Source organism: Corella eumyota, chromosome 2, assembly GCF_963082875.1.
Source record: "Corella eumyota chromosome 2, kaCorEumy4.1, whole genome shotgun sequence".
Taxonomy (NCBI): Eukaryota; Metazoa; Chordata; class Ascidiacea; order Phlebobranchia; family Corellidae; genus Corella; species Corella eumyota.
Window position 1 is genome coordinate 451,916 of NC_137491.1, and position 278,545 is coordinate 730,460.

General features: G+C 30.1%; 36 protein-coding genes and 2 long non-coding RNA genes across 40 annotated transcripts; 12 read left to right on the top strand and 26 right to left on the bottom strand.

The window, feature by feature from the left end:
* The first annotated feature begins 4,323 nt into the window (after window positions 1–4,323).
* Window positions 4,324–6,178, top strand: LOC145744086 (uncharacterized). Its single transcript, XM_082562187.1, has 6 exons — window positions 4,324–4,465; window positions 4,620–5,041; window positions 5,315–5,443; window positions 5,516–5,568; window positions 5,657–5,820; window positions 6,032–6,178. Exons 1-6 carry the CDS (start codon window positions 4,403–4,405, stop codon window positions 6,176–6,178), a joined length of 978 nt encoding a protein of 325 aa, XP_082418313.1. The 5' UTR covers window positions 4,324–4,402.
* A 156-nt stretch (window positions 6,179–6,334) lies between these two features.
* On the bottom strand, window positions 6,335–9,766 carry LOC145741787 (NEDD8-conjugating enzyme UBE2F-like). Its single transcript, XM_082559439.1, has 6 exons — window positions 9,621–9,766; window positions 8,992–9,071; window positions 8,355–8,438; window positions 7,977–8,105; window positions 7,599–7,631; window positions 6,335–7,163 (listed from the first exon to the last, which is right to left on the bottom strand). The coding sequence occupies exons 1-6, from the start codon at window positions 9,733–9,735 to the stop codon at window positions 7,044–7,046; spliced, it is 561 nt and encodes a 186-aa protein (XP_082415565.1). The 5' UTR covers window positions 9,736–9,766; the 3' UTR covers window positions 6,335–7,043.
* Window positions 9,767–9,824: 58 nt separating this feature from the next.
* LOC145741774 (testis-expressed protein 9-like) lies at window positions 9,825–11,457 on the bottom strand. The gene has a single exon (XM_082559426.1). The coding sequence runs from the start codon at window positions 11,345–11,347 to the stop codon at window positions 10,124–10,126; it is 1,224 nt and encodes a 407-aa protein (XP_082415552.1). The 5' UTR covers window positions 11,348–11,457; the 3' UTR covers window positions 9,825–10,123.
* Window positions 11,458–11,783: 326 nt separating this feature from the next.
* LOC145741760 (protein PTHB1-like) lies at window positions 11,784–22,905 on the bottom strand. Its single transcript, XM_082559408.1, has 23 exons — window positions 22,645–22,905; window positions 22,132–22,267; window positions 21,516–21,694; window positions 20,791–20,965; window positions 19,914–19,992; window positions 19,623–19,707; window positions 18,712–18,931; window positions 18,418–18,599; window positions 17,835–17,914; window positions 17,660–17,719; window positions 17,154–17,256; window positions 16,690–16,797; window positions 16,462–16,602; window positions 15,902–15,991; window positions 15,566–15,717; window positions 14,913–15,065; window positions 14,286–14,474; window positions 14,089–14,229; window positions 13,698–13,812; window positions 13,252–13,339; window positions 13,124–13,185; window positions 12,574–12,621; window positions 11,784–12,489 (listed from the first exon to the last, which is right to left on the bottom strand). Exons 1-23 carry the CDS (start codon window positions 22,754–22,756, stop codon window positions 12,362–12,364), a joined length of 2,826 nt encoding a protein of 941 aa, XP_082415534.1. The 5' UTR covers window positions 22,757–22,905; the 3' UTR covers window positions 11,784–12,361.
* A 6-nt stretch (window positions 22,906–22,911) lies between these two features.
* On the bottom strand, window positions 22,912–23,988 carry LOC145741792 (small integral membrane protein 14-like). The gene has a single exon (XM_082559442.1). It carries the CDS (start codon window positions 23,889–23,891, stop codon window positions 23,592–23,594), a length of 300 nt encoding a protein of 99 aa, XP_082415568.1. The 5' UTR covers window positions 23,892–23,988; the 3' UTR covers window positions 22,912–23,591.
* Window positions 23,989–24,687: 699 nt separating this feature from the next.
* On the top strand, window positions 24,688–31,961 carry LOC145744087 (uncharacterized). The gene is made up of 11 exons (XM_082562188.1): window positions 24,688–25,080; window positions 25,242–25,326; window positions 25,489–25,574; window positions 25,849–26,069; window positions 29,074–29,257; window positions 29,518–29,602; window positions 29,761–29,846; window positions 30,021–30,260; window positions 30,697–30,827; window positions 31,258–31,399; window positions 31,759–31,961. The coding sequence occupies exons 1-11, from the start codon at window positions 25,007–25,009 to the stop codon at window positions 31,805–31,807; spliced, it is 1,383 nt and encodes a 460-aa protein (XP_082418314.1). The 5' UTR covers window positions 24,688–25,006; the 3' UTR covers window positions 31,808–31,961.
* A 456-nt stretch (window positions 31,962–32,417) lies between these two features.
* On the bottom strand, window positions 32,418–37,737 carry LOC145741780 (guanylate kinase-like). Its single transcript, XM_082559431.1, has 6 exons — window positions 37,209–37,737; window positions 36,986–37,124; window positions 36,464–36,596; window positions 35,593–35,683; window positions 34,951–35,036; window positions 32,418–33,327 (listed from the first exon to the last, which is right to left on the bottom strand). Exons 1-6 carry the CDS (start codon window positions 37,333–37,335, stop codon window positions 33,076–33,078), a joined length of 828 nt encoding a protein of 275 aa, XP_082415557.1. The 5' UTR covers window positions 37,336–37,737; the 3' UTR covers window positions 32,418–33,075.
* A 589-nt stretch (window positions 37,738–38,326) lies between these two features.
* LOC145741790 (TM2 domain-containing protein 1-like) lies at window positions 38,327–41,218 on the bottom strand. Its single transcript, XM_082559440.1, has 5 exons — window positions 41,056–41,218; window positions 39,998–40,085; window positions 39,587–39,687; window positions 39,049–39,148; window positions 38,327–38,491 (listed from the first exon to the last, which is right to left on the bottom strand). Exons 1-5 carry the CDS (start codon window positions 41,190–41,192, stop codon window positions 38,384–38,386), a joined length of 534 nt encoding a protein of 177 aa, XP_082415566.1. The 5' UTR covers window positions 41,193–41,218; the 3' UTR covers window positions 38,327–38,383.
* Window positions 41,219–41,644: 426 nt separating this feature from the next.
* LOC145741771 (dihydrolipoyllysine-residue succinyltransferase component of 2-oxoglutarate dehydrogenase complex, mitochondrial-like) lies at window positions 41,645–43,360 on the top strand. Its single transcript, XM_082559422.1, has 2 exons — window positions 41,645–42,522; window positions 42,589–43,360. Exons 1-2 carry the CDS (start codon window positions 41,677–41,679, stop codon window positions 43,069–43,071), a joined length of 1,329 nt encoding a protein of 442 aa, XP_082415548.1. The 5' UTR covers window positions 41,645–41,676; the 3' UTR covers window positions 43,072–43,360.
* LOC145741786 (ras-related protein Rab-18-like) lies at window positions 43,243–46,385 on the bottom strand. Its single transcript, XM_082559438.1, has 4 exons — window positions 46,287–46,385; window positions 45,323–45,513; window positions 44,735–44,853; window positions 43,243–44,217 (listed from the first exon to the last, which is right to left on the bottom strand). The coding sequence occupies exons 1-4, from the start codon at window positions 46,352–46,354 to the stop codon at window positions 43,996–43,998; spliced, it is 600 nt and encodes a 199-aa protein (XP_082415564.1). The 5' UTR covers window positions 46,355–46,385; the 3' UTR covers window positions 43,243–43,995.
* Window positions 46,386–47,028: 643 nt separating this feature from the next.
* LOC145741761 (uncharacterized) lies at window positions 47,029–56,220 on the bottom strand. The gene is made up of 25 exons (XM_082559410.1): window positions 56,015–56,220; window positions 55,483–55,566; window positions 55,190–55,337; window positions 54,706–54,800; window positions 54,611–54,648; window positions 54,086–54,202; window positions 53,727–53,842; window positions 53,291–53,390; window positions 53,055–53,138; window positions 52,890–52,973; window positions 52,300–52,422; window positions 51,407–51,686; window positions 51,266–51,322; window positions 50,597–50,726; window positions 50,454–50,533; window positions 50,164–50,381; window positions 49,982–50,091; window positions 49,599–49,925; window positions 49,480–49,529; window positions 49,337–49,407; window positions 48,719–48,794; window positions 48,388–48,471; window positions 47,821–47,878; window positions 47,321–47,351; window positions 47,029–47,212 (listed from the first exon to the last, which is right to left on the bottom strand). The coding sequence occupies exons 1-25, from the start codon at window positions 56,182–56,184 to the stop codon at window positions 47,130–47,132; spliced, it is 2,814 nt and encodes a 937-aa protein (XP_082415536.1). The 5' UTR covers window positions 56,185–56,220; the 3' UTR covers window positions 47,029–47,129.
* Window positions 56,221–57,436: 1,216 nt separating this feature from the next.
* LOC145741768 (kelch-like protein 12) lies at window positions 57,437–61,790 on the top strand. The gene is made up of 11 exons (XM_082559418.1): window positions 57,437–57,533; window positions 57,718–57,871; window positions 58,053–58,270; window positions 58,573–58,722; window positions 59,027–59,105; window positions 59,310–59,401; window positions 59,573–59,753; window positions 60,129–60,272; window positions 60,777–60,938; window positions 61,322–61,478; window positions 61,546–61,790. Exons 1-11 carry the CDS (start codon window positions 57,519–57,521, stop codon window positions 61,649–61,651), a joined length of 1,458 nt encoding a protein of 485 aa, XP_082415544.1. The 5' UTR covers window positions 57,437–57,518; the 3' UTR covers window positions 61,652–61,790.
* Window positions 61,791–63,369: 1,579 nt separating this feature from the next.
* LOC145744088 (cytochrome P450 4F8-like) lies at window positions 63,370–69,322 on the top strand. The gene is made up of 11 exons (XM_082562189.1): window positions 63,370–63,510; window positions 63,775–63,919; window positions 64,295–64,427; window positions 64,778–64,939; window positions 65,921–66,080; window positions 66,631–66,774; window positions 66,975–67,062; window positions 68,105–68,207; window positions 68,436–68,652; window positions 68,918–69,000; window positions 69,148–69,322. The coding sequence occupies exons 1-11, from the start codon at window positions 63,370–63,372 to the stop codon at window positions 69,320–69,322; spliced, it is 1,551 nt and encodes a 516-aa protein (XP_082418315.1).
* A 2,592-nt stretch (window positions 69,323–71,914) lies between these two features.
* LOC145741793 (uncharacterized) lies at window positions 71,915–73,829 on the bottom strand. The gene is made up of 6 exons (XR_014280940.1): window positions 73,666–73,829; window positions 73,555–73,604; window positions 73,412–73,482; window positions 72,791–72,866; window positions 72,459–72,542; window positions 71,915–72,051 (listed from the first exon to the last, which is right to left on the bottom strand). It is a non-coding gene; the product is annotated as an uncharacterized LOC145741793 (long non-coding RNA).
* A 128-nt stretch (window positions 73,830–73,957) lies between these two features.
* LOC145741762 (uncharacterized) lies at window positions 73,958–80,370 on the bottom strand. Its single transcript, XM_082559411.1, has 17 exons — window positions 80,160–80,370; window positions 79,662–79,745; window positions 79,369–79,516; window positions 78,880–78,974; window positions 78,785–78,822; window positions 78,259–78,375; window positions 77,902–78,017; window positions 77,465–77,564; window positions 77,241–77,324; window positions 77,083–77,160; window positions 76,493–76,615; window positions 75,494–75,878; window positions 75,356–75,412; window positions 74,667–74,796; window positions 74,521–74,600; window positions 74,231–74,448; window positions 73,958–74,158 (listed from the first exon to the last, which is right to left on the bottom strand). Exons 1-16 carry the CDS (start codon window positions 80,333–80,335, stop codon window positions 74,328–74,330), a joined length of 1,932 nt encoding a protein of 643 aa, XP_082415537.1. The 5' UTR covers window positions 80,336–80,370; the 3' UTR covers window positions 73,958–74,158; window positions 74,231–74,327.
* Window positions 80,371–81,627: 1,257 nt separating this feature from the next.
* LOC145741766 (kelch-like protein 12) lies at window positions 81,628–86,146 on the top strand. Its single transcript, XM_082559417.1, has 11 exons — window positions 81,628–81,681; window positions 81,866–82,019; window positions 82,201–82,418; window positions 82,721–82,870; window positions 83,176–83,254; window positions 83,447–83,538; window positions 83,707–83,887; window positions 84,398–84,541; window positions 85,055–85,216; window positions 85,599–85,758; window positions 85,826–86,146. Exons 1-11 carry the CDS (start codon window positions 81,667–81,669, stop codon window positions 85,935–85,937), a joined length of 1,467 nt encoding a protein of 488 aa, XP_082415543.1. The 5' UTR covers window positions 81,628–81,666; the 3' UTR covers window positions 85,938–86,146.
* Window positions 86,147–87,654: 1,508 nt separating this feature from the next.
* LOC145744096 (cytochrome P450 4F3-like) lies at window positions 87,655–92,406 on the top strand. Its single transcript, XM_082562198.1, has 7 exons — window positions 87,655–87,795; window positions 88,060–88,204; window positions 88,518–88,650; window positions 89,050–89,211; window positions 90,385–90,544; window positions 90,972–91,044; window positions 92,294–92,406. The coding sequence occupies exons 1-7, from the start codon at window positions 87,655–87,657 to the stop codon at window positions 92,404–92,406; spliced, it is 927 nt and encodes a 308-aa protein (XP_082418324.1).
* On the bottom strand, window positions 90,021–93,497 carry LOC145741791 (uncharacterized). Its single transcript, XM_082559441.1, has 3 exons — window positions 93,310–93,497; window positions 92,615–93,198; window positions 90,021–92,506 (listed from the first exon to the last, which is right to left on the bottom strand). The coding sequence occupies exons 1-2, from the start codon at window positions 93,444–93,446 to the stop codon at window positions 92,985–92,987; spliced, it is 351 nt and encodes a 116-aa protein (XP_082415567.1). The 5' UTR covers window positions 93,447–93,497; the 3' UTR covers window positions 90,021–92,506; window positions 92,615–92,984.
* A 224-nt stretch (window positions 93,498–93,721) lies between these two features.
* Window positions 93,722–99,419, bottom strand: LOC145741775 (arrestin domain-containing protein 17-like). Its single transcript, XM_082559427.1, has 9 exons — window positions 99,281–99,419; window positions 98,056–98,190; window positions 97,573–97,674; window positions 97,276–97,403; window positions 96,849–96,979; window positions 96,088–96,247; window positions 95,858–95,923; window positions 95,281–95,428; window positions 93,722–94,833 (listed from the first exon to the last, which is right to left on the bottom strand). The coding sequence occupies exons 1-9, from the start codon at window positions 99,396–99,398 to the stop codon at window positions 94,688–94,690; spliced, it is 1,134 nt and encodes a 377-aa protein (XP_082415553.1). The 5' UTR covers window positions 99,399–99,419; the 3' UTR covers window positions 93,722–94,687.
* Window positions 99,420–100,146: 727 nt separating this feature from the next.
* Window positions 100,147–103,772, bottom strand: LOC145741783 (uronyl 2-sulfotransferase-like). Its single transcript, XM_082559435.1, has 7 exons — window positions 103,511–103,772; window positions 103,263–103,360; window positions 102,679–102,807; window positions 102,148–102,298; window positions 101,668–101,762; window positions 101,354–101,523; window positions 100,147–100,918 (listed from the first exon to the last, which is right to left on the bottom strand). The coding sequence occupies exons 2-7, from the start codon at window positions 103,286–103,288 to the stop codon at window positions 100,758–100,760; spliced, it is 732 nt and encodes a 243-aa protein (XP_082415561.1). The 5' UTR covers window positions 103,289–103,360; window positions 103,511–103,772; the 3' UTR covers window positions 100,147–100,757.
* Window positions 103,773–104,250: 478 nt separating this feature from the next.
* LOC145741763 (kelch-like protein 38) lies at window positions 104,251–117,477 on the bottom strand. 2 transcript variants are annotated; one of them, XM_082559413.1, is made up of 12 exons: window positions 117,379–117,477; window positions 109,302–109,425; window positions 108,581–108,734; window positions 107,689–107,906; window positions 107,189–107,338; window positions 106,579–106,669; window positions 106,269–106,381; window positions 105,819–105,999; window positions 105,480–105,623; window positions 105,079–105,240; window positions 104,774–104,906; window positions 104,251–104,706 (listed from the first exon to the last, which is right to left on the bottom strand). In XM_082559413.1, the coding sequence occupies exons 1-12, from the start codon at window positions 117,438–117,440 to the stop codon at window positions 104,601–104,603; spliced, it is 1,638 nt and encodes a 545-aa protein (XP_082415539.1). In that variant the 5' UTR covers window positions 117,441–117,477; the 3' UTR covers window positions 104,251–104,600. The 2 variants fall into 2 exon arrangements, with proteins under 2 accessions (XP_082415539.1, XP_082415538.1); XM_082559412.1 differs by having other exon boundaries at window positions 104,774–104,933.
* A 410-nt stretch (window positions 117,478–117,887) lies between these two features.
* LOC145742710 (60S ribosome subunit biogenesis protein NIP7 homolog) lies at window positions 117,888–120,654 on the bottom strand. Its single transcript, XM_082560491.1, has 4 exons — window positions 120,555–120,654; window positions 119,221–119,446; window positions 118,543–118,683; window positions 117,888–118,156 (listed from the first exon to the last, which is right to left on the bottom strand). Exons 1-4 carry the CDS (start codon window positions 120,608–120,610, stop codon window positions 118,037–118,039), a joined length of 543 nt encoding a protein of 180 aa, XP_082416617.1. The 5' UTR covers window positions 120,611–120,654; the 3' UTR covers window positions 117,888–118,036.
* Window positions 120,655–121,404: 750 nt separating this feature from the next.
* On the bottom strand, window positions 121,405–126,261 carry LOC145743615 (endoplasmic reticulum chaperone BiP-like). The gene is made up of 10 exons (XM_082561617.1): window positions 126,101–126,261; window positions 125,615–125,906; window positions 125,313–125,503; window positions 124,768–124,922; window positions 124,296–124,531; window positions 123,744–123,906; window positions 123,308–123,382; window positions 122,827–122,994; window positions 122,435–122,694; window positions 121,405–122,061 (listed from the first exon to the last, which is right to left on the bottom strand). The coding sequence occupies exons 1-10, from the start codon at window positions 126,208–126,210 to the stop codon at window positions 121,747–121,749; spliced, it is 1,965 nt and encodes a 654-aa protein (XP_082417743.1). The 5' UTR covers window positions 126,211–126,261; the 3' UTR covers window positions 121,405–121,746.
* Window positions 126,262–127,218: 957 nt separating this feature from the next.
* On the bottom strand, window positions 127,219–128,904 carry LOC145743070 (uncharacterized). The gene has a single exon (XM_082560949.1). The coding sequence runs from the start codon at window positions 128,249–128,251 to the stop codon at window positions 127,457–127,459; it is 795 nt and encodes a 264-aa protein (XP_082417075.1). The 5' UTR covers window positions 128,252–128,904; the 3' UTR covers window positions 127,219–127,456.
* Window positions 128,905–129,374: 470 nt separating this feature from the next.
* LOC145743616 (UDP-N-acetylhexosamine pyrophosphorylase-like protein 1) lies at window positions 129,375–137,801 on the bottom strand. The gene is made up of 12 exons (XM_082561619.1): window positions 137,624–137,801; window positions 137,354–137,488; window positions 136,800–137,004; window positions 135,877–136,052; window positions 135,151–135,323; window positions 134,740–134,805; window positions 133,914–134,041; window positions 133,165–133,302; window positions 131,243–131,362; window positions 130,613–130,678; window positions 130,440–130,506; window positions 129,375–129,847 (listed from the first exon to the last, which is right to left on the bottom strand). The coding sequence occupies exons 1-12, from the start codon at window positions 137,763–137,765 to the stop codon at window positions 129,758–129,760; spliced, it is 1,506 nt and encodes a 501-aa protein (XP_082417745.1). The 5' UTR covers window positions 137,766–137,801; the 3' UTR covers window positions 129,375–129,757.
* Window positions 137,802–139,531: 1,730 nt separating this feature from the next.
* LOC145741438 (exportin-6-like) lies at window positions 139,532–153,965 on the bottom strand. The gene is made up of 27 exons (XM_082559028.1): window positions 153,890–153,965; window positions 153,524–153,614; window positions 152,859–152,971; window positions 152,236–152,328; window positions 151,440–151,704; window positions 150,463–150,679; window positions 149,575–149,676; window positions 149,383–149,484; window positions 148,997–149,080; window positions 148,421–148,547; window positions 147,953–148,062; window positions 147,735–147,843; window positions 147,509–147,601; window positions 146,833–146,961; window positions 146,365–146,444; window positions 146,190–146,282; window positions 145,769–145,919; window positions 145,105–145,251; window positions 144,563–144,749; window positions 144,021–144,176; window positions 143,470–143,644; window positions 142,978–143,089; window positions 142,441–142,602; window positions 141,940–142,038; window positions 141,339–141,431; window positions 140,555–140,701; window positions 139,532–139,906 (listed from the first exon to the last, which is right to left on the bottom strand). The coding sequence occupies exons 2-27, from the start codon at window positions 153,612–153,614 to the stop codon at window positions 139,805–139,807; spliced, it is 3,339 nt and encodes a 1,112-aa protein (XP_082415154.1). The 5' UTR covers window positions 153,890–153,965; the 3' UTR covers window positions 139,532–139,804.
* An 11,330-nt stretch (window positions 153,966–165,295) lies between these two features.
* On the bottom strand, window positions 165,296–171,438 carry LOC145744098 (uncharacterized). Its single transcript, XM_082562200.1, has 17 exons — window positions 171,412–171,438; window positions 170,848–170,914; window positions 170,291–170,695; window positions 170,109–170,179; window positions 169,920–169,938; window positions 169,724–169,752; window positions 169,593–169,632; window positions 168,951–169,504; window positions 168,796–168,814; window positions 168,615–168,646; window positions 168,050–168,089; window positions 167,685–167,773; window positions 167,158–167,338; window positions 166,852–166,995; window positions 166,256–166,450; window positions 165,475–165,634; window positions 165,296–165,407 (listed from the first exon to the last, which is right to left on the bottom strand). Exons 1-17 carry the CDS (start codon window positions 171,436–171,438, stop codon window positions 165,296–165,298), a joined length of 2,184 nt encoding a protein of 727 aa, XP_082418326.1.
* Window positions 171,439–173,544: 2,106 nt separating this feature from the next.
* Window positions 173,545–175,652, top strand: LOC145743904 (serine--tRNA ligase, mitochondrial-like). Its single transcript, XM_082561967.1, has one exon. It carries the CDS (start codon window positions 173,927–173,929, stop codon window positions 175,577–175,579), a length of 1,653 nt encoding a protein of 550 aa, XP_082418093.1. The 5' UTR covers window positions 173,545–173,926; the 3' UTR covers window positions 175,580–175,652.
* Window positions 175,622–177,983, top strand: LOC145743905 (desumoylating isopeptidase 1-like). Its single transcript, XM_082561969.1, has 6 exons — window positions 175,622–175,805; window positions 175,935–175,956; window positions 176,288–176,357; window positions 176,599–176,708; window positions 176,793–176,915; window positions 177,590–177,983. Exons 1-6 carry the CDS (start codon window positions 175,730–175,732, stop codon window positions 177,669–177,671), a joined length of 483 nt encoding a protein of 160 aa, XP_082418095.1. The 5' UTR covers window positions 175,622–175,729; the 3' UTR covers window positions 177,672–177,983.
* Window positions 177,984–178,533: 550 nt separating this feature from the next.
* On the bottom strand, window positions 178,534–188,317 carry LOC145743903 (glycerol-3-phosphate dehydrogenase, mitochondrial-like). Of its 2 annotated transcripts, XM_082561965.1 has the most exons (16): window positions 188,096–188,317; window positions 187,606–187,777; window positions 187,157–187,241; window positions 186,846–186,983; window positions 186,160–186,323; window positions 184,034–184,195; window positions 183,711–183,855; window positions 183,174–183,367; window positions 182,945–183,079; window positions 182,553–182,717; window positions 182,314–182,459; window positions 181,698–181,907; window positions 181,211–181,345; window positions 180,966–180,977; window positions 180,042–180,140; window positions 178,534–178,760 (listed from the first exon to the last, which is right to left on the bottom strand). In XM_082561965.1, exons 1-16 carry the CDS (start codon window positions 188,198–188,200, stop codon window positions 178,644–178,646), a joined length of 2,184 nt encoding a protein of 727 aa, XP_082418091.1. In that variant the 5' UTR covers window positions 188,201–188,317; the 3' UTR covers window positions 178,534–178,643. The 2 variants fall into 2 exon arrangements, with proteins under 2 accessions (XP_082418091.1, XP_082418092.1); XM_082561966.1 differs by lacking the exon at window positions 180,966–180,977.
* A 1,785-nt stretch (window positions 188,318–190,102) lies between these two features.
* Window positions 190,103–204,956, top strand: LOC145742707 (mitogen-activated protein kinase kinase kinase kinase 5-like). Its single transcript, XM_082560489.1, has 27 exons — window positions 190,103–190,248; window positions 190,853–190,910; window positions 191,061–191,151; window positions 191,428–191,492; window positions 191,808–191,863; window positions 192,139–192,186; window positions 192,444–192,611; window positions 193,905–194,044; window positions 194,546–194,630; window positions 194,800–194,886; window positions 195,469–195,589; window positions 195,745–195,797; window positions 196,000–196,040; window positions 197,531–197,569; window positions 198,053–198,076; window positions 198,562–198,649; window positions 199,172–199,471; window positions 199,784–199,831; window positions 199,968–200,033; window positions 200,543–200,702; window positions 201,164–201,263; window positions 201,406–201,568; window positions 201,978–202,101; window positions 202,345–202,500; window positions 202,594–202,686; window positions 203,184–203,310; window positions 203,492–204,956. The coding sequence occupies exons 1-27, from the start codon at window positions 190,156–190,158 to the stop codon at window positions 203,586–203,588; spliced, it is 2,691 nt and encodes an 896-aa protein (XP_082416615.1). The 5' UTR covers window positions 190,103–190,155; the 3' UTR covers window positions 203,589–204,956.
* Window positions 204,957–205,093: 137 nt separating this feature from the next.
* On the bottom strand, window positions 205,094–207,705 carry LOC145742708 (long-chain specific acyl-CoA dehydrogenase, mitochondrial-like). Its single transcript, XM_082560490.1, has 4 exons — window positions 207,029–207,705; window positions 206,673–206,894; window positions 205,992–206,252; window positions 205,094–205,510 (listed from the first exon to the last, which is right to left on the bottom strand). Exons 1-4 carry the CDS (start codon window positions 207,572–207,574, stop codon window positions 205,238–205,240), a joined length of 1,302 nt encoding a protein of 433 aa, XP_082416616.1. The 5' UTR covers window positions 207,575–207,705; the 3' UTR covers window positions 205,094–205,237.
* On the bottom strand, window positions 207,595–208,346 carry LOC145742711 (MICOS complex subunit mic25a-like). Its single transcript, XM_082560492.1, has one exon. The coding sequence runs from the start codon at window positions 208,270–208,272 to the stop codon at window positions 207,760–207,762; it is 513 nt and encodes a 170-aa protein (XP_082416618.1). The 5' UTR covers window positions 208,273–208,346; the 3' UTR covers window positions 207,595–207,759.
* Window positions 208,347–217,488: 9,142 nt separating this feature from the next.
* On the bottom strand, window positions 217,489–221,516 carry LOC145743479 (uncharacterized). Its single transcript, XM_082561445.1, has 12 exons — window positions 221,349–221,516; window positions 221,109–221,229; window positions 220,806–220,949; window positions 220,244–220,340; window positions 219,940–220,062; window positions 219,594–219,787; window positions 219,280–219,424; window positions 218,942–219,021; window positions 218,556–218,700; window positions 218,263–218,437; window positions 218,044–218,126; window positions 217,489–217,618 (listed from the first exon to the last, which is right to left on the bottom strand). Exons 1-12 carry the CDS (start codon window positions 221,455–221,457, stop codon window positions 217,583–217,585), a joined length of 1,452 nt encoding a protein of 483 aa, XP_082417571.1. The 5' UTR covers window positions 221,458–221,516; the 3' UTR covers window positions 217,489–217,582.
* An 8,896-nt stretch (window positions 221,517–230,412) lies between these two features.
* On the top strand, window positions 230,413–242,282 carry LOC145743687 (endoplasmic reticulum disulfide reductase DNAJC10-like). The gene is made up of 19 exons (XM_082561720.1): window positions 230,413–230,581; window positions 230,972–231,140; window positions 231,521–231,571; window positions 231,732–231,814; window positions 232,183–232,317; window positions 233,742–233,813; window positions 234,166–234,300; window positions 234,807–235,034; window positions 235,444–235,554; window positions 236,706–236,823; window positions 237,251–237,393; window positions 237,481–237,594; window positions 238,130–238,231; window positions 238,671–238,826; window positions 239,172–239,371; window positions 239,983–240,130; window positions 240,734–240,892; window positions 241,306–241,392; window positions 241,912–242,282. Exons 1-19 carry the CDS (start codon window positions 230,423–230,425, stop codon window positions 241,921–241,923), a joined length of 2,382 nt encoding a protein of 793 aa, XP_082417846.1. The 5' UTR covers window positions 230,413–230,422; the 3' UTR covers window positions 241,924–242,282.
* LOC145743688 (angio-associated migratory cell protein-like) lies at window positions 241,914–245,000 on the bottom strand. Its single transcript, XM_082561721.1, has 11 exons — window positions 244,944–245,000; window positions 244,723–244,833; window positions 244,521–244,640; window positions 244,263–244,402; window positions 244,089–244,190; window positions 243,575–243,704; window positions 243,338–243,453; window positions 243,126–243,205; window positions 242,822–242,912; window positions 242,363–242,511; window positions 241,914–242,052 (listed from the first exon to the last, which is right to left on the bottom strand). Exons 1-11 carry the CDS (start codon window positions 244,966–244,968, stop codon window positions 241,992–241,994), a joined length of 1,125 nt encoding a protein of 374 aa, XP_082417847.1. The 5' UTR covers window positions 244,969–245,000; the 3' UTR covers window positions 241,914–241,991.
* Window positions 245,001–245,179: 179 nt separating this feature from the next.
* Window positions 245,180–246,025, bottom strand: LOC145743311 (mpv17-like protein 2). The gene has a single exon (XM_082561247.1). The coding sequence runs from the start codon at window positions 246,023–246,025 to the stop codon at window positions 245,441–245,443; it is 585 nt and encodes a 194-aa protein (XP_082417373.1). The 3' UTR covers window positions 245,180–245,440.
* Window positions 246,026–256,313: 10,288 nt separating this feature from the next.
* On the top strand, window positions 256,314–257,812 carry LOC145743458 (uncharacterized). Its single transcript, XR_014281012.1, has 5 exons — window positions 256,314–256,372; window positions 256,631–256,670; window positions 256,952–257,043; window positions 257,436–257,617; window positions 257,764–257,812. It is a non-coding gene; the product is annotated as an uncharacterized LOC145743458 (long non-coding RNA).
* Window positions 257,813–278,545: the final 20,733 nt, after the last annotated feature.

Sequence of the window (278,545 nt, forward strand, 5' to 3'; positions counted from 1 at the left end):
GAACCCCATACATTTAAACCCTTTTATCTGAACCTCTTACACTTAAACCCCTTACCCTTGAACCCCTTACACTTGAACCCCTTACACTTAAACCCCTTACATTTGAACCCCTTACACTTGAACCCCTTTCATTTGAACCCCTTAGATTTAAACATCTTACATTTGACCCCCTTTTATTTGAACTCCTTTATATGAACCCTTTAATTTGGACCCCTTTTAACTGAATCTCTTTATTTAAACTCTTTTCATCTGAACCCTTACACTTAAACTCTTTTCATCTGAACCCTTACACTTAAACTTTTTTCATCTGAACCCTTAAACTTTAACCTCTTTTCATTTGAACCCCTTTTTTTAAACCTCTTTATTTAAACCTAATAGTTAAAACCTCACTAACCACAAAAAACATCATACTAAGTCCAAATACTGCGATACTAACAATTTCAGATTTACTAAAAACAGCGTGTCAAATGTAAGAGGTTCAAGTTTAAGGGGTTCAAATGTATGGGGTTTAAGTGTATGGGGTTCAAATGTAAAGGGTTCATTTGTAAGGTGTTCAAATGTAAGGGGTTTAAATGTAAGTGGTTTAAGTGTAAGGGGTTTAAGTGTAAGGGGTTCATATGTAAGGAGTTCAAGTGTAAGGGGTTCATATGTAAGGGGTTTAAGTGTGAGGGGTTCAAGTGTGAGGGGTTCAAGTGTGAGGGGTTCAAGTGTGAGGAGTTTAAGTGTAAGGGGTTCAAATGTAAAGAGTTTAATTGTAGGGGGTTCAAATGTAAGGGGTTCCTGTGTAAGGGGTTTAAGTGTAAGAGGTTCAAATGTAAAGGGTTCAAATGAAAGGGTTCAAATGTAAAGTGTTCAGATAAAAGGGGTTCAAATGTCTGGCCACCATACAATATATATTTATTACCCCAATTATAAGGAAAAAATAACCTATTATTAGATATACAGTAATAATAGCATAAAATCAGATTTATAGAAATTTTTTACACAGACTAAAAAATTAGTGAAATATTATTTTTCCAAAAAGTAATGAGAACAATATATGTTTAAAATCAAAATTACAAAAACAGTTAATACAGCATTACAGTCATGGATTATATATATAAAAGAAATGAGAAACTTTAAACTATATGTGATTTAACTACACATGATTAGTGTGAATGTAAAAAACTTTTTTTGGGTTTAAACCCACGACCTCATCAGTGGGGTTTAAACCCACGACCTCATGGTGGTGTAAGTGTTCTGACCACCACACCATGCTGCCGGTCTTCACTATCAACTTGTTATATAAAACTAATTCTTATGTTAAATAATACAACATAAAACAAAAGAATGTTTGTAACTTATTATTGAGAACTCTAGCTAAAACCTATGTAAATAAAAACGCAGCTGTTATATAGAATGTAATTATATACCTTAGAAGAAGTATTAATAATAATGTATATCCTATATTCTAATTTTTTGCAAACCTGAAACAGTATTTGATCTAATTACCTGACACACATCAATCACAAATAGCAAATAGTCATTAATAAGACCAGCTAAAGGGGGCAAAAATTCTATTTGTTTTAATTTAATATCCAAGTTATTTCCAGTCCAAATATCCTTAAATGAAAAGACCTAAGTACAATATGACTGGCAAACACATTTAATTACAACTCCTTATTTATTATTGTATTGTTAACTCCTACAATCTGTTGTACCTACACAAAAAAATACAGATTTATTTTTAAATTCCTGAGATTAAGTTAACTCATAAATTCTGAAAAAAAATACAATAAAATGTTAAACGAATCTGTGTTACATATAAATGGATAGAATTTTAAAAACCACAAACTTTTTTTTTATTTTGGTTTTTCGCGCATTGATAAAAGTAAATAATAAATACGATATACAATTAATATTACAACAATGCGACGGGAAAAAATGACAAAATCGATTTAATGATTTAAAACATGCCAAAAGTATTAAAGTTTACATAAAGATTTTAAGTAAGTTATGGCATGGTCACCAAACCCAGAATCTTTAAAACTTAACACTTAGGCATCTTTAAAACTGACCTCATTGTAATCAGTTGGCAAAAAATTAGAGCTAAAACTTATGTAATATTTATATAAACTTGTCTTTATAGTTTCTAATACAAAAACAAAATAACAATCAGTTTTGGAAGTGAATAAAGTTGCAAAATTTTTAATCTTATTTGAATACACACAAATCTCAGACAGAATGAATAGAAAATATTCGCTAAAAACACCGGCAGCATGGCGTAGTGGTCAAAACACTTCTGTTCACTACATGAGGTCCTGGGTGCAACCCCCGCTGCTCTTATGCTGTAGCACCCGTAAGTATGAACTCCTGCCAAGTCAAAACTTAATCAGAAGATTAATCAAATAATTATAATCTATAATATTCCATACTGGCAAAGGCAACTTGAGAGTGGGTTTGAATAGAATGTTGCTCTATGTTTAGGTCGTGAAGTCGACCTTTCCACATGAAAAATAAAAAAAATAAATATAATAAAAAAATTGTCAATTGTTGAAAGGCAATTATTATTTAAACCTAACTAAAAAAACCTTAAAACATTCAAATAAACATTATTTAGTAAATAAAAAGTTTTTAAAACGGTGTTAAATAGTTTCAAGTGGCTTGTTTTGATGCAACACAAAATCAATTCGTAATAATCGCCTCAAAAAATATAGTTCCGCAAACTTACAAAAATATTCGGCGAGTCAGCAATTTCACAATCTTCAGAAAAGTAAACAAAGTCACGTGACCTTGTCATCAAACCTTGTGTTTCCAAATATTAAAATAATAAATTGTCTTTTTTTTTAATTTACAAAATGTTTATTTTAACAAATTAACAATTAACTTTATGTTGTTATTTTAAATTATAATAGCAATTTATAATGTCGCCAAGTTAAATAATGTCGCCAAATTTTCAGACTATTTAAACAATTTAATAGTTAAAATAACAAACTTTATCAAAAGTGACGTCAAATATTGTGACGTTATCAATTTTTTAATCATTGTGACGTGATCAATATTTAAATTAAGTTGATTTCAATTAATGCAAATATCTAATTATGTCATGACCTTATTTCAGGGTGTTTAATCCCACGCACAGCTATATGACGTCACAATGCACTGACAATACGTCACAAAGAAATAAATTCATTTGATCGATGTTGAAGCGGTGGTTAGGCAGAAGATATCGAAAGATTTTCGCTGTTCAGGTGTACCTGTTTATGACGCAGTTGGTGCCCTATTGTTAACCACAATGACGTCATAATAAAAGTTAAAGTTCACGTCGCTAAGCACATCGCTACAAAGTCAGTTTGTGACATCACTGGTGAGTTATTGTTACGTCATAAACGAACGAAAAAATGCGAACTATAAAAGTGAAAGCCTTAATTTTAAAGCAGAATATAGTTTAAAGTTTAGAATGTTATTATTTTAGTTTTGAAATATTAATTAATTAATTTTAATTGCTTTTTAGTTGTAAAAGGTTAAAAATCACAATTAAAAAAAAATAATAATTTAATTTCACTATTAATTAATTTTTTTTAATTACAATTCCTAAATTTTTTTAGTTTTATTTATTTTTTTTTTAAGTTTTTATTTCTACATTTAGGGAAATTAAAATTTTAGAACTATCGAACTTTTAATTAAAACTTCACGCCTGTATTATTACGTCATCGATACGTCACACTCGCTAGGAAACACTTTGATTGTTTATTGGTTTAAATTCTCGAATTGTTTTAACTTTCCGACCTTTTGTTCGAGATCTCGTCGATTTGTCGCGCACTAGACCCTGCGTCGCGTCGATTGTCTACGTCACAATGCATTTAAATAAACGTTTGTTTGGTAACAATGCAGTATTGTGAGCTGCAAGTTAGAACAATGAAGGAAAAATGTTTTTTTAGTTCAATATTTAAAAACAATAAAAAACTAATAAAAGGTTTTGCGTAAAAAAGGTTTTTGTTCGAAGGTTTTAATAAATAAATTTAACAAACACTTTAGATTTGTATATAAATGTATGTAAGCTAGTCAAACTAACAGTTTTAAAGTCAAGTAAAGTTTTATATACAAAAAGGTTTAAGTGAAGTTTTATAAGAAAGATAATTATGAGAAATGACTAAAAAACTCTGTAATGCAAGAAACAGAATTTCTATATAAGACTTATATAATTTACAGTGTCAAGAGGTTAAACCATAAACAATTAATTAAGATAATCTTTTAATAAAAAATTTGTAAGTCAGAAAACTAATCCAAATTCAAGATTACAAATCGAAATCTTATTTAAATTAAATTTAAAGTCGCATAAGTGATTAAGTTAATCTTTTATCAAAAGTACTAAAACGAAATAAAATTAATAAATATTCAAATTAATTTCAGATTTAAAAAAATGGAAAATTTAAATATTAGAAAATTTAATTTAAATGGAAATAAAGATATGATAAGAATACCGGTAAGTAATATTACTTTTTTTAATTATTTCTAAATATTATTTTGCTTTAATAATAAATAATTAAAAACTAAAATGTTAAAAGAAAACTAAAAAAAATTGTTAAAAATAAGGATTGTGATATATTTGTGACGTAACAATTTATAAATTATTTTAGAATCAAATGTACCGACCTCGTTCTTTAAATGCTTTATGTCATCATAAAACCAACAAATCAAAGTTTGATTATGACGTCACAAGCACATGGTCGGACACGGTGTCAACAAAACGAAACGACTACGTGACGTCATCGAAACACGTAATGTCATCACGCCACGGGTTCGATCTTTTAGTGCGAGATTTAAAAAAACAAAACTTTTACGCATCCGCGTTCAACGTCTCGACTAATCAAACAAAACTACGTCACAACAACAACAACGTCATAATTACAAGGAAGTCGAAGGCGTCGCGACGAGTTCCGTACAACCAACGCCAAGAATCGTACTCAAAGATCTCGTACGCGTCGATTATTGCAAAACAAGCGATCGAAGTCGACCAGAGGAAAATGATCGAACTTCAAGAAAAACCTCAACACCGATTGTAAGTTGATGACGTCCTTAAAGGGGTATATGACGTAATAGCAAAACTATTTATAAGGCAAAACGCACATCTTATGACGTAGGAAAAATAGTTGCGTATTATCTGATTATTATGTAATAATCATGTTATGATGACGTAGAAAATTTTTTTATTGTGACATAACAACCATGGTATGATGACGTAGAAAATTTTTTTATTATTGCGTAATAATCATGTTATGATGACGTAAAATTTTTTTTATTATGACGTTATAATTATGTTATAATGACGTAGGGAGAACATATTGGCGTGGGTGCAAAAAGGAGGAAAGCGAGCTGCGGAGAAATGTCGTCAGAGCGTGAAAAGAAGATCAAGTCTTCCCGGAAGAGCAAAGATCGAGATTTATAAACCGGGAGAAAGAAGGTAATTAAATAATTAAAGTTTGTTAATTAATATTTAGAATTTCAGTTGATAATTTTTAAATTTTTTTTGCAGAATGGAAATTCAAAAATCGAAGCCTTCTTTGCTCAACATTCTAAACGACAAAGGTATCTATGACGTCATTATTAAGTACCGAATATCATGCAAGTTTATTTAAAAAATAAAGTTCTCTAATAAATCTTTATTTTTGCTTAGAATCAGTTCAGCGTTTCCGAAAGTTTCTATCCCGAGAATTAAGCGAAGAAAATTTAAATTTCTGGATCGAGGTCGAAAATTACAAAAAACTTAAAATCACGAAACAGAGAAAACTGGCGCCAAAACTCATCACAAAATATCTCACAAACGGCTCACCTCATGAGGTAAACATTATGACGTAAATATACCACTGCGTGACGTCACAAACGTCATTCAATTTTTACCTAACCCTGTTAGTAACATTTCCATTTTTTACTTAAAAGTCGTTTTAGAAACTCTAAAAAACAAATTATAATTAACAAAGACTTTTAAGTTTGGCACGTTAAGTATATACAAAAACGTGTTTAAAACCTTCTAATAAAAACATTTTTTTAGATCAACTTAGACAGCAGGACGTTAAAAATAACAAAACATCAAGCCCTCCAACCTGACAGTTCAACTTTTCTTCAAGCTCAAAATCATATTTACAAACTAATGGAAAGCGATTCTTATAGAAGATTCATTGAAAGTTTTAATTTGTAAAATTCAATTGTTCCTGTCGTTAAAATAAATATATTTATTACATTTTTGTGTTTGCTTTTTTGAATAACTTTATTAATTTAAACAGTTTAGTGAAAAAAAAGATATATTCTGAAAACCAGAATTGTAAATCAATATGTTACCGAAATTTCTGGAAAAACTAAAAGCATTTTCTAGAGTAGGGTTTGGGTCAAAAAAGGTTTATTTAAAATGTTTGATCGTAAACAGCGTTTACCAGCTTGTAGTTTTTGATAAAACGGCCATTTTGTAAAACTATAGTCGTTTTCTACTGTAAGTTGACAAAATGGTAAAGACGATATAGCTTAGAGTTGATGTGCTGGTGACCCCTTTACAAAAAACAGTTAAGGTGCTGCTGTAGCAACAGACAAGATCATGTAAAGCCAAACTTATGGCCAAGTTAAACAGTAAAATACTAACCGAACAACGATTTTGATTTTGTATTAAGAAGCAGCTTAGTTACACAAAATAGTGTTTAGGTATTCAACCAAATTTAAACAAAATTTAATAAAAGATTTAACTGTGTTACTTAATTATATTTCCTTCACTTAATTTTGAATGGACTAAAGCTAAAAGTTGTCATAAAATATAAATATAGACATATAGAAGAGAAGCTAATAATGAATAAAAGAGTTGAATAATAACCATGTAAAAACATAAAGAAGAATGAAAAGAAAAAACAAAAAACATCTTGAAATTCAAAGAACTGTCCCAACCAATAAAAATAAGAATTTGGTAATATCGAAAATATTTCCGATTCAGAGTGACTAAGGTTTTGCGAACGTTGTTAAAAATAAGAAAAGTGTTTTAAAACATTTAGGGTGGTGGGATATCTGCAAACCACCTTATGTTAAGGGTTTAAGGCGTATCTATTTAAATAAGATTCAACTGAACGGATAAATCGTTTTTTATCTTTTCTATATTGATCGGCAGCATCTGTGTTTAAGGGGTCTTCAAAATCAACCAGGTCCTTAGAAATATTTCGAGATTAGACCCAATTTTAATAAAGTATTTTTATTAGTAATATGATTAAGACAAAGTTAAATAATAAAGCGTGGTGTAGTATAAGAACACTTGCTACACCACATGAGGTTGTGGGTTCGATCCCCACTGCTTTTATGCTGTAGCGGCCTTGAGTAAGGCCCTATAAACGGTATGAAGTCCTGCTGAGCCAGCACTTAATCAGCAGTTCAATTACCGGGCAAATATCATCTAGATAATATCCCAAACTACCACAGGCAACTCGAGACTGAGTCGGAGTAACTGATGTTACTCTATGTTTAAGTCGCACATTCGACCTTTTCACATCGAGATTATATACAAAAAAAGTTGGATAAATATTATAAAATATCTAAAAATATAAGCTAAATAATAAAAAATGAATTAATTTGTTTTTTTAACTTACTGTAAATAAAGATTGCAATCCCCAAACCAATTCCTAAAATAAAATAATAATTAAGATGCTTGACAAAAAATGTTGCTAAAAAAATTTACAAAAGCAAAAACAAACTAACATTTAACACAAAATTAAGCATAACAAAATAAATGTCATAACAAAATAGCAGAAAGAGCCAGGTAATAGATTGCATATTAAGTCAGGGTATAGTTCAATATAATATCAGGAATAGAGGGACTTACAATATTGGTAATTGTAAGTAAAAGGCAACAAAGAGACACCTCCAAAAATCACAAAATATATTAAACTCAACACTAAATAAATGTACTATAATACGCTATCTAATAAACATCCCTCAATTTCAAGAAATCAAAATATTCTACAAACCTTTAAAGATCTGGTGGGATTCCAACCCGTTCCATCCAAGGAATGATCCCTTAAAATACTGAGACAAACCCCACCTTCTAAACTTATATTAGGGTGCCAGATCGGGGTCATACAGCGCACTTGAGGCGGCTGGGGTAAGTATTGGGGTTTAGTAAAAAAAAAATTGAAAAAAAGAAATTTTTTGGGGGGTTGTAAATTAAAATTTTTATTTATTTTTGACAGTTAATCTTAGCTTAAAATTACTCTTAAATATATATTAATTGATATTTTAAATAGCTGTGAAAGTAAGAAAATTTTTAGCAAGGACCATAGGAATGGAGGGAACCTAACTTAATAAACAAAACTACTAAAATATATAAATTATAATAATTTTGTTACCTTAATATTATATTCAAGTGGTATGTTAACATTGAAATGAAAATATCCCCCTTTCCATATTCCTTCATCCGGTTTAATTGTTATCTAAAAACAAAACAGATGTTACTTACTAGCTTGATATGAGGGAACATACTTATCATAAAGCAACTTTTGTGATCCCAATCCTTAACTTTGTCAGTTTTATCTACTTAAACTCTGGCATATATCACATATTATAAACTTAAGGAAAAATAGGTTTTGACGCTTATATAGGTTTAACAATGAGAAAAGTATGGGATTTGAACCTAGGACCTTAAGATAATAGAACACCAACAAATAACTAAAAAACAATTTTCTGAATGAATGTTTAATAAAAACCATGTTTCTTAAATTGCTATTATTAATTATTAACCTCCTTTTACCCTATATACCCTTTTTTATTACCCCCCTTTTACCCTACACAAAAGAAAAGTGCCCTTTAATATCTAAAAATATCCTTGACTTAAATTCTGGGTAAAACTAGTTTTTTTTTTAATTTTGGCAAATACCATTGATAATATGCCATACCCACTTTACAGATTTGGATTAAAAAGTAGAAAAGATCTTATGTAATATTATCAAAAACATCTTATGTAATATTCAAAACATTACTTCTTACCTTAAACTCATAAAGTTTGTTTGGGTCTGGAAACTTGATTGAACAATTCGAATTCGTTAAACTTTCAAAATCAACAATTTCTGTAAAAAAATAAAATCTTATTAGAAGCCCAATAACAATGAAGTAAAGGTTTAGGGTTTATTAACCAAAGCTGGTACCAACTCTAAGATAAGTACCTAAGGTTAAGAGTTTAATTTTTATTAAAGGCATATCATAATGGTTGTTAGGTCAACCAATAACAATAATATTAACAAAAAAGCAAAGATGGGCACGAAATCATTAATTTAACGAAATTGAATTTTTTGTAAATATTTAACTTTTTAAATTAATTTTAAAATCATTTTTAAACTTATTAACTTTTGTTAAATTGTGCTTTCATCAATATAAGTCTACTAAAAAAGAAAATAAGGTTTTTCTTTGTTTTTTTTAATTAAATTTTTGCGTTAACGGTTATCGATAACTTTTTTTAAATTAAATTTTAACGTTAATGATTGTCGATAACGTTAATGATCCTAATATTGTGTAACGAATTACCAATTAACAAAGTTACTTTTTCAGATAACTGTCCCCACCTATGCATAAAACCTAGGTAAGTATAACTATAAAATAAATATTTAAGTTTTTGTTACCTCTTGTCAGAAGTCGATCTCTAATTGTTGATTTTATTTTCCCATTGTTCTTCTCATTGTCCCCATTGTCAATTCCTTTTCGTGACTCTTTTAACTTTTTACTTAGAGTTAACATCTCAACATTTTTAACTAAATTTTAAATAAATTTTTCTCCTAAAAATATAAAATTCTACAATAAACTAGAAATAGTACAAAAATGTCAGTTTTAACAGTGTTAATATAACAGTAATTTTTGCAATTACAATGAAGTAATAAAATACAAAAATAAATATTTAATACAAACAGCATTTTCATCAAATTTTGAATTAAAAAAAAGAATAAAATTATACAAAAAAAATGAAATTTGGTAGAATAACAAACCAAAAATATATTAGTAATTATACAGTAAATTTTGTGGAAGACGAATCAACAAATTAACAGAACAAAAAGTCATTTATAAGCAAAGTTTACTTTAAAAAAAATCTTTCTTTCAGTTTAAAAAAACTAAAATTTCTGGACTTAAATTATTTTCCCCAATCGAGTGCTTTCACAAACTCATCCTCCGTAAAACTCAACAACTTTGCAGCTTCGACATGGAGGATCTGTTTCTTCAAAACTCCGATCAACTTCTGTTGTTTTTTCATCACGGTCATCGTGTCGTCACGGAGACGCTCAAGCTTTCTGTTCTCCGACCTTAAATGACCGATCTCACTTTGATCACGCTCTGTCGATTCCTTTGTTTCTTTTTTAACTTTCACAAGCTGCAATTTCATTTTTTCTAAATCTTCCGTTGCACGATTTAGTCTCACCTCAGTCGCACCCTGCGTCGTGGCTGACTGCTTTTTGTCACGCTTCAGCGATTCAAGTTCTTTACAAACTCCGTTGTATTGAATATTTTTCGCCTCGTTTTTTTTCTTCTCGTCCTCAAGTTGATTTTTAAGTTTTTGTGAGTTGTTTTGTTGGAGATTTGAATTCTTTTTTATCTTTTCAAGATCATCTTCAACTTGTTTCAGTTTAGTTCTCAAAAAGTTTCTCTCTTCCACAACTTTTCTGCATTCATTTCTTGATTCTTCGAAATCTTCGCGATAAACTCGAATTTTTGCCTTTAAAAACCTGATCTGAGCTTCAGTACCCATCTCCATGGCAACATCTGGCATGACATCATCACTTGTTGTGGTTGGATGGTTTTTCTCAATGTTATGAATCGAATTTGCAAAGGTCGAAGCAAAATCTTCCGGAACAGCGACATCGTCAGCTGCTGATCTTAACTTTGTAATTTTTCTTGTTTGTGCGCTTTGAGGTCGTGAACTCTTATTTTGAGCACTTTGGAGTCGTGAACCTTGACCCTTTGAACTATGAGGTCGAAGAATTTTAGAACCTTGGGGTCTCTGACCTTGATTTCTGGCACTTAGAGGTCGTGAACTTTGCGGGCGCGATGTATTTGATTTTGAACTTCGAGCACTTTCGGGTTTTTTTGATTCAATTTTAGGAACTTCGAAATCACCAGAAAAAATTTCTTCATCCGATGTAAAAGCTCCAGCTGCGATGGACAACAACTCGCTATCGTTAACCAGTTTATCCTCAATGTTTGAGTCAGCGTGGGAAAGAAAATCTTGCTGTTTTCTCATCACAAAGTCAGCTTCTTGGACTAACTTTGCAGTTTGTGCTTCAAGTTTTTCATTCAACATTTTATATTCTTTTTCACGATCTTCTAGAGATGAAACCTTCTTGATTTCGTTATTCGACATTTTTATTAACTTTCTTAACCTTTTATTCAAGTTTACATCCCTGTTAACGTTATTTTTAGATTTTAATTGTTTAAATTAGGTCTTAAACGTTTAAATAAACAAATATTGGGATATTTTTTAAACTTAAATAACCTTAACACTAACGACAAATTTTATAAACAAACTTTGATTTCACGAGATCACTAGAGCAACAAAAACGTCATAATAAATATTTATCCTCAAATACTTTAAAATATTAATCATTTAATACTTAAAAAATTGGATAAAATATGAACTAAGACAACTTTAAACCTGACTTTCTAATAATATAAATTAAATCTAAACCGTTGCAATCCTTTGCAGTAACGAATTATGAAAAAACAGACAAAATTTAACAAATAATTTTACTAAGAAAATATGAAGAAGTTTTACAGAAAATAATCTCTTAAACACAGTGAAAATTTTGAAGCAAATATTCAACTTTTTATCCAGTTTACAAGTTTTAAATCAAACCATTAATAAGTGTATAAATAATATTTAAAAATATCTGACATTTTATATGGAATTAAATACAAAAACATTGTTTAAAAAATAGTTTTTAAATGAAATACATACAAATTTCACAATTTATAGCACCATAGTTTATATGAACTTATTAGCACAACGAACTTGGAATTAGCAGGAATAAATTGAGTGTAATGGTCAACAAATAATAAACAAATTAATACTTAATAAAATTAATTTGTCCATGGTAAAAAAAAACAAATTGTAACTGAAAATTAAATAAGAAGAAAAAACTCTTTTCAAATCCCAGAATATATATACTGAAACTAATTCAGAGCGCATATTAAAGCTTATTATAAATTTAATGCACATTTAAACCAAAGATTTATCTAAAAATTTGTTTAAAACCAAACTAGACAATAAATTAACTTAATATACCAATTAAACAAGTTTAAAAATCAAATTTAATCATAATAATTAAAACCTTTCAAAATTTTAACTAATTAAGTTCAAGAATTAATTAATAAATAATTAAGCTAACAAGGAGTAATCATCGTAAAACGAAGGTGAATCAACTTCAAACGAGTACTCTGCCTCTAGTGGTGAGTCAACAACTCCCTCTTGTGGAGGTTCTACCTCGTAATTGTTGCTGATTGGTTCTGTTGTGATGTCATAAAGTAAATGAATTAATTTTTTTTTAACTTTTAAAATTTTAAATTTTTTGTAAGAACTAGAACTTGTACCTTCTTCTAAAATCTCTTCAGGCAAAGTTATGTTGTCTCGGTGAGGACCTGAAATGTATTAAATATTTTAAATAAATTTAAGAAACTTAGATAAAATTTATTTCCTTTTAAAAATTGTTTACTAAGGACAATAAGACCTTTTTTACTTATTACCATTTACCCCAACCCTTTTCAGTAACTACAAAAATGTTGACCCAAATTTGGGTAAAATATAGGTTTCAAATTTTGTTTTTTGGGTTATATGAGAAAATACAATTACAAATAAACCAATAAATTTTTAAGAGTTTTCAACACCATGAGGTCGTGGGTTTAATCCCCACTGATCTCATGCTGTAGCGCCCTTGAGTTAGGTGCTATAAACGGTATGAACTCCTGCTGAGCCAACACTTAATCAGCAGCATAATTATCAGGCAATTTTAATCTATAATATTCCAAACTGCCACAGGCAACTCGAGACTGGGTCGGAGTAACTGATGTTACTCTATGTTTAAGTCGCGCATTCGACTTTCCCACATCGAAGATAAAAATATATACAAAAAAAAACACCCACCTGTTTGATGTCCATTAAACATTGGAGGAACACGAATTGGTTCTTCATTTGGCAACATTGATCTTAAAACAAAATTATTTTTAATAGAAATTTTTTTTAATTGCCTAATTTAACATCACAAGACTTACTTAGTGACATCATAATCAAGTTTATTTTCTTTCATTGGAGGTTTTGAATAAAACGAACTCAACTTATCAGGATTTTGTTTCGGTGACTCTGAAAAACAAAATTAAATGGCAACACTGTAGGTTTAAATTTAATTCCTTAAAAACCAATCAGCAGCTTAATTATCAGACAATTAGAATTCCTAAACTCCAAAGGGGCCATAGGTTTAATTCCCACTGCTCTCATGCTGTAGTGCCCTTGAGTAAGGCGTTATAAACGGTATAAACTCCTGCTGAGCCTGCACTTAATCAGCAGCATAATTACTGGGCAATTATAATCTATAATATTCCAAACTGCCAAACTCAACTCGAGACTGGGTTGGGGTAACTGATGTTACTTTATGTTTAGGTCATAAAGTCGACCTTTCCAAATCAAGGATAAACATAAGAAGTGGTTGAATCTTTTTTACCTTTTTGCCCAGGTGTTTCCCCATTAGTGATATTTCTTAAACTTTTGTAGTTTTCAAGTTTAAGTTTTCCACCTTTAGATAATCTGTCCATTAATATTGCAAGGTGTTTCTTGATCTGAAAATTAAATTAAAATTAACAAGATTAATGACATCACAATGCCTTAAACAATGACATCACAATGCCTCAAAGAATGACATAACAATGCCTCAAAGAATGACATCACAATGCCTCAAAAAATGACATCACAATGCCTTAAACAATGACATCACAATGCCTTAAACAATGACATCACAATGCCCTAAACAATGACATCACAATGTCTTAAACAATGATATAACAAACCTTTATATCAATGACATCACAATATTTTACTTGATGACATCACAATACCTTAACAGTGTCGACACCCATTGTTAAATCTCCTTGATTTTGATTAGCAGAATTTGCAGAACTTTCTCTCTGATTGGACGATCTTGTCAAAGTCGTTCGAAGCAAAGAGGTCAAACCCCCATCCACCATTTCCTCCCAGCCCTGTTCATTAATTAATTAAAAAAAAACTAAGAAAGTGCCTACTTTAAAGTACCTACCGGAGCATTTGAGTTATTATAAGTAAGATGAAGACACAAAATAGAGCCAAGAATATCTTCCTCCTCTGGACTAAACATCCTCCAAAGGGAGGTAAGGAGCACGATGAGATGTCCTCCGGAGCTGAGGTCGGAGGAGCAAATCTTAAGAGCTTCCTCATTTTGTTCATAGGCAGATGCGAGAGCCATCAACTAAAAATTTGATTTAACTTCTGTTATATAAAATGAACTTGGTTTTTGTAATTTATACTGAAGATTTTTTTTATATGTAAAGCCATGACTAAAAGATTCAGATTTGACTTTCACGATAACTGCCAAGATTGCCAATAATCATTTCAAAGAAAGGACAAATTCTCAAAAACCACAATTTTAAGAACAAAAATTTATCTAATTTTAGGTTCGAATTTACTTAAAAATTAAAAAGCATTTTCCAAAAGAAATTTTGGTAAAAGGAGGTAATAGAAAATGTGACATTGTATAAGGCGATTGTTTTTTTTCAGACATTTGTAAAAAAAAAACATTTAATTAAAATTGAATTTTGTCACTAATTCGATTGCCACCACAGTTTATACAAAACCCTTAAACTTTCAGCTTCAATAACAAAAGTTTTAGATCTGTTTGTCCCAATACCTGAGTGTGGGTCCCCTCCAGCAAAGTATCCAAACAATTTAGAGGGGCCGGAGTTTTGTCCTTGAATCTGGACAACAACCTTCGTTGGATTGCTCGGAACTGGTGAGATCTTTGCTGCAGGATCAACCTGATCTCTTCTCTGGATTGCCTCAACTGTCAAGTAATATTAACATTATTGTACAATTTTGATTTGTTTTTCTTGATGTCAATATTACAACCTAACCTTAGATAATTATATGTTACCCTAATCTAGTCACGAGTTGACTTTGACAGTTTGGATTTTTTTTTTACTTTTGTTGTTGAAAGGTTAACTTCACAACTTTAACATAGAGTAACATTTGTTACCCTGACTCAGTTTTATGTTGACTTTTTAAAATATTAATTTTTTTCCAAATATATTAATCCTTGATGAGGGAAGGTCGAATGCGCGACTTGCTTTGCCACTTTGGGTTATTATGAAAATTATAATTGCCCGATAATTATGCTGCCGGTGAAGTGTTGGCTCAGCAGGAGTTTGTATAGTTTATTGGCCTCACTCAAGGGTGCTACAACATGAGAGCAGTGGAAATCAAACCCACGACCTCATGCAACAGTATTCTAATGAATCGCAAATAGTAAAAAACCTTAAAATTTAAAAAAACAAATTAATCCACCTGAAAGTGGTTGTCAATAATTTGTGCAAATTCCTCCAAGTTTGGAATCTCCTGATTTGTGACAATTATATCTCTCAACTTTAACCTGATCACCAGAGTATTTGTAAGTAACCACAACCCAGAATAATTTTCACATTGAATTCTGTATCGATCTGTTGTGATGTCACAAAAAAGAAATTTTACAAAAATGACATAACCAAAAATATAATATCAAATAATTTTAACTTATTTTATTTAACAATAACTCTTTTTTTCAATCTCACATACACTTTCAACTTTATTAAAATTTACCAAAATATTATATTAAATTTATATTAACAAAGTAAATGAAATTACTTGAAGTTTTAGAAGTGAGGACAGTTGCTTTTAATCCAGAGAAATATTCGATCCCAATACAATTTGGTCCACTATCGTCATCAACCAGATCTAAACAGATGTGTAAAAGTTTTATCCTCGATGTGAGAGTTTTGACTTTAGCCTTATTATGGGTAACTATTATTACCCCAACCCAGTCTTAAAATGTCTTACAATGTCTTTAAAGTCTAATAATTAACTTTATAATCACTACATAGACCAACAAACAAAATTATTGGGAATTAAACCCAACACCTCATGTAGTAAGAACCACCCATTTAAAGTTTTAAAATGAGATCTTTTTGTTTTCCAAATTCCCTTAATGTGAAAATTTAATTAGGGAAGGGTGTGTCATTGTGACGTATTTACACTATTTAAAAATGTTGAACTAGGGGGGGGCAAAAAGTGTAGATTTGGTACGACAGAAACCTAAAACCTATAGACTTGTAATGCTATGCCACACTACCCCTTTTAATAAAAATGCTTAAGTTGAACTTTGCCAGAGTAGAAGACTTTGAATGTTTTTTTAATTTTAAACCCACCAGGAAAAAGTTGCATGAGATTGACGCAAGGTTTGTTTGTATCTAGTGTCACCCGGTGGCCAAGTTTCTTGACAGGGGGAGCTGGTCTTGCCACTAGGGGAATGGGTAAAGTCACCACTTGGGTGTGCACTCGAGGGGAACCTATTATGATGTCATAATATTAGTTAAATTTTGTTGATTTACAAATTAGAATATTTTAAGTAAAAAAATATGTTTCCAAATAATTACCAGAAACTTGGTTGTATTGCACGGCAACACTGACATTCAAGGTTGCCGGTAAATAATTTTTGTCGAGGTAAAATGAAGGTCGAACTCCTTGTTGAAGGTCACTTTCACCTGGTTAAAAAAAAAGAAAATTCATAAAATTTTAGGTAATAGAATTTTAATTTTAAATAAATTAAAAAAATAAAAGTTTTTTTGGGCTTTTCTTCTTAGTGTGGAAACCTAATATAAACTTATCCTTGATGTGGAAAGGTCGAGTTCATGACCTAAACATAGAGTAACATTTGTTACCCCAACCCAGTCTCAAGTTAACTTTGACAGTTTGGAATATTATAGATTATAGTTGCCTGATAATTATGCTGCTGATCAAGTGCTGCCTCAGCAGGAGTTCATATTGTTTATAGCACCTTACTCAAGAGCGCTACAGCATTTTACAATTTAAATTTACTGAGAAATCATTAACATCTTACAAATTGAATCAAAAGTTGTTTTATTGTTGGTGCAATGAAGTGGAAAATCGCAACTGACAACAACCTCAACATTTGTCACTCTTCGTTGGGCTCTTAACATTATCTGCAATCAAGTTATACAAGGTTGAAGGAGATTAAACAATGTTTAAATGTGATAAAGTACTGAGGGTGGGTTAATTAAAAAAATTACAACCCATTAGTTTTAAATGGTAGAGTTACAAGTAATTTTAAAAATTATAAAAGACAAAATTTTTAAATGGTGGAGATATATAAAGAAGAAATTTAAAAAGTAGAAATTTATATAAGTAGGCATAACAACTGGTTGGTGTTATTGTGTAACTTCACTAAGGTGGGCTAGTCTTAAGGGACAAAAAAAAATACATTTTCAAACAATAAGTTTACAAAAATTTAAAAATGTAGAAATTTAGAAATTTTAAATAGTAGAAATATACAAAAAATTTTAAATATATTTTAAAAAATACAAGAAATTAACAAACAAATGAAACCTGAATTGTGATTGAAGGCATAGTTTGATTTTCATTGGTTTCCATTTGAAAAGAAGCAACCTAAAAAAATACAATTTACTGAAAATTCCAAAAGGTTGTACAATTGTACAATTAACATACTCAAGTCTTAATTAAAACTTTATTTAAATCACAGCTATTTTCGTTTAAAATTTACCGAAATTTTGTCCAAATGTTTCGGAACTTCGACAAATATTTTAAGATCTTCTTCATTTTGTTTGTTCAACATCAAATCACCTGAAACAAATCAACTTTTTTAATTCATTGAAACATTTCAGTCAAAATTTATTTTTAAATACTATTTCAATCCACATTTTATGTTTAGCAAACCACACCACTTCCTACACTACATAAGGTCCTGGGTTCGATTATTCGATCTTTAATATCCCAAACTGTCGAAGGCAACTCGAGACTAGCTCAGGGTAACTTTTGTTCCTCTATGTTTAGGTTGTGCATTTGACCTTTCCACATCGAGGATAAAGATTTATACAAAAAAACTGTTAAACACAAAATTATATATAATAATGGGTAGTGAATAATATATTATATATGACCAAGTAATTGGCCTCCAACAAAAATAAAACTGTCGTTCGTGGTGCAAAGGTAAATTATTGCAGGTTAATATTAGTTGAAAGTTGTGACCATATTACAACAACTAAAATCCCAATTGTAAGCTATACTTGTTATTAGAAAAAATTTCCAAAAAAAAATTATTAAAAATCATTTCAAGAGTTTTTAACCTTTATCTGCTTGTAGTTCTAGAATTTTCTTGTTCAGCGTTGCCAATTTATTCACGACTTTATTGATATCCGAACCTCTGTTGTTATTTTTTGGCAACACTGAAACAGAAGGAGAAGTACCTAAGTAGCAACATGAGACCTGACATTGGTCGTCTGACATCACAATCATTCCATTGATGTCACTGTGATGTCATAATTTAATTAATATAAATGAAAAAAAAAATCAAAAAAATTCAACTTTTTAAATTAATTTTAAATTAATTAATTTTTTTATAATTAATTATTAAAAATTACCTAAATTTTCCAATTTTAATGGAAACTGGAATTTGATAAATATTCGAAGCCCACATCAGATGAGTGTTGTGGAACAATAATAATTGTTTTGAATGTGTGCAAACAATTGTGTTTATGATGTCATCAATATAATAGGAATGGAAACAGGAGGCGTTAAACTCAAATTTTTTCATAAATTTTAAATTTCCGCTTTGTTCTATGCAGAACAAGGATCTTTCACCTGTAATTGTGATGTCATAAATTTAATATTGGTTAATGAATATTTTTCTAATTTCAATTTTTTTTTTCTTAAAAACAAAATCTCCAAAAACACAATTTTAATTTCATTTTCCATTAACCCCTTATTACCCCAAGCCCCTTTTAAAAAAACTCTATAATTTCTTATAAAATTTTCGCCTAAATTTCAGTGAAATGTTGTTTTTAAAATTTTGTTTTGTCAGAAATTTGTTGATTTAGTAAAATGATTTTTTTGTATATCTTTATCCTCGATGTGGGAAACATAGAGCAACACTAGTTACTTCGACCCAGTTTCAAGTTGCCTGTGGCAGTTTGGGATATTTTAGATTATAATTGCCCGATAATTATGCTGCTGATTAAGTGCTGGCTCAGCAGGAGTTCATACCGTTTAAAGCGCCTTACTCAAGAGCGCTACAGCATGAGTGCAGTGGGTATTGAACCCACGACCTCATGTGTGGTGTAGCAAGAGTTCTTACCACTACACCACGCTGTCGGTTTATATGAATAAAAAACAATTTTTTAAGTTGTGATGTTTATATTAATAATTCAATGACTAATTTATAAACTAATCATACAAATTAATGATATAAAAATATAAAGTTTTAAAATTATAAACAAAATATTTGTTTTAACCCAAATTACAAAACAATTTTAACCATAATAAATAAGCTTACCAAGTAGCATAATTGAATTAGAAGTTGGACCGTTTATAACTTCAATTTCTAATCCATTTTCACCCAGGTTCAAAGTCCAATCAACCTATTTAAAATCAAATAATTAACTTAATTAATAAAAATCATTTTCGCATATTAACAACTTTTTACCAATTATAAAATATTTTTAAAATCTGTTTTTATTTAATATATATATCTAAAAATAAAACTGGCAAAGTTAATGGATATATAACACCAAAAAGTTTAATATTAATAAATCACAACAGAGCAATTAATTAAGGAAGTAATTACGTTTATTCTTTTCCCTTTTGAAATGTTTTGAGTTTCTTTGTTGTTCGTTGAATCTGAAGCCACGGCCAGAACTTGATAACTAGAAAAAAAAAGTTAAATTAAATATTTTAATAAAATACCGGAAAAAAAATCCCAAAAAAGTCAGTATCAGCCTTATTATACATCTTTTATACATTTTAATATCAAAATATTGATGAAAATAATAATACAGTAATAACAAAAGAATAATTTTAAACAATCAAATATTATTCAAAATCAATCAGGCGTACTACACACCTTTCTAAAAACACCATAGCAAGAAAACAAAAAAAAAAACAAGTAGTTCACCAATAAGATATTAAGTAATAAATAAACAAAAATATAAAAACACAAACTCTCAAGAAATCCACAATTAAACCTCGATTGGTTAAAGTTATTCACAAAAACCTCTTACAGTAATCTTACAATGAAATTAAAAAGTGCTCTAGAATTTTATAATTGTTACACTTCAGTTTAACAACAAATTAGAAGCCAAATAAACAACAAAACAAAATAAGTAACAACAATGTGTTTGAGAAAAAATAATTAACCCAATAATAAGTTATAAAATCAACCATCAGGGATAAATAAAAACATAAATTGTGAATCAACTTTAAATAAAAGCAGGGATAACTTCATGACAAACTTCAAATCAAAGCCATACAAATAAGAAAAAATCTGAATTAAGTCATTGTCAGCTTAAAATTTAAAGACATAGAGAAAACAAGGAAGTAAAAAAAGGCAAAGGCCAAAGATGATGATACTAGCAGAAAAAAACTAATCAGGGCTGCATAATGTACACACAAAGTAAGCTAAGGCCATGAAAAAGTTGCCAAAACTGGACCTAAATCTTACTGACCTGTAAGACTGAAGTTCATAAGCTGATGAAACTGTTAGAAAAGAGTCGGTGTTGGGGTTGTAACATAAAGGACCTGGCAGCAAGAAATTGGGAAGAAATCGAGTGAAACTAAAGGTCTCGTGTTCAAATACTGACAAAGCCCCGTCCATGGATTGCACACAGATAAAATCATGATCTAAAAAAATTAATTTTTTTTAAAAATTATTATTTCTATAAATCTTAAAGGTTAACGTAACATTACAATATAACCAGCAGTGTGGTGTATTGGTCAGAACACTTCCTACAATACATGAGGTTCTGGGTTCAATCCCCACTGATCTTTTGCTGTAGCGCCTTTAAATAAGGTGCTTTAAGCGGTATAAACTTCTGCTGAGCCAGCGCCTTATCAGCAGCTTAATTATCAAGCAATTATAATCTATAATATCCCAAACTGCCAAAGTGAACTCAAGACTGGGTTAGAGTAACTGTTGCTACTCTATGTTTAAGTCGCGCATTCAACCTTCCCACGTCGAGGATAAAGATATATCCCAAAAAAATAATATTTTAAGCGATTAACTATATTCTTTTAAGCTTATACATAAAGCAAAAATCTGTATGTATTCCTCAGTAGAATAATAAATTTATTTTCCTGTTTAAGTAATGGTCAAACTGAAGCAAACTAGTTTTTTGATAATAAAGCAAAACTTATTACCAAAAACTAGATAGAAATAAAAAATTCGTCTCACCTTTTATTCCACCAAACCCTCCACTTGTCATGTTACAAGCTGTCCTCTCCAGTTTGTGTTGGTATAGTGCCACCTGGTGGTACTGATTGCCGTGATCGACCGCTCCAGTGTTGCCCTCAATTTTGTAAACACTTAACATGCGAGGATGGAGCACGGCAACATGAATGTCAGTGGAAACGCTGAAAAATTTCGATTAAAAATTTTTACCGCTTTTTTCCAAAATTTAAATAAAAATTTTTCAGATTTTAAAAAGTTATTTTTTTAAGAAATTGATATTTTAGTAAAGTTAAAGAAACTAAATATCAAAATAAAATCATCATTTAGTAAATTACCAACTTTTAAAAATAGAAATATAATAGAAATAAATGTTTAAGCCCTCTGGGCAAGTTAGTAAAGTTTAAATGTTTTGTGGGACAAAATAACCTTTTATTTTTATTATATTTGAGTCATTTTTAACCTGAGTCATTTATATTTAAACAAAAAACAAAACATTTAACTTTTAAAAATTATTAGAATAAAACATTTCACTTAAAAACTTATAAAACAAAATACCAAAACTATTTTTTATTACCTGACTTTAAATTAAAAATTAAAAACATAGAAGTTAACAACTTACGACACAAACTTCCCAGCAATGATTTGAAGAATCGGGGAGTTAAGATTTGTTTCGAGTAGGACATCGTGTGGTTGTTTTGCATCGGAGGGTGAGTAAACGTGAAGGACTCCATGATAACTTCCAACAACTATTTTGCCTACAAAATAAAGATTTAATATAAAAAAAGTTTTTAATAAAATTATCATTTTAAAAATTGGCTTATTAAAACTTAAATAACAAAGAGAGTTTTTTATCGAAAACCTGCCTAACTAAGTCGATGCATTTAATTAAATTAATTACAAATTAATGTCAAGATTTTAAAATACATGAAACTGTTGATAAAAACTATCGACTAAGATATAATAATAATTTTTGAGCTTTCTTACTAAGGACTAAGGACTGGGTTGATGCATTTATTAAATTAATTTACAATATAAATATAGGGCTTTAAAATTACCAATATATATAGAAAACAGTCGGCACAAGGACCCTCTGTAGTCCAGAATACACTTAAAAATTTACACAATTACCGACCTTCCCCATTATCTGAGTTATCGATGTTAGCCACACAGAGACAATTCATTCCACTTTCCTCTTCCTCCGAGGGTTTTGCATTCCACCACTCATAGGACTGAAACAGCGACATTTTCCACCTTTCTATTCCACTTTATAAAACTTGAATTTTTGACAAAAAATTTTAGAATTTAAAATTCCATATTCCAATATTTTGAACTCTTGGATTTTTCGTAGATTTGAGATTTCTTTTGAAAACTTGTTACAAATAAATCCTAACCAAAACCTAATATATATACAAAGCTTCAGTTAATAATATGTTGTTAAGTATAAGTGCCTATTTGTTAAAAGATACAACAAATATCAGAAAAAAACATGGAAATGAAATTCAGTTGTTCAAGAAATGGCTTACAGATCAAATTTAGACTTAAACATAAAAGTTTTTTAAAGACTATTTTTTAAAATATATGTAGTTTGGCCAAATATATTTTTACAAAGTTTTAAATAGTTTTAAGTTAAAAAATATATTGCACCAAAAGAAAGAAAAAGAACAATAAAATTAATTTGATCTTTACTAATTAGCTAATTACTTAAATTATATAATATATGTACTTGAATATTTAGGATGCATTTAAAAATAATTATTAATAGAATTCCCAATACCAGAATATTTACAACTTTAACACCACCCCAGAACATAATCCTTAAAAGTCACATTTTAGTTATTTACAAAAATAAAGTTTTTTTGGGTGAATTGTGATTTTTAAACCAATAATATATGCATTAATAAGGCATAAATATATATTTTATAATATGCATATGCCATACATTCCATAAACATTCAAAAAAATGAAATTTTTTAAAGAAAAAACAAAACATTTTTGATCAAAATTTCAAATTTTTTATTTTTGCTAAATTGTTTCTACAAAGCCGTTATTTTCTATTTAATTTTTCAGGAAGTGTTTAATTTATTGGACTGGAGGGGTGTCAGGGGGGTTATTATCAGTGTTGCCTCCATCTCCAGCTTTTCCTTGAACCCCCCTTAAAGATTTGGGTCGGTTCATGAACAGTGCCATGGCAACCATCACCCACATGGTTAGCAACATCATAGTCGTCCAATCCTGCTCAGGAGCGCCCTGTAGTGGTGCATCCGGAAAACACTCGTTGTCGGTGCATTGCTGTTGAGATGTTCGAAGGATCGAAAGAAGTCGTTTCATTGCCCACTGGGTGGAGCAAACACACTCGCATGGGTCGTATTCATCCGCCATTTTTAAAGAACTATATTCTTACATAAAATATGAAGCTATAGTTTTTAGTAATTAACAATTTTTTAATTAATTTTACAACACAAACATAGACCTAAATTAAACTGTAAAATAAATAGTTTTTATGCTTTTTTTCTGCTATAATTCGATTCTGTTTTACTATATAATTATCAAACTCTTTCAATAAATAATTTATTTTTAGTTTTCTTTGTGATCTAGTATTAAAGAAATGTTAACTTGTTCTACTTAATAGCCACGTGTTTGTTTATAGTTTGTTGTTTTCGATTTTAAAAACATCGGAAAAAAATTTCCCGAAACTACAGAATAATAAACAAAAATATTTAAAACAAAAGTTGTTACTGGAATGTGAAAAAAGCTAAACCACAAAAACCACAATGCAACGTAGACTTATAAAAACGTTTTTAATTAAAAATTCCCAATTCTATCAGTTTCTATTGTTATTAATTAACAGAATACACATTTATCCAATTAAAATTTTTAATATCAATAAGTTATAGCTATTACGTATTTTTTAAACTAAAATTTATTATATATGCCTATTTTACCATTTTAAAAACAAATTAATGCAAAACATAAATAAAAATTAATGATAAACTAATTAAATTGCTTCTGAATGCCAGTAATTTATTATTTTTATTTTCATGATTCAAAACATAAGCAAACTAATTGGTTTGAATCGTTATCAAAATAACGTTTCCTGACGACAGCTTGAATTTAAAAATAACAAAAAAATAAACTCGTTGGTTTTTCTATTTTGCGGTTATTACAAAATTAAAAAATGTTTATCAAGTCCGTTGAGATAATCCTAATAAATAAAACCTAGTATAAAGGTAATGGGGCATGTTATTAGCATTATTTTATTGTATTTGTCCACAAATTAACACTGGCGGCAATCTTAAAAATCTAAAACGACGAAACGTGTTTATTTAGACGGTTGGCATATTTGTTTTAAAGCGAAATTGCGATTTTGCAAGCTTACATTTAATGTAAAGAAAAAAAACTTCAAGGTAGGTCATGTAAGTTATAATTAACTTTTTTTTTTAGTTCAAGAAAATTTATTACGATTTTTCTAAAAACTCGCGTAAATTTTAAATAAAATGGCTGCAACTGGCGATTACCACGTGACTTCACAAATTCCTGGTCTTTCAAATCTTGCACCAGAAGATTCCAAGTAAATTAGGATAATTTTGTTAAAACCAATATAAAATATCATAAATATATCTTATAATTAATTAATAAATTACAAGGCCAAGATTGTAATATCAACAGATAATAGAGGGATGTAAAAATCTGTTGATGATTTTATTTTTCTTAAAATTTTTATGTTTTTAGGCAAAAAGTTTGGATTAAAGAAAGTGATTCAGATTATATCAAGTTGGCAAAACAGGGAGGGGCAAAAGATTTATTAGCTCCTGAGGTAAAATTTAAGTTATATACTAATGTTGGTTAAGTAATTTAAACAGTAGTTTATTATTTAAAAAAAATCTAAAGTTGAAATAGATAAATGTAACCAGTTTCCCTTAAAAATTATTTTCCCTTGAATTTTTTGTATAATATAACCTTGTTTTATTTACAACAGCCAGAGTCAAATGAAGCTCCTACTGAGTATAAGAAATCAGAATGGTTCGGTCACAGAACAATGGAGGACGGAGAACAACAAAAAATGTAAAAAAAATGTTGGATAAATCCATACTGTAGATAAATCCATAATGTAATCACCAATCCACCAGTTGTATGGAAAACGACACAAGCACTTTGTTTACAGACTTATAAATTATTAATACCACATTTTTCACTCCCTATAAATCAAACAATGTTACAAGTTTTAATATTTGCATTCGCCAAACTTTTTTGTACAACCACAAAAACAATTCAAAAAGAAAATGAAGTTTTTTTCTACTTTTATAAACTCTCAGATTTAATTTAAATTTATCCTCAGATTGGCTGAGCGTAAATGGAAGGCCCCCGATTACATGACCCATGAAGCGTCCAATAAGAGCGCGAACAACAATGCGGCTACAATGGAGACTACAGCGACCAATAAGCAGATGACAGCAAGTGAGGAAAGAATGGCGATCCAGGCGAAATACAACAACAGATCCGTTCCGTATCAGTCGGACAATCTCTCGTGTTGGGAGAGGAAAGATGAGGCGCCACTTCGTAGTCGACGTCATAAATAAGCACGGCAACACTGGACTATTGGTCGGCAAAACTTGTTTTTATTTGAACTATTTTAACACTTTGTCGGCAGCACTGTTTTATAATTTCAGCGCTCTTTTTGTTTTATTGTTTTTGGCAAAGATGTTGTAAATTTGTTTTTAGCATCACTGTTCATATCTTAAAGTGGTTTTAAAATCTTTATGCGGTTTTATTTTTTAACATTCCCATTTGGCAACATTGTTTTTTATGAATTTTTTGTAAAAAAATGGAAACCCTGTTTTTAACATTCCTGTTGGAAACACTGAGCCATAAAAGCTGGTGAAAATAAAAGTTACCTATATCCACTATTGTGACGTCATTATTTATAGAACAATCCAATAATAACACAGCTCGGTACCATGTGGGTATTATGACGTCATGTTTGCACACACTTGAGCATTGTGATCGAACAAAGGTTGCCAGGCAACGATATTGAAGAGTTCCAGATGTAAAAACTTGATACATCGCGAGTTCGGACTTGTTCACAATTACTCCTTTCGTGACGTCACAATATCAAGGCGTTAATATTTAATTTTACAAATATGACGTCATAAAAGAAATTAAAATTTTGATCATTTTTATTCCCCAGAGGTGAAAATTGATATTTCGAATCATTGATTGTCATAAGATAATAATACTATGACGTCATAACACCCGAGTGGTTGCATTGAATAAATATTGAATTTATTTCTAGAATATAATCAATGTTATAAAAGAAAAAAATGTATCCAAAAAATTTTGCTAAAAACTAGAATTTTATATATTTGTGACAAAATAATTGTTTTCATGGGTTGACTGTGACGTAATTAAGAGATTATTGTTACGCTTAATTAAATAATAGATAGAAAGCAATTAGACAATCACAGTGGTTGTGACGTCATAAATAACAATAAAACAGTGGGATAGGAAGCCAAATAATTCTAAAAATTTCAGTTTTAGTTTTAAAGATTGGCAGAGAAGATGGTTCTAATAAGAAAAAAATTGAAGAAAGAAAAAATAAATTAATTAAACCTAATTAAGGAAGAAATAATTAATTATATACAAAGTGAAGATTGTAAAAAAAGATTTTTATTTTAGATAAGTTTTAAGAATAAAAATGAGAAATTTAATTTTTGTTTTGTTTTTGTTTGTCGCTTACGTTTATTGTGACGTCACAACAAAGAACAATAGAAGATGGCGAAGACAACACTGGTCGGTCGGGACGGGTCCAGGTGGGAAACGTCATTCAAAAACCTATGACGTTATTAAAAGTCCAATGTGGTTTAATGACGTCATCCAAGGACCACGTCATAAAATAAATGACGTCACCGAACCAAAACGACAACATTGGTCGGTAAGTTTGTCGCCCGGAGGTAAACGTAACAGCTGGAACGATGATGACGTCACAGACCAGGTTTATAATGACGTCATGAACTTGTTGTTAAATGATGATGACGTCACAGGTCAGAAACGTCAGCATTGGTCGGTTCATTTGTCACCAGGGGGTAAAAGATCGGGTTCAAAGTTTGCTCAAATTTTAAGAAAAATCGAAAAAAAATTGGTGGTAAGTGACGTCATAAATTATAATTTAATATCCCAGTGACGTCATAAATAATAGATAAATATCCCAGTGACGTTATAAATTAGAAAAAAAACGCGGTAAAGTCTTAAAAAGCTTTTGTTTTTGGAAAAATATTTTTTTATTTTTTTATCTTGGTTTTTTGCACATTGATAAAAGTAAATAATAAATACAATATACAATTAATATTACAACAATGCGACGGGAAAAATGACAAAATCAATTAAAAGATTTAAAACATGCCAAAAGTATTAATGTTTACACAAAGATTTTAAGTATGTTATGGCATGGTCACCAAACCAAGCAGTTTGTTTGCTCGGTTAGTTTAAATTATTATTTGTTCTAGTTTTTAAAATTATTGTTTTGTGTTTTTAGGAGGACATGACTGAGGAAACGAATTATGAAAACTTGATTGAATAAGAAAAGAGTTAAATTTAGTTATTAAATGTTGCGTTATTATTTGAGTTTTATAGTACTTGTTGATTTCATACGATTTATATGTTGTTCTGTTAATTTTTTGGTAAAATTTTTACAATACATGTTATTTTCTGCTATTTGTGTTAAAGTATATAATTAGTAATGAATTTTTAATATGTAATCTGTAAATAATAAACAGCTTTAAACGAGGATAAATATATTATTTGGTTTAATGATTTTTCATAACCATAGCAACACATAAGCGAATATAAAAAGTAAATAAAAATTTTGATCAAACTTTTACGAAGTGTTTTGCAAAAATACACCAGTAGTGTTTAGATATTTGCAAAAAAACAATAATTTATATTTATTCTGTTAAATAAAGTAGAGTTGTTAAAAAAAAACATAAAGTGTCTTTTAAAACGGGAAATATATAAAAATAGCTTTCAAATTTTTTGTCTAAACGCAAGAAATAAAAGCATGTCAACGTAAAGAACAAGACACTAAAATGTCCATATCTCAGTATTCGCACTGTCTGTAAACTTAACTTTAATATATATTCCCGCCTGCTCGCACTAACTCTCTTGTTAACTTTAGTGTAATTGGGTTTGGTGACCATGCCATAACATACTTAAAATCTTTATGTAAACTTTAATACTTATGGCAAGTTTTAAATCAATAAATTGACTTTGTCATTTTTTCTTTTATTGTATTCACCTTCATTAATACTCGAAAAACCGAAATAAGAAATAAAATTATTAAGTAGGTAAATCTTTGGCAGATATATCAAGCTTAATTTACTGGCCTAAAATGCGATCATTTTACTAAAATAAAAGAGATTTTAATCAGTTAACATATTAAAAAGTAATGCTGAAAACTTCTCTGGCAAAATAGTTTTGCCCTAAAGAATTTAAGTTCTGCAGTATTATACAAACTAAATGCAGTGTATACCCCTTCATTTTTGCAGACTAGAAATCAGAATATAAGTAGTTAAAAAAAATCTAATTTTCACCACAATGAGAGCTAAAGGTGGAGGACAAGAATGGTATTACCACGCTCCCTCATCCAACGTGAAGTCCTCGAAACAGCCAGTGCCTCCTGCATCTCAGATCCCAGGACTTTCTGTTCTGGATGAGATGGATCTGGAAGCAATGAGAAGAGAGACAGGAACAAAGTAAGTACTTTTATTAAAACAAAAAGTATGCACTTTTATATTTGTGTATTGCCTTTTTTGTGTAAAGCTTTTTTTTTGCAAATCAATGTATTTATTGCCAAAATTTGACCACCAGAAATACCAAAATCTATGATTTTGTTTTTTATATATTTATCTTTATCCTCGATGTGGGAAGGTTGATTACACGACCTTAACATAAAGTAACATCAGTTACTCCAACCCAGTTTTAAATTTTTTTTTATTTAAATTCTAATTTGCAGTAAACGAGGTTTAGGAGTGGATTCAAAATATATAACTCTTGCTAAACAAGGAGGAAGGAAAGATCTTCTTTCATTTAAACCTAAGGTAAGATCATCAGGATTTCGAGTGATAACAAAACTTATTTTAAATCTGCAAAAAGAAGTTAAATGAATACTTTTAAAATATGTCCAAGATTTAGTTGTAGAAGTCATATGCTCTGTACAAAACTTTAATGACAAAATTAATTCCTTTTTATTTTGTAGTCAAAACTAAACCAAGAACCAAAAGCTTATCCAAGAGTTGATTGGTTTGATCATGGTCCGATGTCAGAAGATGAAGAAAAAAGAATGTAAGGATCAACAAATTGTTAAATTCAACAGATCTTTGTTGATCAACATATTAAATTCACCAAAATTTGTTGATCAACATATTAAATTTACCAAAATTTGTTGATCAACATATTATATTCACCCAAATTTGTTGATCAACAAATAAAATTCAACAAATCTTTGTTGATTAACAGATTAGCCGAGCGACGATGGAACCCACCTGACTACATGGTCCACGAGGCCTATTATGATGTCACACCAGAACCTGAACCAATCAAGTATGAGCTCGGTGAAGCTCGACGAGAAGGTCGCAACATCCAGGAGAAGTACGGACAGAGAGGAACTCCGTTTCACACAGAGAATCAATCAGTTTGGAAGAAAGGGAAAGATGGGGAAGCGGTCGAAGTCAAAGTGTTGCCTGAGATTAAGAAAAAGTAAGTTGAGGATAAGTTTTTGTTATCCCCTTAAAGGAATAGTTTTTTGGTATCTTGTTTGAGCTTTCCATGAACACCAGGCTCGAGGGCGAATAGTGTGGCATTGGTGCGGCTGGAACCCTGAAACCTTTCGACTTGTAGTCCGATAAGCTTGATGGACAATATCAATATGCATAATTAAAAAAACTGCTGTTTGTGGTGTGTAGGTAAATTATTGCAGGTAAATATTAGTTGAGAGTTGCGACCATATTATGACCATTAAAATGCGGTGCATAGGATGGGCTATAAACTGGTGATAAAAATTTAAGTTAAAACAAGTGGTAGTTATTAAAAATCAACATTTTTAAGTGATGTAAAGTGGTTTACCTTCTAATGGTTGGTTTTGTAAGATTTTTTGAATATTCTAGAACTAAATAAATAAACTTCCATTACACAGGGCTGCACCTCGTAGAGATGTAGAGTTTGGGAAGTTGATAGGAGGAGAGTATGGAGGAGATTGGTTAAAATATCGATCCCAGGAACAAAAGAAGTCAATGAAGAAGTGGGTTGAGGAGAATAAGATCAAAGGTAGCAAAAAACTTCTAATATTTATTTTAATTCCACAAGTTTAACTTCATACTATACACTGCAAAACTGGCCTCAAAATATATTTTTTGAATTTTTTTTTTTTTGCCCAATTTTTGCATAAAATTTTACTATTTTTTCACAATCTTTTAATTTTTATATATCTTCAATATTTTTAACTTTTATATATCAATATTTTAAATTTTATATAACCTTTATATGGAAAGGTTGAATGCGCAACCGAAACACAGAGTAACAACAGTAACTCCGACCCAGTCTCGGGTTGCCTGTGGCAGTTTGGGATATTATAAATTATAATTGCCTGATAATTAAGCTGCTGATTAAGTGTTGGCTCAAGGACACTACAGCATGAAAACCTTTATATTTGTTAATTAAAAAAAAACTAACCTTTATATTTGTTAATTTTTTCCAGGAAATTTAACACACAATTTAACTGAATACCAAGAAAGTATCGCAAAGAGGGAACTCCCCAAGAAGAAACTTCGGCCGATTGCTTTTCCTCAACGAAGTTTGGTGAAAACCGAAGTCAAAAAAGAACCTTTTAAAATGAAAAAGTAAGAAGATCTTTATGTTTATATCTTTATCCTCGATGGGGAAGGTCGAATGCTCGACTTAAACATTGAGTAACATCAGTTACTCTGACCCAGTCTCGAGTTGCCTTTGGCAGTTTGGGATATTATATATTATAATTAATCGATAATTATGCTGCTGATTATATGCTGGCTTAGCACGAGTTCGTAACATTTATAGCTCCTTACTTAAGGGCGCTACAGCATGAGGTGACTGAGGATCAAACCCAGGACCTCATGTTATTGACCAGCAAAGAAAATTGAATGTTAACCCTATACCTTTACACAAGGTTTTAACTAAATTAAAAACATTTTTTTTCACAAAATTCAAATTACTTGCGTAGATTCTCGAATGTTCCTTCCAAACTTGCCACCAACGGTGTTCGAACCTGAGATGCTTGGTTCAAAACTTCACCAAAATGCAGTGTTTCCAAAACATTTCACACCGAACCAATGTTATTACATAAAGTTAAAAATTGGCAACATTATTTTAAAAGTTTGCTGCTCTTTGTAAAAATTTTCCTGAAATAAATTATTTACTTTTTGAGTTTGTGTTTTTTTTTAAATATTTTAGCAACGAAATTTTTAAATATTTTAGCAACGAAATTTTCAATCATTTTAATCTGGTGTAGAAGCATATGATACCAAGTAAAATAGGGGTTGTAACTGAATATGAACGTCAAAATATTGTCAGTAATTCTTTACCTAACTTTTTAGTAATCGGGCTAAGGTTGGGGGTTTATAATAGCACTCTAACCCTAACAGCTGTGTATTTTCGTTACTATATGCTTCTACATGACATTTAATCAAGTTTTAGAAGTTAACTCTTTAAAATTTAAAACACGGAAGAATATTTAAGTAATTTAACTTAAAATTTGAAAGTAGTGCTAAGATAAAGTCGTGCTCTAAAGTAAAATTAATTTAAATCAATACTAACACAATATTATCAAAGTGCCCTTGCTAAAAATGTAAATAAGTCTTCTAAGTTACAAAAACATAAATATCACAATATTTACTTTTTAGTTCTAACAAAATTGCACCCAGAATATAAAATGGCTTCAAAAACAAAACCTTCAGCAAACATTGACATAGGAAATTAATTCTGCAAAATATTCAGAAAATGTGTTAAAAATAAACAAATTTTTTAAATTTGCGCAAACACGTAAAAATTTAAAAACACAAAAAGTGCAACAAACGTACCGGTACAAACTTTTGAAACTATAATTATGACATCACAATATAAAACTGCATTAAAATTAATCTGCTTATAACTAGAACTGCCGAGCTACCCAATAAACAAAGTTAAAATTTTAAGAAAATGTTAAAATAAAATTTACGTTAAAAATCAGTAACATCCAAAAGAATCTTGGAGCTAAAATAAACTATTTAGAACAAAATTTCAAGATTAATTGTTTCAATAACAATGTCACTTGTCATATAACAATGTAAACAATGGGAATGTAAATAAAAACAATGCAAATTCAACTAAAACAAAGACTTCATATATCACAATGTTAATTGCTAAAATATCACAGAATAACAATCCCTTCCATTGTTAAAGATCCATTATCATCGAACAATGCTAATTGTTAGAAAAAAGTTATAAATTGATGATTTAAATTGCCACGATTATATTCTCATTGTTTAAAACAATGTCATTGTTAAAGAACAATGCACCAGTTTGTTCGATTCCCACAAAAAGCATTGTTGTTGTTGTTCGTGTCATCTTCCATGGATACGACTGCCGACGAGCGATCGGTGACTACCAACCCCCCATTGTTCCCCATTGTGACATCACTAAGGTCAATCACAGCTGGGGCATCAACCTCGGTGGGTTTAAACTTGGCAGGGCTGGAAGGGAAATCCCCGTTGTCAGAGGGAATGTGGAGAGGGGGTGAGATGTGGGGATTGTGCTAAAATAAAACAACATTATGACATCACAAACAACAATGAGAACAATGATTATTATGACACAAAAAAATGCAAATTTTTGTAAAATGATTATTCTTTATTATGACATCATCAATGAACATTATGACAAACCATGAAAACTTATTTTACTATGACAAACAAATATAACTATGACATCACAAACTCATTTCCTCTATAGATTATCCCAGATTATATTGATCCAATTCTGAATGTGACAAAACAATCAATAATTCTCCTTTTATTATGACATCACAATAACACAACAATTACAAAATTGTATTATTTACAGATATGCTACAGTGTTTCAAATAAGAATTAGCACAAAATTGTTCAAATAAAAGTTGGTCACAGGTCACTGATTATTGCACGTTCCGAGTAAATTAGTCTCCGGCGCAGATTTCAGCACAAACCCTATCACGAAAAAAATTATTTTCAAATTTTTTTATTAAATTTTTTGAAATGATGAAAATTAAATGGCAACACTGTAGCATGAATAAAACGGAAACCCTGACAAAGGAAATAATCGAATGAATAATCTTTCCTTTATTCCAAACAATTAAAACACAATTATCATTGTTTAAAATTAATTTAATAAAGTATTTTGCTTAACAAAAACACCAATTTACATTTTCCGTAAAATTTATAGTTTTAGGCACCCATTAAAAATAGTTACAAAATAAATATGTCATAAAATAATCGAAAAATAAAAAAAATAATTGTTTAAAACATCTAATGGTTGTTTAATTTCTAAAAACATGTATAAAAAAAACTAAAAAAATAAACCCAATATTGGGTTTGGTGACCATGCCATAACATACTTAAAATCTTTATGTAAACATTAATACTTTTGGCATGTTTTAAATCATTAAATTGATTTTGTCATTTTTTCCCGTCACATTGTTGTAATATTAATTGTATATCGTATTTATTATTTACTTTTATCAATGTGCAAAAAAATAAAAAAAATTGTTTCTATATTTAAAACACCAAACATTTAAATTTTAAATAACTAGAAACTAAGTGAAATAATTAAACAAATTATTCAAAAAAAGAATTTAAAAAAACATTGCCTTTTCTGTTTTACAGTGTGATTATTAAAAAACAATTAAAATTACAAATGCATTGTTTAAAACAATGGATATAACAATAGGATAATTATATTGTATTGATTATTTAGAACATTCTAGTTTCCAGACAAACCAGTTTAACAACTAACAACATAACAGCTCAATAAAAATCTAAAACTCAAGAATTAGACATTTTTATTTAAAGAGAAAACCTTTTAAAATTATCTTGTTTTAAGTTACACCAATTAAACAATGTTTCTAATTAAAATAAAAACAAAAAAAAATTTAAAAAGTCACAACTAAAAAAACATTTTAAATAATCACAAATTTTTTATTTAAAAATAAAAACTTTTAAACATTGCTTTTGATCTAATCAACTAACGAATAAGAAGTAATTAGAAAAAATATGAATAATAATCACTTAATCCAAAATCAATAAAATGAATAAAATAAAAACAATAAAAAAAACTAAAATATAATTTAAAATGAATAAAAAACATATTAAAAATAATATTTTAATAAAAATTAAATCATTACCTTTATAATAAATTCTTTTAATTCTTGGTAAGCTTTTTCTAGAATATCATTAATAATTATGATGTCATACACCCCACTATTGTTACCTGAAACATTTACATTGTTAAACTTTATGATGTCATAATATCAATTGTAACTTAACAAAAAAACTCCAAAAAATATTGTCATAACAGCGATGTATTCAGAAAAAATTACCATATTGTATAGTTGTAACTTAATACCATGACTATGGCATAGGATGGGTAAATACACAGAGATTGTAACAATATAAGGCATGTTATGAATCACCATAAACCCATGACTTTTGTTCCGATAATAAAGTTAAAAATAACCTTATTTTGAATGAGTTGCTATAGCCTACTTGTATTGTCTTTATTTACCCTTTAACAAAGGTGGACACCAAATCGTTAATGTGTTAATAGTTGATTAACGAAGTTGACTTTTTTGTTCAAATTTTACTGTTAGGTTAACTTTGAAAATCATAAGCGGACCTATTAACTTTCGTTACATTGTAGTTTCGTTAGTCTAAGTACGTAAGTACCAAAATTTTTTTTAAATATCAGAGTTTTATGTAGTTCATTGACTTTTTTTCGATTTAAAAACCGATTTTTTTTTTAAAAACATTTTAATACCAGGACTCACTATATTCGAGAGCGGATGCTGCAGTATTCATTCTCTTCTCGATGCTCTCCTGAGTCTCAGTTCCTCTGCTCTGAAGTCGATTCTGCAGTGACTGAAACCAAAAAATCATAAATATTACAGTTTGTTTTATAAAGCACTTTTATCAACATTTATTGAAAAATAACTAGTCAATAGCCACCCTACAGTTGGCAGTTTATGATCGTTAAATGGTTGCAATTTTTAACTAATATTTGCTTGCGATTATTTTCTCGTGCACCACAAACAGGAGTTTTATTTATTTCGTAAGTATATATATATATAAATTAAACTTTTATATATATTATATACAGTCCACCAAGCTCTATTATATATATAAAAGTGGCTTGATTTTAATTTACATAATACCACAAACTTAAACCCTAAAAGCCTTACACTACTAAGCAGCAGTAATTTCCTGTTTAATAAAAAGTTTTAGTAATTGTAAGTAAGCTTTTAAATCTACTAAATTACTCCAAAAGTAGCTTAAATAAAACAAATATTTAAATTTAGGACCGAAGAATAAAACGTTGTTTTAAAACATTTTAATATTGTAAAAGGATGTCATAAAAATATTAATATCCTGATATGACAATTTTAAAACCAAATTTTCTCACGTTATCTAAAACCAAGCTAAACAAAAAAATTTAACCTCAAGTACGCTTAAAATGATTTTTAAAGTATAAATAGCTTATATTAATCAGTTAAATAAGTTGATAGTTTAAATTAAAAATTGACAAAAAATAATGAAATTTATGGATTTTAACACTAACACCATACCAAAAACTAGTTTTATGTTTTAAAAAACACGATATGGCACAATTATTACGAATAATACTTTAACAGTTAAACCCACCTCCAATGAAGGTGGAGAAATGAAAATATAGAGAGGATCGAAGTCAGTTTTCTTCATACTTTTAACTCCTTGTTCATCAATATCAAGCAAGCAGATTCGATTTGATTTTAACACGTCTTGTACCGACGATTTACTAAAAAAGTGTTTAATTTTTGTTTAATAATTTGTTAAATACAAAACTGATTAAGTTAGTTTATAATCTATCCAATGTACACTCAATGATAAATAAATGTTCGGCATAAGATAATAACTTGGTTAAATCTACTTTTTTATTTAATTAATAAGGTCAAAAATTAAAACTTAGGGGTTAGGTATGTGGATTTGTTATAAGTATAAAGTTTTCACTGATATTCTAAAATTTTATCGATATTTTATCAGAAGTGTATTTTTCTAAAAAAATTTGGGAAAAATAATAGAAAAGAAGAATAATAGAAAATAACTGATTGTCAATAAAAAGTGAATATGGTTTTTAGTCAAATGTTCATAGTTTCCCAAATTAAGTTTATAAAAAACTGTCCTGACCTTGTGCCGTACATGTTCCCGGAGAACTGGGCATGCTCGATAAAACGACCTTCTTTGATTTGACTTTGCATGACCTCTGTACTTGTAAAGTGATAATGTTTCCCATCAACTTCACCCGGTCGTGGTTTCCTCGTAGTATCTAAAATATAAGTTTATCCTCAAATAAGTTAAAAAAACTAAATTTTTAATGTTTATAAGAAAAAAAAAAAAAAACTTCTCTTACGTGAAACGCTGAAGCCAAATGTATCGGGGAAATCCTTGAAAAGTAAATTTAACAAAGTGCTTTTACCACTCCCACTAGGCCCACTAAATACTATTGGTCGGATTGCCATTTTAACGAATTTAGACATTAATATCTGAAAAAAAAATTTAAATTGATTATTCTATATTTAAGTCAATCAACTTTAAAGACCAAAAACCAGAAGGTTAATTTTTATTCAACTAACTGACCGTTTATAACACCATCATCAATTTTATTAAAAAATTTATTAATGACAACTTTATTTTATAATTGAATTTTCAAAACCTTTTTTATTTTTAAAAACCGTTTTTTTTTATATTTATTTTGCTACTTTAACTATTTCTTAATACGGACAGTAATTTAACCTGCTATACAATCGATTGTTTTAATTAATTAATTAATTAAGTTTTTGCCACGTTGTTTTATATTCAAATTCTTGCACTACTAATAATGAGAAAAACGCGAAGTGACAAAATTGAAATAAGGAGAAATTCTAATTTTCCAAACCTCCTGTTTATTTGTTAACAAACATTTAAATAATATTGATTTTAAAGTATAACAACCACTTGATTCTGCTACCATGGCGGCTTTGTAATTAATATGACGTTGCATTTAAAATGAATATTTTATTACCTATACGAATGACGTCACAAAAATACCACAACACTAAAATAGAAGCTGTGACCCTTTATTTATATGCCACGAGTAGAACTTGTAACGACTACATTAATTTTAATATTCGCTTAATTTTTATCACCTATAAACTTATTTAAAGGTGCAAGCAAACAAAACCTAATAATCAAGTGAATTAATTATATTTAAAAACATATATTTTTATATTTATTTATCCTTGATATGGATCGGTTAACTTCATAGCCTCAACAAAGGAGTTACATCAGTTACCCTAACCCAGTCTCGAGTTGACTTTGGCTGTTTGGAATATTATTGGTTGTAATTGCCCAGTAATTAATCTGCTGATTGGTGTAGTTTTGTTTCAACCTGGTTTATTGCACTGGGACATAAAATGAAGTGGGGATCAAACCCACATATATGGAACTACCACCAACCCGATATGTTAACAAGCAGTAAAAAAGATAAAGTCAAGAGAATAAAAATAATAATTTATTAACATAAGTGCAAGGATAAAAATTTAAATTCTAATCAGGTTGGGGTTTGTAATAAGTTTCGTTGTTGATAAAAAGTTGAATCAATCTCGGACCAAATCGTTCGATCACATAATTAGATCCATCGGAGGGCAGCACAACCTTCAAAAAGGAAAAAAATTATTTAAATAACCTCGCTGTTGTATGGTCTTTAGAATTTAGTTCGTAATGTTCTGGGTTTGATTCCTGTTACTGCCCCATTCTAACATTTAAGATTAGATGATAATAACCAACTGCGTGGTGTGGTGGTTTTAAAACACTTGCTACACCACATGAGGTCGTGGGTTTAATCCCAACTTGAGACTGGGTTAGGGTAACAGTTGTTACTTTATGTTTAGGTTGTAAATTCGACTTTTTTATACTGAGAAAGTCCAATAATATATTAGAAGCAATTAAAAAAAATAAAAAACCTTAATTAACAACTAATCAAAAATTTTATAAAAAAGGGATCTAAAAAATGATTAGGTTCTTGATTAGGACATCAATGGCGAAAGGCAACTTAAAAAAAGATCAAAAAATAACTAAAACAGACTCTGAATAACCAATGTGATTTTTTAAGCTATTTAAACTGGTCTTCTCATATCAAGAATACACAAATTTAAAATATATTTCCATCATTTAAGGTCAGTCAATAAAAAGGGTTTCCCTTTTAATCTCACCTGAAGAGCAATCAGTAAAAAATCAGCTAGAGCTCCAAACCCACAAATTCCAAACGTGCAAAATTTTAACAAACCAACAGCCGGGTATCCAAGATAAAACCTGGGTTGGAAAACAAAAGTTATTTAAAATTTTAGTTATGTTTAAAGTAAAAGTTTTCCCGTGTAGTCTTCCTACCAATTACTTTTAATTAGCTGGACTAAAATTATTAATTTAATTAATATTAATGATGTAGCAGTTAAAACACTTGGCCTTACTACATTCTGGGTTTGATACCCACGGCTTCTATGCTAAACTTCAGGAATGCCAAACCAATTAGCAGCTTAATTATCAGTCAATTACAATCTATAATATACCGAACTGCCAAAGTCAACTTAAAACTAGGTCGAGTAATTAATGTAATTCTATGTTTAGGTCGTGAAGTCGACCTTTCCACTTTAAAAAAGACAGCATAACTTCAAAAAAATTTTATCAATATACAAATATTTTATTAAATAATACAGCACATAAAAAATACAGAATACAAAAAATATAACTCACCTATCCACACCAAGCCAACCTAAAAACAAAGACAAAGCCAGGGCTGTGATGTAAGAATAACCATTTGTATATCTACAAGGAACCTCCTTCACAAACCCAACCTTTAATTGTTTTAACACATATAAAGTTTTCAGTATTTCTCTGGTTAAAGTCCATATTTAAACAAGAAGTCCCAATTTAAAAAAGTCCAACTTTCATCTTAGTTTGATTTCAAATAAGCTATAATAGTATTTAAATTACCCCCAACCAGTTAAAAAAACTGAAAATATTATTGACTTAATTTTACTATCGGCCTTAATTTTACTATTTGTCTAGTTGGAAAAAGGTGACTTAAATTAACATTTAATTAGGATTCACTTTCTATAACTAGGAAAAAATTTATTATTTAAAAAAAAAAGGTTTAAAACTTACTGTTGATCCATTAAAAGTTTGCCCATTACACTGGATTCCTTTTAAAGGTTTACATTCAATAAAAGTAAGGCCAGGAGATCTGCAACCTCTGTTAAATTTAATAAAAAAAATTACTTATTTATTTGGGTTTTTATAAAATCAATTTGGAAAAAAATTAAAAAGAGCATAAACAAAATAAGGGTTTTAACTAGGGATGGGCTGAAATCCAAATTACTCGGATTCGACGAGCCCGAGTATTTTGTCGCGACACTCGGTTATGACGTCATTTAAACGTATATAACTGTTCACGAGAATCTTTCCTGCATAATTTTAAAACTGCAAAATTTGCCAAAAAACACGTATTTATGAATTATAAAAGGTTTAACGTTGGCAAAACTACTAACCACTGATAGCAATATCATTTTAAGTCTAAACGAAAATGTTTAAGTCTCAAATTTACTATGCGTAAAATTTAGTAAAAAAAGTGTAGTAAAAAGTGTATTAGTTGCGCAACTTTTGCTTAAATAACGTAATATAATTGAAAGTAGATTATAAATTATTAGAAAAAGGCAAACCTCGTGTTTATTTATGTTTAGTAAATCGTATACGATCTTAAATGACAAATTATTACTCGGCGTCCGAGTACTAAAAAATGCTCGACGAGCACGAGTATTAAAATATTCCTAATACTCAGGCCGAGTACTCGGACTCGGATTCGATTGGCCCATCCCTAGTTTTAACTAAATGTAACAAAAACAAAAGAGATTTTTATTATGTGTAAAAAAATGTTGACAGTGTATTAGTCAGAACACTTGGTTTGATTACACGGTCCCAGGTTCGATTCCCATGTATGTACATGTGTCATATTTAGTCACAACTCCTATTTTAATTTGTGGGTATTCCTCTACATGAGATCCAATCAATCTTAAATATAAAAACTAACAATACACAACAGTATGCAAAAAAATAAACAAAATGTGTAATCGATCTTAAAATATAAACTTAATCAAATTAATCATTTAGCTGTTTAGTTAAAAACATTATAAAACTATCAACTATCCAAATCGATTATTTGTTACCGTATTTCTTGTGTTTCAACGTCGATTGGAGGCTTCTCACAAACATATTGACCAATCAGCAAACTGTTACAACTTTTTGGTGACCTATCTGCATTTGTAATAATTAATAAACTACTAAATATTATTATTAATTGCATTTTTACAGCACTTGTGAATTTAACTCTTTGCGAAACAAATTGAGGATAAATCTTTTATGTTTTTAAAGTTTCGCTTTGATGAGCAAGCAAAAGTGTTGCCAAAAATTAATTATTTTTTAAAGTTTAATAAAAAACTAAATTTTTGAAACAATAAAAAACTTAATTTTTTTAAGTATATTAATTTCCAATTACCAGTATAATTATTAATTTAATTTTTTTTTTTTTTTTAATTAAAAATATATTCAAAGATCATTTTTAGTTAGAACCACTGCTCTATAAGGATTGCGATTTAATTATTAAATTCTCTGATGAAATAAATTACAAACAAAATTGTAACAAATTAACGTAAAGCTCCTGGAGTTAGTAGCCTAAAAACTATTTAATAATTTATTCTAATAAAAAATTGCCTTTTTCGCTAAAAGTTTCATTTTTTTGAACGGTAAAAATTCTAATTAGTAAACTTTTTGATTTTTTTTTAGTTAAAATGAGTCTTTTTTTAAGGAGTAGTTTCCGAACTGCTCGACAAATTCGTAATTTTTCAAAATTTAGTTCAATTTCTTTGTCGCAACAACCGCGCAAAAGTCGCGTTTACACAATAACCAAACCTCAAATCAACTACAACATACAAACAAGATGGTTTCGCGTAACCTTGCCTGCCCTTGAAAAAGTTACGGTGAATTGCCCCCCGTTTGCGGAATCCATCTCAGAAGGCGACCTCCGGTGGGATAAAAGTGTCGGGGAAGCTGTTGATACTGATGAAGTTTGTGGCGAGGTTGAAACAGATAAAACTTCGATTCCAATCATCTCTCCATCATCGGGGGTTGTTTTCGAGTTATTAGTTGCTGATGGGGCAACTGTGACCCCAGGTACCCCTTTAATTGTTCTTGAAACTGAAGGTGGGGCTCCCGAACCAACTAAAGCCCCAGAAGTTTCATCAGAACCCCCAAAGCCAACCCAAGAACCCGCTGAGCCCCCTAAAACTGAACCCATAAGTATCCCAACCACCTTACCCCCAGTGCCTCCAATTCCAACAAAACCTTTGTCAACGACAAAGACTTCGGATGTTAAAATCACCCCTGTGGCACCTCCTAGTGGTGAGATTGGCTCTCGATCTGAGCACAGAGTAAAGATGAACAGGATGCGATTAAGGATCGCGCAGAGACTCAAAGATGCGCAAAACACGGCAGCGATGCTCACGACCTTCAACGAGGTCGACATGACAAACTTGATGTCGATGAGGAACAAACACAAAGATTTGTTCTTGAAGAAACACGGAGTTAAACTCAGTTTCATGTCAGCTTTCATTAAAGCTTCAACTTATGCTTTAGAGGTAGACATCTTTATTAAAACTTTAATTTTTTTGTAACTAAATTGACATTTTAAATTTTACTTTCAGAATCAACCTGTAGTGAATGCAGTGATAGATGATGCAACAAATGAGATTGTTTATCGCGACTTTGTCGACATCAGCGTTGCCGTGTCAACAGAAAAGGGATTGGTGGTGCCGGTCATCCGGAACTGTGAGACGATGAACTACCTCGGCATCGAACAAGAAATGACATCGCTGGCCACTAGAGCCCGCAATAACGAGTTAACCGTTGAGGACATGGATGGAGGAACATTCACAATATCGAACGGAGGAGTTTTTGGATCGATGTTCGGGACACCGATTATCAACCTCCCGCAGTCTTCGATCCTCGGGATGCACGGGATCTTTGATCGTCCGGTTGCCATTAACAACGAGGTGAAGATCCGGCCGATGATGTACATCGCGTTGACTTACGATCATCGCTTGATTGACGGAAGAGAGGCGGTGACATTCTTGAAGAAGATCAAAGAGGGAGTCGAAGATCCCTCGATCTTCCTCCTAGGAATGTAAAAACTTCTCGTTAAATTTGTAAAGTTCAAAATTATTCGCAAACTCTTAATTTCTTAAAAGTTTTGGTTCAATTTTATTTAAAATTCATTTTTTAACAACTATTCAAACAATTTCTAAAGTTCAATTAATGTTCAATACAAATTAAATGCAAAAATATTTCGATTTTTAAAATGAACAAGATTGAAATTTGCACCTTTTTTCTATACAGAATGCTTTATTGTTTATTATTTAATTGCTTTAATAAATATTATTGGTTGTTGGATATAATTGCACAATAATAATAATGACATTAAAAACTAAAATTAATATCATTTTATAAAAACAACGATATATATATAAACACCATTTAAAATCTACAAAGTATCAGTACTACAAATATATTGTTGTCACAATTAAAAGGTTGTGACATCATATTTACGTTTATTAAACAATAACAAAAGCCTTGCTTAAAAATAACATAGCAATAATTTAATGGTACCAGATGCTGAGTAAAAAGCTGAGTTAAATATAGGCACTTTATGGTTGATGTTAAAATGCAATATACCCTAGATTTAATTTGTGTAAATGCCATCCTAATTAAGTCTTAATATAATAAATATTGTGATATAAACCAGGGTAAATGTAGGCCTAAAATTTACAGATATTTATAGCTTTTTTTTAACTAAAACCTTATCTTTATATTTTTAAAGGCAGACCTTTAAAACATTTTAGTTTTTTGTAGCAGGCTTTCTTAGACCTAAGGTTTAGGATATGTTGTTAAGCTAGAATTCATTAATTTTAAGTAATTTTGAAAAAATCAAATTTCCAATAAATTTTTAGAATAAAATGATTAAGTTTTGTAGAAAAATAAATTTAAGGTAACTTTGGACTCATTGTTAGCACACAGTGCTCCTATGACATCACACACCATCTATGACATCACAGTTAACATGAACATGAAGCAGCCCCTGATGGCTGTTGTTCGAGGGTGACCTTACGACCTTGCCCCTCTTGTTCCCACAACCCCGGGGTTTGTATAATTTTTTCAACAAGTTCCTCGAACGCGCACTCGACTCCATCTTTTGTTTTCGCGCTTGCTTCAATAAACAACATCGAGTTTTTTCGTGCAAACTTTAAACCGTCTTCCCTCGTCACTACACGACCATTCTGCGTTAAAAATAAGCTTTAAAACTACCTGTAAAAACTCTTTAAATTCAAGATTCCAGGTTTAATTCCCACTGCTGATATGTTTGTTACATCAAAGATCCAAAGTTTGTTAAACCTTAGACCTAAAGTTTGATTCGTATTTTTGTCATGTTAAGTTTTCTACATAAAATTTAAGGTTTGTTTTTCCCAACTATGCAAAAATAGTTTGACATTTATCAACATAGACAGATGTATAAAATACCCTGCATCAAATGAAATAAACCCTAACCACATTTTAAATCTATTTATCTTGTATATTTTATAGGCACAAAAAAATGATACCAGTAAGCATTAAACAAACTTACTGAGACTACTAGCTTAGACATGGGCAATAAAAATTTTAAATGAAAGGTAATAAAACTGACTTAATCAGTAATAAAACACTTAAAATATTTAGAGTAACTTTATGATAACAAAAACAAACAATTAACACCATCATCTGAATTTTAAATATCTGACGTCAAGGACAAACACTGACCTTGTCAATTTTGTTTCCGACTAACATTTTAACGATGTTGTTCTTCGAGGAATAAGTCTCGACTTCTTCCAACCAGGTTGTGAGGTGGGAGAAGGAATCACGTCGAGTGCAATCGTAAACTGGATGAAAATATTTAAGGATTACTGAGATTTGAGACTTTTATTAAACATTAAAAACAAGATTTAATGACAAATTAAAAGCTGCTTCCAAAAAAAATATAGTAGGCATCAACAAATAAAGTTATTACTGAAAATAAAAGTTGTTACCAAAAAATTAAACATCCTATCAAAAATAAAGTTATTACCAAAAATAAAAAATTGTTGCCAAAAATTAAAAATTGTTACCAAAAACAAAGTTGTTACCAAAAATGAAAGATGTTACCAGAAAAGGTTGTTATTAAAAATGAAAAGTTGTTACCAAAAGAAAAAGTTGTTACCAAAACTGAGAGTTGTAACAAAAAACAAAAAGTTGTTACCAAAAAAAAAAGTTGCTACCGAAACTGAAAGTTGTAACCAAAAATAAAAGTTATAACCAAAAATAAAAATTGTCACTAAAAATAAAAGTTATAACCATAAAAAAAGTTGTTACCAAAAATGACCCCTTGTGCCCCCCTGTAGTAACTTGGGGTCAAAGTTCGAAACCTCTCCTGCCCAGCTGTGTCCCATATTGCAAGTTTAACAGTGTTTCCGTCAATGGTAAGCGCTTTGACCTTGAAGTCGACCCCGATGGTCGCTGATTGGTCTGGATCGAATCGGTCATCCGTGAATCTCAGCAACAAACTGAAACAAAAGTTTAAACTAATTAATTTATCCTCAAAGTGAAAATACAAACAGGTTTAAATAGTGTAAAGAATATCGCTTTAAAATCCTGGCTCATTCTTAAGTTATCAGTTTATTAAATAAACTTTAACATTTTTATTTCACAGTTTAAACATGTGATAGTCAAATAGTTATGTTGGCAGCATGGTGTAAAAATTATAACACTTGTCTTCACTGCATGAGGTCTGCAGTTCGATCCTTACTGCTTCCACACTGTGGCATTCTTAAATATTATGCTATAAACACTTTAAAAAGAGCAAAAACTAATCAGTAATTTAATTTTTAGACAAATATAAATCAAATACCACCGAAGTTAACTTGAAACTGGGTTGGGGTAACAAATGTAACTCTATGTTCGTAAAGTTGACCTTCCCACATGAAGGATAAAAAATTTCCAATGCTTTCATGCTGTAGCGCCCTTGAGTAAGGTGCTATAAACGGTATGAACTCCTGCCGAGCCAGCACTTAATCAGCAGTATAATTATCAGGCAATTATAATCTATAATATTCCAAACTGCTTAAAGTAAACTTGAGATTGGGTTGAGGTAACTGATGTTACTCTATGTTTAGGTCGCGCATTCAACCTTCCCACAACGAGGATAAATGTGTATAGAAAACACGCCATTACGTTAAGATATAATGTACGCGTGGTCTAATTAAGGTAAACAAGGCACCAGCATTTTTACAAACCTAAGAATGTCAACAAACTTTAAATCAAATTTAATAAAACTTACCTCGACTTCCCTACACCGCTATCTCCGATTATCAGAATCTTTAAAGTTGTTAAAACGTCGCCTTCCATCTCGTTCGTAAAAACTTTTAATTTAACAAAGAGTTTGTTATTGATGACGTCATCAATAATTGCGACAAGCAGGGAAATACCCTGAGGTCAGTTTGTCCTCAAAATTTTGTCGTTTTTAAATTTGTTTATTTTAACATTGGTAAAAAAATATTAGAACCACTTTTGATGTTAATTATAGAACATTTTTTTTATTTTTTAAGTAACTTTAAAATACTAAAGGCCTGTTCACACGACAGGGTCACGTTGCGTTGCGTTACGTAACTTTACGAGTTCTAGGGATCTTTTTTTTAAATTTTAATAAAAGTATCTAATAAAAGTTTACCGCTAACGAAATCTTGCGTAAATTTCGGTCCAGCCACAAAACTTCACGTAACTTACGCAAACTTTCGTACGTGTGAACGACTCTGTTTATTTTAAATGGTTGCGAAATCTTACATTACGTTGCGTACGCCGTGTAAACGGACCTTAACACTTGTACAGCATATATTGCATTTGATAAAGGTGTTGTTAACCTTTGGTTATTGCCTATAATCACACAATTACAGATTAGTTTTAGGGCGTTAAAAAAGAAGAACTGTAAAGACACCTTTTGTTAGAATGCTACAACATAATAGGAATGGGAATTGAACCCATCATCTTTTAGATTAGAGACTTTACAACTAAACAGGTTGCATCAAAATCGTGTATTTACATGGATTAAAAACACATAGAAGCACCATTTGCTTCAAAAAACGAAAACAGATTCATTATTTACATTTGGCTGTTTATGTTAAAATTAATTTGGTTCTGATTTCTCGTTTTCCTCAAATTTGTCGTGAGTCCATTCTTTGGGAGAAGGTTTGCGCTTCCCGAAGAATTCTAGAAAAAAATAACAATTGACTCGGTTTCCATAACAACACAATTTTAAATACAACAAAATTTTTTAATTTTTTACAAAGATTTAACATTTAAACCCTGAAAACTAACCTTTTGCTGGTGGTTCACTTATTTTCATATTCTAAAAAACAAATCAATATATTATGAAGTTTAAGGATCAATAATTAAATATTATAAGCCTTCAAATGAAAAAACACAATTAATAAGGCGGACTCTCAACTAGTTATATATCACCAACATTATATTATTTTATATCACCAACAAACCGGCAGCGTGGTGTAGTGGTAAGCTACACCACACATGAGGTCGTAGGTTTAATCCCCACTGATCTCGTGCCGTAGCGCCCTTGAGTAAGGCGTTATAAACGGTATGAACTCCTGCTGAGTCAGCACTTAATCAGCAGCATAATATCGGGCAATTATAATCTATAATATTCCAAACTGCCACAGGCAACTCGAGACCGGGTCAGAGTAACTTATGTTACTCTATGTTTAAGTCGCACATTGGACTTTCCTACACAAAAATATTTTTTTATTAAGAACAACTTTACAAAAAACACAACTTTGTATAAAACTTAAAATTTTTTTTACCTTCTTAGGTGGTGAATGAATCGGACTTCTGCTCCGTGAGTAACTTCGAGTTTTTGACCTTGAAAGTAGAAAAATGTAAAGGTCATAAGTTGAAGCTTTTATTAACCCAGTTAGCTTAACACAATTATTACATGCAAACCCTTGCTATAAAGCTATTAAAAGTATGCTAACATATGCCAGCAGTAGAAATCAAACTCTTTTTTTTTGTATATTTTTTTATCCTCAATATGGGAAAGTCGAATGCGCGACTTAAACATAGAGCAACATAAGTTACTCCGACCCGGTCTCGAGTTGCCTGTGGCAGTTTGGAATATTATAGGGAATATAAATGCCCGATAATTATGCTGCTGATTAAGTGTTGGCTCAGCAGGAGTTTGTACCGTTTATAGCGCCTTACTCAAGGGCCCTACAGCATGAGATCAATGGGGATTGAACCCACGACCTCATGGTGGTGTAGCAAGTGTTCTTACCACTACACCACGCTGCCGGATAGAAACACAAGTTCTTGACTTTCTACAATTTACCAGCAGTAAGAATCAAACTTAAAACTTTCAAACATAAACTTACCTATTGAACCTTTTGTCTCTGTTGTTCAGGTTAAAATTTGGTCTCGGTCGATTGTTGTCGTAATAATTGTTTTGAAATCGACCTCTGAAAATAGTTTTAATCAATAAAAAGATAAAAACTAGCTTTTTTAGTCCTATAGCCTTTAAAACTTATCAAAATCTAACAACTATGATAAGTGGGTGAGCCAGGGTCAGGGTTAAGGGGGGTCAAAACAATATTACATCACAAATGGGGTAAGGGTGGCATGGTACCCATTAGATCCTATGTAACACTGATATATTATAAACCTTATAGCAACTTTTGCATCATAATATTTATAAAATGTCGAAACCTCCAGTTGTTGCCTTGGTAACCCCTTCCTCTGTTGTGAAAGTAGTTTTGGTGGTTGTTCCATCGTCCTCTGAAACCTAAGAGAAAGAAAAGTGCTTTCAAAATTAAATATATTTATTTTCTTATTTAAAATAACAGTATGAACTTCTTGGTAGCTGGCAGCGTGGTGTAAGGGTGAGAACACTTGCTACACCACACAAGGTCCTGGGTTTAATCCCCACTGATCTCTTTCTGTTGTACCCTTGAGTAAGGCGCTATAAACGGTATGAACTCCTGCTGAGCCAGCACTTGATAAACAACTTAATTATCGGGCAATTATAATCTATATAATATTTCAAATTGCCACAGGCAACTTGAGACTGAGTCAGGGTAACTAATGTTACTCTATGCTTAGGTCATAAAGTCGACCTTCTTACATCGAGGATAAATAAAAACAATATTAGGTATTGGGTAAAGTTTTATAATAATACATTTTCCTTCGGTAATTAATAATTAAATCTTTAAACTTCTTTTATTAATATAAAAAGTTAAAAAAAAATCAATATAAAATAGGCTTTTTTGTAATCTAGTGACAAAATATTAATTAATTAATTATCCTAATTATTAAAACTTAATTTACCTCCACCCCTTCCACGAAATCTCTGGTTGTAGTGATTGTAATTCCTCTGCTGATATACTCTTTGTGGGGATCTGTGATGTCATAAATAATATATTTAAGCATTCTGTGATGTCATTAATATATTGTGATGTCATAAAACTTACCTGGAATTACCTCGGTCCCTGTTTTGGTTCCATCGACCCGGAACACTCTCCTACAACAAAGAGGTTTTGTTTTAACAATGGGCATTAAAAACAACAATTAAACTATTGTTATAATTAACCTTTGAAGATGACCTCTGTCGTTGATCATTGTATGCCCTTGGGAGTGATTTTGACCTTGACCTTCGAACTGGTGACCTTTTAGGTGACCTTGATCTTTCCAAAGACCTCTGGTTGGAATTTGACCTGTTTAATGACCTTTGGTTTGACCTTGATCTATCTAATGAGATTTTTTGTGCCCCCATTGGTGAAGTTGACATTTCCATTGACCTTGAGCCACTTAATGACCTTTGCTTTGACCTTGAATGCCTTAAAGGCGACCTTGAATGACTTTTTTCATTTTCTTTTCCCATTTTCAAAAAGTTTAAACTTTCCAAGTTCACAGAGACCTAAAAAAAATTAAAATTAAAATTTTTGCCCAAAATTAAAAATAATTTCAACTCACGGTTTGTTTGCTTCTCATAACTTTCTCATTCTCCATTTTTTTCTCCTCGTGAGCTTTCGTGATTCTCTCCGACAACGAGAGTTTTGTCATATGTGTGACACTTCGTGAACCTGCAACACAAATATGTTACAACCCTTGCTCCAGTCACAACCTTAATTTAATGCCACATCTCTGTTACTCACCTGTTACTGTAATCTTTGTTTTCTTTAAAGATTTCCTCGACATTAAGGGTGATTGTTTGTCCTCACTGCCACCAAATAATGACACAAATTGTGTCTCATATGAGTCAGTACTCTTGCTCAGATTAGGGATATGACTGAAAATGGACTGGCCACCTTCCATGTTGTTGCGTACAACTAAATCTCGAATGTGAGACAGGGGCAAATCAGCAGGAATGTTTCTAAAAAAATATTTATTAAAATTTGAATTTTTTTTGTGCAAAAATTGAAATAAAAACAGTTTTTTAAAATACCGAATCAAATGATCAATTTTTTCTTCTTCCTCAAGTTTTTGTTTCTTCAATTTTTTATCATTTTTTTCCTCACTAAGTTCCTGCAAAAAATTGAAATAAAAAGTTAAAAAAATTAAAAATTTCTTCTAACTTTAAACACAAACCTTTTTCTTTTTCTTCTTTTTCTTTTTACTTTCGCTGGTCGACAATTTTCGTTGCTTTTTCTTCTTTTTTTTCTTCTTCAAATTCTCGTCACTTGAACATTCGACCTCAACAACTGCTTCAGGTTTGTATCTGAGTATTTTAAATTTATCCTCAATGTGGGAAGGTCAATTTAAATATAAAGTAACATTTGTTACCCCAACCCAGTCTTGAGTTGCCTGTGGCAGTTTGGGATATTATAGATTATAATTGGCCCAAAAATTATGCTGATTAAGTGCTGGCTTAGCAGGAGTTTATACTGTTTATATTGCCTTACTCAAGGGCGCTACAGCATGAGATCAGTGGGGATTAAACCCATGACCTTCTGTAGTGTAGCAAGTGTTCTTACCACCACACCATGCTGCTGGTTTAATTTGTTGATGTTTTTTTGGCCTGGTGCTTACTAACATCTATAGCACATTACAAGGGCACTACATCATGAAAACAGTGGGATTCAAACCCAGGACCATATTATATAAAGCCAAGTGTTTGAACCACTTTACCATCCTGCTGGTCAATTACCCCAACCATCTTGTTTATGGCCTGAAGTCTGGTGGTTTTATTGTGATTATTATTTAAATAAAAGTTAAAATTAATAATTAAAAAAAGAATCTTTAAGATCATTAACTCACGATTTATTCTCCCCATCACTTGAACTACTTTCGTGGGAGGCAAAACTTTTGTGAGATCTAAAAGTTGACAAAGATCAGAAAATTTAACACAGAAAAAAATTTAGAAACTTTTTAAATAACTTTAGTTTCCAAATTATTTACCTTTGTTGAATCTTTGTAATATCGGGGGACTCCCATTTACTGGCCACAGGGTGTCTCAAACCTTCCACTGGGTGTCTCAAATCTTCCACTGGATGTCTCAAGTTTTCCACTGGGTGTCTCAAATCTTTCACAGGGTGTCTCAAGTCTTCCACTGGGGTCCTTAAATCTTCTACGGGTTGTCTAACTTCAGCCACTTGGTGTCGTAATTGTACTTCCTCTGGAGGGTGCACTTCTGCCACAGTTGGCACTACAGAGCTGATGTAGCGAGGTTTGGAAAACCCTGAAAAAAGAATGAAGGTCGTGATTTAACCCCGGGCACTTAATATTTTACTTTGCATCACCACATCTTTAACTAAAGTAAAAATTAATATATAACAGAGTAACAGAGTGGGTGATATAAATATGTCCAATTTATAGGCCAACTAAATAAATAAAACTACTGTTTGTGGTGTGTGGGTAATTTTCCCCTAGCAAATATTAGTTGAGAGTTGTGACCATTTTAGGATAATTAAAATGTTGATCATGAAACTAGCTATCGACTTCTTTTAAAAAACCGGCAGCGTGGTGTAGTGGTAAGAACTCTTGCTACACCACACATGAGGTCGTTGGTTCAATCCCCACTGATCTTATGCTGTAGAGCCCTTAAGTGAGACGCTATAAACAATATAAACTCCTGCTGAGCCAACACCTAATCAGCAGCATAATTATCGGGCAATTATAATCTATAATATCCCAAACTGCCAAAGTCAACTCAAAACTGGGTTGGGGTAATTGTTGTTACTCTATGTTTGGGTCGCGCATTCGACCTTTTCACATCGAGGATAAAGATATATACAAAAAAAGAACTTTAAGCACTTAACAAAAATACCAAAATATTTATTTAAAAATTTTACCTTGAGAAATATTTGGATATGCAGTTTGTTGAAAAGGTTGTTGATAGTTTTTGTTTTGTTGTTTCTCTTGTTGTGCAACATTCTCGTTACTTTCAACATTTTGATCAACTTTTCGAACATATTCTAAAAAAAATTTAAGTTACAAAAAATGTAAATTTTAAACAATTTTAACTAATTTTTAAAAAAAAAACAATATTTTTAAGATTCTTAGTAAAACTTACTTTTCGTCCACAGAGCAACAAAATTAAACCAAAATAAATTAACACATATTCCAGTGTTTCCAAATAATTAAATACTGGCAGTGTTTCCAATTTTTTAAATATTACAGGGTTTCCAATAATAACATTTTTGCTGAGTTCCGTCAATAAAAAAACTACAGGGCTTCCAATAATTTAATTGAAAGAGTTTCGACAAAAAATTACATTTCAGAATATTGCAGGGTTTCCAATAATAAAAAAGAGCAGGGTTTCCAAATTGTAAAATTTATCAATTTCATTAAAATATTTAGATTTTCAAACAAAATGAGACCTGCTGAAAAATGATTAATTAATTATTTTAAGTTAATTAAGAGTTTTAATTAAAATTTTTACCGTTTTGATTAATTTTAATGGCAGGGTACGAAATAGTGTTTCCCAATGTTGGAATTTTACGGCCAACAGTTTCATTTTCATTTTCTGAAATAAAAAAAAAATTAAAAAAATTAAAAACTAAAAAAAAAATAAAAACATAAAAATTTAAAAGAAATTTAGGGAAACCTTCTTTCTTTGGTGAACCCCCCAATCCAGGAATAACATTGTTTTTGTTTTTAGGGTTCAAAGCCCAAGTTAAATCTTTGGATTCTAGAAAAAATATTTTAAAAATAATTTACAATTTTTTGAATTTTTTTTTATTTAAAAACGATTTTTCTAAATTTAAAAATAATTTATTAAAAAAAAAAATTCAGGGTTTCCAAATTATTTACTAATAGTTTCAGGGTTTCCAAATTATTTACCTTTGGTGTCAGGGTTTCCCTTATCTTTCCAGGTGGCTGGTCTCGGCCACAACCGGGTTCGAATAACTTCTTTACGTCGTCGTTGTTTCTCTTCCAATTCCTGATAATTTCAACACAAAAACTAAGTGAAAGTTTAATAAAAAAACAAAATTATTCTTTTTTATATCTTGTTGTGGAAAGGTCGACTTCACACCTAAACATAGAGTAACATCAGTTACTCCAACCCATTCCCAAGTTGACTTTGACATTAATTAATGATATTAATTGCCTGGTAATTACGCTGCTGATTAAGTGCTGGCTCAGCAGGAGTTCATATCGTTTATAGAACCTTACTTAAGGACGCTACAGCATAAGAGCAGTGGGAATCGAACCCAGGAACTCATGTAGTGAAGGAAATTGAGGAGAAATTATTCAGAATAAAAAAAAATTTTTTTACCAATTTTTCTGCCTCATACTTGCTCCGGTCAACTTTCTCACCCAACAAATCGGGGCTAGTGGTAACTAGGGGGCTGGTTACCATAGCAACAGGGGGTGCAGTGGTTGCTGGAGGCCCTGAAATAAAAGTTAATCCGTTTTTTTGTGACAGAAATTGATAAAAAATGGATTTTGATAAAATGTTGATAATCATTAAGTAATAATAATAATGGACATTTTTTTTGAACTATATTCTATAGAAGAACCCTAAACATGTATTTTGTATAAACCCCTAATAATAAATTGATATTACTAAAATTATTGAATAACAACCTATTGTTAACTTAAGCCCAGGTCATGAATAATTTAACACAAATAAACCTTTTGGCATCTGTAAAACCTTCATCAACTTTCCATCAGGTCCAACCATTTCAATAAATGTCATCGTGACCAACTTTCCACTTGGGTCGACCACTGTCATACTTGTCTCCTTGGGAGCTAAAAATATTGATTTTGAACCTTGAATTTTGTGAGTTTTACAGACAATTATTTATTCCTACCACCAGTATTACTTTTTCTAGCAGTTTGGGATATTATAGATTATAATGGCCCGATAATTATGCTGATGATTAAGTGCTGGCTCAGCAGGAGTTTATACTGTTTATAGCGCGTTACTCAAGGGCGCTACAGCATGAAAGCAGTGGGGATTGAACCCACGACCTCATGTGTGGTGTAACAAGTGTTCTTACCACTACACCATGCTGCCGATGAACTCAAAGCTTTAGCAGTAATAAAATTATTTATTTTTATCATAAATATATCAATAAAAACTAAATTTAACAACTTGGCATCAAAAGTTGTTTCCTAATTAAGTTTTAAAGTTAACAAAAACATAAAAATAATTACCTGGAGTAATATTAGCTTGATTGGAAAGTTGTGGAGACCTGGACAGAAAAATTTAATTAATTAACTGTTTAATTATCGTTTTAAATAAGATTTACCTTTTTTTATTCTCAAATACATCCTGGTATTCATTGTCCTTTGGTTTTATTTTAATTTTTTTTTGATTTTCCTTATTTACATCAACCATTTTATTCTGAAATTCAAAATTGTTTTTGTAAATATTTTTATCCTCGATTTGGGAAAGTCGAATGCGCGACGGGAACATAGAGTAACATCAGTTACTCCGACCCAGTCTCGAGTTGACTTTGGCAGTTTTGGATATTATAGATAATAATTGCCCGATAATTATGCTGCTGATTAAGTGCTGGCTCAGCAGGAGTTTATACCGTTTAAAACGCCTTACTTAAGGGCAGTAGAGATCAAACCCAGAACCTTATGTAGTGTAGAAAGTGTTCTGACCACTACACCACGCTGGCCGACTTATAAAAAAGTAAAAAAATGTTAAAATTTAATGTTATAGAAAGATTTGATAAAACTTAAAAAAAAAGATTTTATTATATTTTAAAATTAATTTTTTCAAACCTCATTTTTATTCCCATTTCTTTCTTGGGGGGAGTCCCATTTACTGGGTTCCAACAAATCTCTGGGTTTTGATTGGTTTAAATTTTTCACTGGTGAATGGTGACCACTTGACCATGAAGATGACCTTGAAGAATGATGTGACCTTGACCTAATAAAATTAAATTCTAAATAAAAATAAAATTTTCCAGTTTAACCCCATAAAAAATTATAAATTGTAATGCGTATAAAATACAAAAGATGTCTTTAGTGGGAATTGAACCCAAGACCAAAGATCTGTTGAATTTTAACTTAACCTTGATCTAGATCTCCTGGAGTCGTAAAAACTTTCTCGTCGATGCTCTTTCCTAAACTCATTCCTGTGTTGGTTTGGGTAATACCTGTAAAGTTTCAAGGTAAAAACAAATATTATCCATTAATATCTTGTGTCAAGTATTATTAGTAACTTTGTTGAAGGCTAACTTTGTTTGGTGAAATATTTGAGAGATATTTTTGTATAAAATCACAAGAATTCAACAAATAACTTTCAAATAACCAAAATTGTAACCAATTTTTACCCATAAATTTTAAGTATATATTTACAATTAATAATTTTAAGAATATCTTAAATATATTTGCAGGATTAAATATTTAAAATATATTTGTAATCAGTAAAAGTTTAATCTATTCTATCCAACATATTTTAAATCGGGTAAAACCCCCCAAATTTGTAATTCTTTAATTGAATGATCTTTCAGCTTAATTACAGATTTATATTAAACACAATTTTCTTAAAATTCTACGCATTTCAAACAAAATAATTTTATTAAAGCTAATATAACTTTTTACCGATTGTTTTCATGGTAATGCTGCTTGTTGTAAAAGTTCGGTCGATTCCCAAAATGATGTCCTCCTGCTCCTCCTCTTTGTTTAAACTTCATCCGAGTCCAATGAGCGGTCCTCAAATTTGCTCCACTTTCTGTCCGAATCGGACTCAACGACATCGATCGTCGAGACATTTTAAAATTCCACTGAAAAAAGTGTCAACTTTTATATAAAACCTGTAAATATAAAACATTATTAAACATGAGTTTCTTATTACTATTTTGTTTAAATTCTTAACAGATTTAATTCAAGAACACTTGCTACACCACACATAAGGTCGTGGGTTCAATCCCCACTGCTCTCATGCTGTAGTGCCCTTGAGTAAGGCGCTATAAACGATATGAACTCCTGCTGAGCCAGCACTTGATCAACAGCATAATTATCAGTCAATTATAATCTATAATATTCCAAACTGCCACAGGCAACTCGAGACTGGGTTGGAGTAACTGATGTTACTCTATGTTTAAGTCGCGCATTCAACTTTCCCACATCGAGGATAAAGATATATACAAAAAAAAATCTCCCTTTTTTTATATGCCTATTAGCCTATACCTCACTTAACCCTTTATTATTTCTTAACATTTATAATTTATACATGAGATATACAGATATACGCGTAGCACAACAGTGTTAAGTTAGATATTGTTCCAACCGTTGCCTTTTTTAATCAATATTTGGCGTGCACTCAAAAGCGAAACTAACTGACTAACACTTCCTGACTTCCGCAATATCAGAATACTGAAACAGTCTGATAGTCAGTTTAACAAAACTCCGGGTTATTTAATACAACGCAGTTATATCGTTAATACAACCAAGAATAAAAACATTTTTATTAAGTTTCTTTATACCATTATTTATTGTGTTAAATTGTCCTTTACTTTTAAAATAAATAAAACATTTGATTTTAACAAAATGACGAAAGCAATGCATTGTTGCAATAAGGGTTATGACTTTAATTATAAATGTTACAAAATTGTGACTATAATTTTTAAGATTTCGACTTTAAAAACATCAAAAAAAATCAAAATTTTATTTCAATTATTTGTATAGTTTTTTATTATTTTTATCCCTCTTTTTTATCACATTTAATATGTCCGGTTACCACATTTGGTTGCTATAGTTTGCTTAGCAACGACCAAAGCTAATTTTAATAATTTTGTTTTTGTTAAAAAATTTTGTTTCAAGGTTTTAGGTTTGTTGTTAATGTTGTTTAAATTTGTTTAAAAATGGTGCGAAGTCAACAATTTGAGGGTGACCACATTAATGAAATATTTGAAGAGTTAAACAGGTTTGTTATTGATATACTGTTGGTTGATTTATTATTTTAAAACTAAATATTTATTTAATGTTTTATTTTAGAGATAGGAATGAAGACAAAGAGTTTTGTGATGTCACAATCAATGATGGAACAAAGAAGCATTCCGCTCACAAAAACATTCTCGCATTTTTTTGTGTTTTCTTTAAAACAATGTTTACAACTGAGGTAAAAAAAACATTTTAAAAACTACTTTTTCATAAAAATTTTGCAATTGTTTAAATTTATTTAATGTGGTTCTACTTCAAATTTGTAAAATGGCTGTAAAAGAATGGTAGCATTTTCAAATGTAAAATGGTGGTCTTGCCAATACAATAATATTGTCTTTTCAGTCAACTTTATGTTTTCATAGATGAGAGAGAAATACAATCCTATTGTAAAGATCCAAGGAATAAGCTCGGAAATTATGAAACTTATTTTAGATTATGCTTACACTGCAAAAATCCTGATAACCGAAGAAAATGTCTTTGAAATTATGGAAGCTGCAAATTATCTACAAATTAACAGTAAAATTATTAAAATTTTAATAACGATAGGGTAGCATGTAAATTTTTGTTAAAAGTTAAATTATATTTAAGTTATTTAAATCTTTTTGATATCTTTAAAGTTTTATCATAATTATTATTATTAATTTTATTTAAATAATATTCTCATTTAACTCAAGAATGAGACAACATTTAAATTTAGAACTTCGAAAGTTTTGTGGAGAATTTGTGCAAACCATTGTTGATGTTGAGAATTGTTTAACCATGCTGGCTTATTCTCAAAGATACAACCTTGAAAACTTAAAGCAAGGAGCCCAGAAAATAATTGCCAAGAATTTTGAAAGAGTTGCATCAAAGCAAGAACTTATCCAACTTTGTTACGAGGATTTGCTTTCTATTCTAAAATTAAAAGAAAAGAAGGTAATATAAGTTTTACTATGTTCAGAAGACACGCTCTCAAAAGTTTATAAAATTTTTTTTTAAATTGCCAAATTAATCTTGTACAAATATTATTTTAATTTGCTCCTGAAACAAAGTATTGCACTAGAACTATTTATAGTCAAAATATTTTTCTATGGAACTACCTTTTTACTTTCTTTACAATAATTTTTTTTTAGAAAAGCCATTTTCATTGATAAGTATTTTCTAAATAAATACTCATACTATCTTAGACAAGATTAAATTCAACCTGTTTAAATTATTTTTAACATTTTTAAACACAGGTTTTATCTGAGCAGATAGTTTACAATGCGATGATAAATTGGATAAAACATGACAGCAATGAACGACAGAAACATGTCAACCAATTGTTTCAATCTCTTGATCTTCTTAAATTAGGCAGAGAATTTCTTCAACAAGTTATTATGAAAGAGGTCAGTTTGGTAAATAGTAATCAGTTTTAAATTGTTACTTAACAGCATATTAAACCAGCAGCATAGTGTTGTGGTCAGAACACTTTCTACATTACATAAGGTCCTGGGTTCGATCCCAACAGATCACATGCACTTAATCAGCAGCATAATTACCGGGCAATTATAATCTATAACTGACAAAGTGAACTTGAGACTGATTTGGGTAACTGTTGTTACTCTATGTTTAGATCGCTCATTCGACTTTTCCACATCGTAAATAAAAATATATCCAAAAAACTGTCAAAAATGTTTTTTTAAATTGTAGAAATTGATAACAAAATCCTTGGAATGCAACGAAACACTTATCAACGCTTTAATTAATTTTGTTCCACTTGAAAAAAAAGGTAACTGTTTTGACATAGTTTGAATTGTAAAACTGGATGTTAAGTTAGCTTTTCCTATATATTTGTACTAATTTTTTAAATATTTCTAAAAATATTTTAATAAAAAAAGGGAAAATTTAATATTGTTTTATCAAAAACAAAAACGAAACAGGTAAAACTAAATAAAATTTTTCTTATTAAACATTTACAATAATATTGTTGTAGTTCCAACAAAGTTACTTATAATGGGAGGAGCTGGTCATGGTGAAAAGGTCATTTTGTTTAACACTGTTACAAAACAATGGACTCAGATGCCAGTAAGTTCATATAACCATTTACACATATATAATATGATTTATTAAAGTATTTTACAGTTTAACTGTATCATTTACAATTTGGATAATATATATTTTTATTATAAAATTATGGGGTTATTATTAACTAGGAATGCGTTGCTATCCAAAATTAAAAAAAGATTTTATATCAAGGAATTAAATGAAGAAAGGCGGGGAGCTTCATCTGCTGTTGTCAACAATCAAGTTTTCATCATGGGGGGGGTGGATAATTCTTCTGTTAAGAGTTTAAAATTAGATGAAGTAGATCCACAATGGAAAGTTGAACCTCCAATGAAACAAGCTCGGTGGTATGCATCATCAGCTGTCATAAATGGTTGGTTTATTTACTTTAATGTTTGACTAATTGGGGTTTGTGTTTTTGTCTGCATTTCACATACGAGCCATTATTTAGATTTTACATCCAAGTTATTAAGATAGAATCACTAATATTTTATTGTTGTTAAAAATTGTAAAACAATCGAATTAAGTGCTAAATAAAGGCTCTGCTAATAATAAAGGCACTGCTAATAAAGGCACTTCTAATGGTGCTAATAAAGGCAAGGCACTTTATTCTAGTACCTAATATATACTAATATTGTTTAGGGCAGTAATGCAGTCCCCTTTTTTAAACATCATGTTCATGTTTTCCACTTTATTATTTTAATATTAAAAATAAAAAAACAATCTGTTTAGTTTATAAATGTTGTAGATTGTATTTACACAACTGGAGGTGATGATGAAGATGATGAAACTTTATCAAGTGGGGAATTCTTGGATGTGAGGACAAATAAAAGAGGAAATATTCCTGACATGATTGTTCCACGAAGAGGACATGTATTACTTGCTGCAAGAGGTAAACAACTTAAGGTTTTATTGTATTAATAAATGTTTTAAGATAGTTTACAATAAAGGAAAAATTGCAACATTTATTTTAAAAACAATTTAAAAAAAATCATATAATTTTAAATTTTTTACAATTTATATAATGAGGTATTTTAAGTTTAATTATTTTAGTAAAACATATAATAGAGCAGTGTTATAAAAAATTAATTTTGCTTGAGTATCTTCTTTCCAAGATTAACTTTAGATTAATATTACCAAGAAATAATATGATTATTTTGGCTGCAACCTTGAGTTTGGCCTGAACTCTCATTTATAAAAATAGCTCATTATGACATCACTGGTGACCGACTATTCTGTTATTGTGTTTGCAAACAGAAAAAATATTTTAGTATTAGCGAATTATTTTGATCATTTTGCTTCTGTAATATATTTTTTACTCTTTTGTAAATATTTTATAAAAATTGTTATTAGTTTAGTTTGGCTTAATGGTTTTTTAAGTTTGGTTTTTATTTAGGTAAATTATTTGCAATTGGAGGATATAATGATGAAGATGGAAGTTTAAGTTCATCAGAATGTTTTGATTTTGATGAACAAAAGTGGTCTCTTATTTCTCCAATGAAATATAGTATATTTTATCATGCAGCTGTAGTTTTGGATGATCACATATTTGTTACTGGTCAGTATTATTAGTTAAGTTTATTATTGTGGCAGACTAGGTTATACGTAAGGGAATTAGTAAAAGTAAAATTATTTTTATTGCAACAAAAAATTTAAATTAAATATGAAATGCAAAAAAAAAATAAAAAAATTAGTAACTAATGCAAGATTTTTAAAATTAAATAGAAAATTATAAAAATACCAACAGTCTTGCAATTGTTTTAGTTAACATAGCTATAAGTTTCAAAAAATAACATGATAACTAACATATCATTGCTAAATATAAATTTTAAGCAATTCTGTAATTGAAATTTTAATTTAATGTAAAAAACTTTTCCTTCAATTATGAATATTAAATGTTGTTACATTAATTTTTAATTGGAAATTAATATAATTTAAAAGGTGGATGGCAAAATGGCATTGGTGTAGTTTCATCAGTGATCAAATACAACATTTCCACAGATACATGGTCAGAAGTTGCACCACTGAACAAGGCTCGACGTGGTCACTGTGCCTCAGTTGTAGATGGCAAGATTTATGTTGTGGGGGGCATACATGAGTAAGTTAAACTAAATATTTAGTTTGTAATAATTTATTAAACTCCGGTTCATTGTTTTATTATTTAGGGATCCAGTTAATTCCATTGAAGTATTTGATCCCACGAACAACAAGTGGACAATCATTGCTGAAACGGAAAGGGAAATATATGAAGCAACAATGGTGGTTGTTTAATAACAAATTATTTTGTTTATGAGGTCATAGTTAGTCAATATACTATTATTAAACAGTAACAATACAAATTAATTCATTAAATGAATTTTTTTATGTTTTAGTTGTAAAACAAACCTAAGTTTTATTTGCTTTATTTTAAACCATATAAAAAATACAATTTTAAATATTTTTATTTTTCAAAATTATTTTATATTTGATTATGTTTGATATTTTTTTACCTTCATTTTTTTAGCAAATTATATTTAAAATATTTATCTTGTTATATATTTATACTTTAAAGTTGTATTTAATAATTTTATTATTTTTTTTAAATTTACTGCAAATTTTTTTTTGATATTTTATGTAATTAAAATTTTTTTTTTATCAAAAAATTTGTCACATTTTTATTTATATTGGCTTGTTTGTTTTATTTGTGCTTGTAATTAAAGTTTTTTTACTTTTATGCATTTTCTAATCACTGTAGTTTTACTAATTACATTTTTGTTTCAAGGTTTTAGGTTCGTTGTTAGTGTTTTATAAATTTGTTGAATAAAAGGTTGAATTTTTAAATGACCTGTTATTCATAGTTTAACAGATAAAAATAAAATAAGGCAATAATAATAAAATAAATTGTTTGGTTAGGACATGTTTTATGTTCAAAACAAAATTTATCGATATTATGGATTTTTTTTTGCAAGATAGTATGGGTAATCTCATCACATAGTTACATAAAAATGTAATGTAAGCAGGTTATAAGAATAAATAAAAACAAATTTCAAAAACTTCTTGTTTAGATAAATAAAAATACTATTTACTTAATTAAAAATTAAAATAAACAAGAAATATCATAGCACATTAAAATTTGTTTTTTTTATCAGTTATTAAAATAAAAATATACCTTTTTCAATATATATTTTTTTGTATATATCTGTATCCTCGATGTGGGAAAGTCAAATGCGCGACTTAAACATAGAGTAACATCAGTTACTTCGACCCAATCTCGATTTGCCTGTGGCAGTTTGGGATATTATAAAATATAATTGCCTGATAAATATGCTGTTGATTGAGTGCTGGCTCAGCAGGGGTTCATACCGTTTATAGCGCCTTACTCAAGGGCGCTACAGCATGAGATCAGTGGGGGTTGAAACCACGACCTCATGTGTGGTGTAGCAAGTGTTCTTACCACTACACCACGCTGCCGGTTTTTTTTATTTATTTGGTTTTTATATTTTATTTATAATCATAGGAAATAGTTTGTGACTTCCTGATTTTAATACAATAACCAAATTTATAAATTTAATATAAATATAAACACATGCCAAAACAAGAACAAAAAAAGTTAAACTCTTGTACTGATCTATATTGGTTTAATGAACGATGTTGATTCAATTTATAAAAACGAGTTTTAAATACATAGAACGAAGTAATTAAGTTTGTTACGTAATATCATATAAGCGAGGCAATCCAGGTTTTGTTTAATTACAAATAAACTCCAGCGAATAAAGTTTGTTAAAAATATATTTGAAAAATATTGATAGTAAGAAAAAATGGTTTGAACCAAATATTTTTTGAACCTAAAAAAATGTAAAAAAATCCAAGTTAAAAAAACTTTTAAAATATTTATTTGTTAGCAGTTGGTGTCAATTAATTAACAAAATTAATTAAGAATGGCAATTGTGGAATTTATTTCGAAACGTTTATTGTCGTCTGGGTTGGTATTCAATACTCTATTAGCTGATATGGCGTTTCTTGCGATCGTTATTGTGTTGGTTTATTACGTCATAACACCAGGTGTTATTTCGTACGCGAAGTTTAAAGATATCGCGACAAAAGTGGGACGACCTGACGACGGACATTGGTTATATGGAGACATCGTTAAGGTAAAAACAAAACAGGAATTTTAATTTAAACAAATAATTCAATCAAAAACACTTTTTGTTTATGACGTCACTAATTAAAGTAATTTTTTCTTTACGACGTCACAAATAAAAAACAATTTTGCTTATAACGTCACTAATCAGAATCACTTTTTGTTTATGACGTCACTAACCAGAACCACTCTTTATTTATAACGTCATAACTGAAATTCACTTTTAATTTATGACATCACTAATCAAAATCACTTTCTGTTTATGACGTCATAGTACTCGTTTACTGCGGAGGGATTAGAACGCGCGGTGAAGCGATGTCGAGAGTTTCCATCGATGTGCGCGCAGTGGTTGGGACCAATCAGCGGACACGTCCAAGTTTATCATCCAGAAACTGTCAAATCTGTTCTATCTAAGATATGTACGTCATTATTTTTGTGACGTCACTTCCCTTTGTGACGTATTGTTCCCCTTTTGCAACGTATTATGGCGTTATTGAAGTAAAAACTCATTTGACGTCACAATTTGTGGAATCATAGTAGTGCATGTATGACATCATGGTATAGTGACGTCATATTTATTTAAGTAATGACATCATTATACAGTGACGTCATATTTATATTAGTAATGACATCATCATATATTGACGTCATATTTATTCTTGTGAACAGTTAAACGAAAAAGCCGCAAAGATAACAATGACTTTGGCAATGAACATGACCTTGTAACTAAACCACTCTACTTAAGTTTTATCTGATCACGTGACCTTGAGTAAACTTGACTTTGTTCTGCACAGATCCAAAGGGCGTTATAACAAACAAGGTCATGAAACCATTGTTGCGCGAAGGGCTGCTTACGTCATCAGGGGCGCTGTGGAAACGTCATCGACGACTTCTTACGCCGATCTTTCACTTCGATGTTTTAAAACAGTTAAGAAAAATTTTAATTCTTTTGTTAAAAATTTCATTGCGAACGAATCTTAAATTATGTTTAACGGTCGACTATACGACTTAAACATAGAGTAACATCAGTTACTCCGACCCAGTCTCGAGTTGTCTGTGGCAGTTTGGGATACTATTAATTATAATTGCCCGATAATTATGCTGCTGATTAAGTGTTCATACCGTTTGTAGCACCTTACTTGAGATCAGTTGGAATCAAAACCAGAACTTCGTGTAGTGTAGGTGTCCTGACCATTACATTACGATGCCTGTTAGATGTTTTAGAAGAGAATTAAAATCAAAAACGATTATTTTATTTGCTTTAAAATTTTTCACAGACACGTGGTTATATTCAATCAAAATTGTGAATCTTTTCTTAAATGGATCGACGACAAAGCATCCTATGGTGACGTAGGTGATATTTGTGTTCCAATCAGCGAATTTACTTACAGTAACCTCATGGAATGTGTTATGTCCCAACAATTCAACGACAAATCAGGGTAAAACATTTTATTAATGGACTATTTTTTATTAATGGACTATTTTTTTCATTTTATTAATGGACTATTTTTCTACGTCATCACAAACAGACCAACGTATTTATAAAGGACAGAAGTTCATAGGTATTGTTAAAACAAACACACCCATGTATTTAAAAACTACTTAAACAAACTAAACTAGGAACAAAGGTTAAACGAAGGTCGACCCCAGCTTGTAAATAAAAACTGAACTTGGCGTAAGTTTAAACAAGCGAACAATTATTGTTAAAACAAACAAACCCACTCAAAAGTTAAACAAACTAAACCAAGTACAACAAATGAACCCTTGTTGAACTTTGCTAAAGATTGAACATTGTCCATGATGTTGGACTCTGATATAACGTGTTAGTGGAAAACCAGGCTTTTTTTGGCCAATATATGTGTTTGATGCAAATATAAACTCACAGTAACCTTTATAAAGGTAGCGATACTTTGAATATCTCGGGTCAAACCCAATATGGCGCGATTACAAAGGTTAAACAACGCCTAGGCTAAGCGTACCCTGCCAATATTGTTATCTAAGTTATGATATAACACATAAATTCTAGCGTAAGCAATTTGTTTCAACACAATGTATTCGAAAGCCCCTTTTAACCGAAAAACTAAAACAACTTTTACAGAAAAATCATAAATGTCCGAAAACAAAATTTTACCTAGAATCTAAGACATGTTTTTAACCCCCCCCCCTATACAGCCCCCCTTCTAAAAATGTTATTTATTTTCCAAAAAAATTCTTGTTCTTATTTTTAGTAAACGTCATAGTTATGTCATAGTTAATTACGTCATAACAACACTTACGTTAGAGTGAATTATAACAACACTTACGTCATCACAACTTACGTCATAGTGAATTACGTTACATCACTTACGTCAGGGTGAATTACGTCATAACAACATTTACGTCTAATAGTGAATTACGTCATAACGTCATTTACGTCACAGTAAGGGGAGCATGTACGTTCGATTGGTTCGCGAGTTATCAGCTGGGATGTTGGCACGGACTCACCACAGCTGGATGTTGATCGACTTCCTGTTCTGGCTGAGTCCGGAGGGAAGAAAGTTTAAGAGGAATGCAGAATCTCTCATGGAGATGGTGGGAGAGGTAAGAGAAGTTTTTGTAAATTTCCAAGTTTTATTTGTTAAAATTAGAGAACTTGTTACTTTGAAGCACTTTTATAGAGTAACGCAATAATATAGTCCTATACCAATCCTGGCAGTAATATAGTCCTATACCAATCCTGGCAGTAATATAGTCCTATACCAATCCTGGCAGTAATATTGTCCTATACCAATCCTGGCAGTAATATAGTCCTATACCAATCCTGGCAGTAATATAGTCCTATACCAATCCTGGCAGCGTCATAGTGTCATATAGTCATAGTCCTATACCAATCCTGGCAGTAATATTGTCCTATACCAATCCTGGCAGCGAACTACGAGCCAAACGTTTCGGGTTCAAGTCGCCGCGAAATGCCACGCTATTCGCCCTTGAGCCTAGAGTTCAAGTATAGCTTAAAAAACACAGCACAACAGCACATGCATTACACAGTGAATATTTAAAGCTTATATCACCTTAAGGTTATACAGAAGCAAACAAAAACATAGCAGAACTATTAACTTGAAAAAATATAAGTTTGATTTTAATTGTTTAGATAATTCAAGAACGAAAAAAAGTTTTGTTCTCGAATAATTCCGAAAGTTCAAAAATAACTGATGACGTCACAGGCAAAATTTTTACGTTCCGAAAACGAAAAAATAAATTTGTCGATTTTCTGGACATTTTAATTCAAACCAAGGTAGGAGTGACGTCATTTTGTGACGTAATAATTAACCAAAAATAAATTTTAATGTTAGCTAAACGGTTAAAGTCAATCTTGACGTCACAAGGTTTAAAAATGACGAATGATATTGACGTCACAATTAACCAAGTAAAGTTGGGCAAAGTGGCATTAGTGACGTAACATACATGTTTATTACTGCATGCTTTATAACTTAGGATCAGGACGGGGTCGGGTTGACCGAGGATGAAATAACCGACGAAGTTTTAACGTTTTTCTCGGCAGGACAAGAAACCGTTGCAACAAGTAAAAACTTTAAGTAAAAAGTAAATTAAACCTAAATAACATGCTGGCAGTGGGAATCGAACCCTGGAATAAATAAAACCATGATTTAAATGTCCTTAAAACTGAACACCTGCAGCGTGGTGTAATGATCAGAACACTTAACTAAGCTGCTGATTAAGTGTTGGCTTAGGCTGCCAGTTTAATTAAACCTAAATAACATGCTGGCAGTGGGAATCGAACTCTGGAACACATAAAACCATGATTTAAATGACCTTAAAACTGAACACCTGCAGCGTGGTGTAGTGATCAGAACACTTTATTAAGCTGCTGATCAAGTGTTGGCTCAGGCTGCCAGTTTAATTAAACCTAAATAACATGCTGGCAGTGGGAATCGAACCCTGGAACACATAAAACCATGATTTGAATGACCTTAAAACTGAACACCTGCAGCGTGGTGATCAGAACACTTTATTAAGCTGCTGAATAAGTGTTGGCTCAGGCTGCCAGTTTAATTAAACCTCAATAACATGCTGGCAGTGGGAATCGAACTCTGGAACACATAAAACCATGATTTAAATGTCCTTAAAACTGAACACCTGCAGCGTGGTGTAGTGATCAGAACACTTTATTAAGCTGCTGATCAAGTGTTGGCTCAGGCTGCCAGTTTAATTAAACCTAAATAACATGCTGGCAGTGGGAATCGAACCCTGGAACACATAAAACCATGATTTGAATGACCTTAAAACTGAACACCTGCAACGTGGTGATCAGAACACTTTATTAAGCTGCTGAATAAGTGTTGGCTCAGGCTGCCAGTTTAATTAAACCTAAATAACATGCTGGCAGTGGGAATCGAACCCTGGAACACATAAAACCATGATTTAAATGTCCTTAAAACTGAACACCTGCAGCGTGGTGATCAGAACACTTTATTAAGCTGCTGATCAAGTGTTGGCTCAGGCTGCCAGTTTAATTAAACCTAAATAACATGCTGGCAGTGGGAATCGAACCCTGGAACACACAAAACCATGATTTGACTTTGAAACTAAATATTTATTTTCAGGTTTGAGCTGGATTTTGTATCATCTTTCCAACAACCCCGAGTGCCAGGAGAAATGTAGAGATGAAATAAGAAATGTGGTCGGGGATAAAGAGACAATTGAATGGTTAGATTAATTGTTGTTTATAATACCCCATTGTTACACATTGTTTGCTAACAATTTAATTATTGTTCATAAAAAATGACTTTTAATTCTGCCATTCTGGTCGTTGTGTTCTAGAATTAAATATTTTACCCATTGATTTAAAATTGTTATTACATTCTTACAAATTATACCCATTGTTACACTTAATCCCCATTGTTACACTTAATCCCCATTGTTACCTCATTATAGGGATGACTTGGCTCAGCTTCCGTACCTGAACCAGTGCATTAAGGAAGGAATTAGAGTCCAGTCAGTAATCCACATCACCGCTCGGAAGGTGACCGATGAGCTCACAATAAAAAACAGTTTTGATGGAGGTCGGGAGCATGTTTTTAAGAAGGGAACGGGGATCGGGATCAACTTCCATGCTCTGCATCATAATCCTCATGTTTGGGAGAACCCAGATGTAAGTTTGGGAGAAATTTTTCGTTATATTTTTTTTAAATCCAGTTTTTATTTTGACTGGCAGCAAAGTGTAGGGGTCAGAACACTTGGCTTTACTACATGAGGTTCTGGGTTTGATCCCCACTGCTCTTATGCTTTAGCACACTAGTAAGGTACTTTATGTTTAGGCTGGTTTGAGTTCTTTATGTCATGTAAAACTTGGATATTTAAATCATTTTTTATTTTTTTAAATATTTTTGACACTTCTGACCCTCTATCACCCTCAGGTGTTTGACCCTGATCGCTTCTCCCCGGAAAATTCTGAAAACCGATCTCCGTTTGCTTTCCTTCCATTCGGAGCAGGAACAAGGTGAGGGGACTTGAAAAAAAATGTTTAAAAATAAATTTAGTTTGAAAGATATTTAAAAGACCTAAAAAATTTGAATTTACCTTAAATTGAAAATAAATTTTTTTAAATTAAAAAAATAAACTTTAAATTTTTTTACTTTTTTGACAGAAATTGTATCGGCCAGAACTTTGCCATGCAACAAATGAGGGTTGTACTCTGTAAGGTTCTTCGTTCGTTCCACGTGTACAGGGATTGTGACACTAAAGAAGCCGTCGTCTTCCCTGCAGTAACCATCTTGCCTCGTGATGGCGTGCACCTAAAGTTCCGACATGTAGTGCCATAAAATCTGTCACAATTCCTGTTTACTTTTTAATTTTGCTCCAAAAAAATGTAATTATAATTTTTATATTATACGAAAATTTAATTAAGAAACAAAAATTATTTTTTATTTTATAAATATTATTTTATAAATATTTTTTTAGCCTTTTTCATCGATGTTTTGTCTTTGCAAAAACAAAAATAAATAATTTATTTGTTTAGGTTTTTAGCTTTAATAATATAGACACCATATAACAAAATATTTTAATCTAATTCTATTTATTAGAAATATTGAAAGCTAGTAAGGCTACAATTACAAAAATAACAAAATTGAAGAAAATTATAAACTTTTAAGTTAGAACCAAATGTTAATGCAATGAAAGAATAATTAAAAAGCAATAATGGTAGTTTTTAACGAGCTAACAGCCTACCCTTAAGATATATAAACTGCTACCGTTCTACAAAAAACACAATTCAAAAATAATGATTTAAAATACATGCTACATAGTTAAATATAAGGTCAGTGCTTGCAATAAAATGGAATGTATAAGTACATATATGATATCCTGAAAGTGTTTTGCATATTATTATAAAAAATTAATTGCAGAATTGATAAAATTAAAGTATAAGAAATGATTCAAAACCTTTAAATTGCAATATATATGTTCAAGTAATGAATTTCAATGTAATTTGTTTAAAATATGAGAAGTTTAAAAGCTTAATGTTGTTTTTTTTAAACTAAGTTAAAAAGTTTTTGTAAATAATAACAAATTAAATATTTAATTAAAAACAACCTTAAGCTTTTGACAATTAACCAAGTTGAATAAGTTTACACTAATTTAATTCTACAATTATTTTAAATATATTCTAAATTAACTTATTATATGATTACAAAAATATATGATACATTATAAACAGCTACTCCATGTTTAAATATAAGAGGTTTTGAACTAATAAAACTTGCATCAAAATTCCCCTTATTTAGAAATTTAGATAAAGTCCTTTTAAAAAAAAGGTCAAGTTTCTGATAATAATCCTTGTTCTAACTTTATTTTAAAAGTTAAAAATGTTCCATATCCAAATATTCAAAATCTTTAAAATATTTGAAAAGGTAGATGTGCAAATTCCAAATAAACACTGATATAAACTTTAAAAAAGAAACCCAAACCCTCAAATTAATCAACCCAACCTTTTTAGTTGTAACTGAATGCCTGTTGGTTCCAATCATAATAAGCATACTTGGGTGCAAACTGGGTTTCCCCCATCAAGTAGTCATTATCCTCTTTCTCTTTTATATTGACGACATTGTCAACAACTGATGTGTAAACAGGTGGTGGAGCTAAAGAGGAAATAATAGAATTTAGGCACATTAATTCATGGAATTTGATTAGGAGCCAAAAAGTTTTAAGTTAGCAGCGTGGTGTAGTGGTAAAAACATTTGCTACACCACACATGAGGTCGATGGTTCAATCCCCACTGGTTTCATACTGTAGCGCCCTTGAGTAAGGCGCTATAAACGGTATGAACTCCTGCTGAGCCAACACTTAATCAGCAGTATATTTATCAGGCAATTATAATCTATAATATCCCAAACTGCTAAAAGCAACTTGAGACTGGGTCGAAGTAACTAATGTTACTCCATGTTTAGGTCATACATTCGACCTCCCACATCGAGGATAAAGATATATACAAAAAAAATCAACAATATCATTTATACCCACAACTAACAATTTGGGGTTAAACCAAAATAAATGTCAAAAATTGAATATTTTTACAACTATCTTACCTTCATATTTTGGTGGGTTGTCCTCTACTGAAAGTTGTTCCAATGATAAGTCCTGGGTTTGGGGATTTCCCTGCAGTGGAATCGATCCAAGAAAGAACGGACATTTCACCCTCAAGTTGCGACTCAACTTTGGTTTTCCAACTCAAACTGGAGGAAAAATAAATTTAAGTTTATCCTCAATCACAAAATAATAATTAATGGGAATTTCATAGTCATTTTTTCAGAAACTTAAAAAAGGTTTTTTTTTCTATGTAAAAAATCTAATTAAAAATATAAATTTATCCTCAATGTAAGAAGGTCAATTTTTTAGCGTAAACATAGAATAACATCAGTTACCCTGACAAAATCTCGAGTTGCCTGTGGTAGTTTGGGATATTATAGATTATAATTACTCGGTAATTATGCTGCTGATTAAAGTGCTAGCTCAGCAGGAGTTTATACCGTTTATAAAACCTTACTCAAGGGCGCTACAGCATGAGATCAGTGGGGATTAAAAAGCGAAGCCAAGTGTTCTGACACTCTGCCGGTTAACTTAGGCCTAACCATAATATTTTACAAATAACATTAAGTTTTTTACCTGAATCTTGTAAGAAATTTTAAGGATTTTGCACTGAGTCATCATTGTTGGGGGTAAACTGGGAATCTGTAAATAATAAAATATATTGTTTATCCTCAAAAAGAATTATTATAAACTGAGAAAGCAAAAAATTAATCGAAACAGACAAAAAAAATTTATAAATATTCAAAAATTTTTATCAAAATTTCAACCAATAACTAGTACAAGTTAAAATCTGTTTTTTAACAAAACCTGAAGCTGTTTTTTCCTGAGTTCTAGATTGCGATGTTTCTTGACTCCCTCATCTTCCAACATTGTCATCGTTTTAGTGCAAGTTTTCACTCGGCCGGCGTTCGAAATGAACTTCACTTTTTGAATCAACTTAAAGTAGGATTTGGAAATATTGAAAGAGCTAAAAATAAAACTTGTTTTTAGTAAATATTAAAAACTCCTTTTTTTTTGTACATATCTTTACCCTTGATATTGAAAAGTCGAATGTGTGATCTAAACATAAAGTAACATCAGTTATTCCGACACGGCTCGAGTTGCCTGTGGCAGTTTTGAATATTATAGATTATAATTGCCCGATATTTAAGCTGCTAATTAAGTATTGACTCAGCAGGAGTTCATACTGTTTATAGCGCCTTACTTAAGAGCGCTACAGCATGAGGGCAGTGGGGATTCAACCCATGACCTTATGGTATTGTAGCAAGTGTTCTTACCACTACACCACGCTGCCGGTTAAAAACACAAGTTCTTGACTTTCTACAATTTACCAGCAGTAAGAATCAAACTTAAAACTTTTAAACATAAACTTACCTATTGAACCTTTTGTCTCTGTTGTTCAGGTTAAAATTTGGTCTCGGTCGATTGTTGTCGTAATAATTGTTTTGAAATCGACCTCTGAAAATAGTTTTAATCAATAAAAAGTTACAAAACTAGCTTTTTTAGTCCTATAGCCTTTAAAACTTATCAAAATCTAACAACTATGATAAGTGGGTGAGCCAGGGTCAGGATTAAGGGGGGTCAAAACAATATTACATCACAAATGGGGTAAGGGTGGCATGGTACCCATTAGATCCTATGTAACAACGATATATTATAAACCTTATAGCAACTTTTGCATCATAATATTTATAAAATGTCGAAACCTCCAGTTGTTGCCTTGGTAACCCCTTCCTCTGTTGTGAAAGTAGTTTTGGTGGTTGTTCCATCGTCCTCTGAAACCTAAGAAAAAGAAAAGTGCTTTCAAAATTAAATATATTTATTTTCTTATTTAAAAAACAAATTAGCCAGTATGAACTTTTTAGTAGCCGGCAGCGTGGTGTAGTGGTACAAATATTTGCTACACCACCATGAGGTCGTGGGTTTAATCCCCACTGCTCTCATGCTGTAGCACCCTTGAGTAAGGCACTATAAATTGTATGAACTCCTGCTGAGCCAGCACTTAATCAGCAGCATAATTATTGGGCAATTATAATCTATAATATCACAAACTGCCACAGGCAACTCGAGACTGGATCGGAGTAACTAATGTTACTCTATGTTCAGGCTTTAAAGACGACGTTCTTACATCGAGGATAAATAAAAACAATATTAGGTACTGGTAAAGTTTTATAATAATACATTTTCCTTCGGTAATTAATAATTAAATCTTTAAACTTCTTTTATTAATATAAAAAAGTAAAAAAAAAATTTATATAAAACAGGCTTTTTTGTAATTTAGTGACAAAATATTAATTAATTATCCTAATTAATAAAACTTAATTTACCTCCACCCCTTCCACGATATCTCTGGTTGTAGTGATTGTAATTCCTCTGCTGATATACTCTTTGTGGGGATCTGTGATGTCATAAATAATATATTTAAGCATTCTGTGATGTCATTAATATATTGTGATGTCATTAAACTTACCTGGAATTACCTCAATCCCTGTTTTGGTTCCATCGACCTGGAACACTTTCCTATAACAAAGAGGTTTTGTTTTAACAATGGGCATTAAAAACAACTATTGTTATAAATCACCTTTGAAGATAACCTCTGTCGTTGATCATTGTATGCCCTTGGAAGTGATTTTGACCTTGACCTTCGAACTGGAGACCTTTTAGGTGACCTTGACCTTTCCAAAGACCTCTGGTTAGAATTTGACCTGTTTAATGACCTTTGGTTTGACCTTGATCTATCTAATGAGATTTTTTGTGCCCCCGATGGTGAAGTTGACATTTCCATTGACCTTGAGCCACTTAATGACCTTTGCTTTGACCTTGAATGCCTTAAAGGTGACCTTGAACAACTTTTTTCATTTTCTTTTCCCATTTTCAAAAAGTTTAAACTTTCCAAATTCACAGAGACCTGAAAAAAATTAAAATTAAAATTTTTGCCCGAAATTAAAAATAATTTCAACTCACGGTTTGTTTGCTTCTCATAACTTTTTCATTTTCCATTTTTTTCTCCTCGTGAGCTTTCGTGATTCTCTCCGACAACGAGAGTTTTGTCATATGTGTGACACTTCGTGAACCTGCAACACAAATATGTTACAACACTTGCTCCAGTAACAACCTTAATTTAATGCCACATCTCTGTTACTCACCTGTTACTGTAATCTTTGTTTTTTTTAAAGACTTCCTCGAAATCAAGAGTGATTGTTTATCCTCACTGCCACCAAATAATGACACAAATTGTGTCTCTTATGAGTCAGTACTCTTGCTCAGATTAGGGATGTGACTGAAAATGGACTGGCCACCTTCCATGTTGTTGCGTACAACTAAATCTCGAATATGAGACAAAGGCAAATCAGCAGGAATGTTTCTAAAAAAATATTTATTAAAATTTGAATTTTTTTTGTGCAAAAATTGAAATAAAAACAGTTTTTTAAAATACCGAATCAAATGATCAATTTTTTCTTCTTCCTCAAGTTTTTGTTTCTTCAATTTTTTATCATTTTTCTCCTCACTAAGTTCCTGCAAAAAAATTTAAATAAAAAGTTTAAAAAAAATTAAAAATTTCTTTTGACTTTAAACACAAACCTTTTTCTTTTTCTTCTTTTTCTTTTTACTTTCGCTGGTCGACAATTTTCGTTGCTTTTTCTTCTTTTTTTTCTTCTTCAAATTCTCGTCACTTGAACATTCGACCTCCACAACTGCTTCAGGTTTGTATCTGAGTATTTTAAATTTATCCTCAATGTGGGAAGGTCAATTTAAATATAAAGTAACATTTGTTACCCGGACCAAGTCCCGAGTTGACTTAAACAGTTTGGGATATTATAGATTATAATTGCCCGATAATTATGCTGCTGCTTAAGTGCTGGCTCAGCAGGAGTTCATACCGTTTATAGCGCCTTACTCAAGGGCACTACAGCATGAGATCAATGGGGATTGAACCCACGACCTCATGGTGGTGTAGCAAGTGTTCCAACCACCACACCACGCTGGCAGTTGCTTCTTGCTGGTTTAATTTGTTGATGTTTTTTTGGCTTGGCGCTTAGTAACGTCTATAGTATTACACTACAGCATAAGAACAGTGGGGATCAAACCCAGAACCTCATGATTTAAACCCAAGTGTTTCAACCACCCCATCCTGCTGGTCAATTACCACAACCATCTTGTTTAAAATTTTGAAAGTGTTGGCCTGAAGTCTGGTGGTTTTATTGTGATTATTATTTAAATAAAAGTTAAAATTAATAATTAAAAAAAAAATTGTAAGATCATTAACTCACGATTTATTCTCCCCATCACTTGAACTACTTTCGTGGGAGGCAAAACTTTTGTGAGATCTAAAAGTTGACAAAGATCAGAAAATTTAACACAGAAAAATTTAAAACTTTTTGAATAACTTTAGTTTCTAAAATATTTACCTTTGTTGAATCTTTGTAACATCAGGGGACTCCCATTTACTGGCCACAGGGTGTCTCAAACCTTCCACTGGGTGTCTCAAATTTTCCACTGGATGTCTCAAACCATCCACAGGGTGTCTCAAGTCTTCCACGGAGTGTCTCAAATCTTCCACTGGGTGTCTCAAGTCTTCCACGGAGTGTCTCAAATCTTCCACTGGGTGTCTCAAGTTTTCCACTGGGTGTCTCAAATCTTTCACAGGGTGTCTCAAGTCTTCCACTGGGGTCCTTAAATCTTCTACGGGTTGTCTAACTTTAGCCACTTGGTGTCGTAATTCTACTTCCTCTGGAGGGTGCACTTCTGCCACAGTTGGCACTACAGAGCTGATGTAGCAAGGTTTGGAAAACCCTGAAAAAAGAATGAAGGCCGTGATTTAACCCCGGGCACTTAATATTTTACTTTGCATCACCACATCTTTGACTAAAGTAAAAATTAATCTATACAGAGTAACAGAGTGGGTGATATAAATATGTCCAATTTAAAGGCCAACTAAATAAATAAAACTACTGTTTGTGGTGTGTGGGTAATTTTCCCCTAGCAAATATTAGTTGAGAGTTTTAACCATATTAGGACAATTAAAATGTTGATCATAAAACTAGCAAATGACTTCTTTTAAAAAACCGGCAGCGTGGTGTAGTGGTAAGAACTCTTGCTACACCACACATGAGGTCGTGGGTTTAATCCCCACTGATCTTATGCTGAAGCGCCATTGAGTAAGGCGCTATAAACAAGTATGAATTCCTGTTGAGCCAGCACTTAATTAGCAGCGTAATTATCGGGCAATTATAATCTATAATATCCCAAACTGCCACAGGCAACTCTAGACTGGGTTGGAGTAACTGATGTTACTCTATGTTTAGGTCGGGCATTTAACTTTCCCACATTGAGGATAAAGATATATACAAAAAAAAGAACTTTAAGCACTTAACAAAAATACCAAAATATTTATTTAAATTTTTTACCTTGAGAAATATTTGGATATGCAGTTTGTTGAAATTGTTGTTGATAGTTTTTGTTTTGTTGTTTCTCTTGTTGTGCAACATTCTCATTACTTTCAACATTTTGATCCACGTTTCGAACATATTCTAAAAAAAATTTAAGTTACAAAAAATGTAAAATTTAAACAATTTTAAAACTAATTTAAAAAAAAAACAATTTTTTTAAGATTCTTAGTTAGAACTTACTTTTCGGCCAAAGGGCAACAAAATTAAACCAAAATAAATTAACACATATTCCAGTGTTTCCAAATAATTAAATACTGGCAGTGTTTCCAATTTTTAAATATTACAGGGTTTCCAATAATAAAATTTTTGCAGAGTTCCGTCAATAAAAAAACTACAGGGCTTCCAATAATTTAATTGAAAGAGTCGACAAAAAATTACATTTCAGAATATTGCAGGGTTTCCAATAATAATAAAAAGAGCAGGGTTTCCAATTTGTAAAATTTATCAATTTCATTAAAATATTTAGATTTTCAAACAAAATGAGACCTGCTGAAAAATGATTAATTAATTATTTTAAGTTAATTAAGAGTTTCAATTAAAATTTTTACCGTTTTGATTGATTTTAATGGCAGGGTACGAAATAGTGTTTCCCAATGTTGAAATTTTACGGCCAACAGTTTCATTTTCTAAAATAAAAAAAAATTAAAAGAATTAAAAACTAAAAAAAAAATAAAAACATAAAAATTTAAAAGAAATTTAGGAAAACCTTCTTTCTTTGGTGAACCCCCCAATCCAGGAATAACATTGTTTTTGTTTTTAGGGTTCAAAGCCCAAGTTAAATCTTTGGATTCTAGAAAAAATATTTTAAAAATAATTTACAATTTTTTGAATTTTTTTTTATTTTTCTAAATTTAAAAATAATTTATTAAAAAAAAAATTCAGGGTTTCCAAATTATTTACTAATAGTTTCAGGGTTTCCAAATTATTTACCTTTAGTCTCAGGGTTTCCCTTATCTTTCCAGGTAGCTGGTCTCGGCCACAATCGGGTTCGAATAACTTCTTTACGTCGTCGTTGTTTCTCTTCCAATTCCTGATAATTTCAACACAAAAACTAAGTGAAAGTTTAATAAAAAAACAAAATTATTCTTTTTTTATATCTTGTTGTGGAAAGGTTGACTTCACACCTAAACATAGAGTAACATCAGTTACTCCAACCCATTCCCAAGTTGACTTTGACATTAATTAATGATATTAATTGCCTAGTGATTATGCTGCTGATTAAGTGCTGGCTCAGCAGGTGTCCATATCGTTTATAGAACCTTACTTAAGGACGCTACAGCATAAGAGCAGTGGGAATCGAACCCAGGAACTCATGTAGTGAAGGAAATTGAGGAGAAATTATTCGGAATAAAAAAAATTTTTTTTACCAATTTTTCTGCCTCATACTTGCTCCGGTCAACTTTCTCACCCAACAAATCGGGGCTAGTGGTAACTAGGGGGCTGGTTACCATAGCAACAGGGGGTGCAGTGGTTGCTGGAGGCCCTGAAATAAAAGTTAATCCGTTTTTTTGTGACAGAAATTGATAAAAAATGGATTTTGATAAAATGTTGATAATCATTAAGAAATAAATAATAATATAGTTTTTTGAACTATATTCTATAGAAGAACCCTAAACATGTATTTTGTATAAACCCCTAATAATAAATTGATATTACTAAAATTATTGAATAACAACCTATTGTTAACTTAAGCCCAGGTCATGAATAATTTAACACAAATAAACCTTTTGGCATCTGCAAAACCTTCATCAACTTTCCATCAGGTCCAACCATTTCAATAAAAGTCATCGTGACCAATTTTCCACTTGGGTCGACCACTGTCATACTTGTCTCCTTGGGAGCTAAAAATATTGATGTTGAACCTTGAATTTTGTTAGTTTTACAGACAATTATTTATTTCTACCACCAGTATTACTTTTTCTAGCAGTTTGGGATATTATAGATTATAATTGCTTGATAATTAAGCTGCTGATTAAGTGCTGGCTCAGCAGGAGTTTATACCGTTTATAGCGCGTTACTCAAGGGCGCTACAGCATGAGATCAATGGGGATTGAACCCACGACCTCATGTGTGGTGTAACAAGTGTTCTTACCATTACACCATGCCTGCCGATGAACTCAAAGCTTTAGCAGTAATAAAATTATTTATTTTTATCATAAATATATCAATAAAAACTAAATTTAACAACTTGGCATCAAAAGTTGTTTCCTAATTAAGTTTTAAAGTTAACAAAAACATAAAAATAATTACCTGGAGTAATATTAACTTGGTTGGATAGTTGTGGAGACCTGGACAGAGAAATTTAATTAATTAACCGATTAATTATTGTTTTAAATAAGATTTACCTTTTTTTATTCTCAAATACATCCTGGTATTCATTGTCCTTTGGTTTTATTTTAGTTTTTTTTTGATTTTCCTTATTTACATCAATCAATTTATTCTGAAATTCAAAATTGTTTTTGTAAATATTTTTATCCTCAATTTGGGAAAGTCGAATGCGCGACGTGAACATAGAGTAACATCAGTTACTCCGACCCAGTCTCGAGTTGACTTTGGCGGTTTTGGATATTATAGATTATAGAATTGCCCGCCAATAATGCTGCTGATTAAGTGCTGGTTCAGCAGCAGTTCATACCGTTTATAGCACCTTACTTAAGGGCAGGAGGGATTAAACCCAGGACCTTATGTAGTGTAGAAAGTGTTCAGACCACTACACCACGCTGCCGGTATATATAACAAAGTAAAAATAATGTTAAAATTTAATGTTATAGAAAGATTTGATAAAACTTAAAAAAAAAGATTTTTAATAAATTTTAAAATTTATTTTCTCAAACCTCATTTTTATTCCCATTTCTTTCTTTGGGGGAATCCCATTTACTGGGTTCCAACAAATCTCTGGGTTTTGATTGGTTTAAATTTTTCACTGGTGAATGGTGACCACTTGACCATGAAGATGACCTTGAAGAATGACGTGACCTTGACCTAATAAAATTAAATTCTAAATAAAAATAAAATTTTCCAGTTTAACCCCATAAAAAATTATAAATTGTAATGCGTATAAAATACAAAATATGTCTTCAGTGGGAATCAAACCCAAGACCAAAGATCTGTTGAATTTTAACTTAACCTTGATCTAGATCTCCTGGAGTCGTAAAAACTTTCTCGGCGATGCTCTTTCCTAAACTCATTTCTGTGTTGGTTTGGGTAATACCTGTAAAGTTTCAAAGTAAAAACAAATATCATCCTTTAAAATCCTGTGTCAAGTATTATTAGCAACTTTGTTGAAGGCTAACTTTGTTTGGTGAAATATTTGAGAGATATTTTTGTATAAAATCACAAGAATTCAACAAATAACTTTCAAATAACCAATTTTTACCCATAAATTTTAAATATATATTAACAATTAATAATTTTAAGAATATCTTAAATATATTTGCATGATTAAATATTTAAAATATATTTGTAATCAGTAAAAGTTCAATCTATTCTATCCAACATATTTTACATTCAAGTAAAATCTCCCCAATTTTGTAATTCTTTAATTAATTGATTTTTTATCTTATTTCTTCTTATAATTACGCATTTCAAACAAAATTATTTTATTAAAGTTAATATAACTTCTTACCGATTGTTTTCATGGTAATGCTGCTTGTTGTAAAAGTTCGGTCGATTCCCAAAATGATGTCCTCCACCTCCGGCTCCTCCTCTTTGTTTAAACTTCATCCGAGTCCAATGAGCGGTCCTCAAATTTGCTCCACTTTCCGTCCGAATTGGACTCAACGACATCGATCGTCGAGACATTTTAAAATTCCACCAAATAAGGTGTCAACTTTTATATAAAACCTGTAAATATAATACATTATTAAGCATGAGTTTCTTATTACTATTTTGTTTAAATTCTTAACAGATTTAATTCAAGAACACTTGCTACACCAGACATGAAGTCGTGGGTTTAATCCCCACTAGTCTTATGCTGTAGCGCCATTGAGTAAGGTGCTATAAACGGTATGAACTCCTGCTGAGCCAGCACTTGATCAGCAGCATAATTATCGGGCAATTATAATCTATAATATCCCAAACTGCCACAGGCAACTCGAGACTGGGTCGGAGTAACTTATGTTACTCTAAGTTTAAGTCGCGCATTCAACTTTCCCACATCGAGGATAAAGATATATACAAAAAAAAATCTCCCTTTTTTTATATGCCTATTAGCCTATACCTCACTTAACCCTTTATTTCTTAACATTTATAATTTATACATGAGATATACGCGTACCACAACAGTGTTAAGTTATCTATTGTTCCAATCGTTGCCTTTTTTAATCAATATTTGGCGTGCACTCAAAAGCGAAACTAACTGACTAACACTTCCTGACTTCCGCAATATCAGAATACTGAAACAGCAGAACAGTCTGATAGTCAGTTTAACAAAACTCCGGGTTATTTAATACAACGCAGTTATATCGTTAATACAACCAAGAATAAAAACATTTTTATTAAGTTTCTTTATACCATTATTTATTGTGTTAAATTGTCCTTTACTTTTAAAATAAATAAAACATTTGATTTTAACAAAATGACGAAAGCAATGCATTGTTGCAATAAGGGTTATGACTTTAATTATAAATGTTACAAAATTGTGACTATAATTTTTAAGATTTCGACTTTAAAAACATCAAAAAAAATCAAATTTTTATTTCAATTATTTGTATTGTTTTTTATTATTTTTACCCCCCTTTTTTATCACATTTAATATGTCCGGTTACCACATTTCGTTGCTATAGTTTGCTTAGCAACGAACAAAGCTAATTTTAATTATTTTGTTTTTGTTAAAAAATTTTGTTTCAAGGTTTTAGGTTTGTTGTTAATGTTGTTTAAATTTGTTTAAAAATGGTGCGAAGTCAACAATTTGAGGGTGATCACATTAATGAAATATTTGAAGAGTTAAACAGGTTTGTTATTGATATACTGTTGGTTGATTTATTATTTTAAAACTAAATATTTATTTAATGTTTTATTTTAGAGATAGGAATGAAGACAAAGAGTTTTGTGATGTTACAATCAATGATGGAACAAAGAAGCATTCCGCTCACAAAAACATTCTCGCATTTTTTTGTGTTTTCTTTAAAACAATGTTTACAACTGAGGTAAAAAAAACATTTTAAAAACTACTTATTCGTAAAAATTTTGCAATTGTTTAAATTTATTTAATGTGGTTCTACTTTAAATTTGTAAAATGGCTGTAAAAAAATGGTAGCATTTTCAAATGTAAAATGGTGGTCTTGCCAATACAATAATATTGTCTTTTCAGTGAACTTTATATTTTTACAGATGAAAGAGAAATACAATCCCATTGTAAAGATCCAAGGAATAAGCTCGGAAATTATGGAACTTATTTTAGATTATGCCTACACTGCAAAAATCCTGATAACCGAAGAAAATGTCTTTGAAATTATGGAAGCTGCAAATTATCTACAGATTAACAGTAAAATTATTAAAATTTCAATAACGATAGGGTAGCATGTAAATTTTTGTTAAAAGTTAAATTATATTTAAGTTATTTAAATCTTTTTGATATCTTTAAAGTTTTATCATAATTATTATTATTAATTTTATTTAAATAATATTCTCATTTAACTCAAGAATGAGACAACATTTAAATTTAGAACTTCGAAAGTTTTGTGGAGAATTTGTGCAAACCATTGTTGATGTTGAGAATTGTTTAACCATGCTGGCTTATTCTCAAAGATACAACCTTGAAAACTTAAAGCAAGGAGCCCAGAAAATAATTGCCAAGAATTTTGAAAGAGTTGCATCAAAGCAAGAACTTATCCAACTTTGTTACGAGGATTTGCTTTCTATTCTAAAATTAAAAGAAAAGAAGGTAATATAAGTTTTACTATGTTCAGAAGACACGCTCTCAAAAGTTTATAAAATTTTTTTTTAAATTGCCAAATTAATCTTGTACAAATATTATTTTAATTTGCTCCTGAAACAAAGTATTGCACTAGAACTATTTATAGTCAAAATATTTTTCTATGGAACTACCTTTTTACTTTCTTTACAATAATTTTTTTTTAGAAAAGCCATTTTCATTGATAAGTATTTTCTAAATAAATACTCATACTATCTTAGACAAGATTAAATTTAACCTGTTTAAATTATTTGGAACATTTTTTAACACAGGTTTCATCTGAGCAGATAGTTTACAATGCGATGATAAATTGGATAAAACATGACAGCAATGAACGACAGAAACATGTCAACCAATTGTTTCAATCTCTTGATCTTCTTAAATTAGGCAGAGAATTTCTTCAACAAGTTATTATGAAAGAGGTCAGTTTGGTAAATAGTAATCAGTTTTAAAATATTACTTAACAGCAAATTAAACTAGCAGCATAGTGTTGTGGTCAGAACACTTTCTACATTACGTAAGGTCCTGGGTTCGATCCCAAACAGATCACATGCACTTAATCAGCAGCATAATTACCGGGCAATTATAATCTATAACTGACAAAGTGAACTTGAGACTGATTTGGGTAACTGTTGTTACTCTATGTTTAGATCGCTCATTCGACTTTTCCACATCGTAAATAAAAATATATACAAAAAACTGTCAAAAATGTTTTTTTAAATTGTAGAAATTGATAACAAAATCCTTGGAATGCAACGAAATACTTATCAATGCTTTAATTAGTTTTGTTCCACTTGGAAAAAAAGGTAACTGTTTTGACATAGTTTAAATTGTAAAACTGGATGTTAAGTTAGTTTTTTTATACCCTATATATTTGTAATAAAAATATTTTAATAAAAAAAGGGAAAATTTAATATTGTTTTATCAAAAACAAAAACGAAACAGGTAAAACTAAATAAAATTTTGCTTATTAAACATGTACAATAAAATTGTTGCAGTTCCAACAAAGTTACTGATAATGGGAGGAGTTAATTATGAAAAAGATGTTGTTTTGTTTGACACTGTTACAAAACAATGGACTCAGATGCCAGTAAGTTGATATAACCATTTACATATATATAATATGATTTATTAAAGTATTTTACAGTTTAACTTTATCATTTATAATTTGGATAATATAAATTTTTATTATATTATGGGGTTATCATTAACTAGGAATGCGTTGCTATCCAAAATTAAGAACAGATTTTATATCAAGGAATTAAATGAAAAAAGGCGGGGAGCTTCATCTGCTGTTGTCAACAATCAAGTTTTCATCATGGGAGGGTTGTGTGAATCCTCTGTTGAGAGTTTAAAGTTAGATGATGTAGATCCACAATGGAAAGTTGAACCTCCAATGAAACAAGCTCGGTATTGTGCATCATCAGCTGTTATAAATGGTTGGTTTATTTATTTTAATATTTGCCTAGTTGGGTTTGTGTTTTGTCTGCATTTCACATACAAGCCATTATTTAGATTTCACATCCAAGTTTTTAAGATAGAATCAGTAATATTTTATTATTGTTAAAACATTAAAATATATAACATTGTTGTTAAAAATGGTAAAACAATGGAATTAAGTTCTAATAAAGGCACTGCTAATAATAAAGGCACTGCTAATAATGGCACTGCTAATAATAAAGGCACTGATAATAAAGGCACTGATAATAAAGGCACTGCTAATAATAAAGGCACTGCTAAATAAAGGCACTGCTAAATAAAGGCACTGCTAATGGTGCTAATAAAGGCAAGGCACTTTATTTTAGTGCCTAATATATACTAATATTGTTTAGGGCAGTAATGCTAAACATCAGTCCCCTTTCTTAAACATCATGTTCACATAGTTTTCCACTTTAGTATTTTAATATTAAAAATAAAAAAACAATCTTTTTAGTTTATAATTGTTGTAGATTGTATTTACACAACTGGGGGCCAAGATAAAGATGATGAAACTTTATCAAGTGTGGAATTCTTGGATGTGAGGACAAATAAAAGAGGAAATATTCCTGACATGATTGTTCCACGATTTGAACATGTATTACTTGCTGCAAGAGGTAAACAAGTTAAAAAATTTTATGTTTTAGTAAATGTTTTAAAATAATTTTCAATAAAGGAAAAATTGTTTTAATGCAACATTTAGTTTAAAAACAATTTAAAAAAAATCATATAATTTTAAATTTTTTACAATTTATATAATGAGGTATTTTAAGTTTAATTATTTTAGTAAAACATATAATAGAGCAGTGTTATAAAAAATTAATTTTGCTTGAGTATCTTCTTTTTAAGATTAACTTTAGATTAATATTACCAAGAAATAATATGATTATTTTGGCTGCAACCTTGAGTTTGGCCTGAACTCTCATTTATAAAAATAGCTCATTATGACATCACTGGTGACCGACTATTCTGTTATTGTGTTTGCAAACAGAAAAAATATTTTAGTATTAGCGAATTATTTTGATCATTTTGCTTCTGTAATATATTTTTTACTCTTTTGTAAATATTTTATAAAAATTGTTATTAGTTTAGTTTGGCTTAATGGTTTTTTAAGTTTGGTTTTTATTTAGGTAAATTATTTGCAATTGGAGGATATAATGATAAAGATAAAACATTAAGTTCATCAGAATGTTTTGATTTTGATGAACAAAAGTGGTCTCTTATTTCTCCAATGAAATATAGTATATTTTATCATGCAGCTGTAGTTTTGGATGATCACATATTTGTTACTGGTCAGTATTATTAGTTATTTTATTATTCTGGCAGACTAGGTTATACGTCAGGGAATTAGTAAAAGTAAAATTATTTTTATTGCAACAAAAAATTTAAATTAAATATAAAATGCAAAAAAAAAAAAAAAAAATTAGTAACTAATGCAAGATTTTTAAAATTAAATAGAAAATTATAAAAATACCAACAGTCTTGCAATTGTTTTAGTTAACATAGCTATAAGTTTCAAAAAATAACATGATAACTAACATATCATTGCTAAATATAAATTTTAAGCAATTCTGTAATTGAAATTTTAATTTAATGTAAAAAACTTTTCCTTCAATTATGAATATTAAATGTTGTTACATTAATTTTTAATTGGAAATTAATATAATTTAAAAGGTGGATGGCAAAATGGCATTGGTGTAGTTTCATCAGTGATCAAATACAACATTTCCACAGATACATGGTCAGAAGTTGCACCACTGAACAAGGCTCGACGTGGTCACTGTGCCTCAGTTGTAGATGGCAAGATTTATGTTGTTGGGGGCTTGGATAAAGGGTAAGTTAAACTAAATATTTAGTTTGTTATAATTTATTAAACTCTGGTTTATTGTTTTATTATTTAGGGGTAATCATCCAGTTAATTCCATTGAAGTATTTGATCCCACGAACAACAAGTGGACAATCTTTGCTGAAACGGAAAGGGAAATATATGAAGCAACAATGGTGGTTGTTTAATAACAAATTATTTTGTTTATGAGGTCATAATTTGTCAATATACAATTTTTAAACAGTAACAATACAAATTAATTCATTAAATAAATTTTTTTATGTTTTAGTTGTAAAACAAACCTAAGTTTTATTTGCTTTATGTTAAACCCTATAAAAAATACAATTTTAAATATTTTTATTTTTCAAAATTATTTTATATTTGATTATGTTTGATATTTTTTTACCTTCATTTTTTTAGCAAATTATATTTAAAATATTTATCTTGTTATATATTTATACTTTAAAGTTGTATTTAATAATTTTATTATTTTTTTTAAATTTACTGCAAATTTTTTTTTGATATTTTATGTAATTAAAATTTTTTTTTTATCAAAAAATTTGTCACATTTTTATTTATATTAGCTTGTTTGTTTTATTTGTGCTTGTAATTAAAGTTTTTTTACTTTTATGCATTTTCTAATCACTGTAGTTTTACTAATTACATTTTTGTTTCAAGGTTTTAGGTTCGTTGTTAGTGTTTTATAAATTTGTTGAATAAAAGTTTGAATTTTTAAATGACCTGTTATTCATAGTTTAACAGATAAAAATAAAATAAGGCAATAATAATAAAATAAATTGTTTGGTTAGGACATGTTTTATGTTCAAAACAAAATTTATCGATATTATGGATTTTTTTTTGCAAGATAGTATGGGTAATCTCATCACATAGTTACATAAAAATGTAATGTAAGCAGGTTATAAGAATAAATAAAAACAAATTTCAAAAACTTCTTGTTTAGATAAATAAAAATACTATTTACTTAATTAAAAATTAAAATAAACAAGAAATATCATAGCACATTAAAATTTGGTTTTTTTATCAGTTATTAAAATAAAAATATACCTTTTTCAATATATATTTTTTTGTATATATCTGTATCCTCGATGTGGGAAAGTCAAATGCGCGACTTAAACATAGAGTAACATCAGTTACTTCGACCCAATCTCGATTTGCCTGTGGCAGTTTGGGATATTATAAAATATAATTGCCTGATAAATATGCTGTTGATTGAGTGCTGGCTCAGCAGGGGTTCATACCGTTTATAGCGCCTTACTCAAGGGCGCTACAGCATGAGATCAGTGGGGGTTGAACCCACGACCTCATGTGTGGTGTAGCAAGTGTTTTACCATTACACCACGCTGCCGGTTTTTTTTATTTATTTGGTTTTTATATTTTATTTATAATCATAGGAAATAGTTTGTGACTTCCTGATTTTAATACAATAACCAAATTTATAAATTTAATATAAATATAAACACATGCCAAAACAAGAACAAAAAAAGTTAAACTCTTGTACTGATCTATATTGGTTTAATGAACGATGTTGATTCAATTTATAAAAACGAGTTTTAAATACACAGAACGAAGTAATTAAGTTTGTTACGTAATATCATATAAGCGAGGCAATCCAGGTTTTGTTTAATTACAAATAAACTCCAGGGAATAAAGTTTGTTAAAAATATATTTGAAAAATATTGATAGTAAGAAAAAATGGTTTGAACCAAATATTTTTTGAACCTAAAAAAATGTAAAAAAATCCAAGTTAAAAAAACTTTTAAAATATTTATTTGTTAGCAGTTGGTGTCAATTAATTAACAAAATTAATTAAGAATGGCAATTGTGGAATTTATTTCGAAACGTTTATTGTCGTCTGGGTTGGTATTCAATACTCTATTAGCTGATATGGCGTTTCTTGCGATCGTTATTGTGTTGGTTTATTACGTCATAACACCAGGTGTTATTTCGTACGCGAAGTTTAAAGATATCGCGACAAAAGTGGGACGACCTGACGACGGACATTGGTTATATGGAGACATCGTTAAGGTAAAAACAAAACAGGAATTTTAATTTAAACAAATAATTCAATCAAAAACACTTTTTGTTTATGACGTCACTAATTAAAGTAATTTTTTCTTTACGACGTCACAAATAAAAAACAATTTTGCTTATAACGTCACTAATCAGAATCACTTTTTGTTTATGACGTCACTAACCAGAACCACTCTTTATTTATAACGTCATAACTGAAATTCACTTTTAATTTATGACATCACTAATCAAAATCACTTTCTGTTTATGACGTCATAGTACTCGTTTACTGCGGAGGGATTAGAACGCGCGGTGAAGCGATGTCGAGAGTTTCCATCGATGTGCGCGCAGTGGTTGGGACCAATCAGCGGACACGTCCAAGTTTATCATCCAGAAACTGTCAAATCTGTTCTATCTAAGATATGTACGTCATTATTTTTGTGACGTCACTTCCCTTTGTGACGTATTGTTCCCCTTTTGCAACGTATTATGGCGTTATTGAAGTAAAAACTCATTTGACGTCACAATTTGTGGAATCATAGTAGTGCATGTATGACATCATGGTATAGTGACGTCATATTTATTTAAGTAATGACATCATTATACAGTGACGTCATATTTATATTAGTAATGACATCATCATATTTATTCTTGTGAACAGTTAAACGAAAAAGCCGCAAAGATAACAATGACTTTGGCAATGAACATGACCTTGTAACTAAACCACTCTACTTAAGTTTTATTTGATCACGTGACCTTGAGTAAACTTGACTTTGTTCTGCACAGATCCAAAGGGCGTTATAACAAACAAGGTCATGAAACCATTGTTGCGCGAAGGGCTGCTTACGTCATCAGGGGCGCTGTGGAAACGTCATCGACGACTTCTTACGCCGATCTTTCACTTCGATGTTTTAAAACAGTTAAGAAAAATTTTAATTCTTTTGTTAAAAATTTCATTGCGAACGAATCTTAAATTATGTTTAACGGTCGACTATACGACTTAAACATAGAGTAACATCAGTTACTCCGACCCAGTCTCGAGTTGTCTGTGGCAGTTTGGGATACTATTAATTATAATTGCCCGATAATTATGCTGCTGATTAAGTGTTCATACCGTTTGTAGCACCTTACTTGAGATCAGTTGGAATCAAAACCAGAACTTCGTGTAGTGTAGGTGTCCTGACCATTACATTACGATGCCTGTTAGATGTTTTAGAAGAGAATTAAAATCAAAAACGATTATTTTATTTGCTTTAAAATTTTTCACAGACACGTGGTTATATTCAATCAAAATTGTGAATCTTTTCTTAAATGGATCGACGACAAAGCATCCTATGGTGACGTAGGTGATATTTGTGTTCCAATCAGCGAATTTACTTACAGTAACCTCATGGAATGTGTTATGTCCCAACAATTCAACGACAAATCAGGGTAAAACATTTTATTAATGGACTATTTTTTATTAATGGACTATTTTTTTCATTTTATTAATGGACTATTTTTCTACGTCATCACAAACAGACCAACGTATTTATAAAGGACAGAAGTTCATAGGTATTGTTAAAACAAACACACCCATGTATTTAAAAACTACTTAAACAAACTAAACTAGGAACAAAGGTTAAACGAAGGTCGACCCCAGCTTGTAAATAAAAACTGAACTTGGCGTAAGTTTAAACAAGCGAACAATTATTGTTAAAACAAACAAACCCACTCAAAAGTTAAACAAACTAAACCAAGTACAACAAATGAACCCTTGTTGAACTTTGCTAAAGATTGAACATTGTCCATGATGTTGGACTCTGATATAACGTGTTAGTGGAAAACCAGGCTTTTTTTGGCCAATATATGTGTTTGATGCAAATATAAACTCACAGTAACCTTTATAAAGGTAGCGATACTTTGAACATCTCGGGTCAAACCCAGTATGGCGTGATTGCAAAGGTTAAACAACACCTAGACCAAGCGTACCCTGCCAATATTGTTATCTAAGTTATGATATAACACATAAATTCTAGTGTAAGCAATTTGTATCAACACAATGTATTCGAAAGCCCTTTTTAACCGAAAAACTAAAACAACTTTTACCGAAAAATCATAAATGTCCGAAAACAAAATTTTACCGAGAATCTAAGACATGTTTTTAACCCCCCCCTATACAGCCCCCCTTTTAAAAATGTTATTTATTTTCCAAAAAAATTTTTGTTCTTATTTTTAGTAAACGTCATAGTTATGTCATAGTTAATTACGTAATAACAAAATTTACGTCATAACAACACTTACGTTAGAGTGAATTATAACAACACTTACGTCATCACAACTTTACGTCATAGTGAATTACGTTACATCACTTACGTCAGGGTGAATTACGTCATAACAACATTTACGTCTAATAGTGAATTACGTCATAACGTCATTTACGTCATAGTGAATTATGTCAGAACAACATTTACGTCATAGTGAATTACATCAGAACAACATTTACGTCATAGTGAATTACGTCAGAACAACATTTACGTCATAGTGAATTACGTCAGAACAACATTTACGTCATTATATAATTCACGTATAGTGAATTGCGTCATAACGTCATTTACGTCACAGTAAGGGGAGCATGTACGTTCGATTGGTTCGCGAGTTATCAGCTGGGATGTTGGCACGGACTCACCACAGCTGGATGTTGATCGACTTCCTCTTCTGGCTGAGTCCGGAGGGAAGAAAGTTTAAGAGGAATGCAGAATCTCTCATGGAGATGGTGGGAGAGGTAAGAAAAGTTTTTGTAAATTTCCAAGTTTTTTTTGTTAAAATTAGAGAACTTGTTACTTTGAAGCATTTTTTAGGGTAACGCAATAATATAGTCATAGTCCTATACCAATCCTGGCAGTAATATTGTCCTATACCAATCCTGGCAGTAATATTGTCCTATACCAATCCTGGCAGTAATATTGTCCTATACCAATCCTGGCGGCAAACTACGAGCCAAACGTTTCGGGTTCAAGTCGCCGCGAAATGCCACGCTATTCGCCCTTGAGCCTAGAGTTCAAGTATAGCTTAAAAAACACAGCACAACAGCACATGCATTACACAGTGAATATTTAAAGCTTATATCACCTTAAGGTTATACAGAAGCAAACAAAAACATAGCAGAACTATTAACTTGAAAAAATATAAGTTTGATTTTAATTGTTTAGATAATTCAAGAACGAAAAAAAGTTTTGTTCTCGAATAATTCCGAAAGTTCAAAAATAACTGATGACGTCACAGGCAAAATTTTTACGTTCCGAAAACGAAAAAATAAATTTGTCGATTTTCTGGACATTTTAATTCAAACCAAGGTAGGAGTGACGTCATTTTGTGACGTAATAATTAACCAAAAATAAATTTTAATGTTAGCTAAACGGTTAAAGTCAATCTTGACGTCACAAGGTTTAAAAATGACGAATGATATTGACGTCACAATTAACCAAGTAAAGTTGGGCAAAGTGGCATTAGTGACGTAACATACATGTTTATTACTGCATGCTTTATAAGTTAGGATCAGGACGGGGTCGGGTTGACCGAGGATGAAATAACCGACGAAGTTTTAACGTTTTTCTCGGCAGGACAAGAAACCGTTGCAACAAGTAAAAACTTTAAGTAAAAAGTAAATTAAACCTCAATAACATGCTGGCAGTGGGAATCGAACCCTGGAATAAATAAAACCATGATTTAAATGTCCTTAAAACTGAACACCTGCAGCGTGGTGTAATGATCAGAACACTTAACTAAGCTGCTGATTAAGTGTTGGCTTAGGCTGCCAGTTTAATTAAACCTAAATAACATGCTGGCAGTGGGAATCGAACCCTGGAACACATAAAACCATGATTTAAATGACCTTAAAACTGAACACCTGCAGCGTGGTGATCAGAACACTTTATTAAGCTGCTGAATAAGTGTTGGCTCAGGCTGCCAGTTTAATTAAACCTAAATAACATGCTGGCAGTGGGAATCGAACTCTGGAACACATAAAACCATGATTTAAATGACCTTAAAACTGAACACCTGCAGCGTGGTGATCAGAACACTTTATTAAGCTGCTGAATAAGTGTTGGCTCAGGCTGCCAGTTTAATTAAACCTAAATAACATGCTGGCAGTGGGAATCGAACTCTGGAACACATAAAACCATGATTTAAATGACCTTAAAACTGAACACCTGCAGCGTGGTGTAGTGATCAGAACACTTTATTAAGCTGCTGATCAAGTGTTGGCTCAGGCTGCCAGTTTAATTAAACCTAAATAACATGCTGGCAGTGGGAATCGAACTCTGGAACACATAAAACCATGATTTAAATGACCTTAAAACTGAACACCTGCAGCGTGGTGTAGTGATCAGAACACTTTATTAAGCTGCTGATCAAGTGTTGGCTCAGGCTGCCGGTTTAATTTAACTTTAATAACATGCTGGCAGTGGGAATCGAACCCTGGAACACACAAAACCATGATTTGACCTTGAAACTAAATATTTATTTTCAGGTTTGAGCTGGATTTTGTATCATCTTTCCAACAACCCCGAGTGCCAGGAGAAATGTAGAGATGAAATAAGAAATGTGGTCGGGGATAAAGAGACAATTGAATGGTTAGATTAATTGTTGTTTATAATACCCCATTGTTACACATTGTTTGCTAACAATTTAATTATTGTTCATAAAAAATGACTTTTAATTCTGCCATTCTGGTCGTTGTGTTCTAGAATTAAATATTTTACCCATTGATTTAAAATTGTTATTACATTCTTACAAATTGTACCCATTGTTACACTTAATCCCCATTGTTACACTTAATCCCCATTGTTACCTCATTATAGGGATGACTTGGCTCAGCTTCCGTACCTGAACCATTGCATTAAGGAAGGAATTAGAGTCCAGTCAGTAATCCACATCACCGCTCGGAAGGTGACCGATGAGCTCACAATAAAAAACAGTTTTGATGGAGGTCGGGAGCATGTTTTTAAGAAGGGAACGGGGATCGGGATCAACTTCCATGCTCTGCATCATAATCCTCATGTTTGGGAGAACCCAGATGTAAGTTTGGGAGAAATTTTTCGTTATATTTTTTTTAAATCCAGTTTTTATTTTGACTGGCAGCAAAGTGTAGGGGTCAGAACACTTGGCTTTACTACATGAGGTTCTGGGTTTGATCCCCACTGCTCTCATGCTTTAGCACACTAGTAAGGTACTTTATGTTTAGGCTGGTTTGAGTTCTTTATGTCATGTAAAACTTGGATATTTAAATCATTTTTTATTTTTTTAAATATTTTTGACACTTCTGACCCTCTATCACCCTCAGGTGTTTGACCCTGATCGCTTCTCCCCGGAAAATTCTGAAAACCGATCTCCGTTTGCTTTCCTTCCATTCGGAGCAGGAACAAGGTGAGGGGACTTGAAAAAAAATGTTTAAAAATAAATTTAGAAGACCTAAAAAATTTGAATTTACCTTAAATTGAAAATAAATTGTTTTAAATTAAAAAAATAAACTTTAAAATTTTTTACTTTTTTGACAGAAATTGTATCGGCCAGAACTTTGCCATGCAACAAATGAGGGTTGTACTCTGTAAAGTTCTTCGTTCGTTCCACGTGTACAGGGATTGTGACACTAAAGAAGCCGTCGTCTTCCCTGCAGTAACCATCTTGCCTCGTGATGGCGTGCACCTAAAGTTCCGACATGTAGTGCCATAAAATCTGTCACAATTCCTGTTTACTTTTTAATTTTGCTCCAAAAAAATGTAATTATAATTTTTATATTATACGAAAATTTAATTAAGAAAGAAACAAAAATTATTTTTTATTTTATAGATATTATTTTATAAATATTTTTTTAGCCTTTTTCATCGATCTTTTGTCTTTGCAAAAACAAAAATAAATAATTCATTTGTTTAGGTTTTTAGCTTTAATAATATAGACACCATATAACAAAATATTTTAATCTAATTCTATTTATTAGAAATATTGAAAGCTAGTAAGGCTACAATTACAAAAATAACAAAATTGAAGAAAATTATAAACTTTTAAGTTAGAACCAAATGTTAATGCAATGAAAGAATAATTAAAAAGCAATAATGGTAGTTTTTAACGAGCTAACAGCCTACCCTTAAGATATATAAACTGCTACCGTTCTACAAAAAACACAATTCAAAAATAATGATTTAAAATACATGCTACATAGTTAAATATAAGGTCAGTGCTTGCAATAAAATGGAATGTATAAGTACATATATGATATCCTGAAAGTGTTTTGCATATTATTATAAAAAATTAATTGCAGAATTGATAAAATTAAAGTATAAGAAATGATTCAAAACCTTTAAATTGCAATATATATGTTCAACTAATGAATTTCAATGTAATTTGTTTAAAATATGAGAAGTTTAAAAGCTTAATGTTGTTTTATTTTAAACTAAGTTAAAAAGTTTTTGTAAATAATAACAAATTAAATATTTAATTAAAAACAACCTCAAGCTTTTGACAATTAACCAAGTTGAATAAGTTTACACTAATTTAATTCTACAATTATTTTAAATATATTCTAAATTAACTTATTATATGATTACAAAAATATATGATACATTATAAACAGCTACTCCATGTTTAAATATAAGAGGTTTTGAACTAATAAAACTTGCATCAAAATTCCCCTTATTTAGAAATTTAGATAAAGTCCTTTTAAAAAAAAGGTCAAGTTCCTGATAATAATCCTTAAAAAATGCTTTCAAAAAAGGTCAAGTTTTTGATAATAAGTTAAAAATGTTCCATATCCAAATATTCAAAATCTTTTAAAATATTTGAAAAGGTAGATGTGCAAATTCCAAATAAACACTGATATGAACTTTAAAAAAGAAACCCAAACCCTCAAAACAATCAACCCAACCTTTTAGTTGTAACTGAATGCCTGTTGGTTCCAATCATAATAAGCATACTTGGGTGCAAACTGGGTTTCCCCCATCAAGTAGTCATTATCCTCTTTCTCTTTTATATTGACGACATTGTCAACAACTGATGTGTAAACAGGTGGTGGAGCTAAAGAGGAAATAATAGAATTTAGGCACATTAATTCATGGAATTTGATTAGAAGCCAAAAAGTTTTAAGTTAGCAGCGTGGTGTAGTGGTAAAAACATTTGCTACACCACACATGAGGTCGATGGTTCAATCCCCACTGGTTTCATACTGTAGCGCCCTTGAGTAAGGCGCTATAAACGGTATAAACTCCTGCTGAGTCAGCACTTAATCAGCAGTATATTTATCAGGCAATTATAATCTATAATATCCCAAACTGCTAAAAGCAACTTGAGACTGGGTCGAAGTAACTGATGTTACTCCATGTTTAGGTCATACATTCGACCTCCCACATCGAGGATAAAGATATATACAAAAAAAATCAACAATATCATTTATACCCACAACTAACAATTTGGGATTAAACCAAAATAAATGTCAAAAATTGAATATTTTTACAACTATCTTACCTTCATATTTTGGTGGGTTGTCCTCTACTGAAAGTTGTTCCAATGATAAGTCCTGGGTTTGGGGATTTCCCTGCAGTGGAATCGATCCAAGAAAGAACGGACATTTCACCCTCAAGTTGCGACTCAACTTTGGTGTTTCCAACTCAAACTGGAGGAAAAATAAATTTAAGTTTATCCTCAATCACAAAATAATAATTAATGGGAATTTCATAGTCATTTTTTCAGAAACTTAAAAAAGGTTTTTTTTTCTATGTAAAAAATCTAATTAAAAATATAAATTTATCCTCAATGTAAGAAGGTCAATTTTTTAGCGTAAACATAGAATAACATCAGTTACCCTGACCCAGTCTCGAGTTGCCTTTGGCAGTTCGGGATATTATAGATTATAATTGCCCGATAATTATGCTGCTGATTGAGTGCTGGCTCAGCAGGAGTTCATACCGTTTATAAAACCTTACTCAAGGGCGCTACAGCATGAGATCAGTGGGGATTAAAAAGCGAAGCCAAGTGTTCTGACACTCTGCCGGTTAACTTAGGCCTAACCATAATATTTTACAAATAACATTAAGTTTTCTACCTGAATCTTGTAAGAAATCTTAAGGATTTTGCACTGAGTCATCATTGTTGGGGGTAAACTGGGAATCTGTGAATAATAAAATATATTGTTTATCCTCAAAAAGAATTATTATAAACTGAGAAAGCAAAAAATTAATCGAAACAGACAAAAAAAATTTATAAACATTCAAAAAAGTTATCAAAATTTCAACCAATAACTAGTACAAGTTCAAATCTGTTTTTTAACAAAACCTGAAGCTGTTTTTTCCTGAGTTCTAGATTGCGATGTTTCTTGACTCCCTCATCTTCCAACATCGTCATCGTTTTAGTGCAAGTTTTCACTCGGCCGGCGTTCGAAATGAACTTTACTTTTTGGATCAACTTAAAGTAGGATTTGGAAATATTGAAAGAGCTAAAAATAAAACTTGTTTTTAGTAAATATTAACGACTCCTTTTTTTTTGTACATATCTTTACCCTTGATATTGAAAAGTCGAATGTGTGATCTAAACATAGAGTAACATCAGTTATTCCGACACGGCTCGAGTTGCCTGTGGCAGTTTTGAATATTATTGATTATGATTACTCGATAATTATGCTGCTGATTAAGTATTGACTCAGCAGGAGTCGATACTGTTTATAGCGCCTTACTTAAGAGCCCTACAGCTTGAGAGCAGTGGAGATTCAACCCATGACCTTATGGTATTGTAGAAAGTGTTCTTACCACTACACGACGCAGCCGGTCTTACTACAACTTTGCTTAAAAAATTAAGGTTCCACGTTCAATTTGTAGTGCTTCCATTCTAGAGCACCTTTGAGTAAGGTGCCATAAAGAATCTAACTCTCACTAAGCCTAACCCCAATCAGCACATTATTTATGGGGTATCTAAAATACCCAAAACTGCCACAGGCAACTCGAGGCTGGGTCGGAGTAACTGATATTAGTTTATGTTTTAACCGTAAAATCGACTTTACCACATGGGGGATAAAGATATAAAAAGGATTAAATAATCACCTTCCATTTTGAATATCAGCTTCCATGGTGATAAACTCTCCAGGAACAAACCCCGTTTTACTGAGTCTAACTTCTCCCACTACAGGTCCACTCAGGAAGATTTTCTTTTCATCTTTTGCGCTAGTTGAAACCTAAAATGTTAACAAATATTTACTTAGATGATTAATCACAAAATAATGTAGGACCTAAGACATTTAGTTTGATTTCCACTGCTGGCATGTTGCAGCATCCTTAAGAAAGACCTAAGATCCTGGGTTTGATTCCTACCGATGGCATGTTGTAGCATTCTTGAGTAAGACCTGAGGTCTTAGGTTGAATTCCCACTGATGGCATGTTGTAACATCCTTAAGTAAGACCTTAGTTCTTGGGTTTGATTTTCACCGCTGGCAGGTTGTAGAGATTAACTTTAAATCATAATTTAACTTACTTTATTCTGGGGGTCGAGATTAAGGTCAATAGGGTCATGAACTGAAATTGCCATCTTTGTATTGTGATTAAACTTCCAAGGTTTATCGATTGTGGCCTTTATTGTGTATCTTATATGTCCATGTCTGCCTGGTTAATATAAACAAAAAAGCCAGTTTATATTCCGTTTATTTTAATTTTTATATCTTTTCTTTAACTTAGATTTAACCAAAAACATATTTATAAACTTTTAGAGACAAAAAATTAGGTTAAAAAAATGTTTAAGTGAGGATAAACAGGATTGTAAAAAAGTGCTTACCCTCAAATGATGTTGGAAGGTTGGGAGGAAGTAAATACTTGAAAGAAAAGGAATGTTGTCCTGCCGGAATACTTTCCATGTTTTCTGTATCTCCGCCAGAGCCTAAAAAAAACAAAGTATTAAATATTTGATCACCAGCATGGTGTAGTGGTTAGAACACTGGGCCTTACTATATGAATTCCTGGGTTCAATCCCCACTGATCTCATGCTGTAGCACCTTTAAGTAAAGCAGTATTAATGGTATGAACTCCTGCTGAGTCAAAAACTGATCAGCAGCTTGATTATCAGGCAATTATATTTAATAATATCCCTAACTGTCGCAGGTAACTCGAGACTGGGTCAGCGTAACTGATGTTACTCTATGTTTGGGTCATGAAGTCGACTTTCCCACATCGAGGATAAAGAAATATAACAAATAAACAACATATTTATTTTACAAAGGATTATTATTAATAATTTAAACAATAATTAAGAATAAATTACCTTTGCCATACAGTGACACATCATGTTCAAAATAAGTTTCATTATTCCAGTAGGTGACAGTAACGGTCGACTTTCCAGTGCTGTAGGTTTCAGTCCATTTAATATGGGCATTTCCCTTAATCTTTAGGTTGATTGCTAGAACAAAAGAAAAAAAAAAATTCAAAGTTCAACCAAAGAATTTTGCTACATCGTTTATAAGTTAAGTTATTACAACTACGAATAATAATTCGGTCAAACACTTTCAGTTAATAATAAAGTGGTGTAGTGGTAAGAACACTTGCTACACCACCATAAGGTCGTGGGTTCAATCCCCATTGATCTCATGCTGTAGCATCTTAAGTAAGGCGCTATAAACGGTATGAACTCCTGCTGAGCCAGCACTTAATCAGCAGCTTAATTATCGGGCAATTATAATCTATAATATCCCGAACTGCCACGGGAAACTCAAGACTGGGTCAGAGTAACTGATGTTACTTTATGTAAAAAGTAGTATATCCTTTTAATTTTGATGTACGCTTTCTTAAATGTATCAATATAAGATTTTAACAATCTTGCAAAATAGAAATATATCATTACAAGATGTATGTAAGTTTCTGCCAAGACCTCTTGCAAGAAAGCAAAAAATTAAGAGCAAAAACTATTTAATTTCACACACATTTTTTGCAACAAAATAAAGCTTGTGTGGGCATGCTGCTCTACTTAACAGTCCTACTAAATACCACACAAAACTCATTAGAAAAATACATTTATCACACAGAAAAAAATTTAAAAATCGCAGACTGTTTTTTTTGGATTTAGGGCAACTAGGGGCATTTCCTTAAATAGGATTAGGGCTAGGGCTTATAAATAGTGTCTCATTGTCGGTATTTGGTGTTTTTAATCAAATGAAGGTATCCCCAAATAAACAGTCAACAACATATGTGTGGTTTTGTATGGTTGTTTTGTGGGGTAATTAGATCCTATTAGCCAATCTGGAAAGAAGGGCAATTTTTGAAGAGATCTCATGCACACGATTGTAAAAATTAGCGTCGCTGTGCGTGCACGCGCACTCAAATTTTCGGTCTTTGCGTGCATGCGTGATTTATGTTGCGTATTTGCATGAGTATTTTAGACACTGCAAAACGCTAATTTTAGGCGTGCATTTTTTTTAACAAAACAAATTTTGTGCATGCACACTGCCCTACATTCCAGATTGGATAATTAAAAGAACCCAATTAAGACCAACCTTTCATCTTCATAGCTTCACTGAGATGAAGTTTAACATTTCCATGAACTAAATCTCCTGAATAATAAACATCCTTAGCTTCGTTTAACAAAACTTGAAAGTTAATCAATTTTCCCATTTTTAATTAAATTTTAAACTTAAATCTATATTTTAAAAAAGAGAAAAAAAAAATTATAGGTTCTTCTTAGATTTTATTGGTAATATAAAATTGTTAGTTTTTGTAAAAGTAATATAAACTTTATATTATAATAATTGAATTTACAAAGTTTTATAGTGCAAAAACTTTGTTTAATGCCTCTTTACATCTGTTACATGCTTTATTCTGATTAACAAACTGACAATTAAATAATCAGACAGACAAACAATTAATTTAAAATAAAATACCAAACAATGATTGTTTGTTATCCAATTGTTGTTTATTGTTAATAACTTCACTGATTGTCAGATTGTTGAAACAAATAAGAAACAATGAGAAAATAAAATTTAATTGTTTTTAAGTTCAAGCAGTCAAGACGTTTTTTAAAACTGAATATTAAATTTTTTTAATAATTCTTATACAACAAAATGTAACTTTGTTACTAACAATCACGTGCCATACCACGTGATGTTTTACGAAATAAACAACAACTTATGACGTCACTGATGATATTTTATCACAGGTGTGGTCACATGGTCGTTGACGTAATTTGAACAAAAGTTGTCACTGGTTTGCGACCAACTTGCCTTAGTACTAATTTTATTTAATAAATATTTTATTTAAACACTTTTTGAGGCAATATTTAATTTATTTTGCATATACTTAAACACCTTAATTAATATTTCGGTTTAAAATTTAGAAAAAATAAAACAAAAAATCTATCGCTCGCACCTCAATATTTAAAACAACAACTCTGAAAAAAGGGTAATTCTTGTTACATTCCCAAAATTAACTTTACCAAATAACATTCGACCAAAAATATTTATGCCAAAAAGCGCCAATTTACTAACCATTTGAGACAATTTGACCTTTAAAATAACCTTTTAATCCTAAAAAAAGTTACCCTAAGTTTTGGTAAAATTTCATTTTCGAAATTTAGGTTTTCGGGCAAATGTAAATTCGGTAAAATGTGTTTGAGTAACAAGAAGGTAACAAAATAATAAGTTAACCGGGTCGTGATAAAGTACGGGATGCGGAGAATATTGAGGCTGTATGTAAACGTTAACAAAAATCCCTGAATGCGGAAAAGGACAGAATTTTTATACCCTTCCCTAATCTTCACTTGCGCTTTATAGTCAATCCCGCATCATCCCTCAGCCCTTAAGGCGAATACTTATTTCATCCCGCAGAAAAGGACAAAAATGTTGTTCCGTCCCGCATTCCGCGATTTTTGTTAACGTTTACATACGGTCCCGTACTATCCCGCATCCCGTACTTTAGTATTGTTCTGTTAAACGGCTCAATCCGGTATATTATAACATCCACTAATAACTACGATGCTTATTCGATGCCCAGGTATTGAAGTCTAAGATTGAATAATTGTTTTGCAAAGTTGTAAAATTCAATTTCGTATTTCAAGTTTTGCTCGAGAAACTTCCGAGATGTTTCGCTCATCGGTCGTTTGTGCGACGTCTTCGTTTGTTGTTGGACTTTCTTTACATCTGTGACGTAATAATTAGTTCATTTATAACTTTATTAAAATATGTAAATTTATTCTTGATGTAGAAAGGTCGAGGTCGAATGCGCGACCTTAACATAGAGTAACAACAATTACTCCGACCCGATCTCAAGTTTCCTGTGGCAGTTTGGAATATTATAAATTATAATTGCAAAATAATTTTGCTGCTAATTAAGTGCTAGATCAGCAGGGGTTCATACCGTTTATAGTGTCTTACTCAAGAGCGCTACAGCATGATAGCAGTGGGGATTGAACCCACGACCTCATGTGTGGTGTAGCAAGTGTTCTTACCACTACACCACTCTGCCGGTTGGTGGCAAGTATTAGTTGGGAGTTGCTACCATATTACTACGATTAAAATGTTAAGCAATGAACTAATGTAGTGCAAGTAACAAAAGAATAAAATAGTTTTTCTTACATTCCCCTTTCCATGCCTCTCTTGCGCCCACAAAATAATCTGGCAAAATTTTTTCGAAAACTTTCAAAGTTTTTTCGAATTCTTCTAAAATTCCGACAAAATAAAAGTCTTCCAAAAGTCGCCGTTTAGCGACATCTAGTGTACGCTGTTTCTGGACAGGGTCTGAACTTCTGCAACAAAAATTAACGTAACAATTTTTAACTAAATGCCTTTTAATTTTTTACATTATAATGTTTTTTTTAATTTTTCAAAAAGAAAAAAAAATTTTAAAAAGAAAAAAAATATATATTTTTTGCTTTTAGCGGGATTCGAACCTGCTACACTCTTTATCGTTTCCACAAAAGAACTTGAGGTAGATTTGAGGGTAAGTGCATTGCTTGTGCTTTAGTTTCACGCATTCATCAATATCCTGGTTCATTTAAAAATATAAAGTATTAAAATTGCCCGATTTTCGAGGCTAGGTAGTCCGGGTTTGATTCCCACTGCTTTCTTGTTTTATCTTTATTGATTTTAACCTTTTTTACTAAGTTTAAATTATATTTTTATTGCTTGCGCTTAATTAATGCGTAAAAAACTGAGTATTATAACGCACTGGGCTAACATTTGGTATCATTAGTTTAACTACTTTATATAATTGCTGCATTCTTAAATAATACAATGGCCTAAAAGCCCTAAATTAAATTTTTATCATAAAAATATCGTTCATAATTAGATATACTAATAACTAATTATGCCATTACTACAGTTTATTTCTTACTAGAATTTTAATATACTTTAAATTTAACCTAACTTACCATATTAAGGAATTCCGCTCCACTTGGACAATTAGCAGGTCGACATTTTGAGGAATTATTCCATCCGAACCGAGCAAAGTAAAACCTTGAAACGAACCAGTCAACCGGATGACGTATTACGTTGATAAATGTCGGTTGGCTGATATCAAACCTGAAACATTTAAGTTGGTAAAATTATTTATCTTAGATGTGGAAAGGTCGATAACCCAAACATAGAGTAACATCAGTTACTCCGACCCAGTCTCGAGTTGACTTTAGCAGTTTGGGATATTATAGATTATAATTGCCCGGTAATTAAGCTGCTGATTAAGTGCTGGCTCAGCAGGAGTACGTACTGTTTATAGAGTCTTACTCAAGGGCGCTACAGCCTGAGAGCATCGGGAATCGAACCCAAGATCCCAAGTTAATTTGATATTTACTAACGTGATTTACTACACATCTTAAGTTATTAAATAAGGTTGTTATTGTTATGTTTATGCTATAATCGCTAGTGCCTACGAAGTTAAATAAACCAAATTTAAAACCACTTACTCTGTAAAGTTGAACCAGTAATGGTGTTTTAATAAAAACAATGGTTTTCTCGAATCTTCAACAATTTTAACAAGTTTTTGGTGCTGATGGAACCGAGCGGTTGTTGGCACTACCCTCATAAAAGTGAAACTAAAAAAAATATAAATCCTTAAAACCGGCAGCAAGTTGTAGTGGTCAGAACACTTTCTACACTACCTGAGGTCCTGGGTTTGATCCCTACTTCTCTCATGCTGTTGAGTAAGGCGCTATAAACGGTGTAAACACCTGCTAAGCCAGCACTTAATCAGCAGCAAAATTATCGAGCAATTATAATCTATAATATCCCAAACTGACAAAGTTAACTCGACTTCACAACCTTAACATAAAGTAACGTTAGTTACCCTGACCCAGTATCATGTTAACTTTGCCAGTTTGGGTATTAGTATCTCTATAGGCGCTACAGCATAAGATAGTGGTCAAACCCAGGACCTTATATAGTGTAGAAAGTGTTCGAACCAGTACATTAAACTGCAAGTATATATCAAGAATTTAAACACGTCATAATACTGAACTAGTTGTACATATCCAAGACAACATTTTCTTACTTGTTCCTTCTTCTTAAAACATCCATTATTGCACTAAAAGTTGAACTCCCGCATTTCGGTAATTTGTTGTGGAACACAAAGTCGCGATTTAAAGGAGCCTACGTCACAAACATAAAACTTGATGTCATAATGGGTTTAAACCAAAAATGGCGTCGATTTCGTTTGGTTTTGTAAGGTCACAATAAACGTTTTTTGAAATAAATAAAACACGAAATGTGACGTCATAATAACATAAAAAGCAAGCTTACCTTTGAAAATAGTTCAGTGAAATTTTGATTGAAAAAATTTTCATTTTTTTCTATATAAAAAAAGCACAAATTTTAATTTAGGAAATAAATTTAATAAAGACAGTACTGAAGTACGGGATGCGAGATAGTGCGGGGCCATATAAAAACGTTAACAAAAATCGCGGAATGCGGGACGGAACGGCGTTCTTGTACTTTCCAGCGGATTGAATACAGTATTTTCCTTAAGGACTATTGAGTTTAAAAGTCAAAGGAAAATGCAAACTCGACTACAAAACGCAAGGAAGATTAGGGAAGGGTATAAAAATTCCGTCCTTTTCCGCATTCAGCGATTTTTTGTTAACGTTTACATACGGCCTCGTTATTTTTCGCATCCCGTATTTTTATCCTTGGTGTGGGAAAGTCGAATGCGCGACTTAAACATAGAGTAACATCAGTTACTCCGACCCAGTCTCGAGTTGCCTGTGGCAGTTTGGGATATTATAGAGTCTATAATTGCTTGATAATTATGCTGCTGATTAAGGGTTGGCTCAGCAGGAATTCATACCGTTTATATTGCCTTACTCAAGGGCGCTACAGCATGAGATCAGTAGAGATCTAATTCAGAACCTCATGCAGTGTAGCAAGTGTCCTTACCACAACACCACGCTGCCGGTAAATGTTAGTACTTACCTTGAATATTCAGTCAACTATTTATAGCCTCAAGCTGTGATTAGATCTTAATTATTAACAATTTAACTCAATATTTTCCTGCATTTTTATTGAACTACACAATAATATATTCAACTACTAAAATTCACACATACTTATAATAACGTCATTCGTTTGTTTTATCCATGACGTCACAAATCTTGATTGTATATTGGTAAAATACAAAATAAAAACGCTAAGAAATACGATTAAAAACAGCAAGATTTTTTTCATTTTTAAACATTATTTTAATAAAGTTTACTTTACAGGTTCTACAACATTTGTGGTATCGCCCGAGGCATTTTAACAAATAATTAACTTAATTTTTGTCCTCAATAGAAAGTTATTTATAACTGTAAATTTATTTTACTATTTTGTATTTTGAAAATTAATATTTGTGACATCACACAACCACCATTGTAGCAGAATATATTCCTCTTTTTGTTTCAGCAATGATTGTCCACTTGTTGTTCGTCGGATCAAACACTTCAATGGAATTAACTGGACCCCTAAATAACAAAACAATAAACCAGAGTTTAATAAATTATTACAAACTAAATATTTAGTTTAACTTACCCGTTAACCCAGCCCCCAACAACATAAATCTTGCCATCTACAACCGAGGCACAGTGATCATGTCGAGCCTTGTTCAGTGGGGCAACTTCTGACCATGTGTCAGTGAAAATGTTGTATTCGATCACTGATGGAACTGCAATAAAGTCATTTTGATATCCACCTTGATTAAGTTATAAAAGTAAGTTAACCAAACGTTAAATTAAAATTTAGACACAAAAATATCACTTCACATTGTTAGTCATTTTTATAAATATACACTAGGTATGATATGAAAATAAAATGAAACACAAACTAATAATACATACCAGTGACAAATATGTGATCATCCAAAACTACAGCTGCATGATAATATATACCATATTTCATTGAAGAAATAAGAGACCACTTTTGTTCATCAAAATCAAAACATTCTGATGAACTTAAACTTTCATCTTCATTATTATATCCTCCGATTGCAAACAGTTTACCTAACAAAACAACAATATATCTTAATTTTATAAAAATAATTTATTTAAATAAATGTTGTAAATTGTTTATTAAATTTTTTTTTTAATAACACTTTCAAATAAAGTATTACATCCCGATAAAAAAAATTCTTTTTCGATATAGATTACTCAGATCTTTTTATACAGATTCACTTGTGTGATAAAAAGTTTAACTAAATAACTTGCATTAAACTGAAAATATTTTTATTACGAGAAAATACCTCTTGCAGCAAGTAATGCATGTTGCCATCGTGGAACAATCATGTCAGGAATATTTCCTCTTTTATTTGTCCTCACATCCAAGAATTCCCCACTTGATAAAAATTTAAGATTTTCATCCATTCCCCCAGTTGTGTAAATACAATCTACAACAAATATAACTGTTAAATGACATATGTCTATTAATAATCAATCTATAATTAATTTAGTTTAAAATTTTTTAATCAGTAAATAAATTAATAAAAAAGGCTACGTTGCTTGTTACCATATTTAAAACCAATTACACTAAATTGGAATATAAATAAATACAATTAGTCAAACACTAAAATTAATAAACCAACCATTTATGACAGCTGATGATGCACCTAACCGAACATGTTTCATTGGAGGTTCAACTTTCCATTGTGGATCTACTTCATCTAACTTTAAACTCTCAACAGAGGATTTATACTCCACTCCCATGATGAAAACTTGATTGTTGACAACAGCAGATGAAGCTCCACACCTTTCTTCATTTAATTCCTTTAAATAAATTGCATGACTAAAGCTCTTTTAACTAACAAAACCAATACCACATAATTTAACACAGCACCAAACATTTGAAATTGGTTAAGATGGACATTATTAATTGCTTATTTGAAAAAAATAAATTTAGACAAAAATTAATTAAATTTTAACAGAACTAACTTACAAAAATTTAAACAAAATTAAGCTTAAATAAATTTTTTTTCGATGTTAATAAAATTTTTACATTTATGATATTTACAAATATATTTTGAATAACAACTTACTGACATCTGAGTCCATTGTTGTGTAACAGTATCAAATAAAACAGAATCTTTTTTATTGGGGAAACCCCCTCCCATTATAAGTAACTTTGTTGGAACTACAGCACAATTAGTTACTAAATAAAAATTATTTTTTAGAATTTTACTTTGACTTAATATTTTTTAATATTAACTGAAGAATTACATTAGTTGCAATAAACATTACAATTAAAAACCAAACATTTTAAATTAATTAAGTTAATAATTTAAAAAGATGTATTTTATGTATAAAATATAAACAGTCTGATGACATTTAATTAACGTTAAGCAATACCATTCAGTCTTCTCTGAGTGCCAGGTTGAGATTCCATGGTTAAGGCAGCAAGAAGAAGTTGTTGACATTCTGTTGAAGACTTAACAAGAGTCTAACAAAATAAATTAAAAAAAAATTCTTAAAATTTAAAGTCACTAAAATTTCATTAATATTTGATTTATTAGTTAGTTAAAAATTGTAGAAATAACGAATTTGCCAAATATATATAATAAGCGACAGCGTGGTGTAGTGGTAAGAACACTTGCTACATCACACATGATGTTGTGGGTTCGATCCCCACTGCTCTCATGCTGTAGCGCCCTTGAGTAAGGCGCTATAAACGGTATGAACTCCTGCTGATCCAGCACTTAATCAGCAGCAAAATTATTAGTCAATTTTAATTTATAATATCCCAAACTGCCACAGGCAACTCGAGACTGGGTCGGAGTAACTGATGTATACTCTATGGCAATATAAATGTCCAATTTACGGGCTTACAAAATAAGTAAAACTTGCTGTTTGTGGTGCACAGATAAATTATCAAATGCAAATTTTAGGTTGAATTCTGTGATACTGCAACACAACAATTAAAATGCAGAATTTATGGCAACCTATTAAATAGTGGACTTACCTCTTTCATGACAACTTGCTTAATAAATTCTTTGTCAAATTTAAGAAGATCAAGAGATTGAAACAATTGGTTGAGATGATTCTTTCTTCGTAATGTGGCATGTTTTATCCATCCAATCATAGCATTGTATACTGTTCTCTCTGCTTGAATCTAAAAAAATTAAGTGTTAATTTAAAGCTTTTCTTTATATTGATTTGTCCTTCATATGTTAAGGTCATGAAGTCGAGTAACAACAAGTAGAGTAACAACAATAGGCCCAACCCAGTTTGAAGTTTACTTTGGCAGTTTGGGATAAAAAAAATAATGCTCGATAATTCAGCTGCTGATTAAGTGCTGGCTTAGCAGGAGTTCATACCATTTATAGCACCCTTCCAAAAAGCGCTACAACATGAGAGCAATAAAGATCGAACCCACGAACTCATGTGGTGTAGCAAGTGTTCTACCCACTACACCATGCTGCTGGTATAAAATAACACAAAAATAAAAAACTACTTTCTTACCTTTTTATCCTTTAATTTCAAAATGGAAAGAACATTTTCAAAACTAAGGGAAGAAAATTCCTCTTTTAAAACAACTAGTTCAAAATTCTCAGCAATCATTTTCTGGGCTCCTTGCTTTAAGTTTTCAAGGTTGTATCTTTGAGAATAAGCCAGCATGGTTAAACAATTCTCAACATCAACCATTGTTGGAAGGAATGAAAAACAGAACTCTTGAAGTCCTAAATTGTAACAAAAAAAAACAAAAATTAATTTTTTTTTTATTAATTGATTCTCGATGCGGCAAAGTCAACTTCACAGCCTATACATTGAGTAACATTTGTTACCCTGCCCCAGTCTTATTTAAGGAGGTTGATTTTTTTTTTTTTTTGAATAAAATTGTCAGATAATTAACCCCCCAATTGTTTTTTAGCTAAGCAGGAGCTACACCTTCACAAATATCCACCTAAGAAAGCCCTGCAAAGATTTTTTATATATATATATATATATATTTTTTTTTTTGTATATATCTTTATCCTTAATGTGGGAAAGTCAAATGCGGGACCTAAACATACAGTAACATCAGTTACTCCAACCCAGTCTCGAGTTGCCTGTGGCAGGTTGGGATATTATAGATTATAACTGCCCGATAATTAAGCTGCTGATTAAGTGCTGGCACAGCAGGAGTTTATACCGTTCATAGCGCCTTACTTGAGGGTGCTATAGTATGGGATCAGTGGGGATTGAACCCACGGCCTCATGTGTGGTGTAGCAAGTGTTCTTACCACTACACCACGCTGCCGGTAATATATTTTGTATATGCTTCCGGTTAAGATGAACCTAGGACAGCTTGTAGTAAAAATTATAAAAAAACAGCCACTTTCTTAACTACACAGAAGTGATAAAATAATATTACTTTCAATCTGGAGTTCCTTAGCTGCTTCCAAAACTTTGAAGATATTTTCCGAGGTCAGCAAAATCTTCTCAGTGTAGATAAAGTCGAAAATAAGTTCCATAACCTCTGAGCTTATTCCACAAACTTTACCATTTTCGTTGTATTTGCCTTTCATCTAAACAGTTTTAATTTGTTATAACAAAATTCTACAAGTCTTTTGAGTAAGATGGTATGAGCGACATAAATCCCTGCTGAGCCAGCACTTAATCAGCAGCCTATTTATCGGGCAATTATAATCTATAATATCCCAAACTGGCACAGGCAACTCAAGACTGGGTCAGGGTTAAAAATGTTACTCTATGTTTAGGTCGCGCATTCGACCTTCCCACCCAGTCTGGAAAGTAGGGCAGCGTGCACGCACGAGATTTTTTTGATTAAAAAAATGCACGCCTGGAATTAGCGTTTTGCACGCCTGGTTTCTTAAAAAAATGTGCACGCACAGTATTGACGCCTACAACACGTTAACATATATCACGCATGCACGCCTAGACCGGAAATTTTGGTACGCGTGCACGCGTGGTCACGCATTTTTTTACGCTTGCACGCACGAGATCTCGTCGAAAACTGACCTACTTTCCAGACCACCTTGAGGATAAAGATATATAGAAAACCAATTGGTTCTAACATAATTTACAAACAAAACTCAAGCTATAATATCATAACTAGAATGAATGGAACTAACCGAAGCAAACATGTCCCTGAAGAATTCAGAAAACGATCCAAGAATATTTTTGTGGCCGTGATGTTTCATGTCTGAGTCATCCGAGATTATGACATCATAATAAACCCAATCTTTCTTCCTATCCCTATAAGGAAGTAGGTTTAGTAAGGTGTATAAAAATTAAACGCAATATCACAAACTTTTATAACAAGAGTTGTCGCACAGGGCAAGTTGTCTTACCCATCTTGGCCATCTAGTATTAAATACGGTAACCAGACACCTCGGCCAAGACACTTCGGCCAAATTTTTTTTTGAAACAGCGGCGATTTCGCATTTTAATTACCACGAAAAATTTTATTTTCCCGTATTTATATACAGTTTTTCAGACAGTATTTGAATTAAAATAAGCAGTAAATTAATATTTTTTTAATAATAATGTGCAAGAACATGTTATCTTTCTTTTGGCGTGTCAATTTTTGTTAAGTCCATTTATATGAAAACTGATTTATATTTTCTCATTAATTTTAAATACAATTTCACACTCGGTTGGACACCATTAGCCGCTATTGTGCGCTTCTTCTTTGGATCGCCTTATCGCCTGGTCATTTCAAGTTTTTCCCTTTTTTCCAGCGTTCTTAGTCACGTGATTTGTGTTTCGCCTTTTTTGTCTTTATTTGTATCGTAACTTGGAATTATTTTTGGAATTCTACTTTTAGTACGTCAAATATTTAGAATACGATTCGCCCTGTTCTAACAATTCATAAATGGTTTTTAGTTAGTTTTTGTTAAAAGTAATATTGATTTGTAAGTGTTAAGCCAGTATTGTTTTTTGTTAATTGTTTTTCTTGTGTACTGAATATTGAATACATTTGTAGCTTATTTTGGATAAATCCACATAAGCTAACCTTTAATTTTATAAACAAACAGTTTTTGATGTTGATTTAAAATGGAATTGTTATTTATTTGCTGGCAAGCTTTGGCGTATTTCTCCTCCCTATTTAAAATAAGTTCGAATGCTTTTAACTATAACTTGTTTATCGACTTTGCGGGTTATTTAACAACTCTTTTCGCATGGGAACTCTAACCTCGTTTTTCTGGTATTGAATTATTTTTTCAACGATTATTTCTGCTTTTTATTAAGTGCAAATGTTCGTTTTAAAAACAGTTAGACAATTTCGTTCTGCTGAACGGACGCCACTTAATAAACATGGATTTAGACATTACTTAAATTCAAAGTTTATTTCCGTAAGAATTAGCCAGAATTTTATATTCTTGTATCAACCAACCACTAAAGGATGTTTTAATAATTAAATGAATAATTCGCTACAAATGATGATTTTCCCGACGTGATTAAGGTTTTGAGATTTAAAAAGAATTTTGTAGCTTCTGTTCTCAGACCAAATGAACACCTTCCGAGGAGTCGCGCAAACGGAGATAAGCAAGTTTTTAGCTTTTGTTTATCAGCCAAAACTTTGGAATAAAAACAGACAATTAACAATTTTTAAATGGGAAAACGTTATTGCCAGCTTTAAATTTTAACAGTCAAACTACAAAAACGACAGATGAAGAAAGACCATCGCAGCATTTTTTACGTGTTTTTCTTTGCCAAGCGGGTCAAATGAACAAGATGAAGTACCTTTCTTGCACGAACTACCTAGTTTCTTTTGCCCAACGATGGCCGACTCAAGACGATGATCGACGCACCCATGTCTGATGCCCACAGAAGGCCGATTGTTTTTCCGAAGTGCCCAAACGAGGCCAATATGTCTATAATGCCCACAGAGGCCAAGTTCCCTTCATTCGTCGATCGTCGCAATCACCTACCTCATGAAAGTTCGAATGTGCAAGAAATACAGTCATCAAACAATAAACGCTTATTTACAAATTTACGCTTGTGAGAATTAAGACGCGTATCGAAGAGTAGCGGTTGTGTTTTCTTATTTTTGATTACCCCGGGCTCTACTTTGAGTTGGGTTGATGTAGCTTATTTTAGATAAATCCACATAAGCTAACCTTTAATTTTATAAACAAACAGTTTTTGATGTTGATTTGAAATGAAATTGTTATTTATTTGCTGGCAAGCTTTGGCGTATTTCTCCTCCCTATTTAAATAAGTTCAAATGCTTTTAACTATAACTTGTTTATCGACTTTGCGGGTTATTTAACAACTCTTTTCGCATGGGAACTCTAACCTCGTTTTTCTGGTATTGAATTATTTTTTCAACGATTATTTCTGCTTTTGCAAATGTTCGTTTTAAAAACAGTTAGACAATTTCGTTCTGCTGAACGGACGCCACTTAATAAACATGGATTTAGACATTACTTAAATTCAGAGTTTATTTCCGTAAGAATTAGCCAGAATTTTATATTCTTGTATCAACCAACAACTAGGACAGTTTTTAATAATTAATGAATAATTCGCTACACATTGTAGAGTATTTCAATTGTTGTATCAGTCGAGTTAGACAGTTGCAATTCTGGGCCCATTATCGGCATTATTTTTATATTAACTGAGATCAATCTGTGATCAAGGGGCGTATTTTATTCTCCGATCAACCTATTGTTGGTCACGTGGGGTATAGTTGGACAAACCCTACATTTATTTATGAATTGTATGACATTTGGTCATATCATTGGGTTAGTATAGTTAGTTAGATTTGTAAATTGTTTGACTTAAGATCAAGTTTAAATTTATAAATTGGGATATATAATTTCGAAAGGATTTATTGGATTTACAAATAAGAATGAGTTTGGAACCGAGTACCAGCGGTCAAGCTTCGACATCGAAGCCCGTCGAAGAACCGAGTGTCGAACCAAAGTCTGCCCGGAAAAATGCTTTGGCAAATTTTACTCGAATTGAAAACCAGCTCCTTAAAGAAATCAATGCTTAAAAGGAGGCAAAGCTGGTCACTGGATGCAAAGCAGTTTTCGACACCGCCTACGATAAATGTTTATCGGCGTGCAACGAATTCTTGGCTGTTCAAGCTGAAGTTGAAAAGCCAAAAGCACAGGCCAAAATTGATAAAGTTAAAAGCCGATATGCGACAATGAACGAAAGGTATCAAAGTTTTTTATCTTTGTGTGTAACCTCTGCTTCACCAACACATGGAGCTCCCTCAGTAATTGGGTCCCGCCATTCTGGATCTGTTAGCTCGCAAAGAAGCAGAGGTAGCGTCGAGGCGCTTAAAGTTCAAGCCGAACAAGTTCAAAAGGAAGCTGAATTAAGTCTTCGGCAGCTTGAAATTCAAAAGCAACAAGAAGAAGAAGAAGCAGAAGAAGAAGTCCGCGAAGCTGAAGCCAAGGCTCGTGAGGCCAAAGCTAGGGCTCGTCGGAAAAAGCGCACTGCGGCCCTTAAAAGCATGGGCGCACAAATTGAGCTTGAAAAGGAAGTAACTAGGGCTCAATCCAAAGTTCTTGAAGCCGAAGCCGAGTTAGAGGGTAGCGTTTTTGGGTCTGACGGATTCGTAGAAAGGCCATCAATTTCGCTTCGACAACTCGCTTCACCAGCTGCTTTGGGGATTGATCAAGCCATTAACAGCTTATCACCCAAACGAAGTGACCCGACCCCTATCTTAGTTACCCAAACGGGGCCGGTGTATGATTCCACGCCTATTGTCAAAGAAGCCCAGCAAAGTGTGCCCCGTAGCCAATATTTGCCAAGCTTTAGCGCAAGACGCCACCTTGCCAAGAATTACGATTGACAATTTTAATGGCGACATTTTAGAATATGATTCTTTCATCATGCAGTTTGATGAATTTATAGATTGTAAAATATCGGATGACGGCGCCAAATTGCAGTTTTTGTTGAAGTATTGCACTGGCGAGGCGTTTGAGGCAATTAAAGGTTGCAAAGTTATTCGTAACCGAACAGAGGCTTACAGAGAAGCGAGATCACGACTTGATGAAAAGTTTCGTGCCAGTGATCTTATCATGGAGGCGGCAATGGAAACCATACTAATTGGGCCTCCCATTTCTGAGTCAGATTCCGATGCTTGGAATAAATTGGCAGACAGCATGTACTACTGCAGCTGTACCTTAAATGCGGGAGGCTATGAGTCCGAATTAAACAGCCGTGAGACAATAAGCAAAATCTATCGACGATTGCCCGAACAAGTGCGGCGTGATTTTATAAAAATTTCAAAAGATAAAGAAAGAACCGGTAGAAAAACAACCTTCGATGATTTGTTACAGTTCGTAAGGGAGTTGGCCCGATCATCAAGGCATTACTACCAGCGCATTCATTTTGAGCAATGTGATAAGAAATGTTCTGACATGAAAGGGAGGCGATTTCAATCGTAATCAAATCGGCCTGCCAGCAAGAGCTTTAATGTAAAGGAGAAAAGTTCGGCGCCATTATCATTTGTATGCTGTCCTTTGTGTAGGAATGGACACCAGCTGTGGCGTTGCGAAATCTTTAAAATGAAAACGTCGATCGATCGATATAATTTCGTGAAAATTAAAAGGTTGTGTTTCAATTGCTTAAGAGAAGGCCACATGAATAACAATTGTCCGACACCAAACGTAACCCGGCTGACATAGCATCTCGAGGTCTTATGCCAGACAAAGTAGATAAGGCCGAAATTTGGTTTAATGGCCCGAAGTTTTTGGGTCAAGTTGTTAATGAATGGCCCGCTCGCCCACAAGTTTTACCACCGCTTGCCAACGACGATCCTGAGTTGAAACAAGAACCAGCAAAGTGCAATTTCACAAAAAGAAATTAGCAGCACTGGCATTGAGCGCCTTTTTTCTCGCTATTCATCTTTTTCCCGATTACAACGCTGCGTGGCATGGCTTCTTCGTTATAAGCAATACCTGAGGTGGTAGGCTGAAACTCGAAATTTAGCAGCAAGTTCAACTTCGTTTAACACCAATTTTTTTAGTCGTCAGGAGATAGATACTGCCACTACCGCTATTGTACATGCTGTTCAGCGCGACGTTTTTCCCGAGGTTATTAAGTTGCTTTCTAACCATGAGAACTTTCAGTCGTCTGTAGTAATGAGTAAAGGAGAACTTCGCAATTCAAAAGTTCTCAGCTCGTTGCAAAAGTTGTCACCCATTTTGGTCAATAATGTAATCTATGTTGGAGGAAGATTACAAAAGTCTTTGGTTGATAGGAATGCAAAGCATCAAATGATCTTGCCTTCAAACCACCCTGTCACTGCCCTCATTATTTCATCTCATCACATACGTCAAGGTCATTCCGGAACCTTGCATGTGGTAGCCTCTAACCCGGAAAGTTTTTGGATTTTGCGTGGCCAGGCAGCTGTTCGAAAGGTACTACGAAACTGCAGACAATGTAGACGATGGAACGCGAAAATCGGTGAACAAATGATGGCCGCATTACCCTCATCAAGGGTTACTGCCAACAGGCCGCCATTCACCTGTGTTGGTGTCGATTATATGGGCCCCATACCTGTCAAGCTGGGACGGAGCCAAGTTAAGCGATATGCTTGTGTTTTTACCTGTATGGCCACCAGAGCAGTCCATATTGAGGTTGCACAGTCGCTTGAAACAAGTGCCTTTATAGATGCATACAGAAGGTTCATTTCAAGAAGGCCAACACCGAAACAAATTTTTAGTGACAACGGCACTAATTTCGTCGGTGCCGAACGTGAATTGCGTATGGGTATAAGGAAATGGAATAAAAAACAAATGCATGATGCTATGTTGCAGAATGAAATAGATTGGAGATTTAATCCCCCTGCTGCAAGCCATCAAGGCGGAGTATGGGAGCGTATAATAAGAAAAGTTCGAAAAATTATACGTTCAATCACCGGTGAACGAGTTCTTGACGACTACGGCTTCATTACATTGCTCACTGAAGTAGAAAGGATTTTGAATAACCGACCTTTAACCCCTATTAGTGATGATCCGCGAGACTTGGAAACGCTTTCTCCAAGTATGGTTTTAAAAGGAGCAATCGATATGTCATTGCCCCCTGGAGAATTTATAAAAGCGGATGGTTATAAAAAGTCATGGCGCCTGACCCAACTAGTCGTCGATCAATTCTGGACGCGATGGCTAAAAGAATATTTGCCGCTTTTGCAATTGCGACAAAAATGGCTTCGGCCCGTGAGAAATTTTGCTGTTGGTGACGTAGTGTTGATTGTGGATGACACAATTAAAAGAGGATACTGGCCGAAGGGAATTATAGAACAATGTGAAAGTGACTGTAACGGACTTGTACGACGCGTGCGTGTAAAAACCGCCACAACGGTCCTTTGGCGGGATATTAGAAAGCTGTGCCTTCTCGAAGCGCAGCAATAACTTAAAACGCGTTTTTCTTTCATTCATTATTGCATGTACCGTTATCATTTCACCTCATGTCACTCGTGTGAACTTTCATATTTTCTTACCCTTTGATGTGTACGATTATCGTATATTATTATAATGTAATGTTTTCTTTTTTGACGATTATCTCACGTCATACTGTTTGCTGCATGCTCACAGTGTATATTGGTTTCGTTTTTGATATAATGTACTTTGTTTATTGTGAAATGACTTCGTATATTTTGTTGTGTACTCGGTCATTTGGGGCCGGAATGTTAAGTCCATTTATATGAAACTGATTTATATTTTCTCATTAATTTTAAATACAATTTTACACTCGGTTGGACACCATTAGCCGCTATTGTGCGCTTCTTTTTTGGATCGCCTTATCGCCTGGTCATTTCAAGTTTTTCCCTTTTTTCCAGCGTTCTTAGTCACGTGATTTGTGTTTCGCCTTTTTTGTCTTTATTTGTATCGTAACTTGAAATAATTTTGGAATTTTACTTTTAGTACGTCATATATTTAGAATACGATTCGCCCTGTTCTAACAATTCATAAATGGTCTTTAGTTAGTTTTTGTTAAAAGTAATATTGATTTGTAAGTGTTAAGCCAGTATTGTTTTTTGTTAATTGTTTTTCTTGTGTACTGAATATTGAATACATTGTAGAGTATTTCAATTGTTGTATCAGTCGAGTTAGACAGTTGCAATTCTGGGCCCATTATCGGTATTATTTTTATATTAACTGGGATCAATCTGTGATCAAGGGGCGTATTTTATTCTCCGATCAACCTATTGTTGGTCACGTGGGGTATAGTTAGACAAACCCTACAATTTTTTTAATTTTACAAATTAAAACCTATAAAAAACTAATTTTAAAAGCGCGCGCTTTCAGGTGACACAAGACGATGCGTTATGATGTGTTTTGCGAAATAGGGCCGTCTTTCCAAACAATATTTGAAGAAAATAGATCATTAATTCATCAATTTTTATTAGATCATTAATTTATCACAAGGAATGTGCATAAATATATTATTAGTTATTTCTCGTGTTAATTTATATACTAAAACACAAAGAATAAAACGTTTAAAGAGTTGCCAGAAGGTTCGTCCCGCAAAAAAAACGGCGGGGCTATGAAATTCCCGTGTATAAAGTCAGCGTAAGACCATATTTTTTCGATATTCAAAATAAAATTTTGCATAAAGTACAGTGTATATGAAAGTTTTTATTAGTTGTTACGTTAATGACATATGTTAGTTAGAATATTTATTTTTTTAGGATTTTTGTTTCAAAAACTAATTTTAAAACGGATTAAGACAGGTGCTTTTGGGCTTCAAAATTTTACGACTAATCGCTTTCGGCCTGCGAAATTTGTCATTAAACTACGGGGAGCCTGCAGCGTTAAGCCCGCGTATACCTTTAACGCAACACCATATTTTATTGATATTTTAAATGAAATTTGGGAAAAAACTACAATAGTTAAAAAAGTTTTACCCGATTGTTAAGATAAATATTACGTTAATTTTTAGAAAAATTCAATTTTTAAAGATTTTTATCTCGAAAACGTAATTTAAAAAGGCATTAAAGAGAAAACATTTTCCGTTCGTAATTTAGTTTTCGACATAAAAATCATTAAAAAAAACGACCCACGTGTTTTTTTTACAGGCCGAAGCTTCTGGCAACCATTTTGAAGACAACTTAGCCTGATATAAATTTACCCTTTTAAGAGTTTTTTATTAAAACGAACAAGAAGAACATTTTATTTGGTTGTTTAATCAAAAGGTTAAGTTGCCTTTGGTTGAATTGACATAAAGTTATTTAAAACCAACCTGTTTAGTTTCTCAAACATTTCATGAATGTGGTCGCTTTTAAACTCCTTGCTTACAGCCATTTTAGTCTACCTCAACTACACTATGCTAAAACTAAATGGAACAAAACATTAGACTTGTTTTTAACCGTCTAGACAGGTTGCTAAGCAACAGGATTTAACAGGCTCCCTAGCGAACAAGATATCCTTGTGATGTCATAGAATGTTTATTGTTAAAACATCTTTTCTTTATGACAAAGAATAAAGTTCCCACAAGAGAGTGTTAGATCGAGCAGCAAACAAGAGAGATCACATTGTTTTTAAATTAATCTTTTGATGTTGTCATGAATTTTTCAGTAAACAAATACCAAGTTACCCCAACTTACTTAAATTCTATCATGTTTAATTAAATTCTTTTTATTAGAAATATCGCCGATCTTTTTTAACATTTGTATTTATTTCTTTTGTATTTTTACTATTTTAAGAAATCATTTTAAATTAATTAATTCTTAAATATTCAGTTTTTCAAACTTTGAATCAAAAAAGTTTTTATTTGATATTTGAAAGTTGGTTTAAAACGATTTTAAACTCAATAAAAATAGAATGTAACACCCCAGCTGTTTGTGAACAATACAACTTGTGACATAACAGTAACTCAATAGTGTATTATGACATCACAATCACGTTAGTGTGTCCTCGTTTCTTAAGTATTCACCAACGTCAGCTTGATGAAATGCAATAATCGCCATTGGATCGGTTTTACGACATTCAGAAGTGGATTTTGCTGCTACTCCAAAACCCTGAAATAATTTAAAACAAAATTAAATTTTAGGATTTCTGTAAATTTATTTAAAATTACAAAAAAATCAGGAATTTTACTACATTTATATATTATTTGCCCTTTTAATGCTTTATATATACAAAACTAAATGGCAAAAATATTAAGCTAGAATTATACAAAAATTAAATATAACTAGCTAAATGTCAAAAGGGCTGCATTAATATGTCTAATCGGGCATTATATATCACCCAAAAAGATTTATTGTATAAATATAAAAATAAACATTTTATATTTTTTTAATGCCTAAAAAACTAATTAAATTTTATACACACAATAAAAATAATTTAAATCTAATAGAAATAAAACAAAGAATTTAAACAAAAGATATTATGACATCACACTTACCAAAGGCATGTCACTCATAGAATACACAACAACTCCCTGGTACTTGGGGGTGTTGTCAGTAATTCGACCCAGCCCCGATTTCATGATATGGTTCCCGTACAAAAATGTTTGCTCGGCATTTGGTTTCACCCACACTTTGTACTAAACAATCAACCATTGTTATCTACAATCACATATTGTTATTTACAAACCGGCAGCATGGTGTCTACACCACACATGAGGTCCTGGGTTCAATTCCCACTGATCCATGCTATAGCGCCCTAATTAAGGCAATTTAAACAATATGAATTCCTGCTGAGCCAATACCTAATCAGCAGTTTAATTATCGGGCAACTATAAAGCAAGTATGATAATATCCCAAACTGCCACAGACTACTTAAGACTGGGTCAGGGTAACTGTTGTTACTCTATGTTTAGGTCGTGCATTTGACCTTTCCATATTGAGGATAAAGATATACAAAAAAAAATCATAAGTGTTTAATATAAAACTAGGTTTTAAATATTTTTTAAAATAATCCAAATACTAAATTAATTAATCAATATTTGCTTGGGTCACATTATTAACATAAAACAACCTATTTAAAATTTAAAAAAATTTAAATAATTTTAAATTAAAATTTTTTTCGATATAATGCAAATTAAAAATAAGGCTTTTAGCGAGAATCAAACCGTATTTACCTTTGCATAAGGGGCAAGATAATCAAGTGCTGTCACATGAAGTCGAAACTTTCTTGTTTTTGTAAACTTTCCGAAGCAGACTCCAAAACAAACGAGATTTTCACGACACACGTTTGCAGCTCTCTTCATTATTTCTTCCGAGACGTAGTAAACTCGTTCCTTGTGAAGTCTGAAGCAGTAACTTCCATCTGGACGATCTATCAGCGATTTTATATTTTCTCCAATACTAAACAATATGAAACATAGGAATATTAACTTGGTAAAAACAAATAAATACGAGCTCTGATAAGAATTTCAACCGGTCGGGGAGTAGGGGAGTTTTTAACAAGATCTTGTGCGTGCAGTCGTAAAAAATAGCATTGCGCAATCGCATGCGCACTTAAATTTTCGGTCTACATGTAACTGCGTGATTTATATTGCGCATTTTCTCACGGTTTTTAGACACCAGGCATGCAACATGCTAATTTTAGTCGTGAATTTTTTATAACGAAAAAAATCTTGTGTGTGCATGCTGCCTACTTTCTAAACTGAGATTTTGACATATTATAGCATTTTTATAAACATGAAAATACCAGTTTACAAACATAGAACTATAGGGTTTTTTTATTTAGGTTTTTCGTGATTAATGAAAGTAAATAAAAAGGTTTACAATAATTTTTACATTTATGCGACGGGAAAAAATGACAACGTCAATTTAATGATTTAAAACATCCCATAAATATTAATGTTTACACAAAGATTTTAGTATATTATGGGATGGTCTGGTCACCAAACCCAGTTAAAAAATTTTATCCTACAATTCTAGGTCTAATTAATCTGTTAATTAGAAGATTAATGACATATATTACCGAGCAAGAATCATATGCTTAAAGATGCCAATTTACCTATTAAGACATTTTTTATTAACCCCATTATTTACCTTAAAGGCCCGTTCACACGGCGTACGCAACTTAATGTAAGATTACAAAACCATTTAAAATGAACAGAGTCGTTCACATGTACGAAAGTTTGCGAAAGTTACGTAAGATTTCGTAAAGTTTTGTGGCTGAAACGAAATTTACGCAAGATTTCGTAAGCAGTATATTTTTATTGGATATTTTGTATTTGTTAATCCCTAGAACTCGTAAAGTTACGTAACGCAACGTTTCCTTGTCGTGTGAACAGGATTTCACCCTTTTTATAAATATACCGCTCAATTTCCAAAAAAATTACGACCTAAACTTTAATAAAATTTCGATTTTAAAATTTGAGTTTTTACAATATGTTTATTTATCACAGAAGGTTTTCAGTAATATAAGAAGATACTATAAAAATATTTAAACAGTTCGACTTACTATTTCGCGAGTTTCTCGAACATTATCTTTGTTTCTTCGTCTGTTAAAGGCCTCATTTTTATTAATTTTTATATCAACGATTTACAAAATTTTAGTAAATTTTAATAAAGCATGGCATTGGTAAGGTGACTTATTTGCGCAAACAAATTACGCCACGAATAAAAACGTGACAAAAATATCACAACCCTATTTAAATAAAATATTTATAAGAAAACATAAACAAATTTTTTGAATAACCAGCCTTTAGAATTTACAAAATAACGCATTTTCTGGTAATATTAAAGAAACAAGGTCGTGTGTTGGACTCGTGAGTTTAACGAAGTCTTAGTTAATTTGTCCTTCGTAACTAGTTAGGTATAAGATGAATGTACGTTATGTTTAAATTCAAGGTTATTAGGTTGGGCCCGTTTAATAAAACAAAATTGCTTAGTCTGTTTTAAAACGAACATTTGCTTCTAAAACCGGCAGCGTGGTGTAATGGTAAAAATACTTGCTACACCACACATGAAGGTGTGGGTTCAATCCCCATTGATCTCATGTTGTAGCGCCCGAGTAAGGCGCTATAAACTCCTGCTGAGCCAGCACTTAATTAGCAGCATAATTATTGGGTAATTATAATCTATAATATTCCAAACTGCCACAGGCAACTCGAGACTGGGTCGAAGTAACAAATGTTACTCTATGTTAAGGTCGCACATTCGACTTTCCAACATCAAGGATAAAGATATATAAAAAAAAAATCGTGGGTTACTTGCTTAAAACATACAAAATTGTTTTTAAATCTCACTCAAGAACATTCTTTATAACTATTGCTTTAAAGTTGTACAAAAAACTTTATTTAAAATATGAAAAACATCTAAGTTTTATGAAATTTTAATTTATTTGACCTCACAGAAACAAAAGTAAATTCTTTAAAGATAAAGCGGGATTCATACCAAGACAACGAAGCTTAATATATTTATTTGCGCAAGGGGGGAATTAAAAGTAACACAATCATCTTGAAAGGGAGGGGGTATTTTTTGGGGTCAGAAGGGTTAGGGGGAGTTTTACATTCCAGTATCTTTATTAGGGTAAAGAATATTTGGGGGGGGGGGGGGGGGGGGTAGAAAAATAAATACATACTGCTTGATCGCATTGGGATCATAGGCTGGTTTAAATTTGAAAATAAGTTTTTGATTTCGATGGAACGAGGTTATAATTCATCTTTATCCTCAGCCCCTTCATCGCCACGAGGTGGTGGTGCACCACCTTCGCTGCCTTGGTAAATCTTTGAAACGATCGGTTGAACGACTTCTTCCATTTTTTTCTTTTGCGTCTCGTAATCTTCTTTTTCGGTTCCCTCCTGGTGTTCGTCCAACCATGAAATCGTGTCCTCGACAGCTTTCGTGATCGTTTCTTTATCCTCATCCGAGAGTTTTCCACCCAATTTTTCTTTATCGGCGACCTGGTTCTTCAAGGAATAAGCGTAACTTTCGAGCTCATTCTTTGCATCAACTCTTTCTTTCAACTAAAAACAAATTTAATTTCATCATTTATTTAACATAATTTAAACTTTATTTGACAAAATTTTGGTTTCAATTAGGGTTATTGGTTGGATAGTCCTTTGTTAATAGTTTTTGGATTTGATCATATTTTAATTCTGACGATTTAGTTAGTTAAGTTATTATTTTTATTTTAAACTTTCCAATTCACTTTGTTTTTTGTCATTTTATAATTTACATACAGTAAAAAATAGGCAGACAACAGGGGGCCATTACTGGCAGTTCTAGTATTTCAGTTATATATTATTTGATAACCACAGAGAAAGGGTAAATGGGTAACTAATCGACAGCCCTAGTTTACATCAGATATTAAACAATAAAACCTGACAAAAAATTTACTTTTTGATCCTCGGTTGCAAACTTCTCGGCATCCTGAACCATTCTCTCGATATCTTCCTTAGACAATCTGTTATCGTCATTCTTAATCTCGATCTTCTCTTTGTTCCCGGTGCCTTTATCCTCAGCTGAGACCCTTAGGATCCCGTTCACGTCAATCTCGAAGGTCACCTCGATCTGGGGAACCCCACGTGGGGCTGGGGGAATTCCAGTGAGGTCAAATTTACCCAAATGATGGTTGTCCTTGACCATGGCACGTTCACCTAAAAATATTTAAAAAAATTTTTTAATTTTGTAAAAAACACCAAATTTTTTTATATTTATATTATTTGTTGTTAATTTCAAAGAAACACCTCCAAAAAAGTTAAAACAAACTTAATTTTTATTCAACTTACCCTCCAAAACATTGATGGTAACTGTTGGTTGACTGTCGCTGGCAGTGGAAAAGATTTGGGATTTCTTGGTAGGAACGACAGTGTTACGAGCGATCAATTTTGTCATAACTCCTCCAACAGTTTCAATTCCAAGCGTCAGTGGGCACACATCAAGAAGAACAAGATCACCTTTAACAAAAAATAAAAAATATTAAATTTAAAAGTTTTTTTGTATTTATTTATCCTCGATGTAGGAAGGTCGACTTCACAGCCTACACACAAAGTAACATTTGTTACTCCGACCCAGTGTTGAGTTAACTTTGGCAGTTAGAGTTATTATTGATTATAATTGCCAATAATTAATCTGCTAATTGCTTATCAGGAGTTCATACCGTTTATAACATATTACTAAAAAAGTGCTAAAGCTTAAATACCATCATTAAAACATTTTATTTCCTAACTAGTAGAACCATCTTTTAATACAGAATCAATTAACACTCACCAGTGTCACTCTCTCCACTCAAAACTCCAGCTTGTACTGCTGCTCCATAAGCTACAGCCTCATCTGGGTTGATACCTGAGCAAAAGAGTTCAGAATTATTAAGACTGGGGGTAAAATAAACTTTTTAAAAGTATTACCAGAAAAAGTTATAAGACTTTGAAAGCTGTGGGTAATATAAGATTAATTTTTGGTAAAGATTTTGTAGGAAAATGAAGTCACTTTGAAATATACTGGGTCAAATTATGTTCGATGTTTATATATTAAATTGATTATGTGGATTAAACCCTTAACCTCACCCATTTAAAAAACATTTAATAAATGTCCCATTTGATATAATTTGATTCATTTGATTCTGTATACTTAATAAGTACTGAAAATGTAATCAATTAAAATTTCGGGTCGTTTAACAACAAACAATTTTACTTTTTGTTCTCACCTCTGTTGGGTTCTTTTCCGTTGAAGAATTCTTTCACTAAAGCCTGGATTTTAGGAATACGAGTGGATCCTCCGACGAGAACAACCTCATCTACATCCTTCTTCTCCATATCAGCATCATCCAAGACTTTCCTGACTGGAGTCATAGTTCCTCGGAATAAGTCCTGAAGAAAAAAAATTAAAATAACAAAAACATTTTTAACATTTTTTAAACACTTTAAGTGTTATATTAGAGAGTTTTGCAATTCTGTAAGTGATATAGCATGTTAGTTTGGTTGACACTGAATCACAAAATGGCTTTAAAACCTTTAAAAAATGTCTGTGGTACTTACAATTTAATTTTTAAAATTACTGAAAAATGTTTAACCATTTTTTTTTCCTTTTTCTTTGTTTTTTAATTAATTTTAATTTTTTTTAAAAGTTGTATAGCTTAAAAAGTAGGTAATATTATTTGAAGTTAAAATCATTTTTCTGTTTAGTGACACCAACTTTATCAATTTTTGAGAAAAAAATTTTGTAAATATGGGACTTTAACAACATTAATTAAACTTACTGAGTTAAGTTCTTCGAATTTTGCTCGGGTCAAAGTTTCAGAAAAGTCATCACCCTCGAAAAAGCTCTCGATTTCAACTCTAGCAGTTTGTTGTGAGGATAAAGCACGTTTTGCTTTCTCAACTTCTCGTCGAAGTTTCTGGACAGCTCGGTTGTCCTTCCTCACATCTTTACCTTTCTTTTTTTTATATAATTTCATGAAATGGTCCATTACACGTTGGTCGAAATCCTCACCACCTGCAGAGTTTAAAAACGTTAAAATTTAAAAAACTATTATTTAAATTTTTTAATTATATATAAATAAAAACATTGTTTTTATATGAAAAGTAAAATATAAAGAGTATAGGTATCCTAATTTTGTATTTCAAATTCAATTCTCCAATTTTATACAAAAATTAAGCACAAAATAAGCGTACAATATCTTAAACAGTGTTTTCCATGACACTGAACTTATGTAACATATAAACACGAACCTAAATGGGTGTCGCCGTTAGTGGCAATAACCTCGAAGACTCCGTTATCGATAGTCAACAATGAAACATCAAAGGTTCCACCTCCAAGATCGAATACAAGAATATTTTTCTCCCCGTCTCTCTTGTCCAAACCATAAGCAATAGCTGCTGCAGTTCTACAGAAAATTAAACTTAGATAAGCAAACGTCTTAGATTCATAAATTTTGTGAGCAACTAGTTTAGTGGTTCCAACAATTGGCTTCAATTTATCAGGTCCTAGGTTTGATCCCTTTTAATGCTGTAGGACTATAATGTAAAATGCCATAAACAGAACAGACATCTATTCCAAAATAATCGTCAAATAAATTTTCAGACAATTATAATCTGTAACATCCCGAACTAAAAAAGTCAATTTTAGACTGGGTTGGGTAACTGATATTACTCTATGTTTAGGTTGTGAAGTCAACTTTTCCACATTGAGGATCAATATATTAGAAACAAAAAACAATGAAAAATGGTGTATATAGAGAAGTAAAAATTAAATATTTCATTTTAGTTAAACTTACGGTTCATTGATGATTCTCATGACGTTTAAACCAGCGATAATTCCGGCATCTTTGGTGGCTTGTCTTTGTGCATCGTTGAAATAAGCTGGGACGGTTACGACAGCGTGGGTGACTGTTTTGCCGAGATATGCTTCAGCGATTTCCTTCATTTTGCCCAAAACCATAGCGCTGATTTCTTCAGCAGCAAAAGTCTAATTTTTAATAAAATATAAAGATTAAAAAACACATAACACCACCAAGTTTCAAATAGTAGAAAATAGTTTATCATTTTTACATCACAGGTTAAACACAGACTAATTTACCTTTTTTTCTCCTTCTTTTATACTGACAACAACATGGGGTTTCTTATTTTTTTCAATGACTTTAAACGGGAAATATTTAAGATCGGATTGAACTCCTGAGTCGCTCCAAGTTCGGCCAATCAGACGCTTGGCATCGAACACCGTGTTGTCCGGATTAGATGTCAGTTGGTTCTTGGCGGCATCTCCAATCAGTCGGTCACCTTCTGCCGTAAATGCAACGTATGATGGAGTGATTCGGTTTCCCTGATCGTTTGCGATAATTTCAACTCGACCATTTTTAAAAACACCAACACTAAAAAGATAATTATTTATTTTAATTACTTTTAACAAAAAGAAAACAAAAAAAAGTGAAATTTATTTAATCTTTAACAAATAGCCCATTGACATATTAAAATATTACTTAAAAATACCAAAATTAATGCTTAAATATTGTGATAAAAACGTTGTTACTAATTTTTTACAGTATTAAATAAAATACAAACGAACCAAGAATATGTTGTTCCCAAATCAATTCCAATAACTGTTCCCACTTCTTTATTTTCATCGTCGGCGTAAATTGCCACAACCAAACATAATAATAACGTGAACTTAATCATAATTTAAATTCTTTATAAACACTTTAATACTAAAAAATTACCTAATTTTGAAAATCTAAACCAAACAGTTAGATATTAGTAATATCCTTAATAATATCTTTATTATATTTCTCTATTAACATCAAATTTATTTCGGCAAAATATAAAATTACGATGGTAATATTAAAATTTAGAAATTAAACCGTTAATATCAGTTAAAAGTTTAACAAAAGTGCCTTACTAGCTGTTTTAAAACACAATATAAGTAGTCTTAATCGTACAACTATTCATTATCGAAATTATTTTATAAAAGACTGAGTTTTTTAGCCTAACAGTTAGGTTGTAACGTTAAAATGTTCTTTTGCTTTTATCAGGCTATCTTCCATTCATTGTAAATACTCAACTGCGGTGTGGTGATTTCCTATTGGTCCGTTTCACCACGTTGAACACTGCTGATTGGCTACAGCCGCAAAAAATAGTGACGTCGCATTTCGGCGGTGTATGAATCAGCGATATATGACGTAACGAGCTGTTATGTTCTAATAAAATTAAGGCCACATCATCTTTTTATATGCTTTTGACACGTGCGTTTTTTAATCCGTTTTGCAAGGTGTATATTGCATCATGGTTTACCTGTTTCTAACAATAACAAAAGCTGTTTAACATAACAATAATTTCGTAACTTGTGTAATTAGGATTAGGTTTAATTAATTGCAACATAATTCTATTGTTATATTTCGTAAAACTAACTAAATACAATCAGTTGCAATACCAAGAAATGGTTTGTTTAATAGTTGAATAACTAAGTAATACAACAGGCCGTTATGATAGTTAAACATAGTTTTTTTTCTTTCATTTTGTTCTATTAAGTCATTTTTTTTAAATTTAACTGTTTTTTAAAAATTTTGGTATAATAAAAAAAAATTAAAAATAATATTATTTTATAATGAAACATTTTATGATTTATCATGATTTTATTTTTTAAAACAAATAATATTATTACTTAACTATTAATTTTTTGAACTAGTAAATAAAAAATAAAAAAGTCAGTTTAAATAAAAAAGTCAGTTAAATATAATGTCCCATCAAAATAAAATCTTAATATATATAACATAAAACAATTTTTGTTTTAATATTAATAATTTGTTCATGTTAATTAGATACAATGTAGTACTACTTAAACATTTTAATAAATATTTAACAATAACAAAAAAAAGATAGTTTAACTCAAAAATAAAAATACTGCATCAACAAAAAGTCTTTATTTTTATTTGTTTTTAAAGTATCCAACTCTTCTTAAATATCTAACCAAAAGTGGAATGGTAACAACAGTTAAACTAGCCCTTACTGGTAGTATGAGTTTATGTAAAGTATAAGCAACCATGAATGTACTCATACCAGCTTGTGTAGCAGTTAAATCAAAACCCATCTTTTTGATAAATGAGTTAATATCAAAACCCATGGTTAACAACAAATACATTAAACCAAGTGATATTAGTGACAGCACAATGTGAACAAACATGCCAAATGCACCGTACTGTTTTAAAACAATCGACAACTTCTCCGAAATATTCTTGGCTTTCTCACTTTTTTCTTCGCTTTCCTTTTTTCGTTCACGAAGACTTTCCAGTTTCAGTTGCTGCCTTTTTAATTTATCCTCAGTTATATCTTGTTTCGTTTCATATTTAGCAGACATATCATCATGCTTATGTCTATATTGGTGGAGATATCGTACACTTTGCCCCCAGATTTCATTATATGGAGATTTCGGGAACAACTTATTCGCATTTTCTGATTTATCTTTCGAAAATTGCATCCAAAATTGATCTGAATGTCTGAATGGTATTTCAGTATTTTTATTGTCAATATATTTGGGTATCAAAGTTTGAACAAATGTTAAATTTTCGGAATTTATTTCAACTGGTTCTGAATCTGCAAATGTTTTTCTTTGAATTTTATTTTCAGTTGAGAAATTCATAAACTTTGCAGAACAATAAACTGAATTTCTTCCAACTAAGAACTTGGTTGGATTGTGGAATAATTTTAACATCACTACATTCATTTTTATTTTAATCAATAATAAAACTTTAAAATGCAAACTTAAAAAGAACTGAAAATAGGGTTTTAAGGTTGTATTTTAATACTTTTTATTCTTCATGTAAAAAGGTCGACTTCACAACCTAAACATAGAGTAACATTTGTTACCCTAAACCAATCTCAAGTTGCCTTTGGCAGTTTGGGATCTTATAAAATATAATTGCCCGATAATTAATCCACCAGGCTGCCAGGAGCGTGGTGTAGTGGTAAGAACACTTGCTACATCACACATGAGGTCATGGGTTCAATCCCCACTGATCTCATGCTGTAGCGCACTTGAGCAAGGCGCTATAAACGGTACAAACTCCTGCTGAGCCACCACTTGATCAGCAGCATAATTATCGGGCAATTATAATCTATAATATCCCAAACTGCCACAGGCAACTCGAGACTGGGTCGGAGTAACTGATGTTACTCTATGTTTAAGTCGCGCATTTGACTTTCCCACATCAAGGATAAAGATATATACAAAAATATACAATCTGCCATTCAGCCATTTTTTTTTATTTTTGCAGAAGTTTATTCGTTTATAGACAGATAGAACCTTTTTTACTTGCTTTAATGGCACTACAGTATGTAAGCAGTAAGATTAAACCAAAAGCAATAAAGATATATACACAAGTTTTGATTAATTTTAATCTTAAAATTGTTTGTTTAATTAAAAATTGTTTTAAAAGTTAAAATCATTTTCTCGTGTTTATATTTTTTATCGTTCACTAAAACCAAAACAATTATGACGTAGGTTGCTTAGCCATGCGATTACTCGAATTTACCTTTATCCTCAAGTACTCCAAATTTAAAATTCTGCAAAATTTGATTTTTTTATGTTTATAGTTTACGAATATATGTTTTATTAAAACAAGAAATAATTTAAATAATTAAGGCACCAAAAAAGCATGCTGACGTAACAATGCCTAATTGTTACAAACAATAGTACATAATACAATCAACTAAAATATTTGTAATTAACAAATTACAAGAAAATATAGTACCAATTTGCTACAGTTTAATAATTAAACTAAAAAATTAAGATGACGACTACAAAGTTAGTTAATTATTATATGCGGTATATATAAATATATCATAAAATATGAATAATATTGCCTTAAAGTTAGTTTTTATGTTCTAGCATTTTTTAAACTTGAAAAGTTAAACAATTGCTAAAATTAGGACAAATAATATTTGCAGCAACAAAATCATTTTGAAGAAAATTAGAACAGTATAAATTAAAACAAATTTGAGTTAACTATGAAAAAATAATCTAAAATAATAAATATATATTTGGAATGATTATCTGCAAATGCTAAATAAAAGCTCGGCTAAAATAAAATAATTATTTAACATTTTTTCGGGGATAAACACTTAAAAAAACTAAGTGCAAAAAAGGGCCTAAAAACAAGAAATCTATTTAGCTAATAAAATATATTGCAAAATTAAATAAAAACAATTAGTTGACTGAAGTTGAATTAAGTTAATTTCCATTTTTTGCGCCATTTTCGCAAACATTTTTAAGATAAACGGGAGAAGTTAACTTTTTCCCCTCGACATGTTCTCTTAGACCCTAAAAAAAGAAAATTTAATTACAGAGAAGTCACAAGAATTTGCTTTTTTGAATATCTTTATTATTTTTATTCTCAATATGGAAGGGTTGACTTCATGACCTTAACATAGAGTAACATTTGTTTCCCTGACCCAGTTTTAAGTTGACTTTAAAAGTTTGGAATATTATATAGATTATAATTGCTGATATTAATTTTCTATTTGGTTTTGGACTAGGTAGAGTTCTATAATGTTTGAAAAGCCTAATTTAAGGGCGCTACAGCACAAAAGCAGTAAGGATTAAATGTAGGAGTGTATGTAGCGTGGTGTAGTGGTAAGAATACTTGCTACACCACCATAAAGTCGTGAGTTCATCCTTACTGCTCTCACGCTGTAGCAGCCTTGAGTAGGACGCTATAAATGGTATGAACTCCTGCTGAGCCAGCATTTAATCAGCAGCATAATTATCGGGTAATTATAATCTATAATACCCGAAACTGGCACAGGCAACTCGAGATTGGGTCGGAGTAATTGATGTTACTCTATGTTAGGGTCGGGCCTGAACTTCTGAACCTCAAATATTGTTTGAGTTATTAATCTAATAAATCAGTTACCTCTCCATCATATGATAACAGCGGTGAAATCTCACATTTGATTGGGTATTCCCCACTTTCAGGAGTACTACAAAAATAATTAAATTTATTTTAAGAGAACTTAACTTTTAACATAACATATAAACGGTTTTTTAAATTTTTTTTCAATTAATAATCTACTTAACCAAACTTACCTCACTAAAGGTTGGACTTCTTTGCCAGCTTCATCCAAAATAATTCCACCAGCTTGAACTATTCGACTGTGGTGTAAAAGTTAATATTAGTGTTTAAAACTCTGCAACTAGAAGTGTGATAATTTATAATGTTATTCAAGTAGGGAAAACGAAAAAGGTTTGTAACAACAAGTTGACAGACCGCCCAACAGACAGCATTTTAATTGTTGTAATAGGTTTACAACTCTCAACTAATATTTGCAAGCAATAATTTAACCACGCACTACAAACAGCAGTTTTATTTATTTTGTAGGCCTATAAATTTGACGTCTATTTATGTTCACTAAGCTTTATTGTATAAATCGAGTTTTAAATATTTTTGTGTGTTTTGTATGGGTTTAACTTGGAGACAAATATTATGGGTTTAACTTGGGGACAAATATCATTTACTGGGCCTGATTGTAGTTATGAAGTTTAAGCCATAGTTCGAGGACATTTTTTATAGGAGGTTACTGCCTGGGTTGGAGTTTGTAACTTTTTAAAAATTATCTTAAAAGTTATTCCAAAATGACTTAGTACATTGTGAGATATTAGCCATAAGTGTAACTTACATTTAGCCACTTAAACTCACTCAAGTAAAACTCAACTCACCGATGATGGAGTGAAGTGAGAGCCCATCTAGAATGTCTTGGAGTGCACGAACTTGCTCCGTCAGCATTCTTCAGAGGTGAGAATTCATCTTCTCTTGAAACCTCCAGCACCACAAACTGCCTAAAAAAACAAAAAAAGGGTTTCTTCAAAATTCTTAAAATATTACAAGTTCAAGTTAATATAATTACCTTAAATTTAGATAAGTTGAAAAAAAAATATAAAACAAAAATATGTAGTCATTATATTTTTAAATTTAATAAACAGCAATGTGGTTATTAGATTATAACTTTTATTGAACATGTATTGTGGTTTTAAAATAAATTAATTATGGTTCACAAAATATGGTTCAAATATGGTTGGTAAAAATGGTTTAAACATGGTTTGTAAACAGTTTAAATATGGTTTGTAAACTGGTTCAAATGTGGTCTGTGAAAATGATTTAAAAATGGTTTGTAAACACAGTTTAAATATGGTTTGTGAAATGGTTCAAATGTGGTCTGTGTAAACAGGTTGAATATGGTTTGTAAATATGGTTTGTAAAAATGGTTTAAATATGGTTTGTAAAAATGGTTTAAATATGGTTTGTGAAAACAGTTTAAATATAGTTTGTAAAATGGTTCAAATGTGGTCTTGGAAAATGGTTTAAAAATGGTTTGTAAACACAGAAAAAATATGGTTTGTAAAATGGTTCAAATGTGGTCTTGGAAAATGGTTTAAAAATGGTTTGTAAACACAGATTAAATATGGTTTGTAAAATGGTTTAAATGTGGTCTTGGAAAATGGTTTAAAAATGGTTTGTAAACACAGATTAAATATGGTTTGTAAAATGGTTCAAATGTGGTCTTGGAAAATGGTTTAAAAATGGTTTGTAAACACAGATTAAATATGGTTTGTAAAATGGTTCAAATGTGGTCTTGGAAAATGGTTTAAAAATGGTTTGTAAACACAGACTAAATATGGTTTGTAAAATGGTTCAAATGTGGACTTGGAAAATGGTTTAAAAATGGTTTGTAAACACAGATTAAATATGGTTTGTAAAATGGTTCAAATGTGGTCTTGGAAAATGGTTTAAAATTGGTTTGTAAACACAGACTAAATATGGTTTGTAAAATGGTTCAAATGCGATTTTCGAATATTGTTTAAATATGGTTCATGAAAATGGTTTAAATATGATTTGTAAAATGGTTCAACAGTGGTCTGTGAAAATGGTTTAAAAATGGTTTGTTAATATAGTCTAAATATAGTTTGTAAAAATAGTTCAAATGTGGTCTTGTAAAATGGTTTGTTAATATGGTCTAAATATGGTTTGTGAAAACAGTTTAAATATGGTTTGTAAAATGGTTCAACAGTGGTCTGTGAAAATGGTTTAAAAATGGTTTGTTAATATGGTCTAAATATGGTTTGTGAAAATAGTTCAAATGTGGTCTTGTAAAATGGTTTTTTAATATGGTCTAAATATGGTTTGTAAAAATGGTTCAAATGTGGTCTTGGAAAATGGTTTAAAATTGGTTTGTAAACACAGACTAAATATGGTTTGTAAAATGGTTCAAATGCGATTTTCGAATATTGTTTAAATATGGTTCATGAAAATGGTTTAAATATGATTTGTAAAATGGTTCAACAGTGGTCTGTGAAAATGGTTTAAAAATGGTTTGTTAATATAGTCTAAATATAGTTTGTAAAAATAGTTCAAATGTGGTCTTGTAAAATGGTTTGTTAATATGGTCTAAATATGGTTTGTAAAAATGGTTCAAATATATTTTGTAACTTTTAAATTTAACTCATTTTAAAATAATATTTTAGGTAAGTAAAAATACTCAAAAAACTCAACAATAAATCAGTTTGCTATACTAAATAAAAGTGAGGTAATAAAAATTGGGCTGTGAAGTCAGCTTTCTTATACTGAGGATAAAGCAACTTACTTTGAAAATCGGAAGACATCGAACACAAACTTCTCCATTTTTACCCCATTAGGGGTGATGGGTCGAATGACTTCACCCTTTAAGTTAATGTGGGGGATTTTCTTCCTAGCCACATGGTGGGGAAGTTCGTTGTTGGCTCTAAAAAGGGTTTTAATGATTGATTTATTAGTTCGGTAGTGTGGCGAACCGGTCATGGCATCAAACTACGAGCCGAAAGGTTTCGGGTTCGAGCCGCACCAATGTCACATTATTTGCCCTTGAGCCCGGTGTTTACGGATAGCCCGACCGACACAACAGCACACCCTTACCCAATAAAAAATATAAAAATCTATTACCTTAAGGTGATGTGGAAAAAAAAAATAATTGATCTATTAACTGATGTTTTTGGACAATAATAATAACAAAATCAAATTAATAAAACAAAAGTTATTTCTTTAATTTGCTTAAAAATTGTTTAAATTGAAATCTTTGATATTCTTAAAAATAATTTTTAGTTTATTATTGTTCTAAATTTAAATTAAAGTTTGGTAAATATTTTTTTTGAATTGTTAGAAAAATTAGAGTCAAAGTCGTTTGTTAAATAATAAAATAAATTTAAACCAGTAACTAAATTTTATAGATTGTTTAATAATACTGCAGCAAAAGTAATCAAAAATTCAGTAAAAATTTAAAATTTTAATAGGTTTGGAATATTGTAAAAACCTAATTTATTATAAACTTAAAATTTTCACACATTGGTGTCAACTCACATGCAAACTCTTTTAAGAAACTGAATTGTAAAGAAATGGTTGCAGATGTTTCCAGCGTTGAAAACCAATCGTCCAGTTTTATCGGTTTTGTGAGCGGTTTCTTTAGATATTTCACTGTATTCAACAACCTGGAATATATAGCAAAACATTTAATTTATTAAAAAAATTTAAAAACAATAGCAAAACATTTAAAGCAAAACATTTAATTTATTAAAAAATTTAAAAACAAAAATTTTTTGTTTTTTTATTCAATTTTTTTTTGAATGTAATTTTAAATAACTTTAGCCTAACAATCTCGAAAACAAAATTTTATTTAAACTTCTAAATTGACTTTGGAGAGTCAAGTATTTTGTTTATTTAATCATAGGCAGATAACAAAAAAAGTGTCAAAATTTAAGAAAAAATTCCTATAAATGTTTTAACAAATAGAAAATATAATAAAGCTAAAATTAATCTAAATTCTTAAATGTAATCTAACTTAACACTTAATATAACAAACCACCCTATTAATTTTAAGTTATAGATGCCTGTGAACCAGGATCTTACACTTGAAATATTTTAAATTTATTTCTGTAAAAGTGAAAAAATATTTATTTCCAAAAAATTTTAAAATTAAATTTAGTCTGCACAGAATAAATGGAGAATTGAACTTTTATTAATATTTAACTAATATATGCTACACAAACATTTCCAGCTACTTTTTATATAAATTTCCCCACTTAACCTTTTAAACTGTGAGCACTTAAACAAGTTGGAATTTTGACACTTGTTAAAAATAAACTTTTTTGACAAAGTTTTGGAGCTTTATCTCGAACAATTATATTACCTGGTGAATTCCATCCACTTTGCAGACAACTCCAACTGCCTCATTTGGCCCCGACTTCTCTACAACCTAAATGTGGACAAGATATTAAAGTCAAAGCATTTATTTTGAAGTAAGTGTTTGGGCCATGGAAATTCCCTGGATTTCCACTGCTGGCATGTTGTAGCATCCTCATGTAAGACCTGAGATCCTAGGTTTGATTCCTACTGCTGGCATGTTGTAACATCACTAAGTAAGACTATAAGTCCAGGGTTTGATTCCCACTGCTGGGATGTTAAAGTATCCTTGAGTAAAACCCTGAAAGGTTTTGGCTTTGATTTTTACTGCCGGCTTAGCCCAACATTAACTCTACCTGCTCAATTGACAAACATTTTAAACCTATTTAAAAGTAGAATGCAATAAAACAAACCCCACCTTAGCACCACAGTCAGCATTCATTGTTTTACAAAACCCGACGAACACTGGGTCAGCGATACGTGCCAGGATGTTGTCAACACACAGAGCATGGGTGAACTCCACTCTCCTCTCCTCCATATCATCCACTACTTTCCAGTGCAACATTGCTTTGTACAACCCTCCATTACCATCTAAAAGTTTATAAAAATACATCACCAATTACAACATTTTATTTGAAAAGTAAATAACTTTACTAGTCTATAGCCGACCCTACAGTTGGCATTTTAATTACCGTTATATAGTCACAACTTGCAACTAGTATTTGTCCGTGATAATTTACTTGTGCACCACAAATGGCAGTTTTTTTTTTAAAGCATTTAAATTGAACATACACATAAATATAAAAAGTCAATAGTTTACATTAAATTTAGATAACAAATCAATGATAGACTGCGAAAGGTTTCAGGTTTTAGCTGCGCCAATGCCACACTGTTCACCCTTGAGCCCAGCATTTACAGATAGCTCAAACACACCAAAAGGTTTCGGGTTCGAGCCGCACCAATGCCACACTATTCGCCCTCGAGCCTGGTTTTACAGATAGCTTAAACACAACACAAAATCACACTTTTTTATAGAAAAAATTTATCACTTTAAAAAAAACTTTAGATAAATTTTATAATTATTAAACTAAGAAATAAAACAAAATGAGGACAAAATATAAAAAAAATAATTTAAAGTTCTTACCAGGAGCGCACGCAATTTTATTTTTGTCGCTTAAAAAGATCTTTCCGTTAAAGTCGATGCAAGGAAGAGTAAATTGCTCGAAGAAAACCACGTCTTCTTCGTTCAAACCAAAATAATGATGCTCCATAAAGAAGTCCTTTGTTTGTTTCATTGTTGCCTCACTTGTCATAATATACCTGTGTGATGTCATAATGGTTTATAAAAGGATTGTTAAGCAACATAACATTGACTTGTCTGTACTTATGATGTCATAATATAAACAATGAGATCTTGGATAATGTCACAAATAACTTTATAAAAAGCTATTTTATAACAAACTAATGTGTGGGATAATAAGTTCTTGTTCGATGAATAATGATATTAGTTGTTTTTATGATGTCATAATGATATTTACATTACCACAAAGTAGCTATAAATATTTTACAATCTTTAAACTAGTTTTATTGTTTTTTAAACTGTTATAAAATGTGCTTAATGCTGGGTCCTTTTCTCACAAAACTTTTTAAAACTTTTGTTATTCAAAAGAAAAAATACTTTAAAAAGAATACCCTACAAAATTCTGGTAAAAATCAATTATTGTTTAACTGAGAGTTATTTTTATAACTTGCTTTTTATTCAGGCTAGATTTTAAACCACCAGCTATGTGGTTTGGGGGGCACAGGTTTGATTCCCACTGCTTCAATGCTGTAGCCTCCCTTTAAGTAGGTTGCTATAAACGTTATAAAATCCTGTGAGGCCAAAAAATTATAATCAATAATATTCCAAACTGTAAAAATGGGTCAGGGTAACAAATTTTATTCTATGTTTAGGTTGTAAAGTCGACCTTCCCACATCGAGAATAAATAAATGCCACAACAGAAAAATATACTCCCATATTGAGGATAAATCAATGCACAAAATTTTAAACAAATCTGAGAGCTTACCATGGAATTATTCCGTGCTTTCCCGTTTGTTTAAAAGCCAGATCTTGCAACCTCTTGATCCTGTTTGCCTTAATCTCATACAGACTTTTCCCCGATTGCAACCCCACGCTGTACATTCCTTTAGGGTATTTCACCCCCAATCTCGTCCCCTGACCCCCAGCTAGAAGCAACACTGCAACCTTTCCATCAGCTATACATGAGAGACCTGTAAACAAAAAAAAGTGTCAAAAAAAGTTTTTTTTTCTATAAGGTTAAATCAGTTTATAATAGAGGTTAGTCAACCAGAAAATAAAACAAAGAGCTATATTTGTGATGCTAGGCATTTATATATTTATATATATACATCAGTTGCTAGTTGTGACGATATTATGAAAATAAAATTGGAGACAAAGCAACTTATTTATCAGACAAGCAACTAGTTTTTTAATCTTTTAAAAAAAAAATTTAAACACAAAATGTTATTTTAAAATTCAAAATTATTGCTGCCTTAAATCATAGTAAATTAAAGTATAACTAATACTAAAAATGTTGCTTAAACTTTTCAAATATTTCACCTTCTTTCTCCCAGTTCGATCTATCGAGATGGTTGCCGTTGACAACACTTCCGATGTTCTCGGTGGACACCGGGTGCATCAGAGAGTCAATCTTATGTTGTTGCTTGCTTTCATTAAGCGTTCGTTCACGAATTTCTAAAAAAAAAATTGCAATTTTGTAAAAAACTTTTTTTTTTAATCTTTCAAATAAAATTATTTATTTAAAATAACTCTCAGATAATGCTTAAATTTTGCAGTACATATATAGCAGCAGTTAATAAACATACATACCTTTTAAATGTTGTAGATCCAATTTATTTAAATCGTTTAAAAATTTAGTTTTTTCGTCGTTATTTAAAGAATCGAAGTGATCCAATAAATGTTCTTGATCAAAACTTTTAAGATTCTCCCTTACTTGTTCCAACAAACTCATTTTAAAAATTTAAAATAATTTTCACTAAGAATTTAAAAACAATAGTTTCTGAATAAATAAAACACATAAGTAAATTTATTGACTGAGTTTTACTGTAAAAAATATTCAAAAAAATTAAATAGCAACTTGACTTTGTTAAAACATTTCATAAATATTATTCATGTGCTGTTAAACATTTAAATTTAGATTAAAATAAACTGATAAAATAAATTTATTAATCCAAATATTATTGTAAAATATTTCTTAAACAAGTTATAGCTAATTGATTTCAATAAACATTTTATAACTGTTATTCTGTATACTGTTAAAACAACTTTTAGTTAAAATAAACTGATTAAAAAGGTTTAATTAGATCTTTTTTCAAGAAACAAATCACTCCAAATTTTAAAAACTTATTAACTTCATTGACGTCAAATTTTCAGTGGAATTTTTCTAAACTTTAAATCAAATAAAATTATCAAAAAACAAATAACTTTTGAAACACTTAATTTGTAGATCATGTCATTAAATAAAGAAGTAATTGATTTAATAACCTATTAAACCATATTACTAATCATGATAACTTTATATTATTTAACAATAATTCCAATCTTGAAAACAAGTTGAAAATTTTAATTATAAATTTGAAAACTTTCTTCACCATGAAACAAAAGTTTCAATTTCAAAAATTAACAATTAAACGAACCCTCCCTCTTAGTAAACAATTAAGTTTGTGATGTCAACAAAGGGGTTTTGAAGCAATCAAACATTCATTAATTACCGAGAAATTAATTAAAATTTTGTTGACTTTCTGTCAAGGTATTCGATTAAATATTTGTTTAACGATAGTTACTCATTTTCGTAAAACTTAAAATCAAATAAAAATCTGGAATCATTAACTTTTTAATATTCAGAAAGTTTATACGACTAAACGAATAAAAATTAAATTTTCTAAATTTTTAAAAGGTTTAATTCATATTTTTAAATATTGGAATCAATAATATTATATTTCACTAAAAAAAATTTTTTTCAAAAATTACAAAAAAAAAAAATTTTACAAAAAATAAAAATTATGAAGCTCTATTAGCGTCGTCCGCCAAGTTTATAAAATGCGGAATTTTTTAACCTTACCCTCTACATTCCGCCTTTTCTGCATTCATTTTAGTACTACTTGTTTAAACTGGCAGACGACGCTAATATAGATTCAAAATTACCTTGGTTTAATAACACTCACCAAAAAAAATTAACAAATTATAATTAACTTTAAGACACCCAACGTTGCAACTTTAAAGTTTCAACATTTACACGTATTCGTAAACCTTTCATGATTTTGCAAACTTTAACAAGAAATATATTAAGCAATTTAAGCTCATTTTTCGTGTAGTTAGCGTATTCTAGGTTCCACAATAAATGTAATACATCTTCACAGTTACTTCAGCGTTTTTTCATCATCAACTAATTGCGAAAGCTTGCCAACTCAATAATTCTCAACGAATTAAAAACTGTTTAATTTATAGAAACAGCTTTCTAATTTTGCACTACGTTACAGACTCTCTACCCCCCACTGCCGATCAAATTATTTTACCTTAGTTTGCAACCTTACAATTTTTAATAAATATATTCTTGTTGTTATTTTAAAACATATTTGTATATAAATAAAACAAATTAATTAAAATGTATTATATTCATATTAAAAACAATATTGTTATTAGATTTTTATTTATATTGAAGATAAAATAAAACAGCTTGTTGATTTCTATGTGCGCTGAAGCAAATCAGAAATATGTTTATCCTCACGTGTTCATATTTAATTCGTAAAAATTTTACTCAAAAATAGAGAAAAAAAATATTTTAATAATACAAACATTTGTTTATGATCCTTATTAATTTAATGACAGTAAATATTAGATTTTTAAACATTTATTTTCTAAGTTTTCGGATGCTCTTAAATTAACTCAAGTAACGCCCAAAAAAGTTTTTTCTTATGATTTTTATTAATACTATGATGCTGCATATACATATAATAAAATAAGCCAAAAAACATAAAATATTGAACTAGTTTAAAACTGCACTGAACCTTCTGGTAAACTAGAATTACAAAGTCGAAAATATCTCAAATCGTTTACAAATCTGATTAAGTTGGCACCAAAAGATGGTAAATCCTGTGAGACAAAAACAAATATTTGATATTGAGTTAATTTAAATTTGTTGTATGAAGGGGCTGACACAGTGATAAAGTGGTTTGAATACTTGGCTTTGTTAAATAAGCGTTAAGTAGAGGTCAGAACATTTGGGTTTATTACATGAGGTCCTGGGTTCGATCCCTACTGCTCTTATGCTGTAGCATCCTTTAGTTAGGTGCTATAAACAGTATAAACTTCTGCTAAACAAGCACTTAATCAGCAGCATAATTATTGAGCAATTATAATCTTTAATAACCGGCAGCCTGGTGTAGTGGTAAGAACACTTGCTACACCACACATGAGGTCCTGGGTTTAATCCCCACTGACCTCATGCCGTAGCGCTCTTGAGTAGGGCGCTATAAACGGTAAGAACTCTTGCTGAGCCAGCACTTAATCAGCAGCTTAATTACCGGGCAATTATAATCTATAATATCCCAAACTGCCACAGGCAACTCGAGACTGGGTCGAAGTAACTGATGTTACTCTATGTTTAGGTCGCTCAATCGACCTTCCCACATCGAGGATAAAGATATATACAAAAAAAAATATCCCAAACTGCCAACAGCAACTCAAGACTGGGTCAGAGTAACGACTGTTACTCTATGTTGGGGATAAAATAACACGAACCTTTTCTGGTTTAAAACGTTGATAAAGTGAATTCTTTTGATCTGGGGTGATTTGCTCGGTGTGTTGTAGAAACTGAGAGAGAAAAGTTTGGTGAAAATATTCCATGGAAACACTGCTCATGTTAAACACCGTCGAACAAATCTCATCCTGAAATGACGAAACTGGCATTATAAAAGTTTTTTAACACAAAAAACCTAAAATTAAGAACCAATATAAAGCAAACTGCAAAATTTAAAGTTCACATATTTATATTTAATAAAGCTTGGAGGACAATATATATCCAATTTAGAGGCTTTTAAAATAAAACTGCTGTTTATGATACATAATTAAATTAATGTTGAATGATATTTTTTTTGTATATATCTTTATCCTTGATGTGGAAACGTCGAATGCGCGACTTAAACATAGAGTAACATTTTTAACCCTGACCCAGTCTTGAGTTGCCTGTGCCAGTTTGGGATATTATTGATTATAATTGCCCTGTAAATAAACTGCTACTTAAGTGTTAGCTCAGCGGGAGTTAATGCAGTTTATAGCACCTTACTCATTAGCACTATAGAATGAGACCAATGGGGATTGAACCCACGACCTCATGTGTAGTGTAGCAAGTGTTCTTCATGTGTGGTGTAGCAAGTGTTACCACTACACCACGCTGCCGGTCTTAGTTAAGAGTTGTGACCATATTATGACAATTAGAATGCTGACAGGGCAGGCCATCGTTTACTTAAGAAACAAAATCAACTTTTTCTGAACATTCTTTCAACAAATTAGCCTAATATTTTACCTGTAATAAATCATGTGATTTGTTGATTAAAGCTTGGATTAAAACGTTCACAAACTGAAACAAAACTCCATCCTCTGATAAAATTATGTGAAGCTAGAAACAAAATTTAAGATAATTTAAAAAACCATTAAAATAAATGCCATACTAGATAATTGTAAGTAAATCTAAATATTTATTTTTGTATATATCTTCATCCTCGATGTGGGAAAGACGAATGCGCGACCAAAACATAGAGTAACATCAGTTTCCCCGATCCAGTCTCGAGTTGCCTGTGGTAGTTTGGGATGTTTATAGAGCCCTACTCAAGGGCGCTACAGCATGAGATCAGTAAGAATTGAACCAATGACCTCATGTGTGGTGTAGCAAGTGTTCTTACCATTACACCACGCTGCCGGTAAATAATAAAGCCAGATGGATAATATATATAAGTATACAAGTATGTTAAATTTATAAGCTTTTGAACTTGTTATTTGTAGTGTGCAGTTAAATAACTACAGACAAATATTAGATAAGAGTTGTGACCATACAATGACAATAAAAATTTAGTCTTAAGAGTAACTAGTTAGAATAATTTTCAAATGAAATCGAAATGCTATTTTACCTTTTCATACAACTTCTGCCGGGCATTAAGATCTTCAAGAGCTTCAAGATTTTGCTTAAAAATTGTGATATCGGGTTGTAAGAAGGACTGTCCATACGCCTGAACAAAAAAAAGGGTTTTAAAATTGCTTTAAACTGGCAATAGCCAAAATAAACAAAACCCTGAGTTTATTACACTCAGCAGAGTAATTATTGGACAATTATAATTAATAATATCCCATACTGGCAAAGTCAACTCAAGACTGGGTTGAGGTAACAAACATCAATCTATATTAAATATAAAACAACAGAAATTGAAGAGAAAAAACAACCATTACGGCAAAAGACGGGCAAACTTTACTGGGTTAAGAATATAACAAACTGTCAAAGATAACTCGGGTCCAATTTGGGATAATAATGGTGGCCTAACGATTGTATTGCCAGCTGTAGTGTCAACTGATAGAAAGGAACAAAAGTTTGATTAGGTTTAAAATTGAATTTACAAAAGAATGAAATTACTTACTGTCATAATAGCGAGAAATTGAGGTTTATGGGCAACACTTCCTTGTTGTTTGTCTGCTAACATTGAGGTTAATACGGGGCTGGGGAAAAAGTAACGGTGTCGTCGTGACAACAGGGTGTACAGGAGCTCGAAAAGAACCCCTTTCACTTCGGGTGAGGGGCGCTAAAAATTTAAATGTTTAAAGTTCTATAATTTTTTTATATTTATTTAAATTTAATACAAAAAGGTCGATTTCACTAAACATAAAGTAACATCAGTTACTCTGACCCAGTCTCAAGTTTGTGTTTGGGATATTATATTGATTAAAATTGCCCGATAATTGTGCTGTTAATTATTTTTGCTTAACTGGAGTTACAGCATGAAAGCAATCAAGATTGAACCAAAGACCTCATGTAGTGAAGCCAAGTGTTCTAAGCACTACATCACTTTAAAATTTATCGAAGACTCATGTTTAATAACCCAGTCCAGTGCCTCTACAGACTATTTTTTTCATCAAACATGGACTATTTTAAATGTTATTTGATATAAATATCCTACCTGGCTGACGATTGGATATATCTGCCCCACAGCTAATACTATAATACTGGGTGTAAACATCTTGCAAGAGGGGCCAGGTTCATCTATCACTAGTTGCAATAATTTAATAAATCTAAAAATAAAGTGAATTTAATAGAGATTTTATCTTCACTAAATATACATAATTAAGCATAGTGGATTATATGTATGTTCAATTTATAGGCCAACATAATAAAAATAAACTGCCATTTGTGGTGCACAGATAACTTAACGCATGCATATATTAGTTGAGTGTTGCAACCATATTATGGCAATTAAGATGTCAACGATAAAGCAGTCTATGGGGTACTATTTATAAAGGAATGTTTTTATAAAAACAGTTTATTCAACATTTAAATCTCAGAATAAATAAGTTTAAAATAACTTTAAATAAAGGCATACAATTTCACTTTTTTAAATTTATCAAAACCCTTAAATTTAAACAAAATAAGATTTAAAAAAAATTTGACAAACTTTTCCACAACTCTAACTCCGGCCTGGTTCTCGTGCAAAATGGTGGCTTCTAATTGGTCGGTTGTAAACATGGAGAGGAATGATTGGATGGTTCTTGCAGTTAGCTCCGCCCCCATTTGCCGCTTCAAAGCTTTGAAGATTGTGTGGATGAACGACATTAACCTCTCTGTGGTGTCTGTGATGTCATAAAGAGGTTTGTTAAAATAAGTTAAATATGAATTGGGTGTTTTCATCTTTTTTTGTATATCTCTTTATCCTCGATGTGGGAAAGTCGAATGCACGACTTAAACATAGAGTAACAACAGTTACTCCAACCCAGTCTCGAGTTGCCTTTGACAGTTTGGGATATTATAGATTATAATTGCCCAGTAATTATGCTGCTGATTAAGTGCTGGGCGCTACAGCATAAGAGCAGTGGGGATTGAACCCGGGACCTTATGTAGTGTAGCAAGTGTTCTTACTACTACACCACTTATTATTTGTGGGAACCCTTGTAGTTCACAAACAAGAATAACAACTATTATGCTACAACATATAAATACAACAAGTACCAGGCTGTTGTATGTAAACAGGAAACAATTGGAGTGAAAGTTGAACAGTGTTTTGGATGGAGTTGTAGCAGATCTGCCTTGAATCCCCGTTCTCATTCGAGATAGCTTCAACAATTTCATTCAACAACATCACTGATCTTTCAATCATAGGTTTTGCTGTAAAGGAATATTGTAAGGTAGGAAGGTCAAATGTGGGAACACATTTCTTATAAAAAATTAAATTTTAAGTTTGATCAAAAAAAACAATTTTTTATGACATCACATAGATATGACATCACTTAAATATGACATCCAATCTTTCAATGACATTATTAAATATGACATCACAAACTTTCAATGATATCATTAAATATGACAATAGTTTTTCTATGACATCACACAAATATGACATCACAATCTTTTAATGACATCATGCTTTTTCTATAACACTACAGTTCTTCTATGACATCACAAAAATATGATATCACAATTGTTTTATGACATCACACTTTTCCTATGACAACATGAAACAAGAACAATGCATTACTATGACATCACAATACCTTGATTCATCCGGTTTGAATCTTGCTGCAGCAAGGTCACATCAAGGTTGAGAAAATCCCCGAACACCGATTGGACGAAATGTTGGTGGCTTTGTTGTCGCTCCTCCCACCTTTGCTCCAACTTCGGAGTATTTGGCCACGCGAGGAGCAAGAGATTCGACAACGCTCGAAAGATCAAACATTGGCTCTAATTTTGAGGATAAAGTTAAAATAAAAAAATGTAAAATTAAAAAAAAATTTATATTTATTTTATTTATTTTTTATTAACAAATTTATCTTTGATGTGGGAAGGTCAAATGCACGACCTTAACATAGAGTAACATCAGTTACCCCGACCCAGTCTCGAGTTGCCTGTGGCAGTTTGGGATATTATAGATTATAATTGCCCAGTATTTATGTTGCTGATTAAGTGTTGGCTCAGCAGGAGTTTGTAATGTTTATAGCACCTTACTCAAAGGCGCTACAGCATGAGAGCAGTGGGAAACGAACCCCGGACCTCATATATTATAAGTCGAAAACAAAATTAAGAATCTAAAAACTACCTCAAGTTGTAGTTTGTTGCAGGATCCATTTGCAACATCTTTAAACAACTTCTGTAAGCCAGGGGATTGGGCGAGGAAGGTTGGACGAACTGTTGTGATTACTGAGAGTAAAGTATGAGCTGCTGATAGAACTATGCTGTCAGGTACCTGGGCAAAAAAGTGTTTTAAGATAAGATTACAATTGTTGGATTAGGTATTAGTTTATAATGCTTATCTTGGATTCTTTGCACTTCAAAGTAATTGTCGATATTGTAAAAGGATTTCGATGTGAGAATTATAACAGTAACCAGAACAATATATATTAATTATCTAGATTTTATGATATTACATATTATTATATATATATTCAATATAGAAATTTATATATGTAAGAGAAAAGTAAATAAATATCTATTACTTAGAGTGAGGCGAAGAGTGTGTTAAATTAAAGACCGTAAACTACACATAAACCTGACCCAGTCACAAGATGCTTTGAATTGCCCAATAGTTTGTAGTTTGTAAAATGAAATAATGGTTACACTTTACTTAAGAATACCACAATATGAGTCCTGGAACCTTGCGACTTATTTAAGGATACAACAATATGGAATCAGTGGGAATCAAACCCAAGAACACATGTGAAACAGTTCACCACAATACTTATATCACTTAAACAACAGCAAACCTGTTTAGTGAACACTGGGGTCACCACTTGGATATATTGGTCGAGTATTTGGGACAACTTTGATTGAGATTGACCACTCTGCTGAGCCTCGCTGTAAAGTTGACTCAACCAGTGAGTGTAAGGCTGGAGTGAGGCGAGTGACTCAACGTGACTTCAAAATAAAGGTTGTAACTTTTTAATTTTGTTTGAAAATTGTGAAAATGCATGGCTGTAGTGGGTTTTAAACTCAGGATCTTATTTAATGCTCAGTGGATGGCTTTTCTAACCAAAGTTTTAAACTTTCAAGAAATTTAAAAAGTCTTTAGCCCACCATTCTCATCACAGCATTAATAATAACATTCAAGGTAAAAGGGGCTTATTTGAAAAAAATCATCAAGTTTGTGGTGACTAATTTTTTTAACAAATTTTAAATTATTCTTACATTTCAATAATGTCAGTAATGATTTGAGAAGGCAGGGTTGCCGTTAATTCCTGTGTTTGTAACTTGCTTGCGAAGTCTGCTATCTTTAACAATCTGGGATAAAATTTTTGGCAACATTGATTTACAAATTTATGATTTTTTTTAATTATTTAATTAAACATTTAAAACAACTAACTTGTTGATTAAGGATTGAGTTGAATCAAATCTTTTGTGAAAATTTTCAGTTATAAAAAGCTCAGAAAATCTCCCAAAAGCCTAAAAACAAAATTTAATGTTTTTAAAATTTGATTTAGCTTGCATTGTAAATTTATAAAAAGACTTATTTAAAAAAATGTTAATATGAACACTAGAAGCAACACTTGGTGTAGTGGTTTGAAAATTAAGCCTTGCTACATAAGGTCCTAAGTTTAATCCCCAGTGCTCTCATGTTGTAACACCCTTAAGTAAGGCGCTATAAACGGTATAAACTCCTGCTAAGCCAGCACTTAATCAGCAGCTTAATTATCGAACAATTGCAATCTATTATATTGCAAACTGGCAAAGTCAACTTAAGACTGGGTCAGGGTAACTGATGTTACTCTATGTTTAAGTTGTGAGGATAAATAAATATTAAAAATAGCATATAAAAGTTCAACCAACTTACCTGTATTGAAGTAATAAGATCTTTAAACGAACAGTGAGTTTGTAAAACTAGCTGCTGATTGGTTCCTGAATTTATTGTCCTCCAATCAGGATTAAGATAAATTGAGGCAGTTTCTTCCAATATTGGATACTGGTAAAACAGTAAAATATTTTAACTAATTGTTGCACAAACTAACATGCAGTCATATAGTATAAAATTAGCCCCTTTTCTATTTACATTGTAAACTTATTAAACAAATACTCATTTTTGTGTATGTATAATAAAATGTAGTAATCTATATATAATAGAGCTAAGAAGATGATATTTATATATATTACTAAACATATTATTATGTCCAACTTAGAGGCCTTTAAAATAGGAAAAAAAATGTTTTAGTGCCAAGGTAAATAACCATGGACAAACATTAGTTGCAACCACAATTTGACAATTCAGTATAAACTCCTGCTGAGCCAGCACTTAATCAGCAGCATAATTATTGGGCAATTATAATCTATAATATCCAAAACTGCCACAGGCAACTCGAGACTGGGTCGGAGTAACTGATGTGACTCTATGTTTAAGTCGCGCTTTCGACATCGAGGATAAAGATTTATACAAAAAAAAATAGACTAGGAGTACTAAAAAAAACTTAGTCTTTTATAAAATTTTTTATAAAATAAAAGTCTTATCTACTAACCACAACGACCATAACTTCGTCAGGAAAAAGTTTTGAAATTTTTGCGATTAATTCAAGATTATCGATTAAATAAGATTTCCATTCGGTGTGGCCCTGTAATTAATTAAGTTAATTAACAATTTAATTAATTTTTATGACACAGTTTAATAATTAGACTTCTAAAAAAATTTATAAAAAAGTGTTTCTTTAATAATAAATACAGTGTTTCCAAATAATTTAAATTTACTTTGTCATTAAGTTGAGTGCAGTCTAGCTCCCCCAAGTGTTGGTGGTTGAATCGAAACTGAATTTGTTGCAAAATAGCTGTCGCAAACATCACAATCCCCTCTTTGTACCTACAACAATGCCCCATTATTAGAACTTGTTTAACAAAAAAATAAATATTTATAAAAAACCAAAACTTTAAAAAACTTCCGCTGCTGAGACTCGAACCCTAGACCCCACCTGGTCAACATAATCTCCCTTTCTTCTTTACCTTTCTCCAACTTGTTGGTGACATAATCCATAAATATTTCCCATATATCGAGACAGTTTAAATATTGTTCATGGGAGGCCTGGAACAAGATTTTTATTGTTAAAAAAAAAATTTTTAAAATTGACAGTGTGGTGTAGTGGTTAGAACAATTGTCTTTCCTACATGAGGTCCCTGGTTCGTTTCATACTGCTCTCATGCTGTAGTGCCCTCGAATAAGGCGCTATAAATAGTATGATCTCCTGCTGAGCCAACACTTATTCAGCAGAATAATTATTGGGCAATTATAATCTATAATATCCCAAACTGTTAAAAGGCAACTCGAGACTGGGTCAGGGTAACTGATGTTACTTTATATTTAGGTCGTGAAGTTGACCTTTCCACATCGAGGATAAGTGAATGCAAAACCAAAAAGTGTTAAATGATAAATTGAGGATAACCTGATTAAAAGTGAATTTAAATAAAAGAGTGAGGAAAGGAAGTAAAGGGAAACTCTGATTTGAATCAATTCTACTAAAATGCTGACTCATAAATAATCTCAAAAACTCAATGAATTTTTCCAAGTAGCTAAAAAATAAAATTTTCAATTTTAAAAATATTTATCCTTAATGTAATAAGACATACATTAATATAGAATTAAGTTAACGTATAATGTAAAGTCATTAGTTTTTAAATTGACTCATTTTTTTTTAATTCTGATAAATTTATATTTATAGCTCTAGAATTAACTTTGATAACTTCAACTTAATTTCAAAAACAAATTTTGTCAAATTATATATAATAGTAAGTGTTGAGCCTTACTCAAGGACACTCAGCAAGAAAACTATAAGAATCAAACTTAGAATCTTAGGTGCTACAATTTTTTAGCTGTTTATCTACATTAACGTGGTAACTTAATATTTAGTGTGATCACTTCTTAATATTTTATGTCAGGAAATATAAAAAATTTTCAATACATAAAGGAGTGTAAATAATTTTAAATTTCTTTTTAAGTTCACTAAAATAATTTTACAAACTTCTCATCATATTTTTCAAGTTGATGTTTAGAGTTTTCTTCTTTTGTTAATTCCTGAAGCAGATGAAATGTTTGCCGAAACACTCTGCAAAAATTTTAGCTTAATTTAGGCATAAATATATTTACAATGCCTTAACTATGCTCTACTACAAGAGGTTCTGAGTTTAATCCCCCCTGCTATCATGCTGTAGCTTCCTTGATTAAGGTGCTGTGAACAGTATGAACTCCTGCTGAGCCAACACTTAATCAGCAGCTTAATTATCAGGCAAATATAATCTATAATATCCCAAACTGCAAAAGACAACTCGAAACTGGGGGGAGTAACTGATGTTGCTCTATGTTTAGGCCCCCTTTCCATATCCAGGATAAAAATATAAACAATCTTACTTTAACAAATAATCTTCAAAATGTTGGGGAACACAATTCTTAGACAGCAGCTCGTTGATGCACGTCATCGCTAGTGACCCGAGGTCGTTCAACTTGATCAAACTACGATATTATAAACAATAAATTAGAAAATAAAAACCTTAAAAACAAAACCTTAAATTTTATTTTAAAACAGTGTTTCCGTTAACAAACCTGTCAGCGTTGCCAGATGAGACACAACAGCCTAACCTTGAATATTTGAAGACAATATTTAAAAGCTCAGGTGAAATGTGGTGGGCTGAAAGTGGAATCCAACTAAACAAAGTAAAAAGTTTAAAAATTTGATAAACTAAAAAAAGTTATTAAAAATAATTAAAAATTAAAAATAATGTTTCTTTATGTATTTTTATCCTCAATGTGAGAAAGTCGAATGCGCAACTTAAGCATAGAGTAACATCGGTTACCCCGACCCAGTTTCGAGTTGCCTATGACAGTTTTGGATATTATTGATTATAATTGCCCGATAATTATACTGTTGATTAAGTGTTGGCTCAGCAGGAGTTTATACTGTTTATAGCACCTTTTTCAATTGCGCTACAGCATGAAATCAGTGGGGATTAAACCCAGGACCTCATGGTGGTGTAGCAAGTGTTTTTACCACCACACCACGCTGCCGGTGAAATTAAAACTTAAAAATAAAATATTCATTAAGGGCACATTCTAGTAGAACCAAAATTACTATTAACCTTTAAGGGACAAAATATTAAAACCTAAAAATAATTTATTTAGAGACGGGGACCAGAAGCTTCGGCCACAAGGTTTGGCCTGCCAAAAACGCGAAAAAGTTGGTGAAGAAATTGCTGTGTAAAATGTCAGCTCGAGACCATATTTTACCGATATTCAAAATAAAATTTGACAAAAAGTACAGTATATATGAAAGCTTCTCACGGCCGAAGCTTCTGGCAACCTCTAGAGACATTTTAATCATTCAAAAATCATCACCAAAAACATCAAAGTTTTAACAACCAAGATATAGCATAGCCTTTACTTAAATTGCTCCACAAAATATCTTTTAAAAAGGTTAAAAATAAATTTAAAAACCTGAAGATGTGAGACAAACATTCCAGCGCCAAACTCATCACAGTCACAGAATCCCCGTCAAATCTAAACCCCGGGTGAATTGTGGGGACAATATTTAACCCAGGGGTGAAAAGGTCAAATAGATTAGTCTCCCCTGACCCTGGGGAGGGAGGGGGGGTTGACATTAAAAGCTCGTTTTGTTGCCCAAAATATTTGTCCCATTCGTGCAGAAGAGAATCTAGAAAATAATTTAAGAAAAAATCAAACAAAAAAAAGCTAAATCTATTATTAAAACTAGTCAAAAGCCAGCCCTACTGTCGGCTCTTTAATTGTTGTAATATGTAATATTTGCAAGTGATATCTTACCTTCGCACCACAAACAGCAATGTTATTTATTAAGCCTACAAATTGGACAGATATTTAAATATAGTCTACAGAGTTTTATTATACAAAAACTAGTTAATAGTCCACCCCATAATCGGCGTTTAAATTGTTGTAATATGGTTGCAATTATCATCTTATATTTGCCTGTGACAATTTACCCAGGCGCCACAAACAGTAGTTTTATTTAACATACATAGACATATACCATCCATTAAGATTTATTATATATATATTATATTTAAACTTGCAATAGATCCTAATTAAAAATTAGGTAAATATATAACCGAACCGACAGCTTGGTGTAGTGGTAAGAACACTTGCTACACCACACATGAGGTCGTGGGTTCAATCCCCACTGCTCTCATGCTGTTGCGCCCTTTAGTAATGTGTTATAAACGGTACAAACTCTTGCTGAGTCAGCACTTAATCAGCAGTATAATTATCGGGCAATTATAATCTATAATATCCCAAACTGCCACAGGCAACTCGAGACTGGGTCGGAGTAACTGATGTTACTTTATGTTTAAGTTGCGCACATCGAGGATAAAGATACATACAAAAAAAAACCTGATGTTAAATACCTAATTTTTTTAATTAATTAATTAAATTCTCACCGGCGATAACTTTAAACATTTGAGGGATTTGCTGCATCAATAATTTCTTTAATTCTTCCTTTCTTTCCATCGAGACATCCTCTCTCGGAGAGACTAGCTCCTCCGATGCGATCCTCATTGCCGTAAGTCCCACTGTCCTTGTTTCACCACTAGAGGCAAGCTGGAGCAGAAATGAGAAGAAGTCGGGATAAAACATCGGCCAATCAACACGTCCGATATCAACGATCACTTTTAGAAGTTTGCTCACAATAAAACTCGGCATCGCCTGAAAATTAAAAGTTTTTTAGTTTTTATTTTTTAAATTTATTTATCCTCAATATGGGAAAGTCAACTTCACGAACTAAACATAGAGTAGCATTTTTTACCCCATCCCAGTCTCGAGTTGCCTGTGGCAGTTTGAGATATTACAAATTATAATTGCCTGATAAATAAGCTTCTGATTGAGTGTTAGCTTAGCAGGAGTTTATACCGTTTATAGCGCCTTACTAAAGGCCACTACAGTATGAGATTTGTAAGAATTAAACACAGGACATCATGTCGCAAAGTCAAGTGTTCTGACAACTACACCATGCTGCCAGTTACTTATATCTGCCTAAAGAAAAGGAGCAAAAAAAACTCAAATGCATTATAACAATTAAGCGAATTCTGAATTTTAAGTGTATTATAAATTGGGTTAGAGTTTAATCTATAAAATTCATTCATTTTAATCGATTCCTGCGATTCCTTTGACCCAGTATATTTCATAGTTGCTTTTATTTAATAAAAACTTACAAAACCTTCGTTTATTTCAACCTACCTTATAATGTAGAATTAAAATTCGATTCAAGTTTGTTCTAATCTCAGATTTTGTGTTTGAATCACATCCCACCCATCTCTTGTTCACTAGGTTCTAATAAAAGAAAAGTAATTAAACAATTTTGCTTACTTAACAATTTTGCTAACTTAACATCTTAGGTTAGATTTTTAGCATTTGATTCTTGTGAGCTAAGAGATAAGTTTATTTAAATAGGCAAAATTTAAATGAGATATTAACATTAAATAATTAAAAAATTAAGTAAAAAATTATATAAATTTTAAAAGTTTTATTGCCCCTAACTATCAAAAATTATTTTATTTGTGTATGTATCATAATCTTTTATGTGAAAGGACGACTTCACAACCTAAACATCGAGTAACATCAGTTACCCCGACCCAGTCTCGAGTTGCCTGTGACAGTTTGAAATATTATAGATTATAATTACTCAATAATTTAGCTGTTGATTAAGTATTGACTCAGTGGGAGTTCATACCGTTTATAGCGCCTTACTTAAGAGAAATACAGAATGAGAGCAGTGGGGATAGAACACAGGACCTCATGTTGTGAATCCGGGTATTTTAAGCACTGCACCATTTAAAGAATAAAGTTAAACAAAAACAAACCTCCAGCACAGACAAGCAATACATCATCACATATTCATTCTGGGTTTTAGTGAAAATATTTAAACAATGTTTCCACGATCCACTCTGATTTCCAAACTGGTTCAATTGCTCTTCTACGATTAGAATTAAGATAAATAAATTTAACAAATACATAACAATTTTCTAAAGTTAGGCCCAAGATCCTAGATTTGATCCCCACTGCTTGCATGTTGTAGAGTTTATTACCCACTCTGAAAAGTAGGGCAGTGTGCACAAGATTTTTTTTGTTTGAAAAAATGTCTGACTGAAATTAGCGTTTTTTTTTTGTATATATCTTTATCCTTGATGTTGGAAAGTCGAAGGTGCGACTTATACATAGAGTAACATCAGTTACTCCGACCAAGACTTGAGTTGCCTGTGGCAGTTTGGGATATTATAGAGACTATAATTGCTCGGTATTTATGCTGCTAATTAAGTGCTGGCTCGGCACGAGTTTATATTGTTTATAACGCCCTTCTCAAGAGCGCTACAGCATGAGATCAGTGGGGATTGAACCCACGACCTCATGTGTAGTGTAGCAAGTGTTCTTACCACTTCACCACGCTGCCGGTAAACTTACATTATTTGATCCTAGCTAACTTATAAGATTTATCAAAAATATTGAAACACTAATATTTGAAACTGACCAATTTCGCGCTTTCTCTGATTGGTTGTTTGATGGTAGAAAAACTCAGTCATGCATCGTTCTAGACCAATCAGCATCTCTTGCTCTGTCATCTTAGAAAATATTAATAAACAAAAATCAGTTTTTGTATTAAAAACAACAACGATAAATTTAAGAATAAAATATATCTTACATACAATACACAATTTTTTTAGATAAAAAAGTTATTAGTTTATTTATTTCATGAACAGTTTAACTTTGAAAAGGTAATTAACTATTAGAAATTACGCAGTGAAAAATAGAAGTAAAACGACTAAAAAACTAGTTTTAATAAATTTAATGCGTTTTCAGTTTATATAAGTATTAGTTTAATAAATTAATAACTTACCTTGAAATTTAATTAAAATGGAGGTGATTTTTTGGCCTATGTAAAAGGCGGAGTGCTTGTGCGGAGGGTATTTGGCCTAAGAAAGGCGGAATGCTTGTACGGAACGCGGAGTGTTTTGGCCTAAAAAAAGCGGAGTGCTTGTGCGGAGTGTTTTTCATCTAAAAAAGAGCGGAGTGCTTGTGCGGAGGGTATTTGGCCTAAGAAAGGCGGAATGCTTGTACGGAACGCGGAGTGTTTTGGCCTAAAAAAAGCGGAGTGCTTGTGCGGAGGGTATTTGGCCTAAGAAAGGCGGAGTGCTTGTGCGGAGTGTTTTTGGCCTAAGAAAGGCGGAGTGCTTGTGCGGAGTGTTTTTGGCCTAAAAAAGCGGAGTGCTTATGCAGAGTGTTTTTGTCTTAAGACAAAGGCGGAGTGCTTATGCAGAGTGCGGAATGTTTTAGGGCTAAAAAAAACGGAGTGCTTTTGCGGAATGTTTTAGGGCTAGAAAAACCGGAGTGCCTTTGCGGAGTGTTTTTGGCCTAAAAAAGGCGGAGTGCTTGTGCGGAATGTTTTCGGCAAAAAAAAGGCGGAGTGCTTGTGCGGAGTGTTTTAATTTATTTATTATTTTTTTTTTAATATTTTATTGACGTCATCTATGGTGACGCCGTTAGAATGTTACGTTAGGACATCAATAGCATAGGTGGATATACAACCATCGGTGGTACATGCGTAGAAAACTATACGCAGCAGATACTGATATGTGATAATAATTTTGGAGCGGAAATGACGTCATAACCCCTGTGTGCCACGTTTTTATTTCCCCATTCCCAGAGTAAATTTAATTTGAAATCGAATAGTAAAAACTAAAAGTTGGCACAAAGAGGATAAAGTGGTCAACGGGGGCAATGGTGGGGCTCGAACCCGAAACCTTTCGGCTCGCTGTCCAACCCAATGACCGGTTCACCATACTACCAGACTAAATTTTAGATTTTAAATATTTTATGCAATATTGATCTTAAGTGGCCATGGATAACTAAGTTTATGTTTGAGATATTTTAAAGCGGGATATCGTGCTTAAACGCAAAAGTAAAATGAATTTATTATGGTTCGAAATCTTAGATTTCGAAACATATTGTTATTGTCATTATATTTATTATGGTTCGAAATCTTAGATTTCGAAACATATTGTTATTGTCATTATATTTATTATTATTATATTGTTTTTATTCTTATTTGACGAATTTTGAAAGACGATAACTTTTGTTCTTTAAAACTAAAAGTTCTAAATTTTTAGTATGTTTGTTATTATCCCAACGAATCGCAAACCTCCTATTAACGACATTTAATTATCATTAATTACTAATTAATATATTTTATTATTAAAATTTAAAGATTAAATTTGCTGAAATTTTAATATGTTGTTGGTATTATTATTTTGTATGTTGTTATTTAAAATGAAGATTTAACTCTAGCTAAATATCGTTTAATCATTATTTTTGTTTTTTTATAAAATAATGAATCAGTGTGAGTTTAACGCTTGAATAATTTAATAGCGTTCTGGTTGCCGTCAAAAATCGTTCTTTTCGCTGTCCATTAAAGTAAAAAATATTGGTTGAAAATTTAAGTAAAATGTTAAAATATAAGTAAAAATTGTGTAAAATTTTTGTTTCAATTGTTTTGTTATTATTATATTTTAATACTTGTTTGATTACTAAAAATTAAGATCGGTATTTTGCTTTTAAAATTAGTTTACTTTTATATTACAATATCAATGAGTGCGTGTTCGCTTGTTAAAATTAGGTTTAAAAATAAAAAAGTTTATATTTAAATTAATAATTTAATTAATAAACCTACTAAATAAATTATACTTATAAAAAAGAATCAAACAATTTCGAACCATATTTTATTTATCAAATAAATCTAGTTATGGTTCGAAATCTTAGATTTCGAAACATATTGTTATTGTCATTATATTTATTATTATGGTTCGAAATCTTAGATTTCGAAACATATTGTTATTGTCATTATATTTATTATTATTATTGTTTTTATTCTTATTTGACGAATTTTGAAAGACGATAACTTTTGTTCTTTAAAACTAAAAGTTCTGAATTTTTAGTATGTTTGTTATTATCCCAAGGAATCGCAAACCTCCTATTAACGACATTTAATTATCACTAATTACTAATTAATATATTTTATTATTAAAATTTAAAAATTAAATTTGCTGAAATTTTAATATGTTGTTGGTATTATTATTTTGTATGTTGCTATTTAAAATAAAGATTTAACTCTAGCTAAATATTGTTTAATCATTATTTTTGTTTTTTTTATAAAATAACGAATCAGTGTGAGTTTAACGCTTGAATAATTTAATAGCGTTCTGGTCGCCGTCAAAAATCGTCCTTTTCGCTGTCCATTAAAGTAAAAAATATTGGTTGAAAATTTAAGTAAAATGTTAAAATATAAGTAAACAAGGTGTAAAATTTTTGTTTTAATTGTTTTGTTATTATTATATTTTAATACTTGTTTGATTACTAAAAAATCAAGATCGGTATTTTGCTTTTAAATTTAGTTTACTTTTATATTACAATATCAATGAGTGCGTGTTTGCTTGTTTAAATTAGGTTTAAATATAAAAAAAGTTCATATTTAAATTTATACTTTAATTAATAAACCTACTAAATAAATTATATTTATAAAAAATGATCAAACGATTTCGAACCATATTTTATTTATCAAATAAATCTAGTTATTATTGTTTTTATTCTTATTTGACGAATTTTGAAAGACGATAACTTTTGTTCTTTAAAACTAAAAGTTCTAAATTTTTAGTATGTTTGTTATTATCCCAACGAATCGCAAACCTCCTATTAACGACATTTAAATGTCACTAATTACTAATTAATATATTTTATTATTAAAATTTAAAGATTAAATTTGCTGAAATTTTAATATGTTGTTGGTATTATTATTTTGTATGTTGCTATTTAAAATGAAGATTTAACTCTAACTAAATATCGTTTAATCATTATTTTAGTTTTTTTATAAAATAACGAATCAGTGTGAGTTTAACGCTTGAATAATTTAATAGCGTTCTGGTCGCCGTCAAAAATCGTCCTTTTCGCTGTCTATTAAAGTAAAAAATATTGGTTGAAAATTTAAGTAAAATGTTAAAATATAAGTAAACAATGTGTAAAATTTTCGTTTTAATTGTTTTGTTATTATTATATTTTAATACTTGTTTGATTACTAAAAAATTAAGATCGGTATTTTGCTTTTAAATTTAGTTTACTTTTATATCACAATATCTATGAGTGCGTGTTCGCTTGTTAAAATTAGGTTTAAATATAAAAAAGTTCATATTTAAATTTATAATTTAATTAATAAACCTACTAAATAAATTATATTTATAAAAAAAATCAAACAATTTCGAACCATATTTTATTTATCAAATAAATCTAGTTATGGTTCGAAATCTTAGATTTCGAAACATATTGTTATTGTCATTATATTTATTATTATTATTATTATTATTATTGTTTTTATTCTTATTTGACGAATTTTGAAAGACGATAACTTTTGTTCTTTAAAAGTAAAAGTTCTAAATTTTTAGTATGTTTGTTATTATCCTAACGAATCGCAAACCTCCTATTTACGACATTTAAATGTCACTAATTACTAATTAATATATTTTATTATTAAAATTTAAAGATTAAATTTTCTGAAATTTTAATATGTTGTAGGTATTATTATTTTGTATGTTGCTGTTTAAAATGAAGATTTAACTCTAGCTAAATATCGTTTAATCATTATTTTAGTTTTTTTATAAAATAACGAATCAGTGTGAGTTTAACGCTTGAATAATTTAATAGCGTTCTGGTCGCCGTCAAAAATCGTCCTTTTCGCTGTCAATTGAAGTAAAAAATATTGGTTGAAAATTTAAGTAAAATGTTAAAGGATAAGTCAAAAATGTGTAAAATTTTTTTTTTAATTGTTTTGTTATTATTATATTTTAATACTCGTTTAATTACTAAAAAATTAAGATCGGTATTTTGCTTTTAAATTTAGTTTACTTTTCTATTACAATATCAATGAATGCGTGTTCGTTTGTTAAAATTAGGTTTAAATATAAAAAAGTTCATATTTAAATCTATAATTTAATTAATAAACCTACTAAATAAATTATATTCATAAAAAAGAATCAAACGATTTCGAACCATATTTTATTTATCAAATAAATCTAGTTGTTTTTATTCTTATTTGACGAATTTTGAAAGACGATAACTTTTGTTCTTTAAAACTAAAAGTTCTAAATTTTTAGTATGTTTGTTATTATCCCAACGAATCGCAAACCTCCTATTAACGACATTTAATTATCACTAATTACTAATTAATATATTTTATTATTAAAATTTAAAGATTAAATTTGCTGAAATTTTAATATGTTGTTGGTATTATTATATTGTATGTTGCTATTTAAAATGAAGATTTAAATCTAACTAAATATCGTTTAATCATTATTTTTGTTTTTTTATAAAATAATGAATCAGTGTGAGTTTAACGCTTGAATAATTTAATAGCGTTCTGGTCGCCGTCAAAAATCGTCCTTTTCGCTGTCCATTAAAGTAAAAAATATTAGTTAAAAATTTAAGTAAAATGTTAAAATATAAGTAAAAAATGTGTACAATTTTTGTTTTAATTGTTTTGTTATTATTATATTTTAATACTTGTTTGATTACTAAAAAATTAAGATCGGCATTTTGCTTTTAAATTTAGTTTACTTTTATATTACAATATCAATGAGTGCGTGTTCGCTTGTTAAAATTAGGTTTAAATATAAAAAAGTTCATATTTAAATTTATAATTAAATTAATAAACCTACTAAATAAATTATATTTATAAAAAAGAATCAAACAATTTCGAACCATATTTTATTTATCAAATAAATCTAGTATTTATTATTATGGTTCGAAATCTTAGATTTCGAAACATATTGTTATTGTCATTATTATGGTTCGAAATCTTAGATTTCGAAACATATTGTTATTGTCATTATATTTATTATTATTATTATTATTATTATTATGGTTCGAAATCTTAGATTTCGAAACATATTGTTATTGTCATTATATTTATTATTATTATTATTATTATTATGGTTCGAAATCTTAGATTTCGAAACATATTGTTATTGTCCGTATATTTATTATTATTTTTATTTTTATTCTTACTAATCCGAATTTTGAAATCGAATAACTTTTGATTTTGAGTATATTAATTTTTTAAATTTTAGTATGTTGTTTATTATCATATTGTGTTTCAATCCTCCTATTTTGATAATTTAAATATTATTAATTAGTAGTTAATAGGTGTTTGTTTATTAAAATTTAGAGATCGTTATTAAGTTTTCAAATTTTGGTCAGTTATATATCATAATATTAATAACTCGAAAATGGATTAAAACTTTAATTTTTGTTTGTTTATTATATTTAAATTCTTGTTTGTTTATTAAAAATTAAAGTTTGATATTAAGCATTTAAAATTTAATATAATGTATTTTATGATATTAGTAATTAAAATACATGTTTAAAAAATAATTTTTGTTTGTTTATTTTATTTAAATGCTTGTTTATTTATTAAAAATCAAAAATCAATTTTGGGAATTTAAAATTTAGTAAAATGTATATCTTGATATTAACAACATAGAACTGGGTTAAAAAATTAATTTTTTTTGTATAATATATATAAATGCTTGTTTGTTTATTAAAAATTAAAGATATGTAAAATTCTTAGTTAAGGTGTAAGTATATTTTTTTTGTTTATAAAAATTTATGCTAAACATAATCAAATAATTTCGAACCATATTTTATTTATCAAATAAATCTAGTTGTTTTTATTCTTATTTGACAAATTTTGAAAGACGATAACTTTTGTTCTTTAAAAGTAAAAGTTCTAAATTTTTAGTATGTTTGTTATTATCCCAACGAATCGCAAACCTCCTATTTACGACATTTAAATGTCACTAATTACTAATTAATATATTTTATTATTAAAATTTAAAGATTAAATTTTCTGAAATTTTAATATATTGTTGGTATTATTATTTTGTATGTTGCTATTTAAAATGAAGATTTAACTCTAGCTAAATATCATTTAATCATTATTTTAGTTTTTTTATAAAATAACGAATCAGTGTGAGTTTAACGCTTGAATAATTTAATAGCGTTCTGGTCGCCGTCAAAAATCGTCCTTTTCGCTGTCCATTAAAGTAAAATATATTGGTTGAAAATTTAAGTAAAATGTTAAAGTATAAGTAGAAAATGTGTAAAATTTTTTTTTTAATTGTTTTGTTATTATTATATTTTAATACTCGTTTGATTACCAAAAATTAAGAACGGTATTTTGCTTTTAAATTTAGTTTACTTTTATATTACAATATCAATAAGTGCGTGTTCGCTTGTTAAAATTAGGTTTAAATTTAAAAAAGTTAATATTTAAATTTATAATTTAATTAATAAACCTACTAAATAAATTATATTTATAAAAAAGAATCAAACGATTTCGAACCATATTTTATTTATCAAATAAATCTAGTTGTTTTTATTCTTATTTGACAAATTTTGAAAGACGATAACTTTTGTTCTTTAAAACTACAAGTTCTGAATTTTTAGTATGTTTGTTATTATCCCAACGAATCGCAAACCTCCTATTAACGACATTTAAATGTCACTAATTACTAATTAATATATTTTATTATTAAAATTTAAAGATTAAATTTGCTGAAATTTTAATATGTTGTTGGTATTATTATTTTGTATGTTGCTATTTAAAATGAAGATTTAACTCTAGCTAAATATCGTTTAATCATTATTTTAGTTTTTTTATAAAATAACGAATCAGTCTGAGTTTAACGCTTGAATAATTTAATAGCGTTCTGGTCGCCGTCAAAAATCGTCCTTTTCGCTGTCCATTAAAGTAAAAAATATTGGTTGAAAATTTAAGTAAAATGTTAAAATATAAGTAAACAATGTGTAAAATTTTTGTTTTAATTGTTTTGTTATTATTATATTTTAATACTTGTTTGATTACTAAAAAATTAAGATCGGTATTTTGCTTTTAAATTTAGTTTACTTTTATATTACAATATCTATGAGTGCGTGTTCGCTTGTTAAAATTAGGTTTAAATATAAAAAAGTTCATATTTAAATTTATAATTTAATTAATAAACCTACTAAATAAATTATATTTATAAAAAAAATCAAACAATTTCGAACCATATTTTATTTATCAAATAAATCTAGTATTTATTATGGTTCGAAATCTTAGATTTCGAAACATATTGTTATTGTCATTATGGTTCGAAATCTTAGATTTCGAAACATATTGTTATTGTCATTATATTTATTATTATTATTATTATTATTATGGTTCGAAATCTTAGATTTCGAAACATATTGTTATTGTCATTATATTTATTATTATTATTGTTTTTATTCTTATTTGACGAATTTTGAAAGACGATAACTTTTGTTCTTTAAAACTAAAAGTTCTAAATTTTTAGTATGTTTGTTATTATCCCAACGAATCGCAAACCTCCTATTAACGACATTTAATTATCATTAATTACTAATTAATATATTTTATTATTAAAATTTAAAGATTAAATTTGCTGAAATTTTAATATGTTGTTGGTATTATTATTTTGTATGTTGTTATTTAAAATAAAGATTTAACTCTAGCTAAATATCGTTTAATCATTATTTTTGTTTTTTTATAAAATAATGAATCAGTGTGAGTTTAACGCTTGAATAATTTAATAGCGTTCTGGTTGCCGTCAAAAATCGTTCTTTTCGCTGTCCATTAAAGTAAAAAATATTGGTTGAAAATTTAAGTAAAATGTTAAAATATAAGTAAAAATTGTGTAAAATTTTTGTTTCAATTGTTTTGTTATTATTATATTTTAATACTTGTTTGATTACTAAAAATTAAGATCGGTATTTTGCTTTTAAAATTAGTTTACTTTTATATTACAATATCAATGAGTGCGTGTTCGCTTGTTAAAATTAGGTTTAAATATAAAAAAGTTTATATTTAAATTTATAATTTAATTAATAAACCTACTAAATAAATTATACTTATAAAAAAGAATCTAATAATTTCGAACCATATTTTATTTATCAAATAAATCTAGTTGTTTTTATTCTTATTTGACAAATTTTGAAAGACGATAACTTTTGTTCTTTAAAACTAAAAGTTCTGAATTTTTAGTATGTTTGTTATTATCCCAACGAATCGCAAACCTCCTATTAACGACATTTAAATGTCACTAATTACTAATTAATATATTTTATTATTAAAATTTAAAGATTAAATTTGCTGAAATTTTAATATGTTGTTGGTATTATTATGTTGTATGTTGCTATTTAAAATGAAGATTTAACTCTAGCTAAATATCGTTTAATCATTATTTTAGTTTTTTTATAAAATAACGAATCAGTCTGAGTTTAACGCTTGAATAATTTAATAGCGTTCTGGTCGCCGTCAAAAATCGTCCTTTTCGCTGTCCATTAAAGTAAAAAATATAGGTTGAAAATTTAAGTAAAATGTTAAAATATAAGTAAACAATGTGTAAAATTTTCGTTTTAATTGTTTTGTTATTATTATATTTTAATACTTGTTTGATTACTAAAAAATTAAGATCGGTATTTTGCTTTTAAATTTAGTTTACTTTTATATTACAATATCTATGAGTGCGTGTTCGCTTGTTAAAATTAGGTTTAAATTTAAAAAAGTTCATATTTAAATTTATAATTTAATTAATAAACCTACTAAATAAATTATATTTATAAAAAAAATCAAACAATTTCGAACCATATTTTATTTATCAAATAAATCTAGTTATATTTATTATTATTATTATTATTATTATTATTATTATTATTATTATTGTTTTTATTCTTATTTGACGAATTTTGAAAGACGATAACTTTTGTTCTTTAAAAGTAAAAGTTCTAAATTTTTAGTATGTTTGTTATTATCCTAACGAATCGCAAACCTCCTATTTACGACATTTAAATGTCACTAATTACTAATTAATATATTTTATTATTAAAATTTAAAGATTAAATTTTCTGAAATTTTAATATGTTGTAGGTATTATTATTTTGTATGTTGCTGTTTAAAATGAAGATTTAACTCTAGCTAAATATCGTTTAATCATTATTTTAGTTTTTTTATAAAATAACGAATCAGTGTGAGTTTAACGCTTGAATAATTTAATAGCGTTCTGGTCGCCGTCAAAAATCGTCCTTTTCGCTGTCAATTGAAGTAAAAAATATTGGTTGAAAATTTAAGTAAAATGTTAAAGGATAAGTCAAAAATGTGTAAAATTTTTTTTTAATTGTTTTGTTATTATTATATTTTGATACTCGTTTAATTACTAAAAAATTAAGATCGGTATTTTGCTTTTAAATTTAGTTTACTTTTCTATTACAATATCAATGAATGCGTGTTCGTATGTTAAAATTAGGTTTAAATATAAAAAAGTTCATATTTAAATTTATAATTTAATTAATAAACCTACTAAATAAATTATATTTATAAAAAAGAATCAAACGATTTCGAACCATATTTTATTTATCAAATAAATCTAGTTGTTTTTATTCTTATTTGACGAATTTTGAAAGACGATAACTTTTGTTCTTTAAAAGTAAAAGTTCTAAATTTTTAGTATGTTTGTTATTATCCTAACGAATCGCAAACCTCCTATTTACGACATTTAAATGTCACTAATTACTAATTAATATATTTTATTATTAAAATTTAAAGATTAAATTTTCTGAAATTTTAATATGTTGTAGGTATTATTATTTTGTATGTTGCTGTTTAAAATGAAGATTTAACTCTAGCTAAATATCGTTTAATCATTATTTTAGTTTTTTTATAAAATAACGAATCAGTGTGAGTTTAACGCTTGAATAATTTAATAGCGTTCTGGTCGCCGTCAAAAATCGTCCTTTTCGCTGTCAATTGAAGTAAAAAATATTGGTTGAAAATTTAAGTAAAATGTTAAAGGATAAGTCAAAAATGTGTAAAATTTTTTTTTAATTGTTTTGTTATTATTATATTTTGATACTCGTTTAATTACTAAAAAATTAAGATCGGTATTTTGCTTTTAAATTTAGTTTACTTTTCTATTACAATATCAATGAATGCGTGTTCGTATGTTAAAATTAGGTTTAAATATAAAAAAGTTCATATTTAAATTTATAATTTAATTAATAAACCTACTAAATAAATTATATTTATAAAAAAGAATCAAACGATTTCGAACCATATTTTATTTATCAAATAAATCTAGTTGTTTTTATTCTTATTTGACGAATTTTGAAAGACGATAACTTTTGTTCTTTAAAAGTAAAAGTTCTAAATTTTTAGTATGTTTGTTATTATCCTAACGAATCGCAAACCTCCTATTTACGACATTTAAATGTCACTAATTACTAATTAATATATTTTATTATTAAAATTTAAAGATTAAATTTTCTGAAATTTTAATATGTTGTAGGTATTATTATTTTGTATGTTGCTGTTTAAAATGAAGATTTAACTCTAGCTAAATATCGTTTAATCATTATTTTAGTTTTTTTATAAAATAACGAATCAGTGTGAGTTTAACGCTTGAATAATTTAATAGCGTTCTGGTCGCCGTCAAAAATCGTCCTTTTCGCTGTCAATTGAAGTAAAAAATATTGGTTGAAAATTTAAGTAAAATGTTAAAGGATAAGTCAAAAATGTGTAAAATTTTTTTTTTAATTGTTTTGTTATTATTATATTTTAATACTCGTTTAATTACTAAAAAATTAAGATCGGTATTTTGCTTTTAAATTTAGTTTACTTTTCTATTACAATATCAATGAATGCGTGTTCGTTTGTTAAAATTAGGTTTAAATATAAAAAAGTTCATATTTAAATCTATAATTTAATTAATAAACCTACTAAATAAATTATATTCATAAAAAAGAATCAAACGATTTCGAACCATATTTTATTTATCAAATAAATCTAGTTCAACGTTTAAATTGTTAATAAAACTAAAACAATTTGTTGTGTTTTTTATATTAGTTCTAGTTGGTTTCGGTCGCAGTATTACAAAGTGTTTTAAATATTGGATTTTATTTTTACAATTAAATTTATCAAAAATACCGAAATTTGTGCATAACAAGTGTTAAAATAATTCAGAAGAAAAAATGTTTTGGTGAAGCACAAACCAATAAGAAATAAATTTGCATATTTTGAATTAAAATAATTAAGTGCCAGCTTATATACAAAAGTTGGAAAAATATTAAAATAAGTCAAAAAATATCCCTTTATAAATTGATCATAAACATCTATGACGTCACACAATTTTTTGTAGAAATATCGACGTCACACAACCACCATTGTTGCCCTATATATTTCCCTTTCCGTTTCAGCAAAGATTGTCCACTTGTTGTTTGTCGGATCAAATACTTCAATGGAATTAACTGGATGACCAAACCTAAATAATTAAACAATAAACCAGAGTTTATTAAATTATAACAAACTAAATATTTTGTTCAACTTACCCGTTACCCCAGCCCCCCACAACATAAATCTTGCCATCTACAACTGAGGCACAGTGATCCTGTCGCATCTCGTTCATTGGTGCAACATTTGACCACGTATCAGTGATAATGTTGTATTTGATCACTGATGAAACTGTACCAATGCCATCTTGAGAACCGCCTACATAAAATTAATTAGTTGTTTTCAAATTTAAACTGATAATCACATTATATATTATTTAAAATTGTTTGCAGAATAAAAATAGATTTAACATTAAAAAAAGTATCGTGCTTATATATTGTAAACTAGCTAATACTTGCTTATACTATCTAATTACGGTTATGTTATTTAAAACAATTGCGTCATTTGTAGCCATAAAAGTCTTAAAAATACTGCAAGATAACCCAAAATGACATGAAAGAGTTAACTTCATATTGTTATTATGAACAGTGTTGAATAAAGTGTTTATATTAACGTCATAACGCATGCATTGTCTTCCTTCCCATAATGTATTTTCCCTATCGTTATAATAATAAAAATTAATAAACAAGTTATCAATATTATAAACATACTGATAAAACAAAATGAACCCTAAACTTATAGTTAAAAACAGTCGCTAATGACCCAAATATTTTACTTATGTTAAGGATATATTAATAAGAAATCAAGTTTACCCGATAAATTAAAGAGGTAACATTTTATATATGCTTGCTTAAATTAAAAAAAAAATGATCCGCCTAGCAAGGTTGAATAAATAGGATTATATTATTAAAATATTAAAGTTATTTTTTAAATACTTACCGGTAACATATATGTGATCATCCAACACTACACCAAAATGGTGACTAATAGAATATTTTTTCCGAGAAAAAGACCATTTTGAACCATATTTCATTGGAGAAATAAGAAACCACTTTTGATCATCAAAATCAAAACATTCTGATGAACTTAATATTCCATCTTTATCATTATATCCTCCAATTGCAAATAATTTACCTAAAAATAACAAATTTAGATAAAAATTATTTACGAAACTCACATAATTAAATAAAGGGTGTTGCAGCCAACAACAAAAACAAATTTTAATAAATTACTCTTTGTATAAAATTAAAAACTTTTGGTTCAAGTTTTTTTTAATTTAAAAAATTATTTTTGTTTAAAAAATTGTCGGACAATAATAAAAATAATTTTTAACATTTTAAACCACAAAAAATTAAACTATAAAACAGTTAATTGCCAAACAACTTCAGTGAAGTATTATTGGCTTACTTTTAAAATATTATATGTAAATATTATTAAAAAACTTGTAATAATCTTTTGCACTATTTTTAATAACTAAAAGTTGCAAACATTTTTTAAGTAATTAAAAAAAGAAATTAAAAAAAAGAAATTTTAACCTCTTGCAGCTAGTAATGCATGACTACTTCGTGGAACAATCATGTCAGGAATATTTCCTCTTTTATTTGTCTTCACATCCAAGAATTCCACACTCGATAAAATTTTCCATTTTTTATCTCGGCCTGCAGTTGTGTAAATACAATCTACAACATTTATAAACTGAACAGATTGTTTTTGTATTTTTATTATAATCTTTTATTATATAACAAAGTGGAAAACTTAAAGCATTCAATAACACTAACTAAGGTGCTAAATGCAATAAAAAATAAAACCCAACTTTCAAATATTAAGATTAATAAACCAACCATTTATGACAGCTGATGATGCAGACCACCGAGCTTGTTTCATTGGAGGTTCAACTTTCCATTGTGGATCTACCTCATCTAACTTTAAACTCTCAACAGAGAATTTATACCTTCCTCCCATGATGAAAACTTGATTGTTGACAACAGCAGATGAAGCTCCCAACCTTATTTCATTTAATTTCTTAAAATAAAAACTTTCATGTTTAGTGTAAATTAACTGGATGCACAAAGTTATTTGTAAACCCCCCCGAAAAAAATAATAAAGATCTATTTAAAAAAAAATTTATTATTTTTTTTGTAATTTTAAAGTATTTTTTAGAAGGACTTCAGGTAAAAAAAAAACTCTTTATTTAATTTATTTAATTTAATATTAAATTGAAAAAAAATAACAAATATTTTATTTATTAACAAATTTTAGGTATTTTGAATAGAATAATTTTTCACAAAAAAAAACAAAATTATTTTACTTAAAAAAAACAACATTATTTTACTACAAAAATACTTAAAAAAATTAAAAATTCACTTACTGGCATTTGAGTCCATTGTTTTGTAACAGTGTCAAACAAAATAACGGTTTCTTCATAACCAAGTCCAATTATAAGTAACTTTGTTGGAACTGCAACAACATTATTTTAAGCATTTATCGAGTTAAATTGTATTTGTTTAAATTTTAAAATATTTACATGTTTCAAAAAGGAATGTAAAGTTGATAGAATTTTCTAAAGTTTATTAATGTTAAAAAAAAATAAAAATTTGTGAATTTTGTAACAAAAAGTGGCTTTACAACTGTAACAAAATATTTTTTTATGTTATAATCATTTGTAATGATATAAGTTGGCATCTAAAACTAATATATACTATGTTAATAATTAAAAATCAAAGAAATATCAACCTTTAACTGGTTTTAATCGTTCTACTTGATTTTGAAGATCCTTTAAAATATAAGGCAATCAGTTATAAAGGTAACAAGTTAATAACAAAGATATTAAAACGTCCTAATTTTTTTTTAATTTTTTAAATATATATTTATTCTCAATGTAGAAATTTTTTATCCTCGATGTAGAAAAGTCAAATACGTGACTTAAACATAGAGTAACATCAGTTACTCTGACCCAGTCTTGAGTTGCCTGTTTCAGTTTGGGATATTATAAATTATAATTGCCCGATAATTAAGCTGCTTATTAAGTGCTGGCTCAGCAGGAGTTTTTATCGTTTATAGCACCTTACTCAAGGGTGCTTTAGTATGAGAGCAGTGAGAATTGAACCCAAGACCTCAAGTGGTGTAACAAGTGTTCTAATATAACATGCCTCATTTAGTCATAAATTATAAATAATTATGATATCACAGGTTGTATTCAAATATTTATTTAGTGTTTATTTGGTCATTCTGAAAAAATCAAAAAAAGATTTGCCTTAAAACTTATTTTTAAATTTAATATTTTGTTTTAAGCATTTACCCAAATTTTTTTTTCAAGCAATTCAATTCGATCTAAAACACAAAATAAAAAATGTTAAGTAAATATATAACTAAAAAAAAGTTGCGAAGTAACAACGACATTTTAATTAAAATATTTTGCTTATATTTATAGCATTTTTTTTAACAAAATATAAACAACTAAACCTATGTAGCCTACTAACCTGTGTTCTGGACTTGTTTCTGTAAAAATTAATAATTAGAAAAAACAAATATTACAATAGTTTATTATTATATCTATCAATTTATTTATTAAAAAAATCTTTACTTAAATACATATTATTATTTAAATTAATAAATAAATATATTAAAAAATTACCTGGAGTTCAGAACTTGGCTGAAGTTGGAGACTTGCCTGGAGTTCTGGACTTGGCTGAAGTTGGGGACTTGCCTGGAGTTCGGGACTTGGCTGAAGTTGGAGACTTGCCTGGAGTTCGGGACTTGGCTGAAGTTGGGGACTTGCCTGGAGTTCGGGACTTGGCTGAAGTTGGGGACTTGCCTGGAGTTCGGGACTTGGCTGAAGTTGGGGACTTGCCTGGAGTTCAGAACTTGGCTGAAGTTGGAGACTTGCCTGGAGTTCGGGACTTGGCTGAAGTTGGGGACTTGCCTGGAGTTCAGAACTTGGCTGAAGTTGGAGACTTGCCTGGAGTTCGGGACTTGGCTGAAGTTGGGGACTTGCCTGGAGTTCGGGACTTGGCTGAAGTTGGGGACTTGCCTGGAGTTCGGGACTTGGCTGAAGTTGGGGACTTGCCTGGAGTTCAGGACTTGGCTGAAGTTGAAGACTTGCCTGGAGTTCGGGACTTGGCTGAAGTTCAGGACTTGGCTGAAGTTCGGGACTTGCCTGGAGTTCGGGACTTGCCTGGAGTTCGGGACCTGTGTTTCGTAAAGAAAAAACTTTAATAAAAAATTTTTTTTTACATCAGTAAATATTGTTTTAATATGGAGAAATAAATATATCTACCTTTTGCTGGCTTCAACTTCTCTAATTGATGTTCGAGATCCTTAAGTATATGTTTTAAAAAAACAAGTTATTAGTACAAAAATATCGCAAATATTTATTATTTAATGAAATTTTTTGTTTTAAATATTTACCTGAATCTTTTTAAGCAATTCTAGTCGATCTAAAACACAAAATTTATAAATTTTTTATGAATTTAGGTAAATAGAAATTTTATGAAAACAATAATATGATGTAAGTACAGTTCATATAAAAAAATTTGAAAAATAATTAGACATTTTTTATTTTGGGTTTACCAACAAAACTTTAAACTAAACTTTTTATATTTACCCATTTGCTGCACTTGTTCCTAAAAACATAAAAAATAACTTTTAATTAAACTTAATCTTAATTAAGATTAATTAATTGTAATATCAACCCAAACTTTTTTTATTAAATCATGGTTTTAAAATATTTGTCAATTAATGACCAAACTACAAAAGCATTATTACAAATTATAAGAATTTTAAGTTTAATTACCCCACTGGTAGATGGTAGTTCACTTTGAGCAAAACTTGACTGAGATTCTGTGTTTTGTTGAGTGGATTGCTCTATGAAAAATATATTTCAAATGCCAATAACAATTTTTAATACTATTGTTGTTTACCTAACTGACAAAGTAAAAATTTTATTACAAAAATTTTAAAAAAAGTTTATTTTACCAGCATCATCTCCATATCTGTTTCCAAGATGTTGAATATTTGCACCAGTAATGTTGTGTTGATGCTGGACCTCAGTCTTGTTTTGGTGTTGTATTTCGGTCAGTTGTTCAACAACAGTTTGCTCTTGTATTTTGGTCAGCTGTTCAACATTAGTTTGCTCCTGTATTTTAGTCAGCTGTTCAACATTAGTTTGCTCCTGTATTTCAGTCAGCTGTTCAACATTAGTTTGCTCCTGTACATTAGTTTGCTGTTCAACATTAGTTTGTTGATCAACATTAGTTTGCTCCTGTACATTTGTTTGTTGTTCAACATTAGTTTGCTCCTGTACATTGGTTTGCCTAGCTACTATTTGTCCCACATGATGTTGAACATTTTGTTGCAAATTGAAGTTGAATGAAATAGGAACTACAAAAAAAAATTATTTTTTTTATGGTTATATATTAAATATTCCTAAAAGTATTATTTCCAAACCTTTAGGTAAATATGCAAGTATATATAAAATAAATTGAAGCTAAAAAAAATAAAACTAAATTCATTCTTTTAGTTAAAATCAATACCTTGAGCAGTGGCCACAAGTTCTCTTAAACCAGCAAATTCTGGAAAGTTCACATCAGGTATTGTTGCCTAAAAAAAGTTTTATTGTTACATAACAGAACATAAATCAATTATATAAAACACCAGCACCAGACTGAATTCTATTTTATTTGTATTGCAATCCTAGTTGTTAATTAAGTAGAAATATAATAAGATATAACAACCTAATCTACTTCCTTGTAGCCCTAACGCTAGATTTTAAATAAGCTTTTTCTATAGATGTCTCAAAAAAAAAACGATATTTATAATATGCGAAATATTTGTAATGTTTAAAAAAACAATATAAATGTTTAAAGTAATCAGTTGCATTATAATTTAATAAAAATCTTTACTAAATGGCATAAACGTGTTTCGGGTACATTGAGCATATTACATTCATTACACATAAACACTTTTAAAATTAGGATTTAGGGCCATAACTACTATGCCATGTGCGACAAACGTCTACTCCAGCCTACCGCCTACTCCAGCCCGACGTTTTAGTATAAATAAATTTTAAAGTAGGTAAAAAACAATAAAATACCTACCAGTCGCCTTTCGTTGTTATCGTCCATATTAAACTGGATCGCAAGCAGAAGTTTTACATTTTTATAATTCGTTAAATTGAAGAGGATATGAAAACTGGGTAATACCCTAAATACAGTGTTTCCAAATAAGTTTAATAGATTTAATCAAAAGTTCAGTTTATCCTTATTTAAAATTTAAGTTACAATTTAAAAATAGAAACAACTTTTATAAAATTGCCGTAGTCTCGAACAGAAAATTTCACATTTAATTAAAATAATTAAATACATATTAAACATAAATGTAATTTTCCAAAAACAAGTTAAGGTAAGCTAAGGTTAAGGCCTGTTCACACGGCGTACGCACATAACGTACGTAATGCAAGATTTTGCAACCATTTAAAATGAACATAGTCGTTCACACGTACGAAAGTTTGCGATAGTTACCTAAGATTTCGTAAAGTTTTGTGGCTGAAGCGAAATTTACGCAAGATTTCGTAAGTGGTATACTTTTAGTAGATATTTTTTATTAAAATTTTAAAAAATAAATACTTGATTTGTAACGTTACGTAAGGGATCGCAACGTTACCCTGTCGTGTGAACAGGGCTTAATGCAAAATTCCTAAAGGCCTGTTCACACGACAAGGAAACGTTGCGTTGCGCTGCGTTGCGTTACGTAACTTTACGAGTTCTAGGGAAAAACAAATACAAAATATCTAATAAAAATATACCGCTTACGAAATCTTGCGTAAATTTCGCTCCAGCCACAAAACTTTACGAAATCCTACGTAACTTTTGCAAACTTTCGTACGTGTAAACACTCTGTTCATTTTAAATGGTTGCGAAATCTTACTTTACGTTGGGTTGTGTACGCCGTGTGAACAGGCCTTTATTGTCGTTCAAATGACAGAAATCTATTTTTATAATTGAAAATACAACTTATTTACAATATCGAAATATACTTATTCATAAACGCGTTTAGTTGCAACATGGGTTTATCATAACGCTATTTATCTCTTCTTGATTTTACTGACTATAAGTTTAAAATTTCCAATAAAACGTTATACAGGCGCGCCTATAGTGATTATGTCAATATATTTGCAAATAATTAATATTAAACAAACATAATCTTTGTGCCGAGTCTATGCTATGTTTAAACAACATTAAACATTATAAATTTTCCAACGTATTAAAAAATTTAAATGCATTAAAAATACTATAATATTTTGTTTTTACGAAACTTATTATTTTTTTCACAAATATTAGTTTTTAGTTAAATTAAATTTTTTTAAGTTAAATTAAATTTACTTTAAGAATGGAACAATAAAATGAGGTACACAGAGGTTATGACGTCATTTCCTTCCACAATTTTTATAACGGCCAGAAACTGCTTTGTATAGTTTCTCTACATTTTTAGTTACACCGTTGATTATTATTTTATTTTTTTTGTATATATTTTTATCCTCGATGTGAGAAAGTCGAATGCGCGAAAACATAGAGTAACATCAGTTACTCCGACCCAGTCTCGAGTTGCCTTCGACAGTTTGAGATATTATAGATTATAATTGCCCGGTAATTATGCCGCTGATTAAGTGCTGGCACAGCAGGAGTTCATACCGTTTATAGTGCCTTACTCAAGGGCGCTACAGCATGAGAACAGTGGGGATTGAACCCACGACCTCATGGTGGTGTAGCAAGTGTTCTTACCACTACACCAAACTTCCGGTATATATTTACTTTAGGCTAAAAACATCTTAACATAACATTTTGATGACGTCACCATAGCAACTAGTGACTTCATTAAAAACACTCTGCACAAGCAGTACGCATTTTACATAGACTCTGATTTTTTCTCCACTAAATAAACATCCTTTTTTTTTAATTTTTGTAATGAGAGAAATTACCAATTTCCAGTGTTGTCAAGTTATTTTAAAAACCTAATTTCTAATTTTTTAGACTTTAACAGTTTTATGTATCAAATAAAAATTTCAGAAATATGAATACCATATTAACAACATTTGTTAATAAAAGTTAAAAAATAGAAATCATAAAACTGTGTTACACTTGAGTTGGTTTAAAAACACGAAGTCATGCTGAGCAATTGTTATGAAATCTTGTTTTGATTTTTCCAGAATAATTTCGTTTTTATGTAAGTTCAAAAAGCTCATGTTAGTTGTGCTAATGGTCTATTAAAAAAAGGTTAAATATTGCTGTGATATTAACTATCAATAGTTTATTTAAATTGTTTTATCTAATAAAACTGTTTAGCTTTTAAATTGTTATTATTTATGCATCTAAAGCATAAGTATTTAAATAGTTTTTGTTACATTTTTTTTTGGCGGATCTCTTGTAGAAACTTATGACAATAAAACTAAGGTGTTTTTTAAAGGATTAGGGGTTAATTATAAACCTCATTTAGCCCCCTTATTAGTAACTAAGCCCCATTTATGTTGTGCTATTTAAGCTTTTGCTAAACATCCAATTTTTATTAATTTTTTTAAAAAATTATAGAACTTTTGTTTTTAAAGAGATATATAAAATGTTACCTTTTAAAGTAAGTGGTTTATGTTGTCGCAAATATCTTTTAAAAAACTTTAAACTTAAAAGAATAATTCACACAACCTGTTGGAGTTTTACTCAAAACAATAAAAACCAAGAAAATAGAATGATGACTGTTTCGGATTTATTTAAAATTGAACCAGAATTCACTAAAAAATTAAACCAAGATTTTGCTCTACCATATGCTGATTTAAACAATTACGGAAACACTGAAACCCAAACTGAAAGTGCTTTATATGATTTCTATGCGAAAGGTTGTATTGCCCGACCTTCACTTGACATTAAATATTATACTGACAACTTAAAATCCGCTGAGGAAAATATAAAATTGAGACGACATGGGAAAAAGGTCGATGTAAGTCAAACTGTGCTCGAACCTTTTAAACGATTAAAAAAAATCGAGGAAGAAATTTTGAGGTATGAGGAAATGAGAAAATCGTTGAAAGAAGAAAAACAGCAAATAACAGGTTGGGAAAATTTAAATAAAAAAGAAAACGCCGAGATGTTTACGGATTATTGTCGGAACATTTTAAGACTTTTAAAATGGGCTCGAAGAGAAGTTGAAAAATTTTATTTATTGAATTCACTTTCGTTACCGAATAAAACCCATCCTGATTCGCCGAAGGGGAACAATGATGAGGATTGTGATGTCATAGAAGTTGTAGGCACAAAACCCGAGTTTAATTATAAAATTTACGATCATATTCACATCGCGGAAAAATTAAGAATTTTGCGTGAAACAAATATGTCCGATTTTGCTGGTCATCGGACAAACTTCCTAGTTGGAAAAGGAGCAGAATTAGAACAAGCAATCATCAGATTTACCCTCGACAAACTTAAACAAAAAGGTTTTATGTTTGTTACAACCCCGACTATTATTAAATCTTCGATGTTTGAAGGAGCAGGGCTTATGACTAATAAAATGGACGACATGATCTACAAGCTTGACTCCGGTGATTTTTGTTTAAGTGGCACATCGGAGGTGGGGTTGTGCTCATATTTCTCGAGTCAAGCTGTTCCGATGTCACAACTTCCGTTAAAAGTTTGCTCCATGAGTTCTTGTTTTCGACGTGAAACAGGAACCAGAAAAGACCCAAAAGGATTGTTCAGAGTTCATCAGTTCAGCAAGGTTGAAATGTTTGGAGTAACCTCAAACGAAACACAACTTGAGAACGAAAATTTGTTTAACGAGTTTGTCGAAATCCAAAAAGAGATTTACTCTGACCTTGAACTTCATTTCAAGGTCGTTGACATGCCAATAGGTCAACTGGGGTTACCTGCTTACAGAAAAACTGATATTTTATGCTGGTTTCCTGGCAGAGATCACTACAATGAAATATCGAGCGCTTCAAATTGTACAGATTATCAATCCAGGAGACTTAACATTTTGTACAACCAACAAAATAATTACAAACTTGCTCATACTGTAAATGCGACTGCTTGCGCCGTACCGAGACTAATCATTGCATTGTTAGAAAACGGGCAGCAAGAAAATAAAACTGTGAGGTTACCCGAATGTTTAGTGCCATATATGGGGGTTTCCCATCTTCGAAAAGACAAATACAGACTCGAGTATATTGGAACAAAACAATCTAAGAATAAACAGAAAAGAATTAACGAATTTGATTCTTAAAATTTTGTATTTTTTTAACTAATTTGTTTCTGCTTTTAATATAAATTAAAACTAACAATTTTTTGTTAACAGATACATTAAAACAGTATTTCTAAGTTCTAAAAAATTGTCAATATTTGAATATTTATTGTAAAGTTAACCCTTATTATTATGGGAGAAGTTGTTCAGTTGTTTATTTATGATTTGTCCCGAGGTTTCGCAAGGCAGCTTTCTCAAGGACTTATTGGTAATCAGTTGTTTTATTTAATGTTTAAAGAATCACTTTTATTTTATTATTTTTTTTAAATTATCCACAAAAAATTATCGCTATAAAATTTAAGATATTTGTGATTTGCATGTTTTGTTGATTTTTTAGGTCGTCAAATTGATGGAATTTGGTAAGTTTAAAATTAATTTTTTTGTATATATCTTTATCCTTGATGTGGAAAGGTCGAATGCGTAACCTAAACATTAAGTAACAGCAGTTATCCCGACCCAGTCTCAAGTTGCCTGTGGCAGATTGGGATATTATAGATTATAATTGCTCGATAATTAAGCTACTCATTAAGTGCTTACCGTTAATAGCGCCTTAAGTTCATACCGTTAATAGCGCCTTACTCAAGCTAGCCTTTATGCACAAACTTTAAGTAACATTCGATTTAAGAGTTAAAACCCTAGGCAAATTAAAGTGACAAAATTGCTTAAGATAAACCCATATTGAATATCTAGGCACACAGGTGTAGTTGTGTACGGCCAGGAGTTTTTCTTTGGAGGAATGGGGATCGAAAGTTGTTCCCCTGTAAGTATGAATATTAATTAGGTAGCATAGAGGTGCAAGATTACAAACTTAAACAATATTTTAAACTGGGTTAGGGCAACCAAGTTTCTCTTATAATGGTGCTTTTTAAACAAAAAAATACTTGATAAAAATTACGATAATATATATAATAATTTGAGTGCATAAATACAATTTTTTTAATTACAAAACCCTTGGTATTTTGATGTCATATCTAGTTATTATGAGGTCATGTTATTGTTAGTGTGGAACAGTATTAGGGTCCCCCCAAGAAAGATTGGAAATCGGAAAAACAGAAATTCCGGCAGAAATGTTTTACGAGTTTCTTGCTCAACTCGGAGCTGATAAGTTCAAGTGAGAATAAAACTCATCAAAAATATTTATTTCTTTAAATGGTCTTACTTGTTTTAAGTGTTCAGTAACAATTGTTATTATTAGGCCGGAGAAGTATTCATTGTTTGGTCACAACTGCAACAACTTTAGTTCAGAAGCTGCCCAGTTTCTCACGGGGAACAACATTCCATCTCATATAACCGGTTTACCTAATGATGTTCTTACCACGTAAGTTCAAGTTGGAAAAAAAAAATTTATTTTCTAATTAACTTGATTAACTTCAATTTCATCTATTTTTTTTCTAAATATATTTATCTTCGATGTGGGAAGGTTGAATGCGCGACCTAAACATAGAGTAACATCAGTTGCTCTAACGAGTCTGTGACATTATAGATTATAATTGCCCGATAATTATGCTGCTGATTAAGTGCTGGCTCAGCAGGAGCTCATACCGTTTATAGCGCCTTACTTAAGGGCGCTTCAGCATGAAACCAGTGGTGATTGAACCCACGACCTCATGGTGGTGTAGCAAGTGGTCTTACCACTACACCATGCTGCCGGTATTAAACTGGTGGCATGAAGTAAAAATTAGAGCACTTGGCTGTACTACATAAAGTCCTGGGTTTGATCCCAACTGCTTCCATGCTGTAGTACCCTTGAGTAAGGCAATATAAATTTTTGCTAAACCAAACAAACTAAATAGCAGATTAATTGTTTAATTATAATCAGTAATATCCCAAATTTCTAAAATTAGCTTAAGACGGAGTTGAGGTGACTAATGTTACTCTATGTTTAGGTCCTAAAGTTGTCCCCCCTTTTTAAAAAAGAGTTAATGTAACTAAGTATATATATATAATTTAACCCAAGTATTTTATTTAAATTAATATAAATTTTATTTTTAGACCCTTCGGGCAAATGATAAAATCTATGGTTGAAAATTTAGAAATATCACCGGGTCAAGGACAAAACACAAGACATTTTTAACTTTTAATATTTATTTTGTTTTCAATGAAAACCTGTTTTTATTTAAATTTTATTTCTATATTGTGTTCATGTTGAATTACTGTCATATAACTGAAAATAAAATCAGTAAAAACACCATTTTACTAACAGTAAGACATTTTTTATAACTCTTTTCTAAGAAATAGAGCTTCAATTTCTGAAAATAATATTGACCTAAATTTAAAAATGTCGCTCCTGAAATTGGTTTTGGTAATATGTACGGGCAACTCTTTATATTGTATGTTAAATTTAGCTACAATGCAATACAATTAGATAATAAATACATTTTGTGTACGAGTTGTTTTTTTTATATACAAAACAAATTTTGTGATTAAATTTTAATATTTGGCTCTGCTAATAATTGAGTAAAAGGAGGTAGAAGTAATCAAACCCCCTAAAAAAGTAAAAAAAGATCAAGCTATCAGTGGAATTTTTTAGAATTAAACTTTAAATTTGTTATTTCACAGAACCAATAAAAAATCCTGTCTTTTTTTTAAATTTTATGATAACCACTATAGGGTAATAAGATAACTATTTTTTATCTGACCTTAAGGTAGTAGGTTTTATTTTTTATTGGGAGAAGATGTGTTGTTGTGACATGTTAAGCCATCCGTAAACGCCCGGTTTAAGGACAAATAATGTGGCATTGGTGCGGCTCGAACCCGAAACCTTTTGGTGTGTTTAAGCTATATGTAAACGTAAGGCTCAAGGGCGAATGGTGTGGCATTGGTGCAGCTTAAACCCGAAACCTTTTGGCTCGTAATCCGATGCCATAACTGCTATACTACAGAACAGGAATGTAATATCAATTATTAGTAAATACCAAAATTAATTAACAAAAATATTAGTAAATAATAAATTTTTATTAACGCAATATTTTATATATAAATCTCAGCAGTTAGGAAGTGACATCACAGTGGTAATACAAAGTTATTGTGATGTCACAAGTGCAAATTAAACCCCGCCCCCACTTCTATCTACAGTTATCTTTGCTGTTTTATTTTCCCCCATTTTGAGCAGTGTTGCCAATCTATTTCCGGAGATGGTTCCTGATCTTACATTGCTCATTAACTGAAAACACAAAAAATATAATTTGTTGAAAACACTGGATTTTTTGGTAAAAAAAACTTAAAAAATGGCAGTTTTTCAAAATGAAAGAAAATACTTTTATAATTATTTAAAATTTATCTAATTATTGTTTTTAGGAAACTGCCTTGTTTTAAGTTTCAAATTAAGGTAACCGTGCAATGAATAAGAAAATAAATATAAATAAAAATATGTTAATAGCTAAGCCATAAATAAAATATATTTAAAACGGTTTTAATTTAAACAAATTATTTAGACAAGGTCAAAAATTGAAACAAGGTCAAAATTGACTTAACAAGTTCTTAAATTTAAATTTACTAAAATAAAGTTTTTTTTTTGGCCCTTAAGACAGTGTTTTATAACAGGATTATTTAAACAATAAATGTAATGACACCTTATTATTATTTAACAAAAAAAAGTTAAAAACAAAAAAAGACTTGTTTATATAACAAAAAATAAACAACTAATTAAGCTTATAATGTTAATTAATTTTGACATGAACTTTTTAAATAAGAACTTATTTGGACACAAACATTAAGACAAAATACAACTACCCAACTTACATTAAAAAACTTTTAGTAGGTACTGTAATATAAAAAACAAAACTTAATTTTATACATTGTGTAAAAAAAAAACAAACATAGAAAAACTAATCTATTAAAGACAGCCTTAAAATAGAAAAATAATAAAGGGACCGAGAATGCAAATTCCATGCTTGGCCATTAACTTAAAAAATGAGAGACTTACAAACTGATGTTAAGTTTTTTTAAGTTTTCTTAAATACAATTTTCCATGAAACTCAATTATTTTCTGTTTAATGAAAACAACATTTATTAGGATCTGGGAATAAACTTTCAAATTTTTTGTGAAATTGTTAAAGGTTTAAATCTTTAACTTAATAGGTTGGCAGTTTCATGGTATTTTTAATTTTTGTTTTGTATATAAGAATATGTTCCTAAATATGTTTTTGATACCAATTTTGATTTAATTTTAAAAAAAAAGTTTTGTTTACATTGGTGAATTTATTTTTAAATTCCATCTTCAATTTTTATCTTACTTATCAACTTAATCAATTTTTTAAATATTTACATTTTTGGGGTTTCTAGTAAGGGCTTTTTTTAATTTATTTTAACTTACTTTTTTAAGAGGTAAAACCAAGTGGTAAACCAAGTGTTTTTCAACATTTTTTTATCAACATTTTCCAAAAAACTTAATTCTTAAAGAAAACCTTAGATGACCTTTAAACTTGACCTAAAGTGACCTTACCTCAAGAAACTCGTCAAGTTCAACTTTTCCGTTCTTATTAAGGTCAACCTCGTCCAACATCTCGTTTAACGTCTCGTCATCCAATCCCTCGTTCATGTCCTATTATGATGTCATAAGGTTAGGAGTTATGTCATAATAATAATGTCATAATGTTAATGGTTGTTTGGTGAACCAGATGACAAAAATATTATTTTATGTAATGTGTTTGTTATTTAAAAAACATGATGTTATAATAAATCTTGTTAAGAGATTCTTGGTTCAATTCCCACTGCTGGAATAGGAGGCTAAAGAAAGAAATTAACAGTTCTTAGTATTACAATGCCCTCCATGTATATAAACAAAGATACAATAATACCCACAACAAAATTTAATTTGAAAAAGTAAGAAAATGATATGATATTAATGTTTGTGTGTGAATTTTAAAACTTAAAATGCTACTAATATAAAATGTAAAAAAACATGAAAGAGGAATAGTTTAAGAACAGAAACAAAGTATTTAGGGTTTAGTTAACATGTTGTTAATAATGTTGTTAATGTTGTTTTGTTTTCCCCAAAATAAGTTGAATAACAAACATGCTTTTACAACATGAAATCCTGTTAGTTTATGTTTTAAAACTACTTTTTCATCATTAAGTTACTAATTTTAAACAAAATAAACCAAAATAAAAGCTTCTAAATGACTCTAGTTATTTATGAATATTGTTTGAAAATGATAATGTTAGTTTTTGTTTAAAAACTTTGTTAAAATTTGTTTTAAAATTTGGTTTATTCCAGATTTAAATTTAAAACATATTGTACTAGAATCATAATAATGGTTATTGTTTAATCATAAACATAATGATTGATTGCAACAAACAACCACTCATGCGAGATTATGATGTCATAATATTAACAAACAAGCTAGAAAATAACTGGCATTCTTACCTTCCATGCTTCCTAGTGAAATTTGAAAATGATTTTTAATAAAAAAATACTTGAAATTTTTAACTTTCATGATATATCAAAGTCATGATATTTTAAAAAAGATTAATTTTGAAATAAATTTACACAAATATCTATAATTTTAATAAACATAAAAATTAAATTTAGCAATAAAAAATTATTTTCACACATTTCAAATTTTTTTTCAAAAATAAATAAAGTTTTTACTCTAACAAAAAAGTGCTTACTTCCAATAAATTCTGAAGATCGATTCTAGTAATAAATCCTTTTCTTCCTTGATCAACTTTGTTAAACCTGTTTTTATATCTCTCAATGTCCAGGGCACTTAATGTGATCCCAGTCGACATTATTCCTTCTCGAGCCTGTTTGATGTAGCAAACAATATAGTGACATTATTTTGGATTTAGATATACATTAGGTGGGAGTGCCAGTTAATATATTGTTAAATCCTAGATTTAAAGTAACATTTGTTACCCTAACCCAGTCTTGAGTTGACTTTGGCAGTTTGGAATATATTTGCCCGATAATTAATCAGCTGATTTTTGGCTTAGCTGGAGTTCATATCATTTATAGCACCTTACTCAAGGTTGCTACAGTATGAGAGCAGTGGGGATCAAACCCATTACCTCATGTAGCGAGGCCAAGTGTTCTGACCACTACACCATACTACTTACAAAACTTTATAAAAATTAAACATCAGTGTTTCCAACTCACCTTTTTGCCCATCTCATTATACAGCAACTCCAAGGCATCAGCTTTTTCGGCGGCAACCCTCTCCTTACTCCATCCAAGTTCTCGCTGCATGATGTTGAGGATCTGAGGAAGAGCTTGCTCTGCTGCATGGACGTTGAGGAAAGATAAACGAGTTCTTCGGGCGAGGACGTCCACCGCTGTGCAGGCATATTCATATATTGCATATTTCACCTTTAAAGTATTTTACTTGGTTAAAATTCTATATACATTATGACGTGATTGAAGCACTCTGCTTCTCTACATGAGGTCTCGGGCTCAATTTTCTTTCATGGTGTAACACTTTTGCACAACACGCTATAAATAATATTACCTCTAGCTGAGCCAAAAAAACAAGCAGCTTAATTATTAGGCAATTATTATCAATAATATCCCAAACAGCCAAAGTCAACTCAAAACTGGGTTGGGGTAACAAATGTTACTCTATGTTTATGTTTGTGAAGTCGACCTTCTCACATCGAGGATAAATAAATACAAAGCAGTGTCAAATTTAAAATCTTTTTTTTAACACATGTAAATTAACTTTTTTAAATCCTTACTTTAAGACTTAAATACTAAATAATTATTTGGAAACCCTCACCTCAGCCTCAATGTAGGGAAAATCCTCGACCAATCTTTTTCCAACAACTGGCCAGCGCTTCCCTGTAACTTTCGCTAATTTTGCAACATTTTCTGCCTGATCTCCATAAGTTCCAGAAAGATGTTTGGCAACATCAGTTTCCAGACCTGCAAGGTTGTCAAAAAATAAGAGTCAGGGTTTCCAAAATATCAAGGTCAGGGTTGAAAAAAATTAAGAACAAATATTTTTATAAATTTTACCATAATCCTGGGCAAGTTTGATGTAATGATTAGGGGTCCACTGGTAACCCCCATCCAAAATTAACCCATCAGTTCCGCTTGGTTGCTTGGGGTTCAACCCACAATGCTTCACTGCAGCATCCATTGTGTCTACTGCCATCGAGCGGTAAGTGGTCCATTTTCCACCTGGTTTAAAAATGCAATGGAACTTTGTCAATGATTTATATTTGTCTACTTTATAACCTTTAAATAAATAAAACTGCCATTTGTGGTGTGCAGGCAAATTAACACTTTATTTAAATAAAGATTGACTAAAACAGTTTATATACCCTTGCAGAAATTATATTAATATCTCCTTATTACCCTAACTATAATTAATTGTAATTGTACTTAATTAAACATTTTTATTTAACCTGCGATGGTGACAAGTCCGTTGTCGCTAACTTCAACGACATGATTGCGACAAATCGACTGCGTGTTCTTCGAGTTTGGATCTGTCACTAGGGGGCGTATACCACTCCATGCTGCTTGAACGTCACCTCGTCGCACTATTATGATGTCATAAACAGTTTTTAATTGTTTTAAGTTACTGCTGAACAAAATATTGTTTGTAATAATCATGATTATGACATCACAACCCACCATGAACCTCGGGACTGAGGTAGTTTTTAACTTCTTTGAGGATAAACTGAATATCGTCCTCGGACGGTGCCGGGTGATGCGTGACGTCAGAGGGACTGTCCGTTGTCCCGGCAATCGTCAAACCTTGCCATGGAAGGAAAAAGATGATTCGTCCGTCCGATGTAGCGGGGTCAAGTAACCCCATAGCTTCGGGGCTGCGTAAAATAAGAAATATTTTATTATTTTACAACCCAAGACTTGCTGGGAAAGTTAACGAGACTTAAGATTATTTTTAATATTTATTTATCCTTGTTGTAAGAACGCCACCTTTATGACCTAAACATAGAGTAACATTTGTTAACCCAACCCAGTCTCAAGTTAACTTAAAGTATATACCATTTATAGGACCTTAATCAAAGGCACTACAGTGTGGAAGCAGTGGGAACCAAACCTTGAGTCTTATCCACCAAGTGTTCTTGCCACAGATTTAACTGACCCATTAAAATATAAAAATAAATTAAATACATTATACACATTCTAAATTTTAAAGGTTTAAACCTGTAGTAATCAGGTAGAATGATGTGAACTCCAGCACTAGGTTGGCAGATTTTCTTAACATCTTTGTTCCCCATTCGTCGAACTCCGTCAGTGAACGGTCCCGTTGCGTTGATGACACATTTTGCTCTAACATCAAACACTCTGCCTGCAATAATTAAATAAGGTTGTAATAAAAATAAAAGTTGAATTAAACAAGATTTTATACAAGGAAAAATTACTAACTTTGCAGAACTGATTTGACTGATTTGTTTTATTTTAACTGTTTAAATTGACCATTTTAACAAAAAATCACAAACTTAATATATTGAGGATAAATTCCAAACCTGTCATTTTGTCCCTCATGGTGGCGCCACACACCTTCTCCTTCCCCTGTTTGTCCTCCTTGGTTAAAAGTTTAAGAACCTCGGTGTGGGTTGCCATGCAACAACCTTGTCTCACTGCTGTTAGAGCGATTGCAAGATTCATACGAGCATCGTTATGTTGACCTAGTGGACAAAATATTAAATTTAATTTATCCCCAAATAGGTTATTTTTTTAAACATTAACCTAAATCAAATATTGTTACTTATTACTCTAGCCCAATGTTGAGTTTATTTTGGCAATTTTTTATGTATGTACATATTTTTTTATTAATTTATCCTTGATGTGAGAAGGTCAACTTTACGACCTAAACATAGAGTAACATTTGTTACCCCAACCCAGTCTCGAGTTGACTTTGTCACATTGAAATATTATTGATTATAATTGCCCGATAATAATTTTAGTACTGAATTATTTTAATTTAGATCAATATTTAAAATTTTAATTTAAACTTTAAAATTTTAAGTTTTCATTAAAACTGTATAATAAAAACTTTAGTTATAGCAAAATAGTAGAAAAAATGGTTAATTCTTTTCAAACTAATATCAATTTTGTGTAGCCTAAAAATAAAATACAATAGAACTATACAAAATAAAACACATTAAATATTTATGAATGACATAAAGTAACAAAGTAAACTTTAAAATCATATGTAATATTAAATTCATGTTATACTATATCCCAAAACATGAGAAAGTATAAAACTAAATATTTTTTAACATTACACCATTATATTGTTTGTGATCTCACTTTGACTGTGGTGTTATGTTGGTTTAACATTTAAATATTTGATTTTTTGTCTTTGGTTGACCAATTTAAGTTAATATTTAAACTTAAACCAAATTTAAACAGTATGGCTGATAATGTCATATAGAAACAGGGTATAGATTGTTTTAGTGTATTTATAATTGACCGGCAGCGTGGTGTAGTGGTAAAAACACTTGCTACACCACCATGAGGTCGTGTGTTTAATCCCCACTAATCTCATGCTGTTGCGCCCTTTTGCGCCAGCACTTAATTAGCAGTATAATTATCGGGCAATAATAATCTCTATAATATCCCAAACTGCCACAGGCAACTCGAGACTGGGTCAAAGCTGATGTTACTTCATGTTCAAGTCACGCATTCAACTTTCCCATATCGAGGATAAAGGTATATACAAAAAAAAATCAACAACTTTTTCCAAAATTGGAAGTAAAAAATGACAGACAACAAAATTAAATTAAAAATTTTAAAATTACATTTTTTATTTAACTTTTAAAATTATTTTTCCTTTTTTTATTTTTCAAAACTTAATAAATTTATTGCCCATATTATATGAAGGTCACAGACATTAGTTAACACTTTAAAGCAAGTGCTAAAAGAAAAAAAAAATTTAATGAGCCCATGGGATTATAAAGCTTTAAGGATTAATAATGTTAATGTACGGTTAACAATGATTTACTAAAGTTTACAATAAATGCTGTAACCTTATTTAATGTAAACATTTCAATATAAAGAAATACATGCCCAGTTTTTAAGTTTAAGATTAACTTTTTAAAAGTATTTGTAAAAAATTTTAAATTAACATAGTTTCTTTTTTAATATTGTGTTGTGTATGTAAGTTTAATATCAAAATAAAAGTGACATACTCACAACCAAAATATAAACATGAAAATGTTAATATTACACTTAAAACTAATAAGTATTAATTTTGAAATTTTAAATCTAGTCAAAATATTTTGAGTACCTAGTTAATAGCCGACCTTACAGTTAACATTTTAATTGTCATAATATGGTTACAACTCTCAACTAATATTTGCCAGTGATAATTTACCTCAACACCACAAACAACAGTTTTATTTTTTTTGTTGGCCTCCAAATTAGACATGCATATATATACTGTCATTTACTAAGCCCCATTATATATACATGGACGGTATACTGGTTATAGCATTGGATTACGAGCCAAAAGGTTAAAGTTTGAACCCCACCAATGCCACACTATTTGTCTTTAAGCGGGGTTCACAGATAGCTCAAACACATTAGAACAGAACACTATTACCAATAAAAAACCAAAGTTAAAATTAAGTGAACAACACCAACATACCATCATAATACACAATCGCAGCTTTCAGCTTATCTTGCTTTAACATCGGAAATTTCTCCAAGGCATTATTCTTAGTGAGGACAAAACTTGGTTTCACACATTTACTCCCCGACACCCAATCATAAACCTTTATCCCCGCCCAGAAGTACGGCACCTGCCACCACCTAGTGGAAAGATATATCAAGTTTAGAAAAAAGGTTTATTTGTGGCTAAAAAGTTTAAATAAATAAAAAGTTTTACATCTATAAATAAAAAAAATATAAAAAATTGGCTTAAATTTTGTATAAATTAGTAAATTTTAAAATAAAATTTATATATAAAGGTTTACCAATTAATAGGTTGATATTTTTTTTCGTTTAAAAGTCAAACAACTAATCCAAAAAATGTTAAACGTGGTAATATCATGAATGCAAATTTTTTTTGACTAACATCAGGTTTGGTTGAACCATGAAATAAATCACAACAGCAAAAAGACATATTCTCAATAATTTTAGGTATTTTTATTGCTTCAGTTAATGTCTTATACAACAACAAAAACATTGACAAATTTTTATCACAAAAAAACAAACAAATCACATAAAATTATTAACAAAAATTAAAAATAATAATTTGCGCTGAATTTATAAAATCAAGAGTTAACATCAACAAACATTATGATACGATTATGACATCATAATTAATCTTACGTGTACACAGGAAGCATGATAGGCAGTGGTGCAGAAAGATGGGGGGCAATTTGAAGTAAGTTCGCACGCTCATGTAAAGCTTCTTTAACTAACAAATATTGACCCCAATCTAGGTTCATGATGGCTTTTTGCAAGTACCTGAAAAGTTTTTTTACAAATAAAACTGTCAAAATTTGTTCTATGTATAATTTATAAGCAATATTCATAACACCGGAAAATTAAAGCTGTCAAACCAAATATGATGTATAATAAACACCAAATATATTTAAAATTTAATAAACAACATAAAGATAATGATATAACATAATTACCTTACACCTCCATGTATAAGCTTGGTACTTCTACTGCTCGTCCCTGATGAAATATCATATTTCTCAACAAGAGCAGTTGATAGACCTTTAAAATATAAAACCTTTTAAAATAATTTAAAAACCAGGTTTCCGTTTATATTAAAGCTGAATAAATAAGATAAAGGTTTGTCCAATTGATAGGCCTACAACATAAATAAGATTGCCGTTTATCGTTTGTGAAAAAACTTTCATAGAGAAACATTAGGTAAAAGTTATGTCCATATTACGACAATTATCGAATGTGGGGCAGGCTATCGACTGAAAAAAAGGGTTTTTGCTACTATAATCCTTTTAAAAAGACAAACAAATAAAAATCTACCTAGCTAGTTATTTATTTTAAACTACAGATAACTTAAAACTTGGAAAACTCATAAATTTTTCTCGCAAAGAAATTGATGAAAACCACTCACCCCTAGTAATAGAATCCAGTGCTACCCCACACCCCGTTGCCCCTCCTCCAATCACAAGAACATCAAACTCCTTGGTGCCCTCTAGTGCCTGAAGTTGGGCACTTCGGCTCGGTAGAGCATTGTTTGTCCATGCTGGAGACTGAACATTCCCTGATTCATAATGGAATGGAAGCTAAAAAAGAAATTGTATTAAGTATTAAATATATACATTATTGTTGCCCAAATATTGTAGAATTTCATAATGTAAATAAATTAACCATCAGCATGATGTAGTGGTAAGAACATTCGCTACAACACAAATGAGGTCGTTGGTTCAATCCCCACTGCTTAATTAACATAACTATCAAGCAATTATAATCTATATAAAATCCCAAACTGCCACAGGCAACCTACACTGGGTCGGAGTAACTGATGTTACTCTATGTTAAGGTTGTTAAGTCGACCTTCCAACATCAAGAATAAAAATATATACAAAAAAAAATCAAAACACCTTTTGTGAGTTTAGCCACCAAAAGCCCAATCCCAAAGTCCCAGCAGCAGCTACAACCCCTGTTTTGACCTTATTTCGCTTCATCCATCTTAAAGTTTGGTTCATTATGATGACAACAATTAATTATTGCACATCCCTTCACTGTAGCACCAGTGTACAACTAAATTAACTAAAACTAAACAGGAACTACAGAGACAAACTTAAAAAACGCCGAGTAATAATATTCCCTAAAAATAATATTTTTTTTTGTATATTTGATTTATTGTAAAATATATTTTAGCAAGTATAAAACCAAATAAAAAAACCTTATAAAAAATTAAGTACAAATGTTGTAAATTCGTTGTAAATTTAATACAAAATGGATTTTTTTTTGCGACAACGTTATTTGAATCCCATAAATGATTAATCTTTTAATACACAAATTAAAAAGGATCTTTTTAAAAAAACAAACAAAAATGCAACGCTAGCTTCCGTGTAACCTAACCTAGATGATTATTTTAGCTCCTTTTTAATGTGGTCCGCTGTGTAAACAAAAAACCCTCAAATATTTTCTCTGATCGAAACTAGCTACAAATATTTGTAAATAAAATCATAACAAATAAAAGCGATAGAGCGTGTCATAACAAATTGTAGAACATTTTATTTATCCTCAATTTTTTTTATATTTATGTATATTTATTTACCCTTGACGTGGAAAGGTAGACCCCATGACCTAAGCATACAACAACTTTTACCCTGACCCAGTCTCGAGTTATCTTTGGCAGTTTGGGATGTTATTGATTATAATTGTCTGATAATTAAGCTATTGATTAAGTGCTGGCTTAGCAAGGGTTTATACTGTGTATAGCGCCTTATTTAAGGGGGTTACGACACGAGATCACTGGGGATTGAACCCAGGATTTCATGTAGTGCAGAAAGTGTTCTGACCACTACACTACGCTGCCGGTATTTACGATAATGCGACGGAAAAAATGACAAAATCAATTTCATAATTTAAAACCTACCATAAGTATTATTATGTTGGAAATACTTTAACCAAATATTTGCTTAATTTGGTTTGTCTTAATAATTTTAAAACATAAAAGGGTTTTAATAATTTAAATGTAAATATTTAATAAGTTTATAATTATCTTTTATTACCGATTTACACTTTTAAAATTAAGGAAGTGTGACTGTGCCGAGGCTAATTTCTGTCTTGTCATAAACTTATTCTCATAATGATCCAAGTAAAAGTTTGAGAATTTAAAGTTAAAATTTATCGTTTTGTCTGAAGCGATGTGTAAATAAGTAAAAGTTACGAAGTCTTCGGCAAATGACTGGGTTATCAGCTGATTAGAACAAAAGTTTAGCCCAAAATATACGTACGTGGACTGGTAAAAATATAAAGTAGCTAAACAGTGAGACTTCAGGTGGTTTTAAGTACAGAAGTAACTATTAAATAAATTTAAACCTTGAAAATTTGTCGTTTTACGTTTTACTTGGAGCTTGTTTTTTGTTTTATTTACATTTTTGTCATTTATACGGACTATAAAGTTGAATGACGTAAGCTTAGAATGTACGTGACGTAAGCTGTCTGACTAACTCTCTATAATGTTACTGCCTTACTTTATAAATATATGAATAAATGACGCGTTATTATTTTAAAATATTTATTAATTTTTATATCTGTTTAACATTATAAATATGTGTTCTATATCTTATTGTATGATCAAAATGTAGGTAAACATTTTCAAAATATTAACAAGTAATATCAAGTTATAAAATTTAGTTTTTATATTGCTTTTATGTAAGTTTAAAATAGGCAATATTATTAAGTCAACAATATCAGAATCATTAAAAAAATTATATACTTTATATAAAAGAGTTAAATGACTTAAAAATAGACTATTAGACAGTTAGACTAAGTTTATTCTTTTATTTAGTGTGTAATTATGAGTAAAGAAATTTATATTATATTTGTTTACAAAGAAAAAAATAAAAAAATTTTTTACTTGAATTTTAGGCTACATACAATTTATAGGTCACACTTAGTTTAATTATGACATAACAAGAAAACCAGGATGATGATGCCAGATATTTCTCGGAAGAATCCGACGGACGACTTTGAGTTGCTTCAAAGGGTCGGAAGTGGGACTTACGGAGATGTTTATAAAGTAAAATATATTTCAGTTTTTTTTTTGTACAAATTTATTCCTGTTATAGGTAGGTCAAATGCGCTACCTAAACATAGAGTAACATTAGTTACTTTGACCCAGTCCCGAGTTGCCTGTGGCAGTTTGGGATATTATAGATTATAATTGCCCGATAATTACGCTGCTGATTAGGATCGACTTAGCAGGAGTTTGTACTGTTTATAGCGCCTTACTCAAGGGCGCTACAACATAAGGGCAGATGGGATTGAACCAACGACCTCATGTGTGGTGTAGCAAGTGTTCTTACCACTACACCACACTGCCGGTTTAAATATTTGGAGATACCAAAATTTGTTATTGGTCTCACTAAGCTGCTTGTTAACAAAACAGGGTTAGGGTAAGCAGGGTTATATATTAAAGTTATATCTTTATTCCTTTAGAAAGAAATGTTTAAAAAATGTTTATTTGCAATTTTTGACATACGCATTTCTGTATTATTCTTATATTTTAGACTTGTACAATATCAAAAATGCTATATTTAATTTTATGTATATAAATGGATTATGTACACAAGTAATTTCTAATACTTTTGATTAATTTTTATCGAGAAAAAATTTTGTTTTAGGCTCGACAAAATGTGACAAAAGAATTAGCTGCAATAAAAGTTATAAAGCTAGAACCAGGTTGGTAAAACATCAACTTAAACTTTTGGTACCAGAACTAAGTTTTTTTATATCTTTAAACTTTTAATTTTTATTTAAAATCATTTACTTTTGCTCATAGTAATTACAATGTACAGAAATGTAAAACTTTTATTTTCCATTTTTTTTTAGGTGATGATTTTGCGATTATACAACAAGAGATAATAATGATGAAGGATTGTAAACACGACAACATTGTCGCTTATTTTGGAAGCTATTTAAGGTTTGTATTTGTTTTATAAATACTTCATAATGTGGCCGTGTTTTAAATCATAAATTTGAATTTATCTTTTTTCAAGTGCTTCAATATATTTTAATATTTAGTGGCTTCAATGCTGCGGAAAAAATATTAAATAGAAAAAAATTTTGTGAAAAACTGAAGCTCTAGGCTTTAGTTTCATTTCCTTCCTTGAAAAAACTTAAATTGTTGGTTTGAATGTGGTTTTATCAACCTTCTAGTGTAAACAATAACTTGTTAAATTACTTTATGTTGAAATAGGAGAGACAAGTTATGGATAGCGATGGAATATTGTGGAGGGGGATCCATGCAAGATATTTACCATAGTAAGTTACATTATTTATAACAGTTTTATATATATTAAACTACAAGTTCCTTACAAGTTTGGAATAAATTTTTTTTGTTTTTGTTTTGCCTAAATATTGTTTTTTTTTTTAAATCTATTGTACAAAAATCATTTTAAAAAACTATTTTTTTACTTAACCTATAAATTTTTTCACCAAAATTTGGTATATAGAAATATTTAAAAGAATAAAAACTTATTTTTTGTAAGTTTTTTCACTATTTCTATAAACATATATATAATAATAAAATTTTGATTTAATTAAACAATTTTTATTCCCCTTTTATTCCTATTACAGCAACTGGACCATTAAATGAGAAACTAATTGCATATGTTTGCAGAGAGACTTTAAAGGTAAGAATGCTTGTTTAAAAAAAGATCTAAAAAAGTTAATTTTATAAATTTAGAATATTAACATTCTTTTCTTACAATTTTTGTGATTGTGAATTTACCATTTAAACATACTACTGCTGTAAACATTAAATGTTAAACTTAATAAAAGGACATTAAAGTGGTAGAATCTCTATTATTTGCATTACACATTTTTGTTGTTCCACCTTTATTTAAATATTTGCAAACTTTTATGTAGTGTACTTGCTATATTGGAATAATTGTTTTATTGTTTACAGGGTTTAGCATACTTACATACTAAAGGGAAAATGCACAGAGATATAAAGGTAACTAATAAATTATTGGACAAAATCCTGTCTATTGTAGCAACCATTTATTATATAGTTAAATCTTAGGTAATACTATTAACATAACCTAATGTTTAAAATGTTTTATAATGTTTACCTATTTACACATCAGTTTTTTATTTTGTTTAAAATTTATCTAGTTTAACTTTTTATTCTAAAATGTTTCTTAATTTACCCTCCTTACAAATAAACACTGAACCAAACCTAAAACTAACTTACACAAACCACACTTTCAGGGAGCAAACATTCTTTTAACCGATGAGGGGTTTGTTAAGTTGGCTGATTTTGGTGTTTCTGCCCAAATAACCCAAACTATCGCAAAAAGAAAGTCTTTTATCGGGACCCCATATTGGATGGCACCAGAAGTTGCTGCTGTGGAGAGAAAAGGGGGTTACAATCAACAGGTTAGTTAAGATTTTAAAAAAAATGTTTTTTTATATGATTTTGAACCCATATTCATTTCCTTGAGTTATAGGCTAAATAACTACTTTCGGCAATACATACTTTAAATTTAAAAAAAATTTAATATTAAAAAAATGTTAAATTTTAATTTTCTAAAAACGGTTTAAATTTTATTTAATGTAATGTGGTCACAACTTGCAACTATTATTTACATGTAATAATTTACTTGTGCACCACAAATGGCAGTTTTATTTATTTTGTAGGCCTATAAGTTATACATAGTTATATATATATTCAAATAAGCTTCATTACATATAAATTACTTGTGTTTGAAAGTTAAGGTTTTTTTGTTTTCTATATTACTTTACCTAAAATATTATTTGTATTTAATTTGTTGATTCGTAAATCAAATTGAAAGTTGTGTAAAAGTGATAAAAATAAAAATTATTGAGTTTTTATTATCAGTACATTTTTAACCTTGTGTCTATAAATGAAAATAATTCGTTGAAATGGTAAGAACAACTTTAAAGTTAATGATTCATTGTTTACATAATGAGGTGATTGTGATGTCATAAATATTAACCACAATGAGGAAGTGAACGTTTAACTCCAATTTTAATTAAGTTTAATTTTCTTAAATGAAAAAAACTTTATATTATTTGTAACTTTTTGACATTTTGTATTTAAAATATTTATTTGTTCTTGTTACAAACTAGGTTTGATAATATTTTAAAACTTACCTAACAAGTTAATTAACTTAATTTTATGTGTTTTTTTAATAAGTATCTTATAGAAGTAGAATAACATACCTATAGCATTATATAAAGTTTCTTGGTTTAAAATACAATGTTGTTCAATTTTTAAATGGTTTTGTTTTTAATATTATATTATGTGTTTTAATGTTTGTCGTCTTTTAATTGTATTTACTTTAATTTACATTTAATATGTCGTGTGCCATTAACATTGACATTTTAGTAAATATGTTCACATTTCTAATTAAACCAACTTTTATAACATGATTCAAATTTACCAATATACTTTATGCTAATATTAATTTATATACTTTAAATATTTAAAGTTTTTATATAATATTATATAAAATTTATACAATTTATTTTAAAAACTACATAAAGTTGAATCTACATTTAATTAAAAATACCTTTATTTTTTTATTTTTTTTAATTTTTGATAATGTTTTGTTTTTTGTATTGGTTATCTCGTAAGACTACCTTTATTATTAAATTGTCATGTTAAATTTTTTGAGATTGTTTAAAACAATAATTTATTTGTTTCAGTGTGATGTGTGGGCGGTTGGCATAACTGCGATCGAATTTGCTGAACTTCAACCTCCGATGTTCGACCTTCACCCAATGAGAGCTTTGTTTCTGATGTCTAAATCGAGTTTTCAACCCCCTAAACTTAAGGATAAAACTAAGTAAGTTTTAATTTGTTAAAATGACTTTAAAAATATATAAAAATAATCTAACAAAACCAGCAGTGTGGTGTAGCGGTCAGAAAACTTTCTACGCTACATGAGGTTCTAGGATTAATCCCTGGTGATCTCATGCTGTAGCGCTCTTAAGTAAGGCTCTATAAACGGTATGACTTCCCGCTAAGCAACTCTTAATCAGTTGTTTAATTAATGGGCAATTATAATTAATAGTATCCCAAACTGGCAAAGTCAACTTGAGACTGGGTTGGAGTAACTTATGTTACTCTATGTTTAAGTCGCACAATATGTACAAAAAGAAAAAAAAATTGAAAATAAAAATATATTTATATAATTGATTCGCAAAATAATTTACTTTAAATTTTGTTTAAAGTTTTAAAGAATTTAATTAAAAATTTGAAGATTAAAATATAAGTATTTGCTTGCGAGGTTTAATAAGTAGCAACCACATAGAAACGTGTTTAATAACTTATAATTATATATTAGGTGGTCAAACGAATTTCATTTATTCATTAAAGCTGCACTTACTAAAAATCCAAAGAAAAGACCTCCAGCAGATAAACTAGTTTTGGTATGTGGAATTTATTTTGTAATTAATAATTTGTTTATTTAATTATATGTCAAATTACCAAAATTTACTTTATATTTTACTGTTTTTAATATATTATTTGATATTATGACATCACACGTAACTTGTTATTATGACATCACACATAACTTTATATTATGACATCACACAGCACCCGTTTGTTAGCCAAGATGGATTAAATGCAAGGTTAGGAGCGGATATGTTGCAGAAGTCGCGGGAGCCCCAACTTGGAGACCAGGTAGAAAAATTTACTCGAGCACCACAAATGGCATTTTTATTTTAAAGTATATAGATTGTAAAACTTTTATACCTCTTTACATAAATATTATTCCTGTAGTGTTGTATAATGTTATCAGCTACGAACCTACAGGTTTCGGGTTTGAGCCTGACCAATGCCACACTATTTGCCCTTAAGACTGGTGTTTAAGGATAGCTTGAACACGTTACAACGGCACACCCTTACCCGAAAAAAATACAAAAACCAAGTTTGTTGCTGGTCATGGCATCAGAATGTATGCCAAAAGGTTTCGGGTTTCAGCCGCACCAATGCCACATTATTCACCCTTGAGCCCGGTGTTTACAGATAGCTAAAATACCCTAAAAGGTTTCGGGTTCGAGCCGCACCAATGCCACACTATTTACCCTCGAGTCTGGCTTTTAAGGATAGCTTAAACATGTCACAACAGCACACCCTTCCCCAATAAAATATAAAACCTCGTTTAAAAAAATATCAATACTTAGTTATTTAAATAAAGTCATATTTAGTTATAGTTTTATAAAATAAGTGTTGAATTAAATATAAGCTTTACTTTTGTTCCAGGCCCCACTAGCTGGAGAGGACGAAGATGACGAAGAAATGGAGTTAGATATCCCGAAGAGGAGGATTAAGTCTTCCAAACAGGGGGAAGATCGACAAGTTAAAACTAAGTCAGAAGTTATTAGTAAGTTGGTGCCAAAAAGGGGGGTAAAGGGGGTAAAAATATTTAAATTTATGGGTAAAATTAGGGTTAACGGGTTTAGTAGACTTAAATTTTTGTCGTATTATTAATTTAAAGATTTAAATTTGTCCTCAATTTAAGATGTTGTTGTTTTTCAGTGGAAAATGTTCAGTTCCCACCCACACAATTTCACATCCCAACCAACAATGAGGTAATTGTTATGTTTAAACCTACTTGTGATGTAACAATAAAACCACTTGTTCTATGTCACAATAAAGTTCTAATTATTTTGACAAATTTGCAGATTTTATCTGTATAAAGAAACAACAAAGTTTCAGTAGCAAAAATTTAAAATTCCTAATATTTTGTTAAACGCTTAAATATTAATTTTAAAAAGTTTGATTTATTTTCAGGAAAGCACGGAAACAAGTTGGGAGCCCGAAGGTTTGAGCAAGTAAGTAAAACATTGTCTCAAGTTTGATGTTGTTATGGGTTGTAGTTTTTGTTGTTGTAGTGATTATTGTTGTAGTGATGCAACATTGTTGTAGTGCTGCAACATTGTTGTAGTGTTTCTTGTTGTAGTGTTTATTGTTGTAGTGCTGCAACATTGTTGTAGTGTTTATTGTTGTAGATCTGCAACATTGTTGTAGTGTTTATTGTTGTAGATCTGCAACATTGTTGTAGTGCTGCAACATTGTTGTAGTGTGTATTGTTGTAGTGTTTATTGTTGTAGATCTGCAACATTGTTGTAGTGTTTATTGTTGTAGATCTGCAACATTGTTGTAGTGCTACAACATTGTTGTAGTGTGTATTGTTGTTGTGTGTATTGTTGTAGATCTGCAACATTGTTGTAGTGTTTTTTATTGTAGAGAAACATTGTTGTAGAGCTGCACGACTTTTTTAAAATTTAGAACTTTTGAATATCTTTTATTTGTTAAATTTTGCACTTTAGTAGCATTTTAAAAAAACACCTTGGCTTAGAGTTAGCATTTGTTGTCAATAAAAAATTGATTTAAAAAAAACATTTGGTTGGGATAGTAAAATTTAAATAATGACCATTTGAAATTTTTTTCTTTAAATAATTTTGGGGAAATTTTAAATAAAAGAAATTAAATGTTAACCACTTCAATAGCATGGCTTTGCAGCTTTGGTGCTTGAGGTTTAAGGTTTAAATCCTGCTAAACACTAGTTTTAACAATATTTATACAACTGAAATATTGTTGTTTTTTATTGCAGTGGTTTTTTTAATTAGTTGGGTTTTGAAATTTCTAAATTAAATAATGTTTTCATGTTTAAAAGTAGGGTTCATGTTAACTGTCCGTAACTCAACAAAAAAAAGTTACGTTTTCAATACCAGTGAATTTAGAAGTTAGGTAATATTTACGAGATAGCTCTCTCGCAATGTAGCCTATGCGAATAAATGATAAACAAAATTAACGTCCGCACATTGTAAAGGTACAATGTTTTTTAACAACAAACTTAGATAGGGTTGGGGTAAGGGTATATATATTTGAAGACTCAGATGATAAAACACAACAAACTTAGATAGGGTTGGCAAAACGAAAAAGGCGTTGCGTAGGAGAGTTACGTACAAGCTACGAGTAAATTTGGAAGGTACGTAGTGTTTATTAGTTTTGTCTGGGTACGGACAGTTAACGTGATCCGAAAGTAGTATTTGGCATGTTTTCTTCGTGTTTGATCATTTAAAAAAAAACGTTTTTGAATTTTTTCTGATTTTATCACTTTTCATCTAGAATGCATGTCACTCTATTGTTGTTGTGATGTCATAATTAATATTTGTGATGTCACTAGTTTATTGTTATGTCATAATTAATACGTTTGTTAAATCATATTTGATTTGTTGTATACTTAAATCATTTTCTTTTAAATATTTTGTCACAATTAAGTGATGTCATCATGATTATGATGTCATAATTGTTTTAGGAGTCTTCTGCGTTCAGTTGAAGAGGAATTAAACTCACGGTAAAAAAATTAAAAAAGAAAGTTTTGTAAAAATTTTGATGTAAAAAAAATTTAATTTTCGAATAAAAAATTGTCATTTGCTTTGGTTAAAAATTTCACAAATAAAAAATAGTCAAACCATGCTTCATACATTCTAGAATTTAACAAATTATTTAAATCCATTTTTTGCTGCTTATTAGTTGATCATAGCTAGCATTAACGTCAATAAAAAAACATAAAATTTACAAAACTTTCTGAAATTTTGTTAACTCACAGCAATTAGCATGAGTTATCTTAATTTTCTAATATCTATGATGTCATAATACTTATCTGTGATTTCATACAAAGTAATGACATCGTAATATTTAAATATTTGCATGGTTTTTAATTTGCACGAGATTTTTGCATGAATTTTATTTTTTTTGTAAAATCGCTGATGCACGTAATGTGGTCACACTTGATTAATTGTGACATGCTTGATTGATTCCATTGTTTTATTTTTAGGGGTCACACGTCGTATTTTGATGGGTAAGTTGGGTTGTGGTAATAATTTTAAGTTTTTTTGTTAGATTTAGTTGTGGATTTTGCCAAAATTGTAATTCTTTGTTATGGGTTTTGTTGTCATACCCTTTGTCTTATTAAATATTTTTTGTTATTTTTGTTATTGTAGTTTTAAATATAAATAGTTGGCAAAATTGCCTTTTTTAAGTTTTTATTCTTAATTTTTGTTATAACAACTAATTGATAGTCCGTTTTTAACGACTTGCCTGCAATAATTAAGCACCACAAATGGCAGTTTTATTTATTTTGTGAGCTTATAAAATGAACTTTTAAATATATCGTCCACTAATCTTTATCATATAAATGTTGTTATCTTTGTTGTTTAACTACCATTGTTTTATAGAGTAGTATAAAATGTAGTTTTTTAATAACCATAGTGATAACCATGCTAAAACATAATAACAAAAACTATGACAATCAGCATAGTAGTGACCATGTTAACATTGTTGTAGGGAGGGATCAGGAACAATGAAAGCAGTGGGGAATGATGGAACATTGAAACCAAATGTTGATGTTTCAGGACCTCCCCTTCCACCCAAGGTATTAAAAATTAGAGTTAGAATATCTTTGTTATATGTCTTACATTATCTTTTTTATGTCTTATATTAAGAGTAAAGTGTTATTCTGAATTAAATTCTTCTTAAATGTAAAAATTGACATATTTATAAATATTTATTTATCCTTGATATAAAAAGGTCAACTTTACAGCCTTGACATTAGGTAACATTAGTAACCTTGGCCCAGACTTAAGTTGACATTAGTAGTTTTGAATATTATAGATTATAATTGTCCGATAATTAAGCTGCTAATTGAGTGCTGGTTTAGCAGAAGTTCATACTGTTTATAGCGCCTTACTCAAGGGCTCTACAGCATGAGGGCAGTGGGGATCGAACAAGGGACCTTTTGTAGCAAAACCAACTGTAATATAAATTATTTAAGCAAATTTTCTTAGTTAAATGACTTGATTTTAAAAAGATTTTTTGATTTAATTTTGTTTCAACTCAAATTGAGCATGTTTGCATGTTTTGGTGATTTATTTTTACTTTTTGTTTATCCTCAAAGCCGAAACAATACGGGCTTGCCAAGGGAAACCCCCCAAGTCGACCCCCAAAAGAAAACGTCCCCTCAAGGCCCCCTAAACCACCCCCATACTCAGAAGAGGACCCCCCCTTAGTACCCCCACGTCGTCGAAACTCACCTTCCTTATTGGGGATAAATCAAGCAGACCCTGCATCGGGAAGACCCCCTGTCAGACCCACATCGAGGATAAATGGGGATAATGACAACGATGTGACCCCGACCGGCAGCCCAAAGCAGTCAAAATTCCACCCTCCTCCCCCGGTTGAAAAGGATATGAAAACTGTACGATTAAAATTAACGACAAATTTTACTTTTGATTGGTTTAATTTAAGGGAAACGCCGTTTATTTTGACTTTTTTGGGGGAAACATTTTTGTTTTTGATAAATAATATTTTAAACACATCCCGTTTTATTTAAAAAAAAAATGATTTACAATTTATAAAAATTAATTTATTCATTGCTGCCAAATTAGATCAAAAAATTCGATTTTTTTTTTAAATCTCAAAAAAAATATTCAAAAATCAAATTTTTATTTTAAAATCAAAACTTGTAAACATTAACTGCATGTCTTAATATTAACTTTTATGTTTTTAGCCAGCCTCAAGTTTAATAAATGGATTACCTCCAACACCAAAAGTTCATGTAAGAAATTAATGTCAATTATTTTAAGTTTTACAATTAATTTAAACGGCTCTAAAAAAATTTAAATTTTTTGCCAATTTTATTCTTTTTTTATTTGTTAATTTTACACTTAATTTAACTGATTGTTTATATTTAGATGGGAGCTTGTTTTACGAAGGTTTTTAATGGTTGTCCTTTAAAGATTAACTGTGCATCAAGTTGGGTAAGTTTATTTTTATTAATCAGTCAATTGCCTACCCCATAGTTGGGATTTAAATTGTTCTAATATGGTCAAACTCACAAGAAATATATACCTATGATCACTTTCCGCGCACCATAAATAGTAGTTTATTTATTTTTGAAATCATAAATCAAACACACATATATAAAAACATTAATATAAAAATAATTATTTTGCAACCATGTACTACAAGATAAATTATGTTTTTGAATAAACACCACAAATATTAATTAAGTGTAAATCTAATACTTGTACATACACCAAAGTTAATTTGACTCATGTCACAGTAACCTTCTATATAAAAGCAATTTAACTCTTTTAAACAAAGAAATTAAATATGGGTTATATGTTTTAAATCATTAAATTGATTTTGTTATTTTTTCCTGTCGCATAAATGTTATATTATTGTATATCGTATTTATTTACTTTCATTTAATGCACGAAAAACCTAAATAAAAAAAGATATATAATCAAAGTATCATCTCCTATAGGTTCATCCTGACTCCCATGACCAGTACATTTTGTTTGGAGCAGATGAGGGAATATATACCTTAAACCTGCATGAGTTGCATGAGAACACGATGGAGCAATTATTCCCAAGAAAGTGCACTTGGTTATATGTGATCTCTAATGTTTTGATGTCCATATCAGGTGAGTAACTGAGTTTTAAAATCAACAATTTATTAAAAAAGGAAACACAAGATATTTTACAAACTTAACAATTGTGATTTAAAATAAGAAAAAAAAAGAGTTAGTTGCTAATAATTGTATTATATATCAGTTGCTAATAATTGTATTATAAAATCAACATATAATAATAATTAAAGAAAAGTGATATTAAAGAATGTGTTAAAATATACTAGTCCACAGCCTGCCTAACAGTCGGTATTTTAATTGTTTTAATATGGTCACAACTCTCAACTAATATTTGCCTGTGATAATTTACTCGCGTTTCACGAAAGGCAGTTTTATTTATTTTGTAGAGCTATAAATTGGTCATATTTATTTATGTACATTTAATTTACTAAGCTGTATTATACAAAGTTACATGTATGATGAACAATGATTGTCCTAAAATTTTTTAAATTAAAAAAACAAAATTATTTTTTCAGGTAATCGCACCCCTCAGTTATATTCCCACAACTTGGTTGGTCTTCATGAAAATGCTCAGAGGAGTCAAAGGATTCATCTTCCAGAGAAGATGGTGCCAAGGTTGGTGTTTAAATGGTGTTTTAACTAGTACAGAATGGTGTTTTTAAACTTCAACAAAAATATTTTTTTTGTTTTTTGATCAGCTTTCAATATTTATTACGATTATGACATCACATTAACAATTTTGGTTATGACATCACAGAAGGTTTGCAGTCTCGAGTAAAGTTCCGGACACGAAGGGATGTCAGCGATGTTCAGTAGTGCGGAACCAGTACAACGGACATAAATATTTATGCGCTGCATTACAGCAGGATATTGTGTTGTTGCAGTGGTACGAGCCTATGCACAAGTTTCTTCTTATTAAGGTAATAATAAATTTTATCCTTAATAGGAAGATTATTCTCAATGTGATTTGTCCTCAATTTTTTTTTATCCTTAATTATAAAATTATTTTTTATTTATTCTTAATGAAATTGTATTTTATTTGGCTTCAATTAAAATTTTTTACCCTAAAAGTGGTAACTCATACTTTAAAAATATTAAAAATTTCACCTATATCGAGCTCTAAGTTTTCTTTTGTTTATTAACTTCCTAATTGATTTTGTGACATCACTAGAGGCCACATTAACGTGAAAACTGTGGGAATTGAACCCAGGACCTCATTTGGTGATGCTATGTGCTTCAACAACTGACCAACAAGTTTTTGATAAGATTTAAGTTTTTAAAACATTAAAAAATAGATTTATTAAAAGATTTTTGTAAATTGTTTTCCAGCAATTTGAGTTTCCCCTGCCTCACCCCCTTCATGTATTCGAGTTATTGGTTACCCCTGAAGCAGAATACCCCCTTGTTTGTTATGGGGTCTCATTGGTTACAACCCCACTGCCACCTAACTCAGGTTTGTCGAGTTTTTTTATTAATTTTACCCCCATTTTAATTTGGTCATATTTTGATTCAATTTACCCTCTTTTTTACCATTTTTGGCCCCAACCTAGGTTTGTTAAGTATTTTATTAATTTTACCCCCTATTTTACCCCACCAGCCCTGGGTCAAGTTTGTTGGTTTTTTTTTTTATTAATTTAGCTGATTTTTAGTTTACCCCCTTTTCAGTTAAACTTACCCATTTTTTTTACCCCAAAAGCCCCGGGTCAGGTCTGCTCTCAAGTTTACCACCTGAACACAGTGAACCTGAACACCCACTCGTCATGGTTCAATGATCAGCCAGTAGGTGGCGTCACACTTGCGGTGGTCAACGTCACTCAACTCGAGAAAGACACTCTACTCGTCTGTCTAGAGCGTGAGTTTTAACTTCAAGTTTTTAAAAAACAAGAAAACTTAAAAATAAGTTTTTACTATTTTTTTGTAATTATTGTTTTTTTTAATTAATTAGGAGATGTAAAGATAATTAGTTTGACGGGAAAACTTAAATCAAGTAAAAAACTTGCGTCCGAACTTCACTTCGATTTTGTCACCAAAAATATTGGTAAGTAATTAAAACTTTTAAGTTCAACCAGGTTTAATAAAGTGACAATATATCTTCACTAGTTACTAGCCTGCCCTATAGTCGGCTTATTAATTGTCATAATGTGGTTGCAACTCTTAACTAATATTTGTCAGCCATATTTGTCAGCCATATTTTACCTGCTCACTACAAACATATAGGTTTCTACTAATTACCACACGGAATGTGTTGACTATTTATTTAAAAATACTGTCATTTGATTAAAAACCAAATACCGACCACGAGACACTTTTTATTAAACCCAGCCCTAAACCTCTTCCAGGAAATGCCCCTGGTTGCCCTAAATACAAAAAAACAGTCTACTCGACTTTTGGATTTTATTTTTTATCCTCTGTGATAAATGTATTGTCCTGTATGTGGTAATTAGTAGGAATGTAGCTTCATTTAATAAAACTTTTAAAAACTTAATAAAACTTTTAAAAACTTCACTGTTTGTTAATCCTTTATTTTGTCTCCAGTATGTTTACAAGATAGTATATTGGCCTTCCATGAGCATGGGATGCAGGGGAGGAGTTTCAGAAACAACGAGGTCACCCAGGAAATTTGTGACAGAAGTAGAATATTCAGACTTCTAAGCTGCTACAGGTAACTGCACTGTGATGTCATAACCTTAAACTATGATGCCATAACCTTATGTTGTGATGTTATAATTTTAATACAGATTTTTAATCAAAAAATTTAAAAGTTTTTAAATATTTGTTTTTATTTTTCGATTTTATTTGTGGCAATTGGTTGAATAATGACATCATAAACAATATTGTTACAGAGTGATTGTTCTTGAGAGCAAACCGACCGAGAATCCCAAAGAACTTTCAAATCTTTATATTTTAGCTGGGCACGAAGACATGGCTTCCGTGTTTTAAACTTTGGTCGATATAACAACCATTTTGTCGGTAATGGTCATTTGTGGTCCTTATATATGGTCTTTTTCATTTAACGATAACCACATTTTGGGAACCATTTTGTTGTTAATGGTCCTCGACTGTGGTCTTTTGCAGTTAAGAATGACCACATTTTGCAACCATATGTTAATGGTTCTTTGTGGTCCTCGAATATGGTCTTTTGCATTCAAGGATGGCCACATTTTAGGAACCATATTGTTGATTCTATATATATATGTTTGGTTGTTGAAAGTATTTAAATGGTTTTGTTTTTATGATCATCTGGTCTTTTACGTATTTATATTGGAATTCTTTCTCTTCGAGTATTACTATGGTCATCTGGTCTTTTGTTTTCTAAAGACCATTCTTCCTTAATGACCATTGAGTATTGCTCCACCTGGTGGTCGATTTATTTTAGCCAAAGCAAGGATTTTAATGAAACTTTTGAGCCATTTTAATACAGTGCACTTATGCCTGGTCTCTCTCTTATATTATTTTTCAAGTTTGGTTAATTTAAAATTATTTGGCAACAATTTGGATTAAAATCAGGTAATATTTAAATTAGGGTATTACCCTAGAGGTCATAATGTTAGTTGACCTTTCTAAGGTAACTGTTTAAAGAAAGGATTTCTATGCATGTTACCTTTTATTTATTCACGATCAAAATAGTTTGCACTTTATGACATCACAATGATGATGAGGACGTCACAGTGAAAGGTGCTTTAACCTGATCACTTCAATACCTTCTCTACATACGATGTTAAAGTGGCTTTTATTCAATTTGTGAAAAAGGAAAAAGTTTTAATTTTTTTGCTGCAATTTTTTCTCATTAAGTTTCTCTTACACCCCCTAGTGGCACACTTGCAGGGTTGCCAATTAAATATTTATTATTCTGTTCGAAATTTGATTTTTCCTAAATGCAATCAAAACTACTTTATGCTCGCTTATAATTCGATCTTTAAAATTAAAAGAATTAAAAACAAAAGTTGGGTTTTAGACAACAAAAAATTTACAGAATTTCTTCCCAACTGAAGTTGACCAATGCAAAAATTTAAACATATAAAAATTGTAAAAATTAGGAAATTTGTTGATAATTATACGAGATTTTTACCATGATATATATATTTTATTAAAAAAGGTTTGTGTTGGTTTTATATATCGATGGTGGGTTGTGGCAAGGTTTAAACTTAAGACCTTTTATTCAGTAGCTGATTGATAAACTGTACGACTTTATTTGTTTAAGTGTTAGTTGTTTAAATAGAAACTTAAAATTAATTTATAATAATTTTTGCCAAATCATTCAACAAATATTTAAATAACCTTTGCTAAAGTGCAAATATATTTTTAAATCTCTGTATTTTTAAAGGACAGTAATTGTTTTGTATATAAAATTAATATAAGCTCAGTTGTCAGTATCTTAATAACTTTGTTTTATATATAATCCCTATTTAACAAACAGTATCTATCTTGTAAAAAATTACAGCAAATTTCATTCAAAAGTAGTATAAATTAAATTTATTAATCTTCATCTATATATAACATACCTAACAGAAAAAGCAATTCCAAGGTAGTTGCATTGCATTTGAAAAAAATTAAACGTTAAGGTTATTTACATTGAATTAAAACAAAACTCATGGATCCTTCATTACATCTCGTGCAATCAACTCCTTCATAATCTCATTACTGCCCCCATATATAGGTTGTACTCTGGCATCAACATAAGCTCTTGCTATTGGGTACTCCCACATATAACCCCATCCACCATGCAGTTGTACACATCTGTATGCTACAGTGTTGTTCAGATCGGTGACCAAATATTTTGCCATTGAAGCAGTGCTTGTGTCTAGTTTGCGCTGATTATGTAAATCGTTGCAAGTGTCCACAAATGATCTTGCCACAGCAGTCTAAAAATTAATTTGGGATTTTAAATAATAATGAATTTGTTTTTTACCACCCCAAAAATTGGGTTGGTAGTAATAATAGTTTAACAAGCTCAGTCATAAGATGTATATACAACTAGAACTATTTTTAATTTATCTTAAAAACTTTAATTATAGCCTATATATATTTAATTTTTGTGTATAATTATTCATAATGTGCAAAGGCCAACTTCACAGCCTTAACATAGAGTAATATTTATTACCCAAACCAAAGTTGACTCTGGCAGTTTGGGATATTGTATAAATTATAATTGCCCGATAATTATGCTGCTGATTAAATGTTGGCTCAGCAAGAGTTCATACCGTTTATAGCACCTTACTTAAGGGTACTGCGACATAAAAGCATTGGTTATCAAACTTGGGTTAAAAACCAAGTGTTCCAACCACTACACCATGCATTACAACAATGTTATTAAAACAGCGTATTTTGAAAAAATAACATTACCTCTGTTTTAATCTCTGCGAGTTTATGTTGAATGGTTTGAAGTTTTGCCAAAGTTTTTCCGAAAGCTTTTCTCTGTTTGACATAATCTCGAGTTTCCTCAAACATGTACTCACAAGCAGCAATGCATAAGTTAGAAATAAGAAGTCGTTCTTGGGGTAGTTCTTGCATAAGTTGGTAAAATCCTTTATTAAATCCAGCCTCACCACCGAGTAAAGCACTGGCTGGGACCCGACAATCTTCAAAGAACAACTCAGCTGTATCCTAAATGAAACAGGTTTACAATTAGAATAAGCTATAACAGATAATCACATAGTTTAGCCAAACGATCAAGATAAAATCTTTATTTAAGTTAGTTAAAGGTACAGTTTTGAATTATATACAGTTAAAAACCTAAAATAATTATTAACAAGCTAGTATAAAATTATTTTTGTTGTATATATGTTCTACTTTGGGAATTATTTTGTTATTCTTACTGCATTAGCAATAAAAAAGGTAATTATAAAAGCTAATACAAATTTATAAAAATGTTGATCACAAATCTAATTTTTTTTATTTTACAGAAACTTAAAAGGAAAAACAACAACACAAACCCATAACAAAGTTGTTTAAAAGTTGGACAAAATTCAATTTCAAATTCTTGATATTTAAAATTAAATCGAAAGAATTAAATTCTTGACCCACCTGAGCTCTTAGTCCCATTTTCTTTAGTTTTTTTCCTTTAATAAATCCTGGATTATCTCCATCCACTAGAAACAAACTTATCCCATGTGCCGCGGATTTCGCGTCCTTGTCTGTAATGGCCACGACCACCACAACATCTGCCATCCAACCATTTGTGATAAAAACCTTGCTCCCATTGATCACAAAATCGTCACCATCTCTCTTTGCAAATGTGCGAACTCCCTGACAAAAAAAATAATTTTATTAATTATATTAAAATATTACGTTAATTCGTGGCTGGATTTAAAGTTACAACATTTTATACGAGTTGTAACTTAAAAAGGCTTTAAAAAGTTGATTTAACAACATTTTTACACCTGTAAATCACTGCCAGCTCCCGGCTCTGTCATTGCAATAGCCCCGATCTTCTTCCCAGCTGCCATATCGGGAATATACTTCTCAATCTGCTCCTTGCTTCCATATTTGGTGATGTACGGCATCACTATATCGGAGTGTAGAGCAAAACCTGGTCCGGAGCAATTCACGTAACCCTGCTCTTCGTGAACAATTGCCGCAGACAACCAATCTCCTCCGACCCCTCCATGTTCATCGGAAGTATTAACCCCTAGTAACCCCATCTCCCCGGCTTTTAACCAAACCTCGCGACTAACTTGCCCGTCTTCTTCCCACTGTGAGTGATGTGGGGCAACTTCCTCCTGGAAGAACTTCCGGACTGATTCTCGGAACATATCATGATCGGGAGTAAAGATTGATCTCGTTCCGATGTCCGTAAATCTTCCGGATTGAAAGCCTTCCGGTCTGAAATCTTGTTGGATCGCCGATGTTGTGCTGAAAAGTTTCTTGAATTGAGTTCCTTGTCGTACCCGACAGGCTGATCTTAATAACGAGGGAACAAACGCCATTGTCTTAAAATAATTAAAACTGCAAGAACAAAAGGTTTTAAGTTAGAGACACATATTCTAGAACACCAATATAGAATTCATGGAAAGCACGAAATTATATTTTAAAATTTAATATTTTAAAGGCAGTATAAGCCATGACAACATCAAGTTAAATTTAATTGAAAACGGAGTACAATAAATGCATGTTAGTTAATTGTGCGATCTTTAAGACTCTGTTTTGCTTTATTCACACATTTTTTAAAGTTAGCCGCATGCTCTGTACATTCTAGCACACGACCGGGGTTTGTTTTGTAACAATCAACCAAAACATCTCGAAGATGTTCACAAATTGGTTCAAAATTCGGCTTTCGAAATTTGTCTTCGAATTGTTTCGCTGTTTTCTCAAATTCTTCGATCGAAAGTTCGTTTAGTTTTTGATATTTTTGTCTTTCATTTTCTAGATCTGCTTTCCATTTTTCTGACAACTCTGACAATTGTCGTTCGCGCGAATCTAGAATCTCCTGCGTTTTTTGCGCGACTCGATTTGCTTCCTCCAAGCTCCGAGGATCGATTCTGTCTTCGGAGACTGGAGATATGTTTCTTTCTTTGCCGGAAAGTCGATCGATCAAAGCCGGGGATAGTTTGATTCCATCGCCCGTGCTTATAAAATCATCCCCTTCTTTTTCCAATGTCACTTCACCGCTTCCCGAGTTTCCCATAATGATTAATAACTTTAAAAATTGAAAGTAAATTTAACTGAAAAGGTCAAAAAATATTTCGATCGAAGTCCAAGTTATGCTGCATTTATCTGTTACGCATGAATAACTAGTTTATCCTCTACCCGTTTTAATTCTAAGGCAATGGACTTTAAAAAAGACTTTTGCAATTTATTTGAGTTATCAATAATGTTAGTGAACTAAGTAACTGATATCTTAGACTTGATCTAAAAAGGTATCAATTTGTTGAAACAATTAATATTAAATGTACTACTACCTGCAAAAATAAAGCACAAAGTTTACCAAAACGCAATTAGTGATATTTTAATAGATCCTTTGCACGACTTTTAAATTTTAATTTTTAATGTCAATAAAGTTTTATAATCTAAAATTAACTCAAACTAAAAATACGAAACAAAAAAACTTTTTTTTATTTTTTAAGTATCTTTATTTAAGCCAAGCAACAGCAAATAGCAAGTTATATAATCTACAAATCTAATAGGTATATCAAGTATGGTATATTATGACTTAAATGATCTATATAAATACTCTTGGAAGAATGGTCATCTTAAAACCTGGATCTTCCGTTGACCTCCACTTTTTCCTAAAATGAACGACCTTTTAATAATAACACATCTTAATTAGTAACTGCATTATACTGTTGTGTTGCTTACATTATCCCTCGTGTATTCCATATCTGTCATACGAAGAGTTGTGAAGAATGGCGGGAACTCTAACCCATTGTTATAGAGACCCTCTAAATAAGAATGATTTTAATAAACTTGATAATGATATGAATTAATTAGTTTTTTACACACAAATATGTGCAAGTAAATAATTTATTTATTTATAAATTCAATATAAAGTCTTTTAAAAATGTTTTTATGTTGAAAATTAGCTTTCTAACGCAAAAAACAGTTATGACTTTTAAATAAAACATTTTATAGGCTGTACCATTCCAAAGAAACCCCATAGTTGGTCCGATTTGATCTAACAATATTCTTTCCATGGCGGCTACTGGGACATCCCCTATGTTGCTACTCACTTGCGTCATCTCACCCATGACCTCATCAAGCCTCCAGAAAAATCTTGAACCTCTTGCAGTTTCGGTAAATTGGATAGTTACGTTCTAAAACAAAATAAAAATCAAGAGTTGCTTATCTTAAAACTGATTTTTTCGTATATATCTTAATCCTTGATGTAGGAAGGTCGAATGCGCGACCTAAACATAGAGTAACATTAGTTACTCCGACCCAGTCTCGAGTTGCCTGTGGCAGTTTGGAATATTATAAATTATAATTGTCTGATAATTATACTGCTGATTAAGTGCTGGCTCAGCAGGAGTTTATATCATTTATAGCGTCTTACTTGAGGGCGCTACAGCATGCGAGCAGCGGGGATTAAACCCACGACCTCATAGTGGTGCAGCAAGTGTTCTTACCACTGTTTTTATCAACTGTTTACCAATTTTAATTAATATTCACTATATGTCAATTGTTTTTTAATTATGACTCACTCCTTTCATTGTCATTGCGTTCTCTAATCGACCACCATCCATTATGACGAACATATTTATGATCCAGCATTGATTTGTGTACACGTTAGTGCTGTTGAAAGACACCATTGGAGGTCTGAGAAGCATTATCCTCAGCACCAATTGTCTGTAAATAGGTTTTGCTATCAAATGTGTAAAATTTTAAGTTATTCTATTTTAATAACTTTCTGTGTAAATACTTTGTAAAGTTTTTACAATTTTTTTTGTATTTCCTTATATATATATGGATTGAGCGATAAGATTTTAAATCACCTGTCTCCGAAACGTCGAAGTCCTGGCATAAATTCTCCAGCTGCAACAGTGTTCAACAACGGTTCTACATTAGATGGGACCTGAAAAATTACTGCAAAATTTTCACGAAAATTTAACATTATTATACCAATATACTAAAATTAAATTATTGTTTAAAAATATTTTCGTGATTTCAATTAATCTTAAAGCCTATGCAAACAAACAAACGAACCAAAGCTTGTGTTATGTTGACAATTACACCATTGTTAAGGTTAAGATATAGTGACGTCAGCATTGTTTGTGCGTGGAATCGAGCCTTGATCATTTGTATGTCATTGGTCGGGGGCCCAAAGTCTGGTAAGTCTTCGGGTTCCGAGTCGTAGCTATTTCAACGGATAAACAAAATAATTATAGCAAATATAACGGGCTGTTATGTTTATATAACTATTTGTGTTGCTAGTGTATGTGATTGTACATTAAGGGGTTATTTTGCCTGAGTAAAATTAATCTTTTTCTTTAAAAAAAGATTCTTAAAAAAATATGATTTACATGTAGTTGGGTATTCTCACTGGCGTTATCCTCCCGTTTATGAGGTACACAGCCCCGTATTCATCCATTGTTACGTCACCAATGATTGTCATGTTCATGATGAAGCCATTTACACCCAGCATGGAATAGATCAAAGGTTGATTCATCGTTAATTCGAGGTTCGATTTGAAACGCTCGTCAGCAAGAGAAATACAAGTCTAAAAATCAATTGTTGACACTTGCTTTAATCTATTGAATGTATCAACAACATAAATCTATCAACATCTTGAACGTGTCAACAACTGAGTTTAATTTTTGTTTTACTAAATTTTTCTCCTTATAAACTTTATGCAAATTTTGTTTATACTAATGGTTAAATATAAATTTAATATCAAACTTGAATTTATTTTTATTTATAAGCTTGTTATATCAAACCTGTTATCAAGATTGTATCAGAGATTAAACAAGCATTCTTCGGCCTAACCTATGTTTAACTACAGTTGTTGTTATGTAAGTAAAATTAAATCTAATCTTTAAATTTTTACAAACCCTTTCTTTAAGTTGTCTTCTTATCATCGAAACGAAAACTTGTTCGGTAAAACTTGGAGTAAACTCTGAGTTAAACTCGATAGTAATCGGAGTGAAAATTACATCACAACTTGGCCTTAGGAGCTAAAGAAATGTGTATTTAAAATATGATATTACACGTATGCCAAAACTGTGTAAATAGTTCTTCAAAATATTTTTTAAACATTTTAACACGTTCTATAAAAAGTCTATTTGATATTAACCATTAGTCTTCCGTCTACAATGTTAGTGCGGCTTCCGTAGAATATTTTCATGCCCGTTGCCGTTGCTTCAAACCGACCTGATCGTGAAATAAGGGCTCTGCAAAATAATATTTAAACCACAAGACAATTTTTAGCAACTTGACCTTTTAATGTGTAAGACTATATTTTAATGTTTTTATATCAATCTGTACGCGATACAAGCAGTTTTAAATGCTTTAACCAAGGCTTATATTGCATTAGTTTAAGGTTTTTTATTTTGTAGCTTTAAATTAAAATTGTTAGAAATACTTACACGTTGTTTACATTGAATGTAAACGACCAATCTCCGGTTAGATTAATTTGGGCGAAAGTGAAATTCGTATAAACAATCGCTGGTGAACCTAGGTCCCAACTAACTTCTTTATCGTCGGTGAATTGTACTGAAGTCGCTACCACACTTTAAAGAAAGTTATTTACATATTTAAAAGTCGCCATGGGGCAATATTTAAAAATATAAAAAAGCTAAATTCCACATGTAAATTACATTAAAACTGCGCCTGAATTTTAAAAATTTTTAAATAAATTTCATTACAACGCAACACAGATTTAAATGCATGTTATCTTAACTATTATAACATAGCATTAAACAAGTTCAAAGATCTTACTTGTTTAACGAATAATTTGATTCAAAAAGTTTTCCCACGTTGGTTGTAAAGCTAAAATCCCCAAGATTTATAAACTTGGACGGTTCGTTTGTCATCTGTGACTTCGGGACAAAATTAATGACTAAAAATACACAACGTTTTTAATATAACATAATTCTCATCATACACAAAATTTTTAATGGAATAGTATAACTAAATTTTTTTAAATCCGACTAAAACTATAAGTTTTACCCTAAAATATTTAAATTTATACTCAATGAAGTTAGTTACAATAAACTTAAAATATTAAAAACAATTCTAATTACGTGTTTCCAAAACTGGTCGGTTAATTCTAGCTTTAATTGTGGGTTTTTCTTGTGACATCACAATGTTGAAGAAACACATTATGGCGTACACAAAGTAATATATCTTCATCTTTGTTTAAATATCACTTTTGCAAAAAAATTCGGGTTTAACTAAGATCGACTGACTATACAGTAGGCTAATTAATTCTGATAAGAAGGTTCGATTATTTTTTATTTAAATACATTATTTAAGCCCACGGGGCTTATATACCTTTTTTACCACAAATTATTTTTAAGGACAGTTTAATCGCATTTTGTTCACGATTTTTGTTTTAATTGTTTGTTATATAATTTTTGGTTTATTTTAAGACAAACCCTGTTAGATTACTTTATTCTGCATGTTTATAAAACAAAATTGCGAGTGAGTTAAGTTTTTTTAAATATTAATTCCAAGACACAACATAAAATAATACAGAAATGTTTTTTTGAACGTATTAAAAGCAGTGCTTAAGCCTATATTTTTCTATATATTAACTTATCAAGGAAACATATCTAATGTCTAATATATTTTTTAAAACAATCACGTTGAATGAATAGAAATTAAACACTCTAAAAGTAATATTAAAATATAAGATTGTTTTCCGATTTTTTCATCAATTTTATTTACAGAAGCTTTATAACCCAAAGAGAAAAACTTGTGTTAGTATATTATACTTGTGTTATTGAAACGCATTAGTATGACAGGTGACCTTTGTTTAACCTTGAGGAAAAGGTCATCTTAAAACTTCATCATACCGCTAACTTCAATTTTTTCCTAAGAAAATAAAATTATTACTGAGAACAATATTTATAAACTATTGCATTTAAGTGTTGCCTTTTTAATTTTAACTGTTATTGTTAGTTACTAAATTGCAAATTGGTTTTGGGAGCCGGGCAGAAGTTAGAATTGTTTAAACCTTACTCAAGGATGCCACCATGCGTTTGGATTTATACCCAGGGTTTTATGAAGCAATGTCTATTTTTGTAGTTAAATTTAAAAACTTACATTATCTCTTGTGTATTCCATGTCTGTGATTTGGAAAGTTATAAAGAAAGGCGGATACTCAAAACCATCTTTAAACAGAAACTCTAAAAAAAAAAGAATTTTTTGAAATTATAAAAAGTTAAAAATTTATAAAGGGGTCTACATGCAATGGGGCTTGGTGGATAATATGTAACAATCCCAATAGTAGGGTGGTCTATCAACAAGTCACTGTAATGTCGTTGAATATTTAAACTTGTCTTAAAAAGCCTACTAAAAACCTTTTTCAAAATATTAGTTTAAATAATAATTCCTTAATTTTTACCATTCCAACGAAATTGCATTGTGGGTCCAACTTGTTCTGACAACATTCTGTTCATGGATTCTTCCGGGACATCCCCTATGTTGCTCTTTAATTGCGTCATTTTACCAGTGACGTCAATGATTCTCCAGAAAAATCTGTCACCTCTAGCAGTTTCAGAAATTACGATGGATATATTCTTAAAGTTGGATAATACTTTTCAATAGCTGATTTTATAAAACTTTATAGTTTTAGCACATTAAAAAAAACTTTTGTTTTAGTTATGCAATATTTGTATTTATTACTCACAGAGGTCATTGTTATTGCGCTCTCAAGACTTCCATCTTCCATTATGACGAACAATTCCATGACCATACTCTGTAGCGCGTAGAAATAGTCGCTGTCAGATGTCACAACAGGAAGTTGGTCACCGTTTACCATCACCATCAGTGGTCTGTTAAACATAAAAGTTTTTAAAACTTGCAAAAATTTTTCTAAAATATGTATATATATTTTTTTTCATAACCCCCTAAGGGTATAGGTTTATGATATTTTATTGGGTAAGAGTGTGCGGTTTGGGACGTCTCTAAGCTATCCGTAAACGCCGGGCTCAAAGGCGAATATAAATACTGATAGTGTGGCAATGGTGCAGCTCAAACTAGAAACCTTTTGCCTCGTAGTTCGACGCTATGACTGGGTTACCACACTACCAGTATTTTCTAAAATATCAATTTTTAAAACGAAAATTTGTATATAATAAACTTTATTGGACGTATTTTTATGTATGTCCAATTGAAAGTCTTGAATCACAGGCAAAATTTAGTTAAAAGTTGTGATCATATTACGACAATTAAAATCTCGACCATGGGGCAGGCTATCAAAGATTTTCTTAGTAACTAGTGAGATTACAAGGCAATACCGAGTACTTGAATTATGACTGATAATAATGTTAAATCTTAACGATAAGATTTTAAATCACCTGTCACCAAATCGTTGTAGCCCTGGCATCAATTCTCTAGCAGCAACTGTGTTTAACAAGGGCCCCAAGCTTGATGGAACCTGTAAGGGACAAAAAACGATGATTTTTAAAAAAATACAGTGTTATCTTCACACTTTAATAATGATACACAAACTTAAAAGTCTGATTCACATTAAATTGATTTTTACTCTTTACTTAGTTACTCTAAGTGTTTACGAACCATTTCTTGGGTAATATTCGCCGAGGCACGTCCGGTAAGATAGAGTGAAGTTGCCATAGTTTGTATCTGAAATGGAGTTTTAATCAATTGAATCATATTTGTTGGTGGGCCAAAATCTGGAAGCTCCACGGGATCATAACCAAACCTAAAAAAAGACTTAATTAAATTCAAGATCCTAAATATTACATTTATTTTTTGTACAATTATTGTATATTTAGAATTGCAACAAGCGCAAGGTTTTATTAGTTATCCACTATATATATTACATACAATATTATCACAATTATTTTTTTAACGATTACTCGAAATCAGGCATATCTGCAGGCTTCGCTCTTCCATTTAATCTGTACACAGCTCCATACTCATCCAAGGTGATGTCTCTCATTGTCATATTCATTATGATGTCATCATGGCCCACTAAGTTAAAGATTACAGGTCTGTCAAATGTTAACTCCATGTTTGAATTGAATCGTTCGTCCGCAAAAGAAATACAAGTCTATAAAATATAAATTAATGAGCTTGTTTAAATATATCGTATATGTCATTGCATTGATTGTAATACCGACAGCGTGGTGTAGTGGTCAAAGCACTTTCTACACTATATGAGGTTCTGGGTTTGATTCCTAGATATCTCATGCTGTAGCGCCCTTAAGTAGACGCTATAAAGCGGTATAAACTCCTGCTAAGCCAGCACTTAATCAGCAACATAACTATTGAGCAATTATAATCTCTATAATATCCCAAACTGCTACAGGCAACTCGAGACTGGGTTGGGGTAACTAATGTTACTCTATGTTAAGGTTTAGTAATTAGGATCATTAAAAATAAATTTATAAAATTTCAAACCCTTTCTCTGAGTTGTCTTCTTAACATTGAGACGAAAACTCGTTCAGTGAAACTTGGAGTAAACTGTGAGTTAAACTCAAGCGCTATTGGAGTGTTTTGTATCTCGCAACTTGGTCTTAAAACCTAAAAAGTAATAAATGTTCTTAAAAAAATGTGACATCAATGTTTTACAGGCTAGCACTAATCCTTGACAAAATCGATAAGTCGACAAATATTATTACAAAGAAAACAAACGTTGAAATATTTTTCTGACAACGTTTGCTAATTTTTTAAGTATTATTGTACCATCAATTTTCCATCTTGAACATACGCAGTATCTCCAAAAAACATTTTCATTCCTGAGCCTTTGGCGTCGAATCTTCCAGATCTTAAAATGATGGCTCTACAAACATTAGTTAGTTTTAAAACTTTATTGTTAATATATTTGTGGCCTGTCAGAAAGGCATGGATAGAGTCTAAGGCTAGCAACATGTTTAGAAGATTTGATTTTAATTATTGTTATATTATGGGTTAGTATAGAAGACTTTACAACCTAAAAAATTAAAACAATTTTCTAGTTCTTGGGGTAAAATTGTAAGTTTTTAGCATTTTTCATTTTATATATAGTTTTGTAAAGAAATTAGCCTTTATTTGATTTTTAATTTAAAAAAATTAGTTAAATAAACTTAAAACCTATTTAAATACTCACTCTCCGTTCACTCTTAATGTAAACGACCAATCTCCCGTAAGATCAATTTGAGCAAAAGTAAAGTTTGTGTAAACTGTAGCTGGTGTGCCTACATTCCAACTTATTTCTTTATCGTCGGTAAATCGAACTGAAGTCGCTACAACGCTTTAAAAACAAAAATTTAAAACTTACAATATAAAATTTAAAAAAACTCAAAATCATATTTTTTAAACGTTTTTTTAATTTTAAAAATTACAAAAAAAGCAATTTTTAATAGGTTTATGGTATAACATTTACTTGTTTAAAGAATAAATTGACTCGAATAACGTTCCCACGTTGTTTGTAAAGCTAAAATCTCCAAGATTTATAAACTTGGACGGTTCATTTGTCATTTGCAATTTTGGAATGAAATTAATAACTAAAAGTACAAAAACTTTAGTTTTAAAGAAAGAATACTAAAAATTACTTTTGCAGAAAAAAATAAATTTTTATCCACAAAACTTTAAACTGTACTTTAATAATTTTTACACACTATTTTTATTTTTAAATATTTAAACAATTTTTTATTGAATAAATTTAATAATTCCTTACTTGTTTCCAAACCAGGTCGATTTACTCGAACTTTTAAAGCAGGTTTCACATATGACGTCACAATGGTAAAGAAACATATTGATACGTATATAAAGCACAAAAACTTCATTTTTAACAAAATAGGTCTTCCTACAATCTTAAGTTTGCAATTTTAATAAATTTAACTTATTCTTCTGATAAAATAGTTAAATTGTTTTCAACGTAATGCTTAGTTTAGGCCCAGAGGGGTTTTAATATTAAACCTTTTTTACCGCAAGACATTTTTAATCTAACTTTGTCACGAAGTTGTATTTGATTAATTATTAACTTAGTTCAACTTTAAACTTAATTCCCCAGAAATGTGCAGTTTAATTGGCAGTATAATCTTATTAATTTTTGTGTTTATTTTGATAACATGGCAAGCAGACGTTATTATTCCAAGTAAAGTTTAAAATTCAAGTTTTTCTTGTTTTTAATTTAAAACGAAATTTAAAGGACAACTTTAACAAGAAATAGCTTAAAAAATTTTTTGGGTTTTTAAATTGTCTTTTATGACAAAATATTAAGAAAAATTATTTATGTGTTTTTATTAAGCAAAAATATCAACAAAAAGCAACTGCAAGCACGTTTTTTGTACTTTATACTTTCTTTCAAACTTCTTATATTTGAAGTCGTTTTAAAATTTGATCATTCCATCTACTTCTATTTTGTTCTGGAATAAAAATACTATTGTTACAGTTGACAACACCGTATTAGACAATATGCATCAGCAGGCGCTATAAATGGTATGAACTCCTGCTGAGCAAGCACTTAAACAGTAGTATAATTATCCGGCAATTATAATCTATAATATCCCAAATGCCACCGCAACTCGAGACTGGGTCGGGGTAACTGATGTTACTCTATGTTTAACTCGCGCATTCGACGTTTCCACCACAAGGATAAAGATATATACTAAACAAAACAAAAAATTTAAGCTTTTAATTTATTTAGGTCTTTTGCTGACCTGTTTTTTTGTTGTTTAATTTTTCAAAGTTATACAACATGATAAATGGGATAACTAAGATTGGCGTTCTAACATTAAAGATGCAACTTAAAGCTTTAGATAATAATGTTTAACGCTTTGCTTCTACTTACTTTATCTTTTATGTAATCCATATCTCGCATTTGAAATGTTGTAAAAAATGGCGGAAGTTTAAAACCGCCTTTGAACAAATACTCTAAAATTAAAAAAAAAATTAATTTTGCAAAGACAAAATCTTGTTTGAATTGGTATTGTTTAATTTAAGTTTTCATGAACTTATTATGCGCGCAGTTAATAATGTTACTTGTTAAGCAAAACTAGTCAATTTTTACCGTTCCATAGGAACGCTATAGTTGGTGCAATTTGATTCGACAACATTCTATTCATAGATGCTTCAGGGACATCCCCTATGTTGGTACTAATTTGCGTCATTCTACCGGTGACGTCATTGACTTTCCAGAAAAATCTTTCCTTTTCGGCAGTTTCAGTAAATGCGATAGATATGTTCTACAACATAAGATCGTCAATGTCTTATTCCTAATATTGTAAGTTAAAAACCTCGCATATTAGGAATGTTATTTGTTTCTTTTAATTTTTGTTTTAAAATATCTTAATTATGACTTACAGAGGCCATTGTTATTGTCTTCTCTAACCGCCCATCTTCCATTATGACGAACAATTTCATGACCATGCTTTGTAAGGCGTAAAAGTAGTTGCTGTCGAGGGAAACGACGGGAGGTTTGTCGCCGTTAACCATCACTATCATTGGTCTATTAAACACAACAATTTTCAAATCTTGAAATATCAGTTTTTAAGACAAATTATATTTTTAACAATGAGTTAAACAAAAATTAGATTAAAAAAACAATTTGTACAAGTTAAGTATACTATATGAAAAATAGTGAAAGTATTTTCGGCTCAGGGTTTAAAATTTACGGTAGGCTGTGAATAGTATTACATTTTACAATAAAAATTAAAAACTTTTTTGGGTAGATTAGAAAAATAATTTACCTGTCACCAAATCGTTGAAGCCCCGGCATTAACTGCCCAGCAGCAACTGTGTTTAGCAAAGGTTTTAAGTTTGAAGGAACCTGTTGAGATATAAGAAAGTTTTTGTTTTAAAGTAACGTTAATCACCTGTGTACTGCTTTTAAATGACTATTTATATCTTGTCAGGGTCCTTAATAAGCAATGTCATAATGTTATGTTTGTATAAACATATGAATTCTTGCTGTTATAAGCAACTTAAATATAATTCTTTTTATCGAATTTATAATACAAGCGATATCTTGGTGTGATTCACATTAATTTTCATGCTTAACTTATAAATTATCAAGATTTATACAAACCATTTCTTGCGTTATATTTGCCGATACCCGTCCGTTAAGATAGAGTGAAGTTGCCATAGTTTGTGTCTGAAATGGAGTTTTAATTAACTGAATCTCTTTCTTTGGAGGTCCGAAATCTGGCAAGTTTTGGGGTTCAAGAACAAAACTAAATTAAAATTTATGTATTAAGAAACTGTAAACAACTTTATTTCAATGATTAAAGGCAGTCTATTTGGCAGAAATCCAAGTGTTTAATGCACCAATATTATTTTAAGGTATCACCTTTATTATTCACAATTTAATTTATGTATTTGTATTATATAAAAACATTTTACTTATAATTTGGCATGGCTGCTGGCTTCATTCTTCCATTTAGAGTATACACAGCTCCATAATTATCCATTGTGATGTCAGTTAACGTCATGTTTATTATGATGTCATCATAACCCAAAAGATGGCGGATCAAAGGTCGTCCGACTGTTATTACTTGGTTCGATTTGAAACGTTCTTCAGACAGAGAGAAACAAGTCTAAAAATGAATTGTTAAAGCTTGCTTAAATCTTTTAAGTAAATTAAAGAAGGTACTAGCAGTTCAAAACTTTATTTTTGTTAATTGAACTGTTTAATTTATGTAAAATCTACAATCAAGCTAATGAAACAAAAAATTAAATATTTACTAACCCTTTCTCTGAGTTGTGTTCTTAACATTGAGACGAAAACTTGTTCAGTAAAACTTGGAGTAAACTCAGAGGTAAACTTGAGCGATATCGGAGCAAAAACTATATCGCAAGTTGGCCTTGAAATCTAAATATTTAATTAATGTTAGAAAAGCAACTTTATGGTAAAAAACATTGAACAGTTATGATCGTAATTGTCAAATAAATAAAACAAAACTAGTTTTTAAGCTAAAGATAAACAAATAAAATGACATTTTTCTGGTAAAAAAAATCTGTAGATTTAAAAAATAATGCAAGTTTTATTTTACCATTAATCTTCCATCTTCGACGTAAGCAGAACTTCCGTAAAGTATTTTCATCCTTGAGCCTGTAGCGTTGAAACTTCCAGACTTTGAAATAATATCACTACAAACATTTGTTTAAAAAAAATTAAAGGTGAATCACAAAAAATAAACTTAGATAAAAAATTTGAACCAAAAGCAAGGACACTGTTTTAAAATACCATTTTAAGGTAAAAATAAAGAAGATGAGCAGCGTGATGTAGTGGTAAGAACACATGCTACACCACTCATAAGGTCGTGGGTTCAATCCCCACTGCTTTCATGCTGTAGCGCCCTTGAGTAAGGCGCTATAAACGGTATAAACTCCTGCTGAGTCAGCACTTGATCAGCAGCATAATTATAGAGCAATTATATTCTATAATATCCCAAACTGCCACAGGCAACTCGAGACTGGGTCGGAGTAACTGATGTTACTCTATGTTTAAGTCGCGCATTCGACTTTCCCACATCGAGGATAAAGATATATACAAAAAGATATCCTATACTTTTGTACTATTTTTTACAAAAATTCGTCTTAAACATTACTTACTTTCCCATTGCTCTAAACCTAAAAGTCCAGCCTCCAGTTAGATCAATTTGAATGAAAGTGAAATTTGTGTAAACAACCGCTGGTGAACCTAGGTCCCAACTTACTTCTTTATCATCGGTGAATCGAACTGAAGTCGCTACAACGCTTTAAAAACAAAAGCATTGTTACATATTAAAATTTTAGAATTTTTTTTATTGATAAATTACACAAAAACTTATACAAATTACTGTTATTTTGTTTTCCAATTTTAACATTAAAAAAAATTATTAAATATAATATTTGATACAGAATAAAAACTTTTACTTGTTTAGGGAATAACTTGATTCAAAAAATGTTTCCTTGTTGGTTGTGAAGCTAAAATCTCCGAGATTTAAAAACTTGGAAGGTTCGGTCGTCATTTGAAACTTCGGAACAAAATTAATAACTAAAAATATTTAAAAAAAATAAAAAAACTTTTTTTTAAGTTGCAAAAAATTTAAAACTTAATTTATTACATTTTAAAAAATATATTTTTTTTAATTTTCTAGAAAAAATTTTTCCTACTTGATTCTAAACCGGGGCGATTAACTCGGACTTTTATTGCAGGTTTTTCTTGTGATGTAACAATAAAAAACATGCATACCGTGACGTATGCGACACAAAATACCTTCATATCTACAATGGTTGTCCGACAAAATTTTAAAATATTAAACTTTAATTTTTTGTTTTAAGTTTATGCCGTATTTCTAGGTCTTTATCGTATATCATATCGTACTAAATAGATTATGTAAGTTTTTGGGCTATATATATATGACCTAGTTGAAGCCTAGAGGGTTTAATAGGTATTCTACACCTTCAGTAAACTCGCTTTGTTTCAACGAAAGGTTAATCGCATCTTGGTTGTGGTTTTTCTTATTCTTTTGTGTTAGTTTTATATCGAAATTTGGTCAACAAATTCGATGTAATCTGCGTAGTAAACGTGTAAAAGTGGTCTACATGTTTTGTGTCTAGAAATGCTATATCTGGATTAAAATCTTATATTCAAATTTTCTGGAATTTTTTTTTCTTGGGTCTGCAATTGTTGTTGACGTCACTTTGTTGGTGACGTCGATTACTAAGAAAAAAATTTTGCTTTAAATTTATTTTAAATTTATCTAGATTACTGTTATTTGTTTAAACAAAAATATACCCAAAAAATTTGCTAAAAAATGTTATTTAAATAATTTTCTAACAACCCCTTTCTACCCCAACTGTTCTCTGAAGATAATTCTATTACTTTTCAAAAAAACATTAGCCTAAAATTTTGGTAAAATGTATTTTTTATTAATTTGCGTTTTTGGGCAAATAACTATAATAATTTTCGGTCATAAATGATTTTCGGTCAAATCCAATAATTTTCGGTCATACACTTACAATAATTTTTTTATGTTTAAAATTTTTTTACAAATAAACTTTATATTAAAAGTTTTATTAAAAAAGTTATTTTTCTATTTTTTTTAGAACAGGAAATGTTAGTTTTGGTAGCAAATATTTTGCAATTTTTATCAACGTTAATCTAGATTTTATCAATAAATCTAAATTGAAAAACAACATTCTTTACTTAAATTTAACCCTAGGTTGTGTGTTTATATGTTTATTGTATGTTTACCGTTTTCAATATATCAGTGGTTCTTTTTTATTACTTAAATATTTTAAAATGCCAAACTTTTCTTGGATTATATTTACAAAATAAAACTAATTATGGTTCGAAATCTTAGATTTCGAAACATATTGTTATTGTCATTATACTTTTTATTATTATTATTATTTTTATTAATATTTTTATTCTTTCTAGTTTTTTTTGCTATACCAAATATTTTACGTAAAAATGTTAAACTATAAAACACCATACCAATCATATCTATTTTTACTTTAATTGAACACATATACAGCAGATAAAAGAAAGTTTAAGAAGAAAGTAATATACAAAAGAACTAAAATTAAATTTTCAATAACAACTAATATTGATTTAAAAGTTTTAATTGGGCCTTTGGTTTGTGATCATCCCGTTCACTTCAGCTTTGACCTGTGGCATAAAAATACAACATTTAGTTAAAATAACCGGCAGCGTGGTGTAGTGGTAAAAACACTTGCTACACCATACATGAGGTCGTGGGTTTAATCCCCACTGCTCTCATGCTGTAGGGCCCTTGAGTAAGGCGCTATAAACGGTATAAACTCCTGCTGAGCCAGCACCTAATCAGTAGCATAATTATCGGGCAATTATAATTTATATTATCCCAAACTACCACAGGCAACTAGAGACTGGGTCGAAGTAACTGATGTTACTCTATGTTTAGGTCGTTAGGTCGACCTTCCTACATCGAGAATAAAGATATATACAAAAAAAAAATAAAAAAAAAAGTCTCGGATTTATCCCAGCTTACAAATCGTTCGCTTAACATCACTTTCTAACAAATTATTTCCGTGGCGTCACATTATTTGTCACGGTTACTTATCAACGTCATCGATTTTTAAATGACGTTATATGTTTTACTCTTTGGTTAATTAACAATTTAAACTGTTAGTTTTCACAAAAATTAATTACTAACGCCTCCTCAAGATTTAATACAACAGTTTGTAAGTAGTCCCCACTTACGTTATTTCTCATGTACTGCATATTTCCCAAGCCAAGATCCCCAATAAAGGGTGGTAGCTCATACCCATCTTTGAGTAGAAACTCTAAAAAATCAAAAAAGCACTATTTTAATTACTTTCACATGAATTTATCAATTTTGGGAGTTTTAGGATATGTATTAACCTTTATGCATCGGCGTAATATATTGCCGTTAAAGTATATACGTATAAATCTGTATATAATGGGTCGTAGTTGGGGATATAATGTATGTCCAATTTTGGGGGCCTTTAATATAAATAAAATTGTTGTTTGAGGTACACAGTTAATTATATTGGGCAAATATCAGTTAAGAATTACAACTTTATTATTACAACTAAAATGCTGACTCTAAGGCAGCCTTGACTCGTCCATACATAAGATAGGCGGATACAAAAATCTTAATGACGAATACTTTGTAGAACAGCCTACGCTAACTACAACTTTAACAATTTACCATTCCAAAGCGCCCCCATAGTTGGTCCGATTTGCTCCGACATCATTCGGTTCATGGAACCCTTGGGGACTTCCCCTATGTTGCTACTTACTTGGATGACGTCACCGGTGACGTCAACAACCCTCCAAAAGAACCTCGAGCCCTCGGTAGTTATGTTCCATGAAACAGTTACATCCTTTAAAAATTTAAATCCTTATTTTTTTTAAATGGTAAATTAATTTACGTTTTCAACCTTCAAAATTTGTAAATTTTTTTAGGAGGAAGGTTGTTTTTTAAAGTGTCATCGCTACCTAAATATAGAGTAACATCAGTTACCCCCGACCCAGTGTTGAGTTTCTTTTGCCAGTTTTGGATATAAAATAGATTGTAGTGGCCAGGTAATTAGGTTGCTAATTAAGTGCTGGTTCAGTAGGAGTTTCTGCCTTTTATTGCGCCTTACTCAAGGTTGCTACAGCATGAGAGCAGTGGGTATTCAACCCAGGACCTCATGTAGTAAGAAAGTGTTCTAACCACTACATCAAGCTGGCAGTATTACGACATTATTATGACTCACAGAGGACATTGTCATTGCGCTTTCTAACTGCCCATCATCCATTATGACGAACAATTCCATGACCAAACTTTGTATCGCGTAGAAGTAGTCGCTGTCAAATGTCACAATTGGCTCTTTGTCTCCGTTTGTGGCCATCATCATCGGTCTGTAAAGTTTAAAACAGGTAAGTTTTAATGTTTACAAACATAAAGAACAGCCATTGGAAATTACAGAGGATTTAAAATTAGGTGGTTCTAGGTTTGATTCCAACTTCGCCAATTCTTAGATGTTCCAATGTTTGGTTTTGCTACTTACAGCAGCTTTTGGGTCAAATAACTATCAGCAGGTTTAGACAATCTATATGTTTTTGCTATGCTAGTCCATCTTGATACATAAAGGTTAACGAAGAACATTTATAGACAATTTGAACTATATCTGCAAGTTGTGTTTTGTAAAGAGAAAACTCTTTTTTTAAATCGCGGCCTGTAAGATTTTGCAAAGCATTTTAAGTTACCTGTTTCCAAAACGTTCAAGTCCTGGCATCATTTTCTGAGCAGCAATCGTGTTCATCAATGGCTCTAAGTGTTTAGGAACCTATTTTAAGATTTTATAAATTTAAACTTTTAAAATTTAATTCTAAATTTGAAATGTATGGCATTCTATTGTGAAGGTATTATATATTTGTTAGAAAGTAGAATAATAGGTAACTTTCAAAATATATTTAACCATGAGTAAATATTTAATAACATGTTTTAAAAAAAATTACTTTTGTAAGTGTATTAAGTAGCATTAGATTACTTTTGGTGTTGTGTGAATTATTACTTCTAAGTACATATAAAAACATGGTTGTATATATTTTTTTAAACTGTCCACAAGGTCAAAAAATAATTTACTAAATACTATATAAACAAACCTCTTTCTGAGTGATATTGCCTGATGCTTTTCCAGTAAGAAAGTACGACCTCGACAGGGTTGAAGTGTGAAAACCGTTCTCAAGAAACTGAACTTCGCCTATTGGCGGCCCAAACTCTGGCAAATCGTCTGGTTCATTGTCGAAACTGGATTTAAAATGTTTTAAATTTTTTAAACAAGATGTTAAAAGTAAAATGTTAAAATTGTTTCATTTTTTTAACCTTGGTTTTATACTAAATAGTTTTTTTTTATAAGTGAATTGTTAAGAATGTTATGTAATAAAAAATTAGTGAAATATAGTTTTTATATAAAAGAATATTAAGTGATTTTTTGTTAAAAATTAAAATTAAAAAATATTTAAAAGATTACATGAAGTTGGGTGAATGTAAAGGTTTCATTCTTCCGTTTATGAGTAACACAACCCCGTGTTCATCTGCTGTGACGTCACCTACAATTGACATATCCATTATAATGTCTTCATGACCTTGCACAACTTGTTTTGTAGGTCGTCCCAGAAAAAACATGTCGTTCAAGTTTTGTTCACGCCCAGCAAACGAAATACAAAGCTAGAAGTCAAAATAAGTTGATTAAACTTATTAATTGGTAAAAGATAAGTTTAATATTGTATTTAGCCTGTACAGCATGAAAAATTAGGAAAAAAACAGTCGTAAAATCGAGTGAATCTAACTATTTTAAGATTTAGAATAGCATCATTTTAGGATTTCACAGCTTAAATTAGAGTCTGTGTTAAAAGTTTATGCATTGAAAGCCACTATAAATTTAAACTAAAAGGTTTGAAAACTTGTTTAAAATATTATTTTGTAGTCAATTATTTGAAAATATTTTATGTTTAAATCAATAATATTTGCAAGTTTTAAACTGCTTGACAAACCTTGTCTCTGATTTGACTTCTCAGCATTGGAACAAAAACTTGTTCCAAGATGCTTGGGTTAAATTCGGTTGTAAAATCAACTTGGATTGGGTCGTTCTGAAGCCAGCATCTTGGGGGTAAAATCTTCAAAAATATAATTTTTAAAATCTAAGTTAAGTGAAAAATCAAATTAATTTTGTTAAATATATAAAGTAACCAAAAAAAAAACGTTTTTAAGATGTCACCCAAGGGTATGCCGTAAAGACGTGTTTTGAGCTATCAGTAAAAACCGGGCTCAAGGGCGAATAGTGTGGCATTGGTGCGGTTTAAACCCAAAACCTTTTGGTGTGTTTAAGCTATCCAAAAACGCCGGGTTAAAGGGCAAAAAGTGTGGCATTGGTGCGGTTTGAATCCGAAACCTTTAGGTGTGTTTAAGCTATCCAAAAACGCCGGGTTAAAAGGCAAAAAGTGTGGCATTGGTGCGGTTTAAACCCGAAACCTTTTGGTGTGTTTAAGCTATCCAAAAACGCCGGGTTAAAGGGCAAAAAGTGTGGCATTGGTGCGGTTTGAACCCAAACCTTTAGGTGTGTTTAAGCTATCCAAAAACGCCGGGTTAAAGGGCAAAAAGTGTGGCATTGGTGCGGTTTAAACCCAAACCCTTTGGTGTGTTTAAGCTATCCAAAAACGCCGGGTTAAAAGGCAAATAGTGTGGCATTGGTGCGACTTGAACCCGAAACCTTTTAGTGTGTTTAAGCTATCCAAAAACGCCGGGTTAAAGGGCAAAAAGTGTGGCATTGGTGCGGTTTGAACCCAAACCTTTAGGTGTGTTTAAGCTATCCAAAAACGCCGGGTTAAAAGGCAAAAAGTGTGGCATTGGTGCGGTTTAAACCCGAAACCTTTTGGTGTGTTTAAGCTATCCAAAAACGCCGGGTTAAAAGGCAAATAGTGTGGCATTGGTGCGACTTGAACCCGAAACCTTTTAGTGTGTTTAAACTATCTGTAAACGCCAGGCTTAAGGGCGAATATGGTGGCATTGGTGTGAATCAAACCCGAAACCTTTTAGTGTGTTTAAGCTATCTGTAAACGCCAGGCTTAAGGGCAAATAATGTGGCATTGGTGCGGTTTGAACTAAAAACATTTCGGCCCATAGTTTAATGCTATGGCTTGTTTAAAAATAAGTAAGATAACATCTATGACAAATCAACCATTTCTTGGACATGTTACAATATTTATGTAACGCCGTTTGTGGTGTGCAGGTATGTATTGCAGGCAAACATTAGTTGAAAGTTACTATTATATTGCAACAATTAAAATGCAGGCCATAGGTGGTCCACCCACTAAAAAAAACTAGTAAAGTAGTGTCGTCCTTAAATAAAAGTTAATGTTTCTTACACTAAACTGTCCATTCACAACTCTGGTCCCACTTTCTTGTGTGATAACGATTCCAGTTGCTATGGCGACAAAGTTGCTCGAGTTTGAAAGAGTATTCCTGAAAATAAAAAAAACAGCATTGTCTATTATTTAATATGTGAAGTCACAAAATGTTTGCCACATTTTAGCTTTATTTAAAAGTCGCATATCTCTTTATTTAGAAGTCGCATATCTTTGTATTAATCAGATATACTTACACTCCATTTACAGAAAACTGGTACGACCAATCTCCTGTTAAAACTAACTGCTCAATGGTGAAATTAGATGTAACTTGAACTGGTGATCCAATGTCCCAGCTTACTTCATTGTCTTCTGAAAATTGAATCGAAGTGGCTACAACGCTTTAAAAGAAATTCAGTAAAATGTTTTAAGAAATGTTATGTAAAGTAAACTACTTCAAAAAAACAAAAAACAAAGATATATAATAGCCTGAAGGGCAGTTTTAGCAACATACAAACTATTGCATAATATTTATATATATTTTTTTATCTACGATGTGAGAAGGTCGACTTTAAAGTATCAACATAAAGTAACATCAGTTACCCTGACCCAGTCTCGAGTTGCCTTTGGCAGTTTGGGATATAATTGCCCAATAATTATGCTGTTAATTTGTTAGCTTAAAAGTACTTTTACCGTTTATAGCAATTGACTCAAGGACACTATAGCATGTAAACAGTGGGGATCGAACCTAGGACCTCATGTAGTAAAGCAAAGTGTTTTGACCACTACACCACGCTACCGGTTATTGGTTATCGTACAATATATTTTGCAATAAAATTTAATGTTTCCTACTTGTTTAGAGAATAACTTGATTGAAAAAGAGCTCCTTGATTCGATACCACGTTAAAGTCACCAAGGTTGACGAACTGACCTGGATCTCGCATTGCATCGTTTTTTGTAACTTGGTTAATTACTACAAAAAATAAACGTGGCTTTACATAGATTAAAGTAGAGCTAAAATCGCATCTATTTACCTATAAAGATAGCTTTAAATTGATGACAAATATTTAAACTTACCGATTTCTAAAGCTGCTCGGTTAACTCGGACTTTGATAGCGGGTTTTTCTTGTGACGTAACAATATGAAAGATACATATTATGACGTATGTTAGGCAAAATAACTTCATTTTTACGAAGTAACTAACCTGAAAATTAAAAGTTGTTAACTTTAGGATCTACTTAGTTTTAATTTTTTTATTTTATAACTTAGTCTTACTCTTAACTTTTAAATATTATTTTAAAATAAAATTTATTTTGTCCTGTAATAAATATTTAGATTTTAAGCCTTCGGGCCAATTTTTTCAAAAACTACCTCACGATTTCTTCGATTCTCTTGAAAAATAACCAAAGGTCAATACCAGATCAGCATTGTTAATGCTACTGGTAACTTGGTATGTTTATATAATAATTAAATCGCTTAAAATTTTTAGTTAATTCGGAATTTTTGCGAAAAAAATAATCCTAGATTTGGGTTTGTCGGTTGGCACGATTTTAAAAGCGGAATTTTTGAACTTATTTACTTTTTTTACTTCATTAGTTATTAAATGACCTCGTATAATCTCTTAAGCTTTTTTTGTATATATCTTTATCCTCGTTGTGGGAAAGTCGAATGCGCGACTTAAACGTAGAGTAACATCAGTTACTCTGACCCAGTCTCGAGTTGCCTGTGGCAGTTTGGGATATTATAGATCATTATTGCCCGATAATTATGCTGCTGATTAAGTGCTGGCTCAGCAGGAGTTCATACCGTTTATAGCGCCTTACTCAAGGGCACTACAGCATGAGAGCAGTGGGGATTGAACCCACGACCTCATGTATGGTGTAGCAAGTGTTCTTACCACTACACCACGCTGCCAGTAGCTACTTTGCTATGTGTAATTTCTGAGAAGATTAAAGGATTTAAACAATTACAAAACTCAATGAAAATTTTTTTTTAATTTTAAAAAATTTATTTTTTTCTTATTAATAAAAGCTTTTTACTGAAATTGTTTTGTATCAATTTTTTTGATAACCTACAACTTTTTTTGTATTACCGTAAGGTGACGCAGATGAGTTTGTTATGAGAAAAAAACGTGGGAAAGGGAAACCGGAAACGTTGGGCCACATGTCAGGAAGTAAATACAAAGTTTTGTCTAACGAACTTTCTTTGCTTTCGTTAGTTTAAACAAACTTAAAATTAGTCTTATTCGGTTATTTATTAAAGTTAATTAACTACATAATAAAAGAAATAATTATATAAATGCCTTATAGTGTTTATAATGTTGGCAATAGTAGTTTAAAATTGAAGCAAGGTCAAGTTCAAATTTATTGAATGTTTTTTTTTGCCGAATTGATGACGTCAATCTAATTTTTTTATCTAATAACCTTGTCATTCTGTAAACCACATGAGTTGTTATTTTTTGTTGCATCGCCACAGTGTTTAAGTTGTATGTATATTGGCAGTCTGGTGTACTGGTACACTTGGTTTCACTACATACTGACGTGAGATTCTAGGTTTGATTCTCAATGTTGTAGCACCCTAAAGAAAGGCGTTATTAACGGTATAAACTCCAGCTGAACCAATACTTAATCAGCAGCATAATTATCGGGCAATTATATTTAATAATGTTCCAAACTACCACAGACAACTTAAGACTTGGTCAGGGTAACAAATGTTACTTTATGTTTAAGCTGTGAGGCCGGCTTTTCCACATCGAGAATAAATAAATATAAAAATTAGGATTTTGTATAACAAGGGTTCACTTACTAACAAACTAATGTGTTTTTCAAGGTCAATTGTCAGGATGAAATATTTAAAGTTTTTCTTGTTAGTTTTTGTCTCGTGTTGCCTCGCAGAGGAGGATTATTACGAGACATTGGGAATCACAAGAGAAGCTGACATTAAGGAAATAAGAAGAGGTTTCAAGAAAATTGCTTTAAAAATGCATCCTGATAAAAATGTGGTGAGTAGTTCATCCTCATTGTTGGAAATCACGAAGTTATTCATTTATTTAAATTAAAAAAAATTTGTAAATTTTTTGGGGTAACCATTAGCAAACAAGGGATACAGCAAACTGTGTAACAAAACTTATAATTTTATGCACATAATTTTATGATTTAACCCCTGCTAAAATTGATTACTTTTTTGTTTTTTTTATATGTTTCTATTATACCTACTATAAATCCTATCTAGAGCTTTAGAGTTTTATTCTTTCAAAGATTTATTCTTGTACTAGAGTCCAATTTTGGCCACAACAACCTTGTAGAAATTTAAAACTAATTAAACGAAATGTTTATTGCTAATAAAACCAAATATCTTTTTTTTTTTTTGATTTACTACTGCTCTCATCTAGAATGATCCTGAAGCTCACGACAAATTCGTCCGCATTAACCACATCTATGAAGTCCTCAAAGATGAGGACATGAGGAAGAAGTACGACAAGTACGGAGAGGAAGGACTTAAGGATGACAAACATAACGGAAGAAGATACGAAAGTTATCAATATTACAAGGAAGAATTTGGTAAAATTTTGTTAAAGAATAAACCAGTGGAATATTTAAAGATATTTTTTTATTTATTTATTCTTGATGTGAAAAGGTTGACAGTCTCAACATAGAGTAACATCAGTTACCCTGACCCAGTTTCAAATTGACTTTGGCAGTTTGGGATATTATTGATTATAATTGCCCGGTAATTCTACTGCTGATTAAGTGCTGGCTCAGCAGGAGTTTATATCGTTTAGAGCGCCTTACTTAAGGGCGCTACAGCATGAGATCAATGTAGATTGAACCAAAGACTTCATGTAGTGAAGTTATGACTACCACACCACGCTACTGATTTAAATCCAAAACTAAATTAATTAAAGTTTTTTACAATATTTTTTTTTAATTAATTTTTTCAGGAATTTACGATGATGATCCAGAAGTTGTAACACTTGATGGCGGGGATTTTGGTGAGTAATTAATTAAACAAATTAGGTTTTAATGGGTAATTAATGGTTAAAAACGTTAGTTTAAGTTAGAAGTATATCTATATTATACTATATTTATTTAACAATAAAAAACTTTTTCGATTTAATTAAAAATAATAAAAAATTGTGATTTTTTGTGTAGATGCTGCTGTGAACTCTGGTGAAGTTTGGTTTGTGAATTTTTATTCTCCAAGATGTCATCATTGCCATGAACTTGCACCAACGGTATGTACAACTTATTTAAATATGTTGGTTAACTTTATTCAATCATACTTTAAAACATTGTCCATGAAGGTATACTTAGATTCCAGCAATTTTTTATATAGATCTTTATTGACAATGTGGGAAGGTCGACTTTCAACCCAGTCAAGTCAATTTTGACAGTTTGGAATATTATTGATTGTAATTTCTTGTTAATTAGTCTGAGGATTGGTTTTGGCTAAGCATAAGTTTATGCTGTTTAAAGCACCTAACCCAGGATAACTTTAAAATGTAAGTAGTGGGGATTGAACCCATGATGGTATAAGTTTAACAATATTTCGTTATAAGTAGGTCTCATTTCTAACGAAATTAAAATAAATCTTGCTATTTAGTGGCGAATATTTGCTGAAGAAATGAGTGGTGTAATAAACATAGGGGCAGTTAATTGCCATGACAACCACTGGATTTGTAATAATAACGGCATTCATAGTTTTCCCTCGTTAATGTTATTTACCAAAAACCAAAGGGTAAGAAGCATGTCATGTGATTTTGCATGGTGGCACTTTTATGTCACGCGCATTGCATGTTGACACTTATGTGCCACAATTTTTAGGATGGCACTTTAATCCATTTGCATGAAATGTGATCAGAATTTTTGCAGTGTTATTTTTTGCATGAAAACTAATATGAAAGGCATATGTGTCACCAAACAATGGCATATGTGTCACCAAATTATGGCATATGTGTCACCAAACAATGGCATATGTGTCACCAAATAATGGCATATGTGTCACCAAATAATGACATATGTGTTACCAAATTATGGCATATGTGTCACCAAATAATGGCATATGTGTCACCAAATTATGGCATATGTGTCACCAAATTATGGCATATGTGTCACCAAATTATAGCAAATGTGCCATTAAAACATTGCAAATTAGCCAGCAAAACATGGCACATATGCCACCAAATGATGACACATATGTCACCAATTATGTGCCACAAATTTAGTGGCGGGAATTTGCGGTGGAGATGTCGGGACTGGTTCGGATTGGAGCAGTGGAATGTTCAGGTGTTTAAAATTAATTTAATTAATCTGTTAATTATCTTGCTAATTAGTTTGTTAATTGGTCAATTTAAATTTGTTTTTTGGGCAATTTACTTTTAATGTTTGTAATATTTAATTAAAGTTTGTTTTTAAACTGTACATTTTTGGGTCTAATAATTAAATGGTGTTAATTGGCTTCGGGTTTGTTCAAATTATTGTTTATTATGCATTTAAAATATATTAGTAAAAAGCTATTTAAAAAGTAGTACTTAGAATTTGCTATTTCTTTATTTTTAACCCTTATATTTAATTTAAAATTTGATTTTGCATGTAACAATATTTTTCAAACTATTTTTTACTTGATTTTATTTTGCATGTGTTTAACATTTTTGCAGGAATAACGAAACTAATATGTCGGAAAAATGATATTTTCTATTACCCTAACCTTGTTGTGTTCAAAAAGGGGGGAAAGGTAGGTAACACTAGAACAGGGTGGGGGGGGGGAGAAATTTGCAAAATTAAAATTTTTTTGTACTTTAAAATTTAAAGTTGTTCAAATATTTAATTAAAAATTTAAATAATTAAAAAAAATCTTGTCAATATCAGATAATGTTAAATAATTTTTGATTTAAAGTTTAAAAGCTGCACTTAATAACTTGCTTTAGATTTTAACTTTTTTAAAAGCATGAAATGTTTGTTTTTTGCATGAAAATCTCCCTTTTTTGATCAGTTTTACATAGAAATTTAGTGTTGTAAACTAAACTTACTTCTCTATGATATTTATGTTTTATAATTTACATTAAACTTTTAACTATATTGTTAACATTTTCGAATTTTTTAAAATCAAAAAAATTAATTAAAATTTTAAACTTTACCCATAATGCAATTTAATGTTTTCAGCCAATCAAATACAAGGGAGATAGAAGCAAAAAAGATTTGATTCGATTTGTCCTCGAACACGTTAATGTTGAGGTAAAAGATTTATTATGTAACTTTAATGTTGGTTGGTATGTATAAAGCTATTCTTAATGTAAAAAGGCCAACTTTACAGCCTAAACATAGAGTAACACTTGTTACCCCGACCCAGTCTCGAGTTGCCTGTGGCAGTTTGGGATATTATTAAATATATTGCCTGATAAATATGCTGCTGATTAAGTGTTGGCTCAGCAGGAGTTCATACTGTTTATAGCGCCTTACTTAAGGGCGCTACAGCATATGATCAATAGGGATTGAACCCATGACCTTATGTGTGGAGTAGCAAGTGTTCTTACCACTACACCATGTTGCCAGATAAAATTGATTAACAGTTGTGCTTGATTGACAGGTTGTAGAGCTATGGGATGGTAACTGGGAGGAGGAACTTAAATTGAGGACAAATATTCCATGGTTGATTAGTTTCTGTGGGGAGGATGAAGATTGTCCCTCGAAAACCACAAAAAGGAAATTGGCTGGGCTCATGGTAGGTACTTTTATTAGAATAAACACTTTTATTTGTTTTATTAACAAACGGTAATAATTGGTTATTATATCTTAAATGGTTAATATATATTTTATACTGATCTAATGGCATATTCATGTGCTTAAAAATTTTCCCTTTTTAGTCATAAAATATAATTTAATTCCTGCTGCTTTCATACTGTACTTTCCTTGATTAGGTTATTACCCCTTATTGCTTTCTCTAGATAGAAAGTTTTCCAATAACAAACAAAATAATAAAGTTTAAACCTGGTTAGGATAATGAAAATTACAATTTGGTTCAAATTGTCCAAGTTTAATTAAAATGGAAATACTTTAAGTTTGATGACCATGCCATAATATAAAAATTTATATTCATGGAATATTTTAAATCCTAAATTTTAGCTAATTTTCACAACAGGTGTGTTATATTCGTATATCTTTGTATCAACATCAACGCATTATGCATTAAAACTTAATAACGAAATTTAAAACCAATATTTACTTTAGAATGGAATAGCTAATGTGGGATCGGTGGATTGCTTAAATTCCCCCGATTTGTGCAAACGATGTGGAACCGACAGCGGGGTTTATTATTTTCCTCGTAACTCCTTTCCTGACCCCCAAACTGAGGATAAAGTCCATCGATTTGGTTCACTCATAGCAAGGGAAATTTATGAAGATTATATGGCAACGATTATGCCCGATATTCAAACATTTACAACCAAGTCATTAGAGGTAAATTAGTTATTAATTAGTTAAAATATTAATTATAAATTAGTTTGTATGAGGAATTAACTATTTTTTTGTGTATTAAGTTTATCCTCGTTGTGGGAAGGTCAACTTCACGTCCTAAACATGGAGACCCAGTCTCAAGTTGCCTGTGGCAGTTTGGGATATTATTAATTAAAATTGCCCGATAATTAAGCTGCTAATTAAGTGCTGGCTCAGCAGGAGTTCATACCCTTTATAGCGTCTTACTCAAGGGCGTTACAGCATGAGAGCAGTGGGGATCAAATCAAGGATCTCGTGTAGTGTAGCAAGTGTTTAGACTACTACAAGGACCAATCTATATCTACATAAATCTAAAAAAAAACTTTTTGCCAGATCATAAAACATTGTTTTAATTTGATTTAATTATTATAAGAAAATCATCAAAACGAAATCTGCTTTGATTTTTCTACAATTTCACGAAAATGTCGATGTTGATCACAAAGACACAGATTTAAAGAAGTTACCATCTCTACTCAGTGAATATGTGAGTTAAATGTTTATTAAAACGATCATTTTAATTTGGTATTTAGCCTAAGTTTAAGGAACAATTTAAAAGTTTATGTAGAATTTACTTATTTACTCTATATATAAGTTTAAATTCTAGCTAAAATATAAAAAAACAAAAATTAGATTTTCGCCATGCATTAAAACAAAAGTAACTTAATCTTTTAACGTATATTTGTGGGTGAGTTAGTTTTTGTATATCTTTTAGTAACATTTTTTTTTAATAATATAAAATAAATTTTAAAAACAAGTTAAAAAATATGACAAAAAATATTTATTAAATATTTGAAATTTTCCATAATTACTAAGCACACAAGGGTTTTTTTTACATTAAAATTTTTAATTGATATTAAGTGGTACTTAAAACCTTTATTAATTAAATTCTTTGTAATATGTTATAAATCAAGTAATTGGTGATTTTAACAGACAATGTATAAATTGTTCAAGATAATGTTATATTGTTGGTAATTGTTAAATTTTATAATTGTTATTTTAGACAATTAATCGATTGTTTAGATAATGAGTTGGTTTTCGTTAAAGGAAATTAATAATTTCCTAAAAACTTTCCAATGTTTATTATTTTAAATTATTGAACCCAACTGGTGGTTTGTATTTCACTTAGGCCTGTTACTATTAAATCACATGATGTGGTTTCAACAAGAATTTGTCTAGATAAGGCAAAAATTTATCTTAATTACAACACAAAAAGTAGTTTATTTTAAAGCCTTTAAATTGAACGAACATAAACACACATATATTAAAATCTAATATTAATCATGGTTAGTATGACAGCCTGCCCTATGGTTAGTACTTTAGTTGTAATAATATGGTCGGAACTTTACAACTAATATTTGCCGGCGATAATTTACTTACACACCACAAACAGGAGTTCAGTAGTTTTATTTATTTTGGAGGCCTGTAAATTGGACATAAATTTTCTAAAAATATATTGTTTACCCAGCTTTTTTTAATGTAGATTATATATTATTTAAATTTAACTTGATTTTTTATAAGCTTTTGAGCTTTTGAAAAATACAAAGTTATTAAACCAATCAATGAACTTCAAATTAAAATCCTCTGAGTTTAAAAAATTTTAAATTTTATTTTAAATTTGTACTTTATTACAACCAGGGTATCACGGTGGCAAAAGTTTCGTGTTTTGGAACAAAATGGTGCCAGGAAAACCTCAAGTTAAACGAAGATGCAGCTGTGGTGTTCAAAGGAAAACATTCGTACGAGATTTACCATGGTAATTAATATTAATTGGTTTTAAATAATTAAATACTGGTGTTAATTTGGTGACCATGTTAATTAAACAACCATGTGTTTAAACCATAAAAAGCACAACATGTCAAATTGGTTCTTAAACCATTAAAAAAAACCACATGTTTTAAATTTATTATATTTAAACCATTAAAAAACCATATGTTAATAATGGTCATTAAACCATTAAAAAAAACTATGTGTTTCAAATTAATTATACTTAAACCATTAAAAAACATTTTTCTATTATGGTTTTTTAACCATTTAAAACACCAAATGCTTGATTTAAACCATCTATTTGGTTTTTAAGTTTTTCTATTTTCACCATTTAAATTAATGGTGTTCAGATTTTATTTTTCTAGTTTATCCTCAAAAGGTCAAAAAGTAATTTTTTTATCCTCAAATTTGTGAAGGTCGAACGAACGTTGCAGAGTTGAGTTCATTTGCTCAGGAAAGTTCAAGGTCAAGGGTCATGACATTGACCCCAAAATACTTCGAAGGTCAAACGATCAAAAGTGATAGTTCAAATCCATGGTTCATTGATTTCTTCGCTCCTGTGAGTATTAATTAATTTTCAAAAACAATCATATTTGTTAATTAATAAATTAATTGATTTTAATTATACTTAATTATGACATCACAGTGGTGCCCTCCATGTCGAGCATTGTTGCCGGAGTTGAGAAAAGTTTCGATGAATTTGGAAAATATAAATTTTGGGACGGTCGATTGCACGGCGTTCAATGACATCTGTGAACAGGTTAACTTGTTTATTTATTGAAATATTTTAAAGGTTTGAAATATGTCTTTGATAAATTTTCCCTTTTACTACTGGTTGTTCAGTTTTTTACTGGTTCTTTTTATTACTGGTTCTTTTTCTTACTGGTTGTTTAGTTTATTACTGGTTCTTTTTATTACTGGTTGTTCATTTTTTACTGGTTCTTTTTATTACTGGTTGTTCAGTTTTTTACTGGTTCTTTTTATTACTGGTTGTTCAGTTTTTTACTGGTTCTTTTTCTTACTGGTTGTTCAGTTTTTTACTGGTTCTTTTTATTACTGGTTGTTTTTATTACTAGTTGTTCAGTTTTCTACTGGTTCTTTTTATTACTGGTTGTTTTTATTACTAGTTGTTCAGTTTTCTACTGGTTCTTTTTTTCTTGGTTTTTACTTTTAACTGGTTGTTTAACTTTTTAGTGGTATAAATATTATGTGTACAATTAACAATATTTGATCCTAAAATAAAGAAATTTAACAAATTTGTTACAAAATTTATTCTAACTTTAACATATTTTTAGTTCAACATTCATTCCTACCCGACAACAATGTTGTTCAACAATTCACAGACAACTGAGTATACTGGGCACCACAATGTTAGAGGGATCATGCAATTTGTCCAGGTTTGGAACTTATTGGTTTTTAACATTGATTCTTAAAAAGTTAAGGATGATTTTACAGTTTTAGGTACTATCAATTATTTTATTTTTGTAAATTATTAACTTTTTGTGAAACCCTTTTTTTGTCAGAATGTAGTGATTGGAACATTTGGTTTTACTACAAAGGGTCCTGGGTTCGATTCCCATTGTTCCCATACTGTAAAACCCTTAAATAAGGCACTATAAACTGTATGAACTCGTGTCCAAAACGTTATGCAATTTTTTTTTATTTTGGTTTTTCGCGCATTGATAAAAGTAAATAATAAATACGATATACAATTAATATTACAACAATGCGACGGAAAAAATGACAAAATCAATTAAAACAAACGTCCCTCTATGTTAAGGTTGTTGATAATTTAAATATTTAAAAATTAGTGAAAGAAGTTTATTATTTTTCCAGGATTTGATCCAACCACCTTACGAACATTTAACTCCTAAAACCTTTAAAGAAAATGTCCAGCGGAGGGAGCCAGGAATTACATGGATGGTTGATTTCTATGCCAACTGGTGTGGACCATGTCGCGCTCTGATGCCCGCATGGAGAAACATGGCAAAGGTAATCACTCATGCATGAACAAAATAATTTCTGTAGCGCCCTTGAGTAAGGCGCTATAAACTATATGAACCCCTGTTGAGCCAGCACTTAATCAGTCAGCAGCTTAATTATCGGGCAATTATAATCAATATAATATCCCAAACTGCCACAGGTAACTCGAGACTGGGTAAGTGTAACTAATGTTACTCTATGTTTAGGTCGTAAAGTCGACTTCCCCACATCGAGGATAAAAATATATACAAAAAAAATGTCTAAATCCAAGTTTATTAGGTAGCGTCCTTTCAGTAGAATGAAATACTCTAGTTTGTTTCTAATATCAACATTTACTTATTGTCTTATATACAGTTATTAGAAGGAGTTGTAAAAGTTGGAGCCATAGATTGTGCTAAGCCGGGTTACAAGGAATTCTGCACCCAGCAAACAGTGAACGGGTATCCAGAGATTCGACTTTACCCCTCCAAAAAGAAAGCGCGGTCCAATCCTCTTTATAAGAAGTACGATGGGTGGAACAGAAATGCCCACAGCATGGCTGGATGGGCTTTAGAGTAAGTTTTAATATTTGTAATATTTATCCTGATGTGGAAAAGGGTGACTTCTCGACCTAAACATAGAGTAACATTTATTACCCTAACCCAGTCTCAAGGTTTTTTTGTATTATTTTATCCTTAATGTGCAAAAGTCGAATGCACGACCCAAACAAAGAGTAACAGTCGTTACCTTGACCTAGTCTCGAGTTGACTATGCCAGTTCAGGATATTATAGATCATAACTTTCATTAAATTTTATTAATCCTTATCGTCGGCTTCACGACCTAAACTTAAAGTAACATTAGTTGCCCCAACTTAGTTTCAGTTGACTTTAGTAGTTTGTGATATTATAGATTATATTGTCCGATAGTTAACTTGGTATTGGTTTTTGGCTTAGCAAGAGTGCATACTGTTTATAGTGCCATAATTGGTAGTGCCATTACATGAATGCAGTGGGAATCGAACCAAACTGCTACATCATGATGAAAAAATATTTAAATTTGGTATTTTTATTGTTTTTTTTTGTGATTACAATATATTTTGTTAATTTTAAGTATTATAACTTCTTAAAGTTTGTTGTTTTCAATATAAGCAAATAATCCTAATTTTCACATTGATTTATGTTACAGTGCCATGCCCAATGATGTAGTAGACATGGAGTTGGGTGATTTCAACAACGGGCAACTCGTCAGTGAAGAGGCTTGGCTGTTGGACTTTTACACTCCGTGGTGCGGTCATTGTAAAAACTTTGCTCCTAAATTTATCCTCACCTCCTTTGTAAGTTGATTTTGTTTTAGATATTTACTGTTACATGTATATTATTATTTTATTTTTCAAGTGAAAAAGTCAGATTTACAACGAAATTACTACTTTAACCTGCAACATAGTGTAGTGGTTAGAACACTTGGCTTCACTATATGAGTTTCTGATTTTAATCCCCACTGATCTTATGCTAAAGCGCCTTCAAGTAAGGGGTTATAAACGATATGAACTCCTGCTGAGCCAGCACTTAATCAGCAGTATATTTATCGGGCAATTATAATCTATAATATCGTAAACTGCCACAGGCAACTTGAGACTGGGTCGGAGTAACTGATGTTACTTTATGTTCGGGTCATAAAACTGACCTTCCCACATTGAGGATAAATACACACTAAAAAAACATTAGGATTACTAACATTTTCCCAAAAACCTTATGCCTGAAAACACCTATTTTTTTAACAATTTAAGACCACTTCTAAAAACCTTTCTCACCCTAATCTTTCTCTAGAAAATACCTTTAAATTACTGATAAATTTTGTACACAATTATGAAGAAAAATACTGTTGTGTTGTAATGTTTAAATTAGTACTGTAAATAATTTAACTTATGACATCACAGAGGTTTAAAGGTCGAGTGAAGTTTGGAAAAGTCGATTGTCAACAACTACCTTCAGTGTGTCAGAAGGCGGGCATTCATGCGTATCCATCTATTATGTTTTATCCTCCAATAATTTCGGACGAAAAAGGACGGGATAGTAAAAAAAAGATTGAATCTCAGGTTTGTGATGTCATAAGTTGTTTAAGTGAATTAAGTATTATAGTAACTTGTGATAACCTGCAGTGTGGTGTAGTGTTTTGAACACTTGGCTTTACCACCATGAGGTCCTGGGTTCGATCCCAACTGCTCTTATGCTGTAGCGCCCTTGAGTAAGGCGCTATAAACAGTATAAACTCCTGCTGAGCCTGCACTTAATCAGCAACATAATTATCGGGCAATTATAATCTATAATATTCCAAACTGCCACTGGCAGTTTAAGACTAGGGGTTAATGTTGGGGTAAGGGAAACAAATGGGACTCTATGTTCAGGTCATGAAGTTGACTTTCCACATTAAAGATAAATAAATATAAAGTATATCTACCTTGGCTTTGTATATTTATAGATTATTGATTTATTTTTAATTTTTTTCTAGGACCCTGATATTATAACAAACTTAGTAAATGGTTACATGAAGCCTTACAACCATCATATTAAACAGAAAAAACAACAAAATAAAAAGGTTCGATAATTTTGCAAGTTTTATTTTTAAATATTTTTAAATTTTAATATTGTTATGTGATCAGACTAAGTTAGAAATAATTTGGGCCTTTAACTATTTTAATTAACTTTAACTTTAGCTGATATTTTAAACTTGGCATTTTTTATGACAATTTATTTAATGACCGGCAGCGTGGCGTAGTGGTAAGAACACTTGCTACACCACACATGAGGGCGTGGGTTCAATCCCCACTGATCTTATGTTGTAGCGCCCTTGAGTAAGGTGCTATAAACGGTATGAACTCCTGCTGAGCCAGCACTTAATCAGCAGCATAATTATCAGACAATTATAATCTATAATATCCCAAACTGGAAAAGTCAACTCGAGACTGGGTCGGAGTAACTGATTTTACTCTATGTTTAAGTCGCGCATTCGACTTTCCCACATCGAGGATAAAGATATATACAAAAAAAAATGTGAACCTAGTTTTTCTAAAACTAATTTATATTATTAAATATCTTTACTTTCTTGTTATTCTAGGACGAGTTATGACCTGGAAGAAGTAATATTAGCACAATTATTACACAACGTTGCCGTTTATTTATTTTTACACAAACATTTCAAAGTTGGAAAACTCGGACACTTCCGTCACTAGAGGCAGCCAACAATACTTCTTTGTTCCTAAAACAATTAAAAAAGGGATTCAACTTTCAGGCCTAAGTTCAATTTTTACATTTAAATTCATATTTATGTTTGCTAGGCTTTTTAGTTCATATTTACCTTATTTTATTTAATCAATCTTTTAATCTATTTGGTATGATTCTACTGATAACATTTTAATGAACTCTTTCCCTTTTTTGGTAGTGTCATACCATTAGTGTTATTCAATAGAATAATAAAGATAGTGAAACGATAAATTATTAGATATTTAAAAAAATTATATTATTAATAAATTAGAAAATTAATAAAACAAAAATGTTATAAAACTGACATAGAAATATCATAAATCTCGTCTGTATGTCCGACAAAAGTGTTTAAAAGTTGTCCGTTTCGTCCATTCCACAGTCTGACAATTCCATCCAAACAGCCTGTCAGAATGTTTTTTCCGTCGAAATCCCATTTTAAAATATTAACCCCCATCTAAATATTAACAAATTGGTATTTTATTTTTTTTATCCTCGATGTGGAAAGGTCAACTTCATGACTTATTCATAGAGTAACATCAGTTACTTTGACCCAGTCTTGAGTTGCCTGTGGCAGTTTGGGATTTTATATAGATTATAATTGCCGATAATTATGCTACTGATTAAGTGCTGGCTCAACAGGAGTTCATACCGTTTATAATGCCTTACTTATGGGCCAAAACAGTGGGGCATTTATTTAAGTTATTTATCATAACAATGCTCAAAAATTGCCTATTAAATATTTTAGCTTATAAATTTTGTTTTACCGGGTGAGGACATTTATGTCTTGAGTTTCCTGATTTTAAATCCCATATTTCAGCGTTGCCGTTTAAACATGCGGTTGCTGCATAGGGTAGGCTAAAAAATAATAAATGGAAACACTAAAATTTATTTACATAAAAATAACTTAAATTTTTTTAAATTTGAGTTTATAAAATATCTCTGCGGAAGAAACTAATGTTTAATGCAAATATAATCATCAAACTTTTTTTATATTGTTGGCCTAAAATTTATCCCAGTTGTTAGAACATTGTGGTAAAAATTAACTAAAATTAAAAATTAAAATTAAACCTTGTCGAAAATTTGGCGCATTCTACACTTGTGTTTATCTCTTCACTTTTGCGTTCATAACATTGATATGAAGCTGAAACCTGAAAGTGAAATATCTTAAAGTTAAATATTTATTAAGTTGTTTTTTCCCTTTGGTTTTTAACATTAATTGTCAAGAATTATTAAAATTTAGAAATGACAAAATGTGATTGGGAAAAAAATATTGTTTTTACTTTTCCCGTTGCAATATTTATAAGTTTAGCAGTGCCATCTTGTGATGAAGTTATGACCTTTTCCCCTTCAGGGTCAAGGTCAATAGAGGTCACTCCCCCTCGATGGGACTCATGACCTTAAGAAAAAAAATTAAAAACATTTTAAATCTTTGAATTATAAACATTATTTTTTTTTTTTTTCGAAACTTTGCAACCATGTAAATCGACTTTTTTACAAAAATTAACTTATTTTCAAACCTTTTGTTAAACTAAAATTAATTTCTCCGGTCTTAAGATTAAAACAACGAAGAGTTCCGTCACTGTATCCCAATAAAACTGATTTTCCATCTTTTAATATTTGGCCACAAGTACAAGAACAACCTGGGCTCTGTGGTAAAAAAAGGTTGAATTTGTAATTTTTGTTGGGTCAACTTTTAAAATTAAAAAACTGGGTAAAGTTAGGGTAAATTTAAAACTTGGGGTCATAATTTTATCTACCCCCTTCCCCCCAGGAAGTAAAGGTGTTAACCTGTTAGGGGGCAAAGACCCATGGCCCTTAGGAGGATAAAACGGTTGTTTTAGAGTTTTCAGAGCTTGGTTTAATTTCTAGTTCATGATAATTTTAAATTGTAAAATACAGTGAAGTTTGGTAAATGATTTTTTACACTGATCCATTTATAATATTAATTTAGGGTACCACATAACTTTTGATACGCAAAAAAACAAATCAGTCAAAGGCTTTTTATTTAATTCCATTCGAGGACAAACTAACCTCGAAAGTTTTACATTCCCCCGATGGAATTTTCCACATCCAAGAGCTTCCATCTTCAGTCCCAGCCATTAGAACAGCGGCAACAGGATGCCATGACAACCACTGAGAAACAATGACATCATTATTACATAATTGTCGACAACATTGTCATGGCAACAAATTTAAAGTCTTTACCTCAAGATCTGTAGTTTCAAAACTCCAAATTTCTTTTTTTGTTTCGATATTCCAAACTTTAATTACTCCACTCATATCTCCCGTGGCTACCATCGTGCCACAGCGACTAAACGTGGCACATGTCACACTGTCTTTGTGACCTGTAAACAAGGGTTGTAACTTGAAATCAAGGTAATAACTGGTTTTAATCAAGATTTTAAAAAATTTGAATTTTTTCATGTCATTGAAAATTTAAAAGTCAAATTAAACTTTATTGACCTGTGCACTCGAGCACGACGGTTCCTGTTGAGATTTCCCAAACATAAGCTTTGTCATCTTCACCACCAGAGACCGCTAGAGTGCCATTCTTTGGGTCAATTTCGACGACAAAAACTGAACCTAAAAATGAAAATATATTTTTTTTTAAATAATAAGTTAAACAAAAATAAAAAAAGTTGGTTAAATAATTAAAATATTTGACCTTGATGAAGGTCGAACACAAACTCCGAGTTATCGTAATAAATCTCAGGATCGTCTTCAGCTTCAAAGTTTTCATCCAATTCCGTTTCTTCTAATTCTTCGATTAATTCATCTAAATTTTACAAGTTATAAAAAATTTTTTTTTTTGCAATCTAAAAAAAAAATTTTTTTAAATAAAAAAAGGAAAACTCTTCTGTGTATAAAAATTCCCTTAATAAATACCTTCCACAGGATCACCCCCTTCCATTTTTGCAATTAATTTATCAATTAAATTTACTAATTAATCTAAAACATAAAAATATCTTTTAAACTTAAGGTATTATTACTGGATAAATATTAATCTATGATCGAAAAATAAAATGGTTCAAAAACACGATAAAAACTGAGTAAAATAAAGACAACAATGGTTAAGAGGTAAGCAACAGTTTATAACAAAAAAAACAATTGTGTATTAAATATATTGCATATTATTTCATTTAAATTCATTAAAATTATTGAATCTAATTGTGTATATTCATTTAGGTTCTACAAAAATGTCAAATTGTAATCATTTTACTTACCACAAACAACCAAAATATTTGCAAAATAACCTTTAAAATAAACTTAATATTTACCCATGCCTACTTTTACCCTTTTTTTAACTAAAAGGCATTGTGAGAAAGTTAACACTTTAGTTTTATTGTGTTAATTATACTAATATGTGTATATAAACATTAACTTTATTTTTCCCTTTTGTCCGATATTTTTACCATTTTCCGGAAACTATAATTATTGTTAACAATGTGTGATGTAATAATTCCCATTATCATTTCATTCAATTTTACTCCAATAATTCTATAATGTGGAGGCATTAACATAAAGTTGAAATATTGAAGTACAGGCCATAATGATAAATCACAGGCAACAATAAGCGGTCCCTTATCCTGTAAATCAGAACTTATTTCACTCATATTTTGGCCTTTAAGCATTCCTAGGTACGGAAAATACAACATGTACAAGACTGGGACTGTTATAATATCTAGACCAATTTTAAAAAAGACCATTCTTGGCGATTTTCCGGGAAATTTTCCGTCCAAAAATCTGTACCAGAAATGCATAATAGGACCAAAAGTCGTTGCTACAATTGTCATATTACGAGTCCGTTTCAAATCCCATTTTTTATCCGAAAATGTCGTCTCCAAAGCTTGCGAAACAGAATCAGCTGCGAAGCCTAAAGTGCAGGCAGTTGTAGTGTTAGTAAGCAAGGCATATTTTCCAGTGTATAATGACCGTATCCTCTGTGCTAGTACTTTAACTCTCGACATTTTGTTTTATAAACTAACAACTCAATTGTGGAAAATATAAACAAATATCATGTGGGTTCACTCGTGCGTGATTTATTTAGTTTATCCTCCTTTTAACTATTTTATCGTGGAATCGCCAAACATTTTTGTTAATGTAAAAAAAATGAATTTTTGTCTACAAAAACTAATTTTTGGCCAAGCTGAAAATTGGTTAATGTTATTAGTTAATAATATACAAAACTGCTAAAAAGAAAAGCGAAATAACGCAAGGAAGTTGTTCTAACCTTCGCTGTAAGGTCTGCCTTAAAAATATAAAACCATTTTAGCTAACTTTTAATTTTTCTTTAAAAGAAATAAGAATTTAAGATTATAAATAAAAAGTAGGGGCAGTTTAATTATCATATAGTAAATTCCTCGTCTTAAAAAACATTAAAATTTTGTCAATTTTTGAAATTTCATGGTTAAAAAAACATAACTATTTAACATAAGTTAAAGTGATCGGAAAAAAATAACGTGATTAATTTTTTTAATTAAAACAGTAATTTAGTTTTAAATTGATTTTATAGTCACATATAACATATTCACCTAACCCATTGTATTAAAACATAAATTTACTCCCTTAAAATTGAATGATAAATTAATAATATTGTTTTAAAAGATACAAATTATTTTTATAGGTGAAATGTGGTTATTTATGGCTAGTGTGTTGTTTAAAGTTTGTAGTTTGTCACACATTGCTCTCGTATAGCAAGATTAACGACTATTTGTCTAATGTAACTTATTCACGAATATATTGACTCACTAACTTGGAGCTAGTCTGTGCGTTGTTTTATTAAAAGTTTTAAAACTAGTCAGTAATATAAAAGCGAAGTTTGAATATGGTAAACCGATATATAAAGCGTGGTAACGGAAAAGTTAGTTTTGTTATTGTTAAAAAGTGCGTTGTATTAAAAATAAAAAAAAATTATTGTTATTTAATCGAGTAAAAATATGACTTAAAATTATAAAACGGCGTTGACTGGCAATAAGTATGTTTGTAATAACCCCAGCTTATCCTAACCATTTTTTTAAATTGCTTTTTAGGCATAGGTGGGCACAGTTAATCAAAAAAGTAACTTCTTTGTTTAATAGAAATTTGTTGAAAAATATCGAAACTTTTTTTAACATTGATTAGTTTAATTAAAATTAGAATTAAACGAAATGTAACGAAAGTTAGTGAAAACCAGTAACGATAAAACTTAATTAATACAACAAAGTGACTATTAAAAAAAAACTATGGTTTTTTATGTTAGTTAATATTTTTAACTAAATGAACTTAAGTTTAAAAAAAGTTTTGGATGTTGGTTTAAAAAAACACACATTAAAATTTCAATTTAAAATTTTAAATTAACATGAGCTATTAAAATTGTTACTTATTAATTGATTGTTTTTTTTTTTTATCAAACGGTCTAATAAAACTGTTTTTTTTAGCTGTAAAATTATCTTTTTAAGTGAGGATAAACTAAATTAAATTATTAAAATTTATATATTAACTATTTTGGAAATACTGTATTTAGGGTATTACCCAGTTTTCATATTTTTCATTTAACAATTTGTAAAAATGTAAAATTTTTGCTTGAGTTTAAATCAATTTGAATATGGACAAAGGCAAAGAGAAACAGCTGGTAAGTGTATATGGTATTTTTTTTTTATTTAAGTTTTATTTTTTTACAATGACAAAGAAAGCATGAACAGCGAGTTATGACACTGAAACCGGCAGCGTGGTCAGGTGGTGCAAAGTTGACCTTCCCACATCGAGAATAAATATATATACAAAAGAGAAACTAAAGTTGGCAGGGTAGAGGATTTGGGTAATTTAAATGGTTGGGCTATGCAAGGTTATAGTTTAAGTTAATATAATTTTCATAGCATATCAGGTTTAGTCATTTTCAAAACAGTCTCTTAAACAGGCCTTTTATAACTTTATTATGTGCATAGTTAGTACACTGTTAATGCTTTTAACAACTGTTGTTTATTAAGAGTTAAAAAAGCAAGGTATTGAAATAAATAAGATTATCATCAACTGAGTTGAAAATTTTTATATTATTTAACGACTGAAATTGTAGTAATATTTTATTTAAATAAAGTAACAATAAAACTTTGTTTAGGCAACAATACCTGATGTCAACTCTCCAGAATTTGCTGGTTTAAGAGAACTTGTGGCTAATGCTCAAGGTATCAGTTTTAAAATAAAACATAATTTATTTTTCTGTGATTTAGTTTTAATTTGTAGGTTAACAAAAAACGGTAAATCAGTACTAAAAATAGCTTATAAAAATATCTTAAAAATTACTTATATGAATATATGGAATATGAGAACTATATATTGTTTAAGTATACTCAATTTTTTTTTTGTAGTTCCCATTTCATTTAACTTCAATGTTCACAATGTGACCAATGTTGAACAACAAACTAATGTTGAACAACAAACTAATGTTGAACAGCTGACCGAAATACAACACCAAGACTTAACCGAAGTCCAGCATCAACACAACATTACTGGTGCAACTATACAACAAATTGGGGATATTCATACAAATACTGCTGGTAAAATACCCTTAATTTTTGCTTAAGATTTTTGAAACATAATTTTTTTAGTTTGGTTAAAGTGTTAGATAAGTTTGCAATTGTGTAAGTGATATAGCATGTTAGTATGGTTGACACCGAATCACAAAAAGGCTTTAGAACCTTTAAAAAATATCTGTGGTACTTACAATTTAATTTTTAACAATACTGGAAAATGATTAACATAAAAAACAGGCTACCATATTTTTTCGTGTGATGTAGAAAGTACGAATAGCGTCATCACAAACAGGATTTCCTTTTTTTTAATCAAATAATTTAAAGTTAAAATCATTTTCGTGTTCAGTGACACCAACTTTATTGATTTTTGGGCAAAAAAATATTGCTAATATATGACTTTAACAACAATTGTAATAAGTTTTTTTGTGTTTCAAACAATATTTTTTGTAGAGCAATCAACTCAACAACAAACTGAACCCAATATAAAGAGTTCGCCACATTTGGATCTTGAATCCGATGCAGTTCCATATTCCGATGCAGTTCCTGAACCCCAGACAATTTCTGAACCTCCGACCAGTCCTAGACCCCAGGAAAGCCTTAGACCAAAGACACGATTTGCACGCAAAACAATGCTTAAACCCAAGAAAAGTCCTGAACTCCATACAAGTCCTGAACTCCAGACAAGTCCTGAACTCCAGATCAGTCCTGAACTCCAGACAAGTCCTAAACCCCAGACAAGTTCTGAACTCCAGACAAGTCCCGAACTCCAGACCAGTCCTGAACTCCAGACAAGTCCCGAACCTCAGGAAAATCCAGAACCGCAGACAAGTCCTGAACTCGATTCAATTTCTGATTCTCAGACGAGTCCTAATCCCAGGACAAGTCTTACGCGCCAGACAATTCTTAAACCCAAGACAAGTGAACCTAAAGAGGTAAGTAAAAATTATAAAAGTAGAAATTTTAAATATATTTGGTTAATTTTTATTAAATTAGCTTTTTCTTATTGATTTTATTTTTACAGAAACAAGTCCAGAACACAGGTTAGTAGGTTACATAGGTTGTTAAATCTATATGCCATATAACTACGCACTATTTTTAATTGAAATATAGTGATCACTTAGCAGCAAATTTTATTAATTTATTTAAAAATTTATTGTGTTTTTTTTGTTTTAGATCATGTGGAATTGCTTGAAAAAAAAATATGGGTAAATATTAAAATATTATAGGCTAGTTTATATTAACTAATAAATATTTTTGTGTGTTTTAGTTTTTGTTGTTTTTTTTACAAAATTTTCAAACTTAAGACATTTTACTTTTATGTTATTAACAAGTGACCTTTCTTTTATTTTATAGGATCTTCAACATCAAATGGAGAGATTAAAACCAGTTAAAGGTAAATATTAATCATAAATAGAAAAGCTAATCTAACAATAATAGTTGCGCCCACTTTATGGTTGGCATTTTAATTGGTCACAACTCTTACCTAATATTTACCTCATGATAATTTAACCGTGCACCACAAATGACAGCTTTATTTATTCTGTAGGCCTTTTTTACTAAATAATATTACAATAAATTAAAAAATAAATTATATTTGGTTTCAGTAAAAGTAGCAACCATTGTTACAGAAATCACAAATATTTTTTTGTTTTTTTCTAGCGTCTCAAAAATTTCTTAATTTTTAGAAACTTTTATTAGTTAAAAATATCAAAAGATGTTTTTTGTTTTATGTTTGAACAATTTAACCCAATTTTTATTAAACAATGTTGTTGTAGTTCCAACAAAGTTACTTATAATGGGTGGAGGAGGTAATTATGGAAAAAATAATGTTTCGTTTGACTCTACTACAAAAAAATGGACTCAGATGCCGGTAAGTTTAACTTTTTAATTAGACATAATATGTGTTAAGTTAAATTACTTTAATTTGTGTGTAAATGGTTTATATATATTTAAAAACAACATGATTTAAACTTGAAATTAAACAAAATAAACCGGCAGCGTGGTGTAGTGGTCAAAACACTAATTACACTACATGAGGTCCTGGGTTTAATCCCCATTGTTCTTATGCTGTAGTGCCCTTAAGTAAGGCACTATACCTGTATAACCTCCTGCGAAGTCAACACTTTCAGCAGCATGATTACCAGGCAAATATTTTCTATAATAACCTGAACTGCCAAAGGCAATTCGAGACTGGGTTGGGGTAACGGAGGTAAAAAAAATGTCCAAATACTTGGTGTTGGTAAATGTTAACTTAAAATAAACATAAAACTTTTAATTTAAGAATTTAAATGAAGAAAGGAAGGGAGCTTCTTCTGCTGTTGTCAGCAATCAAGTTTTTATTATGGGAGGGTTGAGTGAATCTTCTGTTGAGAGTTTAAGTTTAGATGAAGCAGATCCACAATGGAAAGTTGAACCTCTGATGCAACAATTTCGATATTGTGCATCATCAGCTGTCCTACATGGTTAGTATCCCATAAAAACCATTTCCCTGACCCAGTCGCAAGTTGACTTTGGCAGTTGATTATAATTGCCCGATAATTAAGCTGCTGAATAAGTGTTGATTCAGCAGGAGTTCATACCATTTATAGCGCCTAACTCAAGGGCGCTACAGCCAGAGAGCAGTGGGGATTAAACCCACGACCTCATGCAGTGAAGTAAGTGTTCTGACCACTACACCATACTGTCGGTTTAATAACCTTGATGTTTGTTTATTCGGGTAAATAAGGATTACAACACGTTAATATAGTTATTTGCTTTAATTTTTGTGTAAAACATGTTGTAGATTGTATTTACACAACTGGAGGCCAAGATGAAAATTATGTATTCTTATCAAGTGGGGAATTCTTGCATGTGGGAACAAATAAAAGAGGAAGTCTCCCTAAAATGATTGTTCCACGACAACATCATTCGTTACTAGCTGCAAAGGGTAAAAAGTTAAAGTTATTTTCCATTTTTTTTTAATTTTTAATTTGAAAAATATTTGCAACTTTAGGTTATTCGAAATACCTAGACGATAGCCCCTCTTACAGTCAGAATTTTGATTGGCAGTTTTATTCACCTTTTTTTATTGCTTGTTGTCCACCCCATTTTTTGGCATAAGTTTGTAAAAACAACTCTGAGTTAAACTTGTTTTGTTTAGGTAAATTATTCGCAATCGGAGGATTTGACAGTGAAGATAATAGTTTAAGTTCATCAGAATGTTTTGATTTTGATAAACTACTCTGGTCTCTTATAGCTCCAATGAAATATCGTACAAAAGGGCCTTTTTCCTCCGTAAAAAATAGTGCAAAATGGTCTTTTTCTCGAAAAAATCATTTTATGAGTTATACTTCTGCTGTAGTGTTGGATGATTACATTTACGTTACTGGTGAGCATTTAAACAACAACTATTTTTATTTGTTTATACAAAATAAAATTTCTTTCCGCAAACAATTTTAAGTTGTTTATTAAACTAGAATTAACATTTGATATTCTTTAAACCACAGGTGGATTTCTAGATGGCATTGGTGCAGTTTCATCGGTGATCAAATACAACATTTCCACAGATACCTGGTCAGATATTGCACCACTGCACGAGGCTCGATTTGGTCACTGTGCCTCAGTTGTAGATGGCAAGATTTATGTTGTAGGGGGTGTAAAAAGCTGGTAAGTCAAAGTAAATATTTAGCGCATAATAATTTATTAAACTCTGGTTTAACGTTTTATTTTATAGGCTTTCCGGCAATCCAGTTAATTCCATTGAAGTATTTGATCCCACGAACAACAAGTGGACAATCTTTGCTAAAACAAAACGGGAAGTTTTTAGGGCAACAATGGTTTCTGTGTGACATGCTGTGTAATGTAGTAATTATGGTTCGTAATCTTCGATTTTATAACATATTAATTTATAACATATTAAATTTATAACATATTAAATCATGCAGTATTATTCTACCTGTTCGCCATTTTTTGGCCCTCCTTTATTTTTTGTTCTAATTTTTTAAATCCCTTAAATTTTTAGTATGTTGTTAGTATTATATTAAGGTAGTTTGTCATTTAAATTAAAAGATTACAATAAGTTAATTAGTGTTTAATTATTCGAATATTTAATCAGTGTGAATTTAACCGAAATATTTCTTACGCTTTAATGATTTAAAAGCTTTAATTCTATTTCCAACAAATTTATTGCTAAATTGTAATCAAAAATTTTTGGCGTATCGATTTTACAATTATGTCTGCTTGCTTTATTTTATTATATTTAATGATTGCGTGACGTCATCGATTATATCAGTAAGCGAATAAAATTAAAAATTAACTAAGTATTGGCACTACGGTAGACTAACAAGCACAATTTCAAATTATTTTGCATAGTTATCGACATTTAAAGTAGTTACGACAATTATACCAAAATTTTGCATTTTTTTAAAATACAAAATTTAAGAATTTATCATAACTACGTTGGTCTAACTAACTTTCACGAAAAAAAAATTCACGAAAATATTAAATAAAACAAAAGTTATAGCGGTTTAAAAAAATTACGCATATGTTTTTAACAACAAGAAAACAATTTTTAACAACAAAAAATTTTTTTTCTTATTTTTAATAACAAGTAAAAAATCCAAATATTGCCGTCTTACTATTATTATTTCGTAACTTAGAATTCAATGAAAATTATATTTTTGTATCAATCCGAGGGGTAAGCATATGCTTACCAGTATATGTAAAAATAAACTGAAGTAAAATATATAACTTCAAGATGAAAATTAAAATAGTTTTTAATACAGGTGGTACGTCACAAATACAATATTGTTATTTTACAATGCTTTTTTTGTCGTGACTATTAACCCAATAAAATAGTGTAAAAACATCGTAAATTTTAATGATAAAATCTCCTCGTTATTTTTATTATCTTGTTTATTGTTAAAATATTAGGAAACATTATCATTTTTATATAAAAAAGGTAAAAAAAATTAAATAAAAAACATTTATTTAAAAATCAAAATTTTCGGCAAATGAATTATTTAAATTCAATTATCTTGAAATTTCCTTTTTTTATGCCACAAGGTTTTAACAACAAACCGACAATAGATTTTTTGTAAGCTGAATGCGAAGTTTTTATAGCTGAAATAAATTTAAATTCATAGAATAGATCTCGTGTAAAAAGATTAACGACTGTTTGGTCAGTGTAACTTATTTACCAATATATTGACAAAATAACGTAGAGGGCGTCTATGCAACGTTTTTTAAGTTTAAATCTAGTTAGTAAAGAAAAAAAAGAATGATTTAATAATTCAATTTCGCAGCAAAGCGCGGTTATGAAAGAGTTTATTTTGTTATTGTAAAGAAATGTAGGTTATATATTTTATTTTAAAAATTGGATTACTGTCTTTATACCGACAATACAAAATCTTATTAATACTGACTTACTTGGATCCTATTTTATAACGTTATTTAACCTGTTTTTTATTGTAAAATTAACCAAAATTATTAGGTTTTTAAAGTTTTGGTCATGTGATTCTTGGTCATATAGACCAACTAAAGACAACTCAAAAATTTTGGTTTTAAATTTTGACTTTTTTTAAACAAATACTTTTAATACAAAATAAATATTATTAAAAATTGCTACAAGTTAATTATATTTGTTGTTTATGTTTTTGTCTAAGACTAAATTGGTGTAATACAAGTTTTTAATCTGTTAACTTGTTTTTAAATTGGGGATAAATTTTTTATTGAACAAATTTAACTTGTTTGGAAACACTGTATTTAGGGTATTACCCAGTTTTTATATCTCTTAAATTTAACGAGTTATAAAAATGTAAACTTTTGCTTGCGATTTAATTTAATATGGACGATAACAACGAAAGGCGACTGGTAGGTATTTTTATGTTTTTCACCTATTTTGAAATTAGATTATACTAAAACGTCGGGATGGAGTAGGCGGGAGAAAATATGCCAGATAGTAAACATTTTATTAAATTATAAACAACTGATTACCTTAAACATTTAAATTGGTCTAAACAAAATAAAATTCAGCTTGGTGTTTTTTATAAATAATTTATGTTTTGTTATGTAACAATAAAACTTTATTTAGGCAACAATACCTGATGTCAACTCTCCAGAATTTGCTGGTTTAAGAGAACTTGTGGCCACTGCTCAAGGTATAAGCTTTGACTAAAAGAATAAAAGTATTTTTTTTAGCTTTAGTTTATTTTATATATGCTTTTATATTTAACTAAAAGTTTAAAAAGAATACTTTTAGGAATATTTAATAAATTACCATAAAAAAAATTATTTTTTTTGTAGTTCCTATTTCATTTAACTTTAATTTACAACACAACGTTCAACCAACCCACAATGTTCAACATCATGTGGGGCAAATGGTAGCAAGGCAAACCAAAATACAGGAGCAAACTAATGTTGAACAACAGACAAATGTACAGGAGCAAACTAATGTTGATCAACAAACTAATGTTGAACAGCTGACTGAAATACAGGAGCAAACTGTTGTTGAACAGCTGACCAAAATACAACGCCAAGATAAGACTGAGGTCCAGCATCAACACAACATTACTGGTGCAAATATACAACATCTTGGAGACCGATATGGAGATGATGCTGGTAAAATAAACTTAATTTTTTAAAGATTTTTGTAATAAAATTTTTACTTTGTCAGTTAGGTAAACAACAATAGTAATAAAAATTGTTATTGGCATTAAAATATATTTTTCATAGAGCAATCCACTCAACAAAACACACAATCTCAGTCAAGTGTTGCTCAAAGTGAACTACCATCTACCAGTGGGGTAATTAAACTTAAAATTTGTATAATTTGTAATAATGCTTTTGTAGTTTGGTCATTAGTTGACAAATATTTTAAAACCATGATTTAATAAAGAAAAAGTTTTGGTTGATATAAGAACTATTCCTAATTAAGATTAAGTTTAATTAAAAGTTTTTTATTTTTTATGTTTTTAGGAACAAGTGCAGCAAATGGGTAAATATAAAAAGTTTAGTTTAAAGTTATGTTTGTAAACTTAAAATAAAAAAATGGCTTTTTTTATTTCATTTTTATTTACCTAAATTCATGAAAAATTTATATATTTTGTGTTTTAGATCGAATGAAATTGCTTAAAAAGATTAAGGTAAATATTAAAAAAAAAAAAATTTCATTAAATAATAAATATTTGCGATATTTTTGTACTAATAACTTGCTTTTTTAAAACATTAAGGATCTCGAACATCAATTAGAGAAGTTGAACCCAGCAGAAGGTAGATATATTTATTTCTCTATATTGAAACAATATTTACTGATGTAAAAAAAATTGTTATTAAAGTTTTTTCTTTACGAAACACAGGTCCCGAACTCCAGGCAAGTCCCGAACTCCAGGCAAGTCCCGAACTCCAGGCAAGTCCCCAACTTCAGCCAAGTCCCCAACTTCAGCCAAGTCCCGAACTCCAGGCAAGTCCCCAACTTCAGCCAAGTTCTGAACCCCAGGTAATTTTTTTAATTTATTTTTTATTAATTTAAACAATAATAAGTATTTAAGTAAATATTTTTTTAATAAATAGTTTGATAAATGTAATATTAAATTATTGTAATATTTGTTTTTCTAATTATTAATTTAATTTTTACAGAAACAAGTCCAGAACACAGGTTACATAGGTTTATTTGTTTCTATTTTGTTTAAAAAAATGCTATAACAATAAGTAAAATATTTTAATTAAAATGTGGTTGTTACTTTGCAACCTTTTTTGTTTATATATTTACTTAACATTTTTTTATTTTGTGTTTTAGATCGAATTGAATTGTTTGAAAAAAAGATTTGGGTAAATATTTTAAAAAAAATAATAAATTTAAAATTAAGTGTTTTTTGTCTTTTTTAATTTTTTTAAGAATGACCTAATAAACACTAAATAAATATAAATACAACCTATGATAATGTAAGTAGGTATAATTTACAACTAAAATAAGGCATGTTACACTAAAATAATGTATTTGTTATTAATTTGTTAATAAATTTAAAAAAAAAGAATACTATTATAACTAGGTTTTTATAACTCTGCCTTCTTTTATTTTTTTTCTAGGATCTTCAACATCAAGTAGAAAGATTAAAACCAGTTGAAGGTAGATATTTCTTTTATTAAAGTTTCTTAATTATTAACATATTATATATTAGTTTTAGATGCCAACTTATAACATTACAAAACATAAAGAATATTTAGTTACAGTTAAAAGAGAAAAACCAATTGTTAATACAAAATTCACAAATTTTTGTTGGATTTTTAACAGTAATAAACTTTAGAAACTTCTAGTAATTTCTCATTTCTTCTAAAAACATGAAAATAATTTTAAATTTAAACAAATACAATTTAACTCAATAAATGCTAAAAATGATGTTGTTGCAGTTCCAATAAAGTTACTTATAATGGGAGGAAATGGTTATAGAAAAGATGATATTTTGTTTGACACTGTTACAAAACAATGGACTCAAATGCCAGTAAGTTTAAGTTTTATTTTTTTTTAAGTATTTTTGTTCAGTAAAATCTTTTTTTTTTTGTAAATAATTAATCTATTCAAAATACCTAAAATTTGTTATTAAATTAAATAATTGTTATTGTTTTGTAATTAAAATGCAGAACTATAAAATGAAATGAACAACCAGTTATTTATAGACAATTAACTAGAACCTGAACTGAAACTTACATATTAACAAAAATATTTAATTTAGGAATTTTTCTTAAAGTTTTTCTAAAAAAAATCAAATTACAAAAAAAATAATAAAAAATTTTTAAAACAGGTTTTAATTTTTGTTTAATGTTTTTTTTTGTTTACAAATAACTTTGTAAAATCAGTCAACTTACACTAAACATAAAAGTTTTTATTTTAAAGAAATTAAATGAAGGAAGGTATGGAGCTTCATCTGCTGTTGTCAACAAACAAATTTTCATCATGGGGGGAAGGTTTAAATCCTCTGTTGAGAGTTTAAAGTTAGATGAAGTAGATCCACAATGGAAAGTTGAACCTCCAATGAAACAAGTTCGTTTTTTTTGCATCATCAGCTGTCATAAATGGTTGGTTTATTAACTTTAGTGTTTGCCTAGTTGGGTTTTATTTTTATTGCAATTAGCTCTTTAGTTAATGTTATAAAATGCTTTAAGTTTTTTACTGTATTACATATGGCAAAATTATAATAAAAATAAAAAAATAATCTGTTTAGTTTACAAATGTCGTAGATTGTATTTACACAACTGGAGGTCAAGATGAAAATAAAAAAATTTTATCAAGTGGGGAATTCTTGGATGTGAGGACAAATATAAGAGGAAATATTCCTGACATGATTGTTCCACGACATTATCATGTATTACTTGCTGCAAAAGGTTAAACTTTCTTTTTCTAATAACTTAAAAAATGGTTGCAACTTTTAGTTATTAAAAATAGGTAGAAAGATTATTGAAAGGTAAAACAATATTGATATTATTTTAATATTTTAAAACTAAGGCAATAATATCTCACTTTTGTTTAGCAATAAACTGTTTTAAAAATTAAATTATTGTGGTTTGAAATCTTTTATTTTTAAACATGTTTTTGTTATATTTATTATTTTTTAACGAAAATAACTTTTTAAATTAAAAAAACTTGAACCAAAAGTTTTTAATTTTATACAAAGAATAATTTATCAAAATTTGTTTTATTTAATTATGTGAGTTTATAAAATTATTTGATCTAAATTTGTTATTTTTAGGTAAATTATTTGCAGTTGGAGGATATAATGGTGAAGATGGAAGATTAAGTTCATCACAATGTTTTGATTTTGATAAACAAAAGTGGTCCCTTATTTCTCCGATGAAATATGGTTCAAAATGGCCTTTTTCTCGGAAAAAAAAAATTACAAGTGGCCATTCTGGTGTATTGTTGGATGGTTACATATATGTTACTGGTTAGTATTTAAAAAATAACTTTAATATTTAAATAATATAATCCTATTGATTGAACCTTGAAAGGCGGATTGTTTTTTTTAAATTTAAGCAAGCATATTTCAAGTGTAACCTCTTTAATTTATCGTGTAAACTTGATTTCTTATTAATATATTCTCATCATAAGTAAAATATTTGGGTCATTAGCGACTGTCTTTAACTATAAGTTTAGGGTGGGTATATTTTGTTTTATCTGTTTGTTAATAACAGTGATAACTTGTTTATTATTTTTTATTATTATTACGATGAAGGAAAATAAATTATGGGAAGGAAGACAATGCATGCGTTATGACGTTAATATAAACACTTTATTCAACACTGTTTATAATAAAAATATGAAGTTAACTCTTTCATGTCATTTTGGGTTATTTTGCGGTATTTTTAAGACTTTTATGGCTACAAATGACGTCATTGTTTTAAATAATATAACCGCAATTAGATAATATAAGCAAGTACTAGCTAGTCTACAATTTATAAGCCAAATCTATTTTGTTAAATCTATTTTTTTATGCAAACAATTTTAACTAATATAAATTGTTATTAAGAGTTTAAATTTGAAGAAAAATAATTGATTTTTTGTAGGCGGTTTTCAAGATGGAATTGGTGTAGTTTCATTAGTGATCAAATACAACATATTCACAGATACCTGGTCAAATGTTGCACCACTAAACGAGGCTCGATTTCTTCACTGTGCCTCAGTTGTAGATGGCAAGATTTATGTTGTGGGGGGCTGGGATAAGTAAGTTGAGCAAAATATTTAGTTTGTGATATATTATTGAACACTGCATTCTTTTTTTATTATTTAGGCTATTTGGTCGTACAGTTTATTCAATTGAAGTATTTGATCCCACGAACATCAAGTGGACAATCATTGCTGAAACAGAACAAGTAATATCTGGTGGGACAATGGTGGTTGTGTGACGTCGATATTTCTACAAAAATTGTGTGACGTCATAGAAGTTTATAATGACACACAATTCATAAGGGGTTATTTTTTGTCTTATTTTATTAATTTTTTCCAACTTTTGTATATAAACTGGCACTTAATTATTTTTATACAAAATATGCAAATTTATATTTAGGGTCTGTGCTTCATCAAAACATTTTTTCCACCGAATTATTTTAAACTTAATTTGCACAAATTTCGGTATTTTTGATAAATTTAATTGGTTTTTGGTGCCAGCGTGCTTGTAGCACGTCTGGATAATTTGTGACGCGGGAGCGTTGATTGACTCAATTGTGCTTGCGCACTAATTAAAGGCGCGCAACTATTTCTTTCTGATAGAGCGTGGTAGCTTTATGTTGCATCAGTCTTACTTTAAACGTTTAAGTATATTCTGCTTTACCACATCGCAACCGCACAAAGAATAATTTAATAAAATTTAAAAATAAAACTTGCAAAAATTATCGAACCTTTTTATTTTGTTGTTTTTTCTGTTTAATATGATGGTTGTAAGGCTTCATGAAATCATTTACCAAGTTTGTTATAATATCAGGGTCCTAGAAAAAAATTAAAAATATAAATTAATAATTTATAAATATACAACGCTAAGGTGGAAACATATATATTTTTTTATATACCTTTATCCTCGATTTGGAAAGGTTGAATGCGCAACCTAAACATAGAGTCCCAACTGATACCCCGACCCAGTCTCTGGTTGCATGTTTGCCTGTGGCAGTGTAAGATATTATAGAATATAATTGCCTGATAGTTATGCTGCTAATTAAGTGTTGGCTTAGCAGAAGTTCACACTGTTTATAGTTTCTTACTCAAGGGCGCTACAGCATGAGAACAGTGGGAATTGAGCCTAGGAGTTCATGTTATAAAGCCTAGTGTTTTAACCACTACACCACGATGTCGGAGCTATCAAGTAATAATGACGTCATTTGTAATATTTTAACAATTTTTTTTTAATAAATTTTTTACGATTTCTTGTTTCAATCATATTAGGCTTGGTTAAATTTTCTTTTAAATTGATATTGTAAAATTTAAATTTTACGTAACAGACAACAATAATTAGGTTATTGTGTTTTGCATCGACGACTCTGTGCCAAGTCAATAACCGAATTAATAAACAATAAAATAAGTGTTAATTTAACCAATCATAAAACAAGATTTATATTAATTGAAATTTTTTATTTTATATTGGAAGCAATATGTAATTTAGTGATATTGCGTAAGCTTTTAAATACTCACGTATCTCAACAAAGTACTCTTAACTGCTGTGTTCATCAGCTTCTCTTCTTAATTTAAAGAGGTAAATATGATAAAAACACGCGCGGAAATCAACTTTTATTTCTCTTCTGTTGTTTCTTTTATTCTCTTTGGTTAAAACGTCACCAAACAGACGAGCTTTAAACGGGCAAATGCGAACATTGCTTTAAACTAAAAATGAATTCTTTAATTAAAATAAAAACGCTAATTACTGATTGATAAGGTTTTTAATTACGCGTCAAATTCCAACGTTTTTTTAGTTGATCAAGAAACGTGGCAAGTTCTTCATTTCGATTTCACAATCACTGAGATCGCACGTGCTTTCAGTTGTCGAAGAATTCTATAACATTCTAGATCAAAATAGAACGACCATCAAAGTTATTGATAAGGTAAATTTAAACACTAATATTTACACTCTATATATATAGTGCTGTAATGTTACAGAATAAAGTTAATTTATACATATTTATCTATAGCTATAGGCTTGGTGTTTTTTGCAAACAGCTTATTATTTTATTTTATTTACAGCTTCGACATCGAAGATCTTCAACATATTAATTTCAACCAAACCAAGTTATCGAGCAAAGTGGATTGAGGCATCTTGAACTAAAACGTGATCGTGATTTGATGCAGCTGCGTTGTGATTCGAAGGTTTGTGGTTGCTTTAATTGAGGTTTAATTAAAACTTGAAATAAAAGTGATTTAGTGACGTCATCACTTGTTACGTAGGCTCCTACCCATGTTAAATTACGCGGTTAAGAAAATGGTTATTAAACGATTCTGTTTTTTAATATTAAGTTAATTAAAAGGGTTTAAATTAAAGGTAATTGCATAAAATGTTAAAGTTAATAAACACATCGCTTGTCGTTGTTTTGTTGTTGTCGTTGTTTTGTTGTTGTCATTGTTTTGTTGAGGTTGTTGTTGTATGAATGCTGTTTAGGGGAGGGTTTTGTTGCTGTTGTGTTGCTGTCGTTGTTTAAATATTATTTCGTCGTTGTTTTTTGTTCTTTTGGGTTTTGTTTTTTAGTTGCGCGTTAGGTTTTGTTGTTGTCGTTTGTTATTTAAAGGTTAAGATGTGTTTATAAACAATAACAAAATGCTTTTACCAAAATTGGGTGAAATTTTACCGGGTCACGTGATATTAACAAACTGTTTCGATTACGTAATCATTTTATTTAATCACATGGTTTAACTTGCGTCGGAGCTCGCGCTAACGGTTTATGACGTCACTAATCACTTTTACAAAGGTTTTAATTAAATTAAAATTATTCAATCACATTCTGGAAGTTGAGTGACGTAGTTGTTAGCAGTTGTGGTCACGCGAAGTTTTATTTGCTGATTGATGCTTTGTGAGATGACATAATGACGTCATCAGAACTTTCCCACGCTTGCCGTCTGACGTCACTGGGACCCTGCCACGTTCGCCGTCTGACGTCACTGGGACCCTGCCACGTTCGCCGTCTGACGTCACTGGGACCCTGCCACGTTCGCCGTCTGACGTCACTGAGACCCTTCCACGCTTGCCGTCTGACGTCACTCGAACCCTTCCATGCCCGTTGTCGTGACGTCACTGGGATTCTTCACGCTTATGGTCGTGACGTCACTGGGACTCTTCACGCTTATGGTCGTGACGTCACTGGGACTCTTCACGCTTGTTGTCGTGACGTCACTGGGACTCTTCACGCTTGTTGTCGTGACGTCACTGGGACTCTTCACGTTTGTTGTCGTGACGTCACTGGGACTCTTCACGTTTGTTGTCGTGACGTCACTGGGATTATGCCACGATAGATGTCGTGACGTCACTGGGACTCTCCACGCTTGTTGTCATGACGTCACTGGGACTCTGCCATGCTTGTTGTCGTGACGTCACTGGGACTCTGCCATGCTTGTTGTCGTGACGTCACTGGGACTCTCCACGCTTGTTGTCGTGACGTCACTGGGACTCTGCCACGATAGATGTCGTGACGTCACTGGGACTCTGCCATGTTTGCTGTCGTGACGTCACTGGGACTCTGCCATGTTTGCTGTCGTGACGTCACTGGGACTCTGCCACGCTTGCTGTCGTGACGTCACAATAACCACGTCGTCAATGACTAGTCGCTAAAATAGTCAAAATGGTTATTGTCGTGGAGAGGTTACCTCGTTGGATTTCAATTATAAAAATGCAAACCGACGGCTAGGGTCGGAACCGACGTCCAGTGTCGGGCAATAAACGAAGATTAGGATGGAAGTGGATTGGCAGTGCAGTGGAGGAATGGATTTGTAGAAGGAGCATAAACTCGCTGTTAACAACTTTTGTGTTGTTGGCAGTGGTGAGTCTAAACCCTAGTTTTACTTGCTTCCAGTGTATTTAATAACAATCACATCTTTCTATCTTAACTAAATAGGGCTGCAACACTTAACTTACCATACATCCTTGAGCAAATTCAACATTACGTGATTTTGCAATGATGGGGTTACAAAAATTAGGTCGCTTCTCAGTCCCATATTTGTCCCCGCAGGTCCCTGGTTTCACACATGTCGTAAAAATATTAAAAAACAAACTAGGCCCGGTGCTGTGTTGAGGTGTGGGTAAGACCCTCGTAGTGCCACAGCACCATAAACTTTAGATACACTTTAATTTAAATTTTCCCCTCAATGTATGGTAAGGTGTTGCAGCCTTTTGTCCGTTAATTTACACACAATAATTAATTAAGAGTGTGCGAGATTTTAACGCGTTTAAAACTCTTCTAATTAATTGTTTTCACTTAAATAATTGTTGGCGATAAAGATTAATAAAACATTTTGAAATCGAACTCATTTGGAGATTTAAGATCACAACTAAGGTAAAAGAACTGGCAAAAATGTCAGTTTCTTCTTGGTTTGTAATTATCTGTGCAAATCCTTTTCTCTTTATCTTTACAATATCGTTTTTTTCGTGGCTATTTGTGTCACAAAACTTCGTGGATTGGGCCACATTTTTATTTGTGGTAACTCTTTACCACCACCTAGGGAACGGAACGCATAAACCAACTATCGACTGCTTTAAAATAGGGGTAGGCGTTCCGACGAAAAATGCGAATCGAAGTTAAAATTAAAAAACATTTTTTTTTCTATTTCACAACACTTAGGTACACAACTCGCACACTCACTTAGGTTAGGACTATCGAGATGTTGGTGACCTTGACGTGGTTCGATGGCTTAAAAAAAGGAGCATACACTAAAAAAATTCTAAATTTTAAGATAATAAATGTTAGGTTAATTTAAAATGATATTTTTGGATAAATTTTTAATATTATTTTAACTGTTAGAAAACAAATTAAATTGGAAGTATTTTTTGTGTATGCTCCTTTTCACAAACAACCAACCAAATACTTAATAATTTAAAATCTAATTTTCAGACAAAATTTAAATAAGAAGTGGAGCAATTTTAACTTTCAGTTTTTAAATATTTTAAAGGTAAATATATCTGTTAATATACAGTTGATTTTTAATTTATATTCCTTGAAAATAATTGCATATCATTAACATTTTAAATAAAACAAATTGTAATATAAAATGTTTTATAAAAGTTTTCAATATTTTAAAGATAATTACATCTAATTTACCAATAATCCATTAAAAAAATTATTTTATGTTTACATTTTGAACCCTAAAAAATCTGAAAATCGAACAAGTTGTATTTAGAAAGATTTCAAAATATTTTATTTTTATAGATGTTGTCAGTTCGTTCCCCTTTGACCTTTATTTGTGACATCATTGTCTATGACGTCAAGAACCATTTGAAGTCCTCTAACATAATTGTAGAAGATCGTTTAGTAACCTTACATGTGCAAAGCATGGACTGTCACTAACGATGATTAAACAGTGCTATCATTATGACATCATCAAAAATCTCCTAACCATTTTCATCTTTGACGTCATTTACATAAAAGTGACGTCTTCAAACTGTCAATAGTGACGTCATTGAACTGTGTCTATAGTGACGTCATTGAACTGTGTCTATAGTGACGTCATTGAACTGTGTCAATAGTGACGTCATTGAACTGTGTCAATAGTGACGTCATCGAACTGTGTCAAATACTGACGTCACCGAACTGTGTCAATAGTGACGTCATCAAACTGTGTCAATAGTGACGTCATCAAACTGTGTCAATAGTGACGTCATCAAACTGTGTCAATAGTGACGTCATCAAACTGTGTCAATAGTGACGTCATTAAGCTATGTCAATAGTGACGTCATCAAACTGTGTTAATAGTGACGTCATTGAGCTGTGTTAATAGTGACGTCATCAAACAGCAATTCAATTGTTGATTACAGTTAAACTGATTTTGTTTATTTTATTAATTTGTATTTTTTCAATACTGTTGCATTTATCGTTGTTCTAGGTAAAAATGTTTGATTGTTTTGTTTAATAAAAATGGCTTGAAGGGATTTTATATATCACTAGAATTTTGAGAAAATAATATTTTATAAATTAAGTTATTTCATATCAAAACATAAAAGTTATGCAAAAGTTATGGTGTTGCATTTATTAGGTTATATCTATCAAAAGTCTTTACAAACAATTTGCAGTAAAATTAATAAATGAAAGATAATAAAAGTTTTTCAAAAAACAAATGGTATTAAAATTAAAAGCACAATTAAAAATAAAATTTTATTTTGAAATGGCCTCCAATGGTTTTAAACCAACGACTTTATCTATACATAGACCTACAGATTTAGGCAACTTGTGTAATATTAAAAACGTCAACAAAGTAGTTCTGCTCGACTGGTTTAGGTTCTGCTGATGTTTTGTTTTGATACTAGGTTGATTGGAGTGCTCGAAATTTAATAAATACAATAGAGATATAAATATGGCAACAAATACTGCGTGGCTAGGGTGATAAATCAAACGTACATAAACAATTCTAAACATATATTTAAATAAGTTTGTTTTGCTAATGTATGTAGAAAATTAAAGTTTGTTTATAAAAATAAGTAGTTTAACATATGTAGCATACAAGGTACAGGGATTTAGGCTTAAACCTCAAACCAAACTGTCAATAAATAAAATATCGAAGTCAGTTCAGAAAAAGTGTGCAATGGGTAAACGTTTGACAAAATAATAACGCGTAAATGTTTTATGCAAATAAATAATTTTATTAATATAATGTAAAAGTAACATTTGATTTTTTAATATTTTGAAAGTACGTGTTTGTTTGAAATTGTTTAAGATTAAAAATAAAAATAAAAACAATTATTGGAAATAGCAAAAAAGTTGATTTTACCAAATACAAGCTCGTAAAAAAAGATAAAAATTTTAAAACCTATAAAAATCATAAAAGGTAAATTAACCATAAAATAATAATTTAATCTGAAAAACTTTTGCAACTCGCACCATCGGATTAAATATAAGATTATATAACCTAAGGGCAAGGGTATCTGTGCAATTTTTATATATTAGCGTAGTAACAAATATACAACGATATCAGACTTATTCAAACACTTGTATTTTCATTGTCGCATTGTTAAAAAATAGGCCGTGTTAGTTTTATAAATTAACTTAAATATTTTTTTTTAAATATAGTAAACTTGTTTCAAAATATCAATATATAGAAAAATTATTACATTTTATTAAAAATGTGAACTTAAAATTAAATATTTTTAAAGAACTGCATTGGTCCAGTGAACATTCAAGAAAAAACATTTGGCAAATATCTTTATTAAAACAAAAGTTAGTATTTGAAGCCTTATTAGCCAAAACTATGTGACGTCATTGGTGATATGCGGTTGTACATTAAAAAATTTTTTATGAAAAGTCATTTTTATTGATTTTAACTTCAATCTAAAAAAATGTCATCTAACACGTTATAAAAAACAAAATGCACTTGTAATTTATCGTTTTATACAATATCAAAGATAAAAAAATATTTTTTTTTAGCAATTAGTGTGATCCTTACATTATATCATTACGTTCCTACAACATCAGCTGCGATAGCTCCTCGTCAAGGCTTCTGTCTTGTAAACGAGATACATAATGTTCGAACCCCGACGAAGCTTCGATAAAAAGAATAAATATTTTTTTAAATAACATATGCTCACCCAAGCGCAACTAATTGGTCACGTCACCAATTAGCGTTTATTGATTAATTAAATTTAAAACTTTTTATTGTAAATAACATGTGATTTTTTTTATTCCTTTTACATTTTCACGAACATATTAGCTGTTGTACATTTATTTATAAGGGTTCGAAAACTTAGATTTCGAAACATATTGTTATTTTATTTATCTTTATGGTTTAAAATCTTAGATTTAGAAACATATTGTAATTGTTAGTGTATTTATTATTATTAACTTATTTAACCGAATTCTGAGTTAGAATAACTTTTGTTTTAATATATTCAAAGTTTTGAAACTCTTGTATGTTGTTTACTATAGGGTAATATTTCAAGCCTCCTATTTTGACAATTTAAATATTACTAATTAATAATTATTAGGTGTTTTTTTAATAAATAGAACACAGTTTTAAGCTAATGTTTATTTTGGGTTAATCAGGTCACGTGATATTTTTGGGCAAAGATATAGCATAAAAATTTCTTGAAAATTTTTTTTTTTAAATCGAAAAATATTTGTTCTGTTAGAACCGCACAGGTCTAATTAACGTGTTTTTAAAATAAGTTTAAAAAATTTCGCATTGGGAAAACTAACATTCATGATAAAACATTTCGCAAACATTTAAGTAGAACAAAAGTTTAAGCCAATTTTTATTTTGGGTATAATAAAGTCAAGTAATATTTTTGGCCAATGATATTGCATACAAATTTAAAAAAAAAATTTAAACCGAAAAATAAATGTTTTCTTAAAACCGCACAGGTCCAATTAACGTGTTTACAAAATATTTATCTAAAATATTAATATTTATAAAAGTTATGACACTTTTATTAAAAATTGATGAAATCTCAAAGCTTAAAATATTATATTTTTTTAGACGCGCATTGGCCTAACTAACATTCAAGATAAAACATTTTGCAAAAATTTTAAGTAAAACAAAAGTTACAGCAAATTTTTATTCTGGGTTTAATTAGGTCACGTGATATTTTTGGCCAATGATATTGCATACAAATTAAAAAAAAAATAAAAAATTTTAAATTGAAAAATAAGTGTTTTCTTAAAACCGCACAGGTCCAATTAACGTGTTTACGAAATATATTTATCTAAAATATTAATATTTATAAAAGTTATGACACTTTTATTAAAAATTGATGAAATCTCAAAACTTAAAATATTATATTTTTTAGACGCGCATTGGCCTAACTAACATTCAAAATAAAACATTTTGCAAAAATTTTAAGTAAAACAAAAGTTACAGCAAATTTTTATTCTGGGTTTAATTAGGTCACGTGATATTTTTGGCCAATGATATTGCATACAAATTTAAAAAAAAAAATTTAAACCGAAAAATAAATGTTTTCTTAAAACCGCACAGGTCCAATTAACGTGTTTACAAAATATTTATCTAAAATATTAATATTTATAAAAGTTATGACACTTTTATTAAAAATTGATGAAATCTCAAAACTTAAAATATTATATTTTTTAGACGCGCATTGGCCTAACTAACATTCAAGATAAAACATTTTGCAAAAATTTTAAGTAAAACAAAAGTTACAGCAAATTTTTATTCTGGGTTTAATTAGGTCACGTGATATTTTTGGCCAATGATATTGCATACAAATTAAAAAAAAAAATAAAAAATTTTAAATCGAAAAATAAGTGTTTTCTTAAAACCGCACAGGTCCAATTAACGTGTTTACAAAATATTTATCTAAAATATTAATATTTATAAAAGTTATGACACTTTTATTAAAAATTGATGAAATCTCAAAACTTAAAATATTATATTTTTTTAGACGCGCATTGGCCTAACTAACATTCAAGATAAAACATTTTGCAAAAATTTTAAGTAAAACAAAAGTTACAGCAAATTTTTATTCTGGGTTTAATTAGGTCACGAAATATTTTTAGCCAATGATATTGCATACAAATTTTTAAAAAAATAAAAAATTTTAAATCGAAAAATAAGTGTTTTCTTAAAACCGCACAGGTCCAATTAACGTGTTTACAAAATATTTATCTAAAATATTAATATTTATAAAAGTTATGACACTTTTATTAAAAATTGATAAAATCTCAAAACTTAAAATATTATATTTTTTTAGACGCGCATTGGCCTAACTAACATTCAAGATAAAACATTTTGCAAAAATTTTAAGTAAAACAAAAGTTACAGCAAATTTTTATTCTGGGTTTAATTAGGTCACGTGATATTTTTGGCCAATGATATTGCATACAAATTTTTAAAAAAATAAAAAATTTTAAATCGAAAAATAAGTGTTTTCTTAAAACCGCACAGGTCCAATTAACGTGTTTACAAAATATTTATCTAAAATATTAATATTTATAAAAGTTATGACACTTTTATTAAAAATTGATGAAATCTCAAAACTTAAATTATTATATTTTTTTAGATGCGCATTGGCCTAACTAACATTCAAGATAAAACATTTTGCAAAAATTTCAAGTAAAACAAAAGTTACAGCAAATTTTTATTGTGGGTTTAATTAGGTCACGTGATATTTTTGGCCAATAATATTGCATACAAATTTAAAAAAAAAATAAAAAATTTTAAATCGAAAAATAAATGTTTTCTTAAAACCACACAGGTCCAATTAACGTGTTTACAAAATATTTATCTAAAATATTAATATTTATAAAAGTTATGACACTTTTATTAAAAATCGATGAAATCTCAAAACTTAAATTATTATATTTTTTTAGACGCGCATTGGCCTAACTAACATTCAAGATAAAACATTTTGCAAAAATTTTATGTAAAACAAAAGTTACAGCAAATTTTTATTCTGGGTTTAATTAGATCACGTGATATTTTTGGCCAATAATATTGCATACAAATTAAAAAAAAAAATAAAAAATTTTAAATCGAAAAATAAGTGTTTTCTTAAAACCGCACAGGTCCAATTAACGTGTTTACAAAATATTTATCTAAAATATTAATATTTATAAAGTTATGACACTTTTATTAAAAATTAATGAAATCTCAAAACTTAAAATATTATATTTTTTTAGACGCGCATTGGCCTAACTAACATTCAAGATAAAACATTTTGCAAAAATTTTAAGTAAAACAAAAGTTACAGCAAATTTTTATTCTGGGTTTAATTAGGTCACGTGATATTTTTGGCCAATGATATTGCATACAAATTTTAAAAAAAATAAAAAATTTTAAATCGAAAAATAAGTGTTTTTTTAAAACCGCACAGGTCCAATTAACGTGTTTACAAAATATTTATCTAAAATATTAATATTTATAAAAGTTATGACACTTTTATTAAAAATTGATGAAATCTCAAAACTTAAAATATTATATTTTTTTAGACGCGCATTGGCCTAACTAACATTCAAGATAAAACATTTTGCAAAACTTTTAAGTAAAACAAAAGTTACAGCAAATTTTTATTCTGGGTTTAATTAGGTCACGTGATATTTTTGGCCAATGATATTGCATACAAATTAAAAAAAAAAATAAAAAATTTTAAATCGAAAAATAAGTGTTTTCTTAAAACCGCACAGGTCCAATTAACGTGTTTACAAAATATTTATCTAAAATATTAATATTTATAAAAGTTATGACACTTTTATTAAAAATTGATGAAATCTCAAAGCTTAAAATATTATAATTTTTTAGACGCGCATTGGCCTAACTAACATTCAAGATAAAACATTTTGCAAAAATTTTAAGTAAAACAAAAGTTACAGCAAATTTTTATTCTGGGTTTAATTAGGTCACGTGATATTTTTGGCCAATGATATTGCATACAAATTTTTGAAAAAAATAAAAAATTTTAAATCGAAAAATAAATGTTTTCCTAAAACCGCACAGGTCCAATTAACGTGTTTACAAAATATTTATCTAAAATATTAATATTTATAAAAGTTCTGATACTTTTATTAAAAATTGATGAAATCTCAAAACTTAAAATATTATATTTTTTTAGACGCGCATTGGCCTAACTAACATTTAAGATAAAACATTTTGCAAAAATTTTAAGTAAAACAAAAGTTACAGCAAATTTTTATTCTGGGTTTAATTAGGTCACGTGATATTTTTGGCCAATGATATTGCATACAAATTAAAAAAAAAATAAAAAATTTTAAATCGAAAAATAAGTGTTTTCTTAAAACCGCACAGGTCCAATTAACGTGTTTACAAAATATTTATCTAAAATATTAATATTTATAAAAGTTATGACACTTTTATTAAAAATTGATGAAATCTCAAAACTTAAAATATTATATTTTTTTAGACGCGCATTGGCCTAACTAACATTCAAGATAAAACATTTTGCAAAAATTTTAAGTAAAACAAAAGTTACAGCAAATTTTTATTCTGGGTTTAATTAGGTCACGTGATATTTTTGGCCAATGATATTGCATACAAATTTTTAAAAAAATAAAAAATTTTAAATTGAAAAATAAGTGTTTTTTAAAACCGCACAGGTCCAATTAACGTGTTTACAAAATATTTATCTAAAATATTAATATTTATAAAAGTTATGACACTTTTATTAAAAATTGATGAAATCTCAAAACTTAAAATATTATATTTTTTTAGATGCGCATTGGCCTAACTAACATTCAAGATAAAACATTTTGTAAAAATTTTTAGTAAAACAAAAGTTACAGCAAATTTTTATTCTGGGTTTAATTAGGTCACGTGATATTTTTGGCCAATAATATTGCATACAAATTTTAAAAAAAATAAAAAATTTTAAATCGAAAAATAAATGTTTTCTTAAAACCACACAGGTCCAATTAACGTGTTTACAAAATATTTATCTAAAATATTAATATTTATAAAATTATGACACTTTTATTAAAAATTGATGAAATCTCAAAACTTAAATTATTATATTTTTTTAGACGCGCATTGGCCTAACTAACATTCAAGATAAAACATTTTGCAAAAATTTTAAGTAAAACAAAAGTTACAGCAAATTTTTATTCTGGGTTTAATTAGGTCACGTGATATTTTTGGCCAATGATATTGCATACAAATTAAAAAAAAAATAAAAAAATTTAAATCGAAAAATAAGTGTTTTCTTAAAACCGCACAGGTCCAATTAACGTGTTTACAAAATATTTATCTAAAATATTAATATTTATAAAAGTTATGACACTTTTATTAAAAATTGATGAAATCTCAAAACTTAAATTATTATATTTTTTTAGATGCGCATTGGCCTAACTAACATTCAAGATAAAACATTTTGCAAAAATTTCAAGTAAAACAAAAGTTACAGCAAATTTTTATTGTGGGTTTAATTAGGTCACGTGATATTTTTGGCCAATAATATTGCATACAAATTTAAAAAAAAAATAAAAAATTTTAAATCGAAAAATAAATGTTTTCTTAAAACCACACAGGTCCAATTAACGTGTTTACAAAATATTTATCTAAAATATTAATATTTATAAAAGTTATGACACTTTTATTAAAAATCGATGAAATCTCAAAACTTAAATTATTATATTTTTTTAGACGCGCATTGGCCTAACTAACATTCAAGATAAAACATTTTGCAAAAATTTTATGTAAAACAAAAGTTACAGCAAATTTTTATTCTGGGTTTAATTAGGTCACGTGATATTTTTGGCCAATAATATTGCATACAAATTAAAAAAAAAAATAAAAAATTTTAAATCGAAAAATAAGTGTTTTCTTAAAACCGCACAGGTCCAATTAACGTGTTTACAAAATATTTATCTAAAATATTAATATTTATAAAGTTATGACACTTTTATTAAAAATTAATGAAATCTCAAAACTTAAAATATTATATTTTTTTAGACGCGCATTGGCCTAACTAACATTCAAGATAAAACATTTTGCAAAAATTTTAAGTAAAACAAAAGTTACAGCAAATTTTTATTCTGGGTTTAATTAGGTCACGTGATATTTTTGGCCAATGATATTGCATACAAATTTAAAAAAAAATAAAAAATTTTAAATCGAAAAATAAGTGTTTTTTTAAAACCGCACAGGTCCAATTAACGTGTTTACAAAATATTTATCTAAAATATTAATATTTATAAAAGTTATGACACTTTTATTAAAAATTGATGAAATCTCAAAACTTAAAATATTATATTTTTTTAGACGCGCATTGGCCTAACTAACATTCAAGATAAAACATTTTGCAAAAATTTTAAGTAAAACAAAAGTTACAGCAAATTTTTATTCTGGGTTTAATTAGGTCACGTGATATTTTTGGCCAATGATATTGCATACAAATTTTAAAAAAAATAAAAAATTTTAAATCGAAAAATAAGTGTTTTTTTAAAACCGCACAGGTCCAATTAACGTGTTTACAAAATATTTATCTAAAATATTAATATTTATAAAAGTTATGACACTTTTATTAAAAATTGATGAAATCTCAAAACTTAAAATATTATATTTTTTTAGACGCGCATTGGCCTAACTAACATTCAAGATAAAACATTTTGCAAAACTTTTAAGTAAAACAAAAGTTACAGCAAATTTTTATTCTGGGTTTAATTAGGTCACGTGATATTTTTGGCCAATGATATTGCATACAAATTAAAAAAAAAAATAAAAAATTTTAAATCGAAAAATAAGTGTTTTCTTAAAACCGCACAGGTCCAATTAACGTGTTTACAAAATATTTATCTAAAATATTAATATTTATAAAAGTTATGACACTTTTATTAAAAATTGATGAAATCTCAAAGCTTAAAATATTATAATTTTTTAGACGCGCATTGGCCTAACTAACATTCAAGATAAAACATTTTGCAAAAATTTTAAGTAAAACAAAAGTTACAGCAAATTTTTATTCTGGGTTTAATTAGGTCACGTGATATTTTTGGCCAATGATATTGCATACAAATTTTTGAAAAAAATAAAAAATTTTAAATCGAAAAATAAATGTTTTCCTAAAACCGCACAGGTCCAATTAACGTGTTTACAAAATATTTATCTAAAATATTAATATTTATAAAAGTTCTGATACTTTTATTAAAAATTGATGAAATCTCAAAACTTAAAATATTATATTTTTTTAGACGCGCATTGGCCTAACTAACATTTAAGATAAAACATTTTGCAAAAATTTTAAGTAAAACAAAAGTTACAGCAAATTTTTATTCTGGGTTTAATTAGGTCACGTGATATTTTTGGCCAATGATATTGCATACAAATTAAAAAAAAAATAAAAAATTTTAAATCGAAAAATAAGTGTTTTCTTAAAACCGCACAGGTCCAATTAACGTGTTTACAAAATATTTATCTAAAATATTAATATTTATAAAAGTTATGACACTTTTATTAAAAATTGATGAAATCTCAAAACTTAAAATATTATATTTTTTTAGACGCGCATTGGCCTAACTAACATTCAAGATAAAACATTTTGCAAAAATTTTAAGTAAAACAAAAGTTACAGCAAATTTTTATTCTGGGTTTAATTAGGTCACGTGATATTTTTGGCCAATGATATTGCATACAAATTTTTAAAAAAATAAAAAATTTTAAATTGAAAAATAAGTGTTTTTTAAAACCGCACAGGTCCAATTAACGTGTTTACAAAATATTTATCTAAAATATTAATATTTATAAAAGTTATGACACTTTTATTAAAAATTGATGAAATCTCAAAACTTAAAATATTATATTTTTTTAGATGCGCATTGGCCTAACTAACATTCAAGATAAAACATTTTGTAAAAATTTTTAGTAAAACAAAAGTTACAGCAAATTTTTATTCTGGGTTTAATTAGGTCACGTGATATTTTTGGCCAATAATATTGCATACAAATTTTAAAAAAAATAAAAAATTTTAAATCGAAAAATAAATGTTTTCTTAAAACCACACAGGTCCAATTAACGTGTTTACAAAATATTTATCTAAAATATTAATATTTATAAAATTATGACACTTTTATTAAAAATTGATGAAATCTCAAAACTTAAATTATTATATTTTTTTAGACGCGCATTGGCCTAACTAACATTCAAGATAAAACATTTTGCAAAAATTTTAAGTAAAACAAAAGTTACAGCAAATTTTTATTCTGGGTTTAATTAGGTCACGTGATATTTTTGGCCAATGATATTGCATACAAATTAAAAAAAAAATAAAAAAATTTAAATCGAAAAATAAATGTTTTCTTAAAACCGCACAGGTCCAATTAACGTGTTTACAAAATATTTATCTAAAATATTAATATTTATAAAAGTTATGACACTTTTATTAAAAATTGATAAAATCTCAAAACTTAAATTATTATATTTTTTTAGACGCGTATTGGCCTAACTAACATTCAAAATAAAACATTTTGCAAAAATTTTAAGTAAAACAAAAGTTACAGCAAATTTTTATTTTGAGTTTAATTAGGTCACGTGATATTTTTGGCCAATAATATTGCATACAAATTAAAAAAAAAAAATAAAAAATTTTAAATCGAAAAATAAATGTTTTCTTAAAACCACACAGGTCCAATTAACGTGTTTACAAAATATTTATCTAAAATATTAATATTTATAAAAGTTATGACACTTTTATTAAAAATTGATGAAATCTCAAAACTTAAATTATTATATTTTTTTAGACGCGCATTGGCCTAACTAACATTCAAGATAAAACATTTTGCAAAAATTTTAAGTAAAACAAAAGTTACAGCAAATTTTTATTCTGGGTTTAATTAGGTCACGTGATATTTTTGGCCAATGATATTGCATACAAATTTTTAAAAAAATAAAAAATTTTAAATCGAAAAATAAGTGTTTTCTTAAAACCGCACAGGTCCAATTAACGTGTTTACAAAATATTTATCTAAAATATTAATATTTATAAAAGTTATGACACTTTTATTAAAAATTGATGAAATCTCAAAACTTAAAATATTATATTTTTTTAGACGCGCATTGGCCTAACTAACATTCAAGATAAAACATTTTGCAAAAATTTTAAGTAAAACAAAAGTTACAGCAAATTTTTATTCTGGGTTTAATTAGGTCACGTGATATTTTTGGCCAATGATATTGCATACAAATTTTAAAAAAAGTAAAAAATTTTAAATCGAAAAATAAGTGTTTTCTTAAAACCGCACAGGTCCAATTAACATGTTTACAAAATATTTATCTAAAATATTAATATTTATAAAAGTTATGACACTTTTATTAAAAATTGATGAAATCTCAAAACTTAAAATATTATATTTTTTTAGACGCGCATTGGCCTAACTAACATTCAAGATAAAACATTTTGCAAAAATTTTAAGTAAAACAAAAGTTACAGCAAATTTTTATTCTGGGTTTAATTAGGTCACGTGATATTTTTGGCCAATGATATTGCATACAAATTAAAAAAAAAAATAAAAAAATTTTAAATCGAAAAATAAGTGTTTTCTTAAAACCGCACAGGTCCAATTAACGTGTTTACAAAATATTTATCTAAAATATTAATATTTATAAAAGTTATGACACTTTTATTAAAAATTGATGAAATCTCAAAACTTAAAATATTATATATTTTTAGACGCGCATTGGCCTAACTAACATTCAAGATAAAACATTTTGCAAAAATTTTAAGTAAAAAAAAAGTTACAGCAAATTTTTATTGTGGGTTTAATTAGGTCACGTGATATTTTTGGCCAATGATATTGCATACAAATTAAAAAAAAAAATTAAAAATTTTAATCGAAAAATAAGTGTTTTCTTAAAACCGCACAGGTCCAATTAACGTGTTTTCAAAATATTTATCTAAAATATTAATATTCATAAAAGTTATGACACTTTTATTAAAAATTGATGAAATCTCAAAACTTAAAATATTATATTTTATTAGACGCGCATTGGCTTAACTAACATTCAAGATAAAACATTTCGCAAAACATTTTAGTAGAATATTTTGTATAATTTAAAGTTAGGCTATATGTTATATGGTTTTGTAATCAATAATTTTTTTTGATTGACAAAAAGAATTGGAAATATGATATTGAGATATTGTAATCCCATTAATAACACTTTTAGCCTTTTAATTTTATTGAAACAAAGTTAAAAATTATAATCATTAAGCTTAATATTTTTGTTAATTATAAAAACTTTTTTTGATTTTAAATTCTTTTAAAAAAATGATGTAGTTGCAATAATGTAATACTTAGTCTTTTACCTTCGTGCCTTAAAATTTAGTACGCTTGACTTTTAATTGATTTCCACTAAGTTCATATCAAGTTTAGAGCGCAAATATTAGTATGGTGTTTTGATTCTTACTAGTCCGAAATTTGGTTCAAAATAAGTTTTTTTTTAGTAATTTAAAAGTTTTGAATTTTTTGTAAGTTGTTTATAATAATATTGTTTTCCGATCCTCCTATTCTAAAAATTTTAATATCACTAATTACTAATTAATAGGTGTTTGTTTATTAAAATTTAAAAATCGTTATATATTATGATATTTATAAAAATAATGTTCATGCATATCTTTAGTCACAATGAAGCTTAATTTTAAAAATAATCAAATAATTTCAAACCATATTTTATTTATCAAATAAACCTAATTAAAATTAAAATTTTTAGATATCGGACATCAACTACTTACTTGAGCATACATGAAAAAAATTAGTAAAAAATTACGAAAAATGATATAATGTTGCATTTGAGTACAAACAAAATAAAATACTAATATGACTTCTATTAAAAAGTTATAGTCTTTGAAAAAACGCTGGGTGATAGTTGTCCAGTTTCTGACGTCATCTTATTTCCGGGACTACTTTTGATGACGAATCTTAAAAAGCAAAATAAAATAATGTTGTACCTTTTGTTTTATTAAGTTTTTTGGCAAATTTCTTTATTTTGAATGTTAGTTAAGCCAAGGTTCTAATAAAACAGTTAATTTTGGGTTTCAAGATCTCGCACATATTCAATAAAAATGTCATAACTTTTAAACATATTCATATTTTTACAAAATATTCTGAAAATACAAGTTTTAGCCTAATGCGGTTCTTATAATAAAATTAATTTTTGATTTTAAATTTTTTAGTTAGTTAACCCAAGGCGGTTCTAATGAAACAGTTAATTTTGGGTTTTGATATTTTGCACATATTTTAAAAAAATGTCAAAACTTTTTGGCAAATATATAAAATAACTTTTGTTTATTAAATGTTTTTGTATTACTAATAAATGTCAATCTTTAATAAATATAATGTTGGTATTTGTTACAAAAAATTAACCAATAGGTAAAAATAAACTTACATTAGACATTGCTTGGTGTAAGAAGTTACAATCGTCTCCTTTTTGATCGTATAGAAAAGTTGTTTGTTTTTGTGTTGTTTTGGCGTCTATAAAAACGATGACAAAAGCGTTTGTTAATGCTTTGTTAAAATATTATTATTTATCAACTTTAGATTATACTATGTTTGCATTTAAATTGCTATGTTACTATAAAGTTTACATTGAATATTCAAGTTTAATGCATTTTTATATACTATACCTTTTAATTAATGCATGGATACTGTCAGGTTTCGTTTAAGCATAAAATATCCCGCAAAGTTTAAAATTTTTAAATTTACCTCATGTTTCAATATATTTTTCTCCTGTAATGAAAAAAAATAAAATTAATTTATATATTTAATTATGTTCACTGACAATCAACAAACAACTTCTTTTTTCTACTTTTTACTTTATATAAGAATATATTTTTATACCCAATACCAATCTAAATTTAAATTTATTAAAATTTCTTTATA

Coding starts and splice junctions, on each gene's coding strand:
- LOC145744086 (XM_082562187.1), top strand. CDS start 4,403: ATGGAAAATTTAAATATTAGAAAATTTAATTTAAATGGAAATAAAGAT. Junction 4,466..4,619: donor AAGATATGATAAGAATACCG/GTAAGTAATATT, acceptor AAATTATTTTAG/AATCAAATGTACCGACCTCG. Junction 5,042..5,314: donor GAAAAACCTCAACACCGATT/GTAAGTTGATGA, acceptor ATAATGACGTAG/GGAGAACATATTGGCGTGGG.
- LOC145741787 (XM_082559439.1), bottom strand. CDS start 9,735: ATGTTAACTCTAAGTAAAAAGTTAAAAGAGTCACGAAAAGGAATTGAC. Junction 9,072..9,620: donor AGATCGACTTCTGACAAGAG/GTAACAAAAACT, acceptor ATTTTTTTACAG/AAATTGTTGATTTTGAAAGT. Junction 8,439..8,991: donor ACAAACTTTATGAGTTTAAG/GTAAGAAGTAAT, acceptor TTTTGTTTTTAG/ATAACAATTAAACCGGATGA.
- LOC145741774 (XM_082559426.1), bottom strand. CDS start 11,347: ATGTCGAATAACGAAATCAAGAAGGTTTCATCTCTAGAAGATCGTGAA.
- LOC145741760 (XM_082559408.1), bottom strand. CDS start 22,756: ATGTCGCTGTTTCAGTCCTATGAGTGGTGGAATGCAAAACCCTCGGAG. Junction 15,718..15,901: donor CCTCACTTCTAAAACTTCAA/GTAATTTCATTT, acceptor ACATCACAACAG/ATCGATACAGAATTCAATGT. Junction 13,186..13,251: donor CTTGATTATGATGTCACTAA/GTAAGTCTTGTG, acceptor TTTTGTTTTAAG/ATCAATGTTGCCAAATGAAG.
- LOC145741792 (XM_082559442.1), bottom strand. CDS start 23,891: ATGGCGGATGAATACGACCCATGCGAGTGTGTTTGCTCCACCCAGTGG.
- LOC145744087 (XM_082562188.1), top strand. CDS start 25,007: ATGGCTGCAACTGGCGATTACCACGTGACTTCACAAATTCCTGGTCTT. Junction 29,847..30,020: donor GAAGATGAAGAAAAAAGAAT/GTAAGGATCAAC, acceptor GTTGATTAACAG/ATTAGCCGAGCGACGATGGA. Junction 30,828..31,257: donor TGAGGAGAATAAGATCAAAG/GTAGCAAAAAAC, acceptor AATTTTTTCCAG/GAAATTTAACACACAATTTA.
- LOC145741780 (XM_082559431.1), bottom strand. CDS start 37,335: ATGTCTAAATTCGTTAAAATGGCAATCCGACCAATAGTATTTAGTGGG. Junction 36,597..36,985: donor GGGAACATGTACGGCACAAG/GTCAGGACAGTT, acceptor ACACTTTTTTAG/TAAATCGTCGGTACAAGACG. Junction 35,684..36,463: donor TTTCTCCACCTTCATTGGAG/GTGGGTTTAACT, acceptor TTTTGGTTTCAG/TCACTGCAGAATCGACTTCA.
- LOC145741790 (XM_082559440.1), bottom strand. CDS start 41,192: ATGCAATTAATAATAATATTTAGTAGTTTATTAATTATTACAAATGCA. Junction 40,086..41,055: donor GTTGAAACACAAGAAATACG/GTAACAAATAAT, acceptor TAAATTTAACAG/AGGTTGCAGATCTCCTGGCC. Junction 39,688..39,997: donor AAACTTTTAATGGATCAACA/GTAAGTTTTAAA, acceptor AAACAATTAAAG/GTTGGGTTTGTGAAGGAGGT.
- LOC145741771 (XM_082559422.1), top strand. CDS start 41,677: ATGAGTCTTTTTTTAAGGAGTAGTTTCCGAACTGCTCGACAAATTCGT. Junction 42,523..42,588: donor CTTCAACTTATGCTTTAGAG/GTAGACATCTTT, acceptor TTTTACTTTCAG/AATCAACCTGTAGTGAATGC.
- LOC145741786 (XM_082559438.1), bottom strand. CDS start 46,354: ATGGAAGGCGACGTTTTAACAACTTTAAAGATTCTGATAATCGGAGAT. Junction 44,854..45,322: donor GGCACAAGGGGTCATTTTTG/GTAACAACTTTT, acceptor ATTTTCATCCAG/TTTACGATTGCACTCGACGT. Junction 44,218..44,734: donor TCGGAAACAAAATTGACAAG/GTCAGTGTTTGT, acceptor TTTTTAACGCAG/AATGGTCGTGTAGTGACGAG.
- LOC145741761 (XM_082559410.1), bottom strand. CDS start 56,184: ATGTCTCGACGATCGATGTCGTTGAGTCCGATTCGGACAGAAAGTGGA. Junction 51,687..52,299: donor ATATCCAAATATTTCTCAAG/GTAAAATTTTTA, acceptor TTCTTTTTTCAG/GGTTTTCCAAACCTCGCTAC. Junction 49,530..49,598: donor GACAGAGGTCATCTTCAAAG/GTTAATTATAAC, acceptor TCTTTGTTGTAG/GAGAGTGTTCCGGGTCGATG.
- LOC145741768 (XM_082559418.1), top strand. Junction 58,271..58,572: donor TAAAATTAAAAGAAAAGAAG/GTAATATAAGTT, acceptor TTTTAAACACAG/GTTTTATCTGAGCAGATAGT. Junction 59,106..59,309: donor TGTTCCACTTGAAAAAAAAG/GTAACTGTTTTG, acceptor ATATTGTTGTAG/TTCCAACAAAGTTACTTATA.
- LOC145744088 (XM_082562189.1), top strand. CDS start 63,370: ATGGCGTTTCTTGCGATCGTTATTGTGTTGGTTTATTACGTCATAACA. Junction 63,920..64,294: donor ATCTGTTCTATCTAAGATAT/GTACGTCATTAT, acceptor TGTTCTGCACAG/ATCCAAAGGGCGTTATAACA. Junction 68,653..68,917: donor ATGTTTGGGAGAACCCAGAT/GTAAGTTTGGGA, acceptor TATCACCCTCAG/GTGTTTGACCCTGATCGCTT.
- LOC145741762 (XM_082559411.1), bottom strand. CDS start 80,335: ATGTCTCGACGATCGATGTCGTTGAGTCCAATTCGGACGGAAAGTGGA. Junction 75,413..75,493: donor GTTACAAAGATTCAACAAAG/GTAAATATTTTA, acceptor GTCAACTTTTAG/ATCTCACAAAAGTTTTGCCT. Junction 74,449..74,520: donor AAAATTGATCATTTGATTCG/GTATTTTAAAAA, acceptor ATATTTTTTTAG/AAACATTCCTGCTGATTTGC.
- LOC145741766 (XM_082559417.1), top strand. Junction 82,020..82,200: donor AAATTATCTACAGATTAACA/GTAAAATTATTA, acceptor ATTTAAATTTAG/AACTTCGAAAGTTTTGTGGA. Junction 83,539..83,706: donor AACAATGGACTCAGATGCCA/GTAAGTTGATAT, acceptor TTTTATATCAAG/GAATTAAATGAAAAAAGGCG.
- LOC145744096 (XM_082562198.1), top strand. CDS start 87,655: ATGGCGTTTCTTGCGATCGTTATTGTGTTGGTTTATTACGTCATAACA. Junction 90,545..90,971: donor TCATGGAGATGGTGGGAGAG/GTAAGAAAAGTT, acceptor TTAATTGTTTAG/ATAATTCAAGAACGAAAAAA. Junction 91,045..92,293: donor AATAACTGATGACGTCACAG/GCAAAATTTTTA, acceptor ATTTATTTTCAG/GTTTGAGCTGGATTTTGTAT.
- LOC145741791 (XM_082559441.1), bottom strand. CDS start 93,446: ATGGTTACTGCAGGGAAGACGACGGCTTCTTTAGTGTCACAATCCCTG. Junction 93,199..93,309: donor ATACAATTTCTGTCAAAAAA/GTAAAAAATTTT, acceptor TTTTTTTTCAAG/TCCCCTCACCTTGTTCCTGC.
- LOC145741775 (XM_082559427.1), bottom strand. CDS start 99,398: ATGGGAAAATTGATTAACTTTCAAGTTTTGTTAAACGAAGCTAAGGAT. Junction 97,675..98,055: donor TGTGTCACTGTATGGCAAAG/GTAATTTATTCT, acceptor TGTTTTTTTTAG/GCTCTGGCGGAGATACAGAA. Junction 96,980..97,275: donor ATCTCGACCCCCAGAATAAA/GTAAGTTAAATT, acceptor TTAACATTTTAG/GTTTCAACTAGCGCAAAAGA.
- LOC145741783 (XM_082559435.1), bottom strand. CDS start 103,288: ATGGATGTTTTAAGAAGAAGGAACAA. Junction 101,763..102,147: donor GAGCGGAATTCCTTAATATG/GTAAGTTAGGTT, acceptor TAAATGAACCAG/GATATTGATGAATGCGTGAA. Junction 101,524..101,667: donor AACGATAAAGAGTGTAGCAG/GTTCGAATCCCG, acceptor TTTTTGTTGCAG/AAGTTCAGACCCTGTCCAGA.
- LOC145741763 (XM_082559412.1), bottom strand. CDS start 117,440: ATGGCTGTAAGCAAGGAGTTTAAAAGCGACCACATTCATGAAATGTTT. Junction 107,907..108,580: donor TAAGGAACTCCAGATTGAAA/GTAATATTATTT, acceptor GTTACAATTTAG/GACTTCAAGAGTTCTGTTTT. Junction 105,241..105,479: donor TGCATTACTTGCTGCAAGAG/GTATTTTCTCGT, acceptor TTGTTTTGTTAG/GTAAACTGTTTGCAATCGGA.
- LOC145742710 (XM_082560491.1), bottom strand. CDS start 120,610: ATGAGGCCTTTAACAGACGAAGAAACAAAGATAATGTTCGAGAAACTC. Junction 118,684..119,220: donor ATCTTGCCCCTTATGCAAAG/GTAAATACGGTT, acceptor TTGATTGTTTAG/TACAAAGTGTGGGTGAAACC. Junction 118,157..118,542: donor CTATGAGTGACATGCCTTTG/GTAAGTGTGATG, acceptor AAATTATTTCAG/GGTTTTGGAGTAGCAGCAAA.
- LOC145743615 (XM_082561617.1), bottom strand. CDS start 126,210: ATGATTAAGTTCACGTTATTATTATGTTTGGTTGTGGCAATTTACGCC. Junction 125,907..126,100: donor TTGGGAACAACATATTCTTG/GTTCGTTTGTAT, acceptor TTATCTTTTTAG/TGTTGGTGTTTTTAAAAATG. Junction 125,504..125,614: donor TAAAAGAAGGAGAAAAAAAG/GTAAATTAGTCT, acceptor ATTAAAAATTAG/ACTTTTGCTGCTGAAGAAAT.
- LOC145743070 (XM_082560949.1), bottom strand. CDS start 128,251: ATGAATGTAGTGATGTTAAAATTATTCCACAATCCAACCAAGTTCTTA.
- LOC145743616 (XM_082561619.1), bottom strand. CDS start 137,765: ATGAGTTTGTTGGAACAAGTAAGGGAGAATCTTAAAAGTTTTGATCAA. Junction 137,489..137,623: donor GGATCTACAACATTTAAAAG/GTATGTATGTTT, acceptor TTTTTTTTTTAG/AAATTCGTGAACGAACGCTT. Junction 133,303..133,913: donor TTTCTTAAAAGAGTTTGCAT/GTGAGTTGACAC, acceptor AACCCTTTTTAG/AGCCAACAACGAACTTCCCC.
- LOC145741438 (XM_082559028.1), bottom strand. CDS start 153,614: ATGACAGAGCAAGAGATGCTGATTGGTCTAGAACGATGCATGACTGAG. Junction 150,680..151,439: donor AATGTTTAAAGTTATCGCCG/GTGAGAATTTAA, acceptor ATTATTTTCTAG/ATTCTCTTCTGCACGAATGG. Junction 141,432..141,939: donor GGCAGAAGTTGTATGAAAAG/GTAAAATAGCAT, acceptor TTTTGTTTCTAG/CTTCACATAATTTTATCAGA.
- LOC145744098 (XM_082562200.1), bottom strand. CDS start 171,438: ATGGACGATAACAACGAAAGGCGACTG. Junction 168,090..168,614: donor TGCTTGAAAAAAAAATTTGG/GTAAATGCTTAA, acceptor TATATTTTAAAG/GATCTTCAAAATCAAGTAGA. Junction 165,635..166,255: donor TGATCACATATATGTTACCG/GTAAGTATTTAA, acceptor AATTTTATGTAG/GCGGTTCTCAAGATGGCATT.
- LOC145743904 (XM_082561967.1), top strand. CDS start 173,927: ATGTTACCTTTTAAAGTAAGTGGTTTATGTTGTCGCAAATATCTTTTA.
- LOC145743905 (XM_082561969.1), top strand. CDS start 175,730: ATGGGAGAAGTTGTTCAGTTGTTTATTTATGATTTGTCCCGAGGTTTC. Junction 176,358..176,598: donor GGATCGAAAGTTGTTCCCCT/GTAAGTATGAAT, acceptor TGTTATTGTTAG/TGTGGAACAGTATTAGGGTC. Junction 176,709..176,792: donor CTCGGAGCTGATAAGTTCAA/GTGAGAATAAAA, acceptor TGTTATTATTAG/GCCGGAGAAGTATTCATTGT.
- LOC145743903 (XM_082561965.1), bottom strand. CDS start 188,200: ATGAACCAAACTTTAAGATGGATGAAGCGAAATAAGGTCAAAACAGGG. Junction 187,778..188,095: donor GGTGGCTAAACTCACAAAAG/GTGTTTTGATTT, acceptor TTTCTTTTTTAG/CTTCCATTCCATTATGAATC. Junction 181,908..182,313: donor TTCCCTACATTGAGGCTGAG/GTGAGGGTTTCC, acceptor AATACTTTAAAG/GTGAAATATGCAATATATGA.
- LOC145742707 (XM_082560489.1), top strand. CDS start 190,156: ATGATGATGCCAGATATTTCTCGGAAGAATCCGACGGACGACTTTGAG. Junction 190,911..191,060: donor AGTTATAAAGCTAGAACCAG/GTTGGTAAAACA, acceptor ATTTTTTTTTAG/GTGATGATTTTGCGATTATA. Junction 202,687..203,183: donor TTTTGTCACCAAAAATATTG/GTAAGTAATTAA, acceptor TTTTGTCTCCAG/TATGTTTACAAGATAGTATA.
- LOC145742708 (XM_082560490.1), bottom strand. CDS start 207,574: ATGGCGTTTGTTCCCTCGTTATTAAGATCAGCCTGTCGGGTACGACAA. Junction 206,253..206,672: donor AAATGGGACTAAGAGCTCAG/GTGGGTCAAGAA, acceptor TGTTTCATTTAG/GATACAGCTGAGTTGTTCTT. Junction 205,511..205,991: donor TCGCAGAGATTAAAACAGAG/GTAATGTTATTT, acceptor ATTAATTTTTAG/ACTGCTGTGGCAAGATCATT.
- LOC145742711 (XM_082560492.1), bottom strand. CDS start 208,272: ATGGGAAACTCGGGAAGCGGTGAAGTGACATTGGAAAAAGAAGGGGAT.
- LOC145743479 (XM_082561445.1), bottom strand. CDS start 221,457: ATGAAGGTATTTTGTGTCGCATACGTCACGGTATGCATGTTTTTTATT. Junction 218,701..218,941: donor CTTCAACGATTTGGTGACAG/GTAAATTATTTT, acceptor TGTGTTTAATAG/ACCAATGATAGTGATGGTTA. Junction 217,619..218,043: donor TGGATTACATAAAAGATAAA/GTAAGTAGAAGC, acceptor TTTTTATTCCAG/AACAAAATAGAAGTAGATGG.
- LOC145743687 (XM_082561720.1), top strand. CDS start 230,423: ATGAAATATTTAAAGTTTTTCTTGTTAGTTTTTGTCTCGTGTTGCCTC. Junction 231,815..232,182: donor GCCATGAACTTGCACCAACG/GTATGTACAACT, acceptor CTTGCTATTTAG/TGGCGAATATTTGCTGAAGA. Junction 240,131..240,733: donor AATTTATCCTCACCTCCTTT/GTAAGTTGATTT, acceptor ATGACATCACAG/AGGTTTAAAGGTCGAGTGAA.
- LOC145743688 (XM_082561721.1), bottom strand. CDS start 244,968: ATGGAAGGGGGTGATCCTGTGGAAG. Junction 243,454..243,574: donor TAATTTTAGTTTAACAAAAG/GTTTGAAAATAA, acceptor TTTTTTCTTAAG/GTCATGAGTCCCATCGAGGG. Junction 242,512..242,821: donor GACATAAATGTCCTCACCCG/GTAAAACAAAAT, acceptor GTTAATATTTAG/ATGGGGGTTAATATTTTAAA.
- LOC145743311 (XM_082561247.1), bottom strand. CDS start 246,025: ATGTCGAGAGTTAAAGTACTAGCACAGAGGATACGGTCATTATACACT.